Source organism: Macaca nemestrina, chromosome 19 (assembly GCF_043159975.1).
Source record: "Macaca nemestrina isolate mMacNem1 chromosome 19, mMacNem.hap1, whole genome shotgun sequence".
Lineage (NCBI taxonomy): Eukaryota > Metazoa > Chordata > Mammalia > Primates > Cercopithecidae > Macaca > Macaca nemestrina.
In genome coordinates this window covers 65278834-65559129 of record NC_092143.1, presented here as the reverse complement: position 1 = coordinate 65559129, position 280296 = coordinate 65278834, and the positions used below count along the sequence as shown (strand labels likewise).

Below are 280296 nucleotides of genomic sequence, written 5' to 3'. Positions count from 1 at the left end.
AGTTTACCTTCCCTTGCCTGATTCATTTAGGCATTGGAGTTCATGACCCTTTGCCTTCAATATTTATTTTGCAGCTGGGCCTCACACCTGTAATCCCCAGCACTTAGGGAGGCCGAGGTGGGAGGATTGCTTGAGGCTAAGTTTGAGACAGCCTGGGCAACACAGCAAGACCCACCTCTACAAAAAATGAAAGAATTAGCTGGGTGTGGTTATGTGCACCTGTAGTCCCAGCAACTCAGGAGGGCGAAGCAGGAGAATTGCTTGAGCCCAGGAGATTGAAGCTGCAGTGAGCTATGATCACACCACTGCACGCCAGCCTGGGTGACAGAACAAGATCCCATCTCAAAACAAAATGTGGCCTGGCACGGTGGCTCACGCCTGTAATCCCAGCACTTTGGGAGGCCAAGGTGGGTGGATCACTTGAGGTCAGCAGTTCAAGACCAGCCTGGCCAACGTGGTGAAACCCCATCTCTACTAAAAATACAAAAATTAGCCAGATGGGGTGTTAGGTGCCTGTAATCCCATCTACTGGGGAGGCTGAGGCAGGAGAATCATTTGAACCCGGGAGGGAGAGGTTGCAGTGAGCTGAGATCATGCCATTGCATTCCAGCCTGGGTGACAGAGTGAGACTCCATCTCAAAAGTGTGTGTGTGTGTGTGTGTGTTTATATACACATATACATGTATTTGTCTTGGGTGATGAACAGCTAAAAAGTACCAGAAATTCTCCATCTGTTTACTTTTTTAAAGCAACTCTACTGAGGTGTATTTTACATTAAAAAACTACCCATTTCATATATTTACTTTTATTTGTTTCTATATTTTAGACCCAGGGTCTTACTCTGTCACCTGAGGCTGGAGTGCAGTTGTGTAATGATGGCTCACTGTAACCTTGAATTCTTGGGCTCAGGTGGTCCTCACACCTCAGCCTCCCAAGTAGCTGGAATTACAGGGTTGTGCCACCACATCCGTCTAATTTTGTATTTTTAGCATAGGCGGGGTTTCACTGCATTGGTCAGGCTGGTCTTGAACTCTTGACCCCAAGTGATCCACCCGCCTTTGCCTCCCAAAGTGCTGGGATTACAGGTGTGAGCCACTGTGCCCAGCCCGCATTTACTTTTAATAAGACTGAACGATCTTTTAAATGGTCTCCTGCTGAACATTTTTGATTCACAATAAAAAAGTAAACTTTAATATTTCTTAAGACCTGCATCTGAGGTAAATTTTGTAAGAATTATGGAAAAACTTTATTTAGAATTAAGAATAGTTATACTAGTCATGGTTAAAACAGAGAACACAAGCCGTGTTAAGGCATATTCTTTAGAAAAATACGGAACCAAGTTCTCAAGTTGATTAGTTTGGACTTTATCTCTTTGCCTAGTTGTACTGTCAACCAACTGTTTATAAAACTTTTTCCTCAACAAGACTCAGTGATTGTGCAGAGATAAAACTATAATGTGTCACATGTTTACACATGACCTAGTCGTCAGTTTTTATTTTGTTTTTAACATTTCTGTCTTTTTAAACACTTTCATATGCCTCTCTGAACTATTTTTTTTTTACATGTGGACATGATTTATAGCTGATATCAGCATCTTTTCTGACTTTTTAATACTGCTTAATATTTTCATATGCATTTCAGCTGTATCACATTGGTGCATTTGCTTTTTTGCCGAAGTTGTTTCACCAGTTGGAAGTTGGTCTTCAGTAGATATTTTTGTTATTTTTCTTCTGGTAAACAATTGAGAGACTGTGCTGTACCAAACAAGAAACCGAAAGCGTTGATCATCATATAGCTGAACACTGGCTGATTCGGTGAGATATAGAAATATAAAGTAATAGAGTACATTACTATACACGGTATATAGATACAGAAAGTACTACAGATATATAAAGTAGGAGCATCACAGGCTATGTAGACCTTGCCACACTGAATATTTGTAGGAAGAAAATATTCCTGAGGAACTCATTTAAAGACTTTTGGCTTTGTTGGTAAACCACAGTGAGAGCAATTTTAATGGCAACTCTTAAAATAATGTTAGGTTGCCATCTCTCCAAGTTCTTTTACCATGGATGGTGGTGAAGCAGTATTGCTATGGGCGAGAGCATACCCTGGCTTCCCATCTTAGTTCTGCCTCTTTCCAGTGTGTGACCTTGGCAAATTATTCAACTTTTCTGTGCCTTTGTTTTCTTGCGTGTATATAATAGGGACCACCTGTGAGGTGGTTGGGGGACTTTATTACATTGTCATATGTAAAGCACTGTTCTAAGTGCTTTATGTGTGAACAGTGCTAGAACATATAGTGAACAGTATACAGTCCTGCATCACTTAATGACAGAGACGATGGGGATATGTTCTAAGAAATGCATCAGGCAATTTTGTCGTGCAAATATCATAGAGTATACTTAAACATAAATGGTGTAGCCTACTACACACCTAGGCTATATGGTGTAGCCTGTTTCTCATAGGTTACAAACCTGTACAGCCTGTTACTGTACTGAATACAGCAATTGTAACACAATGGTAACTATGTGTGTTTCTAAACATACCTAAACATAGACAAGGTACTATAAAAATACAGTATTATAATTATGTGGCACATGGCCATGTATGTTGGTTATTATTGTTTTATAGATTTTTGAATGGCATAGTTCAACTTCCTGTCGGCCTGTAGTACCTTTTTTTTTTTTTGAGACAGAGTCTTACTCTGTTGCCCAGGCTGGAGTTCAGTGGCACCATCTTGGCTCACTGCAACCTCCGCCTCCCAAGTTCAAGCAATTCTCCTGCCTTAGCCTCCTGAGTAGCTGGGTTTACAGGCACGTGCCACCATACCCAGCTAATTTTTGTATTTTTAGCAGAGATGGGGTTTCTCCATGTTGGCCAGGCTGGTCTCGAACTCCTGACCTCAGGTGATCCTCCCGCCTTGGCCTCCCAAAGTGGTGGGATTATAGATGTGAGCCACCATGCCTGGCCTCCAGTACCATATTATATTGATGAAAGTCACTGACTGAATGCATGCACCTTAGTGTCTTATTTATAGACAGTCTAAGATCATGTGAGATTGTTATATATTGCACTGGGGATTGGGTAATGGGGAGGTTAAGAGGAGAAAGGTACGATAATACAGTGGAGCCATTTGTCAGAATAATTCTTATGTCTGTGGCTTTGCCTAGTAAGTTTCCTGTGGAATTGGAAGCAGTGAAGAAGCCATGTCATTACTTGAAAACACTATAGATACATGGTGAATATTCAAACAGTATAAAAAAGCATAGCAAAATAACTATCTTACTCAGACCTTCCCAGGTCCTCTGCTTCCCTCCCTAGATTCACCCACTTTTGCCAATTTCAACATATCTTTCCAGCATAGTCAATATATATAAGCCCATAGTTGTATATTCCTCCTTTATTTGCATATGACAGCATACTGATCTGTCCTTTGCCATTTTCAAAACCCTGTTATTCTTCATTCAATTTATATTGTGTTCCAGGTCAGGAGTCTTGGTAGAATCTTGCTGTAGTCTTTGGGAAAACAACACATGACTGTTTCTTCAAGGGGTTTAGTCACAAGTTTTCTTACTATTTTGTAAATCACAGTGTTTCTTTACCAAAGAGGCATGCAACATAAGGGGAGTAGAGATTTCCTAAGATGAGGAGGTGGGGAGAGGGAAAGACAAAAAGTCATTTAAGGGAAGGATTGAGTGTTCCAGTTGTAATTATAAAGTTTCTCTGACAGCATCCTCCCACCACAAACCACTGGTATCCTGGAAACCAACCTGAATTTAGGATTGCTCCAACCTCTTTTCTGTAAGATTTATATTTCTGATTAAAAATTAATGACTAGATCAGAATAGGGGTGATCTAAATCTGAGATTCCTGGGAGTGATCCCTGATGGGATGCCTGATACCCAAAATACTCTTAAGTCTTATATTCTAGGGCCTTCTAAGGCAAAAGATTGAGAGGCCCAAAACGAGAAAATATGTTTAGTAAAGAAAATATTTACTTTGACTAGTTATGACGATGATGTAGGGGAGAAAAGGCAAATTTTGGAAATGTAAGATGGGGACAATTAATACATATATATACACTGTCCACATTCAAACGGTACAAAAGAAGATACGGTAGAGTCCCCCACCTTTGTTGTCTAGGTAAATTGTTCACAGTTTCAAAGAAATTTTAGAAAACCTTTCATCTTCCTCAAAGACTTCCCCTTGATTATAAGAGTGATATATTCTCATTGCAGAAAATGTGGAAAATAAAAATATAAGGAAAATGAAAACACATGTAGCACTGTTAATATTTTGATGCATTTCTTTCTAGCCCTTTTTCCTGTGCTAACTCTGTAGATGTTTTAGATCACATTGTTGAGCCAGCGTTGTGTCTTACTCATGTACTTTTGGAAATGCTGGGGGAAATGAGAAGAAAAACACGTAGGAGAATGAAGCATCGCTTTTGAATTCTGTCCCTCAAAGTGATGTTGAGGCCATGTTTCTCATTTCCTCAAATAGCATATGGATTTGTTGAAGGTGATTTCAATTTGCTGTTGTTACGGGTGAAATGAAAGTACCCATTTCGTCTTGTCATTGCTTGCACGGTTCTCTACATGTTAAGGTATTGTGGAAGAAAAAATGCCATAACTCTATGCAAATTATTTAGATTCAAAGCTAGTATAGAAATGTAACTTTTCAGGTTTAGGCTATAGGACTGATAACTTTTCCTATTTGTGATATTAATGGAGGCTTTGCCTGAGAATGAAGGAAAGGTCAGGACTTAATGGTTGGCTTCTTGACAACATCATATGGCTGAGGCCTCCAATTCCCTAAATACAAGTGGGAAGTTGTGCTAGGGATCTCCACGGGTCCTTTACACTTTCGATTCTTGGTAGTTTAATCTCACTGGGTACTTCTTAGCAATCTTAATTCTTATGAAAGTGATAGTGGTTGCCTTTAATGCTAAGGGAAGGAAGAAAATTGAACAAATAGTGCTTTGTGTCTTCTGTGCTTTCTGCCATTATCGAAAAGTGTGTGTGTACTGCTGGGCCAGACCCCAATTAAAAAATAACACAAGCATTGCCATTGACCTATATTGGCTGCATCCGTTTTCTAGGGCTGCTGTAACAAATGACACAAACTGGGTGACTTAAGGCAACAGAAATTTATTCTCACAGTTCTGGAGGCTAGAAGCCCAAATCCAAGGTCGGCAGGGCCGCCCTCACTCTAAAGGCTCTAGGGGAGAATCCTTCCTTGCCTCTTCCAGCCTCTGGAAGCTGCTGGCTGTGGAAACAAAATGCCAATGTCTGCATCTGTCTTCACATGGTCTTCTCTGTGTCTTTCTGTGTCCTCTCCTCCTCTTATAAGAACACCAGTTGGAGGGCCCTCCTCCCTGAGGGCCCTCACTTGGACTACACACAAGTGTATAATCTCATCTTCACCTTTAACTAGTTACATCTGCAAAGACCCTGTTTCCAAATAAGGTCCCCTTTGAAGTTCCAGGTCAGTGTGAATTTTGGGAGGTTACTGTTCAACCCACCACAGGAGCATATGCCTTGTGACTTTATAGTCCTGATAGCTCTTCTGCTTTCTATCCCTGGCTTTAATAATAGCGAAAATCTTATGGCTAAGATGTGTAGGGGTTGATTTTGTGTCTCTTTACACTGGAAACATAGAATCTTGAGGTCTGTCCAGAGACTGGTTTTCACCTTTTTTCACTTCTCTTCCACTTCAGGCAAGGTCGGGAAGTTCCTAGTAGGTGACTGTCCTGAGAAATGCCTTTGGTGTGGTTAAGACAGTGTCGTCCTGGTGTTCAGAGAAGTACCATATAGTCAAGTGAATGTATTCAGAAGACTTGAGATCTTCACGCTATTTACATGTTAACAGTTCTTAAGGAAACTCTCCACACTATGAGCAAATCATAAATTTATTTCATGTGGAAGTGTTGATTCTAACAGATAACAAGTAATAGAACATTTTAAATAGAAATATACCAAGGTTCTGTCTCCAAGAACTTCAGGAGACTCTAGTTCTCCTAAAATGAGAATATGCTAATATTTGGAAAATGTCAGTAACTGTTCTCTGTTTGCTTCCAAAAGCAGCTAGGGGTCTGGTACCACTAAACCAAACAAGTTAATTGATCTAACGCTGGCAGGCTTGCTTTTCAGGTGGAGATCTGTGTTATTGGAGAAGGAAAGGAGGGAGCAAAACTCAGAATGACTGGGGAGAGATGCATCACCAGGCAGACTTGGAAATTAGAGAAATATCAAGAGTAGCTTTATTGACTTAACCGCAGATGCCACAATTGGGCATTAGCCTCTGGAACTGGGAGTTGGTGGCAAATTGTGAATTGAAGATCTTTACAGGCAGTGCAGATTTTTGTCAGATTTCTTTTGTGCCTAGAATATTAAACGGATCTTAACTCATTTTAAAAAGAATATGTGTTTTGCCTACTGTAATTTTAAAAAGCCATCCTCTGTCTACTATGCATGAATGTATTGAATAACTAGACCAATAGTTGGCAGGGGTTTGGGGAAAAGGCCCTTAGAAGAAGTTTCCATATACTCTAGGGAGAATCTTGCAGAAAAATCTATCTAATGCAGTCTGTAAAGATCTGAAAACAGCAGGCTTGGCCTAAGATGTTAACATAGGAACGATCAGCTACTAGATACTCACATTTCTTTCATGACCCAGTCTCTTCAGTTATCTCTAGGAAGGACTCAGGTGTGAGGTTCCCAAGATTACGTTTTAATTCATCTTTTGGAAATATACAGAGGTAGGCGTGGAGATAAGGAGAGAAAGATTTCAAACCAAGCAAAAGATAGGATTTTGTAACCTCTATCTGCTTAAGTCTGTTTCAGGGTTACTGAGTGATATTGATTATTAAGATGCAGACTAGGTTACAAAGAATGACAATGCTGATGTGGTCTACTCTACCACATTTAAACATAAATCCCCTTAGAATCAAGCTACATATGTGAATCCCAAGGTTCTTGATATTCCTGAGCATATCTAAAGGTTACCCAGTTCAGTGTTTCATCTACTAAAGGAATTCCCTTCAGTATCCCTGAAACAAACTTTCTACTAGAATAGTTGTACCGTATCCTAGAATTCACAATTGAACTGTACTGTTATACTTTATGTTCTGTCTTGGTTTGATTTTGAAATCTGCCTTCCTATAATTTAATATTTGGGACTTACCTTTTTTCCTCCAAAAGCACATACCGGTAGCAACTTGCTGACCCCTATGTATCAGATACCATGTCAAACTAAGCATCTTACCTGCATTATCTAACTTAATCCTCACAACAGTCTTGTGATAGAGAGTGGCAGAGAGGGGCTAGCTGTTTACTGAACTCGTTTTCCCCTGGCTGTACAGCTAGACCACATTTTTAAGCCTCATCATAGTTAAATGTGGCCTGGTGCCTGAGGTCCAGCCAATGACATGTAGGCAGAAGGGATGTATGACACTTTCAGATATGGCTCATGAAAACCTGCCATGCATGAACTTTTTATTTATTTATTTGAGACAGGGTCTTGCCCTCTCACTTAGTCTGGAATGCAGTGACACGATCTTGGCTCACTGCAGCCTTGACTTCCCAGGCTCAAGTTATTCTCCCACCTCAGGCTCCCGAGTCACTGAGATCACAGGCACATAGCACCATGTCCAGCGAATTTTTGTATTTTTAGTAGAGACGAGGTTTCACTATGTTTCCCAGGCTGGCCTCAAACTCTAAGCTCAAGTGATCTTACCCCCTCAGCCTCCCAAAGTGCTGGGATTACAGGCATGAGCCACTGCTCCCGGCCTCCATGCATGATCTTTCATGCTCTTTCCCTTTCATGGTGACCTTGGAAGGTTGGAGATGAAAATGGCAGAGCCACCAGATGGAAGGAGCCTTGTGTCACTGAATCTTTGTTTAGTGCAAAGCTACCTGCTAATCCAGAATGCACATTTTGGACTACACACAGACGAGAAGCCTCTGATGTGTGAGCCACTAACACAATATTTCTGTGATGGCAGTTAGCATAGCTGAATTAACTAATACAGATGGCTACTGCTATTAATATTTTTATTATATGATAAGGACACTGGTATGTCAAGAGACTAGGTAATTTACTGGAAGTCACAGAGAAAGCAGTGCTGTTGAGATTTGAAGGTGATCTGTCCAACCCCAGAGCCTGGACTCTTGATCCCTACACGCTACACTGAGATTTTCTTTAAATGCTTAGGGCTACTCTCTCTCACTTGACAGTATTTTAAAAATCTAAGGAAAGCTACCTGTTTTCTTTCCTGCACTTATTATTCCCTTCTGCAGGCTGATGGACCCCAGCTCTTTCGGTTCTCACAGCGGAGATTCTAGATTTCTCAGTATTTTTTTGTTGTCTTGGTTGTATTCTAATATCATAAAGGCCACGTTCAAATATGGCTCTTCACGGTAAATGCAGCACAAGCAGGTGGGGCTTCAGGAGTAGGAAAGACAGTGCCCATTAACTACTTAGAATTCCATAATTCTGTAGGTACAAAGTAAGACTGATTAATCATCCTAGTGCTTTTCACTCTCACTATTCAGTGTGGCCCATGGACCAGCAGCATTGGTATCACCTGGGAACTTGCAAGAAATGCAGGATTCAAGCCCCGCCCCTGACTTTATTTTGTTTTGTTTTTGAGATGGGGTCTTGCTCTGTCACCCAGGCTGGAGTGCAATAGTGCAATCTCAGCTCAATCTGAACCTCTGCCTCCCAGGTTCAGGTGATTCTCCTACCTCAGCCTCTGGAGTAGCTGGGACTACCAGTGTGTGCCACCATACCCGGCTAATTTTTGTATATATATATATTCACCATGTTGCCCAGGCTGGTCTCGAACTCCTGACCTCAAGTGATCTCCTTGTCTCAGCCTCCCGAGTAGCTGGGACCACAGGTATGCACCACCACATCCTGCTAATTTATTTTTATTTTTTTAAAATGTATTTATTTTTGAGACAGAGTTTTGCTGTGTTGTCCAGGCTGGAATGCAGTGATGCAATCCCGGCTCACTGCAACCTCTGCCTCCTGGGTTCAAGCGATTCTCCTGCCTCAGCCTCCTGAGTAGCTGGGATTACAGGCGCATACCACCTTGCCCAGCTAATTTTTTGTATTTTAGTAGAGATGGGGTTTCACCATGTTTCTAAGGCTGGTCTCGAACTCCTGAGCTCAGGCAATCCTCCCACCTCAGCCTCCCAAAGTGCTAGGATTACAGGCGTGAGTCACTGCGCCTGGCCACATCCAGCTAATTTTTGGGTTTTTTGTAGAGATGGGGTTTCGCCATGTTTCCCAGGCTGGTCTTAAACTCCTGAGATGAAGCAATCCTCCTGCTTCGGCTTCCCAAAGTGTTGGAATTACAGGCGTGAGCCACCATGCCCAGCCCCCACCCCAGACCTTTTGAATCGGATGCTTCTTTCTAGCAAGATACCTCGGGGATTGTGATGAGCACTGAAGTTTGGGATGCGCCTTTCTGATAGTTGCCTTGATCAACCTAAAGAGGAAAGTTTAACTATATCTGGTTATACTTCATTTTGTTTGTTTAGGCCTGTTATTCTTAGCTGGTCACAATCATTTTGATTCTGTCACTTACTGAGAACATTGGAATTCAAGTTCTTCAATCAACTATACAATTGGTTTTCCCTCTCAACCTCGTGTCATCCACAAATTTCATAAGCATGCTTTCTGTGTTCATTCAACTTGTGCATAAACGTGTTGAGCAAGACAGGGCCAGCAATAAAACCATGAAGCATGTTGCTGCCCTGCAACATCAACCTATTAATTAGCACTGATATCACTCTACGGTCAGCTGTGACTGTATCTAACTGCCGGTACTATTGCAGAGTCCACAGGGTTTATGAGCAATTCTGAAGGACAAGTTGCTTGGTTCTAAGCACTACCTGGCATGTGGTTAACCCATCTAGCAGCTGTCTCAAAGAAGGACAGGACAATGGGTGGAAGATCCCCGTCTGTGATGGGCTGAACTGTGACCTCCCCAAATTTATGCATTGAAGCCCCAACCCCCAGCACCTCAGAAGGTGACTGCATTCCGAGGTAAGGCCTTTAAAGAGGTAAGTCACAGTGACAGAATCAGGATGGGCCATAATCCAATGACTGGTATCCTTGTAGGAGGAGAAGATACTGACACAGACACACACATAGGGTGTGTGTGTCCTTACTTCATGTGAAGAAAGAGGGAGAAGTTGGCCATCTCCAAGTCAAGGAGAACGGCCTGGACGGAACAGTCTTCCCTCACAGCCCTCAGAAGCAACTGACCCCTGCCAACACCTTGATCTTGGATTTTTGGCCCTTCAGAACAGTGAGAAGATTAATTTCTGTTGTTTAAGCCACCCAGTCTGTGGTGCTTTGTTATGGCAGCCCTAACAAATGAATACACCATCCCTTCCTCTCTTCCACTATTGCTTTTTGGTGAAATTGGTCATCCTGGTCTTGGCAAGATAATCTGAGGTTTTAGCATAGCAGGCATGTTACTCAAAGTATGGTCCACGGACCAGCAGCCTAGGCATCACCTGGGAGCTTATTAGAAATGCTAACCCCGGCCCCACCTCAGAGCCACTCAGTGAGAATCTGCATTTTAACAAGATCCCTAGGTGACTGGCATTATAACTTCGAGAAGTGCTGTACTCCCAAACCCCTTCGTTGATTTCTTAGTAAACCTGGGCTTTTCTGTATATTAGATTTGCTTAAAACTGCATTCCCTAAGGATCAGATCCAATCCAAGCTTAGGAATTTTAAAACTGGGTTGAACTCTAGCCATAGAGTCAGATTTCAGGACGAGGACTTGAAGCCCAGAGATGAGGTAGTTTGCCTGAGGACACAGCACTAGAATTCATTTTGATTTATGCACAATTTCTAGGAACACTGGTAGTATTAAAAAAAAATTCATATGCAACCTGGCAATGTCAGTCAGTTTTTGAGCCAGATAAATGTAAGAACTGGGTCTGAACTTAAAGCAATGGACAAATTAGCTGACTACATACATTAACTGCATTTAAAGAGGGTAGTGCCATGAGGGGTTGGAAGAAATCCAAATAGTCTGCTAGACAGAAATACCACCGTTCTTCCAGTTAGAGGGGCTAACACCCCACAGTTCACTCCATCTGGTCTTACTCTCAAAGGAGAGATTATTAAAGTCTGTCCTGTCTCTAACATTTCTAAGCAAATTCTCATACTTTTTTTTTTTTTTTTTAAAGATGCAGGATCTGGCTATGTTGCCCAGGCTGGTCTTGAACTCCTAGGCTCAAGTGATCCCCCAACTTCCGGCTTCCAAGTAGCTGGGACTGCAAGTGTGCACCACCATGCCCAGCTTCACACATCTTTTATATTCTGAATTTCCGTTTTGATTCACATCAGAATGGCTTTGTGAGGCACACACAGCAGGTGACGGTGCAGGGAGTGTATGGCCCGAGAGCTGTGGGAGATGTGTTGTTTGCCTCAACTTCTATTTCTTTCACATTCTGCCTGCTTCCTTGTCTTCTTGAAAAGAGTGTTTATCGAATAGCTTCCAGTTAGTGATACCTTTATTTTGTCACGTGTCCATTGTACCCCCAGCACTGTGATGGGTACACAGAGATGAGCCAAATCAGGGAGACACATCTATCACTAAATAATGACATGGGGCATGCTGGGTGCCGTGATGGCATGTGCCAGGTCCTGTGGGCCATGCAGGAGGAGGGCCTACTCTGGAAGAGACAGGGACGCTTTTACATGAGACCTCGAGAATAAATAGGAGTGACAGGCTGAGCAGGAAAGTTTTCTAGGCAAAGACTGAAGGTGTCATGCCATGTCTTATTTGGAGAATTGTTTGTTAACTAAGGCTGGGGCATGTCTGATGCAGAGTGTAGCGTGACAGCTTTTGTGAGCTAAGCTAAGGAGTACAGGAGTTAACTAGACTGTCTTGCCAGAACCCGCTGGTGGTTCTGCACAGAACACGTATCTCAAACTCCCTTGACTCGGGAACTCTTTAAATCATGATATATTGGTGCTCCTGAAAGATAGTGCCTATTCAAATGTAAGTATGGGTGGTCCCGGATTTCATGTAGTTTCCACCTGGTCTCCCGTTCATGCACATACACACCCACCTTCATCCATCGCATCTGGTCTTTCCCAGGTCACAGATCTCATGATAAAGCATCTCGGGGTGGCCCTGCCTACCTGCCAGGTACCACCACTGAGGGAACAGCCAGTGAGGGGTAACTGCCTTGCTGCCAAGTCAGTATTTGAAGAGAATCCTTGCTGCTCCTCCACCCCAACCCCATCCTCTCCTCCTCCTTGGTAGGGTTGGTGGGGCTGGGTGAGGGCAGGGACAGCTCTGGGTTATCTACAGACAGCCTCACACGTATCCACTAAGGTCCCACTTTGGGGATTGTGTTTTTGGTAATGGGTAACAAGTGACTGCAGCCTCACTTGGGGGAAAACTCATGGCTGGTGAGAGGTTTGGAGATGGAGGGTCATGGGCCTGGGCTGGATCAGAGGTCTCAGCCAGCAGGGCCTCCTCCCTGGGCACTCAGCACCCAGGGAGTCTCTTAGCTACCTGGCGGCTAGCATGGGCCTAGGGTAGGAGTACCTACAGAGGCCATAACTGGGGATTTTATCATCTTGTTTTAGCTCCTCTGGAGCAGAAAGTCTGGAAGTCAGTGGAACCCCAAGCAGCTTGGCAGAGGCTGGCAGTGTCCTCCTGACAGCTGGTGGCAGCACAGGCCACGCTTTGAGTCACAGGCATGTTCCTCTGGGCTTCCCCAGAGGGGTCAGGTGGAAACTGAGCACAGGAGACCCTTTAAACTGGCTTTGTGAAAGCCACAGGCAGCAGGTTTGCTTGTGCTGTATTAGCCTTAAACCCGGGTTAAGCATTTTCAAATGCATCCTGCCCCAAGCTTTCTAGGCATCTGTCAATGGGCCTCCTGAAAGCCCTTCTTATTCACATGCAGTTCTGACCAGAAAGCTCCCTGCATCTCCTCACCTGCTGAGACCCTTCTCCTCCCGCAGGTCGATGGAAGTCTGGTAACCCAGCCATCACTCCCCAGAACGATTCCCTGTGGTCTCTCAAGCTAGAAACTCGAGGAAGATCGGTGTCTCCCCTTTCATTATCCTAGTGTCCGGGGGATGAAGCCTCCGGCTCTACAATCAAGACAGATAGACTTGTTTTACCTCCAACCCTCTGCCTCTAACTGGAGCCCCAAGTTTTATACCCCGGCACCAACTGAAGGCCCATTAACCAGCAACTGGCTCTCTAGTCATTTTGCTAGGAGAACTAGTTTGTTATCTACTAGGCTAGTCTGTCTGTTGTAGGAAGGGGTTTGAGAGAAGAAATCCCTTCCAAGTATCACTGTGGGTGCCTGGTTGAGCCCCGAGGAGGTTATGCTGTCACTGGGTGTGCACTTTGGGTACGAAGGAAATTAGTTCTCTCTCCCCAGGCCTGCACAGGGCTGCTGGTGTGGCAGTCACGGTCCAGGCTAGAAGAGGAGGTCTGGGTTTCACCTGGTCCATGGACACCACTCAGGGGGCAGATGCAGGGCAGAGCCCAGGAGAGGAGCAGCTGCCTGGGGGCCCCCCTCCCCACACCACCTCTCCTTTTCCGCCCTGGCGCACAGACCACGTGTCAGGCCACGTCTCCTCACAGCTCAGAAATGTGACCATGGAGATCAGGAGGATAAATACATTCATTTTCCATCTCAGCGTGGGACGGGGGTGGGGGAGCTGCCCTGAAATGCACTCCAGGAAGGTCTCCAAGGGAGGCCTTTAATTAGTGCCTGGGGGGTATAAAACTTGGGGCTCCAGTTAGAGGCAGAGGGTTGGAGGTAAAAAGGGGCAGAGGGAGGGTCCCTGTGGCCCTACAGCCAGGGCCCATATTTCCCTACTCAAAATCCAGATCTGTGATTTGACTGGAGGACCCACAGCTGCTATATCCATAGACCAAGAGTCTGCAGAGCCGCCTCCAGGTGTGTCCACCTCACAGCTCAAGGGCGCACGTGTTTCTCCCCCACCTGGATGGTGGAGAGTCCTGAGGAAGGGGAGCAGGAAGGACTCTGGTGGGAAAGATTAGGGACAGGCGCAGGCAACTTCCTAAGCCCCTAGTAACTCGGCAGCATGTGCTCTTGGGCAGTTACTCCCCTGTCCAGCCACAGCAGGGTGATCTGTCCGAAGAGGAAAGGTGCCTGCTGTATATGCAAAATTGGGATGATTCAATATGCAAATGTACTCACAGAGGCTAACGCAGGTGAAGTGCTTAGTAAACTAAAGACATAAGTGAACCAATAAGCTTCTTACCAAATCAGACCCCTCGCAGACATTTCCCTCTTAGCCAGAACAAACTTGCAGCTTCGGGGAAGTTTGAGGAGAAAAAAAAGTTGTGTCGTCCTCCCTGGTAGGGAGCCTGCAGTTTGGAAATCTTAAGAGGCCGAGCAGCAAGTTTGCACAGGAAAGAACAGAGTGCGGGGTTCGTTGCCTCTGTCCTGCCTCTCTGTGAGCTCACTCGTGTCCCTGCTGAACCTCATCAGGGTCTGAATAACCAAGATCGAATGCAGTCAATGAAGCAGAACCATAGGAGTATCGTTTCATCCTGGATTTAACAATTTCAAGCTTTCAGCAGAGGTTTGTTCGGAGGCAAGGGAGGAGGGTCTTCATTCTCCATTTAAGAAAACCAGACCACAGCGTCTTCTTGAGATCCAAGGCCTCTGGTACTGGACCTGGAGGCTTTGAGCTCTGGGAGTTTATTGTAAACATCAGTGTCGCCAAAACCCACAACTGAGGGCTGTTCCTGGGAAGTGAGTGGATGGGTGAATTTTTCTTTTTCTTTTTAAAATTCCATAAAAAACGTGGCTTCTCTCTCTGTATCTTTATGTCACATGGGCTCTGAATGTGCCCAGCTGGTCATTCTCTTTTATAGGTACATATGTGCCCATTTTATTAAAAGAAAGGCCTCTTACAATGCAGCTGGTAAGCTTCCTGCTTGCTAGTCCTCACAGATTCCTTGTTGCAACCGAAGCGGGCGTGTTACTTTGATAGTCATATGAAATAACCCTAACTTTGCCTGGGGATATTTATAACAAGACATGCAGAATTATTGCACCATAAAGGCTGCTTCGCTGATTCTTGCTGATTAGAAACTTAAAAAAAAAAGCCGAATGGAATAAAAACCAAAAAGGCCCAGCCGCTGGAGTGGTGAAGTCAGGCGAACTGGAGCCGCGGTGGTTCCCCAGCCCTTTGATAGGTGAAGGTTGGAGAAGCTGGGCCAGCGCCGTGGGCTCCTTTCCCGAGGTGCTTCATGCGCCTCCTGCCTTCCCGCCCCAAGCTCAGGCCAAGAATGAATGACCTGGGAGGGACGGGCTTGTCTTTCTGCCATGCTGGGGGCCAGTGCCAAGTTTTGCTTTAGGAGAAATGAAGGCAGAGCAATCCCTGGTATTAGATGAGGCAAGCGTATTCCACCCTGCCCTCTGGCAGACAGGCCAAACAGGATGGGGCCTTTTTTATTGATGCTAGGACCTTGCACGGATAAGAAGTTGGCAGGAATGGACAGAACCCTTTATTCTTCCTTCCAAGATGCCCATTTACCAGGCCCATCCTCAAGGGCATTGTGAAAGTGGGCCCAGTGGGGTTTCTTCCCTTGGCTGCTGGCCAGAATCAAACTGGTTTCATCAGGCCCTGAGTGTAGACGCAATGTGTGGTAATTGGTGCATTCAGCGTTGATCCTCGTGTTCCCTGAGTGCTGTGAGGCGCTTTCCCATAACCTCTCCTATTTTGCAGCTTGTCTTTGGCCCTAACCAACACCCTTTCCTCACCTCTGGTTGTCCTTCTCCACCCCTCCTCTGGCCACACGCACAGTTCACACATATATCACCCTTTATCCAGTAGAGTCAGAGATTTCCCTGGGTCTAGCTCAGGTGGAAAACCTGCTTGGAAAGGAAAAGAAGCCTTTTCTTATTTCTGGGAGGTGACTGAAGAATCCTGCAGCATGTTGCTCTGGAGGCGTTCGACTCAATGCTCTGGTCACAGTGGGAAGAGCTGTTCTGTAGCGGCACCTTGGACCATGCCAGTCGCCAATCCTGGGGCAGGCGGCGGGCGTGGGAGGCTCCCCAACTGTGTTAAATAATGATATTGAATAGAATAAAAGAATAATGATCCTGGGAGCATTCATGCACCCCACACCCACCTTTCATAAAAGGCCACTGCTCCTAACTTTGGAGTTTCCTATGTGGCCCCTACCCTGTTCCTGTCACCTTGTCTCTACACTAAAAGTAATCATCCTGAGTTGTGTATTCACCATTCCTTCGCCTTTCTTCATCTAACTAGCACTTTCTGTTTGCGTATCTTTGAGCTTTACATGATGGAATGATACAGGACATAGCCTTCTGCAACGTGCTTCTTTCTGCCGGACACCAGGCTGCCGAGAAGCATCATTTGGCCACAGCTGTAAATTGTTCTGTTTTGCTGCTGCCTTGAGTCCCGTTGCGTGTAGACATTGATTGTGATCGACACTTGGGTTGTTTTCAGGTTTTTACTCTCCCAGGCTCCCTTGCTATGCTGTGTACATTCTAGACATGGCTCCTTGTTCAGGACTTTCCCTAGAAGTAAAGTTGCTGGATGATACGATTTGTACATCTTCAGTTTTCCAAGCAGCTAGGTCAGTCTACATTCCGACAAGTGGGGCATAGATCTACCACTCATTTCACATCCTTACCAACACTTGATATTGTTTTTAATATTTGCCAACCTGGTGGGCACGAAGTGATAGCTTGATAAATAGAATTGGTTTCTATTTGAATTCCCCTGTTGGTTAATGAGGATGGGTTTTTTTAACATGCAAATTGGCCATGGTGACACACCTATTCAAATCTTTTGCCTATTTTTCTTGACGGATTAATAGGTGGGTGTTCTTTATATGTTTTGGATACCAATCTTGAGTCACTTATGTGTGTTGCAAATATATTCTCCCAATTTTGGCTTATTCTTTCATTATGGTGGCTTTTGCTGAACAGAAGTTATTAACTTTAACAGTTACATTCTTTAATCTTTCCCTTTATAGTTGGTATAATTGTGTCTGGTTTCAGAAATCTTCCCCTGCTACATACAAATTCATAAACGTAGTTTCCTCTAGTGTCTTTTAAAAGTTTTACAGTTTTTCACATTTAGCTCCTTAGCCCACCTGAAATTTGTTTGTTTGTTTGTTTGTTTTGTGACATGGTCTTTCTGTTGCCCAGGCTGGAGTGCAGTGGCACAATCATGGCTCACTGCAGCCTCAACCTCCTGGACTCAAGCAATCCTCCTGACTCAGCCTCTCAAGCAGCTGCGACTGCAGGTTCATGTAACCACACCTGGCTATTTTTTTTATTTTTAGTAGTGACAAGTTCTCTCTATGTTGTCCAGGCTGGTCTCAGACTCCCAGCTCTGCCTCCCAAAGTGCAGGGATTACAGGCATGAGCCACTGTGCCTGGCCTATAATGACTTTATATAATGCTGGAGTTTGTGAGTGTTCCGGTTGTCTATGGCTGTATAACAGATTATCCTCAAAACTTAGTTATTTAAAAAATATCCAGGCTGGGCACAGTGGCTAACACATGTAATCCCGGCAGTTTGGGAGGCCAAAATAGGCAGATCCCTTGAGCCCAAGAGTTTGAGACCAGCCTGGGCAATGTGGTGAGACCATCTCTATAAAAGAAGTAGCTGGGTATGGTAGTGCCTGCCTCTGGTCCCGACTACTTGGGATGCTGAGGTGGGAGGATTTTTTAGCCTGGGGAGGTGGTAGGGGGAGGGTGGAGGTTGCAGTGAGCTGTGATCACACCGCCGCACTCCAGCCCAGGTGACAGAAGACTGTGTCTCAAAAAAATAAAAAATAAAACAATATCCACTTTATTATACCTACCATTTTGCAGGTTAGGGATCTGGGCAGGATTCAGCTCAGGAATATTGCTGTTCCCTATGGACTCGTTGAGGTCACTTGGTGGTATTAAGCTGGCAGATGGGCTGGTCTGGTGGGTTCAAGAGAGCCTCATTCACATTTCTGGCCCATTGATAGAAAAACTGGAATTGCCTGGGACTGTCACTGCAGTGCTTTCTCTAGCTGGTGTTCTCAGGGCAGTCTTATGTCTTATGTGACAGCTCAGGGCTCCTCATCAGAGTGTTCTGAGACTAGGATGGAAGCCACAAGCTTCTGCTCACTAGCCTTAGAAGTCATTCAGTGCCACTTCTGCCATATTCTATTATGTTACATTTTCCATAGGTAGCTAGTTTATGATTTTTACATCTACATTTCATAAGTGAGATTGCAAACTTCTTTTCAGCTACTGTTCTTACCTGGTTTTGCTACCAAAGTTATGCAAGCCTCATTAAAATGAGATGGTGAGTCTTACCTACTTTTCTCTATTCTGAAATAATTTAAGACTAGTTTTCTTTCTTTCTTTCTTTTTGGTTTTAGAGACAGAGTCTCACTATGTTGCCCAGGCTGGTCTCAAACTCCTAGTCTCAAGTGATCCTTCCACCTTGGCCTTTCAAAGTGCTGGGATTGCAGGCATGAACCACTGTGCCCATTTCTTGAATGTTGGTAGAACTTGTGGCTAAAAGCATCTGTGCCTGATGTTTCCTTTTGTAGGAAGATTTTTAAACTGTTGATTCAATTTTTGTATTGATTATGGCTATTTGAGTGTTCTATGTCCTCTTGAGTTTGAGTTTGTTATGAAAAGTCATATTTATCTAGTAATTTGTTTCATCTACACTTTCAAATTTACTGGTATAATGTTTATAATAACCTGAAATCTTTGTAATGTCTGCAGCATCGGCATTTATGTCTCATTTTTTTTGTTTCTGACATTGTTACTTGTGTCTTCTCTTTTCTTGATCAATCTTGCCAGAAATTTATCAATTTTATTAGTTTTGTCAAATGATTTTTGGTTGTGTTGAATCTATTATATTTTTGCCTTTTATTTCATCAGTCTCTTTTAGCTTTCTTTGGGATTATTCAATTCTTTTTCTATCTTAAATCATATGAATAGATGATTAATTCTATTATAAATTATATGCTTTATGGCCAGGCGTGGTGGCTCATGCCTATAATCCCAGCATTTTGGAAGGCCAAGGCAGGCAGATCACTTGAGGTCAGGAGTTTGAGACCAGCCTGACCAACATGGTGAAGCCCTGTCTCTACTAAAAATAAATAAATAAAAAAAATTAGCCAGGTGTGGTGGCACACACCTGTAGTCCCAGTTACTCAGGAGGCTGAGGCATGAGAATTGCTTGAACCTGGGAAGCAGAGGTTGTAGTGCATGAGATCGCACCATTGCACTCCAGCCTGGGCAACACGGCAAGACTCGCAAAAAATAAAATAAAAATAAAAATAAAAAATAAACTGTGTGCTTTAACTTATTTGAGGCATTGGTTATTTATAAGCACACTTAAAACTTTTCAATCATTGGGAAATCATCTTTTTGCTGTTAATTTCTCATTTAACTGCCTTGTAGTCAGTGTGGTCTGTATGATACTAATACTTTAAACATTGTTGAAACTTGTTTTGGCTCAGTTGTCATTGAAAATAATGTCTCCTATAGTTGTTGTGTACAATTTTCTGTAACTATATATTGAGTCAATTTTATAGTGTTCAGATCTTCTATATTTGTACAGTTTTGGGTTTTGTTTTTAGTATTCTTGATATTTTAATTACTGGGATGGTTATAATAAATTCTTCTACCATAAAAGCAAATTTATCTATTTCTTCTTGTAATTGCATATGTTTTTGCTTTATATGTTACAGGCTATGTTATTAGGTATATACATGTTTAAAATTGTTACATTTTCCCAGGGAACTAAAACTTTAATCATTGTGTAATGATCCTGTTTCTTCCTAGTAGTGCTTCTTACATTAGAGTCTAACTTGTCTGCTATTAATTTAGGTATACCAGCTTTTGGATTAGTATTTGCCTGAAGTATTATTTTCTATTCTTTTAACCTTTTATGTTTTAAATATGTTTCCAATAAATAGCATATAGGTGGATTTTTAAAGCTGAAACTTAATTTATATTAATCGTGATCACTAAAATATTTGCACTTACATTTACCATTTTATTAAAAGCTTTCTATTTATCTTACCTTCTCTGTTCCTTTATCTTTCTTTTCTTGTCTTCTTTTATTTTTTCAATATTTACTTTCTTACTTTAACTTTTCATTATAGGTAATTGACACACATAACAAAAGTGGAGAAATATCTCTCAACTTCAGCAACGATCAACAAATTTCATTTTATCTATCCTCTATACCTTCCCCATTACCCAACACTGGATTGTTTTTAAGCAAAACCAAGCCATCATATTATTTTATTCATAAATTCTTCAGTATGTGTATAATATTCAAGAAGTGTTTCATGAAAAAAAACTACATTACCATTATTACATCTTTAAAAATAGCAATTCTTTAATATCATTAAATATGCAGTGAGTGTTCAAATTTTCCTGTCTCACACACACAAAATTTTTTTGTTTTGTTTTTTTCTCTTGGATTGTCTGAAACTGGATCCAACAAGGTCCACCCATTTCTTTCTTCTTTTTGGAATAAACATTATTTTTCTTATGTAATTTTATTCTTACTAGTTTGGGAATGATACACTTTATTCTTTATTATTATTCTAAAAATTCTAACTTATCAGTCTGAAGTTAATTAGTATTTTTTCTCTCTAAATAGTGTATAGTTCAGAATACTTTAAATCCTATCAACAAACCCCTTCCCTCATCTTAGATCATGTGCTATTGGTGTCTTGTATTTTGGTTCAATTTTTAACTCTATAAGACATTATTATTACTTTTTTGTTTTGTTTTGTTTTTTGCAACAGGTCTCACTCTGTCACCAAGGCTGGAGTACAATGGTGCAATCTTGGCTCACAGCAGCCTCAACCTCCTGGGCTCAAGCAATTCTCCTGTGCCAGCCTCCCATGTAGCTGGGACCGGAGGTGCATACCATCACACCTGGCTAATTTTTTAATTTTTCTGATTTTTTGTAGAGCTGAGGTTTCCCTGTGTTGCCTGGGCTGGTCTTGAACTCCTGGACTCAAGTAATCTTCCTGTCTAGGCCTCCCAAAGTGCTGGGATTACAGGCATGAGTCACCATGCCTGGTCTGCTTCGTGATTTTTGACTATGAGCTCACATCTGTAGGAATTACTTGATGCTGGGTTGAGTAAGTTTCTCTTGGGAAGGTTTGTACTTACCTCTTCTGGGCATCTGGGGGAACTACCAGTCATAGGCATCTTTTAACTAAATATTCAACTTGAGGTTTTTTTCTTCTACTCAGGTGTAAGGTTCAAAGAGGCAAACTCCTTGCATCCCCTTGAGGGAGGGAGTGGGTGAATCTATTGCCTAGTTAATTAACTGGAAGATATAACCCATTAGGGTTCTAGATTTATGGAGGGGCTCTTCTGTTAGCCTCCCCACCTTGACTGGGCCTGTTTTTTTTACCCAGCAAGGCTGTGAAAATAAAAATTCAAGTTTAGAGTAAATATTATCAAGATATAAGGTGGCATTAGAATTCTGCTTATTTTTCTGGGCTTTCACTCTCACCTTTGCTTGGTTTTCAGTCACTCACCTTTTATTTATTTATTTAATTGCCAAACTCATCAGTACTTTCTATATATCTGCATTGTTCACTGTTTTCCATATGAGGATAGGCCAGAGTATCTTCTTCATCAGACTTTCAGAAGCTCAAGTCCTCTCGACATTTACTATCCTAGTTCCTATTCCCAGAGTGCCAGTTCTTGCTAGACAAAGTTTTGGGAGCTTCTAACTTCATTCACCTGAATGTTCACTGCTATTTAAAACCTTTTTCCTCTTGGCCTTGACCTGTAGCCCTCTGCTTTCCTACAAGTATGGAGAGACTATCAGGTATGAGTTCTCTCCTTCCTGTCCTCTCTACTTTATCATACCTCTTTATCCACTTAATCTTTCCCACTTACTCTTCCCCCTAAAGTCTCACTTGGAGAATTGCCGCTCCTTTCTAAGGCCAAATCTTCTACCCTTGCTATGAATTCCACTTTTGTGCCCAAAATTCCTCTTTCCTTGCTCCTCATCTTTTGCCAATTATACTCTTACTAATCTTTCAAGACTGAGTTTAGTACTTTCTCTCCTGTGATGCCTTTTGAAATGTCCCTTCCACCTCCATCCCAAATGTCCTCTCCGGACTCCAAGAACACCTTATTGTTAACATAACATTGACATAGGACTTACACTGCTGTAAATATTATTTGCATAACCGTCATTTCTCCTTCGAAATTGTGAGTTCCTTACGGAAGACAGCATTTTCTGCATTCTTTCTGACTGCGCAGAACATACTCTGCACACAGTGGCTCATTGTAAATGCTTCTTGCCTTCCTTAGAAATCACTCTCTTCAACAATCTCTTTTCTTCACTCTGTCGTCATTTTCACTAGATCCCTCCTTTCTATGGTCAGACACATTCAAGTATTTTGGAACTTGAAGGGAAAGAAAAAAAAATCTTTGCTTAATCCTGCTGTTTCCCTTTTTATCTTTCTTTTTCTAAATATCTTAAACATATGGTCTGTGACTTCTGTCTTCTTTCTTTACCCTGCATCTTTTTTTAACCATCTGTAATCTGACCTCCGCTCTCACCACTCTACTTAGACTACACTCTTAAAAATGAGTTTCCTTCTGATTACCACCACAATGTCCTCTCTGCAGCTTCTGTTTGATACTCTGAGCACCCCTGGTGGGAGAGTGACCTCTGCCCATTGTGGCCCTGGGGTGCTGCCAGGGTCTCCTGCCCTCTGACCACTCTTCCTCCCCTCCGCCCAAGCCTGTTCTCAGCTCACAGCTTTCCTTCCTATACTGAGGGACACCCGGCCCATGTTTGTGACTTTAGCTATTATGGATGGGGCTGCTTTTCGCATCTTCATTCTCCTCCCCTAATTTCTTCTAAAGCCAAAAATCTAAATTCTCAAATTCTTTCTCGACATTTTCATTTGATGCCCCTCTGCTCAAGAAGGCTCCCTTTCCTCAATATGTTCATCTCTTCCATCACTTCCTGGTTCCTTTAGGCTCAGCAGTCTCAGTTTTGTTTGATCTTTCCCAATTTCTTATTCCCTGCTTTCTCACCCCCTATGAAGGTGGCTCAACCTCCACAAAATCTCCCTCGATTCCAGCTGTCTTTGCTTTGGTTTAGGACTCATCCCTGGATGAGGGCATCAGGCTCCCTGGCTATGCCTCTGCTATCATGTTCTTTCCTTTCTCAGTCCTCTTGCACATATTCTAAAAATTCCATTCAAGGTCTGATGGAGGTCTACGGAAAAAGACGATGGATTAGAGAATCCGACAAGTCAGGATCTGAATCCCAACTTCACTACTTACTGGGTGCGGGGTGTCAGTTTCCTTCATTTCTGTGAGAGGAATGTCACTCATCACATAGGATTTTAGTGAAAAGTAAAGTGACCTATTAATGATAAAATTACCTTTCTATATGTTTTTATTTTTAACAGATCAATAAGCATTTTCAGAGCAATTATGTCAATTCCCCAAGGTCACAGTCTATAAAGCAGAGCCGGGTTTTTCACATATCTCACAAAGCAAGGTGAGTATAAGCTTTAAATTCATCTATGTTAATTAATGAATCCATATTCCTAATGCCTAGTAACAAATCTTACATTCACTCAGTTCTTCAGGAACCAAGAGAAGACACTGATCCAGAGGGGGCTGGAGCAGCTCCAGGTCAGTGTCCGGGCTGAGACCAGCATTGGAAGAGAAGGCGTGCGGCTTAGCATGGAGACCAGGAGGGGAAATGGTGAGGAAAGAGGGCGTACCAAGATGCCCTGCCCAGGATGACTATCACTGGAAAATGAGAAAGGATGTGGAGCTCATTGTGTATTTTTATGACGTTGAGCGGATTTAATCCTTTTCTGCCTAGGGCTGTTCACTCTTCATGAATGTCTTGGGGATTTGGCCAATTGTGAGAATGTTTCTGGTGATATTAAACCTCATTTTATGAGGTTGGTGGCCATTACTTTCAAACCATAAATTTTATCCTTTAAAAAAATGGGTATGATCCCTTTGAAAAATCCCATTTGATGATGAGAAGTTTGGTCGTGGAAAATACTCACATAAAATTCAGGATCCCCTTTTTTGCCTCAGGCTCGAATGTGGGCTGGGGTCAGACATTCGGAGCAGTGTGAGGGGCAAGAACCTCACGAAAGCCTCTCTGACTGATGCTGCGGTGGAGCAACGAGAACACCCAGTGGCATAAACGTTCAGAGACAGTGGAGAAAAAGGAAGGAGGATGCACCCTAGTCCATGACACCTGCCCTGCGCGTTGCTAGTTGGGGTCACGTGTCCAGCTTCTCCAATATGGCGGCTGCGTGCCCCGGCCCACTTGCTGTACTCTCCTCGTGGCCGGAACTGTGGCTCTCCCTTCACCTCACGCCCCAGATCAATGGCTCTCGGTGGCCATTCATTCAGAACTCCCTGAATAAGAGTATTTTGTGGTAAATTTTGTTTGGGGAATGCTGCAGGCTGTTTTCCCCTGCTGGAGATTCCCAGTGAGTATCAGCAGTTTTGATACAGACTTTTTTTTTTTTTTTATAGCAAACAGCCAGCAGAGCCAGCCGCTGGGACCCAGGGGTCTGAGGTTGTTCCCGGGGCCCAGGTCAGGCGCTGTAACCCACACACCTATCTCCAGAGACTCATTTCCAACCTGCTCGGGACCCAAGAAGGCTCAGTTGTTCAGATCTAAAAACCCATTAAATAATTTTCCTCTCCATTCATTCTTCTATATGATAGCAGGGAGAAAATCTGCTTTTGTGCCAGACAGATATGTGGTTACTAATTTAACCAGGTAAAGTATGGTTGAGGGATGTCAAACCCCAGGCAGTGTTCTTGGGAGTAGCTTCCATTGTTATGGCCCCTGAAGACACTTGCTGACTTAAACAGGTCAGGGGCCGCAGGGATGGGCCATTGTGATCATGAGAATCTCTGAGGCCCCCCTCCAGGCCCATGGCTAGAGGCCAAAGGACACAGATAAAATCCATGGCAGTGAGTTCACAGGAGACACCTGGTGCCACTGGGCAGGACCTCATACGGGGTTTTGGGGGAAATGAAAACAATAATTTTGTGAAAAATCAACCTTCCTCCCCAATCATTGCTAACCCCTTGCCATCTCTGAATATTTCAATTTTAGAATATTTGTTTTAGGGAACTGGGCAGAAATGACAGGAGTTACCCTATATGTGTTGGACCTTCTCTGTGTGCCAGATGTTTTTAAAAGGCCTTCATGTCCATCTTCCTAATCATGGCACTGCTGTGACTTGTGGCAATGGAGTATTATGCCCATTTTACAGATGAGCAAATCAAGGCTTAGCCCTCCATGAAGTAGTGTGCCTCCAGAGCCCAGGCTCCCCCTTTCTGCCTGTTCTGCCTCAGGGTAGTTTTGAGTCTTCCATGGAGTCTTCTACAGATTCCAGGCAGAAATGTAAGCACCAGAGAAATAACCTAAGAAATCGCACCTACTTTTGCAAGGCTGCCACCTTCCCTGCTGCCTTGTGGAGAGGGCCTGGCTAGCTTCTCAGCACCATGAGCACAGCAGACCCTTTTTCTTTCCAGGGCCGCTTGGAGGAGGGAAGACTCTGTCCTGGCGCTGGCCCTCCTGTGCAATTCAACTCGTGACCGATCCTGCAGATCACAGGAGACCCTGCAGCACTGGAAGAACCCAGAGTTCAGGGCAAAGGGGAGCTTCGAGCACTCCCCAAAAATAGGTCCTTGCCTGTCATTTTTAAATGAGGTTTCTTTTCTTCTCCCCAGCTTCTACTTTCTCCTAGGCATGGGGTAAGAGAATTTACTTTCTTTTTTCTTTTGAGACAGGGTTTCACTCTGTCATGCAGTTTGGAGTGCAGTGGCACAATCACCTCACACTGCAGCCTTGACCTCCCAGGCTCAAGCAATCCTCCCACCTCAGCCTCGCAAGTAGCTGGGACTACAGGTGTGTGTCACCATGCCCAGCTATTTTTTTTTTTTTTTTTTTTTGTACTTTTGTATTTTTGTAGCAACAAGGTCTCTCCATGTTACCCAGGCTGGTCTTGAACTCCCGGGCTCAAACGATCTGCGAGCCAGGGCCTCCCAAAGTGCTGAGATTACAGGTGTTAGCCACTGCACCAGGCCAGTAAAAGAATTTCTTAGAAAGTTTTGGGATGAATTTGGCCACCTTTGCTGTAGAATATGTAGAAGGAGAATTTAAAAACTTCTTTGTTGGCAGGACTTAAACCTGCTGTGTTGCTGTTCTGTTTGTAAGGGCAGCGCTAGCTCCTGACCCCAGCAGTAATTTCCATGCCTTCTTTTCCCAGCTGCAGGGAGGGACCCTGGATCATTGACTGGGCCTCACCGTCTGGAGAAGAGATTCTGGAGAAGTTGTCTCTGGAGTAAGTTTCTGTTTAGTTGGATAATTTGTGTATTTAATGACATACAACTTTTCTTTTTTTCAAAGAAACAACCTTGTCAATATCCCACAAAAGATCAAAATATATATTTTAAAATCTTACATTTAAGTAAAAAGTAATATAGCCATAATATAAAGACACTCCAAGTACAATCCAAGTACACTAGGCTAGACTGGAGGTTGCAGTTGGTTCAGGCAAGATTCATACCCCGAACTGCACCAGGTAAGCAGCTTCCCAGGCCAGCAGCCCGTACAGTGACACCGGGCCCCCCACCAGCACCCTGCACTTGGTTTAATGCTTCATGTTGCTGCCATGACATTCTGAACACTTTTTGAACAAGGGGCCCTTCGCTTTCATTTTGCTCTAGGCCCCATGAATGGTGTAGCTGGTCCTGCTCTGCTGGTTCCCTGTTCCCTGCAGAATGATATCCAGATGCCCTCCACATCCATTCCCACTGCCGGGTGAGCCCCTCTAGGCAAACAACATGGCCAAGCCGTCCTCACCCCAAGGTCTGGCACCGTGCCTGGCAGGACTCAGCCGGCAACTGAGGACTAAAGGAAATTTTGTAAAACACCATAAAGGGGCTTGTTCTCTATCCAGATAAAATGGAAGCTCTTTCTATCCTCTCAAAATATCCCTTTTTCAAATCAAACTCATTTCCTAGCTAAAAGCCATTATCAAACACCAGGCTCACCTCTTGGTTGTACACGCGGGTGTTTATTAAGGCCACCCATAAACTTAAAACACCTTCATTCAAATCTGATTTCTTTCATTTCTTTTTGTGTTATTCTTACAGTGGAGCTTCAGATTTTGTTAAAGGAAGCCTGTCTCTAATGTACTGTTTTAACACGAGTTTCTTTTAACTGACTAACCAAACACCCCAGGGTAGGTGACTGGCCCAGCCTAAGTAGGATGGGCTGTAGGCTCTTGAATTGTCCTGGTCTCAGGGCAACTTCTCCAGCAAGAGCAAACACAGGTCCTAAGGCCTACAAAATGTTTTAACTTAAAATTCTTTTGAAATCACAGGAAGAAATAAATTTGATTCATATATATAATATGTAACATGTAAACCCAGCCTGGATTATATTTGTCTCCTGCTCTGCTGTGAATGTTTGCCCCCACCAAAATTTATGTTGAAACTTAATCCCCAATGTGGCAGGATTGAGGGGTAGAACCTTTAAGGGGTGACTGGGTCACGAGGGCTCTGCCCTCATGGGTGGATTAATCCATTCAAGGATTAATGGGTTAATGCATTTTCATGGGAGTGGGACTGGCCACCTTATAAGAAAAGGAAGAGAGACCTGAGCTAGCGTGTTAGCCTGCTCAGCCCCCTCGTGGTGTGACGTCCTGCAGCAACTCTACAGCATCCCCAACAGCAAGAGGGCCCTCACCAGATGTAGTTCCTCAACCTGGCACTTCTCAGCCTCCGTAACTGAAAGAAGTAAATTCCTTTTCTTTATAAATGACCCAGTTTCAGGTATTCTGATATAAGCAACAGAAAACAAACTAAGACATCTTCATATCAATGCAATCTCAAATTACATTTGTAGTATTTTTTGGAAGAAGGGCCTTATGAAGACAAAGATGCCTCGGGACCCTAGAAGTTACGGCGGCTCTATGTGGTCAGCATTACCTATGTTACTGGACCTTCTGCCCTCCGGCTTTATCCACAGCAAGAAGGTAAGCCAGTTATTTTGTTTGTTTGTTTGTTTGTTTTGAGATAGAGTTTTACTCTTGTCGCCCAGGCTGGAGTGCAGTGGCGCGATCTTGGCTCACTGCAACCTCCGCCTCCTGGGTTCAAGTGATTCTCCTACCTCAGCCTCCCAAGTAGCTGGGATTACAGGTGCCCACCACCACAGCCGGCTAATTTTTGTATTTTTAGTGGAGACAGGATTTCACCATGTTGGCCAGGCTGGTCTTGAACTCCTGACCTCAGGTGATCTGCCCACCTCGGCCTCCCAAAGTGCCGGGATTAAAGGCATCAGCAACTGCGTCCGGTGATAAGCCAGTTTTGAAGGTGTACTGGCAGTGGGTGGGAAAAGTGCTCTGTGATTTCCCATGCAGCCCTGCGAGAGAACACCAGGTTGTGATCGTGGCTTCATGGACAGAGGGCTGCTCTGACTGCCAATCCCATGAGGTCGGAGTGCCTTCAGAAAAGCCTGGGGTGGTCAGCCCAGCCTGGGTGCCATTTCCTTTGGGTTTACTCACTGGAGCTGCCCCAGCCCTCCAGGTGAGGCATAGAGTGGGGTGCATATGCCCCTTCCATGGGACAAATGCCCTCTCATAGCCTGGGGACCCAGGCAGCTCTCAGGAGGAGTCTTTGCTGGAGTGGATTCCTATCGGACAAGCTTAGTTTGCGCATTTATTTTTTCAGGAAAATTCCTTTTAACCTCTGGATTTGTGAAAAGTGTGTATTAAACAGAAAAGGTTCTCTGTACCTCATGAATACATTAATTAGCACCTGTGTATCCTAGGGCAGCAGGTGCCTTGGGACAGATATCATTAAACTGCTCTGAGGTCAAGTGCATGGAGCACACAGTGCACTGGGCACAGGGAGGCAGCCCTGAGTCCCTGCAGGGGCCCTGGACAAACACGTAGGCCATGGATCAAGGTCTCCGCTCCAGCTCTTCTCGCTCTGAGGACAGGACCCTTTCCAAGTACTGTCTGGAGGCCGGCTTCTGGGCAAAAGATCTTCTTGTACTTTTCATTTGGACCCTCACCACAATCCTCTGAGAAGGCAGATGAGGAAACTGATCTTCCAAGAGGTTGCAGAGAGGCGTGCCGAATCGTTCAGTGGATAACCCTCAAGTGGCCTGGTGGCTTCCTGCTTGCTGTCTCCATGTCCTGGGCAGCTGGCATTCCCAGCACCTCCCCGAACAGCCCACATCTATGCTCAGACTGCCCTGCACTCCTGCGCCATTTGTCCCTCCCCCTCAAGACTCCCTTTATGCCCAACACAAAGGAAGAACAAGGAGGACAGGACCCCTCTCCTCCAGCGCAAGCATAGCACAGCCTGCGCTCTGAGCAGGATGCTGAGAGTGTGCAGGACAGACCCAGGCACCTGCAGACCCTCCTCTCTATGAGGTCCCACCTGCTCCCCATGACACTGTGCAGTTGCCTGTGCCCCTTAGCATAACCAAGATCAGGCACTGGTGCCAAGGTCACACAGATAGCAAGGGCCAGAGCTCAGATTTAAACAAAGCTAAGTGATTCTAGAACCTGTGTGTGCCAAAGTACTGCATTCTACCTAAGTGCTGGGTTTTTGTTTTTTTGTTTTTTTTTCATCCAAAACAGCCTACAAAATCCCGGCCTTGGCTTTCTCGCCAGACTTCTGGGAAGGTCAAATGAGATAATATATGCACAAGCACTGTGTCAGTGAAAAGTGCTCTGCTTCCTGGTCTAATAACCCTCCCCAACCCACTCACAGCTCTTCATTTTCAAATTCCTTAGTGAGCAGGTGGTTTCGTTGTCTTGATTTGGGGCAGTAATGATTTCTGAGAAGCAGGTGATTGATATGGGCAAATTCAAAGCCCTAGGGGGCTGCATTGCAGCACGGTGTGGAGATGAGGAGATAGAGGGCTGGTCAGATCCTGAAATCCTAGTTTTTTTCTCTCCCTTTCCCTTGCTTCCTCCTTTTCTTCCTTCAGCCTTTCTTCCATTTCTTTCTTCCATCAAATATTTGTGGAGCTGGAACTGGGCTTCACTATCATATTCCAAGGCTCTGTACTGGGCACGGGGAGGCTGCAATGAATAAACAGATGAAGAAGCTCCTCCCAGAGACTGGAAGAGTGGCACGAGGTGAGTGGGCAGGGAGGGCAGCCACAACCTGTTATTCTTTCACATGGAAATCTGAAATAGTGGGATCATCTTCTTATTTTTTTTCAGTTATTCTAAATGTAGACCTCTGTGTGGAGGTGAGATAAGATGGAAAGATGAGGGGATGAGGAGGAAAATGGCAATAGAAAGTCATGATTAGTGACTTTTTCTCCTGGAAAATCACTCTGTTGGTTTATCTAACTGAGCCTTGGGGTCTTTCAAAGGTTGGATCTAGATCCTTAAGTCCAGTGCCGTCCAGAATTTCCACCAAGTGGCCCCGGGGGCAGAGGAGAGTGAATTACTGTCCCCAGAGGAGACTCAGACTGAGCATGAAGCTGCCAGACATGCGGGAGATTTCTGAAATGTCTTTTGTGATTTGAAAATTAATGTAATTTTGGCATGCTTTTCATAACACAACTGTTTGTTTTAATATAAAAATCAGCCTTCCAAGAACACATAGTGTATAATTCTGTTTATATGAAATGTCCCAAACAGGCAAACCTGTAGAAATGGAAAGTGGATTTGTGGTTGCCAGGAGCTGGAAGGACTGCGTGGTAGGAGGTGGTGGCTGAAGGAAATGGGTTTCTCCCATTTGGGGTGATGGAAATGATCTAAAATTGATGGTGAGAATGCTGGGAAAACTCTGTGAATACACTAAAAAGCACTGAATTGTACATTTTCAATGGGTGAATTGTATGGGGTGTGAATTATATCTCATAAAACTGTTTAAGAAAATGAAAAACTGTTTCTTCCAATCTCCAAGTAAAATTGGCATTCTGGGAAGATGAGTAACTTGTAGCTTTTTGCCACTGAGTAATGGGCCTAAATGCACCCATCTGAAAAGCAAGATTCTGGTCCAACTCCATTAATCTATAGAAACCTGAGAAGGTGATGTGACTTGCCCAAGGCCACACAGAGTAGGAAGAAGAGCCAGTGCAGGACAATGAGGTGTGCCTCCACGTGCACTGGACCTGCCCAGTTGGTTCAGTCACACTTGCTCCCTGGCCCATGTCATTAGCTCTCTTCTATGGGCATTCTCTGGCTTTCCACACCCTAGATGTCCTCAAAACAAGTGACTGTGCCTGCAGATCCCTCATGCCCACCTTGAGTGGCAGGAGAAGGTGGGGCCCCACCCATTCCTGCCTTGGGCCCTGTTGAACCAAAGGCCAGCTCTGCTTTGAGAGGCTGTGGGAGTGAGAGGCACTATCTGTTTAATCTTGGAAGAGCTAGTGGTATCTGGATGGAATCTCAGCCAGGACACTTTCATCCTCCCTGCCTGGCATTGGGCAAGCTGTGAATGTGAGCTTTGGGATCAGACGCGAGGATGGATCATGTAGGAACCTGCAGCCCCATGTCCTCTCCTTCTCCAAATGACTTCATGCCAGAGGATCCATGGATGTGTCCAGAGAATGGCCCGGCCCCTTCCTGCCACACCAACCTCCTCAGCTAGAGGCAGACTCAGATGGTCTCTGGTAACCTCGGACCTCCCTTCTGTGTGGTTCTATCTGGTTCTGACATCCAGTCTTCAATGAGCTTCTCACAAAAGTCCTGTGAGATAAGCAAGGTGAATGCTGTTTACCTTCATTTTTCAGGTGTGAAAACCAAGGCTTAAAGCATGCAAGTTATTTGCCCAAGGTTTTTCAGCCACAAATGAAGAAGCTGAGTCTGCTCCACACCTGTGAACCAGGCTATTTCCACCATGACCTGAACTCAGATTAGCACCAGCCCATGGAGAATAGTCCAGAAGGCTGCCCATGGCCTTAAAGGACAGTGTGAGCATTAATCACAGCCTTTTGCATTTGAAGACCACTCCGGAACAATGTTGTTTTAAATCTATGCTCGAGGCTGAACTTGGATTGGAAAGATGGGAGAGACAGCAGGCCTGGGTGTATTCGGATTATTTCCTAATAACTCACTCTCTCCTCCCTCCTCCCTTTCTTGAAAGTGAGTGGTTAGGGATGAGCGGTTGTAGGCAGAGATGGCAGTGTGAGATATTTCACCAAAGAGTGGGTGTTTAACCACCACCTGGCTAGGAGATGGCCAACGTGTCCCAGAGATGATTCCAACAGGGAACTCTTCCGGGCAGAGCCCAGCGAAGGGAACCGGGAAATTCGGGGGCGGGGCAATCCCACTTTCTCTGTCAGGTGAGATCACCTGCGCAGTGGTTTGAGTTCAGGCATCTTACTTTCTTTTAATTAGATTCATAGGATTAAAAATTATCTGCTTATCTAGTCCAATATTTTTAAAGCAAAATCTGCAGAATCTCCCTCTTTTTTTTTGAAAAGAAATAAACATCCATAAATCTGAGAAAAAGCAGAGCTGGAAAAAAAGGTGGGGACATCTTGGAGGATGAACTACCTGGAGCCCCATTGTGGCAGCTCTTGAGAATTCTGGAATTCCTCTGAAAACTACTGATTTAGTCTCTTGTTTCCCATTTGAGAAAACAAAATATAATACCGGCGATCAAGGTTCTGTTTTATGGAGATCTCACTGTGTATGCATCTTTTTATTATTCCAGCAGCCCCACAAAATGAATGTTATTTTCTTGGATTATCAGAAGAGAAATATGAGACGCAGGTAGGTTGAGAAAATTGCTCCAAGTCACTTCGGGAATGTGTGCATGGACAAGGGAGGTCCACCTGGGATTGTCCAGCTGCAAGACCAACACAGAGCCAAGTCAGGAAACATGGATTTCCCATCAAACCTGGGTTCTGTGAAACCAAGATCTTAATGGTAACTCAATGTAAATTTGTTTTTCTGCCTCTAAAAGGGCCACCTTTCTACTTTGAACAGCAGAAGGGCCTTGACTGGTGAGATTCTGTAATGTACATGGCTTTTGGTATCCTAGAGGAGATGTCAGCAGTTTGCCCATATTGATAAAAAAAAGTCAGGCCAAGTCCCCAAAGTCACCTTGAAGCTGCATGTGTCTGTCCCTGATTCAGATTTATGTTATGGCTTAGAAATGACTTCAACCTACTAGCTGGCATTTAGGCAGGAAAATCAGCATCACGGAAAGTTAGGAACTTTGGGCCAGGTGCAGTGGCTCACGCCTATAATCTCAGCACTTTGGGAGGTCGAGGCAGGTGGATCACCTGAGGTCAGGAGTTCAAGACCAGCCTGACCAACATGGAGAAACCCCGTCTCTACTAAAAATACAAAATTAGCCGGGCATGGTAACGCATGCCTGTAATCCCAGCTACTCGGGAGGCTGAGGCAGGAGAATTGCTTGAACCCAGGAGGCGGAGTTTGTGGTGAGCCGAGATCGTGCCATTGCACTCTAGCCTGGGGACAAAAGTGAAACTCCATCTCAAATAAAAAAAAAAGAAAAAAAAGAAAGGAACTTTGGAAGCATTCTGCCCAATGTCCTCATTTTATAGATTAGGAAACTGTAGGATGGTGTAGCAAAAAAAGAAAAGGAGGAGAAAGAGGAACAGAGCATGTCCCAGTGGGCCGGAAGCCCCCAGCAGCATGGTATGGTCATGGGCTAAGAGTGTCTGCTTTGGAGAGAGTAGTGGTAACAGCAGCCACAACTCATTCATCAGCAACTATCCATGAGAACTTGCTGTATGTCAGATACTGTGCTGGGGGTATGGGATACACAGATAAACAAAATGTATGAACATCTGGCCGGGGTGTTTGGTGGCTCATGCTCTAATCCCAGCACTTTGGGAGGCTGAGATGGGACGATCGTTTGAGGCCAGGAGTTCGAGACCAGCCAGGTCAACATAGCAAGACCCTCCATCTGTAAAAATTAAAAAAAAAAAAACAACAACTAAATAAAACAAAAAACAAAACATATGAAGATCCCTGTCCCTGTGAGCTCGCAGCTAGTAAAGTGAGCTAGACATTAAAAAATAATAATATGAATCTAGGAGCAGTGGCTCACACCTGTAATCCTAATACTTTGGGAGGCCAAGGTGGGAGAATTGCTTGAGCCCAGGAGTTTAAGACCAGACTGGGTGACATAGTGAGACCTCGTTTCTACAAATAATAAAAAATTTATCTGGGTATGGTGGTGTGTGCCTGTAGTCCCAGCTATTTAGAAGGCTGAGGTAGGAGGATCGCTTGAGCCCAGGTGGTAGAGGCTGCAGTAAGCCAAGATGGTGCCACTGCACTCCAGCCTGGGGGACAGAGCAAGACCTTGTCTCTAAATAAATAAATAAATCATAATAAGAGAAATTGCTTAATGTATACAAGGTATATTATTCAGATGATGGTTACACTAAAAGCCCAGACTTCACCAAAAGCGATATATCTATGTAGCAAAACTGTACTTGTACCACTTAAAGCTATACAAATTAATAATAATGATGATCTTCAAGGTTTGTTGATTACGCAATCCAGGAGTGTAAAGTTTTTGACAACATTCCTCCAATGTAAATGTAGTTGTTTCTAAATTATCTACATGTGCTTCTATAGTATTATATATGTTTAAATACACCCCCAAAATAGAAAATATTAACATATAGAAATAGAAGTTGTAATTCGCTCTACTCTCTCCAGTTGGACTATGTTGTAAATAGGTCTACAGCACTCACTTGGGAGAGCTCTGGACCGGGCAGCCACCCCACGAGCTGGGACATTTAGGAGTCCTGAGAATAGATGTTTAGTTTTAGGATAAAAGAGAACCGAGCTCCACTCCTCTTTTCTTCTATCGTTGCTTCATTCAATTTTAAAAATTGTGGTAAAATACACATAACATAGACTTTACCATTTTAACTATTTTTAAGTGACCAGTTCAGTGACACTGAGAATATTCACAATGTTATGCAACGTTCACCACCATGCCTCGCCTCTCCAGAACTCTTTTTTTTTTTTTTTTTTTTTGAGAGTCTCACTCTGTCGCCCAGGCTGGAGTGCAGTGGCACGATCTTGGCTCACTGCAAGGTCTGCCTCCTGGGTTCAAGTGATTCTCATGCCTCAGCCTCCCAAGTAGCTGTGATTACAGGTGTGTGCCACCATGCCTGGCTAGTTTTTGTATTTTTAGTAGAGATGGGGTTTCACCATGTTGGCTAGGCTGGTCTTAAACTCATGGCCTAAAGTGATCTGTCCAGCTCAGCCTCCCGAAGTGTTGGGATTACTGGCATGAGCCACCGTGCCTGGCCTCTCCAGAACTTTTTTATCTTCTAAACTGAAACTTTGCACTCATTACAGAATTACTCCCCATGTTTCCCTTCCCTCAGCCCCTGGCAACCACCTGTCTACTTTCTGTCTCTATGAATTTGGTTGTTCAAGGTCTGTGTCTATACTGTAGGCCTATTATTAGTTATAAGCTCCTATGATACTCCAAGTAGAACTTTGGCATTTAGGATTCAGTGGTGAGCAAAGCAAATGAGGATTCTACCCTCCAACCTGCCTCAGTCTACTTTAACTAACTTTATGTTTTTTTGTTTTTTGTTTTTTTGAAACGGAGTCTTTCTCTGCTGCCCAGGCTGGAGTGCAGTGGCGCAAACTCGGCTCGCTGCAACCTTTGCCTCCCAGGTTCAAGTAATTCTCGTGCCTCAGCCTCTCAAGTAGCGGGGACTACAGGTACACGCCACCACGTCCAGCTATTTTTTGTATTTTTTAGTAGAGATGGGGTTTCTCCATGTTGGCCCAGCTGGTCTTGAACTCCTGGCCTCAGGTCATCCGCCCTCCTCGGCCTTCCAAAGTGCTGGATTACAGGCGTGAGCCACCACACCCAGTCTGCTTTAACTAACTTTATCCTAACCTAATACTGCTTTAGGTTAGTGTCTTTGGAGAGGCAAGGAGGTGCGCTATATCCAAGCTTGTGACAAAATGTGGTAGATTCGGTGAGAGCCACAGCAGATGAGAGAAGAGGGGATGGGAGAGTTGAGGCTGGAATTGAGTGAGTGAGATACAAAAAGTGACTATGGTCCTGGTGCAGGGGCTCACGCCTGTAATCCCAGCACTTTAGAAGGCCGAGACAGGTGGATCATGAGGTCAGGAGTTCGAGACCAGCCTGATCAACATGGTGAAACTCCATCTCTACTAAAAATACAAAAATCAGCCAGGCATGGTGGTGTGCACCTGTAATCCCAGCTACTCAGAAGGCTGAGGCAGGAGAATCACTTGAACCTGGGCAGAGGTTGCAGTGAGCTGAGATCGCGTCACTGCACAACCTGGGCGACAGACTGAGACTCCGTCTCAAAAGAAAAGTGACCATGGGGAAGGATAAATCTCCAAGGAATTCCTCAGAACTTGGGGGAGAGACGGGACTTCCTGCACTGTGAAGATTGGGGTTGTATTTATTTCAATTGAATGCTATAGGAGAAGATGATCCCAAAAGTGGATTCCCTGATGGACATAGGAACATTAGGGTGTTTTCAGTATTCATAACCTTGGAATGACTCAGGACTCAGAGCCTGGGAGGATGAGGTTTCAGCTGGGTGGAGAGAATATGAGAGGGAGAGGCTGTGCTTCTCAGGCTAAAGCTTCATTGCATGGCTGACAGCCTGCCCACATTGGAGTGGATTACACACTCTGCTCCCCTCTGCCTGCCTTTACCTTAGGATAACATATACATTCCAATTACAGGGCTGGTTAAAAATCAATACGAAGGTGGGAGAAAACAGATCATTTTTCTTATGGAAGTAACTGTTTTCATTAATTTTTCATTAGTGCTGCCTTTGTTTGGCTATCCATCACTGGAAGAGCTGTGGCCTGCATTGCAGCTAGTGTGCACGTTTCTTGGATTCAGGAGATATTGGTTGATAAAGCCAGCAGTTTATTGTTCATGACTACTGATTGTGGAACAGGTTGAGGCGACTGGTTTTTAAAAATATTTGTAATGATTGAGTTTTATAGGTACATAGTCGATGTGGGTATTTATGGGGCACATGAGATATTTTGATACAGGCATGCAACATGTCATCATCTCATCAGGGTAAATGGGTTTCCGTCACCTCAAGCATTAATCATTTCTTTGTGTTATGAACATTCCAATTGTATTCACTCAGTTATTTTAAAATGTGCAACAAATTATTGCTGATTGTAGTTACCCTCTAGTGCTATCAAATACTAAATCTTATTCGTGGTATCGAACTGTATTTTTGTACCCATTAGCCATCTCCATTTCCCACCTTTCTCTCCCCACTATCCTTCCCAGCCTCTGCTTACCATCCTTTTACTCTCTGTCCCCATGAGTTCAATTGTTTTAATTTGTAGTTCCCACAAAAGAGTGAGAACATGCTAAATTTCTTTCTTTCTGTGCCTGAATTATGTCACTTAACATAACGTCTTCTAGTTCCATCCATGTTGTTGCAAATGACAGAATCTCATTCTTTTCAATGGCTTCATAGTACTCCATTGTATGTATATAACACATATACTTTTGTTGTCGTTGTTTTTGAGACAGAGTCTTGCTCGGTCACCCAGGCTGAAGTGCAGTGGTATGATCATGGATCACTGCAGCCTCCACCTCTCAGGTTCAAGTGATCCTCCCACCTCAACCTCCCAAGTAGCTGAGACTACAGGCGTGCACTGGCTAATTTTTTTTTTTTTTTTAAATGTAGTGTAGATATGGTGTTTTACCATGTTGCCTAGGCTGGCGTTAAACTCCTGAGCTCAAGTGATCCTCCTGCCTCAGGCTTCCAAAGTGCTGGGATTACAGGCATGAGCCACTGCACCCTGCCTATAACACATTTTCTTTGTCCATTTGTCTGTTTCCGGACACTTAGGTTGCTTCCAAATCTTTGCTATTGTGAATAGTGCTGCAATAAACATGGGAGTGCAGATTGTCTCTGTTCAATATACTGATCTCCTTTCTTTCGGGTACACCCAGCAGTGGGATTGCTGGATCATATGGTAGCTCATACGGTAGTTTTTTGAGAAATCTCCATCCTGTTCTCCATAGTGATTGTACTAAGGGGAGTGTATGAGGGTTCCCCTTTCTCCACATCCTCCCCAGCATTTGTTATTGCCTGTCTTTTGGGTAAAAGCCAATTTTATTGCACTAATTGTAGTACAAATTTTATTGTAGTTTTGATTTGCATCTGTCTGATGATCAGTGATGTTGAGCACCTTTTCATATGCCTGTGTGCCATTTCTATGTCTTCTTTTGAGAAATATCTATTCAAACCTTTTGCCCATTTTTAAATCAGATTATTGTATTTTTTTCCTATTATATATTTTTCCTGAGTTGTTTGAGCTCCTTATATATTCTGGTTATTAATCTCTTGTCAGATGGGTCATCTGCAAATATCTTCTCCCATTCTGTGGGCTATCTCTTCACTTCATTGATTGTTTCGTTTGCTGTGCAGAAACTTTTTAACTTGATGTGATCCCATTTGTCCATTTTTGCTTTGGTGACTGTGCTTGTGGGGTATTACTCAGGAAATCTTTCTTCAGTCCAACATCCTGGAGAGTTTCTCCAGTATTTTCTTGTAGTAGTTTCATAGTCTGAAGTCTTAGATTTAAGTCTTTAGTCCATTTTGATTTGATTTTTGTATCTGGTGAGAGACAGGGGTCTAGTTTCATTCATCTGCATATGGATATCCAGTTTTCCAAGCACATTTATTGAAGAGACTGTCCTTTCCCTGCTGTATGTTCTTGGCACTGTTGCCAAAAATGAGTTCATTGTAGATATATGGATTTATTTGTGGGTTTATTCTGTTCTATTGGTCTGTGCATCTGTTCTTATGCCAGCACCATGCTGTGTAGGTGACTGTTTAAAGATCACTGTGTTCGTTAAAATGTGCTTAAAAGCATCATGTTTCCACTCACCAAAGCTTAGTCCATATTCTGTTGTGGAAATTCTGTTTGTAGAATAAGCACATGTTGAGATTGCATCATATTTATCTTCAGGGGTGTATTGAAGCCAAACTCTTCATGGATACTTTTGACACTGATTGTTTTTACAGGTCCATTTGGCTGGTGCACTTCACTAAGGGGAGCCAGACTTATACCCCTGAGCCCTGGGGTCTTGGATGGGGAGCAGGGGAAGAGAGTTGCTTGCGTCTCTGTGCACATGCTCGCCTGTGCTTTCAGTGGGGGTGATTCTGTCCCTAAACCCTTCTCTTCAGTTCTCTGACCTCAGCCTGCCCCATCCTCTCAGAGGCTTGAGGAGGACTTCTCAACTCCTCACCTTAGCAGGATTGCTTGAGTTCTGCTTGTGCCGTCAGTAAACCTTCTCCCCTCTTTCGTACTCTGGTACTCATCTCTAGTGTGATGAGTACTCTAGTACTCTCTAGTGTGACCCACTCACGTGGGTCTCACCTCACCAACCTTAAGTTGTCTGAAAACAGGGACAGTGGCTTTTTCTTTTTGGATTTTCACCTAACAGCACCTGGCCAGTGATTGGTGATAGATGAGTGTTTATTTAATGAAGATACAACTGGAAGTCATTCATTTGTTTTGAGTAAGCAAGGGTCAGAGCCTTCATTAGTAGTGACGGGAGTCAATGGTGGGAAGTGATGCAGGGTCATGCATTTGAGGAGGCTCTGACACTACCCCAATAGACTTATTTTATTGATGTAAAGGAACTAGGTGCTGATTCCAGCTCTGTGGCTAATTAGCTATGTAACCATGAATAAGTCACTAACACTGTATCCTTATCTGTAAAAGGGGGTTGTCCCAGATCTAACATCCTTAGCCCCAAGAACATCTACTGTTGGAAAAGTATTCTCCCAGTCTTACTCCTCCAACTGAAATGACAGACGAGTCTTCTGATGTCAGCTCCCTTGGCTGGCTACTGCCATCCTTCTGCTGGCCACAGAACTGGATCTCCCTCCTTCTCAGGGATTAGAGCTTAGGGGCTTGTCTGGAGCTAAGCCTGCATCTGTGTTTGTTAACTGAGCCCCTCAGCCTGCTCCTTGGCTTTCCTCCATCGTACCTCTGACTCTTTCTTGTTTTCTAAAGTTCATTTACATATGACTTCATTTTGGATTACCACCCTCATATAAGACATTTTCCTCACCTCAGAAAATTCCCCTAACCCCTTTCACGAGCCCACCACGCTCTCACTCCTGTACCTAGTAACATCTATTCTGACTTCTATTATTGGAAATTAGTTCTTCTGGAACTTTATATAAATGGAATTGTACAGTATATATTTCTTTGGTTGTCTGATTTTTCATTCAATGTAATTTATTTTACTAAATAAAAGTTTTTTTTTGTTTTTTTTTTTTTTTTTTGAGACGGAGTCTCGCTCTGTCGCCCAGGCTGGAGTGCAGTGGCCGGATCTCAGCTCACTGCAAGCTCCGCCTCCCGGGTTCACGCCATTCTCCTGCCTCAGCCTCCCGAGTAGCTGGGACTACAGGCGCCCGCCACCTTGCCCGGCTAGTTTTTTTTGTATTTTTTTAGTAGAGACGGGGTTTCACTGTGTTAGCCAGGATGGTCTTGATCTCCTGACCTCGTGATCCGCCCGTCTCGGCCTCCCAAAGTGCTGGGATTACAGGCTTGAGCCACCGCGCCCGGCCTAAATAAAAGTTATTTTGTTTTTAACTTTTAAGTTCAGGGGTTCATGTGCAGGTTTGTTACACAGGTAAACTTGTGTCATGGGGGTTTGTTGTACAGATGATTTCATCACCCCGTTATTAAGCCTAGTACCTATTAGTTATTTTTCCTGATCCTCTCCCTCCTCCCACCCTCCACCCTCCAATATACCCCAGTGTGTGTTGTTCCCCTCTATGTGTTCATGTGTTCTCATCATTTAGCTCCTACTTATAGGTGAGAACATGCAGTATTTGGTTTTCTGTTCCTGCATTAGTTTGCTAAGAATAATGGCCTCCAGCTCCATTAATGTTCCTTCAAAGGACAAGATCTTGTTCTTTTTTATGGCTGCATAGTATTTCATGATGTCTGTGTACCACGTTTTCTTTATCCTAATTGTCATTGATGGACATTTAGGTTGATTTCATCTCTTTGCTATCATGAATAGTGCTGCAATAAACATATTTGTGCATATGCTCTTCCTTCCTTCCTTCCTTCCTTCCTTCCTTCCTTCCTTCCTTCCTTCTTTCTTTTCTTTTCTTTTCTTTTCTTTTCTTTTCTTTTCTTTTCTTTTCTTTTCTTTTCTTTTCTTTTCTTTTCTTTTCTTTCTTCTTTTCTTTTCTTTTCTTTTTCTCTTTTTTTTTTGAGATAGCCTCTTGCTCTCTCACCCAGGCTGGAGTGTGCAGTGGCACAATCTTCGCTCACTGCAACCTCCGCCTCCCAGGTTCAAGCGATTCTCCCCACTCAGCCTCCTGAGTAGCTGGGACTACAGGCATGCGCCACCACGCCTGGCTAATTTTTGTGTTTTTAGTAGAGACAGGGTTTCACCATGTTGGCCAGGCTGGTTTGGTCAGGCTGATCCACCCTCCCACCTCAGCCTCCCAAAGTGTTGGGATTACAGGTGTAAACCACCACACCCAGCGTGCCTTTCTGATAGAACAATTTATATACACCTTTGGATATATACCCAGTAATGGAATTGCTGGATCGAATTTCTGTTTTTAGGTCCTTGAGGAATCACCACACTGTTTTCTACAATGATTGAACTAATTTACACTCCCACCAACAGTGTTTAAGTGTTCCTTTTTCTCTGCAACCTCTCCAGCATCTATTATTTTTTGACTTTTTAATAATAGCCACTCTGACTGGTGTGAGATAGTACCTCATTGTGGTTTTAATTTCAATTTCTCTAATGATCAGTGGTGTTGAGCTTTTTTTCATATACTTCAACATAATTTTTGAGACTCATTCATGTCACTGCATATATCTGTAGTTGATTCTGAGTTGTATTTTGTTGTTTAAATAAACTACAATTTGTTTATTGATACTCTTGTTGGAGGACATTGAGTTGTTTCTGGTTTTGGCCCCTTCGTATTTTTAACTTCTTTCACATTTGGCCATTTCCCCTTAATTTCTAAATTTAATAACATCATTTGGAAATTCATCCCTACTTACTAGCTATGTGATATTGAGCAGGTTACTTTAGGCCCTCTGAATTACAGTTTTCTCATTGTAAAATGGGATAATAATAGTATCTTTTTCATAAGATGGTTTTGAGTGTCAGGTGGGATTACATATTGAAGCACTGAGGATATTGCCTGGAATATACTAAGCACTCTATAAAGGTTTGCTATTATTTAGGAAGAACAACTGAACTGTTGTGAGAATTAAATGGGTCACACACTATTAATACCAACACTTTTGTGATGCAAGGGTTACCCAAGGAGCATGGAGTTTGAATCTCATTCTTATTGCTTACATCACTTCTTACAAACATCGTGCAAACTCCCTTGTAACCCTGGTGTTCATGTTTTTTTACTGCAAGGATATGAGATGATATGAATCCATATGGCCATTCTCAAATACTCAAACTGAAAAGAAAATTCTCACCCTAACTTGCTGAGATTGTACCCTCTGCAAATACATTATCAGGAAGTGCTAGAATAGAAAATATTTCTAATCATTTTGGATATCTATAGAATGTAGGAAATAATCATTATATTCAATGACTCATGTTAAAGCATGCTATTTTAATAGAGTGAAAAGTTTAAAAAGAGGGGAAAGGCTCCATATATCTCACTCTGTCATTCCCTCTGGTGACTGTCCTGTCTCTTTTCCTCCACAATAAAAGAAGAGTCTGCAATTGCTGTCTTCTCCTCCTGGCTTTGATTTACTTCTCAGCCTGCTGCGGTCTGGCTCCAGATCCCAGCACACCACGGTCGCCTTCTCTAGGCTTGGCAGTGGCTTTGGAATTGCCACACCTAATCTACGTGTTTCCGCTCTATCCCTGTCTGACCTTTCTTGGGTGTTGGACATTCTCATTCTCTCCTTGAAACTCCCTCCTTTCCAATTTCCCACACTATTTTAAGCAGGTTTTCCTCCTCCTTCTTTGCTGTTCCTTCTGGGTCTCCACCACCTTTCCTGTTGGAGGCATCTCCAGGTGCGCGCCCACTCTGTCCACTCTCCCTGGGCGTCCTCAGCCCTTCCTTGTCAGTTACTACTCCAAATCCCCATGTTTAACCTCCGCTCCTCCCTGCAGTGCCTGTGGCTTCCTGCTCTCCTCTCTGGACATGCAGTTCTCCACAGCCATCTCGTGGGCTGCACACCCCAGCTAAACTCCGTGGAGAGTTCTCACTGCCTGCCCGACAACTGCAAGCTTCCTCTTGACCTCCATTCCCTCTTTTTCTTAAGGGCTCTCAACCCTTGGGGAGCCTGAGGTGGAAACTTTGGAATCATTTTGACTGTTTTCTCTCCTTCACCACCCACATGTAATTGCTCATCAAGTTCTGTTGTTTGTACCTTGGAAATATCTCATGAATTCACCCCTCTCCTCCCCCCAGTTGCTTTCATTTATCACGGCTCCACAGGACAGCTGGAATCATCTCCTGATTGATCTCTTCTTCAGGCTCTGCAAGCTCCACTTCCTTCTCCATTTTCCCACAAATACAGTGTTTCTTAAAAGCAAATCTGGTTGCATCACACTGCTGTGTGAAAATGCCAGTGATTCCTTGTTGGCTATGACCCCTTCCCACACTGGGTCCTCAGGGCCACCTGGATGTAGACCCTTGGGTCCCACCCTAAGGACTCTGAATCAGTCTGTGGGGCTTGAAAAGCAGCATTCAGGAGGGCCCCCGTCCTAAGTTCTCCTGATGCTGGGTCTCCCTGCTCTTTTCCTTGCCTGCCCCTGCCCCACAGGGAACTCGGCTATTCTTCCTATACTCAGCATCATTCTGTTCAGGTGTCTGTCTTTGCACAGCCTACTGTCCCTGCCTGAAACACCCTTTGCTTCCCACTTTCCTCCTCTTGTCTTCCTGGTGGGCGCATCCTGTAAGATTCTGCTCCTGCCCTAGCTCTGTGAGACCTTCCCTGGCCTCCCCAGGATGAACTAGTGGTTTGTTCCTGCCTCATGTTCCCAGAGCAGGCTGAACAGCCGTGTCAGGGCCTCTCCACCTCTGCTGTGGTGGTTTCCCACGGGCCTCCCCTTGCTGGGAGCGCCCCTCCAAGGCAGGCAGGGCACTGTCTCCTGGCTGTGGGCAGTGCGTGAATGAGCCTCCCTGCTGCCTTCTGTCTTATTTTAAGCACTGCTTGTCAGGTAGTGCGATGGGCGGAGCTAATAGTAAGTTTGTTGTTTTGCAAATGTTGCTTTAGTTAGGACCTATAGCTTCTCTGAGTCAGTTTTGGAACATTTTATTTCTTTTTTTTTTTTTTTTTTTTTCAGTAGAAGAAAATTAAGGAGGGGTTGAGAGGCGCAACAGGAAGGAGAATTCAGAGCCTCCCTTGGGCGCCTTCTCAACCCTGTGCCCATCAGTGCTGTATTAGCTGGGCATAATAAGAAGCTTCCCTATTTCAATGTAAGGAACTTCCAAGTTGAAAAGCCTCACTGAGGTAGCCCTCCTGGTCGCTAGGAGATAACATTCATTTCTTCAACTAGCGGGGCGCTGCAGCCTGCCTGATCTTTGTAGCCTGGGGAGGCCTCACTGCCTGGGAAAGGTGACGTCTGGAAGAGAAGAGCTGTCTGGAAAGACAATGGCAGTTTCAAGTACCCCTTTGTAGAGTGTGGTGGGACAAGCCAGGAGTGAACATTTCTTTTTTTTTTTTTTTTTTACACTTTAAGTTCTAGGGTACATGTGCACAATGTGCAGGTTTGTTACATATGTATACATGTGCCATGTTGGTGTGCTGCACCCACTAACTTGTGGTTTACATTAGGTATATCTCTTAATGCTATCCCTCCCCCCTCCCCTCTCCCCACAATAGGCCCCAGTGTGTGATGTTCCCCTTCCTGTGTCCAAGTGATCTCATTGTTCAATTCCCATCTATGAGTGAGAACATGCAGTGTTTGGTTTTCTGTTCTTGCGATAGTTTGCTGAGAATGATGGTTTCCAGCTGCATCCATGTCCCTACAAACGACACGAACTCATCCTTTTTTATGGCTGCATAGTATTCCATGGTGTATATGTGCTGCATTTTCTTAATCCAGTCTGTCACTGATGGACATTTGGGTTGGTTCTAAGTCTTTACTATTGTGAATAGTGCTGCAATAAACATACGTGTGCATGTGTCTGTAGAGCAGCATGATTTATAATCCTTTGTGTATATACCCAGTAATGGGATGGCTGGGTCAAATGGTATTTCTAGTTCTAGATCCTTGAGGAATTGCCACACTGTCTTCCACAATGGTTGAACTAGTTTACAATCCCACCAACAGTGTAAAAGTGTTCCTATTTCTCCACATCCTCTCCAGCACCTGTTGTTTCCTGACTTTTTAATGATCGCCATTCTAACTGGTGTGAGATGGTATCTCATTGTGGTTTTGATTTGCATTTCTCTGATGGCCAGTGATGATGAGCATTTTTTCATATGTCTGTTGGCTGTATGAATGTCTTCTTTTGAGAAATGTCTGTTCATATCCTTTGCCTACTTTTTGATGGGGTTGTTTGTTTTTTTCTTGTAAATTTGAGTTCTTTGTAGGTTCTGGATATTAGCCCTTTGTCAGATGAGTAGATTGCAAAAATTTTCTCCCATTCTGTAGGTTGCCTGTTCACTCTGATGGTAGTTTCTTTTGCTGTGCAGAAGCTCTTTAGTTTAATTAGATCCCATTTGTCAATTTTGGCTTTTGTTGCAATTGCTTTTGGTGTTTTAGACATGAAGTCCTTGCCCATTCCTATGTCCTGAATGGTATTACCTAGGTTTTCTTCTAGGGTTTTTATGGTTATGATTGTATATTTAGAAAACCCCATTGTCTCAGCCCAACATCTTTATCTGATAAGCAACTTCAGCAAAGTCTCAGGATACAAAATCAATATGCAAAAATCACAAGCATTCTTATACACCAGTAACAGACAAACAGAGAGCCAAATCATGAATGCACTCCCATTCACAATAGCTTCAAAGAGAATAAAATACCTAGTAATCCAACTTACAAGGGATGTAAAGGACCTCTTCAAAGAGAACTACAAACCACTGCTCAGTGAAATAAAAGAGGACACAAACAAATGGAAGTACATACCATGCTCATGGATAGGAAGAATCAATATTGTGAAAATGGCCATACTGCCCACGGTAATTTATAGATTTATAGATTCAATGCCATCCCCATTAAGCTACCAATGACTTTCTTCACAGAATTGGAAAAAACTGCTTTAAAGTTCATATGGAACCAAAAAAGAGCCTGCATTGCCAAGACAATCCTAAGCCAAAAGAACAAAGCTGGAGGAATCATGCTACCTGACTTCAAACTATACTACAAGGCTGCAGTAACCAAAACAGCATGGTACTGGTTCCAAAACAGAGATATAGACCAATGGAACAGAACAGAGCCCTCAGAAATAATACCACACATCTACAGCCATCTGATCTTTGACAAACCTGAGAGAAACAAGAAATGGGGAAAGGATTCCCTATTTAATACATGGTGCTGGCAAAATTGGCTAGCCATAAATAGAAAGCTGAAACTGGATGCTTTCCTTACTCCTTATAGGAGTGAACATTTCTTATCGGGGCTATACCTTTTCAAATAGTAGTTGGAGCTGAGCACAGTGGCTCACACCTGTAGTCCTAGCACTTTGGGAGACTGAGGCAGGTGGATCATTTGAGCTCAGTAGTTTGAGAGCAGCCTGGCCAACATGGAGAAACTCTGTCTCTACTAAAAATATAAAAATTAACTGGACATGGGGGTGTGTGCCTGTAATCCCAGCTACTCAGGAGGCTGAGGCAGTACTATTGCTTGAGCTTGGGAGGCAGAGGTTGCAGTGAGCTGAGATCGTGCCACTGCACTCCAGCTTGGGCGATAGCATGAGACTCTGCCTCAAAAAATAAATTAAATTAAATTAAATTGTAGTTGGCCTTGGTTTTATTTTCCCGCTCACAAGGAAGCAGGAAGAGCCCAAGAAAAAGAAGCAGCATGAAAAATGACAAGAAGACTAAAACAGAAGTTTCTAGGAACTTTGCACACACAGAAGAGGGTTCTTTTAGCTTTAGTCAGGATAGGAAAAGAATAAGATAAAAGTGAACATTTATTGAGCCAGGCCCTGTCTTCTACTTGTGTTAATTCATTTAGTCAAATCCTCACAAGAGCTCTATGAGGTAGGCGCTGATGTGGTTCCTAGTTTTTAGATGAGGACTGTGATGGACAGAGAGGTTCCCTAACTTTCCCAAGGTCACACAGCCAGTAAGCAGGGGACAGGGATCTGAACCAACACTGGTAGCCATGGCACCACATCTTAGAGCAGTGTAATGTGACTGGTGGCCAAGACAAGGCAGACACACGTCACTGCTGCCTTCCCCATCTCAGAGAGTGGACTTCAAATTAGAAAGAGTGGAACAAAGTGTGGAAGGAACTGGACCTCAGGACAGGTGTGGAGTGTGCGCTGGCCCCTGGCAGCATACCTGAATTGGAGCTTCTCGGTTTAGAAGAAATACATTTCCAGATAAGGACAGACCTGTAGATGTGTTAACTAGTGAGATTTCCTGGAGAAAGTGGGGAAGGGTAACAATGGAATATCAGTAACAATAAAAAATCAATAACTAGGAACAAAATCAATAATGTTCCTAGTTATCTAAAAGAGTACAAAAACATCTAAAATCAACTATTAATGGCACCTTTTATGTATTATATATTAGGTGGGATTTTTATTTTTATTTTTTTTATTTTTTATTTTTTTTAATTTTTTTTTTTTTTGAGACGGAGTCTTGCTCTGTAGCCCGTGCTGGAGTGCAGTGGCCGGATCTCAGCTCACTGCAAGCTCCGCCTCCCGGGTTTAGGCCATTCTCCTGCCTCAGCCTCCGGAGTAGCTGGGACTACAGGCGCCCGCCACCTCGCCCGGCTAGTTTTTTGTATTTTTAGTAGAGACGGGGTTTCACCGTGTTAGCCAGGATGGTCTCGATCTCCTGACCTCGTGATCCGCCCGTCTCGGCCTCCCAAAGTGCTGGGATTACAGGCTTGAGCCACCGCGCCCGGCCTTATTTTTATTTTTAAGCAGAATCTTGCTCTGTTACCCAGGCTGGAGTGCAGTGGTGCGATCTTGGCTCACTGCAACCTCTACCTCCTGGTTTAAGTGATTCTTGTGCCTCAGCCTCCCAAGTAGCTGGGATTACAGGCATGCGCCAGCACACCTGGCTAATTTTTGTATTTTTTCTAGAGATGGGTTTTGACATGTTGGCTAGGCTGCTCTCGAACTCCTGGACTTAAGCGATCCATCCACCTGGGCCTCCCAAAGTGCTGAGATTACAGGCATGAACCACCGTGCCCTGCTGGGTGGAATTTTTAAATTGCAAATAACATATACCAATTTATGCAGCTTAAAGGAAGTGGAGCTTACTCTGACAGTACACAGCTGTCTCACAGAAGGGACAGCAGGGACCCACCAGGCCTCAGGAGTCAACCAGAACCAGGAAATCAACTGCTGTTGTTGCTGCTTCTGCTGTACACCTGCCTCTGAATTTTCTCTTGCCTGTGAACTTGGCAGCCCACAGAGCCAAGGCTGATAGTTCCTCTTTTCAACAGCTCAGCCAGACAGAGATGAGCCTCCTGGACTCAATTATATATTTGCAGGTAAGAGACCTGGTTGACACAGGTATTCCCTCTGGGCCAATCAGTGAAGGTGGCGGTGTCCTGGGTAATTGTAACTTCTCAAACTATGGTGCAGTGGAGGCAAGGGTGTGTGTGTGTGTGTGTGTGTGTGTGTGTGTGTGTGTGTGTTCAGAAACTTGGGCAGGGGTTAGGAAACTGTTCTTAGATGTGGTGGTATCTAAGCTGACACCCAAGTTTCTTGATAAATTGTGCGCTGAAAGTTTATGAATAGCATATCAAAGAAAGCAGATGCCCAGGTCCTTCCAAAGAAGTCATTTCCTTCTTGATGGACGTACTAAAGGGATAGAAAGGGAGGATGCAGGGATTTGTAATGCAGGGATCTGGGTGGAAAAGCCGTAAGTGTGCCAGCTTCCTCCTCTTTGTCTTGGTGGGGGCTAGTGCCAAGTGCAGGGCTGGCTCACAGTAGGTGCTCAGCAGCTCTGAATGCATGAATGAATGAATGAACGAATGAATGAATGAATGATAGCCTATTCCTGTGGGTTCACAGCTGTTGGGAACACCCGTACCCAAGTAATGCTGGTGAAGAGGCTGGCATCACCCTGGAGGGAGAACTTTGATGGTGTACTTCAGGTCAACAATGATATCTGTGACTCGGGTGAAGTTGGACAAGCCATGCTCAGAGAATTCTCAGATGACTCAAGACTTGAAGGAGTGAATAGCTTCCTGGACGACAGATGGAAGAACCCCAAAGCATCCAAAACACCAATTCTGTGAAATTTCATGGGGAATAAGGGCCAGTTCTTTCTTTGGTTATAAATGATCAGTTGCTCAAGGCATGGGGGATATCTGGCTTGATCAAACTCAAGGTCCGGGTGGTGTCTGCTTCTTAGGCTGAACTAAGTTGAGTACAGTGTCCAGATTAAGGGCATTTTAGTTGAAGAAAATGGGGCTGCTTAATCTGGTGAAGAAAGCAGTAAGGACTGATTAAATAAATGCCTTTCTTCCTTAGTGGAGGACAGTGGACCCAGAGGAAGAGCTGTTCGGGCAGCAGAGGCACCCGGCGTGACAATAGCAAGCTCCTTGTCAAGGTAGTGATGGCTGACCTGGTGAAGGGTGGTGCTTCCCACATTCTTTCTTGTTTGTTCCCCACAACAGTCTTCAGGTGCATTTGAGGTGGATGGCAGTGTGCTCTCATTAGCTAAAGAAGCTGGGCTGATAAAGAGTGTTTAAGTGACCCGCTCAATGTCACATAGCTCAAGGAGCAGAGCTAAGCTGGAACCCAGGCATTCTGAGTTCCAGGCTACGCATGAAAAGCATTGAAGGAGAAGCTGGAAGACCGTGGCGGGGACTCCCGTGGGATGCCATAGAGGTGATTCCTTCCGTGGGAGGGAGAAGGACTACCTTGAAAGATGCCTAGCTCCTAGTGTCTGTGACTTTGACGAGGTCAGAATGTCAGTCTCTGCTGCAAACTCTCTGTGTCCCTGACTACAGACGATGAGAGGTGGTGAGCAGTTAACATTTTTCCTGCCTGTATGCCCTGCACCATTTCTGAATGAGTTATGTCATTTATGCAACAGGATAATTTAATGAAGTAGCCACTTCCGCCGTGTGGAACAGTATGTTCTGATACTCAGGGCTGTACTTCGAGAGTTGTAACTTCTGGATTAATTGCAGAATCAAGCTTTCATTTATCTGCGATTTCTTAATCAGCGGGAGTGGGAAATCAGACACACGTTTAATATGTGCTAAAAAGCACTCAGCAATATAACAACTAAATGCAACGTGTGATCCTGGACTAGGTCGAGTCAGCAAACAAAACAATACAGCTTTTAAAAAAAAATATTGGGCTCACACCTGTAATCCCAGCACTGGGAGGCTGAGGCGGGCACATCCCTGGAGGTCAGGAGTTTGAGACCAGCCTGGACAACATGGCGAAATCCCGTCTCTACTAAAAATACAAAAATTAGCTGGGTGTAATGGTGGGTGCCTGTAGTCCTAGCCACTCGGGAGGCTGAGGGGGTTAGAATCCTTTGAACCTGGGAGACGAAGGTTGCAGTGAGGCAAGATCGCGGGGCTGCACTCCAACCTGGGTGACAGAGCCAGAGTCCGTCTCAAAAAAAAAAAAAAATTATTGGGACAATTGGGGAAATTTGAATATTGACTGTGTGTGTGTGCGTGTGCGTGTGTGTGTGTGTGTGTATGTGTGTGTGTGATCACATTGAGAGTTAAGTAGAAGCATGTTCTTGTTCGTAGGCGATTTTGTGCTGAAGTACTTAGGGGTGATTGCTGCACTGCTTGCAATTTACTTTCCAATAGCTCAGCAAAAACGGTAGGCAGGGACCAGGAGAGAGCAGACGTGGTGAAACGTTAACAACTGATGAATCTAAGTGAAGAGTGCATGGCGTTATTTGTACTGTTGTTTCAACTTTTCTGCAGGTTTGAATATTTTAAAATGAAAGCTGGGGGGAAATGGTTAACACTGAAATAGAGGGAAATTTCAGGAAATAGTTTTACTGTATAGTAAGTCTAAAAATGAAAAGCTCCAGTGGTAAGTAGGCAAGTTGAGGCAAACCATACTGCCTCTTTTCTTTTCCTAGCAGTGGAAAGCCAGAAAGCTACAGAATGAAACAAAGGCTATTTTGTGTGGTAGATGAACTCATTTATCAGCTGCATTCAGACTAGAAAGGCAGAGGCAGAGATCAGCCTGTTGAAGGTTCTTTTCTGCATCCTGTCCCATCACTCTGATTAACCCTGTCGTGACTTCCCAGTGTTTATCCAGGAGGCAGCCCTATCCAAAACTTGGATATAGTCAGGATTCAAGCATGCAGCCAGGCATAAAACATCTTTGAAACACGAGCCATGACTTTTGTTTTTCTGGCAAATGCTTTTTGTTTGAAGGAAGTACAGAATTTAAGAATCTATTTTTAAAAATACTTTAATGTTGAAAAGTCAGATAATTTACCAAATAAAAAAGTAATGTTTGCCTTTCTAATTCATTACAAATTTACTACAGTTCATCTAAGAGCAACAGAATATAAAATTCTTTATGAGTAAGTGCTGCCGGAAAGTGTTTGGGTGGTCAACGTGCAATTTGGAAGGTTATTCAGCTTGTTAGAGACCCATTTATGGATCAAGGAAAACCTTATATAAGCCCAACCCGATTGTCCATCTGGTGCGCCTCATTCAACTCCCAGGAGTCAACTTGGTGTGGACTTGATAGCTGGCCAGATCTGGGTTAGAATCTGGACTCCTGTAATTTACTTATTCCTGATATTGACTATCTGTGTTCTCTTGCTTTTCTCCCCAGTTTGGTTAGAGGTTTATCAATATAATTAATTTTCTCAATAACCCAGCTTTTCATTTTATTGGTTTTCTCTATTATTTTTTTCTTTTTCTATTCTGTTGATTTCTATTCTGATCTTTATTATTTTTGTTCTTTTGCTTACTTTGGATTTTCTTTGTTCTTCTTTCTCTAGTTTCTTAAGGTTGTTGATTTGAAAGTTTTCTTCTTTCCTCATGTAGATGTTTAGTGCTATAAATTTCCCCCTAAGTACTGCTTGAGCAGAATTCCACACATTTTGGTATCTTATATTTGCATTTTGATTCAGTTCGAATACTTTCTAATTGCCCTTTGATTTCTTCTTCGATGGGCTACTTAAAAACATAATATTTAATTTTCAAATATTTGTGGATTTTCCAGAGTTCTTTAATTCCATTGTGGTTAGAGAATTTCTTTTGTATAACTTCTTTTAAATCCATTAAGATTTGTTTTATGTTTTTAGAGTTGTTCAAATCTGTATTTTTACTGAATTTCTGTCTATTTTTCCTATCACTTCTTGACAGAGTAGTGTTCAGATCTCTGATTATACATGTGATTTGCCTATATTTACCTGTAATTTACATCAATGATTAGTTTCTGTATTCTCAAGTCCTGTTATTATGTGAAATGAAAGGGCTAAAAGTATGTCTTGTTGACCCCTTTATCGTATGAAATTATCTCTTTATTTCTGGTAATACTCTTTGCTCTGACGTCCACTTTGCCTGATATTAATATAGCAACTCCAGCTTTCTTTAGATTAGTGTTAGTTTGGGATATGTTTTTCTATGCTCTTACTTTTAACCTATTTTTTAAAAAATTGGAAATTGATTTCTTTTAGGCAGTATATAGTTGGGTGTCATATTTTTAGCCAGTCTGACGATCTTGTCTCAATTGAGGTGTTAGGCCATTTACATTTAATGTGGTTATTGGTATGGTTTTGTTTAGCTATATCCTCTTGCTAATTTTTACTTTTCCCATCTGTATTTTGTTTTGTTTTTCTTCTTTTTCTGCCTTCTTTTGGATAAAATGAGTACTTTAAAAAATAATTTCACTTTATTGGCTTCTGTTGCATTATTTTAGTAGTTGCAAGGTTTATCGTATTATCTTTAACTTATTACAGTCATTTGTCAAATGATTTGATATCACTTAACATATAAGAATCTTATAATTTCATTTCTCCCTTCCAATATTGTTGTTACGAATGTTACTTCTACATAAGCTATAAACTCATGATGTGTTATTATTTTTTCTTTAAATAGTTATCTTTATAAAAATATTAACAATAAAGAATAAAGCCCTTTATGTTTACCCACATAGTTATCATTTTTCGTGCCCTCCATTCTTTGTATAGAAGCTGATTTCCATTTGTCATCATTTTCTGCCTGAAGGACTTCCTTTAGCATTTTTTATAGAGGAAGCTGCTGGTGATATATTCTGTTAGATTTTGTCTTCCTGAAAAAGTTTTTATTTTACCATTGTTTTTGAAAGATAATTTTACTTTGTTGTTCCAATGTCTCTGGCTTGCATGTTTCTGATAAGAAATCTGCCATCATCCTTATCTTTCCACCTTTGTCCATAAAGTATCTTCTCCCTCCCCCACTAGCTGCTTTTAAGATTTTTTCCTTATCATCGGTTTTAAGCAATTTGTTTATGATGTGTCTTGGTGTGTTTTTCTTTACGCTACTTTTGCAGAGTTCATTAAGGTTCTTGGATCTATGAGTTTATACTGTAGATGTTGTCAAATTTGGAAAATAGCCATTATTTCTTCAAGTATTTTTCTGTTTCCCCCCTTGACCCCTTGAGGGAGACTGCAATTACATGTGTATTTTTAGGCTGCTTGAAGTTACTCCACAGTTCAATATGCTCTGTTCATTTTGTTTCAGAGTTTTAAAGACAAGACTCTGTGTTTCATCTTAGGCAATTTCTATTGCTATTTAATATTATCTTCAAGTTCACTAATTTTTTGTAATCTGCTGCTAATCTCATCAGGTGAGTGTTTCAGACATCATAATTTTTATTTCTAGAAATTTGATTTTGTTCTTCTTTATATTTTCCATGTCACCATTTAACATGTTAAGTCTTTAGCTCCTTGAACATATAGAATAAAGTTTATTAACTGTTTTAGTGTTTTTGTCTACTGATTGTATAATGTCTCATCATTTCTAGGTTGGTTTATTTATTTTTATTTTTATTATTTTTTTGAGACAGAGTCTTGCTCTGTTGCCCAGGCTGGAGTGCAGTGGCACGATCTCGGCTCATGAAACCTCTTCCTCCTGGGTTCAAGCAATTCTCCTGCCTCAGCCTCCCGAGTAGCTGGGATTACAGATATACACCATCATGTCCAGCTAATTTTTTGTATTTTTAGTAGAGATGGAGTTTTACCATGTTGGCCAGGCTGATCTTGAACTCCTGGCCTCAAGTGATTCACCCACCTTGGCCTCCCAAAGGGCTGGAATTACAGGCATGAGCCACCTGTGTTGGCCTCTGGGTTGATTTAAATTTATTTATTTTATTTTATTTTTTACTATGAGTTATATTTTCCTGCTTCTTTGAATGCCTGGTAATTTTGAAAATTAGAGGCCAGTTGTGAATTTTACCTTATTGGGTGCTGAATATTTGTGTATCTCTATCAATATTTTTTGACTTTGTTTTAGAATGAAGTAGAGTTACTTGGAAACACTTTGATCCTTTTTGGGATTTGCTTTTAAGCTTTGTTAGGTAAGATCCGAGCTGTGTTTAGTCTAGGGCTCATTTCCCTCCAGCACTCCGGCATTCTGAGTATTCTAACCAATGCCCCATTCATTATGAGGCTTTCCACTCTGTCTGCTGAGAGCAGGAACTATTTCTGGTCCTGGGTGGGCTATGGGGATTGCTTTCTCTCATTCTTCTACGTAGCTTTTCCCCTAGGCTTGGGTGACTTCTTCCAACACATGCACTGATCAGTACTCAGCTGAAGAGTCTCTTCTGTTCCTCAGTCTTCTCTTTCTCCATGTATCTCTCCCTTCTCCATTGCTCTGCCCTGGGAATTCTACTTGCCTTTGTTTCCCTATGCTACCATCTCCATCTCTTCAACTCAGGGAAAGCATTAGTTTCTGTATGGGTTACCCCTCCCTCAACATGGCCCGGAAACTTCCTCAAGGCAGTTAGCTAGGGCAACCACAGGGCTCACCTTGTTTGCTCTCCACCTCACAGGGGTCACTGTGCCTCATATTCAATGTCTTGAAAATCATTGTTTCATATATTCTGCCCAGTTTGTGGGTTGTTTCGGGAGGGAGAATAATCTGCTACTTCATATTGGCCAAATGTGGAACTCCTGAATGACTTTAGATTAGGCAAAATCCAAAGTAAACATCAAAAGAACCAAAGTGCTTAAGGGATTTAATATTACTAGTAATTGATTCTCTAATGTCAGTTATTATACTTTATATTAATTCTTATTTTAGTGCTTATGAGTAGAAATAAGTTCTCTAAGTGTTGGAGTGAGGAACATGAAACCCATACTCTGCCTAGTTCTTCAAATAGTAGACTTCAGTTGTGAATTTCATCTGCCATCGACAATCATTTAGTTAGCACTTACTAGGTGCTAGGACATAAATAAGTCAGATTTCTTCCACTGAAGATCTTAAGGATGGCCATTAGATTAGTAAACATATACATATAGATATTTCAATATTAAGTGGTAAGTATGATAATAAAAGTACAAATCGGGTGCTTTAGGACCATAGAGAGCGTCACCCATCTGAGGAGCACATGAAAAGGTGGTGATGGGTAAAGAGGGTCTTGAAGGATGAGTGGCAAGTGATTAAACAAATAACAGGATAAATGTGTTACAAAGCAGGGAGACTCAGAACAATATGACAAACAGGGCATGGTGGCTTATGCCTGTAATTCCAGCATTTTGGGAGGCTGAGGCAGGAGGATTGCTTAAATCCAGGAGTTTGAGACCAGCCTGGGCAACATAGTGAGACCCCATTTCTCTTTTTTTTTTTTTTTTTTTTGAGACGGAGTCTTGCTTTGTTGCCAGGCTGGAGTACAGTGGTGTAATCCCGGCTCACTGCAACCTCTGCCTCCTGGGTTCAAGTGATTCTCCTGCCTCAGCCTCCTGAGTAGCTGAGATTACAGGCATGTGCCACCACGCCTGGCTAATTTTTGTATTTTTAGTAAAGACGGGGTTTCACCATATTGGCCAGGATGGTCTCGATCTCTTGACCTTGTGATCCACCCACCTTGGCCTCCCAAGGTGCTGGAATTACAGGCATGAGCCACCGCGCCCAGCAGTGAGACCCCATTTCTACACAAAATTAAAAAAAAAAAAAATTAGCCAAGCGTGGTGGCAGGTGCCTAAAGTCCTAGCTACTCGGAGGCTGTGGTGTGAAGATCACTTGAACCTGGGAGGTCAAGGCTGCAGGGAACCATGTTTGTGCTACTGCTGCACTCCAGCTTGGGCAACAGAGTGAGACCCTGTCTCCAAAACAAACAAAACAAAACAAAAAACAGCAAATAAAAAAAAACAAATATGACACTAAAAGTATTTTGTAGGAGGCCAGGGGTGGCCCCAGGTGAGGCTGAGGGGTAGGTAGAGTTAGATCAAGGAGGCTTGGATGCCACACTAAGGAGACAAGATGATTCTAAAAATAACAAGGAAACTGTCAGGATTTTAACAGGGGAGTAACCAGGCTGCAATGTGGAGGATGGATTTTAAGGGGTGACCATCTCAATTCTCAACAGGAAAACCAATTAAGATCCTGTGGAAATGGTCCATATAGGAGGAATTGATAATATGACATTGGTAAGTGGAGGTAGGGGTGGAAAGGAAAAGACCGATTGAAGAAATATTTAGATGATACTTTCTGTAGAACTTGGTGACCATGTAAGTATGGGGATTGCAGAAATGGCTCCCTGATGTGAACAGAGAGGAGCATCCTGAACTGAAATAGGAAATCTAAAAGGAGAAACAAAAGGCCCAGTGACCAAAATAAGCTCTGTTCTTGATAGTCCAATGGAAATGCTTGGCAGATCCTACATCTATCATTGCTTATGACACAATATGTTGAAACGATGGGTTTACATGGCTGACTAAAAGTCAAATGGCAAGGTCATGTCTTATTTGTCCTGTATCCTCAGGGCTGCCTACCCCCCCCAAGCTCTGGGAGAGGTCTGCCTGCAGCACGGGTGACAGGAAAGCCATTGATGGTTGAGATCTCCCAGGGAGAGGAGAGGAGACTGAGAAAAGCAGTGACAAGCAAGAAAAAGATATTCACACCTGGGGTAAGAATTTGAGAAGTAAGTGACCTGATGGCCTTGCATTGTCTGTTGCTCTTCCGTGGGCCCTGTGAAAGGCCACCTCAATGCAGGCCTGCAGCCCTGTCAGTGTCCAGGCGAGCCATTCCCTTTACATGCTTTTAATATTAACACGAAGGCTTCTAGTGATTGTGCAGAAGGTCATCTCCATCCATCACTTGACTAACTTTGCTTGGAAGAAAAGTGGGGAGTGGATGGTGGAGGAGGGGTGTTATTGCAGACTGGACAGAGGCAGGAAGTTATTGGAAGAAAGAATTTGGGGGGTGTGTGTAGTTTTTCTCCCACTCCTTCCCTACCTAGAGGAAAATAACTCTGATTTTGATATTATAATGGCAGTAGGGAAAAGATTATACAGGTCAATATTCTGTTTTATAAACACATCTACTATGCTTAAACTAAGAACTATAACTGAATTATTTTCGTGAATATGCATTCTACTTAGAATTTCAAATTTTCTGTTATTTATGTATTTAAGAGACCAAACATTTAAGGATATGACTTACAAAAGAACAACATCTTAAATAATTTTTTAAAATTTCAAATAAAGAGCAATAATGGATGAAAATTTAAATTTTAGGGGCACATAAGCCATCTGCCTCCCACCATTGCCCCTTCCCAAGCCAGTTTCCCATTACTGCTGATTCACTTAAAAACCCAGCTGCGTCAGATTGCTCAAGTTGCTAGACCTTAAGATGATCCTGGAAGGCCTCCTCAAACTGGATTTAACCAACTGATCTTGCTTCTTTTCCAACAAGTGTGATCTTCTGTGACAAGGATTTGACCTTCAGCTTTTGGGACAGGCTTTCCGAGTCAAGTTCCAAAGTTTGAATGGAACGCGCAATACATGTTTCTGTGGCTTTTTTAGTCCTGCTGATCAACAGCATAATTTAATACTTGTACTGTCTGTTCCCTTTTCTGACAAGCACAATCTGATAAACAGATTGGGAGGAGCAGTGCAGCACTGTGTGATTCACACTGCGAATGAGGGGAAAAGGAGAGGTGGAGAGAGAATGAACCTGGAGTCACATGAAATGCAGCCAGATTGAGCCCTCTGACACGAACGTTTCAGCACATGCAAGGGAGTTTTGTGGTAAGTGGTTAGGGTTATCGATTTACATTCCCCTTCAAATTCGGAAGTTTTGAAATCATTACGTTTCAGAGAAACTCACCTAGATTAAAGTACAAGGGAAAAGACGGACGTATACACCTACAGTAGGCTATTGTTATGGGTGGTAGATGCTATGGTAATTACTTCCTGTGCTCTTTTCTGTTCACTCGAACCTCTGACAGCTTTTTAAGAGGAGGTGTAAGAATTCTGTAGTTGGTGGGCTATTTCCACTGGATTGGGCAGTTTTCTGCCTAATTAGGAAAGGATGAAGGCCCTTGGATTAAATGCCACTTAAGGACTTCCCTGCAACGCCCCCAACACACATCCCCTACCTCCTCCATTAACTGCATTTGGAAGAATTCAATCTGAGCTTCAAAATAGGAGATGCCAACTATTGTTTACATCAGTGAAATCATAAAAAGGCACATCACAAAAGCACACTCAGAAGATCCTTATTTACTGTTCTGAGGCTACGCTGGGGAGCACAATGACATTACCCAGTGTTTTTAATACTTGTCTGAAGAGTCACTGTATTGGGCATTATTAAAATATGGAGTCCCAGACTTTTCACTTAGAAAGTGGAATTCAGGCCAGGCATGCTGGCTCACGCCTGTAATCCCAGCACTTTGGGAGGCTGTGGTGGGCAGATCATTTGAGGTCAGGAGTTCGAGAGCAGCCTGGCCAACATGGCAAAAACCCTACCAAAAATACAAAAAACTAGCTGGGCATTGTGGCTTGTGCTTGTAATCCCAGCTACTCAGGAGGCTGATGCAGGAGAATCACTTGAACCCAGGCGGCGGAGGTTGCAGTGAGCTGAGATCGCGCCACTGCACTCCAGCCTGGGTGACAGAGCGAGATTCCATCTCAAAAAAAAAAAAAAAAAAAAAAAGTGAAATTCAGAAATCTGTGGGGAGATGGGGTACAGGGGTGGTGATGGGCTTGAATTATAACTTAAAAAAATGCCTTTTGTGTGTCTTAAGAACAGGCAAGTTTGGAAATCACTGATAGAACCCGTGATCAACTTTGATGGATAAAAGCTGCCCGACAGTGACAAAGTCAGACACAATGCATATTCTCAGGGTTTTAGTCCTATAGATGAATATTAGTCAGTCACAAATGTTATTAGTAATTCCTACCAGTAGATTCCTACTAATAGTTACTGCAGTGCCATTTGTCTAGTGTCTTGCAGTGGAGCACACTGCAGCTGCCGATGCCAGCAAGCGCATTTTTTGCATGGGTTGGAAAGGGAGAAAGAGTTGAGCTCAAAGTATGATTCAGACCTGGTGTATGTGTATGTGAATAAGTGTTGTTTTTGTGATCAGCTTATATTATCAAATCAAACTAAAAATTTGCATCAAATTTTGATTTTTTATAAAGTATGTCCTCGATCAACTTAGTTTTTGTGATCTCACATGCAATCCCACCCAAATGAAATTTTCCTAGAGTGTCTAAAATTGTTTTATTTCATAACTCTCAGAGTTACAAACTCCTAGTTTGCAGATGTCTTGTATGGGCTGTACATTTGAAAAAAAATGAGTCAGCTCCAATATTTACACATCTAGAGATTTCACACAAAAGTCTGGATTCCCAGGTTTTCTAGAAAAATGAGATGTTTAAGTACAAGGACGCTGTTCTCCTATAGCTGCAACCTGCTGGGGTTGAGTAGGGGCTGCTCCTTCGAATACTCCGGTTCGGCTATCTCTTACTGATTCATGTAACTTGCCCTGCCCTTGGAGGCATCTGAGTTTGCCGCCCCAACTCTAAAGGTGATATCTTATTTTCTCATACATCTTTATGTCATCAGGTCTTAGCCTGCTTTGTAGATCATGAATGGATGAATGGGGAAAACAGCCACTTAACTGCCCCCCCCATCAACAGACTGTTCCCGGACAGTCAAGCCTACAGACTCCCTAAATGAGTATCTGCCCACCTTCTGTGATTCTCGAATGGTTCCTAAATAAAGTCCAAATCCTTGTCTGGCAGTCAAGATCAGCTCCCCTCTCACACTCCCAAAATCCAATTCCACCTTCCTTTTCTAGCCCATGCTTCCCTCGTCCCATACCATGTGCTGACCCTGCCTTGTGCTCCTCCAGCTCAGAGCCTCTGCCCCACCCCCAAATACTCCTTCCTTGCAAAGCCTACCCATCTTTCAAGCGCCACCTCCCCAAGGATGGTTTTTCTAATATCCCCGACTAGATATGATCCCATATGATTGGGCATTTCTAGAATCCTTGGTTTGTAACTATGAAATGACACATATCCCATTGTGCCTTGGACTGTAGTTAGGTATGCACATACCTTAATTCACCGCTAGATGTGCAGAGAGCCCTGCTCCTCTCACTCCCCAGAAACCCACAGCAGAAACCATGTCATGGTCACCCTAGTATCAGCAAAGCCAAGTACCCAACATACTGAAGAAGATGGTCAAAATACTTAACAACAGGAGTACATTTCCATTATGAGGAGAAAATGCTATTAATTAATAATCTACTGCTTCCTCCTATTGCACATAAAAACTTACTTTTTCTTAAATAGTTGTTTTGGGTCCTCCTTATAAAACTTAATCGAACATTAGCCTTAATCATATCCTTTATTTGATGTCTTAGGGTCTTAGTTACTTTAACCAAGACATAGGGATGGATAATACAACCTCCAGTATGGTCAACGGATTGAATGAGTTAACAGGTAAAGTGCTCAGTACAGGTCTGGCACACAGCAAACACTAAACGGATGACTATTACAATTATGGAGAAACGCATCTAATATTTGGAACCAGTTTATAAGTGGCTTGCCTTATTCTAGTTTTCTAAAATACTTCTTAGAAAAGAGCAGGTCAAGTCGTGTAGCTTGTTTGCCCTAGACTAAAGATTTTTTATTTTGCTAAAAAAAAAAAAAAAAAAAGAGAGTATTCCAACTATCAAAGATTCAGGCAACAGTGGCTTTTTTTGAGACAGTCTTGCTCTGTCGCCTTGGCTGGAGTGCAATGGCGTGATCTCGGCTCACTGCAACCTCCGCCTCCTGGGTTCAAGTGATTCTCCTGCCTCAGCCTCTGGAGTAGCTGGGACTACAGGCATGCGCCACCACGCCCAGCTAATTTGTGTATTTTTAGTAGAGATGGGGTTTCACCATGTTGGCCAGGATAGTCTCAATCTCTTGACCTCATGATCCACCCACCTTGGCCTCCCAAAGTGCTGGGATTACAGGCGTTAGCCACCACGCATGGCCAACAGTGGCTTTTTAAAAAGCAAACTTTTAGTGCTCCCAAGGTAATGATTGATTTGGGAAAGGATTACCAATGGATGTCAAAACCATTTGGTGAGAGTGTGTTGAGAGATACAAGATATTTATAGTCTCATAGCGTCATCCCATAAGTAATCATTAATTACAAAAAGAAAAAGCTACCTTTACACTGGGTAATTTGGTGAATGTTACTTCAACCAAGAGGCTAAAACTGCCATTAATAATATGGGCCAAACTGAGTCTTGTGATATGATGCACTGAGGACATGTAATCGCCTATGTAGTATTCTTGAAACCAAACAAACCTGACTCTACCAATGAGGGACAAATCAGACAAATCCAAATCTGCAAAACAGTTGACCTAGACTCTTCCAATAAGTCGATGTCATGGAAAGATCCCCCCAAAGAAAAGCAAGGGGTGGGGGGGTATTATTAATAAATGCAATGCGTAATCCTTGATCAGATCCTTAGGTGCAAAGCACAGCTGTTAAGATCCTTTTGGGGACACTGGTGAAGTTTGAACATGAACTTTACATTGAATAATAAGCAGTAGTGAAAAATAAGATTGTGATTCATTCACACCTGTAATCCCAGCACTTTGGGAGGCCGATGGGGGTGGATCACTTGAGTTCAGGAGTTCAAGATCAGCCTAGCCAACATGGCAAAACCCATCTCTACCAAAAAAAAAAAAAAAAATTAGCTGGGTGTGGTAACACATGCCTGTAATCCCAGCTACTTGGGAGGCTAAGGTGGGAGAATCACTTGAACCTAGAGGTGGAGGTTGCAGTGAGCCAAGGTTGTGCCATTGTACTCCAGCCTGGGTGACAGAGTGAGACCCTGTCTCAAAAAAAAAAAGAAAAAGAAAAAAGAAAAGAAAAAAGATGATTCAATTATATTTTGACATTTTGATTGACCTACTCTTTCCTAAAGTATTTTGGTGTCTGGGAATCTACATGTTTCAAGACCTAAAAAGGTGAACATTACAAGTGAACTGTTTGCTCCATTGAACTGGATCAGAGTTTTTGTAGAAACAATGTGCAACTGGGATGCAGTCATATAAATAGACAGAAGAACTTAGAAAAGAACAAAGTGGATGCCAGTAGCCAATGTACACCGTTCTGTGCAGTATTTGGTTGGGACAATGCTAACTGCACATAAGCAGTGCTGGGTAAACATTAACTGATGACAATAACCAGCAGACTCCCAAAGTGAGGCCCTTGCATTATTGATTTGAGGAAATTCTGCTTAACGAGAATGGATTGCTAGTAAATCATACAGCAATTTTATTCTCCTTTCAGTGGGACGTGGATGACTGAGCAGCTGGTGGGAGCAGCCCTGTCTGTCCCCATCTGAGAGAGTGGTGTATTAGTCTCAAATAGGGAAATTACACAGCAATGTGGAAACCTGGCTAGCCATCATTAAAGTAATTCAGCGTTTGGGCCGCCTGTGTTTCAGGCAGTGATAGGAGCCATTAACAGCTCACTTTTAGTTTCAGAAGCCAGAGATATTTTCATTACTAGTGTCCTCAGGCATACACTTTTTAATTTAAAAAAAGAAAGTAAGTTCAGGATGGAAATAACCCATCACCACAGGAATATCTCTGCACCAGAAACACATTCTCGTTTACCTGTCAGTCTTACCAGCATGTCAGATTTATTTTGAGTGTCTGCAATGAGGAAGAGGAGGGAAGAAAGGTGGGTGTAGGGCCGATCGAAGAATCAGGGTCACTAATACCTTGGAAAAGCTGAGGACTTCATTCTAAAGTGCTGTTGAAATCTCAGGTTTTTTACTTCTCTGGCTAATAATATAATGATAGTTCTGGCTCTGCGATGTTCCCTACTTTTTGCAAAACCATAATGCCCTACTTATAAGATGCTTTGGACAGGTGTTATGGTAGATTGAAGGTGGTCACAAATGCTTTGTTACTTTCCCCAACAGGAGGTTCTTATTTCCCCCTCCTTGAGTCTGGGCTGGCCATGTGGCTGTTCAACAACAGGAAGCAGCAGAAGTGTACTGTGCCGCCCGGGGCCCAGGCTTTTAGAGAACTGTGGCTTTCTCTGCCTTCTTCTTGGAATCCGGTTACCATGTTGAGAGGGGCCCAAGCCACATAGAGGCCAACAGCCAAGTATTTGCAGCCATCTGGGTGAGCCATGTAGGACATTCCACACCAATAAGACCCCCTGGATTGCAGCAATGGAGCAGACTCGTGGAGCAGACACAGCCCAGCGAAGGCCAGTATCGCAGGTCAGAACAAAATGTTTTAAGCCATTAAATTTTGGTGTGGCTTGCTCTGCAGCCAGAGATAACTGAAATAGGTGTAACCGAAAAGTCCGTAAGAAGGAAGATTTACCTTGCTAACCAATGCAGAATCACAAAGCACGTGAAATAACATTTGCTGAGTCAGAAGACCACTGTCTGGAACAGGTGATGACATCCTTAGCCTTTAGTAGGTTTTGCCTTCAAAACTGACCCCGGCTTTCAAGCCTCTTTTTGATGCTCAACACGGACAATTTCAAAAAGAAAAAATTTCACTTTAATCCAGCCTCACCCCCACATGTGTGTTTCACACAGACCATCTTTTTTAAACAGAGTTTATTGTATTTAATACATTATAAAATTTGAAAAATTGTAGGAAAGCAGCAGACTTGAACTGGAGCAATTCTAACAAGGAATAATTCTGGCCCCTTGGCAAAACTGATCAGTTTTAAAACAAAGTAAAGTTCACATCTGTGAGGTGGACAAAAAAGTGTGACTTCTGTACAAACTACATGTAAAATTTCATGTCTAACATCTTTGCAATGTGCTCATGAGGGTTTTTCTGAAGTCCCGCCTGGTCCCAGCCTAAAGAGGGACGTGGAACCTCCATATACAAAAAAACTGGATTCAAGGTGTTTGGTTTTTTTTTTTTTTTTTTAAAAAAGGAAAAAGAAAGACAAAGGAAAAAGAAAGAATGGATGGCTGTTGGCAATGGAAACTGTAAGGAGACTGTGTCCTCACCGCTCATGGCTTGTTTATTAGTCAGAGACCTCGGGAGGCCTAGGACACTTCACGGCCATCACAGCACCAACTGCGGCTATCACCTTTTTTTTTCTTTTTTGCATTTCCTACCTTTTGACATATATATATATATTTATATATATATATTTATATATTTTTTACACCTTGAGGATATCACTATTCCAATTGTTCCCATATGAATACAGGTGTGGTCTCTATTGGATATAAATGTGTCTTTTATTCGATTTTAGGTCCAGGACTTGGTTTGCTGTTCCAACTGCACATAAATGTCCCTTTTTTGTTTGTTTGAGTTATTGGTTTTGTGTGTTTTCCTTTTTGCATAAGAAATATGTCCATTTAGTCCAGAGGCTCTTGCTTTATCCGGATGACGGAGGGTACGCGGGGCGTCCGCCTCAGTTCCCGCCGAAGGACGTATTCGCTGAACTGCGACGAGTCCACTCCTCCCCCACAGGAGCCCACGATTTCAAATCCTCTTTGCTGCAACCTCTCAAGGACCTGCGAGGACAAGACAAGCATCCAGTTAGGGGTGAGGTAAATCCTATGGCTACATAAACACCCCAAAGTTTGAGATTATGCGCAGCTCTGGTTCATCTCATCCAGCACCCATGTCCCTGTGAGCTGCTGCTCTCAAAGGAAGATCCTGGATTAACGGGCAGGAGAGAGGAAGTAAGCATTTCTAGTGCCTAAAATGTGCCTTTACATGGTTGCTTTACACACACCAGCTACAACACTCGGTGGTGTCAGGCCCATTTTATAGATGAGAAAACTGAGGCCCATGGCTAGTCAGTGATGGAACTGGGTTTCCAACTCAGGTCTGTTTGGCCTCAAACCTGTTATTTTTGTATACGCAATGCTGCCCTCTCTGTCAAAAATGAGGGTTCACATTTCAAAGCTCATTTATCACTAAAATACATCCTATGAGATGATAAATCTGGAAAGGACAGTGATGGCAGAGTTTACTTAGCCAGTGATTCATTTGTATTCTCAACTCCGCCTTTGTTCGAGTTTCCTAACACCAAGTTAATATATATGTTTCAAACTGGAAGACTGATGTCATTTCAGTAGCAGAACAAAGGGACTACTGAAGACACTAGAGGATTATCTGCAGATTTTCAAGTTTGTAGCATTTGAAACAGATGTATTTCCCTGCATGCATTCAAGGAGACAAGAATCAGCACAATGATTACATATAAGAAAATGTATGAAAAATAAAGATATTCTAAACTTTTTATACAAATGTAAACCATAGAATCTGTTTCTTAATTTTGAAATCAAATACCTAACGCCAGCAAGATTCCCGGGTTTGGCACTACACGTCTGACACTCTTAAATGCAGGAAACAGTACCTGTGACTCTTAGACACAAATACAGGAAACTGATCTGGAGCATTCTGTTTCTTTAGGAATCCAACAAATATTATTAGACTTGCAAATATTTCCTGCCAGAGTTCTGAATATAATTAAATTACCTCCACACCACCTTGAAAGCAAAGTGATTCAGTCATAACTTAAAAAAAAAAAAAAAAAAACACACCATAAAAAACAAAAAAACGCCCACCTCAAAAAAACTTCTATTGGAAGGAAGTGAAATGTAGTCAATGTAACGTGAATCCTTACTTTTAAAAAAATTATTTTTTAGTTGCCTACTTCAATATAGAATATAGTCTGCTGTGTTGCAAAACAGCTTACTAGATGAGACTGGAAAGCAAGAGAGTGTGTTTTCTAAAAATTAAAACCTCAAGTGCTGGCAAATTAAAAAAACACACACAAGTCCTTATGAGAACAAAATTAACATTCTACCCAGCAGTGCGCTATTTCTGTAGGTAAATTCACAATGCATATGATACCCGTCAGCATAAGGACAGGAAGAAAACAATCCCTAATTTCAAAATCAAGACGTGCTTTGGTGGCAGGTAGATACAAAGACGAATAACAGCTCCCTCCACGTATTCCCCAGCAGAGGCAGGAATGCAGCTTTCAGCAAGAGGCACTCCAGCTTGCTTGGCCAAACCAGACCCTGGAAAACATTCCTTGCCATGATTAGGAGGGGAAATCCAAAGGGGAGGAAGCTGTGAAGAGCAGAGAACCTAACCCTGATGTCCGATTTTCTTTGAGTCTTAAGGTCACTAAATGCTAACAGGAGGAAATCTCTAAGCTCTTCTTCAGAGTTCGATAGGCATCATGTGATAATTATTCAATGTGATCCAATGTTACCTTGGATGTGGTCAAAAGCTTATTTCAATGTAATGCAAACAGCTGATGGAGCCATTACTTTGGAAACAACAACACGTTCACAGCAAAGTTCCTTAAACTGAGTGATCATATAACAGCTTAGTGAGGTATAGGGTGTCATAAGCCTTATCCCAGAGTCTCTGCGTGCCCACAGGCTGGTGACTATTTCTTGGTCAGTGGAGCAGGAAGCAAGGGTAGGTCATGGCTGTGTCATACGATCACGTTAATCCAGATGAAAATTTCCACATCTGACGTGGGAAACTGTCAAGCATATGAATTGACGATCGTTATTCACTGGCCCCAGGGTGTGGCCGAGGCCTTCCTGTCCTGGCTCTGAATGGTTCTGCCCCTCTGTCTGCTCCAGTGGCAGCCAGGGCAGGCTGTTGTGTGGAAGGGGACCGGCTTTCTGGGCTTTAAAGAGGTTTAAACAGCTGAGACCGTCTCAGAAACGCTGTGCAGGGCCATGCGGGAGCGCCACACACCTCCAGGGGGCGCTCTCCACACAGGTGAGAACGCGAATGCCGTCCTCCGGAACCCTGCGACCCAGCGGCCGCCCCGCCGCCTGGGAGCATGTGCCTTCCGCTAGCATGCTTAGGGAACATTTTCTGCCGGAATTTTCTGCTCTTCTGTTCTCAGACATCTGTTCATACATTTAAAGAGTTATAAATAGTCATGGAACAATCCTTAAGAGGCAGCACGGAAGAGTGGGTGCTTCGAGTCTCTGTGCTTTGGGAAGGGTTCTGCTGACTAAATACTGAACAACTTCATGGGCCCATTCCAGTTAAAAAGAGGGAAAAAACTAGAACCCTCACTCCATTGACTTCAAACGGTTTTGTGTCACACGGAGCTGGAATCGAGACCCAGGCGCGCCTCTGCCTTCTCATCAGAAAGACAGAGAGGATTAACAGTGCTTACCTGTTAGGGTTGTAAGAAGACAACGCATGTCCAGGCCCTGGCCCAGGGTAGGGCAGAGAGTCGGTGCTCAGCACATGTTAGCCTCTGAGTTCTGAATTCCACCCCCACATCTCCTGCTCCCCTAGACTTCTCCATCTCAAGAAATGGCAGTTCCACTCACCCAGTTCCTCTGTCAAAAATCTTAGTCATCCCGGGCTTCTGTCTCACAACCCACAGCCATCGTCAGAAAACCTTATTAGCTCTACCCTCCAGACACTCAGAACTGGACACTTCTCAACTGCTTGTACCACAGCTTGCTGCCCGGTCTCCTTGCTTCTCCTGTTCTCTAGCTGCTGTCACAGTGTTCACTTTAAAATACGAGTTCTGTCAGTTCTCCCTTCTGCTCAAAACCCTCCAATGGATTTCCATTTGGCTCACATACACAAATGAACCAAAACCAAAAGGTGCCAAAATAAACAATCCTAGGGCACTTGCCACCCCTTAACAAGGCTCTCCATGATCTGTCCCTGATCTTCCCTCCTGTCTGGGCACTTTCTCTCCCTGATTCACTTTCTTCAAGCCAAACTGGCTTTCCAGATAGTCCTCAATATGCCCAGCATACTCTACCCCAGAAATCCACTTACCACCTCCTGGGCAATATATTTATGTTGACTGTTTGCCCCCCACTCCACTCCCATAATGCAGTTCCATGAATACAGAGCTGTCCGTCTTGTTCTCTGTTTGTCTCACTGAACCTGAACTGCTGGGCTCAAGTGATCCTCCTGCCTTAGCCTCTGGAGTGGCTGGGACTACACGCGTGTGCCACCGTGCCCAGCTGTTGTGTTCTACATCTGTCCCTTCTGTATCTCCAGTGCTCATCCCAGCACCTGGCATAATCACAAGACTTACGGAATGACTGCTGTAGAGGGTGCTAATTCACCTACCCAACAGAAGTGTCACTGAGTGAGAGTTTCTCAGCTCTTTGGAGGAAAGGCACTATGTGGGGGCAAGGTTAAGTGACAACGGTGAGAGTGACATTTGATGCCACACAGTGTGTAACAATGCTATACCTGGACTGAGTTGAGGTGACAATAGCCATTTAGTGGAAACCTGATGACGTGGGTCGAGTCGTGATTCCAGCCTGCATTGACAGAGTTACACATCACGTCGCCGATTTCTGGAAATACTTCTTCTATCAAGGATTTGTCACCGCTTAGTGTGATCCTTTCTCCGAGGTCTGGGGCCACACGCACGACGAGGCACTCACAGGGCCTTGAAAAGCGACCAGTTTCTCTGTCCTGTTTCCATCTTTCCATCTCCAACAACATGGGCTGAAGCTGAAAATATTTTGCCTCTTCATATAACAAAGTGTAGTCCTGGGGGGAAAAAAAAGTATTTCACAGTGTAAACTGCAAACATAAAGTACTGAACATGTCCACATCTAAGAGGTGATTTTTCCCACCTCTTGTTATGTCAATAATCAAATGTGCACATGCGTTTTTCATTTGCGACAGGTTCGTAGAGGCTCAATTTGCATTCATTCATTCAGTGAGGATAAAAGGAGCTAGGCAGATTAGGGCTGGTCAGGCCTTTTTACATGATTTAAATCCTGTAACCCTCATCATTGCCCAGTGAATTAGGAACCATTATTATTCCCATTTGCAGATGAGAAAAGTGAGATGTGAAAAGATTCACCCAAGACTTGTTTCTTTTAGTAGAAAAAAATGTCTCTGGGTATTTCAAGTTTGATTGTGTCAGTGAGAACCCAATTTCTGTCCTCTTGGATGGAACGCATACATTGACCAAGGGGAGGCACAACCTTGCCAACAGGTACCCTTCATCAGAAGCTCCGGGTCACCTTTGGTGGGACAGAGATATGAGGCTAGAGACAGGCGGGGATGGGCACCTGGAGGGCGGGCATGTGGCTTTTACTTGAACTTGGGTGTTGATCTGTGATGGTTCGGGGGAGGCTGGTGGAGATCTGGAAGGCTAGTGTACCGCCCTGTGCCACCTGTTGGAGCTGCCATCACAGAGTCAGAGACATAAACAACATTAGGCCTTGACTCCTGCAAGATGTGCAGTAAAGAAAACCTGTCCATTTCTGCACTTCTGAAAGCATGAACACCTGGTCTTTTGGCATGGTTTCCTTTCCTCCAGCCTCAAAATAATCTATTGAATTGAAACAGAAATCTAACAAAACAGGTATTAAAACACACACGTAAGCCACTGAATGGGAAGACAAAAGAGAATGAGGGGGAGGCAGCAACTCAGGAACAATGTTAACAAGCAGGTCAATGTTATGGCTAAACGTAGCTATGGCCACAATCATTTCTGGGTGTAAGATAAGTGGATACTTGTCTAGACACGTTGACTGAGAACATTTTAATCAGCTGACACAGGCATTTGTGCCTTCCGTCCATGGGCAAGACCTGGCAGGGGATGCCCGGTGCCTGCACGACAGCCAGTGTTGCAAACATGTGGTCCGAGTGCCTCAAAGAGGCCCCTGATGTCCAGGTGGGTTAGAGCATGAGAAGCAGAAGATGACCATGGGATAATTATTTTCATTTTGCACTTTGCTTCTTCTCTTACAAATCAAGCAATAGCAGTAGCAACAGTAGGGGCATTATTCAACACTTCCAGAGAAAACAGCATGGAGAGATGAGAGTACTTGGCGGCCTTGAGGTGGGTAATCCACTTTCCATATAAAGAAACTCGGACCCAGTAGAAGATGCTGATGACGACACTCATCTCAGTGGAATGGGCTGCTGCTTTATTCTGTCCTTTTCCTGGCAACCCCCTTACCACAGGAGTCTTGGTTCCTTACAGGAAAGGAGCCCATTGCTCTGAAAATCTTCCTTGCACATGTTTCTACCTGCTTAGCCTCCTGACCCAGAGGAGATACTGTTTTGCTTTAAGGAGTTGAAAACTAGGCTGAGGTGTGGCCACTCTTAAGACAGGGCAGATCCAGGGCCCCTAGCCCAGCCTGAGGGGTAGGAGTGGGGAAGCCACTGCAGGTTCCTCCTGGTTCTACCTGGGATCCCCACTCCAGGCCTTTGTCATCTTGGCATCACACCAACTCTAAGATACTGACCTAAATACTTAGTTACCAAGATGACAGCTCTCAAGATTTTAAAACGGCAATGAGAGTTACACAAGAAAGAGAAGTGAGAACTTATGCTATTGCTTTTTATTTTCTTGTGAGATTTAATTACAAAATTTAGCACAAGGAAGGATCTAGACTCCAGTGAAAATACCACTTATCGGCTGGGCGCGGTGGTTCACGCCTGTAATCCCAGCACTTTGGGAGGCCAAGGTGGGTGGATTACCTGAGGTCAGGAGTCTGAGACCAGCCTGGCCAACATGACGAAACCCCATCTCTACTAAAAATACAAAAATTAGCTGGGCGTGGTGGCGGACAAAGCCCTGATCTCCCAATGTGTCCGAAGTGAATGAAGTGAATGAAGCTAACAGGACTTGGGGTTAGAAGTCCTCCCCACGCTGACCCCGAGTCCTCACCATCTTTTCTTCTCTCTAGGTTCACAAGCCACTTGTTTAATAATCCACTCTGAGGTCTGGCCCTGGATGGGCAGTGAGGCTCGCAACATGATGTTGCTCCAATTCCTTGTTACCTACTCTTGGAAAAGTCGAGAAACACTGGCCCTTTTCCGATTTTGGCCCTGCTCAGTGACCACTCTGGGATCCTGCTAGGGTTTATTAAAGCGAGAGTTCAGAAGCGCTCCTATGAAGGTCGTGTTGCCCCTGGCTATAGTCTCACGGGCCTAGCCTTGAACTGCTTTAAGCCACCAAGTGTTCTTTTATTCTCTCTTGACCATCCTGGCTCCATTTTTTCCTTTACTATGTTGTTCTATCTGATCTCCAGAGTAGAGCCACTGCTGCGCCATGGGGAGCAGATGACAGAGAACAGCCGCTTCTCTCCGGGGGCCGCTCACCATGCTGCCTTGCCTCTAAGCACTGGCCGGCTGGAGAACTGAAATGGTCCTTCTTGCTGCGTTACCATTTTCTGCACACGGTGAAGTGCACGCTGGCCATTCATTTTCTTGGCAGGCTCCTTTGTGTCTGTCTTTCTATCCTGCCTAACACCCGCTCACAGTTTCAGCTCATCAGAAATGAACCTGCAAAGCAGAGTCAGTCCCGCTGGCTGCTGTCTTTAGAAACCTCCTTTCCTTCCTTAAACGGGATCATTTAACTTGACTCTCTAAGTACCATGGTTTTTAAAGTTTAGTGTGTTTTTGTTAGGTTCTCTGGCCTTGTGCTTATTTCCTTCAGGCCTCTGAATCTTCAGAAATCTTTCCTTAAGCCTTTGTTCTAATCTGGCAATGTCCTTTCTGGGGCTTTTATAAACTTGAGATGACTGGTCTCTTGTTTCCAAGGTTCTTGGTGAAAATAGGCAGGGGTTTATGTGGCAGCAGCAGGTTCAGCACCTGTGTTTCTGAAGGAAATGAATTCACAACATCCACTTTTCCTCCCTTCTGAGCAATGAGCTTTCAGCAAAGCAACTCAAGAGTGTGCTAGCTGCTGTCACTCTTCTGCCCTGGTCCCATATCCATTTTATCTTCTGTGATTAAGAAAGCACCATCTGGCCAGGCACAGTGCTCACACCTGTAATTCCAGCACTTTGGAAGGCAGAGGCAGGAGGATTACTTGAGGCCAGGAGTTCCAGACCAGCCTGGGCAACAAAGGGAGACCCCCATTTCTACAAAAAGTGAAAATATCAGCTGGGCGTGGTGGCCTGGGCCTGTGGTCCCAGCGAAGTTGAGGCTGCAGTGAGCTATGTTTGCATCACTGCACTCCAGCCTAGGAGATCAAGAAAGACCCATCAAAAAAAAAAAAAAAAAAAAAAAAAGCACCATCCGTATTTCTTGCTTAGCCCCATATACAGTTAAAGGGAAACCAGTTACTCACAGACCTATTATCATGTTTAAATCATTTCAAAATCTTAGAATATTGTTTTCTTTTTTTTGAGATGGCGTTTCGCTCTTGTCATCCAGGCTGGAGTACAGTGGCATGATCTCGGTTCTCTGCAACCTCTGCCTCCTGGGTTCAAGCGATTCTCCATCCTCAGCCTTTCGAGTAGGTGAGATTACAGGCGCCTGCCACTACGCCCGGCTAATTTTTTGTATTTTTAGTAGAGACAGGGTTTCGCCATGTTGGCCAGTCTGGTCTCAAACTTCTGACCTCAGGTGATCTGCCTGCCTTGGCCTCCCGAAATGCTGGGATTACAGGCATGAGCCACCATGCCTGGCCTGAATACATACTTTTAAATAATTTAAGATTTACAATAATTTTACAGATGAGCTTCCCTAAGATCCTGAGGACAGGTACATGGGACCAGAAAACAGACATGGGTGGTGGACTCCAAAATGCAAACAGGCCGGGTTTTGAAACTTCTTTCTTGATTAAATAATTGGAGTTCAGAAAACATCCTCCCTAGAGGGAGGAAAACGATATATTCAGTGTAACAGGTTCCTACTGCTGCTGTGAGAAACTACCCCAACTTTGGTGGCTTAAAACACAAATTTATTCCCTTACAGTTCTCCAGGTCAGAAGTCGGAAATGGATCTCACTGGGCCGAAGTATGGTGCCAGCAGGGATGCCTTCCTTCTGGAGGCTGTGGGGACAAATCCACTTCCTCATCTTTTCCAGCATCCAGAGGCTGCAAGAATTCCTTGGCCCATGGCCAGCACGCACATCACTTCCCTCATCCCATCTTCTCTAACCCCGGCCCTCCTGCCTCCCTCAAATAAGGACCCCTGTGATTATACAGAGCCTGCCTGGATTATCCAGGCTAATCCCCCCATCTCAAGACCCTTAACTTAATCACATCTGCAAAGTCCTCTTTGCCATGTCAAGCATCGTATTCACAGGTTCTGAGGACTGGGGCAAACTTCCCCTCACAGTCAATGGTTCCGCAAAACAGTTCAAAGGCTTATTTTCTGAATGTACCTGAGGTTTTACTCAGTAGCTGACAGGTCCTTAACACTCAAAAGGCAACTCAACTGTTCACCTATTTCATTTTAAAACCTGTGTAGGTGCCAGATGCCATGGAAGGCACCGTGAGCACAAAAAGGATTTTTCTCTGGGAAATGTCTCTAATACCTCCCAGGAGCTCTCGCTCTCCCCATCCCCAGGCTCGGGGCAGTGGGATCCTGCTCTTGGGACCCTCGGCAGTGGGTGGTTCCCTAGCAGGCAGGGCACCTATGTATCAGGGGTACCACCAACAAAGCAGGGATGCCAAGAAAATGAGAGGATTTTACCTTTTCCATTTCCAAAACAGCATCCAAGTAGTGGTCATCACAAGAAAAGACAGATCTCTGCAGCACTTACTTTCCTTTGGTTGTAAAGGTTTTATTTTTCTTGTCAGGGACGGGAGGTTGGGGGAGTGGCCACTGCAGTTTTTTCAGTGTTTGGGGTACTAAAGCTCTTCATTGCCCTGGCTTGTCATACTCCTTTGGGCTGGAATAATTTCTTTCTTTCTTTCTTTTTATGGAGTTTCTCTCTCGTTGCCCAGGCTGGAGTGCAATAGCATGATCTTGGCTCACTGCAACCTCTGCCTCCCAGGTTCAAGAGATTCTCCTGCCTCAGCCTCCAGAGTAGCTGGGATTACAGGCGCCCGCCACGAGGCCCGGCTAATTTTTGTATTTTTAGTAGAGACAGGGTTTTGTGATGTTGGCCAGGCTGGTCTTGAACTCCTGACTTCAGGCGATCTGCTCACCTCAGCCTCCCATAATGCTGGGATTACAGGTGTGAGCCACCATGCCTGGCCCATTCTTTCTTTTCTTCAAAGCCTGGAGGGACTGGCCCATGTGCCCCTTTTCTCCTGCCACTACTTGATACTTCTCACCAGGCAGTCCCCTCCCCATCCAGGGGCACTGACTCCCAGCTTCTCCTGACTACTCTTGTTTCCTGGGTCAAGGATACCCAGACTAGGATTAGTCTTGATGGCTACTGAAAGAAATGGAAGCAGCAGCAGTGTCCCGTCTATGCCCTGTCACTGTCTCCACTCCCCATCTTACAGACAGAAGCACACACAGGTGGTCGTGCCAGGGTGCTGATGGCGGGACGGAAGGCAGGCCCACCAGCATTCTGAAACAACACCCTGGCTTGGTAAGTCACGAGGACGCCACACCACAGGAGCTAGGCCTGATGTCTAGAGCGTGCTGAGGGTGGGGACCAGAGGCACCATCTCTGATGGCGGGGCTGGGGCTGGCTGCTCTCCCATCTTCCCAGTCCTGCCTCCGGGAAAATATCCTTGGGAGGAGAAAAGAGGGCATGGGCAGTACTAGACAGTGCCAGTCAACAGACCACAGATACAGCCTCGGCGGCGGCAGCTGAGGCCGTGGTCTGGGGCATGTCCTGAGTGGGCACTCCTGCAAGTACCGGTGAAGAAACTCCAGTGAGTGGGGGCCTACCCAGGTTGCCACTCTGCCTTCTCCGAGAAAGTTCTACCCACAGGAATGAGGACCTAGAAGCAATGTGTGTGTTGCCACATTGGCTAAAGGGCAGGCATCGGAGCCAAGCCGAGCCAATCAGATGGTGTCTCTGTAGGACCAAGGGAGGGAAAAGAGGCCCTGGGCTTGCTGAGACTGGCACATGTTAATGGCAGCTCCTGCAATTGAAGTCCTCAGGGCGGTCCTGGTGTTTCCACCCCTGAGAGAAAGCTTCCACTAATTCTGTGAGATAAACTAGTAAGCGCTTCCTGTCAATACTCCCTTTAACTTTTCCTTAAGCTGGCGACTGGTTCTCCAGCAGGAGTAATTTTGACACTAGAGGACATTTAGCAAGGTCTGGAGACACTCTTGGTTGTTGCAACCAGGAAGCGGGTGCTAGTGGAATTTGATGGGTAGGGAGGGATGCTGCTGAAAACCCTACATTGCACAGGACACCCCCATCACAAAGAATTGTTTGGCCCCAAATGTTACTCTGAGCTTGACAGAGATCCTTTTTATTGCAGCCTAAGGAGCATGCAACTCACCTTGATCCAATGATCAGTTCATTCCTAGCATCATTAATGGTGGCTCAACCACATGCCTTTGCTACTGTGATGTAACATGAAGCAAACAGCATCACTGTGATGTATTCTCCCCAACATGTCTAACTTAAACCCATCATGTCTTTAGAGATGACTTCCAGTTTACAGGAAACCAGGGGATAGATTCATGAGCTAAACTACACACGACAAGGCCCAGTCTCCAGCAAGCTGTAAAAGGCATTGTGGGGTCAAGCAGGGAAACTCGAATATAATTGCGGAATTAGAGGAAATAATTGGTTTTTTTTTTTGAAAATGGAAAGGTAAAGGTTATTGTCCAAAATAAGCACAGGAAAAGATCCAGAAGGCTACTCACTAATGTTTTACCATTGGCAAGCTGAGTGGTGGGAACATATGGTATAGTTTTTTTTTTTCTTTTGGTTTGTTTATATTTTTAAATTTTCTACAATGTACATGTACTTCTTCTATAATATTAAAACGTTATTAAACATAAAAAATAGAGGTTGGTTGTGGTGGTGGCTCACACCTGTAATCCCAGCACTTTGGGAGGCTGAGGCAGGAGGATTGCTTGAGCCCAGGAGTTTGAGATCAACCTATGGCAGCATAGTGAGACTCTGTCTCTACAAAAAATGAAAACTTAGCTGACGCATCTCCAAGACTATCCTAAGTCAAAAGAACAAAGCTGGAGGCATCACGCTACCTGACTTCAAACTATACTACAAGGCTACAGTAACCAAAACAGCATGGTACTGGTACCAAAACAGAGATATAGACCAATGGAACAGAACAGAGTCCTCAGAAATAATACCACACATCTACAGCCATCTGATCTTTGACAAACCTGAGAGAAACAAGAAATGGGGAAAGGATTCCCTATTTAATAAATGGTGCTGGGAAAATTGGCTAGCCATAAATAGAAAGCTGAAACTGGATCCTTTCCTTACTCCTTATACGAAAATTAATTCAAGATGGATTAGAGACTTAAATGTTAGACCTAATACCATAAAAACCCTAGAGGAAAACCTAGGTAGTACCATTCAGGACATAGGCATGGGCAAAGACTTCATGTCTAAAACACCAAAAGCAACGGCAGCAAAAGCCAAAATTGACAAATGGGATCTCATTAAACTAAAGAGCTTCTGCACAACAAAAGAAACTACCATCAGAGTGAACAGGCAACCTACAGAATGGGAGAAAATTTTTGCAATCTACTCATCTGACAAAGGGCTAATATCCAGAACCTACAAAGAACTCAAACAAATTTACAAGAAAAAAACAAACAAGCCCATCAAAAAGTGGGCAAAGGATATGAACAGACATTTCTCAAAAGAAGACATTCATACAGCCAACAGACACATGAAAAAATGCTCATCATCACTGGCCATCAGAGAAATGCAAATCAAAACCACAATGAGATACCATCTCACACCAGTTAGAATGGCGATCATTAAAAAGTCAGGAAACAACAGGTGCTGGAGAGGATGTGGAGAAATAGGAACACTTTTACACTGTTGGTGGGATTGTAAACTAGTTCAACCATTATGGAAAACAGTATGGCGATTCCTCAAGGATCTAGAACTAGATGTACCATATGACCCAGCCATCCCATAACTGGGTATATACCCAAAGGATTATAAATCATGCTGCTATAAAAACACATGCACACGTATGTTTATTGCGGCACTATTCACAATAGCAAAGACTTGGAATCAACCCAAATGTCCATCAGTGACAGACTGGATTAAGAAAATGTGGCACATATACACCATGGAATACTATGCAGCCATAAAAAAGGATGAGTTTGTGTCCTTTGTAGGGACATGGATGCAGCTGGAAACCATCATTCTTAGCAAACTATCACAAGAACAGAAAACCAAACACCGCATGTTCTCACTCATAGGTGGGAACTGAACAATGAGATCACTTGGACTCGGGAAGGGGAACATCACACACCGGGACCTATCATGGGGAGGGGCGAGGGGGGAGGGATTGCATTGGGAGTTATACCTGATGTAAATGACGAGTTGATGGGTGCTGACGAGTTGATGGGTGCAGCACACCAACATGGCACAAGTATACATATGTAACAAACCTGCACATTATGCACATGTACCCTAGAACTTAAAGTATAATAATAATAAAAAATAAATTAAAAAAAAAAAAAACTTAGCTGAGTGTGGTGGTGCAAGCCTGCAGCCCCAGCTACTGCGGGGGCACTGAGTCGGGAGGACTGCTTGAGCCTGGGAGGCTGAGACTGCAGTGAGCTATGATTGCACCACTACATTCCACCCTGGGTGACAGCACAAGACCCTGTCTCAAAAAATTTTTTTAAGGCTGGGCACAATGGCTCATGCCTGTTATCCTAGCACTTTGGGAGGCTGAGGTGGGTGGATCACCTGAGGTCAGAAGTTCAATATCAGCCTATCGATATGGTGAAAACCCATCTCCACTAAAAATACAAAAATTAGCTGGGCATGGTGGTGGGTGCCTGTAATCCCAGCTACTTGGGAGGCTGAGACAGAAGAATCACTTGAACCCAGGAGGTGGAGGTTGCAGTGAGCCGAGATCGTGCCATTGCACTCTAGCCTGGGTGACAGAGCGAGACTCTGTCTCAAAAAAAAAAAAAAAAAAATTTTTTTTAATTAATTTAAAAAATACCCAATAGACTTTTGAACATATCCAGGGCTAGGTAAGTTGGGAGCTGCCTGCCAGAAAATTTGTCTATGTCTAGGAATGGTGGACATTCATACAGATAGAACATGAAAGATGTGAGCAACATGGGGGACACTTACCAAAGACAACATTAAAGATACAAGGCTACAGAGAGAGAGAGAGAGAGAGAGAGAGAATTGTATGGTTCTCCATAAAAAATGGGGCCAAAGCTCTAGACTCTTGGTGTGCTGAGAGCTGCAACCACATGTGTGCATGTGTGAATATGCATGCGTACATGTGCATGTGCAGGGCATAAAGCAAAAATGAGCAAATCAGTAAAACTGGAGGGAGGGGAAAATTAAGGGAAGAGGGGCAGTCATGTCCATAATAAAACACTGCAGAAAAGCTCTGCAGTCACTTATGCAGAGACCAGATCTCAACAGCTTTCCATGGAAGCCAGGACACAAGCGGCTGCCACTGAAATGGTGTTCTAAAATATGAAATTATCTCAAAGATGAAATGGGTATCCAGCTTGGACAGCACATTTGCAGAATGAGATTTTAGGGGTGGAGGATCTTGTTTTCTCAGGATTGCATGCACTTGCTCACGCAGTATTAAACGGCTAGGGAGAGAAGCAGGTAATCAACAAACATTCTCCCCAGCAAACGTAGTGAAAGAGATTCTCTCCTCATGCAAAAAACCATGTCCCAGTTGGGCGCGGTGGCTCACACCTATAATCCCAGCACTTTGGGAGGCTGAGGCAGCCAGATCACTTGAGGTCAAGAGTTTGAGGCCAGCCTGGCCAACATGGTGAAACCCCGTTTGTATTAAAAATGTAAAAATCAGCCGAGCGTGGTGGCACACGCCTGTAGTTCCAGCTACTTGGGAGGCCGAGGAAAGAGAACTGCTTGAACCCGGGAGGCAGAGGTTGCAGTGAGCCAAGATTGCGCCACTGCACTCCAGCCTGGGCGACAGAGCAAGACCTCAAAGAAACCAAAAAACCCCAAAAACCATGTCCCTCCCAGGTAAAAGAGAAAACTCTGACGAGGAAGAAAGCACCAATAGTACTGTTCAGGACGCACAGACTCAAAGCTCCTCTGTGTACCTGTATTTGTGACTCCTGTAAACTGCACTGCTCCTGCTGATGCAGTTCCATCACCAGCCACCAGAGCGGAAGGACCCCTTCAGCTTCCGCTGCCCCTCCCAGGTTCCAGAACACCCGGTACTGTAATTTACAGCCTGTCACCCAGAGGTTCTGTGGGAAATGTTTTAAGGCCCTGGGATACGTGAGTTTCATTTGACATGCTTTTGTTTGTTTTTCCTCAAGCGTGGGTTACAGCTAAATCCTTAGCCAATTAAAGGGTGTGTTTGGTACTTAGGATTGATAAATAGCAGGTCTTTAAAGGCTCTGGAATCCTCAGGAAGCACGCAAAAGGTGCAGAGAAGCAGCTGTGCCAATCCTCGGCAGGTGGGCGGGTGAGTCCTTAAGGAAACCGGCCGCAGCTGAACTCCGTGTGGACGTTTTTCCCTCCCCAGCATCTAACCTGAATGCTCTTGGAGGAAAAATAACAACTGCTATGTAGGTTTATGTGCTGAGCGTTAAACCAAAGTACATGCCTAAAATACCTGGCTCAGTTTCTGGAACATACTGCAACTAAAAATGAATGGCTATTATCATTTCTAACTGTAATTCCCAATATATTCGTTTGTGATTCCCTGCAGCCTGCATCCTTTTTAATAATGGGAATTATAAATTAATATTATTCTGATAAGCAGCACACAATGATGATATTATATACCTGTTTTGTATTTTCTACTTAGTCCTATATAACTTTGAAAAGAAGTGCATTGCCTACTCATATTTAGATTGCAGTTTCCTGCATCTCTTTTAACCCTTTTTTGCTGTATTTCAATGAATTAATACTAAGCAATGATTATGTGCCCAACACACAATATCCTCTGGAAAAACATAAAAATGTCCCTGCCTGGAGAATCGCTTGAACCTGGGAGGCAGAGGATGCAGTGAGCCAAGATTGCAACACTGACCATCTCAAAAAAAAAAAAAAAAAAAAAAGAAAAAAGAAAAAAAAAAAGTCCTTGCCTGCAAGAACTTTATAAAATGCAGCAAGGAAGTGAAGATATATACACAAAATATCCAGAGTCCAAACATCAGAAAGTAGATCAGCAGGTTTCAGATGAACTGTGGGAGCCAGAGCCTAGTTTGAATGTGAACCTCACTCCACTCATCTATTTACCCATCCATGCGTTCATTCACTCATGCCACAAATATTTACATGCTTAATATGTGGCAGGTGCTGAGCGTGTGGGACAGATGCTGCTGGCTAGCTTCCCTAACAGCCATTTCAACCTCTCTCCCTTGCCTATTTCTCTTACTACAGAGGCTAAAAATAAGCAAAAAAAAAAAAAAAAAAAAAAAAAAATCCCTTTCTCAGCCACCAAGGGGAGGCTCCGTTCTGGCCAATGAGCCACAAAGGGAAAGTCTTCTGTGGGATTGTCTGACAAGGACAGAGTCTTGTGAGTTGAAAAGCTGTCTGCCCCTTTTTCCTGCCTTGACTGAGGATGTGACGCCTGGAATGGCGATGCCTGGTGCCGTGATGCAGTCACCATATGATCTTGAGGTGACAGGCATGAGGCCAGAATGTCAACACTGAGGATGGCAAAACGAAAAGACAGAAAGCCTCCTGGTCCTTGATAACATTGCTGGGCAGATACCTCTGCCAACAACCACAGGCCTCTGACTTCTCACGTGAGAAAAATGAATCTCCAATAGTGTAAGCCACTGTTCATTGGCTGTTCCCACTCTCGTGGCCGGAAGCATCCCTACCTCACAGCTGGCCAGATGGTGCTGCACAGTGAGTGATAGACGCACTGCGTGTGCATGGAGAATCGGGGGTACAGGTGAGCCTAAGCTATACTGGGCCCAGGTAGGTTTGCTGGGGGATGTGGTGAAAAAGATGAGTCCTGAATTCCAGTAAAGGCCAGGGGAATGGCTGTGTAGGCGCACAGAGGGGCATTTGTCAGGGGGCAAGAGGAGGGTGTGTCTGAGGGACAGAGAGAAGTCCTGTAGGGACATGTGGAGGGTGAGAGTGGGTGAGGTGGGCAGAGGCTAGAGCCTTCTGGGCCTTGTGGGCTGTGACAGGGATGTGGTGCTTTGCTCTGTGAGACAGAGGCATGAATGGAAGAAGCCGTGGCTGCTCATTTCTGCTTGACCCTCTGACTCTGGGAGGACGTGCAGCTCTCCAGGAAAATGCCTTGAAGACACAACAGAGCCGAGCATACGGCCCCCCCAGGTCTCCTGCCTGAGTCACTACATTCCTTAAGAGATACATGACCCTAGTCCTTGCCTTTTCTTCCATATGAGATAACGTCTGACAGGTTGGTGAGGACGCTTCTGTAATCTATAACACGCTGTACTCTTACACCCAAAGCTCGATGTATTCTGCTTGTGGCGTCTGAGCAAGCATCATGTGATTTTCCGAGTACTGAACCTCCACCGCCTGTATACAAGCTGTGGGCTGAAATCCTGTGTAGGACCTCAGTAAGACTTCTGAGTCGAACTAACTTTAATTCTTGAAAAGCTTGGTTTATCTTCTTCATTCCACAGTTTCAGGAACAAGAGAAAGTCCCTGCAGAGTTTCAAGCAGGAGCAACTCCTGATACAGTATCCTTTTTAAAAAGTGTCACATGGTCAGGGATGGGGTAGGAGATAGTGGCCGGGAGAGAGAGAGGTGGGTGTAACTGTCAAAGGACTAGAGGAAGGATCCTTGTGGTGATGGAACTGTTCCGAACCTTGACTGTATCACTGTCAATATCCTGGTTGTGATAGTATTTTGCAAGATGTTATTACTGGGGGGAGCTGGGTAACACAGCATCTCTATTATTTCTTACAACTGCATGCAAATCTATAATGATGTCAAAATTAAAAGTTGAATTTTTAAAAAGCATCTCAGTTTCCATGCAGAGAATGAGTCAAAAAGGGGTTAAGAGTGGGAGAGTGGACTCCAATTATGAAGCCATTCCAAGGAGTCCAGAGAGCTGCTGGGCCTTGGGCTAGGGAGGTAGGATGAGGGCCGTGGACTGATTTGCGATGCGTCCAGGAGGTTAAGATGACGGACGCACTGACAGATCACGTGTGGGAGGCAAAGAAGAGGAAAAAGTCCAGAAGGACTGCAGGTTCCTTCCTTGAGCAAGTAGGTGGATCTGGCATCTTTTACCGAGATAGGATACAAAGGAAGAGGAGCAGATTTTGTTCTTGGTGGTGGTGGTGGCAGAGGGGGAGGCAGGCAGAGGGAGCTCATTTTTGGGCATGTAAAGTTTAAAGAGCGAATGAACTATCCAGGCAGGGATTCTGAGTCAGTATTTGGAAATGCGATCAGCTAAACATGAGGTGATTTTCATATTTGTACTAACCAAACCTTCTCCTGATGAAGTCCAGGCCATATATAACTTAGCAAAAAATATGAAATCCTATGGCAGTTTTTCCTTACTAGTATACATGTCTGTAGCTGTGACGACTTGACTTCTTTTTTGACAACTTTATTTTAAAATTGTTATTTTATTGTTTTATTTTAATGACCTAAGTCCTATGTGAATGCCTGCTCATTGTAAAAACTAATGATAAAATTCATACCAAAGCATATGGAACTAAAAGTGAAATATTCTCCCTTACCTCTTTCCAATTCTACTGCCTTTCCTCTAGGAAAAGATGAGAGAGTAAGAAGTCATTCCCCCACCTCTCCACATCATGCTTTGGCCCTTCTCTCTACAAGAGCTTACTTGCTCCCCAAAGTGGGAAAGGGTCCAGAGCTGACTGGGGAGCGCCTGACATTGGTGGCGCCAGGTTGGACTAGCGGCCGATCACTGCTGGAATCTGTGCCCTGAGCAGGGACCCAGCTTCCTGACTCCTCTTCCTGTCGCCACGTGCAGCAAGCACCTGCTTTTGAGAACAGGCCTCGTTCTCTCCCTAGGTCTCTCTGTTTCACCTGCAGCTGCTGTGGGATGCTGGCCTGCTCTCTTCAACTATGCTATTCATCAGCCGTGGCCTCGAAGACGTGGGGCTGCTGTCTAAACCCAGTCAGTTCCCTTGATCATGTCTGAGAGTGTGTGACCCCAGGTGCAGACTGAGGGCTGGAGGTAGAGACTGCACTTTGGCCTTGGGCCTGCAGAGTGCTGTCTAATTCAGCTATGATCTGAGAGCCCTGGATAAAATTTTTGCTCAAATTAATAAAGTAGCATGGAGAAAAAGGCAGGAAAGAGGTTCAAAAGTTGTCATGCCAAGAAAAAACTGTATACACTACGTTGAAAATTATCCTTGAACAGCCTCTAGGAAGGTACCATATTAGAAACTGCTCCTTGGAATACCATGCAGCCATAAAAAGGAACGAGATCATGTCCTTTGCAGGGATATGGATGAAGCTAGAAGCCATTATCCTCAGCAAACTAACACAGGAACAGAAAACCAAAAACTGTATGTTCTCACTTATAAGTGGGAGCTGAACAATGAGAACACAAGGACACAGGGAGGGGAACAACACACAATGGGGCCTGTAGGGGTAGGAGGAGGGAAAGCATCAGGATACATAACTAATGCATGCAGGGCTTAATGCCTAGGTGATGGGTTGACAGGTGCAGCAAACCACCATGACATATGTTTACCTATGTAATAAACCTGCACGTCCTGCACACGCATCCCAGAACTTGAAATAAAATAATAACAATAATAATAATAAAAAAGAAATCGCTCCTCAATATGCTTCCTTTCCTGAGCTGGAAGAGATCACTACTGATGAAGCGGCTTTTGCTTAGGAGCCATGTTGCACAAACCAAGCCCGCATGTCTTCAAACCCTGGAATCAAGCTCAGTGCAGTGAGATGCACGCCATTGAGGGAGCCTTGGGAATTGCCCTTGGCTGGGAGCAGTGGGCTCCTGCGCCTTCCTCAGGCTCATTCCAGGGCTGCGGGAAGCTCATTCACTGGCTGCAGTTATTACACTCTCTCTATTTTCTTGCCAGTTGCATATAGTTGTTTCCATGTAAAATAAATGTGCACATGATGCAACTCCTCTGTGCTCTCTTTTCCATTTGGCTAATAATCCTTGGCATGTGCCCCACTGTTCAAAATCCTGAAGGAGAAGATAAATAAGGGGCCCCTGAGCTTCTCATGAACTTGGGATCTACCCTTCTGGATCTTTTTCTATGCATTTATATATGCATACATACCTGATCTTTTACATAAATAGAAACATACTATACATATGGTTCTGCAACTTAATATTTTCACTGAATCATGGAATTATGGGATTTCCCCCGCACATATCAACAGATATAGATCTAACACATCTTTCAAACTAGTCCATAGTATGGATAGTCTATAATATTAGTAACCATTTGCCACTGCTGAACTTTCTTTTTTAGAAAGTCCAGTTTTTGCTATTATAAACATGACTATAATAAACATCCTACATATAAATATCTTTACATATTTATGTGACTATTTCTAGCAGATCAAAGAGTATGTGTATTTGAAACTTTAATATTTACTGCTGAATTGTCCTCCAAAAATGTTTAATGATTTTTACTTCCAACCACACTGTATGCTCCCTAACACTGTATATTATACATCTTTTAAAATTTTGCCAATCTAATGGATAAAAGGGAGTATCTCATTTTATTTTTGTTTCTTTGATACAAAAGAGACTGAATGCCTTTTCAAATGTTTAATGCCAATTTCTGTTTTTTTCTTTGGGAAAATTTTGTTCATAGCTAAAAAATTTTTTCCACTGGGTTGTTTGTATGTTTCTTATAGATTTTTAAGATAGATCTTTTAGGACAGGTATTCATCTTTTGTTGCAAATATTTCTTATGGTCTGACACTTATCTTTTATTTGTATATGATGTCTTTAACTCAACTATTTTTTTTTTAAAGGATAGCTTCTGGGTAGGAAGTCTCATTTAGACAGGCCCTTTCTGCCTCAAAATTATACTTTTAGAAATTTCAGGGCCGGGCGCGGTGGCTCAAGCCTGTAATCCCAGCACTTTGGGAGGCTGAGACGGGTGGATCACGAGGTCAGGAGATCGAGACCATCCTGGCTAACATGGTGAAACCCCGTCTCTACTAAAAAATACAAAAAACTAGCCGGGCAAGGTGGCGGGCGCCTGTAGTCCCAGCTACTCGGGAGGCTGAGGCAGGAGAATGGCGTGAACCCAGGAGGCGGAGCTTGCAGTGAGCCGAGATCACGCCACTGCACTCCAGCCTGGGCGACAGAGCGAGACTCCGTCTCAAAAAAAAAAAAAAAAAAGAAATTTCTTTGTATTTTTTCCTAATACTTTTATTGCCCTTGTTTTTGTATTTATTTTTGAAATTTTGTGAATTTATGATGTAGGGCAGGGCTCTGGCTTTACAATTCCCTCAAATGTCTCAGTGCTGATCGTCTCAGCGCCTATTACTGACTACTGCTTTCTTTTCCCACTGATGTGAAATGCCACCTTTATAGTACATCCAATTCCTGTGTACCTGTACATCTATCTCTGGACCCTACTCTTCTCCATTGATTTGTATATTTCAGTGCTGTCAGAACCACACATTTAAATTAACATAGCTCGAAAGTCTGTTTTGACATTGGTAGGACACATCCACATTACCCACCTTTATCACCATCACTATGACCAGAAATACTTTTTTTTTTTTTTTAGCTATCCTTACACTTTTTTTTCTTCTACACAAACTTTATAAATGGTTCAAATTTCATTTTGAAAACTCTATTACTTAAGTGGGTTTGTCCTGACTATACAGAATAATTTGAGGATAACTGACATCTTAACAATATTGAGGTTTCCCATCCAGGAACCTCGAATGTTTCCTCATTTATTCAACTGTTTTACAGTTGTATGGAGAGATTTGTGGTTTTCTTAATCAGCCTTTGCTTGTCTCTTGTTAGGTTTATTCCTAGGTGTTATAATTTTTGCTGTATATTTTTCTATTATAGTTTACAATTGGCTCTTGCTATTCTCTAAAAAGGCTATTGACTGGCCGGGCACAGTGGCTCATGCTTGTAATCCCAGCATGTTGGGAGGCTGAGGCAGGCGGATCACCTGAGGTATGGAGTTTGAGACCAGCCTGCCCAACATGGCGAAACCCCATCTCTACTAAAAATAGGAAAAATTAGCCTGGCGTGGTTGTGGGCACCTGTAATCCCAGCTACTCAGGAGGCTGAGGCAGGAGAATTGCTTGAACCCAGGAGGCAGAGGTTGCGGTGAGCCAAGATCACGCCTCTGCACTCCAACCTGGGAGACAAGAGCGAAACTCCGTCTCAAAAAAAAAAAAAAAAAAAAAAGCTGTATATTGATCCTGAATTGAGCTGCTTTAATGAGTTCTTTATAAGTTCTAATAGCATTAAGTTGGCTCTTTAGAATCATCCATTTGAAGAAACATGATCAGCTGCAAAAATTACATTTTCGTAAATTCCCTTCTAATATTAACACTTTCTATTTGTTCTCCTTGTCTGACTCCATTGCCTAGAGTTACCAGCACAACGTGGGCTATCTCAGCGTGACTAACCTTAACACTTGTTTCTAACTGTAAAGGGAACAATTCTGAAATTTTACTGTTCATGTATGCTTTCGATTTCTGGGAGCGGGGAGGGAAGTCTTCATTAAGCTAAGAAAGTTTTCTTTTATTCTCTAGCTCTCTAAGACATATCAGAAATGAGCTTTGAATTTAATCAACTCCTTTTCAGTTTGTTCAAGTGAATTATAATTCAATTCTTTAAATGCAAAGTGATCCTATTTTAGTCATGTAGAAGTTTAATGACCATATCCACTATTTCATGAATACAGCATAACCATGTGAAAGAGAACTCTGGCACCTTTCGAGTTGGTGTATGTTAATAATGTAGAACTAGAAATATGTTTTTGGAGCACATAAAAAAAATCACATATTTATGCTATTGGTGATTTAACATGGATCCCTCACCTTGAAATCATCAGGAATGAGGAGTTTGGATGTTCGTAGAAAATTCAAGATATATCTGAACATCTGTCCATCTCTGTCAATGAAATAGTGCTGTTTGAGACTGTCCAAAACAATGGGCTCTGTACCATCAAAAAGTCTTCCGATTCTGTGATAGAAAAGAGGGAACAGTGAAGACAATTAGATCAATTGTTCAGCCACTGAGACTAAGAGGTGACTTTTATCACTGTCAAAGGTAGCACTTTTGAAGATGGCAGTAGGGAAAAATCACGATTGTCTGCAAAGTGTTGGTCCCTGCTTGATAAATATCTCAGGATGAGACCATTCAAAATAGTCCTAGGCTCTGTCAAATAAATTCTTTTATTCACTGTCTTTCACCTGCAAAGAAAATGTTCCTGGCGTGGTGATTATGGCTAAGTGCTGTCACTGTAATGGAAGGTCACATCTTTCCCCGTGTTACTTAAAACAAGCTTCTCTGCTACTTAAAAAATGTTATTGCTCCAAAGTGTCTTTGAAACAGATTCTACTAAAAAAGCAATTTTGTTTTTAAGAAATCGTTTTCTGAGTTTTTGTCACCCATGAATCCCAAACTTTCTAAAAATAAGGCAAAGTCTATATGTTGACACCTACATTTAATGATAAAAAAAGAATAATTTAAAATACCACTCATCTAGGTGAATATGTTTTCCAATAACAATAGACACTACAGTTTCTTAGGTCTCAGCAAAAAGCATTTTTAACAGCCAGGCATCATTACAAAAAAATATTTGGCCACCCCCAAAATATGACCTGTTCAGGAACATGAGTAACTACGCTTAAAAACAAGAATCCATAATATGCTTTTCCCAATTTTGGAATGAACATTTGTATGGTGTGCTGCAGTTAAAAGTGTTTTGCATCTATCATTTATCCCATTAATAAAGGCTGAACCTATACACATTAGTATATGCTCAGTTAATAGAAGGTGGTCATATCTATACTGTGGAAACACAGAGGGCTGGCTAATGACATGCAAACATTCCATATCAGAGAATAGAATAGAATTTACACACTAGAAATCAGTTCCTGTACCAAAAGGTACATTTTACTTTCATTAACAGTGTGGGCAGGCAAATGGCTCCATTTTTTAGCGAAAAGCTTTTGCTGATCTCCTAACAAATCTCTCTCTGATTTGGAATAACATCATTCTGTTGCTCTGAAGATCTTGAAATTATACATTTTCTAATCTTAGGTTGAAGTGGGGCAGGTGTAATGATAAATCAATAATTCCACCCCTCTTAAAATACAACAAACAAACAAGTAGGAAAGCTACTTTCCTCTCTCCCCCTTTCCTTTCCTTCAGAAAGGCATGTGAATTTTTGTTTCAACAAAAATCTTTTAAAGATAATTTTAAAACTCATGTTTTAAAATCATTTTTAAAAACCCATGTTACCTTACTCTGAAGGCAGTAAGGGCAAAGAGGAAAGCAAGTACATATGGTAGGGTTATTTTCTAAAATTCAATAAATATTTTTGAGCTAGTGTTTTATCCAACTTTCCATGAATTGCCCGTGATTATCTAGGGTGTGGATTACAACCTTTCTGGGATTCTTTCACTGCATGCCACCTAGTCCTTCATTTCTCACTGGCACATCAATCAAACAGTAGGCTTGAAACTAAACTATGCTTAGTCACTTACTTCTAATGTTTCCAGGACAATTTGATACAGGATGAAAAAGAATGAGATTTGTTTGCCTATTATTAAAACATTTTACTCTTCACTCTTAATAACATGATAAATTTCCAGTTGACAGGGGAAGAAAAGGGAGCTATATTAAGTGCTTTCCAGATGCCTTGTACCATCCTTAGTACTTTATATATGTAACAAACCCATTATCTTCATTTTAAAGATGAAGAAATAGGCTTGAAAAGATGACTAACTTGCCCAACTAGTTAAGCAGCATTGGGGGATCTGTGCACAGTCTGTCTGGTCCTAGAGGGGCCTCCCTTACAACAATCGGAATGAAAAGAATTACCAATATCGAATGAAAGCTTATGGTCTAGAGTTTTATTTCTGCCATATATTCGGGGAGTGAGAATTTTACAATGAAATCCAAGCACCTATACCGAAATAAGTCAGTATCAGTGATCCTGTCACTTTACTAAGAGAGGAAAAGTAGGTATTTTGTTCTTTTAAAAATCCTGTTTTTAAATTTTTAGATAAACTCTCATTTTCAGGTCTAGACTTGGATGTACGCTTGCACAGAATGAGTGATTAATAAACCTATACGGAGTGAACGTGTAAAGGAATCAGGACTGAGGAGTGCGGAATGAGAATGGGGTTTGGCTAGTTACTAGCTGTAATCTAGGTGAATCGACTTCTTTGTCTCCATTTCTTTTTAAAAATTAAGTCTCACTTTGTTTTATAAAATAACTTTAACTTTTTCTCGGGGTTGATGAGGAAATTCAGTGTGCTCATGGTGAGCTCAAAAAATGCACAGCAATAGAAAGTATTCCAAGCCAGCCAACAAAAATTTCTATAAAAGCAACTCTTAGAAGACTGCAAGTGCTAAGGCACAGGATTTAAGGAGAAAAAGGAACAATCCTGGAAGTGCATTGTTTATAGACCTTTCTAAAAATAGGAGAGAAGTGTCATTTAAATGGTTTTTAGGATGCAAAAACCAAGAATAAAAAACAACATCGGGTGTGGATACAATGAAGCATCTTCACTTCCAACGTAGTTAAAATAGAAAAAAGCTGCAAAGAGCAGAGCAGGAGGGAGAGGCGAAGCGAGAACTTGCAGAGCTGGCCCGCGAGTAACCTAGAAGCCGCCTGGCCGTCCGGGCGGGAGAGAGAGTGGGGAGAACTGGACTCTTCAGGCGGCCTCCACCAAGATCAGAGGAGACGAAAAGCTGAGGAAGGCCTGGATTCCACCCAGCACAAGAGGAACCCTAGCCAGGGAATTTTTCTCATGAGGGGGTCCAGTCAAAGGGCAGCAAGCAAGGCCCAGGCCCTGTCTGGGGCCCCCTTGCCTGGTGGAACCGCAGGCCCCCGCCAGGCCGTGGGAAGGAACGCGGCGGCCAGCTCGGCCAGACCTGATGGAAGGGGCTGAAAAACGCGCGCTGCCAGGGCAGGAAAGGCCGCGTGGGCTCCGTGGGAGCCGAGCCGGCAAGGGTTGTGGAGAGAAAGGGGAAAGGGCTGGAAGGGATGAGCGCTTGGGCCGCAGAGGCACAGGCCTGGCGGAGGTGAAAGCCTCTCGGAGAAGAAAACGTTCCCCATTGGAAGTAACAAACGTTAGGAGTAATGACAAGAAACGCAGGGCTGCTGATTTCTGCCAACTTTAAAAGGAGGAACGTTGGAGTTGTGAAAACACGGCGGAGGGGACATGTGGTGCCAAGGGTCGTAAAATGGCGTCCCTGGGTGGTGGTTGAGATTGCAGGGCTGTGTTGTGGAAAAGTATTGTTTGGCTAAGCAAATAATGGGGAAAATCGGCACAGGCTGTATTTCTTGTGGACATGTGAATGGAGTTACAAATCAAACTGCAGTGATTTGTAAACTCTGGTGCCTGAAAACTATGTGGAACTCATTACAGTTTACTAACCTTGGAGAACATTCCTGTTTTCCAACTAACCAAGACCAAGCTGGCTCCAGACGACGTATGGCTGGTTTTGGATTTTTTTTTTTTCACTCATTGAATCAAGTGGCAATGCTGAGAATGACTTTCTTCCACCAATTTCTTTTTGTTTTTTAAGGATGATCATTACTATTTTAACTAACTTTTTTTTACTTTTTAAAACATTTTATTTTGAACAATTTCAAACTTATGCCAAAGCAGAGAAAATAATAGAATGAACCCCCATATGACCATCAACCAGCTTCAAAAGCTGTCAATTCCTGGTTAATTTTGTTTCAACTCTACCTCTGTGCCTCACTCTCCTTTCAACTGGTAATTCTGAGGTATATCTCAAACACTGTATTATTTTACTGTACATATCTCATAAACTAGTAAGATTAGAAAGTTCACTAAAAATATGTTCACTAAAAAAAGTTCATTAAAAACAACAGATACTGAATTCCACTGTTAATACTAGCTTTTTAATATTAGCATTCTGAGGCCGGGCATGGTGGCTCATGCCTGTAATCCCAGCACTTTGGGAGGCCGAGGCAGGCAGATCCCAAGGTCAGGAGTTCAAGACGAGCCTGACCAACATGGTGAAACCCCGTCTCTACTAAAAATACAAAATTAGCCGGGCGTGGTGGCGTGCACCTGTAATCCCAGCTACTCTGGAGGCTGAGGCAGAAATTGCTTGAACCCGGGAGATGGAGGATGCAGTGAGCCAAGATCGCATCACTGCGCTCTAGCCTGGGCAACAGAGCGAGACTTTGTCTTAAAAAAAAAAAAATAGTGCTCTGTTGATTACTCTTGTTTATAGAGCAAGTAATGCAAGACCTAATCTCTGAGGAAACCAAGCTTATTTGGTGGGAAGTGAGTCTGGTTTTCTCCACTCTCCCTGGCATCGTGTGCTGTCCATACTGTGCATTAAAGAATAGTCTTAAGTCAGAGAGAGTATAGGGCTAGGATCCTACATTTGGCTTAGTGTGAATCATTCATTAAGAATTTTTTTCTTGTGTATTCGTTCATTTTATGAACCTGATTTCTCTAATTTCCTGTGACTCAGGTTCTTAAGAATTTCTCTTTCTTTCTTTCTTGTGTAATCATTCAGTTACTCATTCACTCTTTCCACCAGTATTAGTGGGGGCTCACTATGCCAGATACAGGGGATGCAGTAGTAAATCAGCCACAGTCCTTGCTTTTGTGGAATTTAAGTCGTCGGGGCTGGGAGTGCAGGTCAGGTACAGTGTGATCAAGTGTGTCACTGGGTGTGTACAGTGGGCTCAGGAGGTGCACCTGGATCACCTAACTCAATCTGGGGTTGGCAGGGAAGAAAGAGAAAGCTCATCGGAGACCTGAAGGAGAAGAAGTTGGCCAGGTACAGGGGCGGGAGGTAAGGTTAGGTAAGCAGGGAGAAGGGTGGGGAAGATACAAAGGCTTGTAGCCAAACCCTGCCACGTGATTACTCTCTATTAGGGTGTAGTCAGGCTGGCTGAGAAACGAGGCTGGAGCAGCAGAAGCCAGATTGTAAAAAGCCATGTGAGCCGGGTCAAGGAGTTTAGATTTGGTCTCAAGGGCAATGGGGACTGGTGTCAGGCTATGTTGTCAGGGACAGTAAGTAAAAGAGCACATTTAGGAGTGAGACAGAGTCAAGATGCCACATCTGAAATCACACCTTCTCACAGACACAGCTTCTGGCTTACCCAAATCCTGTCTGTTTTGCCTTGCTTTGACTACATCATTTGCATAATGCAGTGGTTCTTAACCCTGGCTACACGGTGGCATCACCTGGGCAACTCTGAAAAAATAATGATGCTGGCTCCCCACCCCCAGCTATTCTGATGTAATTGGTCGGGAATGAAGCCCAGGCATCTGTATTTCTTTAAAAAAACTCTGTAAGTCTCAACTGAGTTGACAACCAGTGTAAAGGAGGTTGAGCAGAGAGACGAAAGAGGAGGCAAGTAAATCTCAATGGAGACCCTGTCATTCTGAAGTGTCACAGCATACTTTCTCAAACTGTGAAGGATCTCCAGGACAACCAAATTCAGCCTCTCATTTACAAATGGAGACACCGAGTCCCAAATATATAACACTCAAGGACGCATGGCTGGATAGACACAGAGCTGGCTCCAGACCCCAGCATGCTGCCCCTGTGGTGATCGGCACAATGGTCAAGTTCAAGCCTACGGGAGACAACGGCTTTAATGCCAGTTACTACTCATTGAATAGCATTATGTGCCAAAGAGTGAGCTGGCTGCTTTAAGGGTTTGTATCTCATTTAATCTTTACAATGAGGTCAAGGAAATCATTGGTAGACTGAGAAGATACCCTACACTGAACAGAACCAAACCAAACTGAAACACCCCAAGACTTCTTAGGTTCCTTTCAAACTGCTGTTACAACTGTAAAGAGGTCTGAGGAGGGATGGGAAAGAGGACTCCCAGGGAAATGGAAACCTCTGAGAAGAGTAGTATACGTGAGGCTCCGTCTCCGTTTACCTTGCAGCTCTTGTTCCATTATATGCTGTGTCCCTACACTTAATCCTGAAAACTCTTATGGGATTTGTCGCTTTACAGCTAAGGAAGTTTAGCTTGAAGAGGCTGCCAACTCTGCCAAAGCTGCCTTCTGGCTCCAGGCTCTATATACCCCACCCTTCCCATACTGCGCTGTCCAGGGCACCCCATGCCACCTCATGCACCAAGGCATGTAACTCAACACCAGGCCCAGCTTTACCGAGAGGCCGGCAGGTTAATCCTTCCAACTCTCCCCTGCGGTCCATGCGTGGTAATTACAGAGGGAGGGCTCATCTGCATTGCTGCAGGATCGACCAACCCAGAGCGGGCGGATGCATCCTGCTCAGGGGTGAGGCTGGGGAAAGAAGTGCAAAGGGAAGGGCACCGGTGGTTGGGCCCTTTTATCCATTTGGCTCTCCTTTGCCAAGAAATGCCTTTTTTCCTCTATGTCTAGGCTTCCAAGCCATGGGAAATAAGGTTTGGATTTTAGGAAAAGATTTCATTTTGATTCCGGTCCAGATTTATTTTGCTGGCCAAGAGATTCAGAGGCTGCTTACAAATAACATCTTTAGCATTTGGAGATATTTAATTACAAAAGTGATACCTGCTCATGTTGTCAACGGGAAAAGTATAGAGGGTGAAGAAGCAGCAAAACAGAAGAACAATCTGCTGTGAGCCCACCACTCAGCAGGAAATTACTTTTTAAAATCTGATTTAAAGAGTATTTTCTTTCTTTTCTTTTTCATTTTTGTTTGGGAGTGAGTCTCGCTCTGTTACCCAGGCTGGAGGGCAGTGGCATGATCTCGGCTCACTGCAACCTCTGCCTCCCGGGTCAAAGTGATTCTCCTGCCTCAGCCTCCTGAGTAGCCGAGATTACAGGCACCTGCCACCATGCCCGGCTAATTTTTGTATTTTTAGTAGAGGTGGGGTTTCACCATGTTAGCCAGGCTGGTCTTGAACTCCTGACCTCAGGTGATCCTCCCGCCACAGCCTCCCAAAGTACTGGGATTACAGGCATGAGCCACCATGCCTGGCCTAATGAGTATATTTCCATTGAACCATTTTGTTTTTGGAAGCACTTGTAGCTTCATACATTTTTATGGCTACTAATTTGCATTCCCAACCAACTTTTTCTCCTCATGTCTGAAACCTAAGATAGATAAATCCAGGGTGGAGGCTGGGTGAAGGTGTGGAAGTTGTGTGCATGCACAATGGGGATGGTGTGTGTGTATGTGTGTGTGTGCACATAAGAGGCATGTGCAGAGCTGACACCACAGGTGCAACCTAAACTCAGGACAGCAGGAAGGGAAGGAGTCCTGGAAAGAGGAGATGGTGTTGCAAACAAAGGGTTCCTTTGCCTCCTTTCTGCTGAGATGAGAGAGGAACGAAACAAAGTGGGTGGAAGGGAAGGAAATGCTAGGTTAATACACGAAATGTTTGGAAAAATAGGGGTTCAATATTGTATTCTCCCTGTGTTTGCAAATATTTTTGAATGTCCATAATAAAACGTTTTTCTGTTAGAAAAGAGAATGCTATGCTGGAGATAATTATAGTGTAAAAAATATCATTAGTCAATTAGTTGTTTCAGAAGCCTGCATTATCATAAACAGCATTTAATTTGTTTAAAGTATTATAACTGTTAAAAATTCCAGGAATAGCTCTTTAAGATTTCCAGACTCAAGAAATTTCATCTATATTTCATGAACACAGATAAAAATTAAGTCAGAGCTTGTTACAGAAATGGATAGAAGTAATTTAAGAGAAGGGGGAAATACCTTCTAAGTAAAAACAAACAAAACAAATTATATCTACTTATGAGGATATAATGTTTCTAGTACCTGTTCCCTGAGGTGGCATCATTTTCTTAAATGATACATAGAACTGAAGAAAGTAGGGGAGAAAGGAAAGGCAAGTTTGAAATATAAGAAAAAGTATGAGCGCAATAACAAGTCAGGAACTCGGCACTGTGGAGAATCCATCACAGGGCCACTCAGGGGTAGCTGATTCTCCAGTAAGCTTATTAATCCTCCCCTGACTGTGGTTAGAACATTTTTAAAAATTAGAGGGTTATACTGCCTTTTTACTATGAAAAGTACTATTACAATGAAACTGAACTTTTTAAGAATTGACATAAGTAGACTTTTTGTTTCTTCATTTACTGAATGCCCACCATGTTCCCTGTTCTCTTTGGGGCCTTAAACTGGGCATGATATGGTCCCATTGGGTGTCATGGAAGGACAGAGGAGAGGGAACCAGCTGGCCTAGGCAGGCAGGGCAGGCCTCCTGCTGGAGGCGATGACTCTGCAGGGTCTGGAGTAAGGGGAAGTGCACAGGGGCTTGGAGAAGAGATTTTAGCCTGAGGGCTCAGCTGGAGAGAGGCCACGGAGGCAGGAAAGAACATGATGTGTGATGGGCGAGGTACAGACACAGCCAGTGAAGAGCATTTCTCTCAGTATTGACCTGAGCGGGGTAGGTAAGGGCACCATTATTCACAAGAGTTTTGGCACAGCCCTTCAGTCATGTCTTAGGAACTTCCTGGCATGTTCAGCTCCAAGACCCATAGACCTGGGTTTGAAACTTGCCTTGAGTTTTGATTTCTTCACCTGAGCAATGGGATAATACCTACCTCAAATAGTTCTCATGAGGAATAAGTGGATATCTAATAAGCCCTACATTGAACTAGTGTTCATCTGTGCGGGGCACACTATAGAGTCTTGACACCTCCATGAGGTAGGTACTGTTATCCCCGTTTTACAGGCAAGGACACCTGGCCAACTAATCAACAGTGAGGCCACATTTCACAACCAGGCGGCTGGACCACAGGGTCCAGCTGGGACCCACATCCTCACTGTGGCCATGCTACTGCTCAGTAAAGCACTGTGCATGGCCTTGGTAAATGCTGACAGATGTGCATCCTTGGGAGACGATGTGCTATGCCAAAACAGAGTTCTGACTGAACAGAAAATCCTGCATGCATCTTGAATTGAAAGAAAACTTTTAAGATCACCTGGGCCTGTTCTCTGACTTGAGTGTTTAAACATGATTTCTAGGGCAAATGGCTATTTGTGTAAGATCAGTCCAGGATCAGATCATCGTAACCTCCCTGGGAAGCCCAATTTAGTATTTTTTCAGCTAGAACAGTTTCTGTTTAGGTTTTCCCTTACTTTTTATTTGGGCAGGCGAGCACGAACATATGCACAGAGCCTGCCCCCACAGCCCACGCCCACCTTCCTCCCAACACTGTTCTATATTTGGAGGTATTTCTGACACACTCCTTAGTCTCCTCTCTTAATTTAAAACTCCATAATTTGTTTTCCATTTCACAATAATAATTACTATTCAGAGAAAAAAATGTTAAAATAGCCAACATGTATTAAGCATATCAAGTACTCCGCTAAAAACTTTATGGATTATCTAATTTAATCTTTTTTTTTTTTTTTTTTCTTTTTGCCCAGGCTGGAGTGCAGTGGCATGATCTCGGCTCACTGCAACCTTCATCTCCTGGGTTCAAGTGATTTTCCTGCTTCAGCCTCCTGAGTACCTGAGATTACAGGTGTGTGCCACCATGGCCAGCTGATTTTTGTATTTTAGTAGAGATGGGGTTTCACCATGTTGGCCCCCATGTCTTGAACTCCTGACCTCAAGCGATCTGCCGCACTTGGCCTCCCAAAGTGTTGGGATTACAGGTGTGAGCCACCGGACCCGGCCCTGATTTAATCTTATTGCAGCTCTATAAAGTATTTTGATTTTCCTGATGGAGAAACTGAGTTACAGAGCCATCGAGTAACTTGCCAAGGGTTTCTGAGCTACATAGTCTATTGTCCCTGAAGAGTGAGGGCCAGCCCATGCTCGAAGCTGTCCCTGACTCACAGTGTCCGTCTGTCCCAGAAGTCCCAGCTCCTTTCCTGCTCTGGCACCTCCTGCCAATCTTTCTTCATGTCGCAGTTGTGCTTTTTGTTACAGAACAAACTCTTTTGCATGTGTTCCCAGTGAACTTAATCTGCGTTGGAAGGACTATTCCTATTCCTGGGTTTCTCAGTATTAGCAACCCTAACTACTGGACTGGGGCCTTCCTGTGTGAAGAAACATTCTTGATTCTTCATCTGTGGTGTCAACAGCTCTAACAAATGGAACAGACTCTGGGCCCATCCCCGTGTGACTGCTGCTCTCCAGGTGGCCCCATCTCTCCCTATTTTTTGATTATTTCCCTTGGTGTTTTACTGTTCCAGACTGTTAGAATTAACTTACATGTCACTGCGGTCACTTCATATAAAAACGTCAGATTAATTATATGGCACTATGAGAGGAGTATGGCCAAGCCAGCTGTATGTATTTTCAATTTTACAATTTTTCCCACTTGCAATCATGCCAGCAAAAGAACAGCCTACAATGAAAGTATTTAAACCTTTTGCTTTTTACCTATACGTGAAAAACCAGAGGCTTAACACAGTGCTTAATTCAGAAAAAGAGAACTAGAAAATAGATGTAATTTACTTACAGACTAAGTAAATACTTTTTGGACACCTAACAGAAGATATTTGGAAGCAAATAACTGAATCTACCCTGATTCCTTCACACCCCTACTTTATCCCTCCATACTCAGACACACACACACACACAAAACTTCATTGATGGTATCAGTCAACAGAATATCTCTTCAAATATTTACAGTATTGAAACGTGGTTGGATGAATGAAAAGGAATGAATTATTCTGTCGTTTATGATGTTAGAGTGACTAGGAAGCTTAAAAACACATTCAGAAGCTACGCCTTGCAATGACCAAGTCAAAGGCAGGAGACAGCCTCAGGACGGTGAGCTATATCTCTTGAAAAGGAGGACAGAAAGCTGAAAATTGGACAAGAATCCTAATACACAACTTCAAAAGTATATAGACATTTTAAAGAATCTATACCCAACATTTTAAGAATGTCTAATTGCTTCTTCAAATCACCGTGGAGGATGAGGCTTTATGCTCTGAGAAGCTTTTAAGGTTTCTAATTTATGTCGCAAGCTTATTTAAATAGTCACCAAATCAAAATGACATGTGAAAAATATTAAGTTTATATCAGCTCATGATTCAAAGACAACACTTGTGGGTGTGTGTGGTTGGGAAATACCCAAGAAGGCGCTGACAGCATTCTGCCCTTGGGTGCACTGTGGCCAACAATGCGCGGTCTGTAGGTGTGTGTCTTGTGCAACCGTCTACGCCCTTCTAGGCTTAGTCGTGGTTTATCATAGTTCAAAAATTTACCCAGAGGCCCCAAGCCAGTCCATAGCCATGCTAGGTGATAGGAATATCTATCAATATTTCTCCCTACCCCTCTAACAAAGAACAGAACCAAGCCCTAACCTGAAAATCATTGAAAGAAAGAAAAGTTTCCCAGCTAACAAGGATTCCTCATTTTTTTCCTCTTCCTTTTAAGATGATCATGTATAGACACTGACAAGTTTTGGTAGTAGTTTGATGACTTCACTTCCCATAACTTGTGGTTTCCACTAGCTTTTCATTCAGAAGGCCTGGGTGCGAAAGAAATACTTTTCTCATTTAAGAATCTGCATAAAGAATTATCAGTGGGTTCCTCCAGAGCCTGACACCTGGTGTACTTGGAAATCCAAACCATATCTTCCCTGTTCAGCTTTTCCAATCGTTAGAGACATCAAGCTAGGGTGAAGAATGGAACTTCATTTTTTTTAACGTGGTCTCCTAGGTTTTCTTAGTTGTTACAACAACCTTTATTCCAGTCCATTTTCTCTGAATTCCAACCTTCATGCTATTTTGTTCCTTCTGCAATGTATCATCAAAATGATGATGTTTTAATAAAGTACCTTCTTTAGGGCCCCTAAGATTACAGATCCGTGGGATACACTTAAAAGAGCATTGTTATTTTTTTTTTTTCTTTTATATTGACTGTTTGTGTTGCTTTCGGACTAGAAGAGTTTTCCGTTTTTAGCTAAGCTCTAAAGCCCTCAGGACTTTTTAGCTTTTTTTTGAAAATCAATTTTTGGCGGGGTCGGAGGGGCCTCACCACGTTTAATGAGGCTGGGTGGGAGTTCTGGAACACACTCGGCTCCGATCACAGAAACAAGTTCGGGCGAGCTCAAATTCACCCTTCAGCTATGAAGCCCTCCCAGCCTGGCAAGGTTTGCCACTGTTTGGAAGTGGTGGTTAGCTGTTATGTACGGTTGTAATTTATCTTCTGAATATGGAGAACACAATAAGAAAAGTTGCATAAGAATAAAAATAATCATTACCACCAGAAAAGATAAACAGCAATGTTATTACTAAGCAAACTGACACTCGGCATTTGATACTCGGTAGCAGCAGGAAGCCATTATCCAGCGACAGTGTCTTTTCCACTGATACCACGTCTTGAATAGATTCAGACAGTCGGGCAAATAGCTGATACGATTGTGGCACTGAAACATGATTTTTAAAAAACATTTTCATTTGCAAATGTCACTGCCATCAGATTGGAGCTTCCAGGTGCCTACTTTTGAAATATGAATGCATGAAAAACACACATCTTGTAAGATTACACCTGACTCTCATCCCCTGCCCGGACCAGCACCATCCTGGGTACCTTTGAAAGGCAGCACAGAAAACATTCTGCACCCACGCAGCTGGCTGCTTTGGGGACAAACTGTCACCACTTCCTATCTCCAGGCAGCTTGAGAGTCATCTTTCAGAAGCCAAATGTTGGTAATTCATCGAACTGAGGCTACAAATCCTGCATTTTTAGTAAAAAGAAATGGTATTTTTATAGGCGATTTCTATAATAATAATAGACTGAACTGTCTGGTAGATGTGGTGGCCCAGACTCTTCTCCTAACATAGCTCATGTTTCAGTGGAGGGCGTTTATGTGGCAGTTTTGTGGACCCCTGAGATCTCTTTCAGAGGGACTTTCTGATAATACTCATAGGAAGTTTGGGTTATTTATTTATTTCAGAGATAGTGTTTTCCAGTGTTTCCCAGACTGGTCTTGAACTTCTGGCTTCAAGCGATCCTCGTGCCTGGCTTCCCAAAGTGTAGGGATTCCAGGCCACTGTGCCTGGCCTGTTTTCTTTTTCTAATCCTGAATATTTAAATGAAAATTATAACATCATGGTTTTGGGGTGTGAATAAATGCTTCTTTTTGGGAATTGGGGACAAAGGTTATTTTCCACATTGGCCTAATAAAAAACATTTCCCCAGCTTGAGAATAACTTGTACGGGATTTTCTTCCAGCCTAGCATACATATAGCACAGATATCCTTGAAAGGAGATGCGTGAGATTCGTGGGCTGGGCTGTCTGAAATAACATCTAAAATATTAAACCCCTTTGAATGGAACTGTTCTCAAGACACAGTAAAGTGGAGCATATTTGTCACATGTTAACGTTGTAAGAGATTATCTGAATCTTCTATGAAATGCCTATGAATTTTTCAAACAAGTAATTCGATCACATGGTTTATTATTATAAAAGTTCTTTCTGGTATGATGAGGGTAAACTCGAAATACGATGAAAAAAACAGAGCAAAAATGCCTGGGGTGTTGCTCAGTGATATTATTCATGACTGATCAAAAACGAGTACAGTCAGTATTATTGTCCCAAGCGACGTGGATCGTGCCAGAGTCAATAGGAAAGCCCTCACTCTGCCAGTGAGTCTGCTGCCACACCACCATGGTGCCCACGGTACTGCACGGTGACGCGTTTACATGTCATCACCTTTCTCTGCAGCTCAGGTGCTCTGACCTGGAGAGGCATGTGGATTGCGGGAAAACTTATTAAAACTAAAGATTTCCCTCACAACCTGGGAGATAGAGATTAAGTAAACAGCAGGTGGAAACTCAGGAATCTGCATCGTCTGAAGTACCCTGAGATGACCCTGATACAGGGGGATTAGGGAAAAGCTATCAACTGGAGGAAAGCACTCTGAAGGCAGGGATCACTCTTCTGTTAATCTGGTCCATTGCTCTTTCCCTCCAGGATAGTGAGACCAGAAAAATCCTTTCTGGTTTGTGCCTTGAATTAAAAACGATGTAAATCTTTGCTACCCATATTAAACTAGGCCAGGCAGGTCCTAAGGCTACTCTAGCACCTAAGACTCAAACTGTTTGACTTTCACGCTGCAACTGTCCTGGGGTGGCTGAGTTGCTCCAGGACATAAAGGGAGATACTAAGCAAAATTCATTCACATTCAACAAATATTTATCAAGCATTTGCTCCATGCCAGGCACCAAAGACTACTGGTGGATCTATTATCTGTTTTAAAACCTAGGGCATAGGTTTGGAGGTCTTTTTTTTTTTTAGGTAGAGTCTTGCTGTGTCACCCAGGGTCTGGAGTACAGTGGCATGATCTCGCCTCACTGCAATCTCCGCCTCCCAGGCTCAAGCGATTCTTATGCCTGAGACTCCCAAGTGGCTGGGACAACAGGTGCATGCCACCATGCCCAGCTAATTTTTGTATTTTTAGTAGAGACAGGATTTCACCAGGTTGCCCACGCTGGTCTCAAACTCCTGAGCTCAAATGATCTGCCCACCTCAGCCTCCCAAAGTGCTGGGATTACAGGCGTGAGTCACCGCACCTGGCCCAGAGGGCATATTTTTACAATAAAAATTTAAACAAAGTTTCCTGGATTGGTGTGTGTGTGCATGCATGCATGCTTATGCGTGTTCCGTGTAGGAGTGTGAACCTTGAGTGTTGCACTGGTTGATGCATTGGCGGGGTGTTTTGGGGTCTACTGTTCCATCAGCAACAAGAAAGGAGGGCACAGCAGGAGGGTGGTGACTAACACAGCCACGGGCCTCAATCCTCCCAGCCTGGGGAGTGGCCCTCAATATCCCAGCGTTGTCAAGTGCACCATTCTTTCTGGTGGGCACATCGTGCAAGGATCGAAGCTGGTCACTGACTGTTGCTAACAACTTTCTCTTCATAGGTACAAACAGCAAGCCATCAGACAAGTGGCAAGGTCACTGGTCCAAAGTCAACTTTGTCCCTGGCTGCAGGCAGACCTGTACACTGGACATATGGGCCTGAAAGAAAAGGACTTCAGAAACCCACAGGCAAATAAGAACAAGACCCACTTATCCCATTGCCCAGTCCAAGGCGGTCCTTTCCAAACTGTTCCAAGTCATGACACACACAGAAAATGATGGTGCCGTATTTGTATGACACTAGGGTAGCAAGAATTTTGTTCACGGCAGGAAGTGACTGGCCTGGAGCTCTGGCTGCCTTGGGGGCTGAAGGGCTCCACAAGGGTAACCCATGTCCCAGCACTAACGGAGATGCCCTTGGCTAGTGAATAAGGTAAAGGCTGCCTTGAGAAGAAAGTGGCTTGAAATATCATAGACAATTTGACCTTTTGTCTAAAAACCACTCTGAGAACACAGTTTCAAAAGGGGTGTGTTGGATTATACAGCTGAACATGGGAAACATTAAAAAATCCTGTGCCCAGGACCTGCCCCAGACCAACACAATTGGGATCCAAAGAGCCCACTTGGGCTGGGCACAGTGGCTGATGCCTATAACCCTGGCACTTTGGGAAGCCAAGGAGGGAGGATCACTTGAGCCAGGAGTTTGAGACCAGCCTAGGCAACAAAGTGAGACCTCATCTCTACAAAAACATAAAAAATTAGCCAGGCATGGTGACATGCACCTGTAGTCCCAGTTACTCGAGAGGCTAAGATAGGAGGACTGCTTGAACGTGGGAGGTTTATGCTGCAGTGAACTGTGATTGTACCACTGTACTCCAGCTGGGGCAATAGAGTGGGAAAAAAAAAAAAAGGAATCTTTGAGGGGTAGGGGCAGGCAATTTTTTGTTGTTGTTATTGAGTCCCAGTTGATTCTAACCTGCCCCTAAGTTTGAGAACCATCGTTATCAGGCTGGGAGCCCTGGCTCATGCCTATAATCCCAGAACGTTGGGAAGCTAAGGATGGTAGATCGCTTGAGCCCATGGGTTCAAGACCAGCCTGGGCAACATGGTGAAACCCCGTCCCTATACAAAATTAAAAATTAACCAGACGCGGTGGTGTGTGCCTGTAGTCCCAGCTACTCGGTGGGAGGAAGGCTTGGGCCTGGGAGGTAGGATCATGCCACTGCACTGCAGGCTGAGTGACAGAACAAGACACTGTCTCAAAAAATAGAAAATAACTAACTAACTAACTAAATAAATAAAGAGAACCATTGTTATCAAAGAGGAGGAAACAATAAGCATCGTGGAGTCAGAGTGGGAGCTGGAGGCCCGGCTCTTACCCCATTTCCCAAAGAAGACTGACTTAAGGTGAAGCCACTTAACCTCTCAGAGTTTCAGGGCTCTTCTCTGTAGGGATAGAGGGATAAATACAGTCTCTATCTATAAGGTTATACATGAAAATATATGCAATGAAACCAGCCCAGCCTTTACATTTAGCTTTATAATTTGAATAACGTTACTCAATTATTTTCCCTTCGCTCTTCGGAGGATCTGGCCTCTGAATACAATATTTTACCCAATCATTAATTTATATATGGAACAAACTTTTGAATGTTCACCTGTGGCTGGGATGCTACCAGGTCCCAAGGATACAGGATGAAAAATAAGTGAGAAAGGGCTTTCCAGGGAGAGGGTTTCTGTCTATGATGAGACTAAGTTTTGGGTAAGTGAGAAGTTACTGGAAGTTCAGCGTATGATCCGGAGTCCCGCCCTAAGTTATTTCACATTAGGATATCCAGTATGACTCATCTGGCCATCAAAGGCTCTGGCAGGGATGCAAATGTGAGATGTCTGTGGCTAGCAGAGTGGCCTTCACCTTCACAGATCCAGTGTGATGTGTGATAGTGACAAAGTCTGCTTCTAAATCTAAACTAACATGAAAACTAGATTTTGTCTTGAAAATACAGATGAACAAATAAAGATTTATTTTTGGGGGGAAAACATGTAGGAATAAAACTAGTTTTAATATAGGGAGAAAACGATATGTCAAAGTGGGCCTATTTATCATGTGTGTTCATTTTGTTTCTTGTTCTAGAAAAAGAACACCTAGATGTCACACTTCCATCTAGACGTTCTTTTGCTTTTTTGAAAAATTTTTGTGGGTACATAGTAGGTATATATATTCATGGGGTACATGAGATACTTTGAAACAGGCATGCAATGCATAATAACCACATCATGGAGAATGGGGTGTCCATCCCCTCAAGCATTTATCCTTTGTGTTACAAACAATCCAAATATAACTTTTAGTTATTTTAAAATGTACAATTAAATTATTATTGACTATAGTCATTATTTGTTCTTTCTGGATACTTTCTGTACCCATTAACCATCCTCTCTTCCCCTCCACTCCCAGCCCACTACCCTAGTTGCCATTAGCAAAAAGCTCAATTACTTTTGCACCAACCTAAATATTTTTCTTAATATCACTACTCACTGAAACCTTGCTTACTGGTGGTTTACTTGTTTCCTGGCTGTCCTTCGCCCTCACCCAGGTAAACTATAAGAGCAAGGACTTTTGTTGGTAACTATACACTGGGCAGATGAGGCGAATACAATAAGTCTGTTGAAAGCATGAAAGAACAGGCCAGGCTCAGTGGTTCACACCTGTAATCCCAACACTTTGGGAGGCTGAGGTGGGAGGATCATTTGAGGCCAGGTGTTTGAGACCAGCCCTGGCCACACAGTGAGACCCTCATCTTTACCAAAAATATACAAATTAGCTGGGTATGGTGGTACATGCCTACAGTCCCAGCTACTCACGAAGCTGAGGTGGGAGGATCACTTATGCCCAGGAATTTAAGGCTACAGTGAGCTATGATCCTGCTACTGCCCTCCAGCCTGGGTGACAGAGCAAGACCCTTTCTCAAAAAACAAAACAAACAGGACAAAACAAAAACACAGCAGAGGAAACTCCGGCACTGTATGGCATCTTTCCTTTAAATTATGCTCCAAGACTTATGAGCTAGATTACTTTAAAAATAAGGCCTTTTTTGTTCCCTAGTGGCAAAGGAAGTTTGCTGAATCTAGCAGTTGTGCAGGGTAAGTTACTGAAGGACTGGCTTTTCAGCACGAAACATAAAATCCAGTTTCTTTTTTTTTTAAAGTCATTTGAAGCCAACCATTTCATTTACTCTTTACCTATATAACTGAGGAGCAATTTTGGAAAAGCAATATTGTAAGATGAAAAGAAGAGAGAGAGAAGAGGAAAATTTCTTCTATTACCCTGGAGAAACTTTCCATTTTTCATTTGCCAGGTGCTTTCCCCCCTTTTAGGTTCCTCCATAAACTAACTTTCTTTTTTCTTTTTTTAAAGATTAACCAATCTTACCAATCAAAACTGTTCATCATTTTATGCGTTTCCTTAAGACTTTTCATAGCAGCAGGGATATGCTCTCTTTCCATCTGTGCCGAGATTATATATTGAAGGTTGATTTCAACTCATCTAAAAATCCCTAATACCTATTCTGTGACTTTTACATTTGCTATTGACACTGAATTATAAAGCATGTGGATGTAGAGAGCAGGTTATAATAAAAAGCTCTCTATTCAATGCCATGCAGTGATTCCGAAAGCAAGTGCAGTGAATACGTTGAATGCTTTTTTTTTTTTTTTTTGGCATTTCTTTTGAGATCCTAAAACAACGGCCTGCACGATGAGGCTGCTGGACCCATGTCTAGGAACTGTAGTGTTAAAACTGGAACTGTAAAGTCATAAAAAGTGATGGCACAGAATCCCCAACCTAATACAGGATTACAGCAAACTCCCTAGGCTGGCATGCAACAATTACACAGAAAGCCAAATATTTGAATGCAATTATCCTCTGAACGTATGCACCAGTCCCTTAGTGTTGCAGTTATCTGGTTTTCCTTTTGGTGTAGCTCCACATAAGCAATCCGGTAATGGCTAACACATCCGAGAGTGACGCACGCCAAAAGCTGGATTGCTGCTGGCAGGACACACATGTTTGGCATCTCCATCCTAAAGCTCCAAATACACACACCCCTGGGTGGCCATGGGTGTCGGCTGCAAGGCTGAAAGTAGAGTCTCTTGTGTTTTGCAATTACCTACATATGCCAGCGTGCTTAGTAACTCTACTGCTATTTAGAAGAGACCAATTTAACATAATCTACTTATGTGGGAGTTAACTCATGTACTGGGTTTAAAATATACAAAAGCTTTGTCAAGCAGTCAGGTTGGATGGCTCAGGGGACTGAAACATGAGATCTCGCCTTTTACCTCCAGGTCACTGGATGACAATCAGTGCTTTTAGCTAAGACCCCTGTCTTATTACCACTTGATAGGTTCAACGAATTAGTAGTATCAGTCTACTTCTTGGTTTTAAAAATGGTTATCCACATCTGAATAACCATCAATACAGCTGCTATTAAGATTGTTTTTGTTGGAGGTGATAGTAGAGAATGAATAGACCTAACTTTGAAATCAGACTTGTGTCTTCTTTTAAAGCAGAAATAGAATGTATTTTCAATATTATGCATGTGGCTAAGAGGATATTTCAGTGTCAACAGCAGATCTTAAAGAGGCCGTATAATATGGTACCAATATTAATTACTTATGAAAAATTACTTAGTTACCTAGATCTTTTATTACCAATGATGTTAATAAAGGGTACCTTGGATTTTTGACTAAGATATAATCAGGTCTGTTCTTAAAATTTTCAGAGTCCAGGGCAACAGTGCGAGTGGAGGGTCTACTTTGCATACTTCTAGATATTTACAAGCTATAAATCAAGCTAACAAACTATTAATAAAATATGTTCTATCTTCTTTGTCCATTTATAATCCTTTTTTGATGGTGATCTATTTTTCTTGACTTAAAACATACTTATTTAAAGTGAAATTATTGCAGATCTGAATTGGGTGTTTTTCTTGGGGATTACAATTCAAAATAGCAGTGAGAATTGGAGACTCTTATGATCCTCTGAAAGGAATCAGTGTTTACCACTGAGATGGTGGAGATTAACCTCTGTCTCAGAAACACCTCCTAAAGAGCTATTTTGCATCTTACATACACATTGGTTAAGACAAAGTACATTACTGATATATGTAATACTTCAGTTAATTTGAAAACTTTAGTCCCTTTAGCTAAAAAAACACCTGATGATGGAAATGAATAACAACATGAGTGGTTAACCGTGAGGTGTAAAAGTCAGTTTACTCACTGAATCATTACTCAGGGTTTACAAGCTAAAAAAAAAGCACGCCCGCGCACACACACACACACACACACACACACACACACACACACACACTGGAACCACTGGTAACCTTGGTAATTAGAGAAATGAAGATTGAAAGCTATTTTCTTTTGGTGAAATGGCCATTATGAGATACATGAAATATTCATTGAGGAAGAGGCCTCCATTCTCTAGAAGGGATCATACATCTTGGTGCCATTCAGAGCCAGATGGTGAAAATCAAGACCTCTTTGGAAAATTGCAGAGGTTCCTATTTATTGGTCTGGAGCAGGGCCTTGCATGGCTTTTTAATGCTTCCCAGGTGCTTCTAACGTTTAGCTATATAGTCCACCATACTACTTTTTGGGGGACAAAGTTCTAAGGGTGCTCTTTAGCCAAGAGGGCAGGTTAAGTAGAGACAGAATTTTAAAAACACCTACAACATTTCAAAATGGAGTAAAGGTTCTTTGCAGGACCTCTGAAATTGTAGAAAGATAATATTACATCTTTTATGGTCACTTGTTACATACAAATTAGTAGTTTTAAACTACAAGTCTTTCCCTTGAAATCTAGGAAAAGCCCTCCTATCCTCTGCGTGACACTAAGGAAGAGGTAGGTGAGAGTGGAACCAGGGAATCCAAGAGGCTGGAACAGAGAATGGTCTCATAGGGTAGGAAGGGTTTGACGCACCCCAGAATCTACAAAACTAATTGGAGTTATTTGTGATTCCATGGCCATGGGCAACCTAATGTCCTTGGATTTATCCAAGAGAGGTTAATAATATGCAAGAGATTTTCCCAGTAATTGGAAGGAGCACCTGATGCCTATGGGAAAAGCATGAAGAACTAGTTCTCTGTATCTTTGATTACTAAAATTTGTGTATGGGTCCCGTTAAATTGGATGTTGCTTTGAAATGAACATTTAATTACCTACAAAAATACGCCCCCCAAAACCCAAGAGGAAACAAAGCAATACCCGGTGGTCAATTCAACAGCAAAACCAGTGTTACCTGAGCAGTGTCATTTGCTTTAGTAATAGCAGCTGAAACAGAGGTTACCTTGTAAGGCTTGTTTCAAAGAGTCTTGACAAATTCTTAAAGATATCTCCTAATGATAAGGATGTCTCGGAACTTGTGACCGCTTGGCTATTTAAGATAAAGGAGGAGAAGGTGCAGGCCAGGAGTCCCCCGAGATGGGAGTCATCCAGGCAAGAATCCAGATGTAAAGCTGTTTCCATGGCTAGGAAAGCAAGAAATGGAAAATATTTGGAATTTGAAAGACATGTTGAAAAGAAACAATTCCTGGGTTTGGCAGAAGATTAAGTATGAAGACAATATTATGTGTTGGGCACAGGGCCATGGTGTGCTTTTCATAATCACATTTAATCCTCCCAATAACCTTGCAAGGAGACCTATTTGTGCCTATTTTACATGAGAGACGACAGGTGTTCAGAAATTAGACCTTTCCATAGCCAAAGAACTGTTCGCCATTTGCCAGCATCCAATCCTAGAACTAATGAATCCAAATTATTTTTGCTGTTGCTCCCGTGATCCTAGGACTCACTGGTGACAGAAAGCAGAGGGAAAGTCTAGGAAAGGAAGATCAACAATTCTATCTTTTCTAATCACATTGGTGAAAGAGACATTCACTTTTTGATGTATTTCAGTATCAGGTTGGGGGAGGGGGAGGTTTAGTGAGATGCTTTTATAAAAACATCTGTTTCATAGTTCAGCGCTGTCCAACAGAAATAAAAAGCAAGACACATGGAATTTCACATTTTCTAGTAGCCACGTTAAAAAATCAAAAGAAACGAGTGAAATTAATTTTAATAATATGTTGTATTTAACTCAACATATTATCATTCCAACATGAAATCAACATAAAAATTATGAGTTTACATTTTTTGGTACTAAGTCTTTAAAAATCGGTGTATATTTCACACTTAGATGATATTTCAATTTGGATTGGCCATATTTAAAGTGCTCAATAGCTGTACGTGGCTACTGACTACTGTATGACACAGCGCAGGTAAAGAAAGTGATGAGATCCATGCTATTTGATGCATGTTTCAGGGTGTGGATAAGAAGGAACAAAAGTAGACTCTCAGAAATATCCATGGAAAGATGGACTGAGAAAGAATCTCCAAATGGGACACTATATGAAGTCTTTACCTCATAATATATAGCGACAGAATAATGAAAGTAACAAATTATTTGAGAGATAGGAACTGAACGAATAGAGCCTCTCTCCCTCTATCTTCTACTTTGGCCAGCCCACCAAGTGATACTAGGGAGCTTCCTAGGGGCTAAACCCTGGGGGGGATGAGTCAGTGGAAGGAGACCCACCTAGTTACAACGAACATAGAAGAAAACCAATTGCTTAAGTCACAGAAAATGTAGTTTTTATTAACTTCCCTCCTGTCTCAAGGTTTAATTTTAAAAAACTGAAGCAAAAGGCCATCAGATCAGACCAGTAAATCTTGCTACAGTTTAAGGTTTGCTTTTTGTCTCTTAATATGCATTTTGTGACTTAAACCCTAGAATTAAGTGTTCATTTAAAGAGGCAGCTGTGATTTTCTGTAGTTGATGGTGGTATTCACAGAGGGTTGGAAGGAATGGAAATAGGCATTTTCCAAAAGAACACTACTTATATAACAAAATACTTGAAAAATAAAGCCATTATTATACAATGATTTTTTGTAGTCCCTATTCCAATATACTTAGGAAAGGTAGTGACTAAATAATAGTCATAGATGACTAATACGATCATTTCATTTTAAAGTATATAGTCTTTTGGATAATTGAACCAATGGAAATCTATTTTATTTAAAGCATTTCTATTGTAGAAATTAAATCTGGAAATTAAGAGAGAAAACATTTCATCTTTCTTCTTTTCAACCTTCACATTGTTTCATCAATTATCAAGTAATGGAGTGAGATTTTAAAACAAAATCAAAAAGGTCGGCCTTCATGTCGTATGCAAGGTGACAGTGACTTTTATGTCAGTGCTGTCTACTTAGACTGCAAGCTATCTGTTATCTGTCACTTCATAAGATATTCTTAAAAATGTGCCCTTCTGAAGCTCAAGGGCTTCATCAGACACAGAGAACCACCCTGTTTCCTGACGTTACCCCACATGAGTGCACGCCTGCTCCCCTATCCACCAGCAAAAAACTTCCCTTACAGGATCTGGGCATAGCCCCCACATCTGGGGCAGAGCCAGGAGGGTTGTCCCAGGGTAGAAAGGAAATTATTTCTTTGAAACTCCTTTAGAAATGGGTGGTTGGGGCTAGGTGCAGTGGCTCACACCTGTAATCCCAGCACTCTGGCCATGACCAAGGTAGAAGAATTGCCTGAGGCCAGGAGTTCGAGACCAGTCTAGGCAACATAGTGCAACCCCATCTCTACAAAAAATTAAAAAAAATTAGCCAGGTGCAATGGCTCACACCTATAGTCCCAGCACTTTCGGAGGCTGAGATGGAAGAATTGCTGAGGCCAGGAGTTCAAGACTAGCCTTGGCAACATAGTCTGTCCCTGTCTCTACAAAAAATAAAAAAAAAATTAGGTGGGCATGGGGGCATGCACCTATGGTCTCAGCTCCCGGGAAGGCTGAGGTGGAAGGGTCACTTAAGCCCAGAAGGTCAAGGCTGCAATGAGCCATGTTTGCACCACTGCACTCCAGCCTGGGCGACAGAACAAGACCCTGACTGCAAAATAATAATAACAACAACAACAATAATAATAATAATAATAATAATAAAGAAATGGGTGGGCAGGGGCATGGGAGGAGATAAGTCATAAACATAAATGTATACTGCCTATTTGTAAATCACCCTTTATCTTTAAACAATTTGTATATTTATTTATCTACCTTAAGTTCGTAAGTTCCATGGCCCGCCCTTTTTTCAAAACTATACTATTTTGGCTTCATGGATTTTTGCATACAGATCTAAATATAATGCCTCACTGCTGAGAATCTCTTTTTTTTTTTTTCTAGTCCACAAGTTGATGAACCAACTCATTCCTATAAAATTATCAGAACCTATAAGAAAGCATGTTTTTAAAGAAGGAAGGAACGAAGGCGTTGGGGAGAAATCACCATCTTTTTTGTACTACATTGAGAATTATGAATATCATTGTAGAGCAAAATATCACAGTATTCCATTCTCCTGTGACATTTTTACATGGACTCGACTAAGCTGCGGGTCCAATCCTGATTCGAGGACGTCCAGCCTAGGCAGCAGGGTGGCTCACACACTTTCACGTCCTGCCCCTGCCTCCACGAGGCTACGCTGCTATGCTTGTCAAAGGAAAAACAGTTAGGTTATCAAATACATGCACGTCAGAGTCTGATTTTTCAGTTTTTCAGATTACCTGGATTCAGGGTATTTGGTGAGGGTGGCCAGGCTGCTGGTGTACATGTGGCCGCCCACATCAATGTGGACAGGCGCATTGGATTTTGTGAGTTGTGCTGGAGTAGGGATGCCTTGGTTGTTCAGTGGAGATGCAGGGGATCTAGTGATCAGAGGTCTTGACATATTGGGCCGACTGTCCTACAGAGAGATAAGCAAGTTTAGACACTTTTTCTCTTTACAGCAGAAAGATAGGAAATACATATAGCATAAGGAATGAACAAGTGATTAACGATACTCATTCAGTAATAAAACCTGAAAAACCGGCAAGCTCTTGCTTTTGTTATCATGAGTATCAGAAAAACAAATTCTGTATTAAAGAAAAGGAAATCTTCACATGCTCAGAAATAAGGAGCTGAACTAATGTTCACTTCGAATAACTCTGAGGACTATGAAGGCTTATTATACTAACAAATTCTTGCATTTATCAATTGACAAATCGCAACTAGTATGATATGAAAAGCCTATTCATTCCAAATAAAACAACAATCAAACCCTTCAAACAATACATATCTAAATAAAATGCATGAGAGTTAGCCCTCTCTTTGAAAACTTCCTCATTGCTATGCACTTGGAATAAAACAGACCCCTGACACCTGTGTTCTACAAAATGTTTTCTTAAACTTTTTCAAATCAGGAAAAAGAGAGCATACTGGTCTAGCCATCAGCTCACATACTCAAAGCAACCTCGCAAAGAGGTACGACAAATTTATCAGTCAATATACCCTCCAATGATAAATATGTGCTTGCTCATGGACCACAAGCGAACTGCTCTTCTGTATGCCTGACTTCTTGAAGAAATCAAGTTCCCAAAGTGTAACTGAGGCAGATGTTGATGTGCGGTCGCACAGGCGAAGGGGCAATGTGAGCAAACAGACCAGAATGAGGATATCACCTGCTGGCAGCAAGAACATGTTTAAGAAATTGTACCTTTTTTTTTTTTTTTTTTGAGATAGGGTCCCCAGGCTGGAGTGCAGTGGTATGATCATGGTTCACTGCAGCCTCAACCTCCTAGGCCCAAGCAATCCTCCCGCCTCAGCCTCCCTAGTAGCTGGGACTACAGGCACCCGCCACTACGCCCAGCTAATTTTTATGTTTGTTGTAGAAACAGGGTTTCTTCATGTCGCCCATGCTGATCTTGACCTCCTGGGCTCAGGCGACCTGCTCATCTCAGCCTCCCAAAGTGCTAGGATTACAGGCGTGAACCACCTCACCCGGGCAGAAACTATACTCTTGAGAAAATAAATTATTACATCCTTTCCATGGATACAATATAAATATTTCAAATGCTATCAAAACATGGTTGTTTGCTTTTAAATTAGAGCCCAAACCACAGACAAGTAAAGATAGGTCTCTGGTATTCAATGAAGGGGTCAAACATTTAGAGTATCTAACTGAAGAATAAGCTAAAATAGCACTTATGCACGAATTCTGTAACACCAATGACACACGTATACTCTCAGATTTATAATTTAGCCAAAGATTGCTTTCAAACATGCAAACAATGTATGGCAAAGCCAGGGATTTTGAAAAATGCCTTTGATGGAGACCACAAAGGGGAAGTCATCTAGCTTTTCTGCATAAAACACAGCATGATAAAATATAAATTTGCAAAACATCATAGATTTTATGATCTGGAACAGCTTCAGGAGTTACCTGGGGCACAACTGTTAGACCACTTAGCATTAACCACATGTCCAAGCAAGACTGTGAATGCACATGCTTTCTGAAACTCAACATCTACTGTGAATGGGGTGGTGACTGGGCCTTTACGCAAAATGTTTACCATCTGTGTTATGTGTTTCTACATGCTGAATTAACAGAGCCTAGAAACAGTTATAGAAAAAGAGTTAATGTTTTAGTTCTTAAATCGGCTGGTCGGCTCAAGGGTGTTTTTTTTTTGTTTTTTTTTTTTTTTGAGACGGAGTCTGGCTCTGTCATCCAGGCGGGAGTGCAGTGGCCGGATTTCAGCTCACTGCAAGCTCCGCCTCCCGGGCCCATGCCATTCTCCTGCCTCAGCCTCCCGAGTAGCTGGGACCACAGGCGCCCGCCACCTCACCTGGCTAGTTTTTTGTATTTTTTTAGTAGAGACGGGGTTTCACCATGTTAGCCAGGATGGTCTCGATCTCCTGACCTCGTGATTCGCCCGTCTCGGCCTCCCAAAGTGCTGGGATTACAGGCTTGAGCCACCGCGCCCGGCCAAGGGTGTTTACTACATTATTCTTTATATGTTTCTAGATATTTTTAACAATGCAAAATAGATATTGAAAAACACAACAGGATGTTTGTAACACACAAAGAAGGAGAGTTAAAGGGGTATTAGGTATTGGAAAAAAAATTAAAAACCAAGACAGTTGGTAGTAAATATAAAACAGGTAAGGTTCAGAAATACTAAAAGTAGCATTTTAAAATTTGGATGACAGAAAACACATTTTTCCTTTAAAAATGCTATCATACAACCTCCACTTTTAACAGACACATACTGACTTCCTTTTAGAAAATGATTCCCTGGGACAGACACACACATACACACGCGCACACACACAGGCACACGCACACCTCCCTCCCTGTTACATTTTAGCCCATCATAGTGCGGCAGAGTCTGTAATAGTTTTTCAATTGGACACATTCTCTATCCTGCCTGAAGGTGCTCAGGCGAAAATGAACAGATTTGCAGGGTTAATATTGTCGTTAGACTGTGACCTCATTCAGCACGGCTCTAACACTGCCAGGTCTATATAGAAAGAGAGAAAAATGAAAGTGTAACTGATCGGTTGAAGCATTCCAGATTTCTCAGAATATATACCATTTACATTGTAAGTCATAAATGCAATGGATATTGCTAAATTTAAAATTAAACTAGTGTTTCTTCAGCTCAGGGTAGGGGTGGGGTGGGGTGGGCATTGACCCTTAAGGGCGAGGATTAGAACTGCCCTCCTTTGGTGAGTCCTCTTGGTTCTCCTAGGCTGGATCTCCCCATCCTGGATGTTCTCCTCTTTCTGCAGGGTTGCTCTGGCTATGCTCATTTCTAAGGCATTAACTGATATTAGTTAACCCAGTCAGGGCTTTTCACTTCACTTGGTATTTTCCATATGGGGCAGATTGTAAGAACTTTTTTTTAAGAGACAGAGTCTCTCTCCGTTGCCCAGGCTGGAGTGCTGTGGTGTGATCGAAGCTGCTCACTGCAGCCTCAAACTTCTGGGATCAAGCGATCCCCCCACCTCAGCTTCCCAAGTAACTGGTATTACAGGTACATGCCACCACACCTGGCTATTATTATTATTGACATAGTATCTTACTCTGTCACCCAGGCTGGCGCCATTTCATTTCATTGCAACCTCCACTTCCCAGGCTCAAGCGATTCTCCAGCCTCAGCCTCCTGAGTAGCTGACACTACAGGTACAGGCCACTAATGCCCAGCTAATTTTTATATTTTTAGTAGAGACAGGTTTTTGCCATGTTGCCCAGACTGGTCTTGAACTCGTGAGCTCAAAGTGATCCTTCTGCCTCGGCCTCCAAAGTGTTAGGATTACAGGCATGAGCCACCACATCAGGCCTAATTTTTTATTTTTAACGTTTTTAGAGACAGGGGTCTCACTGTGTAGCCCAGGCTGGCCTTGAACTCCTGCCCTCAAGCAATCCTCCTGCTTCAGCCTCCCAAGTCACTGGGATTACAGGTGTGAGCCACTGTACCTGATATATGAGAACTTTTAAAATCCTCAGACTGGTGTTAGGGGAGGATATTTGGGGCTGAGAGTCTGGGCACTTGTAATAGACGTTGGAGTTGATGCTCAGTATCTATCCCATTGACTCCAGATGCTTCATCTAACACAGTTGTGGCAACCTCTTTCCTTGGCCAGTAGCTGCAGCTGACACTTTCTCAACTTTACCTAGATGGACACTGAAGTCCAGGATGGGACGCTGCTACCTGCAGCTGCCATCTCCCTGCCAGTTTAAGGATGAAGCCAATGCCCAGGATGGCAGAGCTGAGAGCTGGAAGGAAGCCAGGTCCTCGCTGACATTGTTGACACACTGCATCAGCCATCTCTCAGCCTCCCACCTCTAGATTTTCTGTGACTTGGGAAAATAAATTTCTGTATTTGTAAAGCGAGTTTGAAGTGGGATTTCTGCCACCTGTCTTGATAAGGAATCCTTCCTGTTACACAGCTGCTTCCCTGCGAGGTTGTTTGGCTTGGGGGGCCTTGGCCAGGGATGCCAAGCATGGCTGCCCGCTGAGATGCAGCAGAGCCTTCTGTCGTTCCATCATCATCCTCAACTCTACCTTCCCATCATCATCTTAGTTTGTGTATGTCTTTCAGGATTACTTCTAGAGAAAGGAAAACCATAACCTTTAACCAGAAAGAGTGCAAGTGACTTGGATGCGCCATCACACTGCTGAAGAAACAACTGAGAGTGCTAAAGACTATTTCGATTTCTGCGCATTGCTCAGGCAGAGCGCTCTGTGCTAAAACTCCTTCCGGAATACAGAGGAAGAATCCGGGAGACGAACCCTGTCCTAACACGAAGCTACTTGATTACTGCTCCTCCCCTGTGCAGCCCATTGTTCTCTCCTTCAAAACATTTTCACTTATTTTTATTTTTTAGAGACAGGGTTTCACTCTCTTGCCCAGGCTGGAGTGCAGTGGCACAATCATAGCTCACTACAGCCTTGAGCTCCTGGGCTCAAGTGATCTTCTCGTCTCAGTCTTCCCAGTAGCTCGGTCTACAGGTGTGCACCACCACACCTGGCCAACTAAAAACATTTTTTTGTAGACACGGGGTCTTGCTATGTTGCTCAGGCTGGTCTTAAACTCCTGGCCTCAACTGATCTTCCTACCTAGGCCTCCCAAAGTGCTGGAATTATAGGAATGAGCCACCAGGCCTGGACCATGACATTTTATTATTATTATTATTATTTTGAGACAGGGTCTCACCTCTGTCACTCAGGCTGGAGTGCAGTGGCATGATCTCAGTTTGGTGCAGCTTCTGCCTCCCAGGTTCAAGCAATTTTCATGCCTCAGCTTCCTAAGCAGCTGGGACTACAGGAGTACACCACCACACCTGGCTAATTTATTTTTTTCATGTTTTTAGTATAAATGGGGTTTCACCATGTTGCCCAGGCTGGTCTCCAGCTCTTGAGCTCAGGCGATCAGCCCGCCTCGGCCTCCCAAAGTGCTGAGATTATAGGTGTGAGCCACTGCACCCAGCCCATGACATTTATTAACATCTCTTGAGTGCCAGGCATTGTTCCAAATGATAAGTGAACAAGAGTAAACAAAACAGGCTGGTCTCTGGCCTCACCAGTCCTGCTGTTCAGTAGAAGAGAGCCCATGAAACATGCGACTGCAATCAGGACAGAGGAAGGCCGGGCTACTACAGCAGCTGATGGAGGGGACATTTAACCCAGGGTGGGGGCTGGAAGGATGGGGAAGGATCCCTAGAGACTGAGAACTGAGAACTTAACAAACACTGGGAGGTAGGAAGGAGGGTCCCAAGTGGTATTTCCAAGGCTCCAAAGTGGGAGAGGGCATGGTACCTTCCAGAAATTAAAAGTTCAGCATAGTGTCACAACCACTTATTTTTTTCTCCCAGGTTGAGGGATAATGCAGGAGACAGAAGCTTGTATGGTGATCTGTGGTCTGAGAACCACAGAATTACATGATAACTTACAATGAAAAAATAAATGAAGCCCACCATAATAACATCCTTGTGTCTGGAGAAGAAGAGGTGGAAAGGTAGGGAGCTAAGACCCCACATTCTAAACAGAGCTGTCCACAGAACTTTCTGCAGTGGAGGAGATGCTCTGGACCTACACAGTTCAATACGGTCACCACCAGCCACAAGTGGGTGTCATAGTGAGACTGAATCTTTAATTTTATTTTAGTTAATTTAAATTTTAATTTAGGCCAGCCGTGGTGGCTCACGCCTGTAATTCCAGCACTTTGGGAGGCCAAGGTGGGCAGACCACCTGAGGTCAGGAGTTTGAGCCCAGCCTGGCCAACATGGCAAAACCTCATCTCTATTAAAAATACAAAAATTGGCCGGGCACGGTGGCTCAAGCCTGTAATCCCAGCACTTTGGGAGGCCGAGACGGGCGGATCACGAGGTCAGGAGATCGAGACCATCCTGGCTAACACGGTGAAACCCCGTCTCTACTAAAAAATACAAAAAAACTAGTCGGGCGAGGGGGCGGGCGCCTGTAGTCCCAGCTACTTGGGAGGCTGAGGCAGGAGAATGGCGTAAACCTGGGAGGTGGAGCTTGCAGTGAGCTGAGATCTGGCCACTGCACTCCAGCCTGGGTGACAGAGCGAGACTCCGTCTCAAAACAAAAACAAAAACAAAAACAAAAACAATACAAAAATTAGCCGGGTGTGGTGGCAGGTGCCTGTAATCCCAGTTACTCGTGAGGCTGAGGCAGGAGAATTGCTTGAACATGGGAGATGGAGGTTTCATTGAGCCAAGATTGTACCACCGTACTCCAGCCTAGGCAACACGGCAAAACTCTGTCTCAATAATAATAATAATAATAATAATAATAAATTTTAATTTAGATAGCTACCTGTGGCTAGTTGCCATCATTTTGGACAGTGTAGTAACTTCTGGTAGAAGTAAACTTTGCTAAAATTTTTCTTAATATTTGGAAGCCCAAATCATGACTGACTTGAATTTCCCACTCCTGTGATGGAGAAGCAGGAGTATTTTAGAACTGAATACAATTTATTCTTATTTCTTAGAGACAGGGTCTCACTCTGTTGCCAAGGCTGGAATGGAGTGGTGCTATCAGGGCTCACTGAAGCCTTGAGCTCCTGGGGTCAAGCGATTCTCCTGCCTCATTTTCCCAAGTAGGTGGGATTACAGGTGTGTGCCACTACACTTGGCTAATTAAAAAAAATTTTTTTCTTTTTTTGTAGAGATGGGGACTCGCTATGTTTATCCAGGCTGGTCTTGAACTCATGGCCTCAAGTGATCAAATGCCTTATGACCCCTCACACACACATTCATTTCCCTCTCCCTTTCTAACAGTATTTCTCCCTTCTTTACTGACACTATACTTTTTTTTTTAAAAAAAGAATGATGCCCTATGGATTTGGTAGAGCACTGAAGAAAAGGTGTCAGGAACAAAAGGACACGTACTGTATGATTGTATTTACATGAAGTGACAGGCAGGCAGGACGATGACAAAGATCAGAACAACGGCCACCTTTGGGAGTAGTAGCTGGAGGAGGGAGTGACCAGCAAAGCTGCACATCTTGATCTGAGTGGTGACACAGTTGTATACATATGCACGCGGAGGATTCGTTCACTTTAAGTTCTATTAAATAAAAATAAGATAAACTGAAAATAATCTTGGGAAAAAATCCTCCAATTAGAACACTTTACTGTTGAAATACTTACTTAAATTTCTGTGAAATAACACTTTTTTTAAAGCCAAAAAAAGTGCTTATTATTTCCTTTGATAGAATTCACCAAATCTGACTAAAATATACTCTGACCTGAACCAGCCCTTAGGAATTCTATTTCTAATTCCTCCTTTCCCATATCTGTCCTGTACAGATTTTCCAGGCGTGCTGATCAGTGCATCTTTAACATTTCCATTTCCCAGCTCCTTCCCATAGCTTCATCATCCATCTCACCTACCCAACAGAGGAGCAATGATTTTTTTGGTTGTAAAATCCTTCAAGGGATTTGACTTCAGGCATCTTTCAAAAGCAGCAAATGAAAAATCTGCCTTCTAACCTAGCTGTGTGCTGTTCAAACGGGAGCCCTAGGGGTACTGCCTTGAACAAATGAGCTGAAGTTTAAACTGAAAGTTTTAATGACTTTATTTGTTAAGAATGTGTATGTCCCTGTCTTATGTCACGTTTCACTATTGAGTTTGACCATATTACCTCCTTCACTGGAGAAAGAAACAGGCTTCTTAGTGATAGCTCCAGAAAAGCATGTCAGTGGTAAAATACCCATATTCTCTGACATTTTAATTCATAACATTCAGTAGAGCAGTGAAAGAATTTAATACAGATCATAACTTTTCCACAAATTTCAACCTCGATTTAAATATATTTCTCTCTCTCTCTCTCTCTCTCTCTCACACACACACACACACACACACACACACACACACACACACACACACACACCATCTGTATTATATGGCATACTTGGATATGGGAATGTTCTGATTAACTCTGATAGTCTGACAAGGGTAATCAAAAGTGTCTTAGGCAAGGATCTTGCTCCCTGGGACGGAAATCTGTAGTTGCCTTGGGAGTGTTGTTTCAAGAATGACAATCATTGGACTCTCAATAAAGGTTCTTACAAGAAAACATCACTTTACTGACCATAGCTACTTAATTGTATAGCAAGACTCTCAACCATAACGTCAATGTATTTTGAAAGAGGCCTCACTGGTTTCTTCATTCATTCAAGTGCTATTTATTGGGCACCTATCACCTGCCAAACTCTATGTTCTCCATTGACTTTAACTAAATAGCAGAATGAGCCTGAAGAGAAAGAAAATAATCTTTCTGGTAATTTCACTTAAGAAAAACAAAACAAAACAAAACGCAGCAGTGATTCAAAATTGATGAGTACCGTATGCATAATTTAGAGAACAGTTTCTGTCAATCTTGACCATTTGGGAAACAACGAAGAATTAGCCCAAAAGAGTCTCCTGAGTATCCAAATTTGATGTCGAGCTTTCTAGTCACTTTATTCATAGGAGCCCCCTTCAAATTCATAGAGACTACTTACTCTTTTTTAAGAATGTAATAAAATTTTAAAAATTTTATTTTTAATTGACACTTAATTGTACATATTTATGAGGTACAGAGTGTTAATTCCATATACGTATACAATGCTCAGATCAGAGTAATTAGGATATCCATCACTTCAACCATTTATCATTTCTTTGTGTTACTTATTCTTAATCATTATAAGAAGTGGGATTATTGGTTTTCTAGCTCACAGGACAGTAGCTACTTGCTAAAATCACCTAAAATTAAGTCATCCAAAGATCAATCCTCAGAATAAATTAGATTGGAAAGTATACAATATATTGAATAAAAATTTCCATCCCAAAACAGTAAAGGAAAACATTTTTCTAAGTTAAGACAATTTTCAAAACTCCATATAACTGGCAAAGTCACATATACAGGGCACCCTAAGTAAGGGTACAGGAGAAAAAGCCCTGCTCCTTCGGAATCTGAAGACCTGGTTTGAACTCAGCCGCCCGCCCCCTGTGCAATCTCTGAGAAGTTACCAAACTGATCTAACTCCAGTATCCTCATCTCTAAGACGGGAATCAAATTGCCCTACCCGACAGAGGGGCAAAGATGGCAGTAGATGAGACAGTGCTTGGGAAGACATCTAACAGAGTGTCTGGCATTTAGAAGGAAAAAATGAAGTTTCTTTCTTTCCTCTGAGCACAAATAAAGTGAAATTTGACAAGCCAGATGGACAGACAGACAAGCCTTCTACAGACCTAGTGAGAAGTACAGGGAACTACTTTAAGGTCACTGAGCGGCAAGGCCCAACAAAAAGGCAGTGCTTTGCATTGATGTAACACAGTATTGCATTGTGGGGTGCACATAAATAAAAAGAAAATGGGACGGAGATGCTAATTATGTGCCTTGGACAAAGTGTATGAAAGGAAGTAGAGAATGAAATCATTACAGTAGGTTCATGAAATGGTACTTGAGCTGTATTGCTTTTTCTTTTCAGATTAAAATCGTAATTTCACAGAATTAAAGACAAATTAAAAATAGGGTGCTTCAAAGTTGTTTCAAAATGACCAGGGACTGTGTTAAATTAATCTGCAGTTCCTCCCTAATCTGAAGTGGTAAAATGTTACCCTTCTTGCTGTGGGGCAGGACAAGGTGTTACTGCTGTTTATCTATTTCACTGCACAGTCTGTCTGCCAGATACAGTGAGTGTCCTCAACATGCCTTTTTTTTTTCTTTTTCATAGTGAAATATGTATCTGAGAAGCTCCCTTATTAGATTACCAAGCTGAGGCCATGAAAAGAATGACTATTGGCCAACATTTCTCTGCTTTTAGTTCAAAAAGGAAATGAACTTGAGAAAAATAACATCTGAATAGAATTTCACAAGTTTCTTATAGCCGAATTAATTTTTAAAATAGATTTCTTACATATTTTTAAATACACTTAAAACACTAGAGAATAATTTAAATACATTCTACAGCTCAACTATAGATACTGTTCACTTTTAAAAAGCTAAAACATAGCATTAAAAGTGACAGAGCAGCTTCAGTAATAATAGTTCTATAGGGAAAGGCCATTTTTGCAAATGTGTGTTGGTACAATAAAAAATTGTAGCATTAAATGCACCAAAATATTAGTAGGCATTAGGACCGGGTGATGATGCTACAGGCAAAAATTTTTAGTTGCTTTTATTTATGCTATACAGAGTTGAATATTTACTACTATTGAATTTTAAAAATGGAAAAAAAATAGCGCTCAATTGTCCAATCAAATCATTTAGTACATACTCTTGACACACTGCTATATTTTACCTTCATAATAGGATTTTTGACATTTTTAAGAGGCCAGAATGAAGAAATACAGGAATGGAACTAAACTTAGGGATAATACTTCCCTTTTCTTAATTTTCTTGCCAGGGAGGAAATGCACGGAACTGAGTATTAAATGGGCTTCAGGTCAAGGAAGCTTGTATTCAGCTGACAAGCAAGACGATTTCATTTGATCCTGAAAGACAGGGTCAGTCGCCTATACTTCCCACACTCTCAGGGTCTGTCTGGTCGTCTGCCCCCTCTTCTAGATCCCTCCATTCCCAGCTCTAAAACACGGCGAGAGCAAAATGATCAAAGCTATCCAAGTACACTGCCTGCGTTTCCTGAAGTCGCCCTGCACACACTCTTGTGGGGGGAAGATGCGAACGACACCAAATGTTGGCAATGAAACAGCATCTAACACGTAGAGGGGGCCTTCAAGTCTGAAATCAGAAACCTCTGCACAATGTTAGGTATTATCACCATTTCAGAGAAGGAAGTTGACTCTGAGGTCAAGTGGCTTAGCCTATAATTATCTAGTAATAAATTTACTGTGATATTTTACATGCTAGCCATTGTGTACCCAGATAAGGTTGCCACTCTCTTATTACTAGGCTATACATGCTCTGGCATTCCCTGGAGGAGGGAGAGATTTGCCTTGTTCCTTTCACCCTGTCTGTGTTTGGGGGTGAACATACTGGCTGGAGGCTTAGAAGGAGGGTCAGTGATCACAGAGAAGGCGGGGACCAGCTGGCCCAGGAAGTGGACACCTCCCCTACCACAGAAAATTGGCACTTTATTCACTCCCTAACTCTCAGTTCCATGTGCATTTAGCAGGACGTATTGGCCTCTACATAAATCATAAACTTACTAACTTCTTGGATGTGGTCATAGAAAGTCCTCATTCAGCAGAGTATCCAAAGCTAAATGTGCTCCTTTTAATCTGAATTGAGTCTCTGGGAACCTCCTCCGAGACTTTTTTTTGTGGAGATGGAGTCTCACTCTGTCGCCCAGGCTGGAGTGCAGTGGCGCGATCTCGGCTCACTGCAGCCTCTGCCTCCTGGGTTCAAGCAATTCTCTTGCCTCAGCCTCCCAAGTAGCTGGGATTACAGGTGCCCGCCACCACGCCCAGCTAATTTTTTGTATTTTAGTAGAGACAGGGTTTCACTGTGTTGCCCAGGCTGGTTTCGAACTCCTGAGCTCAGGCAATCCGCCTGCCTCGGCCTCTTAAAGTGCTAAGATTACAGGCGTGAGCCACCGTGCCTGGCCTCCTCTGAGATTCTTAAGTGCCCATTTGCTTGACTTTTTTTGTATTAAAAAAAGAAAAGTTAAAATACACAGGTTTATACGTACATGACTTACTCTATATAATAAATGTGTTCATAAAAAGTTCATTTGCTCATTTGTTCATTCATTTAGAAAATGTTGGCTGGTTGCTCTAATTGATGCCAGGCTAGGACACTATGGAAATGAACTCCTCAGGGAGTTTGTAAGTTTAATGTGAGAATTAGTCATATGCACAGGGAATTCCTGATGACAAGAGACCCCACATAAATAAAAATTTTTTGGCCAGATGTGGTGGCTCATGTCTGGAATCTCAGCACTTTGGGAGGCCAAGGCAGGTGGACACTTAAGGCCAGGAGTTCAAGACCAGCCTTGACAACATGGTGAAATCCCATCTCTACTAAAAATACAAAAATTAGCCAGGTGTGGTGGTGCATGCCTGTAGTCCTAGCTACTCGGGAGGCTGAGGCAAGAGAATCACTTGAACCAGGGAGGTGGAGGCTGTAGTGGGCTGAAAATTTTTTTTTCAATCAAATTATGTCTGAAATACTTTGAGAACTAAATAATACTTAAATACCCCAAAGACTGCACTTCTCTGGGTTTTATAAATCCAGGGTGTATTATTTTTAAATAAGACGTACCTATATTTAGTAATTCCACATTACAAAGATCACACTTCTAACTTTTGCCCCAATTACCTTTTAAAGAGCAAACTATTTGTGGCACTTCTAACAGTGTTGACAAGGAGTAAGGGACCTAAACTCAGAACGTTTTCCCAAGGATGCAACAACATAGAGACCAAGTTTTAGCCTAAGCCATGTCACCGATGAGCTATGTGGCCTTGGCAAATTCTTTTCTCCCTCACTTCAGCTTTCCCATTTATAATCTATGCAGTCGGACCAGATGCTCTATAATGCTCTTTCCAGTTCTGAATTTTTACTAGTCTATGATTTTTAAAAAATATAAGCCATAGAGATTCAAATATCTTAAGAAAGCTAACATTTTAGAAGGTCAGAATTGGAATTCAAAACGCCTTTGAAAGAAAGGAGAACTGGTCATGAAATGAAAGGCATTCCAAAAGCATGAGTGCAAAAAAAGCCAACCCAGGGAGATTCCTTAACAATCACACCATTTTCTCTAGCTGATCGGGAAGATTACATTTTAATCACTACTGCTTTCTATTTGCCTCCACTGGCAGGAGAAAACAGCAAATAAAATATGGTGCTTAATAAGCAAAATGCCTACTTGGGAAAGATTCTTTACTTAGTGTCATTTTATTGGAGTATCATTTACTTATTTATGTCTTTCATTGTTCTAGAATATTAGTCTGAAAGCCGCTTGAGATTCGCCTGTAGAACAGGAAAAAAAATTTGTCTCAATGATATAAAGTGATGCTCTTTAAAAATAAAGTAACGATCTCTTGTAAGCAGAATCAGTGCCGAGTTTTCCAAAAGACATATTCGGTAATAAAAATTTTTAAAGGTGTTGGGGAGGAGAGAGCCAAGCACAGTGGCTTATGCCTGCAATCCCAGTGACTTGGAGGCTGAAGTAGGAGGGATGCTTGAGGCCAGGAGTTTGAGACCAACCTGGGCAACATAGTGAGACAGTGTTTCTAAAAAGATTAAAAAACTAGCTGGGCGTGGTGGTCTCAGCCTACAGTCTGTGACTCAGGAGGATGAAACAGGAGGACTACTTGAGCCCAGGAGTTCGAGGCTGCAGTGAGCTATGATCATGCCACTGCATCCCAGCCCAGGCAACACAGTGAGACCTCGTTCAAAAAAAAAAAAAAAAGAAAGAAAGAAAAGGCAGAGAGATGTTGAGGGAAGTAGTATCACGTTTACACTCAGACCTAATGGGTCATGTGTCCTGTTGATAGGCTCCAGGCCTAGCGATTTGCCAGAAACACTCCTCCTGGACCTAGGTGACATCTGGCATTCACTGGCATTCATTTGTCCTCAGAAAATATAGACCAATTCTCTTCTGGCCATTGGGCTGTCCAGTTCTTAGTTACATTTGTCCTATTTGGACCAATACTGCCTGCAGCTGAACTGCCAGACCTGGTATTAGCACAGGAGATTTGTTTCTTGGAATATTTTGGAGAGGACAGTGGTGGATGAAACTTCCTGCTTAGGAGCAGATGGGTGAGAAGATATCACTGAAAGCACAGATTAAGAAGCAGGCATTCGAATGAGCCCTGAAAACAGCAGTGAACAATCATCCTCCTCAGTATTTTATTGCATTGAGCTATTCTTTACAATTTTCACACTGTAAAGGAGACATCTGTGTTCTTGGAGATATATCTTAAAATAAAAACCAACAAGAGTACAAAACAAACCAACTTTTAAAAGATCAACCTGACTGGGAAGAAGTTTCCTGTAAAAATGGAAATGCATTAGAAAACCATCGTACCTTGTATCCAAATAGTGCTTCATGCACAGGAAGCCGCCATTTATGAGATCCCAGAACTCCAAAGACTTTACGAACAACCATGACCCTTGTAAGGTCCAGAGGAAGCAGTAGAGAAAGCCAATACCATCTTTTGCAAAGAAGGAACACACGGAGGCAGCAATATTTAGATTAGTTGCTCAAGTTCAAACAAGCTAGTTGGTTTAAAAGTTAGACGCAAAATATTCCAGGATCTAAACTTGCATCCTCCTATCTTAGATGTCTGGGGCAATCTGGTGGCGTCTGACCCACTAGGGCTTAGACTCTGAAAACAGGCCTCTTTTTCCTATTTTTTTTTTTTTTTTTTGAGATGGAATCTCACTCTGTCACCCAGGCTGGAGTGCAATGGTACGATCTTGCTCAGCTCACTGCAACCTCCACTTCCTGAATTCAAACGATTTTCCTGCCTCAGCCTCCAGAGTGAGTAACTGGGATTACAGGTGTGCGCCATCAAGCCCAGCTGATTTTTGTATTTTTAGTAGAGACGGGATTTCACTGTGTTGGCCAGGCTGGTCTTAAACTCCTGGCCTCAGGTGATCCACCCACCTTGGCCTCCCAAAGTGCTAGGATTACAGACGTGAGCCACAACGGCCAGCGGAAAATAGGCCATTTGCCCGTGGCAGCAGACGGCACTGCGCTAGAGCATTCCTGCCCGAGGAAGTGAAATGGGCGACAGAATTTCTTTGGTATTGTTAAGAGCCCAGCTGAATTTCATTAGATGGTTTTTAAAGCAAAAGACACAGTATATAATGCCAAGACAATGACAGGGGCTGGGAGAACACAGCGGATAAATGCAATTTTGTCTGAGAAGAAAAGGGGTCAGGGTCAGAGACGCAGGAAAGGGACAGACAGCAGCTCTAAAGAGGCCAAGAAGTTAGAAGAAAGGGAAGGGGAACAGGAAGTGAGGAAAGGACAGTGGTGTGGGAGGGAGTGAGAAAGAAACTGATGGAAAGGAAAATATAGGAGATGAGAGAGACAGGAGGACAGGGGTGTGTGTCAGGGAGGAGGGATCAGACTAGTTTCACCTCCTCATTTTCCCAACCTCCTGTCTACTTACATATTCAGGAGGTCAGGCTAATGCCTGTGTGCTTCCCTATAGATCTTGTTTATCCACGGGAGGAACTTACTTGATCCCTCTGCAAGTGGGCCCTTTTGAATGAGAGAGGTTTGTAAGAAGAGAATGCTCCTGCATTTTTTTTTTTTTTTTTTTTTGAGACGGAGTCTCGCTCTGTCGCCCAGGCTGGAGTGCCGTGGCGCGATCTCGGCTCACTGCAAGCTCCGCCCCCCGGGTTTAGGCCATTCTCCTGCCTCAGCCTCCCGAGTAGCTGGGACTACAGGCGCCCGCCACCTCGCCCGGCTAGTTTTTTGTATTTTTTAGTAGAGACGGGGTTTCACCGTATTAGCCAGGATGGTCTCGATCTCCTGACCTCGTGATCCGCCCGTCTCAGCCTCCCAAAGTGCTGGGATTACAGGCTTGAGCCACCGCGCCCGGCCCCAGCTCCTGCATTTTGCTTCAGTCCTCCCGCCAACCAATCTGAAAGATCCCTCTCTGTGTGGCTTCCTCCTGAAGATCCTGGGGCTGAAGCCTGATTTTTAGAGCATCAGGTAGATCCTTGGCCCTGATGGAAAGTTCACCACTAAATGAGCTCACAGCATCACAGGCATCAGCTGAAAGCCTGCAGATGCAATCAGAATAAAATCAGGTGGTGAGTACCATCCAATTACTTTTCCTATCAACTCCCCACAGTACTTCATGAAATCCTTTTTTATTTTTGGTACTTGGTAGAAAATGAATACATAGTACTGAAGATGACAAAGGAAGCCGACAAGGCTCTATGATGGAGTGCTCTGATCTCTTTCCAGTAAGTGACCTCAGTAGTGATTTGTCCCTTGGGACAGCAGGCATCAAATGCTGTTTGATTTGTTACCTACCCAGCCCAAATGTCAATTAAAAGAAAAAACCAACCCCACAATTTCATGCTGTTAATAGGCACACATGTCAAGTAAAGGAAAATCAAACACTCACAAGATGATAGAGATTTTGTGGAAATAAAGTAAACACATAATACTTCCCGGGACAGAAACACTGATGCAGTCACCCTGCACAGTAAAAACTCCAGTAACCAGGAGGAACGAGGCAGCCTGTGCTCGCTGAGGAATCTCTGGGTTATCAGCCCACACTCTGAGAAGCGGGACATTAGGAGTGCTGGTAATACTGCAGTTTTTAAAAATGACAAGAAGGCAGCTGATATGGTTTGGCTCTGTGTCCCCATCCAAATCTCATCTTATAGCTCCCATAATCCCCATGTGTTGTGGGAGGGACCTGGTGGGCGATAACTGAATCATGGGGGCGGGTCCTTCCCATGCTGTTCTCGTGATATTGAATAAGTCTCGCGAAATCTGATGGTTTAAAAAAAGGAGAGTTTCGAGGCTGGGCGTGGTGGCTCACGCCTGTAATCCCAGCACTTTGGGAGGCCGAGGTGGGCAGATCACCTGAGGTTAAGAGTTGGAGACCTGCCTGACCAACATGGAGAAACCCCATCTCTACTAAAAAATACAAAAATCAGCCGGGCACGGTGGTGCATGGCTGTAATCCCATCTACTCAAGAGGCTGAGGCAGGAGAACTGCTTGAACCCAGGAGGCAGAGGTTGTGGTGAGCCATCGCACTCCAGCCTGGGCAACAAGAGCAACACTCCGTCTCCAAAAAAAAAAAAAAAAAAAAAAGAAAAGGGGAGTTTCCCGGCACAAGCTATCTTCTCTTGTCTACCGCCATGTGCCATGTGAGATGTGCCTTTCACCTTCCACCGTAACTGTGAGGCCTCCCCAGTTACGTGGCACTGTGAGTCCAATAAACTTCTTTCTTTTGCAAATTGCCCAGTCTCGGGTATGTCTTTATCAGCAGCGTGAAAACAGACTAATACAGCAGCCAAACAGCTCTGCGGGGCTGACTCTGGATTCCTGTAGCTATAAGAGACAGATTCAGAGTGGGTAGGGTGGGTCCCCCAATCAGGGCAAAGTGTTTTCAGAAATGAAATATGGTACTCAGAATTACCCTAGGAAATCAGTCTACCTGCAGGCTCTGCAAGGGTAGAACTGGATTTTGCTTGCTATACCCCCCGTCTCTAGCACAGGGCAAGACAGTCAGTAGGCACTAAATAAACATTAATATGGCATTCCAGAAGAGAATTTAAAAGGTAGGTGCACCACAGCTCACCATCTTTCACCTTCCTTCACATAAACTTTTTCTTTTCTCCAATAACCATATGAAATATTAGAAAACACTTTAGTATGGAGAATAAAAGCAGAAAGGGAAACAAACTAATTTGTAAAACGCAAAGCTATAATTTTTTTTTTTTTTTTTTTTGAGACGGAGTCTCACTCTGTCTCTCTGTCTCCCAGGCGGGGACTGCCTCCTGGGTTCAAGTGATTCTCCTGCCTCAGCCTCCTGAGTAGCTGGACTACAGGTGCACACTACCATGGCCGGCTAATTTTTGTATTTTTAGTAGAGATGGGGTTTCACCACATTGTCAGGCTGGTCTTGAACTCCTGACCTTGTGATCTGCCCACCTCGGCCTCCCAAAGTGCTGGGATTACAGGTGTGAGCCACCACGCCTAGCCAAAGCTATAATTTTTCATGAAGATTTTCAAAATTTTGCAAACATATTAAAGATTTAATGATTATTTTTAAGGACACTTACAAAACACCAGTCTACACATGTTGCTCACATACCATCCTTATTCCTTTTTCCTTTTTTAAAAATTAAAACAAAATTTTTTAGAGATGGGTTCTTGCTATGTTGTCCAGGCTGGTCTCAAACTCCTGGCCTCAAGTGATCCTCCCACTTCAGCCTCCCAAAGTGTTAGGATTACAGGCATGAGCCACTGCGCCAGCTATCCTTATTTCCTTATTCCCTCTGTTTCCCAGTGATTCTGAACTTACTGTGAAATCCCAACACACTTTATACTGCACAGGACACTGTGCTATACAAAGTAAACTTTATTATAAATGTAAACTTTACAAGTATTATCTTTTCTGCTGATGGATAATGTGTACTAATGAACTTCTGATATTATTAATTACAAGAATAATACATGGTAAATTCATTATTTTTCCTGCTTTTATTATATTCTCAAAGCTTTTAAAATATAAATTCTCAATTAAGACATGGTAAATGAAAATTTGCCCGACTTTTACATTTATGCTTAAATCTCACAAGTGATGATTTTCACCTGTATTCAGAAATGCCTAACTTTAATGATGGTCTTAGATAGTCACTGCTTAAAGAATCCTCATGTAAATGAAAAAGTGCCCTCAGAAGTACAGAACATACCTCCTTCCTGTTTGTCTTATCTATGGCAAATATGCAAAAGATGAGACTCTGGTATGTGCGTGATACTAAAATATTAACCTCTTGTTCCTAAGTCAGTCCAGTATTTTATGGAAACATGTTTTCTTGAGACAAATTAAAAAATATTCTAAGTCTAAGTTATTTGAAAATGCTCTGGTCAGCTAATGAAAATCCTAAACTAGAAGTAATGAAATGAAGTTAATAATAACGACACTTAACGTTCTGGCCTGTTTATCACCATTTAGAGGAGATGACCTGATATTAACAGTCACTCAACCATTTATATAAACTAAGACTCAAAATAAATTCCATCACTGGAATTATTTTATCTGCTAATAACACACTCGATACCCTGTTTCATGTACTCGGGCTACGGGTATTAAAATGTTAAACAAATTAAGCAGTGATTACCACGTCTATCTCTAAAGATACATTCAGTTGTACTAATATAATTCAGTTGGACAAGAATAAAGAGAAAGATGGGAGGAGGTAACAAATTAGCATATCTGAAATGTAAAAAATAATTGTGGAGAGGGACTGTGGCTGCTCTAGGTAAAAGTCTATATATTCGGAGCCAATTGCTACCATTTGTTACTCTTAATTTAAAAATCTATAAGAAAGCATCAAAATCAATTCAGTTCAGTCTTAATGAGACAGCTCGAGTGAGAGCCTATTCACTGTACCTGTTCTAATTAGCATGAATATGTCCTCAATGTCAAATCTGACAATACAGTTAACTAAATTAATGTTAATCCCGTAACACAGGACTATATTTGAGTTAGTAGCTCTAAAATAGATTTTGCATATTAGCATTTTTATAATGAATAGCAAATGAATTCAGGGCTGGAAAAGATCTGGTTTATGATCGTTTCTGAGAAAAGGGAAACTGAGGCTCAGGGCGACTGAGTGGTTTGCTCAGTGCCACAGCTGAGAAGCACCTGGGAAGCACAGCCGCCAGAGTCCACACACACATGTGCCCGCTATTTTCTTTCTGCCATCTCCCCAGAGAGAACTGGAGCCTTCATAACCATGTAAAACTAAATGGAAGTCAGATGATATCCCCCTAAATTATTGATGACTAATAGTATTTGTCAAGACTTTACAACAGAAGACCTCAGGTACCCCCCCAGAGGTTATTAAGTATAATCCTTGCTTTTTAATTGCCACTTAAGCTGAAATTACTACCTCTTCAAGATTTATACGAAGATAATTTAGAGATTTAGTTTGAGGTGGATGTCGACACATGCTAATTGACCTTAATTCACACGTATTTCTGAAGTGATGTGAAAGATAAGGGATGAGGAAATTTGACAAATTAGAACTCCCCCAAACCCCCAAAATTAAAAATAACTGCTAAAAAGACAGTGTCGGCTGATTCCATATTTTAGCTCTAAAATGTTTGCTATGTCCCAAACAGGAGGCTGGAAAATTATTAGCTTTCAATTCATGCCTACAAACTCCTCCTCTAGCTTGCCTGGAGATACCGAGATACTGAGATAGTAAGAGTCGTCCTCACTTTGAACTGGCATGGCATTAAAATATCTCAGCATTGGGCTGGCATCTCCCTGTTTTAATTTCCTAAAGGCTGGAAGTTCAGAGAGCTGGGCTCCAGGCTCCTGCCCACACCTGCTGCCCAAAGTCGCTAAGCCTTCTCATGCTGTAAAAAGGAGGCAGCAGAACCCCACTGGTGGGGTGCCCATACCTGTTCATTGTGGAACCTCTTCTTTACAGAGGAAAGCCTACATTTTAGCTGCAGATAAAAACCCAGAAGGCAAAGCTGCTGGGGGAACGGGAGTGAAGGACAGGGACAGGTCAAGTCCTCCCTGGAGATGGGGGGAACCTCAGGGCCCTGAAGGGTGGAGTGCTGGCCTGGATCATCACAGAAGGGCTTTGGTTGTGACAGCCTGTGAGTCTGCTAATCACAGTAATGCCAGGTGGCATTTGGGGGTGCCCACTGTGTGTTAGGCACCATTCTCAACCCTTGACATCACTATCTCATTTAATCCTTACAGTGGCCTTGTAACACTTCGCTACAAACACCACTATCGGCATATGCCAATATTCTTAAATGCTTTTTTGCAAAAGCTCAAAAATCTCTCAGTTCAACCCATTTTCCAGGTAGCAGTCATCAAAGACTTAAAAAAAGATTCCCTAAGAAACTGCCTCTTTTATAAATGGAGAAAAGAACACGTACTTCACAGGGCTGTCTGGGGATTTAATGAGGGTATGAGGTGTCTCCTACAGGGCTACGGGCACAGTAAGAAAACAATAAATTTTTCCTTAAAGATCTATCAAGATTGTGCCCCAACAGCTACAGAATTCTAAAGGCTGGATTTATGGTTATTAAAAACTTCCATGCTCGATTCCTGTGGACTCACAGTTCACATTAAAAGAACATAAAAGCCGAAAGGTCAGCATAAAAAATATATGCTGTATAATTTCATTTACATGAAACTCTAGAAAAGGTACAGCTACAACTAATCTCCAGTGGCAGGAAGCAGAGCAGTGGCTGCCTGGGGGCTAGGACATGGGAGAGGGGCTGCCGGGGAACGAGCAGGAGGAAATTCTAACCTGACGAAAACGGTCTATACCTTAATTGGGGCAGTGTATTTGTCAAAACTCACTAAACTGTACACTTAAAAACAGATGCACTTGGTTGTATATAAGCCATACCTTAATAAAGGTGACTGGAAAAAAAAAAAAAAGTAGTTCTAAAGAAAAAGATGCAACAACTGGATGCTTAGCCAAATTCCTCTTGAAGGTTCTTCCAGGGACTGACAGACTACACTCATGTTGTGAGCTGAACTGTGTCCTCCAAACACTCATATGTTGAAGTTCTAAACCAGTACCTCAAAATGTGACCTGACTTGGAAATAGGGTTGCTGCAGAAGTAATCAGTTATGAGGAGATCATCTGAGAATAGGGTGGGTCCCAGTCCAGTGATTGGCATCCTTACAGAAAGGGGAAACTTGGATTGAGACAAGCACACGGGGAACACGCCACGTGAGCACCAAGGCAGAGATCGATCGGTTGATGTGTCTACAAGCCAAGGAACACCAAAGATTGCCAGCAACCCACGAGCAGCTGGGAAGAATCATGAAACAGATTCCTCCGCACAGCCCTCAGAAGGAACCAACCACGCCGACAACCTTGATCTCAGACTTCTGGCCTTCTGAACTGTGAGACAATCCATTTCTGTTGTGTAAACCATTCAGTTTGTAGTACTTTGTTATGGTGGTCCTAGGAAAATAATATAATCTGGTACACGTGCTTTACTCCAGCTACATAGGATTAGACACTTCAACCAACTGTAACTTTCTCAGGTTTAATCTAATCTCGATGGCACCTCTTTCTGGCCCATGCCCATTACCATCCCTAAGACAGAGGCCACTGGGCTCTTCTGAACAGCAAATCTGCTTGGAGCTCATGAACTAAAAATAAAAAGTTAGTATTTTCTGAGCACTGACTATGTGCCAGGCTCTGTGTCAAGTGCTGTGTGCGAGCTGGCTCATTTACCCTCTTCAATGACCATGAAACAGGAATAAATACCATTTTCTGGTATAGAAACCGAGGCTTACAGACAAAGCTAGTAACTAACTGAGACTTAGACTAGATTTTAAACATCTCCCACAGTGCCTTGTATACCGCTCCATGAATCTGGAAGTATTACTCTTAGCTGACAGCCATGGGGATAACTTTTGGAGTTTCTGAATTAGAGCTAAAGTTATTTTAAATAGAGATACTTTTTTTTAAAGTTACTCAAAAATTACATTTTTGTTTTCCATGGTGATGTTGTAGATTTGCGTCTCCCAAAGTGTTATGAGAAACCGTGGTGCAAGATATTACCAAGTGGAGGCAGGGGAGGATTAACGATCAAGTAAATTTGGGAAACACTGAGTTAAACAGGCTTCTTTATATAGGGCTTCCAAGAGGATGGCACTGTTTGCCAAGCTCCCCTGACCCTGGAACTCTATTTCTTTAGATGTCTATTGAAGGGTCAGTGTTCCCTCTACTTTGGGGGAAACTCTGTTGCAGATAGTGACTTACTTTCTGTACGAAACTATCATGGGATTTGGCTATTTTGAGACTCAATTTCTGCATTTATAAAATGTAGATAATAGTCCTCCCCCGGCCACCCCAAAGAGATCAAATTAGATATACATGAGAAGCACATTAAAATCTGAAAAAAGCTGAGTGGTGGCTCAAGCCTGTAATCCCAGCTACTCAGGAGGCTGAGGCAGAAGGATCACTTGAGCCCAGGTGTTCAAGGCCAGCTGGGACCACACAGTGAGATCCTCTCTCAAACAAATAATACAATTTAAAAATTTAAAACAAAAAAATAAAATCAAACCATCATACGCCTAAGGTAAGCCTTGTGTGGTTTTCTGAGAATCTTACTATCTAACAGAGTTTTTTGAGTCTGGAAAAATAGTGGTGGGGAGCCTCCCATAATCTATTGTTGATTCCTCTTTCCTAAATTAAGAAAAGCTTCAAGCAGCTTGGGAAATGCAATTTGTGAAACAACAATTAACGTTTAGGAGATCAAACTCTGGCTGATGCCAGAAAGATGACTTGGATTCTGGAGTCTGAGCACACTTACTGCTGGCCAACGGGGCTTCAAGCAGAGAACAGACTCGAATCTGCAGTCTCAGAACAGCTCAGCCTGAGCAGGATTTGGAGACTGCAGCAGTCCCACTGGAGACAATGTAGGGGACAAGAGGGAATGAATTCATAAACTTCTCAATTATTATCTTGGTATCTTCTAGTGCAAATACTTTGAGCCCATCGTTGAAAAGGTGCATCCTACCCATAACAACTGGATTAGGATCTAGTCCTCACCAGGCACACACTGCCTGCTTTCCAGCAGGGGGAGGGGGATGCCTGTTGCTAGGAACAGCTCCCAACCACCCTTACTTATGGGCCAAGGTGAAGGCGCCAAGGAGCATGCAAGACAGTGCTCAGAGGCTCCATCACTATCCAGCTTTAGTGAGACACAGAGAGAGACAAGACTCCCAAAGATTCCCCTATTACAGACAAAATGAGAAAATTCAAGGTCCTGTTTTATTTCAAAACATTGTCTTTACAGATAGAATTAGCTCACTTTAACTGTATGTATTATTTATATTTTTTCCTGTAGGAATGATCTGCATTATTTACATGAGCCCCCAAAGTCACTCAGGCTCAGGAATCAGTATCCCAGTGATATTATTCATCCTGTATTGTTCTTTTTTCAATATTGTTCAATTTTTCCCTAACCTTTAAGCAGCTGCCATACACCCAAACATTAAGAAAGCTCTACCTTTCAAAACCCATATGTGGTATGTACATATATGTTTGAATGTGCATATGATATCTCTGGAAGAATCCATAGGAAAATGTTAACAGTGGTTGTCTCTAAAGAGGAAAATGGGGGATTGGCAGTCAGAAATAGGAGGCAGAGTCATTTTTCATGGTATATTTTTAAATTTTAACATGTACATGTGTTAAATTTTAAGACATTTTTTAATTTAAAAAAAATCTAAAGGCACAAACCGCATATGCTCTTCTGGAGTCATTTGTTAGAGGCACAACTTGTAGTTCTCCTTTAACAAAATGCCTTGATCTCACTGTTTATATGTACTGCCTGGATGAACTCCACCCAGAAAGGACCTCTGGAAAGAATGCTGAATATCAAAAAAGTTCATTTCCCTAAAAAAAACTCTCTCATAGAAAACCCAGCCAATACTAACTGCCAATCCCCAACACCTTCCTTTGATGAGTGGTACAGGGCAGAATGATCCAAACACCAACTTTAAAAATCTTGGTTTCTTTTGCACATGCAAGTCTCTTTTTCTATCAGTATGGACTTTCCAGAAGGCCTTAGGGGTTAGGAGGAAGCTCCGTTGTGCTAAGCAGGGTGCAGACACACTCTGTTGAGGTAGGACCACTAGTATCCCCACAGATCAAATCTAGATTAGAGATCCTAAAGTAACCACATGACAAACTGCAACAATGCATGTGCTCTGATCCGCTGGCGGAACCAATCTGCTTCATTTCCAGGGTTGATTTCAGGGATGTGATTACCTTTTGTGAGCCAATATTCAATCATTCCCCACAGCCTCCAGTGAGGTCCAACTAACTGCTCCACCTCATTCCCTTCTCTGCAGCCAAGTCAAACTGAACTAACTTGGTATTTCCCAAAGATTTTCCAAAACCTTTGCATGAGCTGATCCCTCTGCCTAGGATGCTCTCCTATGGTCAGCTTCTTCCTGCCTCTGCAATTTCTTTCCCGAAGCCCACATCTAAGCAGCCTCACTCCCCTGATAACCAACTGTCATGTCCCCTTGTTTTCATTTTCTGTAGATACATTTATATTTACTACTATATAATGTTTCCTCCCTCCCTGCCTGGCTTCCTTCCTTCCTTGAGACAGGGTGTTGCTCTGTCACCCAGGCTGGAGTGCAGTGGCATGATCATAGCTCACTGTAACCTCGAACTTGTGGGCTCACACGATCCTCCCACTTCAGCCTCTCAAAGTGATAGGATCACAGACATGAGCCACTGTGCTCAGCATATTCTCTTAATGTTACCTATTTCCCCTTTCTGTCCATCTCATTCCCCCTACAATATAAGCTCTTGAGAGGGCAGGACGCTTGTCCTTTTGTGGCCTGCTGTCACTTCCAGAGCCTACACCTGTAGTAGGTGTTTAGTGAAGAGTAGTTCAGAGAGAGACATACAAATTATTTAGACAGTTTACACAGATCCTATGTTTCTGGAGGCAGGTGGCCAGTCTTTAATAGCATTTTCCTTTGGGTTGGAAAAAAAAATCCAAGGCGGCACAAAATTGTGACAGTTAAATGTGAGAAAAGAGACCAGTGAAGAAGCAGCCCTCTCCGAGGAAAGCCCGTTTGTTGGTTATGCATTTCTGGAGATTTGGGGAGCAGCAGGAGGAGGGACACCATGCTGCCCATGCACAGTGAACCTCCCTGGGCCTCAGGGAATTCATGAAATTCAGGAAATCTGCAGGATTCCTTCCAGCTCTTGGAGGCTGTGATCTAGATCTGGGCTCCCAAATAGAGGACGTCGCACCACTGCAGAGCTGCAGGATTATTTGAGGTGGCACGTGATGACCATTTTACGGCTTCTAAATAGTCCTACATGTGTTTGAATAGGTATTAGAAAATATAACTAGCGCATCAAACCTGGGATTTCGTGGCGACTGTCACTTGAGATGAGGCTAGCATAGCCAAGAGAAAGATGCTAGGGAAACAGAAATATGGCAAAGTCAGAAAGAGCAAAAGTCAAGCCCAAGGCACACGGAAAGGGGTCCCTCTGTTCCTCTGCCTCCTTCAGCGCATCCAGAGGGATGCTGGAGACCCAGGAGGGGCTCAGTCAACACTTGAAAATGCTGAGCCAATCCCATTTGAGAAAAGATAAAGAAAAGAAAAAAAAAAAGACTAGGAAATGGAGAACAATGTGTGGATTAAAAGCAGCTTCTCTCTGAGGAAGCCTTTCACCTGAAGAATTGGTATTTTCAGTCCCATTTATCTTACATTTTTCTTTTTTTGTCTCCGACAACTTTCAAACCACAGAACATACAATGACCAGTTTCCCTAGGATTTAAAGCAGCCTATTTTCTGTAAAATGTAGTGATGCGTAAACAGTGGAGCTGTGAGCGCTAATGCTTTAACCCCTTAATTCCCAAACTACCTGTTTTTTAACCTCCCTGCCCTCTGCCTGAGACATTATCATAAGCAACTTAAAAAGCCAAAGTTTCTCCTCCTTGGCCTTTTGGGGACAGAAATTTACTCTGTAATGCCAGGAAGGGCCATACACATCCTCACTGACTGGCCCTCTGCAAGGTGGGAGGTCAGGATCAAGGACAGGTCTGCCTGCCCAGAGGAGGGAAAAAAGCTTCTGCTGAAATGGGAACTACAGAGAGCTTCAAAAGGGAGGAAGAGAAACTAACAGAGAGAAGAATAAAGCTAGCATTAGATGTGGAAGACAATTGAGTGACTTACTGCTCTAATGTCATTCCATGTCAGCGACTGAATTTTTCTTTTGTGTACTCAAACCAAAACAAAGCTATTATTAAGGTTGTGTCAAGATCTTCAAACAGGTGAGGCTGAAAAACACATTTTTATGTTTACGTGAAAGAGACCTACTGCAAAAAAAAAAAAAAAAAAAAAAAAAAAAGTGGGGGGAGTGGGAGGGATGACGAGGTGGAACATAAAGGATTTTTAGAGCAGCAAAACTATTCTATGTGATACCATAATGGCACAGATATGTCACTATACGTTTGTCCAAATCCATAAAATGTACAACACTAAGATGAACCCTTCTGTGAAGTATGGACCTTGAGTGATAATGGTGTGTCAGTGTTTCAGCAATTGCAACAAATGCACCACGCTGGTTCTACATGTCAATCTTGTGGTAAGTTGTGCTTTTTTGGAGACAGGAGGTTTATGGGAACTCTACATAATTTTTGCTCAATTTTGCTGTGAACCTAAAACTGCTCTGACAAATGTTAAGGAAAAATAAATAAGAGGAAAAATTATAATTGCAAATCCAGTAATTTTTTTCCAGAGAAAGCCAGCAAATAGCAGCCTAGTTCTTCCCTGATGAGCATCCAGTCTACTCAGGTCCAACTCAGCCTGAAATCTAGAAACTCTCTCTGCATACAGGCACTGCACTTAAAATCAATGAAAGTAATGCTAACAAGAGCCTATTTTAATTCAAAAAACACCAGACCAGCATGTTGCACAGAATGGAACTCATTGGTTCTCTCTGTGGTCTGAGAAATATTTCTAGACAGTGCTCCTATTTTATTAGCTTTTCTTTCAATACTATGGGCCCCTACCTTGAACTTGATGATCCTCAGCTTTTGTCTCCTGCTCAAAGTAAAAAGGATGCTGGAGTTCATCTGGTTGAACGAGGAACAGCCTTTAATGGGGAGCCAGGATCCTTTCCTGGCCAGGACTCCCAAGGGAGTACAGTGGGCCCCATGTGAGGAGGAGGGTCCCAGAATGGTGGGAGGAAGGTGAGACCACAGTGACAGCCGAACGTGGGTCAATCTTTTCCTTCTGAGTTTAAAGTCTATAAAAAGTTAATAAAATAATCTAAAGCCAATCACTCCACCTGTCCTCAGGATCCCGCCATGCCTACACCCTGCCATCTCTCTTGCTCTTTCTAAACAGGTTCAGGTCCTCTCTCTTCTGAAAAACATACGGGATCCACCTATCATCTCCTCTGGAGCTCTGCCTTCCTCCAGCTGTTGCTCTGCTGCCTGACTCCTTGACAGTCAAACCGGAGCCACGTTTCTGTTCCTCGTTCCTCACCTCTCAGGTTCCCTCAATTCTCGCCAATATGGCTTCTGCTCCTTGTCCCACAGAACTGTTCTTGCAGAGATGACTAATGGCCTCCCTATAGAGCAGCTGCAGGACACACACCCAGGCTTCATCTCACTTGAAATCTTAGCTGCATTGAACAAAATGGACCACTCCCTTTGCCCCTGAAACTAAGGCCCACAGTTCCCCTCCTCCCCTCCAACCACTTGTTGTGGTTCTATGCCGGCAACACCTTCTCTGCTTTGCCTCCAAAGATTCCAGTTTCTTGAGGCCCTCTTCTCTTTTGTCACTGTAATTTCTTTCTAAGCAAAACAATCTGCCCCAATAGCTTCAATGATCATCTGTAAACTGATGAAATTCCAAATTTAGTCCTCCAGCCCAGACCTTTGCCAAACCTGTGTATCTACCTGCTTATCCAACATTTCTACCTAGTCACACCATAAGCCCCTCAAGCCCAATGCTTCTAAAGCAGACTCATCACAGCCCCTTGTACTCCCCTGCAGTGGCCTCTGTTTCCACACGTAGCACCAGCATGTCAATATCTACTTCTGTTCACCCACTACCGCCATCCTAGTCCTCAGACACAATGACCTCTCCCCTTGCTCTGATCCCTCTGCAATCCATGGTCTGCATCTCCTCCTCCACTCAAATCCCTTCCATGACTGCCCTGCCTATATATAAGATGAGGCTTGAAACCTTTAAATGGCCTTGGCACTTGCACTTTAGGGTCCTTGCTGAACTCTTCAGTTTTCTCTCTTACCACTTCCCTATCCTCTCTAGCTTACAAGCCCATGAACTTTCATTTCTAGAATATTCTGGAATGTTCCATGTTCTTTCCTGTATCAGGGCCTTTGCTCATGTACATTTCTGTCTACCATGTCTCTTAGTCCAAAATCCTTCTCTTTGTTGCTCTCTTTGCACCCCCAGAAGTTAAAACAGAGTAAATCCCAAAGGAAAAGGAGAACCAAGAGAAACTAACCAGTTGACAAAAAGTACCAAGACAGAAAAACGGGTAAGTTCATCTCCGTTTATTAACTGTACTTTGTCCTCTCAGACCACATTCTTTAAATTTAAAATAAAATGCAACCCAAGGAGGTTGTGCCTAACAGAATACAAATTTCCAAATGATATTAAATAACTTTGAGAACGCTGATTTTAATTTCTGCAGTTGTGAATGATCAAAAAGACAAATGGGATCCATGACCAAATCCCATAAAAGTAAAAAGTAAAACAGGATTAGTGACAATAGTCACTGACATTTCCTAACAGAGGAATGCTATGTCCTAATAGTAACAGAATTAAACTAGGAAAGCGAGAAGAGGTGCTAAACATAAACAACATCAACAAAACCCCAAGGTGGATGGCTAGACCTACAGACAAGGATCCAGGCCTGTCTCTGGCCCTTCTCTTCTGTAGAAAGGGTGCTTACTTACAAATCAGAGTCTCCCAAGGCAATGGAAATGGAAGACTAAACAGATTCATGCCCTGGGTTGATATTTATTCCCTTAGGATTTCAAAGCAGTATGTCTAGAGTTCTTTTTACTCTTTTCCCTACACCCAAATTTTAACATGGACCCCCTCAAGTTGGAGTTCTTTCCCTAAGAACTTCTCAATTTTGCCCTGTCAACCCTACACTTTGAGTAAATATATATTAGGTGATTCTGAACCTCTATAAAACAGTTTATCTTTGTGGTATTTCGAAGGATTTAGAGGTTGAGCCAGGGGAAGACAAAAGAGATATGAGGGTTAAGGGGAAAGGAAAAAAAGAAAGAAAAGAAGAGTAGGCTTGAGGTAAAAGGAAAAGGACATCCATATAGACCCAAAACACAGAAGAGGCTGAAAGTCCAGATTTGGTGACTTTGGGGCAAGTCCATCTTGGTCCTACCCCTCCCTCATGCACAAAGGGCACAACCTACGAAACCAGACCCACACCTCACTAGGACAGCAGTATTACTACCACGACCACAGTTAATTTGGCTGGTGATTTATTTTGGGTGTATGTGATACCTACTATGTGCTAAGAAATCAACAGAGGAGAACAAATTAAAATTGGAACATACGTGGTAGAGCACTTGACTTAACCTTCAGGGCACTGTCTTAATCGTCTGATCCTGCAGAGAACAGCACAGTGCCAGGCACACAGTAGGTGTGTAAAACTATTTAAGGGATGATATGGGGTTTTTTCTTCATGTGCTATTGGAAGAGCTTTTTATTTCTAACCTTCACAGCTAAGGAATTTGTTTTCATTTTTTCAAATAAGGGTAAAATACTTAGATTCTTTCTGTTCAAGGCAAAGAGGGCAAAGATTATCAAGTAACCTTAAAAGGTTACTATAACATATTTTTATTCATTTCTACAAGTACTTTCAGTACTGAGTATGTACCAACCACTGTGGCAGGCATGGGGATTAGGGCAGTGAGCAACACAGACCATGTCCCTGCCCTTGAGGAATAGACTTTATTTATTTAAAGAGTAAAAGGAATTAAAATCATGAAAATATTATTTCTCACTCTTAAAAACGTATAACCATTATTTTTTTGGAGGACTATGATTATGGCAAATAAAAAATAAAATAGGGAGGCCAGGCGTGGTGGCTCACACCTGTAATCCTGGCACTTGGGAGGCTGAAGCAGGAGGACCCCTTGAACCCAGTAGTTTGAGACCAGCCTGGGCAACATAGGGAGACTGTGTCTCTATTAAAATAAAATAACCCAAAATCAATTAGAAAATTTCAACCAGTTTGAAATACTTTAAGTCAAATACATACACATTACATTAAATCAAATATGGTAAAAAAGAAGTATGTGTATATATCCTTAAAACATATAAATCCTAACCAAAAATGACAGCATCGTAAGGTATACCAAAGTATGTTCAACTTTAAAAAGCCTGACCCAGTATCAAAATTCGTATCAAGGACAAATGGGAGCTATAAAAACAGAATTTCCCTCAGTGTACTTAAACTTTGATCTAATTTAGAAGCGTTTGATTTGCAGACATTTTTTTGCCAGGATAGAATCATAGGTTCTTAGGGTGGAAAGAGATTCTAAATATCACCTGACCAGGTATTCCTGGATCCTAGCTGCCCTATTCAGAAGGGCTCTTCCTAAATTTGTTTGGTGAGGTCACCCATTGACAGCAAGTAGGAGGATCAGGATACAGTTTAGCTGTGAACAGCAGCCTCCTGAGCTGATCTCATTCTCCAAAGCTAATCCCACGATTCTTTAGTATCACAAATATGGATGAAGCATTTCACAAACAAGTGCTTACCTTTCTTAACAGTTTCTTTTGATTCCATCAATAATACCTTAGCTGCTTTCTTTTATAAGAATGAGGGAGAAAGGCCTGATTTCTTGACAGACCTATCTGGAGAGCGGCAGTTGGAAGGAAAGTGTGTATCCCAGAGAACAAAGATCTTAGCCCTTGAGCAATTCATTCAGATTTTGAGTGGTATGCCGGGATGAGGACGGGCTGAATAAGGCAGGATGTAATCCCACCATAAAGGCTACACATAACCTAACAAGTGAGGAGAGGCGGCTTTGTCAAGAAGGAAAGAGATTCTGAGTCTTTGAGTCAGGATCAATTCCTTTTTTATTCTTTTTTTTTTTTTTTTTTTTTTTTTGAGACAGGAACTTGCTCTGTTGCCCAAGCTGGAATGCAGTGGCATGATCATAGCTCACTGCAGCCTTAAACTCCTGGGCTGAAGAGATCCTCCTGCCTCCAGAGCCGCTGGGACTACAGACATGCACTCCCACAACTGGCTAATTTTTTAATTTTTTGTAGAGATGGGGTCTCATTATGTTGCCCAGGCTGGTCTCAAACTCATGGCCTCAAGCGATCCTCTAGCCTCAGCTTCCCAAAGTGCTGGGGTTACAGGTGTGAGTCATGGCTCCCTGCTGATCACTTCCTGCCTCTAGGCCGGAATCTGCTACTCACCTTCTCTGGGCCTCCATCTCCTCACCTGTGATGTCTACCCTACCTAACAACGGGTTGAGGTGGTCAGAGAAGGTTGGCTCTGGGTTTATGCAGTGCCTTATTGTGATTATGTTGGCATGAGTGGTCAGTGTGGCCGGCTTCTGTGGGGGTGTGACCCAACTGATGGGGAAAAAGATGACACATTAAGAGGAGGAATCCTGGGGACTAGAGTAGCTGCTCAGTTACTTCCATCTATATTAAGCATGGTTTTATGAGTTTTCCTGTCTTTCCCACTTGACTGTCAAGTCCATGGGAAACAAGACCTTCAGTGCCTTGTTCTTTATTGTGTACTCAGTGATCAGTGAAGCTGGTGCTCAGTAAATGTTTGTTGAGTGAACAGAACAAGTGAAAGACCTGGGATCCAGTCCTAGGTTTGCCATTGACCACCTCCTTCCTGGAGCAGGTCACTTAAGCTCTGTAGCCTGCGTTGCTATGAGGATCATACGGAATAGAGAACCCTGAGTATTTACATAACATGTGATACACAGATGTTAGTTGTTGGGTTGACTGTAGGAACAGATTCTTCAGGAATGAGATATGTGGTAGCCCTCTTACCAAGCAAAGCATTGAAAGCTAATAATCTAACTGCGATTCACGCTTTATGATGCAGATAATGTTTGCTGACTTTATTTCTAAACAAGCTAGTATAAACTCAATTATGACTAAAATGTGAATTATTTGATGGTTTTTGTCAACTGAGCAAGTATTTTATTTCAGTCAAGTAGGAAAAGGGGGCTAAGAGAATGACTTAATTTGTCTCAAATGAGCACTTTATTACAAAGAGTGCTACTGTTCTATGTAATACATTGCCAGAAAGTTTCATATTCTTTATTGTATTTCGATGAGATCTTTTCTAGCTAAGTGGCCATAAGAATTTTTTTTCTTTGTTTCCTCTGTAGCCCAGGCTGTAGTGCAGTGGCACAATCTTGACTCTCTGCAACCTCCACCTCCCAGGCTCAAGCAATCCTCCCACCGCAGCCTCCAAGTAGCTGGGACTACAGGCATGTGCCACCCTGCTGAGCGAATGTTCATATTTTTTGTAGAGATGGGGTTTCACCATATTGCCCAGGCTGGTTTTGAACTCTTTGAGATCAAGTGATCTGCCTGCCTCAGCCTCCCAGAGTGCTGGGATTACAGGTGTGAGCCACCACTCCTGGCCTTTGAGAATATTTTAAAGCTATAATTAAAAAAAAAAAAAAAAAAAAGCAAGCCATGGAATTTGCAATTTATCATCTGATTGTGTTAGATTTTAATAATAAAAGTGTAAGAGTAGCCTAGCTCCATATTCTAGATGATGAAGATATTTCTTTATTGAAACACATTTGGAATATGGTTTACTGGTATCACAACATTCTAATGAAAATTATAAATAAAAAGTGACTGATCTCTGTAAGTACACTGCTTATAATTAGGAAAAATCAAATTGTATTTTTTATTACGAGATGGATAATCTTATTGAAACCTGAAGATTTCTATTGCCCACACTTGTAATTCATTTTAGTTTTTTATTTATAATCTACTTAAAAATATACATAGAAAATAAAATCTACTTAGTGTTTGTTCAAAATTAATCCTTTAAATATTTTACATAAAGTATATTTAAACTTTTCTCTCTGTGGCATAAAGGAGAGAAAAAAGTTGGTGTTTCATTTTATTTTTATATTTTAGTGAGTCACATAATACCTACCTACACCTATAATTTAATATCCATCTTTCTCTAAGCTTTAGTTTTTCTTATTTGTCTCGATTATCATTATTTTATCCTTGCCAAAGATGTGAGTTCTCCAACTGGTTTCTTTGTACATCTCCACACTTCTGCCTGTGTTTATAAATATTTTGTAATTTTTTTGGACCCTTTGTCTTATCTTTCAAACAGACTACTGAAGATCATCTGTAAATTGTATATAATCTCTCTCATTTTCCTCTAACCTGTCAATAATCTCTACCCCATATAGATATATATTTTATACATATGTATTTGTATTATTCCTATTAAGAAATGTAGTAACCTGCCTAAGATCATTCAGGTCAATGATTCATGTAACTTTAAGTTGGTCCATCCCTTGGTAATTCTACCAGAACCCATAGAGAATATGAGTTTTGCTCCAAACTGATGTACCTCTTCCTTTATGACCAGAGGTTCTTTAACCACTTACTTCTCCTATACTTTTTTCTACTGTCTTTTCCTCATTTTCCTTTTTACTCTCATATCACCGAAGTGTTCTTTATCTCTTGTGTTATCTGTTGTCACCAGCAAAAGACCTATGTGTCTGTGATTTCCACTTCTGAAGGATGTTCTTGTGGTAAGAAGTCAGGTGACTCCAAGACAGTACAATCTTTTCACTCACCTGTTCTGGCTGGGCAAGAGCTCCCTGCCAAGGGCATCATGGAGGGAAAAGCCTGGGGTTGCAGGGGGCTGTCATCCTGTGCCAAGAGGTAAACCCTTCCCCCATAAAGTACCTTGGTATTACTAAACATTTTCTATTTGTCAGGCACTTTATAGTCATTTTTATTGGTTCTTTTTACTAGCTCTAACTGCATCAGAACTGCATTCCTTTTCTCTTTTAATTCAGTGTTCTGAATTAAGTGCCAAAGGCTGAGGGCCTTGGGGAGCAAGTCTTCAACTGCCAAACAGTCAGTGAACAGATAAAGAACCACAGAAACACAGGACTGGTCCCAGTGAGCGTCAGACCCCCAGCAAGGAGCCAGTCTGCACCGACCCACTGCAGAAATGGCTCCGGGGGCTCGACTTCGTATTTTAAAAAAAGTCCCCAAGTCAACCTAAGACTGTAGCTTTCCGCCACTGATGTCTCGGGTGTATACCGACATTTGGAAGACCGGGCTGTTCATTTCACCTGAACCCATCATGTTCCCCTTTCTTTTCCTGAGGCTCCAAAAACACAAAATCACACTAGGATTCATTCCATTTTCAAAAGACACATCCATCAATACACTTGTGATTTGGTGTCCTTTTTATCTTCCCTTTAATACCTAACTGGACCGTATTTATAACTTTATCTATAAGGTACAGCTTTAAAAGTACCACTGTAGACGTGGCCTGGAGTTGGAACCAGAACTTGAACTTTGTTTTTCGGTAGGTAGGTGAATGCGAAGGTCAGTTTTCCTCATCTGTAGAATGGGTATGCTGAAAGTTCCTATCTTTTCTCTTCAGCTTGCTAATATTCTGTGCATAGATTCACAGGACTTATCACACAGTCAAGGTTTATTCATTTGGTTACTTATTTGCCTCCCCCATGAGACTAAGTGATTCCTCAAAAAAAAAAAAAAAAAAAAAAAAAAAAGATTTTTTTTTTTCTGTGTCCCCTCAGTCTGTCTAGCCCAATACCTGACACTAGGAACTGCCCTACAAAGTCCCTGGAATGAAATCACATACAGGAAAGCCCTTTGCCAACTGTGAGGCACTGTCTACAAGCACCTTAGTGGTTACTCAGAGTGTGGCCCCACAGACCTGAGAGGTGAAGGAAACCACGCTGGGCTCCAAAGCCATACATTTAGTGAGTGGGAGTTGTAATTAACATGTGAACTGACAGGGTACCAGTTCTGGATTTTGTGGGATTATTGTACATACGCTCAATCTTAAAATATGTGGCTTCACAACAGGGTGAACATTCAGAGTGGCTCATGTGGTGGAATGTGGCAGCTCACTTGGAATGGGGACACCTAAAATACAAGTGTACTAAGGCTTACCAGAGAAGCCTGCAATGTTACAGCAAAGAAAAGGCTTAAATTTTTTGACAAGGTAATATTTTATTTTTTCCTGGGTTTCCACATTCCCCGTACATGCACTTCAGGTTTAACTGCTTAGTCTTTCAGTTCGCTTAGGCCAGTTTTGGTCCCATTTCTGAGATACTAATACACACCCCTTGCTCTCCAGGGCTGACCTGGGAACACTCACCAATGAGATAAGACTGGATCTCCAGCCAGTCCTTTGGACTTGCCCTAGATATTCCACTGTAGTTTCTCCAGTGTCTTCTCTTAAATATTTCTAAGTTATTCTTTACCTCCAAATTCCTACCTTGCACACAGTAAGTGCTCAATAAATGCTTTCATAAATGAATTTGCTTTTCAGAGTTTTTCTGAATAGCATCCTCTTTCACCTTGCCTTTCTCTCCTTAGATCTTGGCTCACATCCCAAGAGGTGGTTCTAAAAACCCCTCAAGGGAGGAATTACAGGATGACATGGGATTCTATGACTCCATGATCCTTTTCATAAATTAAAAAAAAAAAAAAACAAACCACGAGACACATTCCTGGAACATTACCACCCCCACCACCTCCATAAAGTGATCCTGAAAAAACAGTAAAATCCAGCATTGTGAACACCCTACCATTAATTATAAAAGACGAACATGTGAAAGAACTCTGGGGTGAGCGGAAAAGAAGCTAGCATAATCAGCTTTCTAATGTTCTTGTTATACTTTTATTTAGGTCTGTGTGTTTCTACAGCAACATGTTTCTAAATTGCTACCTCAATCCACTGAAAAATAAACATTCAGCAAGTCTCTTTTTTTCTGGAGTAAAAAGCAACAACAACAATATTTGTTCAAGATGTAAGAAAATATCTACAATCTATTTAGATATAGTTTTGTCAGAAAGAATATCACAAAATAGAAGCCAATATTCCATATAAACTGGCTTAATACAATATGCTATTCTATAAAACCCAAAAACCTATTCCATAAGGACTATGCTGGCTGAATACTGTAAGTACTTGAAGGGCAAACTAAATCAGAGGTAATAAATCCCTGCACTGTCACACTAAAAACAAGTTACAAAAGATCATTAACTGGTCAGCAATAATGTATCAAAATACCAACCAATTATCTTAATTCTATAGTCTATTTCAACTGTATATTAGTACACCTCAACTTTAAGTGACATTTCTATTGATTTACATAGTATCCAAGACAGAAGTCAAGTATTAGAAAGTTGTAATGCATTTTTGCATTAGGGAAACGTAAACATCATAGCATAAGCTCTAGCCAAATATAGACCCTACTTCTAGAATACTGAAATTAAGAAATTTATGTAGATTATAGCTATAATGACCTTCATAATATTTTAGGAATCCCAGTATAATGACCATTCCCTTCATCTCAAGCCATTCCAAATAAAATTTAATCTCTTTTGAAAAACTGTTGATTTCACTCTGTTCATTGTTGTCTCATTTCATTTGTCAATGTGCTGTAGCCTGGGCAGCAGTTATGCCCATCAGTAGGCTCCCCAAGTCCTAGTGCTAATTTTTTAGCACTAGAAAATTTCCGGCCGGGCATGGTGGCTCACGCCTGTAATCCCAGCACTGTGGGAGGCTGAGGCAGGTGGATCACCTGAGATCAGGAGTTTGAGATCGGCCTGGCCAACATGGTGAAACCCTGTCTCTACTAAAAATACAAAAATTAGCCGGGCATGGTGGCACACATCTGTAATCCCACCTACTCAGGTGGCTGAGGCAGGAAAATCACTTGAACCCAGGAGGCAGAGGCTGCAGTGAGCTGAGATCGCACCATTGCACTCCAGCCCGGGAAACAAGAGCAAAGCTCCGTCTCAAAAAAAGAAAAGAAAATTAAATTTCTAAGCCTCTGTAAAGAGCAACAGGAAGGGTCTGCAGAACTAAGTTAGAAGAAGGTGTGGAGTTAAATCCCACGTGGGCCACAGAACATACAAATCTTAAGGAAAAGTAGAGGAGAGAAAACAGGCTTTGAGGTAAAGCATCCACACAGATGGGCTTTTTTAGGTTAATTGTGAGAGGGAAGAGGGCCCAGGTAGGCCAGAGTGCCCGAGCCTGCACTGAGATCTCGTATCTCCCAGAAGACCTGCAAAAGTGCTACTGACCACAGTCTATGGACACCGCAAAAGAAGAAACGGCAGAGGGGCCCCCTGCACAGTACCTGGACAAGCTACTTCCAAGGGCCAAACTGAAGGCTGGTAAAGATCTGCATTTGTTCAAATGTAAAGCATTCTGCACTAAGATAACAAACTGATAGCAAATATTCATACAGTGCTCATGTTTGAAGCACTTTTCAAGCAGTATCTCATTTAACACCCACGCTCCTGTGAGATCAATGTTATCATCATCCCCGTTTGACTGAGGAGGAAACTGAGGCACCCAGCGGTCTGGGCAGAGCTGAGATTTGCTCCAGGGGATGTGGCTCTGGAGTCTGTTCTTAACCACTACGTGATATGGTTTCTCAAATGAGGTTGCTCCAAATCCCAGACTCAGCAAAGGCTGGGGGCCCCACACAGCAAAACGGAAGCATGCCACACACTGGAAATATCATTTTGTGTGTCTCTGCCTACTTATATCATTGCTTTGTAATGCTGTCTTTTAACACGTTCTCTCTTCTTCAGTTGTTCCAGAAAAGCATCACAGGTAATAATGTGATTTCATGTTCTATCATCTTCTCTTTATTGGATTCTTTTATTTGAACAGTTGATAAGAATTCTGGAATCGACGGGCCATGGGTTTGAAAGCGCAGACTGTGGAATCTGACAGGCTGGGTTCAAATCCCAGCATAGTTACTTACCAGTTGTTAGGGCTTAAACAACTGAATCAGCATCTATGACCCTTAGCTTGCTTCCTCCTTTACAAAATGAAAATAACCATAATTCCTGGGAGGGCTGCATGAGGATTAAATGAGAGACCACATCAGCCAGTGCTCAAGATGTTCAGAGCACATGCACTGCCTAGGAGTCTTTTCAAGTGCAGGGGCTGATTCAGGGGCACAGAGTGGCGGGATTTTTGCATTTCCCACAAGCTCCCAAGTGACGCAGATGCTGCTGGCTGGTGGACTACTTTCAAGTTTTCAGTATGTCTTCATTATTATTAACGTTAATGGTTATATTCTACTCCACAGCTACAGAACCAGTTAGAGATTGTGACAGTTTACATCAGAACTCTCCAACGAATGAATCAAGTTTGTCTCAGCAGACTGCAGTACAACGAGATGGGAGCCTCGTGCCTTATGCCCCTACAGTGCTCCCCACGTTCACTCCTCCCTGGATCTGGTCTAACACTCCACTCGCTGACCCGTAACAGCCAGGAATGTGGAAATAATTCACGTTTCTAAGTTAAGTTCCTTAAAACCGCATGTCAAAAACCATAGCAACTTGAAATATCAGAATTAATCCACAGGCACAAGAAACTTATCCTCAACACTTATTTCTCAGATCATGATGAAAATGAAGGATTTTTTCAAATATCAAATTTACATATATGTGTATATATGAAGATATTATCTATGAACATTTTGTCTAAATAGAGGGTGAAGCAGAGAAGTACACAAATAGGAAATTCGATTTTAAAGCTATAGATAGTGTACTTAACTAGTTTGGTCCCTGGCACACGGTGAAAGGGCCCAAATGGGAACCGGTAATATAAACAATTGCTTCCTTCTTCTTCTTGTGTTAAGACAGAAAGGATGGGGATTGAATGGGGAGGTACTAGGCTGAACTGGGTTAAACCGGACTAGGGACATGAAGTAAAACTAGAAATTCATGATCACAAGCTCCCAAACTAGTCCTGACATTTTAATTTGCAACTGAATTACTCACAAAGGAAGCAACATCCGTCTCTGTCATTCCTTAGCATTCCTTTCTGGACTCCTCCTCTTCTCGCCTAGAGGCCTACCACCTAATGCTGTCTTAAATCTGCCAGCCTCTTTGGGCAGCACGTTTTACCTGCCTTCCTCCCAGACTGGATCAAAACCTTCCAGGTTCACTGCCAGTTGGGGGAAAGCAGTACACTTGACTCTTGAATGACAGGGGTTTGAACTGTGCGGGTTCACTTATATGCGGATGTTTTTCAATGAAAGTCACACCAAGTGTGCCTGCCTGTCCTGCTTCCCCTTCTACCTCCTCTGCCTCCTCTGCCTCTGCCACCCCTCAGACGGCAAGATCAACCCCTTCTCTTTCCCCACTTCCTACTCAACCTGAAGACAAGGCGACCTTTATGATGATCCACTTCCACTCAATGAATAGTAAATACATTTTCTCTATCTTATGATTTTCTTGATAACATTTTCTTTTCTCTAGCTTGCTTTATTGTAAGAATACAGATGATATATAAAACATACAAAATATATGTTAATCAACTGTTTATGGTACTGGCAAGGCTTCTGGTCAACAGCAAGCTATTACTTAAGTTTTGGGGAAGTCGAAAATTTGTTATAAGCAGTGTTTTGACTGCAGGGGGTTGGCGTCCCTAAGCCCTGAGTTGTTCAATGGTCAACTGTAATTCAGGGTGTGAACGAGTCCAGATACTCCCAGGAAAGGTTTGGATTATGAAGAGGATTTTCAAGTGGCATTGCCTCTTCCCGGTGGAGATGGTGCTGCAGGGTTGGAGATGCAGAATGGGCTGGTGGAGTGGGGATCATTAAGAAGCCTGAGTCCATCCTCAGCCCTCTCCCTCCAGGACTCTCCAATTCCCTCAGCTCTCCCGGGTTACATAAAATGAACTCATCACTAGAGGCCTGCACCATCTTCCCTCTGCCCTGCAGCCCACAGGATTAAAAACAACCAAGGTCCCTGCCTGGAGAAAAAGGAGCTGAATCACACACCTTTGGATCGAGAGGGTCTTCAGAGAAAGGAAATTCTCATTGGGGTTGAAAATGTGAAAAGCTAGCCCAAAGCAAACTGTGTACATGCAGGAGTTGCCTAAAAGCACATGTGATTAAAAACTCCAAAGAAAACGCAGACACTTTTGACTTACGATACCGTAAGATAGCTCCTACCTCCGTTATTGTTGAAAATTCTGTTACCCAAGACTTGGGCAAAATGTATCATATCCACCCCCAACCAAAAAAAAAAAAAAAGCCCTGCCTGTCATGAATGAAAGTTTGCTGTCATATGTAAGTGGATCTTTTTTAGGAAGAAAGAAAAGGCTCTGTCAGGTTGCTATATACTATAAGCTAAAAGGTAAGAAGTCTGACTGTAAAGAAAGTGTTGAAAGGAATTTGGAGAATCACTGAAAACCCAGAACACGCCTCATTAGGTTCAGCTTCCTGTAGTGCTAGTGTGGGCACAGCAGGGTCTGTTGTCCAGTTTACGGTCATGGGCATTAGATAACACAACCTCATATTCAGATTGAATCTCTACCCATACCCTTTGCTGTAGTGTATTTCAAAGGACTGAAAAGATCATTTATTTCCGGGCCATCTAGAAGCTCATGCTGTTATAAAGACTCAAAACCACTCACCACCCATGTTCTCTTGGAAGAGAAGAGTAGGCAAACGAGAAGTTTTTAAAAATCTGAAAATCCAAAAGAACTTTATAGAGCCCAAAACTTTAAGAGTTCACCTGTTTCCCCTCTGATGATCATGTAGCAAGCAGAGAATTATTTCAGCTTTAAGGGTACAAGTCCACTAATTGCCCAGCCTCTGTGAATCCCTCTTGAGGGCAAGGACTGAATCCTGCTCCTCTCTGCGGCACTTAGTAAGCAGAAAGATGCTCAGTTAACAGTGGATGAATTGAATTCAGCATCTTAGAGCACTAAAAATGTTAATTAAAGAAGCGTGCCTGTGCAATGTTTCAAATCCTAAAGCTACGTTTTCGTTCATGTTAGTTTATCAAGGTCAATCCATATCCCCCTTTTTTGAACAAATTAATTCATACTACCTTATCCCTTATATAAATTGTCCAAAGAAATCTTTAAAAAGGCAACTTGACTATTGGTACAATGCAATGAATGACAGTTAAGTCAAGAGAAGTAAAATCGGTTCTACAAATGAAAGTTCTAACACGTGACAGACCTACAGATGACTAGTTTACATTTACGTTCCTAAGATTTTAAAGACACATACTACACCGGAACTCCTGTATCGATTCTGCTTTTGAAATGGCAGGTAAAACACCAAAAGGTGTCTTGAAACTCAAGTTTTATTGGATAACTGAAGTAGCGCTTTGACTGGCCTGGACCCACTTGGGTGAAAAGTTCATCCAAGTGGTCTCACATGTAACTAGTGGTTCCCAGAAAAGAAAGGCTTCTTCCTGCTTGAAAACTACTTAGTAATGACAAGAGGGTGGTCTTTCGGTGACATTTGCTTGGGGAGCCAGATTTTAAAATCAGGATGACACAAAGATTTAAGTTTTAGATGAATGGGGTCTACTTTCTCCCTTGGCAGCAAGTATTTCTTTTTCTATTTCATGGGTCAGCTTGAGTACAGAGTGAACTGACATCAGATATGAGTTTATATCAATTTAAAATAATACTCCTGAATACTGATTGCAACATTAATATATGAGTGCATGAAAGAGAATATAAAGGTTCAGATTTCTTTCCCAAAATGACTGCTGCAAAACACTGAGTGCATCACCTTTTAACTGTCTTTATTTTGATCTAGTTTAAACAGGTAAAGAAGCCAAAATTTTGCCAATGAGACTACCTGTCAGGTGGTAAACGATTAATTTATAGATTCCTGTTACAAAAGCCAAAATAGTAGGTGCTCAGTAACTACTTCCTGAATGAAGAAAGTTACGTACTTGTGTACAAGACATTTAGTTTCTCCACCAACTTGAACTTTTCATAAAGGAGAGCAAACATTCTTGCAGCAGAAAAAGGAACGTAGCCACAAACTAGTATTAAAAATCAGAAAAACACCCACTCTTTAAAAGGCAGTTAATCTTAATAGCTCCAAATAACCATGACAAAAAGTCTTGTTACAATTGCTATACTCCTTTCATGTTTATAAAAATTTGATTCCATCTATAAGAAATAAAGAACATCCCTCCCTCTTAGTCTTCAAATTCAAACTAGGACTTGACCAGTTATTTCAATTAATACATAAAACGCTTGCCTTTTTCTATTAAGTAGATACATTAAGTATTCCTTCTTCCTTGCCCCTACAGCACCTGAGTCGATTCCCTGAGCTGTCAGCCTCTGGCTTCTCCTCAAAGGTAAGTTAATGAACAACTAACTGTGTCAGCTTGCTTGCAGCCTCTGCAGTTTCCACCCCGCAAACTATAAGGACCAACAGCCCACAGTGAAGACAATAAAACACAAACAGGGGATGTGCACCAGCCCCCACAATCTTTCCACTAACAGATGTCCTCTCTACAGAATTCCTTAAAAGTATTTCTGGAAATAATCTAGGTTAGGGTCAAGCAAGTGCAACTAAAGACACCTTTGTCACAGTTTGCAAATGCTTCACACTTTTGTTTGGCACAGGAGAGAGACATGTCTACAGAAACTGTAGTGACAAAACTATGACATTCAGAATCTAAACTTTATTAGTATTTTTTCCTCTGAGAATGATAAAGAACAAAATTTTTAATCTCTATCATCCCTCTAACCTGAAGTACTGTTCTCTGAGGTAGGAAAAATGCTCTATTTTTATGCAAAGAGGATAGTTATAAGGATGGAAGATACAGTGGTAAGCAGTTTAAAATGGACTACATGACCTCCACCTGGGAGCTTGCAAACCGTACCAATAACTGAATCATTTCAGATCACAATAGCTATTTGGGGGACAAGGGAACTAAAACTACCCTTTACTTTTAACACAACCATTCAAGAGAATTAAAGAGTGGATCAGTTAAAGTGACCATTACAACCATCGCCATAATTCCTCACTCACCCCAAAAGCCAGATACTTCACGTGAGCAATCACACATTCCATAATCTTTGTTAATCCTTGAATGCATTCATTTTTCAACCAGTCCCATCTATAATATACTTAATAACACCCTCAAAAAGTAAAAAGAGTAAATGCATTTAAAGAAACTGGCTCTTCATCTTTTGAGAAACTTGCAACATTAGTAGAAAGTCAAAACATCAGTGTGTGACCTCTCTGTTATCGAGAAGTCTTAAGATGGTCAACAGTGGAATTCCGTATGACACTACTTGATGAAGTCCACTCAGTATTAGGCTAGAGAGCCTATGTTTATGATTAAGTAATAATGACTGAAGCTGGAGCTGCACCGGGCATTTCCTGGGGGTTAATGACCAGCCAGAACAGTTGATAACCCAAAGCAATGCCACAGGCCAGCAACCTCCACCAGGCATTAAGCCCCAGGAAATGCACTGAACCTCAACCCTTACAGTGATTTTAATAAATAAAGAAGGAAAAAGTTTGCTATCAACTTTCTACTGAGCAACACTTCGATTGCTCAGACTTCGTAAGTGAAAAGCTGACTATTAAATATGTGCAAACTGAACAACTTTTTGTAGTGTTTTAACTAACAGGGACTTGGAGCTAAGATCTTGTTTGAGAGCCATAATAATCATATAAGCCACATATGGACACTCAAATCTATATTTAACTTAGGAGTTACCTGACAATAATGCAAGAATAATAAAAGCATCAGTATACAGTCTTTTTGGAGCTGATTTATTTTACTCAGGTAAATAAAAGATAATGACTGAAAGATTGCATTCCTTAGAACAAAACCAAACCAACGAAACAAAACCCTCTTATCTTTTGTGGTTCTTTATGTCACAATTCTATATTACACTGGTGTCAAGAAACCAGCAGACAGATGCCAGTAGACAAACTGTTTCATTGTTATCCCAAGGCCATGCATGCCTTAATAAACTTTCTTAGGCTTTTAACTCTTAATTAGGTGCTCTTCTAAACTAGGGCATTTCAAGGGTGTTTACTGTATCAGAAGAACGTGAACATTTATTTTTTCTTTCAAAGAAAAAGCAAACCCTAAATTCTCCTCCCCATTCTTAAAACTCTAACACAACCTGTCAGAAATGGACTACACACCCGAAGTACAGAAGACACATAGCCTACAGGTCTTGTGTATTTTAGAGAACTCTGGTGTTTATATTACCACTCACAGCCCCTTTCTCAGTTGGCCTTGAGGCTTGCCCATTAGCTGGTAAACGTTTGAAAGGGTCAGTTTGTCCAGAACTGGAATTTCCACTTTGGAAAAAGCACAGAGGTACCTGACATATGTTCCTGGAGGGCCTGCACTATACCTTCAGACTTGCAAAATTCCTACTTCTGCTTGATGGCAGGCAGGTCACAGTTGTAAAACCTCCAGTGGCTACGCCTGCCTCTGCAGAATAAAGCACAGTGTCCGAAGACTCTGGTTCCTGACTCCTAGAGTGTGTCCAAAAAATGAATATAACTTTACTAATACTCACGAAAATACTACCCTGGGGAAAATAAGGGAGGAAGCATCTAACACTAGAGGCTCCAATCTCCACCCAGAATTTGGCACTGCTTTGACTTAAATAATGTTAGGGTTGAAATAATTTCTTCCTCTTTGATGAGGACAGTGAAGCCAAGAGAAATGAAGTGATTTGTTCATGCTGACTCAGCTGCTGGGTTAGCACTCTTACTCTCATTACCTACTTCATAGGTATTATCTGCCCTCTAGGATGGTGAGCTCCATGGGGCTAGAGGGAGACAGCAATGTTTCAGTGCCCACAGTGCTGGGCACCACAGGCCCATACACTAATTTGTAGCCTGACTGAAATTGCAGATACCACGTTCCCACCTGAATAATAACTCTAACAAGAGACTTTAGTTTCTGAAAATTGCACCCCACACGGCCACTTTACATTCGACTACATGTTACAGTATAAACTGGCACTCAACTGCCTGGCTCTCCACTCTCCACCCCTTTTCTTAAAAAAAAAAAAAAAAAAAAAGGAAAGAAAAAGAAAAAAAAAGCTACAGGAAGTGAGATTAGCACGTTTTCTTTTCAATAATTTATAACTGTTTTTCTACCTTCCAAAGTCATGGCGAATATGTAATAGAGTCTTTTAAGGGATAATTGATTCAAATATGTCTTAAGCAACTGCTTCCTTTGCATTTACAGCGTTCTCGCACTCTTTGCCTTGTAAAACTCATCACATTCAATGAAGAGCGGCTGCAAGAGTGAGCTAATCCTTTCGTTCGGCGAACTTTGAAGTTTTTCGCCTTACTGCACAGAAGTGATTTGTTAGGTAGCATGCCCTCTCCCACATTTTTTAAGGTTAGGTGTAAAGTTTCCCAAAAAGCACCAAGAGAGTTAACTTCTAAGGGTGAAACCAAATCCCATTCAGTACACTGCCTACTTTTTAAAACTTCCCCCCTGCCCAGAGCTGCATTAGCACAAAAGTTAGGCCCGAAGTTGTACCAAAGAAACATTTCATGCATAGAGTTTGGTTTGGTTACCTGGGTGGGGGAAACAATAGCAGGTGAAACTACTGTGGGAGAATTGGTGCTTCTGTGCCCATTGGCTTCTGGAAGAAGAGGCAGGGGGTCGTGTTTCACGGAAACCACCACCACCGCATCCACAGGCTCCGAGGGGCGGATACAAAGTCTTTTGGGGGAAGAGGGGCCGCAGATTTCCCCCGACCCGAACACCGACTCGTACAGGGCGCGCTTGGGCGCAGCCTCGGATTTCACGTCGGGCCCGACCTGGCTGTCTTTGGGGAGGATGTAAGTGTTCCCCAGCGAGGGCGGCTGGGGGCGGTGGTGGTGGGAGGGATGGGTGGGGGGGTGGTGGGAGTGGTGCCGTGCCGCCCCGTTCAGAGCCTCGGCGTAGCAGCCCTGCGGGGCGGGCGAGCCCAGCTTGGTACCAATGCCCGCGATGCTGTTGAGCGTGGCGATGGAGACGGCGCCGATGCAGTGGTTGGTGTAGGTCTTGGAGAGCTTAGCCGCCTTGGACAGCATCTGCATCCTAGTGCCTAGCAAGTTCTTGCCGATGGCTTTGTTCTCGTACCAGGTCACATCGCCCTCGCTGCAGTGGTCCCGGGGCCGCTGGAAGAACGCCTTACAGAGAGGGTTGCGTTTCGACAGGTACTTGACGAAGCTGGCGTAGGGGCAGAACTCGGTGCCCGTCTCATACATGCGGGGCAAGTTCTCCTCGTCGCTGCTCTCGGCGCGCTTCTTGCTCCACGACGACGAGCGCGACTTGTGGTAGGGCCCGAGGGACTTGAAGTAGACGAACTTGCGACCGTCCTCGTCCATGGCCAGCCCAAAAGAGTCCTCCTCCAACTCACGCTGGTTCTCGCGGCCGCGGGTACAGAAGTACATGCACGTCTCGAACCAGACCTTGTTGAGCAGCCCGAAGGGCGTGTTGGTGCTGAAGACGCTGGAGGTGTACAGCTTGCGCAGGTCGGCGCGCGTGATGGCTTGCTTCTGCACCACCGGTCCGGCGCCCTGCTCCTCGAGCTTGCGGATGACCGCGGCCAGCGTCAGGTTCGCGCTGCGCAGCTCGGGATCCTTGGTGAGGTCGAGCGTGCGGCAGTACGGGGGCTCATTGAGGTAGCGGTTGAGGGAGCTGCGGATGCTGATGAGCGACGACTTGCTGTAGAGCTGGCCGCTCTTGGAGCGGGCCTCGGCATAGAAGGAGCGCAGCACGCGGCACAGCGCCCCCTTGTCCATGGTCTCGAAGTCCGGGCTCTGCGCCTTCTCGCTCAGGTACTCCCGGAAGATGCGCACGGCGTAGCGGGTGGCCAGCCGGGTGTTCTCGCTCAGCCGGGCCCGCTCGGGGCGCTGCAGCACGTCGGGGTCCAGCTCGGCGCCGTCCCCGGGCGGCCCGCCGCGGGCCCGGGGCGCCAGCAGTCGCGGCGGCGCCTCGGGCTCCAGCGCTGCGCTCTGGTCCATATTGATCATATGGACCGGCTCGGGCTCCAGCTCCTCCCCGGCCGAGTCCTCGGGCTCCAGGGGCTCGTCCCAGTCCAGCCCCATCTCCTCCTCTTCCTCCTCCTCCTCGTCCTCCTCCAGCCCCCCACCTCCGTCCTCCTCCTCCTCCTCGTCCCCCGTTATCTGCACCTCCTGGATCTCGTCCTCCTCCTCCTCTTCCTCCTCCTCCTCGCCCGCGCTGCAGTAGTGCGGACGGCCGTGGCGGCGGCCGCGGCCCCCCGCGCCGCGCTCGCCCTCGCCCCGCTCCCCATTGTTCTCGGCGGCGGCGGCGGCGGCGCTGGCGCTGCCGCCCGCGCTGGTGTTACAGTCCCCGCTGCCAGGCATTCTCGCCATATTGCCGTCTCTCTGCCAGTCCTCGGGCAGGGCGCATGCGCTATATTGGACCGCAGCGCTGAGAGCTTTTGTGTTTAATGACCTTCAGCTACCGGGAGGCAAAGCCGGGCTCTTAAAGGAGCCGCGCTCCAATTGTCATTCCCGAGCGCAGCTCCAGAGGGGCAGCGGCGCGCAGGGGATGGAGGGGAGGGGGGAGGGGGGGACAAGTTAGACGGGAGAGATAGGGTAAAGGACGGAGGCTGACCAGACCTTCTTCCTCCCCCACCCGGCTCCCACTTCTAAGAAAACTTTGAAGGAAAAAAAAGGAAAGGGAGGGAGAGCTGTCGGTGGGGGCGAAACACTCCCAACTTACCCTCTGGCGGAGAATTGCGCGGGCCCGGGCAGGAGAGAGGGAGGGCCGGCGGGAGGGCGGGATGGTCTCGTTTCTCTAAGTAATGCCCGAGGAGCAGTGCCCCTTCCACTGCCCCCTCATTGCCCCCCGGAGCCGGGGGGTCGGGGCGGCGGCTGCGCCGGGCGGGCCACGGGTGCTGCCGCGGGAAACCCGTGTCTGGGGCCGCCCGGAGCGGAGCGGAGCAGGCAGGTTAATGAGCAGGGTGGAGGAGGCACGGCGAGGCCCCGCACCCTCTCGGCGCCCGCGGCCAGGGCGCAGCGGGCGAGGCTTGGGAGCGGGATGGGGCTGGCGGCGGCGGCGGCTCCCCCACCTACTTGCTGGCGGCGAGGCGCGGGGGCCTGGGGCCAGCCGCGCGGCTCCCAACTCCCTTTCCGACTCTTGCAAAGGAGCGAAACACGCCCCACGTCAGCCTCATCCCTTTCGACTTTTCCAACAGCCACATTTAAGCTGTCATTAAAGACCTGGGGCGCTCCCCGTAGGTCTGGGGCAAGTCCGCGCCGGTCCAGCCAGCCCCGGGAAGGAGCGAGCGAGAGAAGAATGGAAGGGGCCGGTGGGAGGGGAGACGAGGGAACAGGCGCTCGGGACCCCAGGGGCCCCAGGGACCCTTTCGCACCCGCCCAGGGCGCCGCCCTCCCTGTCCCCGGGCAAAGTGACACAACTCCCTCGGGCGAGGCGCTCCACCAGGCTGGAGCTAAAGTCTCCCTAAGGCCCGTCGGGCAGACGGAAAAAGCGAACTTGGGTCTCGGCCGACCCTGCCACCGCCACAATTCGGCAATTCAGAGCCGGAGCGCACTCTCACTCAAAGTTTGCCAACCGCCATTCGTTCGCCCTCCGGGTTGCGCTGCCTCAGGCGCGCGGGGGCGGGCACCTCGGAAACTGGAAAAGCAGCCAAAGAGCTCGCCGGGTCCCGCTTTCCCATAGGAGACACTGCCCCACTTCCAGCCAAACGCCCGCCCCCGGCGCGCCCAGGCTCCGGGCGCGTCCTTGCGTCGCCGCCTCCCGCTCTCCCGGCCCAGGGGCAGCGTCCCAGAGTCGCCCAGGACCTCGGCTGTTCTCTTAGGAGGCACAGTCCAGGCCACCTTCGGAGCTCGCGCTGCATCCTAACTTTCACCTCCTCCCGCAGCCCGTGTGTCCCCTGGTGCGCGGGCCGACTGCGAGTCCCTAGGGTGAGGGGACTCGAGGGAGTCAGGTCCCCAGCAGCGCGGCCCGGTGCCAGGCCGTCCTCCTGGGAGACAGCCTCGCCTGCTCCGCGGGTGCCCTCGAATTTGCCTCCGAGTCCAAATTCTCGGCAGTTAGGCTGTGAGAATCTTGTCAACTGCCTGTTCCCCCCTTCCCTGGCCCTCCTGTCTTGCTCTCAAGGGATACATTTTACGCATCAATTGAAACCCATCCATCAATTTGTTTTTTTTTTTAAGAAAGAAAGAAAGAAAGACCAGGTCTCAGGGCCGCGTGGGCGTCTGAGTGGGAGCTGACGATGTCTTTTTCTGCAGCGAACGCTGCTGGTCATCCGCGTGCCTCCCCGGCCCTGGACGCCACCCGAGCTTTGGGGAAACCGCGCCAGGTGTGAAACAAGTTAGAGCAAGTCCCTGCCTCGCGGGCCGCCTCCGGCTCCTTAGGGAAACACACACACACACACACACACCCACCCACCCACCCACCCACCCCACACTCTCATCCGCCCTGCTCTCCGCGGAGAACCGTCCGGGAATCGTCCCAGAGGTGCGGTCCGAGAGGTGGCCGGCTTTGTTCACAATGCACTGCCCTCCCCACCCGCCCTGGACACGTGCAGAAAGGCGTGTTCGTTTCTCCGAGGCTGCGGTGAGAAGCTAAGTTAGTTGCACACTCGGACCCGCACATAGTGAGCTGGCACACACTAGTCACACACGGCTACTTCCAGAGGGCTGGCCCTTTGTCCTGGGATGCTCCCAGGTTTTCGGGCCGCGGTGCGGAGAACTCAGGTGGGTGCCCGGCAAGTTACCTACCAGGGGCTGGTCCCCCGCGGCCCTTGCCATAAGCGCAGGGACCCGGGGGCCGCGCTGGCTCCGGGCTGTGCTCGTGGCTTGGCCGGGGACACAGGCCCACGCTCCAGCCTGGGAGCGGAGCCCCCCCCAGGTCTCCCCACCTCTGCGGGCGAAGGGGTCCACCCCCGCTCCCACCAGCTCCCCTCCCTACTGAGCGAGCTGCTTTGAATTGCTCGCAGTTTGCCGGAGGCGGTGTGCTGGGTTGGACGCTCCGGGAAACAAAGCAACCCAAAACAGCTCCCAGTTGACGTCAACTTATTTCCAGAAAAGAAAATAGTTTTGTGCTCCCAGGACAAAATACCCCCCAGGGCAGGTCTCTACTGGCAAAAGTCAGAGGAAAGAAAACCCCAAGCGCAAATAACTTTTTAACAGACTTGGAAAAGCAGCAGTTTGGGGTGCTGCTTGGACAGTTTGCAAACAACGGGCAGGACCCGCGCTTAAATTCGATATGAAAAACGCACCTTGGAAAGTATGCCTTGGCCTGATTACCGGGCAACTGTGGATCTGCTTCGTTGCACCAGCTCCGGAAAGGCTACCAAAATGATCTGCCGGTAGGATACTTCATTAAATACTGGAAAAGAAGACGTCTTTGGGCTACTATCTGTAGGAGTGATGGGAAGAACACCCAGAAAAACAGATATGAACCCTGCTTCCCCTTGACCAAAAAATAAAAAAAAAAAAAAAGAAAGAAAGAAAGAAAGAAAAAAGTTGCTTAATTTTTAAAACCCAATAACACAAAATTACAGTGCAGTTCATAAAGTAGTTCAATTCCAAGTTTAATAAATGATCCCTTAAAAACATCCTGTGGTTCCATACAACTCAATTCCAAAATGAAAGAATCAAAAAAGCTTTCTTCTTATTATTTCTGTAGAGGCAATATTGGTTGTCGTTCTGCCTATCAGCCAGCATTCGATTCCTCTACTTGACCTCTGCATATCATGAAGTCCATTGACTACCACCTTGACAATCGAAGCTGCCGGTCACCCCTTTGAAAGGATGCTTTATTTCTTGTGCAGGATACGTGACTTCTTTATAATCCCAGCACTATAGGGAATATTTATTGCAATTATTTAACTGTCAGAACTCTTTAAACTATGGTATGATGTTTACGACTTTTAACAAGATTCTCCATCTTTTGCTGGTGGTGGTGGGGAGGTCTCCTTGTATATTTGTGCTTCTCCACTTCTCAGAATACTTGAAAATAGTGAAACGGTTATTTCGGGATGAAAAACTCCAAATGTTTCCCCCTTGATTCATAACCCAACTACTTCCATTTCAGGCTAACATTTTATGAAAGGTTATACTATACAGAATCATATTCAGCTCTTCCTCCTTTTTGCTTCCAGTCTTCTGAGTATCATCCCTGTTAATATACTGGATATAGTTGCTTTTTATCTGCCTGTTTCCTCTCTCCTAAGCAACACACACCCTTGTAGTTTCAGTCTGGTGCCTGGGGACATGGTGAGCACTTGTCATTTATATTGAATGAAGAGAATCTGTGTTTGGTTAAATCTTACATTTTGCAGGGAAGTTTTTGTGAAAAATTAAAAATAACATGAATCTGAAGTTCTATATTAAAAACCTGGACAAATAGTAACTACAAGGCAACATTATTGTTTGCAAGTTAAAATGAACTGAATGGCTGCTTTGGATGAATATTCCCTTATCATTAATCCTCTCTCCAGTGGAACATGCTTTAGAAAGTTATTGCAGAAGTAGAATGAGGGACCCTTTTCTCTCAGCAGAGTTAATGTTGCCTGTTCTGAGGGCAGATCTGGGGGATGGAAGTGTCTCTGTTAAGAGAGGTGGGCTGGGGAGGATTTAAATTGTTAAATTTGAGGAATTTTGTGGGCTCTTGAGAGCAGAGGCCAGAAAAAGCATTTAGTTCATCATTTTAAAGACACAAATTAAAAGAGAACGCCATACTCTCTTGATGTAATTACTAAAAGATTCATAAAGGGCTTTCAAGGCTAAATATGAATTCAAATTGAAACTATTTTGGTATATCTTGGTTTTAGAGGTTTTTTGTTTTGTTTTGTTTTGTTTCTTTCGAGACAGGGTCTTATTCTTTTCACCCAGGCTGGAGTGCAGTGGCGTGATTATGGCTTACTGCAGCCTCAACCTCCTGGGCTCAAGTGATCCTGCCATCTCATCTTCCCAAGTAGCTGGGACTACAGGCCTGCTCCACCAAGCCTTCCTAATTTTTGTATTTTTTGTAGAGATAAGTTTCCCCATGTTACCCATGTTGATCTTGAGCTCCTGGACTCAAGTGAGCCACCACTCCTGTCTCAGAGTTTAGCTATTAATTCTGTTGAATTCAATTGAGGATCATCTTGAGTAATGTTTTTTGAACTCAGATGAAGATCGAACCCATGTAATCTAAGTTGACAAAGTGCAAGAAAAGAAAAATAGCTCCACAGGAGTAGAAACTATGTCTTATTTATTTCTGTATTTCCAGTTCATTTCCTATTCAGTTTCTTGGTATATTTTAGCAGAGTGACTGGCACATAGTAGATACTCAATAAATATACACACATTTATGTGTGGGGAGAAAGCTAACTTCAACAAAACGTTGTATAGCAGAGTGGTGAAAAACTCTCTCTGAAGCCAGCCTACCTGGGTGTGAATCCTAGTTTGCCTTACTAACCACCCTTTTCTATGGCTCAGTTCTCTCATTATATTACCTGGGTGATAATGATAACAGTCCCTACCCCTCAGGATTGTTTTGAGAATGAAATAAGTTGATATGCACAAAACACTTAACACATTCATACACATGCAACCATTACTTCTTATTTATTAAGGCCCTATTGTTTCCCAAGCTTGATAGCAAACAAGAAAACTAAGGCCAGAGAGGAGGAAAAAAAAAAAAAAAGTGAAGACATTTTCCCAAGGTCTCCCAGATCTGACCAGGGCAGGCAAATCTGGTTCCATAGGCCGTGCTTGAACCACTTGACCATATTCAGCCTCTAGGAACCAAAGAGTGAAGAGAGGAAGAGAGAGAGAAAAAAAAAAAAAAAAAAAAGAAAGAAAGAAAAGAAAGGAAGGAAAGAATGAAAGAAATAAAGAGGAAGGAAAGAAAAAATGTTCAATAATTCAGAAAGAAAGGAAAATAAGGAAGGAAGGAAAGAAAGAAAAAAAAACAAAATTCAAGGGAAGAATTCAGAACGAAAGAAAAAGCAAGAAAGAAGGAAGGAAAAAGAAAGAAAAGAAAAAATCTTCAAGGGAACAATTCAGAAAGAAATAAAAGAAAAAAGAAAAGAAAAGAAAGAAAGAGAAGAAAGAGAAAGGAAGGAAGGAAGGAAGAAAAAAGAAAGAAAGAAGAGAAGAGAAAAAAGAATCTTCAAGGGAAAAATTCCCTACCATTAAAATACCCCTGTGTATAATTGGATTTGGGAAACTTGGAAAGGCAGAATAGTACTTTGCCAATGTCTTGGACTGTGACACAACGTATAAATGGACTGAGAAACAGTGTCATCTTTGTCACTTGGCCACCTAAACACTGGTACAATTTTTCTTGGCTATTGGAAGTAGGGGCCCATCTGTGTCTTAGAAGACATGGCAGTGAAGAATTCAGAGACAAAAGGAATGCCCAGAGGTTCAACCAGACTAGGAAGAGGTGCTTTCTGTTGAAATCCTGAGCTATTGTGAATCTCCTGGGGCAAAGAGGGTATTCCTACTTTTTTCTTCAATGCTTTGTCAAAAAACAGGTCAGAGTAAACTTAATGCAGTAATTGACAGAATATTTAGTTCCTAATTGCTACCTGGTAACTACAATTCTAGGTCTTTCCACCTAATAATCACCTACTTGTTTCCTAGGCTATTTGTGAAACAAATAATGTGCAAGAGATATGTAGTTTTCCGTAAGTAAATTGGGTTTTTGTCGAGCGTAAAAGTGTACCATCTTTCATCGTTACAATATTCTGATCATGAAACTTCACTTGGTTAATAAAGAAGTCAAATGTAAAGGTTGTCAAAGTTAAAAGAAACCTAAAATTCAGAATGATTGTCATTTCTTTATCTTCTAGTTGTATGTCTGTAAAAGGTATGTGGGATTAAAGTGGACATTAGTCCTGTTATTAAATAAAATTTTATTTCAATGTCATTGGAATACTAATTATGGTGGAAATGGAGATAAAGGTATGTGATAATATGTCATGTAACAAATATGTATTTTTAAAATAATGGTAGAACTACTTACAATGGTCTCACAATCTAAAATATTCCTGAAACGATTTGCTGTGATTTCAAATAAAGTGGTCTGTTAATTTAGTAAAAGCAAAACAAATAAAAACTTAAACACTTTCTACCCAAATGTTGGTATGAAAATGTTATCCTTATCTTCTTTTAACTGTCAATATCAATTAAAATATCCTTTTACAGGAGAATCGCTTGAACCTGGGAGGCGAAGTTTGCAGTGAGCGATTGCGCCACTGCACTCCAGCCTGGGCAACAAGAGTGAAACTCCATCTCAAAAATAAAAATAAAATAGCCACTGTTGGTGGGATTGTAAACTAGTTCAACCATTATGGAAAACAGTATGGCGATTCCTTAAGGATCTAAAACTAGATGTACCATATGACCCAGCCATCCCATTACTGGGTATATACCCAAAGGATTATAAATTATGCTGCTATAAAGACACATGCACACGTATGTTTATTGCAGCACTATTCACAATAGCAAAGACTTGGAATCAACCCAAATGTCCATCAGTGACAGATTGGATTAAGAAAATGTGGCACATATACACCATGGAATACTATGCAGCCATAAAAAAGGATGAGTTTGAGTCCTTTGTAGGGACTTGGATGCAGCTGGAATCCATCATTCTTAGCAAACTATCACAAGAACAGAAAACCAAACACCGCATGTTCTCACTCATAGGTGGGAACTGAACAATGAGATCACTCGGACTCAGGAAGGGGAACATCACACACCGGGGCCTATCATGGGGAGGGGGGAGGGGGGAGGGATTGCATTGGGAGTTATACCTGATGTAAATGACGAGTTGATGGGTGCAGCACAGCAACATGGCACAAGTATACATATGTAACAAACCTGCACGTTATGCACATGTACCCTACAACTTAAAGTATAATAATAATAAATAAATTAAAAAAAAAAAGAATGTAATTATTAGGCAACCTCTTCAAAAGCCATGAAAATGTTCATATTCTTTGACCCACAAATTGATTCTAGAAGTTCATCTTCTTAGGAAATATCCTGTTCTACTTGTATTTTGGTAAAGTTTGGTTTATTGCATCCAGGCCACCTGGACAAATGAATTTTTTGGTATATGTCATGAACTATGCTGTAGAACTACATTTTATAATGTCTTAGAGACCTATCTTTGTTCACAGAAGTTTAGAGAATAAGTATTTGTGGAATGGAGAAGAAAGAAGTTCAATTAGGGTAAAATCATGTCTTATCAATGTTCTATAGCAATGTCAGTTACCATTGAATGAGTAACGATAATGATAGTGAAAATAAACGATATGTACTCAAAGGGCAAAACGAGATAAATTTTAAAGCTCGTATTTCAATATCTTCATGACATTGAGAAAGTTTAAGGACCAGATTTTTAAGCTCTAGATATCAGAAATTGGTATCTGGGTGTATTGGGGCAATTCACAGGATGTGCGGAGGAGTGGGTATGTACCTGCCCCGTGGCTGTGTTTCTAAATGAACTAAAAAAGAAAAGAAAAAAAAAATCCCCTTTTAAATACCCAGAAGCACTAACCCACATTTTGAACTAATTGACTTACTTTTTCTTAGGAAAGCTTAATTTAACTGATAGGGGCACATGGGTTTATCTGAATATTTAAAGAAGCCCTGGGATGGGTTTGTTCTATTTCTTTAATTTGATGCTAGAGATCCGGGCTTTGCACCTGATGGAAGGAGACTGCCTTGGAGAGGGGCAGAGAAGCAGCAAACATTGTGACCTGGTCCCTCTCTTCTGTGACCTAAGTTTGCAGAGCCAGGGGCATGATTGCTCCCAGGGGAAGCCTCACCGTTCTTCATGTTTAGTCTTCCTACAGCCTGTCCCTGGATTAGGATACCCAGGGGGTCACGTGGTGTTATTATTCCCAATGAAAACAAACTCCCCTGACATGGATTGCATCTGTCGTATTACAGTCTTTTCTCATTATAGCTCATTGCCTTAAACTAAAAAACACAAAACAAAAATGTGGTTTATCATTCTTTTCTGATTATAAAAGCAGTAAGTGTTCATTGGCAAAGATTTGGGAAGTACAGAAATCTGCAAACATATATGTGTCTTATTTCTTTCTTGCTAACGTTTAGTGAATGCTTGCTGTGGGCCTGGGTTTTTACATTAACACTCTCGATTTCTTCTTATGAGTATATGTGAGGGTTGTTTCTATTCCTATTTCACATGTGTAGAAACACAGAGAGCTTCAATAACTTGCCCAACCTCACGGAGTTAGTGAGGCCAGACTCTAGGGCACGCACACTTTCTGAACAACTCACCAGACCATGACCTTTGAGTTCTATTTCCACTGCCAGAGACAACCACCCAAATACATTTGGGTGTTATTTCCGTGATTTCAATCACATGCCATTTACCGTTTACGTACTACATACAGTATTTGAAAATCTGTAATTCAAACTACGTAATCAGTGGATTTTTGGCAAACTCTGCCAAGCACCTGCTAAGAGACAGGAAGGAAAGAAGGCTCTCTCCAGGAGCTCCCTGACTCCAGGGAGGGGCAGATTTTCAATAAGCCCAAAATGGTCAATAGTGTTCCTTCTGTCAATAGCATTTCTCCTGTCTTTCTCATGGTTATCTTAGTGCAATCTGCCATAGAAAACACACAAACTTATTCTCTATCCACCTCTGAGAAGTTAGTTGAACTGTCAGAGTTTGAGGATGAATTCCTCAAGCTTTTCTTGCTATTTATATGGTGTTACTTACAGAATACAGCTTTTAAGTGGATGGTCACTGAAATGCCCAGGAAAGTGTTTGCTGTGGCTACTGTTCCCAGTTCGGTGACACTTTGGATATTGTAAGTGCTTTTTAGACCTCAGTACCATGCTTTAGTGGTCAACATGCTTTCTAAATTCACTATTAACTTTGCTTTCCTAGAATTGCTAGTTTTTAGATTTACAGCCTGAGATATATTAACTTTAGAGTACATCAGAATTAGCTGAATTACCTGGAGAACTTGCTTAAAATATGCAGATTCATGGGTGCCAACTCCAGAGATTCTGATTTAGTAGCTCTTGAGTGTGGCCCAGGAATGTATATTTTTAACACACAGCTCAAACAATTCTAATACTGATGTGACCACACTTTGAGACCACTGCCTCAAAGCTCATATATTAAGCAATAAAATAATTTCCTCTCTAGCAATCATTCTGGGGCGGTGAATTCACTTGAAAATTGAATGCAAGTTGTGAAACCTCTTCAGAAGATGCACACACACACACACACACACACACACACACACACACACACCAATTTTGCCTACCATTTCAGCAGGGATTGGAGTCAAGCCTGCTTTCTTGAAGCTCTGCAGCTACCTGGTCTCCAATACCACTTTAATACATATCCTCCCCTGGCCAAAACATCATCGTGGCTCCTTTCTTACTTTAGTTTCAAGTCCAAACTCCCCACAGTCTTGCCACAGTCTAATATCCTGACATTGTCTGTTTCATCTCCCTGATATGAGTCCAGCTCTCTGTTGGGGAAGACTCCAGAGAGTTCTGGAGAGCTCAGACACCGGGAGGACATTTGGCTGGGAGTCCCCAGGACAGTGATCACGGAACTTGCGTGTGTTTCCAAATCACCCAGAAGGCTTGTTGAAGCAGGGTGCCTACATTTCTCAAAAGAAGACGTACAAATGGCAAACAGGCACATGAAAATGTGCTCAACATCATTGATCATCAGAGAAATGCAAATCAAAACTACAATGAGATATCATCTCACCCCAGTTAAAATGGCTTACATCCAAAAGACAGGCAATAACAAATGCTGGCGAGGATATGGAGAAGAGGGAACGCTTGTACGCTGTTGGTGGGAATGTAAATTAGCACAACCACTATGGAGAATAGTTTGGAGGTTCCTCAAAAAACTAAAAATGGAGCTTCCATACAATCCAGCAATCCCACTGCTGGGTATATACCAAAAAGATAGGAAATCAGTATATAGATGAGATATCTGTACTTCCATGTTTGTTGCAGCATTCAACATTGGCTATACCTCAGAATCACCAGGGGAGCTTTTACAAATTTAAACACTGCAGAATAATGTAAGATAAATATTAGCCCTTGCCACCTTCCCCCAACCAAAAAAAAAAAAAAAAAAAAAAAAAAGGAAATGTGCCAAATTTTGTTTAAGTATTGAACATAGGATACATGGGTGTTCATTCTCTCTACTTTTGTCTATGACAAACATTCTCACAACAAAAAAAATATGTATCAATGCCAGATCCCACCCCAGATTTGTTCAAATAAAAGCTCCTCCAGCCACGTGTGAGCCCCCCAAAAGCCCCTTGTCCACTCTGGTTTTCTGTTATTAAATTCTTTTTAATCCTTCTTCAGGCCTCTCCTAGACTGCAGTGGTTCTTGTGATTGGCTGCCTGTTAATATCACCCAGAGAACTTGCAAAAAATACTGATACCCAGATCCTTTTCCAAAAGAACCAGATCGAATAGGTCTGGGAAGTGGCCTGGGCATGAGGACTTTTCAAAGTCCTGCAGGTGATTCTAATGTGCAACTAAGATTGGGACCCGCTGCCTTTAGACTGACACCATTCACACATGTCTATTCAGGGTCCTCAATGTCAGGTCTGGTAGGGGGTGGGGAAGGGTGTGTTCTGGGGTATGTTTAGGTTGTCTGTGAACCTGCAGAAATTGGATGCAAAATGTTCTGTATATGTACATCTGTATATTTTTCTAGAATTAAAATCCATAGCTTTCCACATCTTAAAGGAGTCTGTGATGCAAAATAGTTCAAGAAACATCCACGTGGGTGTAGAGCAATAAGCATATGCATTGCTCTGTCATTGCTAGAAGGGTAAATGGTACAGTCTTTTTAGAGGACAGCAGGAAAATGCACATCCCTTTCAACGCAGTAATTCATTTCTAGAAATGGGCTGCACGCAAAGATATATGTACAAGGGTGCTCTTGAAGCATTGTTTGTAATAAAGAATCATTGGATACAATCTAACTTCAGAGGCAGATGATGAACAAATAAATTATGTGTCATCTATTCAACAGAACACTATCTATAGATATAAAGAATAATGTAGGTTTGTAAGTGCTGAGTGCAATGGTCTCCAAGACATTTTATTAAGCAAGATAAAAACATTAGTGAAAAGTATAAGCCAATTTGCTGAAAAAAAAAAAAACCTCTGACCTAAAATGATCCATACATATTTTACAAATGTAACTGCAGTGGAGTAAAAAGAAAACATATAAAATAATTTACAGTGGTGACTTTGGGAGAAGAGAGTGGCACTGAGGGACTTTAACTTCTTATACTCCATACTTTGGTATTGTTTGCATTTTGCAACATGAGTATGTGTCCCTTTATTGCTTATTTAATAGGAATTGGGTCCATGTGCTGTCATTTCTGAACTCTGTCTCCATGGCCTTTGTTGCTCTGTTGAGTGGCCCATCTCCAGGTGCCTATTGTAGATATATGTCCTGGGTCTCTCTGCTTGCATGTCAAGCAGGTCCTCCAAACCCAGTAAGTCTAAAACCAACACAATGATCTTCTTACCACCCCAACCCTCTGTTCTAGGTGTTTCTATTATAGTGCCTGCCACACCACCTCAGACCTTTCTAAGGATGCCGCCTTGCTCACAACCACTGATCAAGGGACAGATTTGTCAAGTGGTCTGTCACATGACCAGCAATTATAATGAATGTGCCCAAGGATGGGTCCCTGGGCAGCCAATCCCTGGGCTAACTAGAAGGCTGGATTGAAACTCCTGAGCCAAGCAGTCTCTCTTTCTCTAGGAATCAGGGTCAGAGTAGTCAGTAGTTAGAAGAAAGGGGGCAGGGCCATGGAATCAGCCCAGTCCCATGCTGGCATGAGCACCTGCTGAGGGCCTGGGCTGCTCTGTATCCAGACCCACAGTCTAGTCAGCCTCCAAGGAGTCTCACTCTCCTAGAGTGCTGATGTTGGGTTTGAATGAGGTTCCACTTCCCTTTTAGTCTCACTATATCCCTACAGGTAATCAGCCCTGTCTTAAATTTCTCTTGCTTACAACCAAGAAATCCTAACTATGCTTTCGCCTTCTGCCCAGGTGCAACTCCCAAATCTCAGACTCAGGGAAAGTCACCACAATTCACCCTGTATCCATAACTCAAAACTGGACAATATCCCATCCTCCTTCTCAGACTCCACTTCCACTGAAGCACCAAGCCCTGCCAATTGTATCTCAAGATTTGTTTGTTTGTTTTTGAGATAGGGCTACACAAGCTGGACTCCAGTGGTGCCATCTCAGCTCACTGCAGCCTTGACCTCCCAGGCTCAAGTGACTTTCCCACCTCAGTCTCCTAAGCAGCTGGAACTACAGGCACACAACACCACGCTCAGCTAATTTTTATTTTTTGTGTGTGAAGACTGGTGGGGTGGGGGGGTGGGGTGGTCCCCTTAAGTTGCCTGGGCTGGTCTTGAACTCCTGGGCTTAAGTGATACTCCCACCTCAGCCTCCCAAGGTGTTGGGATTACAGGCATGCACCATCGTACCTGGCCTCAAGAATTGTTTTTAAATCCATCTATTATGTCTTCATCCAAAGGTTGATTAACAGTCTTTTCCTTTCTATTAATCGGCTTGGGGTACCATTAACAAAATACCATGGACTGGGTGGCTTAAACAACAAAAATTAATTTTCTCACAGTTCTGGAGGCTGGAAGTCCAAGATTAAGGTGTCAGCAGGGTTGGTTTCTGGTGAGACCTCTTTTCCTGGTTGTAGATGACCACTTCTCTGTGTGAGAGCCTGGAGAGAGAGGGATCTCTGGTATCTCTCTCTCCTTATGAACACATCAGTTCTACCAGATTAGGGCCCACCCTTATGCCCTTGTTTAACCTTAATTACCTCTTTAACAACCCTATCTCCAAATAGAGTCACACTGCAGGGTTAGAGCTTCAGCATATGAATTTGGGAGGAACATGGTTCAGTCTGCAACATCATCCAAATCTGCTCCTCCTGCTTTATTTCCCATCTCTGCAACACACCCAAGCTAGGAACTCTGCAGTCCCCTTCCCTGCTTCCTCTCCTTTATGTCAAATCCATCCCATTCAGCTTGTGCTCTCCAGTTCCAATGGCATCACGCTAATTCAGGCCACTTCTGCTCTTCAGTGATGCAGCAAACAAAGTAGAAGGTGAAACTGGAGGCCGCACCACCCACAGGAGAGTGGGCAGCCTGCAAACGTGTCCAGGCTGAATTTAGTCTCTGATCCCTGGTCCTTTGTATCCTTTAACTTAGACTATTGGTGTAAGTTTGTCTTCCCTGAAAACCAACAAACCAAACTATAATGTACTCCCTGCCTACCCCTTGACGGGGGTCCACCATTCTCCAAAAACAGCCTCACCCTCCAGCTACCAGGAAGTAATTGCTCTTCCTTGAAATCACTTGTCTCTCATCCTACCTTGGCTCTTATGCCCTTGGCCATACTCTTCATCTCCTGGCTCAACAACTCAACTCCCAGAGATCTTTTTGGAATGGTTTCACATGTTACCTTCTCTTGGAAGCATTCCCTGACTTCAGCAGGCCTGGGCTTCCCTCTCTCTATAGCAAGAGAGTGTAGTATAGTGGTAAGTGCATGGGCTGTGGCACCAAACAACTTGGATTCTGGCACTGCCACTTATGTGTTGCGTGATCTTGGGCAAAATCCTTCACCGTTTTGTTTGTAGAATAGGGGATTGTTTTGATGACTAAATGAGTTAATATGGATAAAGAGCTTAGAAGAGTGCCTGGTATACTGTTAAGTGCTCATCCATATTAGCAATGATCATGATCTTGCCTTGGTAGTGCCAACCACTGAACTGTGAGTCTTCCAGTCTTAGCTCAAGTCCTCTGAGGCACCTTCTCTCACTCCGTATGGCAGATTTCTCCTTTGGCTTCCCAGCACTTTGGACTGACCCATGTTTTAGCAGTTGCATGTATTGTAATTGCTATTTTTCTTCTTAACCAGACTCCTTAGGCTTCATTCAAAAAAGGGCCTTTTTTTTTTTTTTTTTTTTTGTATTCACATTGCCTAGCATAGTTACTGGCACATATTCGACAGATGTTTCTTGCATGTATTGTAATTGTGAATTTATATGCCTGTATCACCCATTCGACTATGAACTCCTTGTATCCATTCATTTTTTGCACAAGGAGAAGGACTGGGGTGCTAACTCAGACTGAGCATGGACTTGGAGCCAGACAGCCTCACTGATATCAGGCAGTGCTACCTTCTGGCTGTGTAACCTTGAGGAAGTCACTTTTCCAGTCTCATTCTGATTAACTCAATACACACCCCCAGCCTGGGCTCTAGCTGCACTGCAGTGTGCCTTATATCTGAACCATCTATTCCCACCATGTCACAGGCCTTTCTCCAAACAGCTCCCCTCTGCCTAGGATGCCTTTCCCTCTTACACACTTGATACGTTCCTAGTTATCTGTTAGGACCCAACTCACACATGTCTTTGAGGCTTTTAGAAAGCCATCTCTGATCTTTGTCCTATGGTAATACTTCTATATTATTTTATTATAATAATATCTTCCCAGCAAGGCTTCTCTCTCTCTCTCTCTCTCTCTCTCTCTCTCTCTCTCTGTGTGTGTGTGTGTGTGTGTGTGTGTAACAATAGTTTCAGGCCGGGCACAGTGGCTTATGCCTGTAATCCCAGCACTTTGGGAGGCTGAGGCAAGTGGATCACCTGAGGTCAGGAGTTCAAGACCAGCCCAATCGACATAGTGAAACCCCATCTCCACTAAAAATACAAAATTATTCAGGCATGGTGGTGCATGCCTATAATTCCAGCTATTTGGGAGTCTGAGGCAGGAGAATCGCTTGAACCTGGGAGGTGGAGGTTGCAGTGAGCTGAGATCGTGCCATTGCACTCCAGCCTGGGCAACAAGAGCGAAACTCCATCTCAAGGAAAAAAAAAAAAAAAAAAAAAAAAAAGAACAGTTTCAAAGGGTCATAAATACAGCCTGCAATATGTATTCAAAACCAGGCAAAAGGAAACACCACAAAGCATCAAAAGGAAAGAGATACTTGTGACTAAATCTTAGGCTAAAAATGATAATGTTAGTCTTCTAACATAATGTTTAGTCTTCTAAAAAGTTAGATCAACTTTTCTTTAAAGAGTAGCTATTATGGATAAGATGAGAGAAAAGGAGGTGAAGAATTCATTAATATTGGAAAGATCCTTTGAAGGTGAACACTGCAGGGTGAGAGTACTAAGGTGTCAGATTACTGTGTAATTAGGGACCAGTTCTGTTCCAGATCATCTCTATCTCTGGCAGAGTCTCGCTTTATTTTTGCAAACAATTGAATTCTTTCATTCGTAACCTTTCCCTTTATATGGATGTGGTTCTGAGGGGATTCATCAAAGAGCCTGGAGATCATCAGCTGAATCAGGTTGTCTTTACATACCATGTTATGGAAATGAAATCTTTATCTCCCTTTCTGTTTTTAAAACAGGATTTAAATTCTGTCTTTGAAAATGAAAGCCTTCCCAAAGCATACTCTGGAACTTACATCTCTAAGAGATATAAACCCATCAAGAATGCCCAATGGTACATTGAAAAGTTTTTCCTTTTCATCTATGAGAAAAAAACTTGTATTTCTTTTTTAAATGACTTTCATTTTGTGGGCATTCATTTGATTCTTCTGGGTCCCAACTTACTTTTCTGGATGAATTAGACTGTCTTTAATTTGCTGCTTGATGCTTGTGTGGGAGTGAGCCAAGCTTTGTTTCCAGAACTTCTTCCCTGTGGGATGTTGATGTGTTAGTGCCAATTTTTTTTTTTTTTTTCAAAGAAGGATGGAAGAGTCAAGTTTAGTACTAAGGATTAGCTCAGCAGTGGTTGCTAAACTCTTTGAAATCATTAGATGAAAAGCAAAAATAGAGCTGTACTAAGTATACATATCATTGTTATTTTTGTTATTATTGTGGGAATTTTCCATTCAGAGAGTATATTATTACTGGATAATTTTCTCTCTAGATTTATGATGTTAAGTTTTGTTTAGGAAAAATGTGTTTCTTTGACAAGTACTTTTTACTTTTTTTTTTTCCCCAAGATAACTTTCTTGTCTTGGTAGAAGCTGAACCCTATGGGATTCATTGTATCCAGGCACTATGTTCAGTGCCTAACACAGACCCCAGCACACAGTAGGGACCAATGTGTTGAACTGAGTTGAATCTAATGGCTTGCCATTTTGAAGTGGTATCAAATAGCTGTAATCAAATATTGTTTCCTCTTCAATGAATTCAATGCAAGATTATGGCATTTGAAACCATTTTCTTCTTGAATTCGAATTCTCCAGGTTTCATGGTCTGTCCAAGGATCCTAGCACTGTATCTGTGACCTGGGTAGGGAGTAGGAAGCCAGATTCCATAAGGACAGTTTCTGCCCAGGCTTCTGCCCTGTGTTTTCCCTGGCTGCACTTCCCACCCCACCAGGCCTACACCTGCACTGCAGAGGCACGGGACCAGTTCCACCGAACACCTTCTGGCTGTCCTGAAATAAACCGACAGAACTTGCCACTCCCGGTACACCACCAGGCTCTGAGTTGGTTAACAATTCGCTGAGAAGACAGCTCTAGAATTGCTTCTGCCTACGAAGGGTGAGGATGGGTATATATAAGAGATTTCCAACTTGACAAATCCATTTGGGAAGGCTGAATTTGCAGTTTGAGGAGGGAGTTTGTTCAAGGAGCATCTGCATGAACATTCTGCTGGAGCAGCCTGTGGGCCGAAATCCACAAGGCTGGCACTTTGAGGTTCAACTTGATTCTACAGGCTCTGTGGTCTCATCCCAAAGTCACAGCCCACACAACTGGCATTTCCCCTGGTGGCTTGGATTAGACAACAATCCCTAAGCTCTACTTTGGAGGCAAGATCTTTAAAAAAAAAAAAAAAAAAAAGGTGGGGGTGGGGGCAGACTGGGAAGGGATTATGATCTATGTAGCTGTTCATTTCCAGTCAGGGATTTGTGCCCCAATATCCCCGGGGTGGTGGAGGCATCAGCCTTGAGGATAATGCCACAAAAGGCTGTTCCCGGAGACAAACGAGCAGGGGAGGGTTCGTTTTCTTGGCTGCAAGTGGCTCTCTGGGAGCTAGGGAAGAAAGAAAAGGGAATGACTCTGAGAGGCTCCTGCAAAGCCTCTCTTTGCCAGTAGAGTTCAGATCTACTGCCCAGTCTTACCTTGACACTAGTTGCCTACTCTTCCACCAATTACATTTTAAAGAGCTATAGCCAAACACCACCAAGGTCTCTATCTTTTAGGATTTCTGCTAATCCTTACCTTCAGATAAGAGATCCCCAGGCATTGCTCAGTGTTTCAAGAAATGTGTTACTAATTCAAAGGTGCTGAAATCGGAAGGTTATTTACATACAAATTGTGTAACAACCACTCTGGAATCTATTTGCAATTCCAACATGCTTTCTTGAGAGTAAGTTAATTGTGTCTCCAACTTAGGGATGGTGTGGGGATGAGAGGGAAATGCTGTTGTTCTAGAAGCAGAGGTCTGATGCTTTTTTTTTTTTTTTTTTTTGAGATGCAGTCTTACTCTGTTGCCCAGGCTGGAGTACAGTGGCATGATCTCGGCTCACTGCAACCTCCGCCTCCTGGGTTCAAGCAATTCTCCTGCCTCAGCCTCCCGAGTAGGTGGGATTACAGGCATGTACCACCACACCTGGCTAATTTTTGTATTTTTAGTAGAGACCAGGGTTTCACCATGTTGGCCAGGCTGGTCTCTAACTCCTAACTTCATGATCCACCTGCCTCGGCCTCCCAAAATGCTGGGATTACAGGTGTGAGCCACCGTGCCTGGCCAAGTGCTTCTTTGAAAACCTACTGTTTTGGCAAATAGAAACTGAATGCACACTTTGAAGAAGATTGAGATTTCTTTTAATCTATATAAAAAAGCAGCTGTCCCTCTCCACCTGCCCCCTCTCTTACTCCATCAGAAGGAGGAAAACAACAATGAAATTATATTTTTCAGAAAAATATTGTTTATGAAATCAAAATCAAGATGATCAAGGCCTCATTTTTTGTAAAACATTTGTAAGATTTTAAGTTAGCACAACATTTTCTATCTTTTTCTTCTCTGGCCATTGGAAAATTCATTTCCTACCCATTTCCTTCTACTTAATGAAGCATGATTAACAGATTCCATAAGGTGATGTTAAATGAAACCCCACACACAGCAAGAGTAATATAAGTGGAATTATCAAGAGGGAAAGAGTGGAGTAGTTAACAAATATAAGTGGATCAGCTCATACAATTATTGTTTGTTTTTTTTTTTTCCAAGACAGGGTCTCACTCTGTCACCCAGGCTGGAGTGAAGTGGCACTCCTAGCTCACTGCAGCCTCGGCCTCCCTGGGCTCAGGTGATCTCCCTGTCTCAGCCTCTTGAGTACCTGAGTCTCAGGCACGCACCACCACACCCAGCTAATATTTGTATTTTTAGTAGAGACGGGGTTTTGCCATGTTGCCCAGGCTGGTCTCGAACTCCTGGGCTCCAGCAATCCACCCACCTCAGCCTCCCAAAGTGCTGGGATTGTGGGTGTGAGCCACCACACCCAGCCTCAGCTCATACTTTTTTTTAATGATTTCTTTTCCTACAACATTAAAAAAAAATGAGATAGGTTGTGTACACAGTCATTTATATAATAATTGCATCTAAAACCATCACACTGTAGAATAGTACGAACAAAAAATAAAGTCATTAACATGATCCATGGAGAGCTTAATCAAGGCCAACACTCTGTTTGCTTCCTGTTAATTTGTAACTAATTTGCTGCTACTGGTATACTTTTGATACACAGCTTTGTAGATTGCAAGCAAAACACTGGAAGCTCAACAAATTGTTCTGATATTTTTTGTGCTAAATTGACCCTTGTTGATACTGTTGAAAATACAAAGCTGGATTCCAAATATATTTTCTTTGGGAAAATAAAGAATATTTTGTTATTATTATTATTATTAGGTTTGGGCATAACAATTTGATTTAAGAGGAAGGGACAGGAATTACTGTTTAATCTTTTCAAAAGGCAATTAGTCCGTTAACTGATCCCACTTCTATTGCATAAGTAGCATTTTAACAAAAGGACTGAGCTAAAGCACTTGTAATAATCATATGTAACTTAATCATATGACCTTTGTATGGTGTGTTAGAGGTTACAAAGCACTTTTACATGTATTATCTCATCTCAACTTCACAACAAAAAATGAGTAAGTAATATTATTATTCTACACTCGACAGATAAGAAAACAGGCTGAGAGCATTTAAACAACTTGCCCCCAAATAATCCAGGTATTAAGATGCAGGGCCAGGAATTGAACCCTGTGCTTATATCCCAAATCCTGTATTCCTTCATTACACTACAGCTGCCACCTAAAAATTGCAGAAGTACTACATGGGGCTCTGAGAAATAATCTTAGTGCTTTGGGCAGAGCTTCTCTCAGTAACTGATAAAACCCACTCAGATCCCTTCCTTCCTGACAACTCACAGCTCAAATGTCATCGAAAAGAAACACTTCCTACCTCTCTCGCCTTTCTCCCGCCCCCGACAACACTCTTCTATTCAGGCTGTCAGATTCCTCTTGCAAAGCATTTGGGACACACATCAGGGAGGTGGGGGGTGGGGGGTGCGGGGAGCACATTGCCTTGATTCTCATGACAATGACAACTAAACTGTTACATTAATTGTTGAGGGGGAAGAAGGGGTACAGATTATTCACAAAGAAAAGATAATTCCCAGCTCACCTCAGGTTATGAAATACCTGCTCTAACTTGATCTTAACCCTCTCCTAGCTCAGATCTGAAATCATCTATTGGAATTTAGTTTTAGACAGAAAGACACACAGCTTATAAAGCTATTCACTCCCAAATAATTAGGAATAATATATTGTCTGAGAAGCTGAATTAATTAGATATTAGCAGTCAATTAACTAAAAGGTCACATAGGCTGGGTGCAGTGGCTCATGCCTGTAATTCAAGCGCTTTGGGAGGCCAAGGTGGGTGGATCACCTGAGGTCAGGAGTTTGAAACCAGCCTGACCAACATGGTGAAACCCTGTCTCTACTAAAAAGACAAAATTAACTGGGCGTGGTGGTGCATGCCTGTAATCCCAGCTATTAGGGAGGCTGAGGCAAGAGAATCTCTTGAACCCAGAAAGGGGAGGGGTTGCAGTGAGATGAAATCGTGCCACTGCACTGCAGCCTGGGCGACAGAGTGAAACTCCATCTCTCTCTCTCTCTCTATATATATATATATTTGAAATCGCATTCATTTCAGGTACCTCACTATATAGTGATTTTTGAGGTTATAGGTGAAACTAGGTTATATTATGTATGAATTACATTGCAGGATGGTAAGGTGTTATGAAATATTTGTTACAAAAAGGGGTTATTGCCACTGCACTCCAGCCTGGGTGACAAAGTGAGACTCCGTCTCAAAAAAAAAAACAAAAAAACAAAAAAACAAAAAAAAAACGGGGGGAGCGGTTATATAAATTAAATCATATATATATATATGTACTCTGAGTATAATTCCATTATTCTCTAAGAATGCCTCAGTCATGTATAGCTCTATTATTCTGTGAGGTTGTCTAAATCATATGCCGAGTATAACACAATTAATCTCTGAGTTTGTTTCGGGCACTTCCATGGCCAGATAACATTTCCAAATACTCCATTTGTATTTTTATTGCTAATTATAAAATATGTTTACTGGTAAATAGTCATTACACCTAAAATTCCTCAGCTTTTTCTTTTATAGAATGTAAAGGCTTAATAGTAGATTTCTAAGTAACCACTGAATATGAAAAAAAGTCTTTCTCTCACTAATTAGAGGGTGGAGACCGAGTATCCATTCATTTCTGCGTTAACAGAATGTCCCTTGCACATAGCAGGCCAGTAAACACAAGTTATTGAATGAATGAATGGGTAAGTAAATGAACAACTGAGTTCCAATTCTCCAAGCTTTGGAAAAACTGCCATAGCCTTAACAAACAGAGAAGAAATAATCAAGAACACTCCATATTGCAATTTAAAAAAATACCCATATCTGGTTATACAGTTGTCCCTCGGTATCTGAGGGGCACTGGTTTCAAGATACCCTCCCCAACAGGATATCAAAATCTGAGGATGCTCAAGTTACTGATATAAAATGGTGTTGTGTTTGCATATCACCTACATGCATCCTCCTGTTTACTTTAAATCATCTCTAGATTACTTATAATACCTAATACAATATAAATGCTATGAAAATAGTTGTTGCACTGTATTGTTTTTATTTGTGTTATTTTAATTGTTGTATTATTATGGTTTATTTATTTTTTAGAATATTTGCAATGTGAGGTTGGTTGAATCTGAGAATGCGGAACTTACAGATACATAGAGCCAATTATATATAGATATTCTTGGATCATGAATATGGTATGGTGATTGTGCATAGTACCTGGCATTCATAGTGTAACCCATTTCAAATAGCCATTCCTTATTTTAAAAAGTCACAGGGTAGCAAATGCAAGCTTTGCTAAAAGGTGTCTACATATATAATGTTCCATGTTGCCTCTTCAGACAATGGTATGAAGTGTTTGGTGTAGAGGTGAAGAAGAACAAATTAACCCATTGGGTGAATTTATTCTGTTCAAATGTGAGATAGTACATGATACTTAATTCTGTATTCATTAAAATTAAACCTCATGCTAGTGGTAAGGTTTTATTTTTTATTTTTATTTATTTATTTATTTTTTAGAGACGTAGTCTCACTCTGTTGCCCAGGCTGGAGTGCAGTGGCGCAATCTTGGTTCACTGCAACCTCCGCCTCCCAGGTTCAAGTGATTCTCCTGCCTCAGCCTCCTGAGTAGCTGGGACTACAGTGCCACCACGCATGGCTAATTTTTGTATTTTTAGTAGAGACAGGCTCTCACCATATTGGCCAGGCTGGTCTTGAACTCCTGACCTCGTGATCCGCCTGCCTTGGCCTTCGAAAGGGCTGGGATTCAGGTGTGAGCCACTGCTGGTTTTTACAGTTCTTGGCTGGCACCATTACAGAATAACACATGAAATTTCTTTCTGTGCAAGAAAATTAGGTAATTTAAGGAAAGTGAAAAGTCACAGGCATGGTACATGAGTCCGATTATACCAAGTTCTTTGTATTGGTTTTGGGTGGTATTTTATTAGGGCCAGAGTAATCAGAAGAGCTAAGGGATGTGAACATTAGAATGGCTACAATATAATGATCCTATTTAAATGAATCAGTGTGTGGGGTTATGGCAATGGGATGAGGCACTCGGTTGCTTTTGATGCAGTAACTGCGAAGTAGACTATGGGGTTACACCAATGAGCCACTTGTGCTGCCAAACATTCCAACAATTATTTATTCAGGAACTGCCCTCCATGGTAGTAAACCCTGAGATACTAAATAAATTAGACCATGAGCTAGGTGAGGAGCTCTCATGTTTGCAGATGAGAGGATATAAAATCTCAAGATAGTTGCAGGTCAAACTAGTGTAGGAGTTGAAATAATGCTGGAAAAACTCAAGTAAACAAAGGCCCTCCTCAAAATGGCTTAGGTTTGAAGGAAATGACTTTATATTAAGTATACAACTAAGTTAATAGTTGAGTTTCTAAGATGCAGACCATGTATTTATAGTCTGATATATATTGTAACCCTCCAGACCCAATAACCACCCCTGTCTTTTTTTTTTTTTTTTTTTTTTTTGAGACGGAGTCTCGCTCTGTCACCCAGGCTGGAGTGCAGTGGCAATAACCCCTTTTTATAACAAATATTTCATAACACCTTACCATCCTTCAATGTAATTCATAGATAATATAACCTCGTTTCACCTTTAACCTCAAAAATCACTACATAGTGAGGTATCCGGAGAAGGCAATTCATAGAAACAAAATTAGAATGGTGGATGCCAGAGGCTGGGGGAGGGGAGAATGAGGAGTTATTGTTTAATGGATACAGAGTTTCTGTTGTGCAAGATGGAAATTCTGTGGATGGATGATGGTGATGGTTGTACAATAATGTGAATGTACTTAATGCCACTGAACTATACACTTAAAAATTGTTAAGATGGTAAATATTATATGTATTTTACCACAATTTTAAAAATTGTGATGCTGCCCTACTTATAAAAGAGACAAAAAGGGCAAGACGTTTATTTTGAATTAATACGAACAATAAAATGTTAATGTTTGGGCACGACTATGCCGGAAGACATGAGAAGGTGGTGAGAAGCTGGTTATCTCTGGAATCACCATTGATGTGTGTGCTACAAACGCAGTCAGCTATAAGTGCCTTTCCAGAGCAATGCTGCTGTGCACGGGATTTGCCAAATGGTGGCCAACTCTCAGAAAGCTCTGCCCAAAGCAAGGCACAGTTTTGTCTACATGTATATGGTAGTTGCATTTTTGGAAAATTCAGTGTCTTTAAAATCTTGCAAAATAGACATCATGTTTTTCAATTCAATATGTACAAACAAATTGAATTCATAGATTATTCTAAGCAATTTTTCACCTACAGAATGGGTTGGATGTGAAAGTCCTGAAGACACAGGAGTTTTTGTGTTTCAAGACTAGTCCTTGCATTTGCTGGACATCTCCTATCCCTGGTCCTTGCCCACCAAATACCAGTATTGCCCCAAAGTCTTTGTGACAACCAAAAGACCTTCCAAGTTTTAATCAAACCCCTTCTTGAGAGCCACTGACACATGCTGGTCATACTTTGTGCCACAGGTTCAGGCACCCTTTCACTAATGCTGGTCAGATCCCTCTTTCCACTATGATCTCCTTCATCTTGGAGCTCATAGTTTGATTATCTTTTATTGATTATAATTAATAAAAAATAAAACAGCTTTTTAACAGTGCTGCCTAATTGGCTGACAACCAAATAACAGAGGATCTTAAATAAACACACTCTCCTCTTTTATAAACACACGGCTCCTTTTATAAAAGCTGACAAATAAATGAGCTGATGTCAGATATTTGTTCTAAATATTAGCCCTCCGTGCTTGTTGCCATGGGACTCGTGATGCCCTTAGATAGCACAGTATCTTCCAGCCATTTGAGAAGGATTAACTTATACTCAAAACGGTTCCCAGTTAACATGGACTTCTACTGTGGTCTTTCAAACACACAAAAAGTAATTCTCAAGAGCACAAGGGCTTTGAGGGTGAGCCTTTGAGTGCCTCCCAGGTAGCTGTAAGCATGGAAGGCACTCAATACAGATCTGTTGAATTGAATTTGTCTATGTAAGCTATTTATAGTAACTACCAATATTAATTAATCAAAACACACTAGCTTCAATCCCTCCAGATAGACAGCATTTTAATGTACTATATTTCACTTTCAAGTATGTCATCATCTCACAATTGATAAAGAGAAATGTGAGTTGCGGTGAAGATCAAAACTTTTTGCACAGGTTCTTCTTCCAGTGATTTTATGATAGATAAAATGAAGAACCCGGAATCTGCAGAGTAATTATGTTAGATAGCTTCACATCATCATTTATTCATTCCCAGGATAAAACTGTTTCTCCTGGGCCCTACGAGAAACAAGTTTGGCTAGGACAAGCAACCCTCAATTATAGTGATATCTTTGCTGTGGAAAAAAAATAAAAATAAAACGTGTAATTAAATTTTGCAGGTGCAACAATCCTGCTACCACGAACCATGGAGGAAATCTGTGAAATTATCCTGAGCAATTTTCTCCAGTGTAATTTGGAAATTAGCCCACCTGGAGACATAAACCCACAATTTCCTCTGCCATTGTCTTATCACATCCATCTTGTCTTAAATGCTGAGCCTCCTGTTGCAGAAAGAAACAGGTTTGAACACCCGAATCTCAGCAATGGAGTAGAATATTTCAGAAGTTTGAATTCCAGACCCATTGACTTTCACGGTGGCTGTAAAAGACCATAAAAACCAACCGAAAGTACTGCAGGGCATAAACTAACCTGCCAGCAAAGCATCGCCGAGTCGTGGCAACTCGGATACGCGTGCAGACTTGAAAATGCAGAGCGCCGCGCCAAAGCCTGCGTTCCTGGGAAACCACATGCAGCGTCTCCCAAGAACGTGGTGTGCGTGCGGGCAGGGCTCGGGAAACAAAGCTAGTTCACGCCAGAGACGGCGACCCCCTGGACAGGGCCGTTTCTAACTTTCCTCTCTCTGTCTCTCCACGGGTGGAGGGAGGAGCACGATCCAGAAACCAGAACAAAGACAGCCAGGTCTAAAATGGTGTGTCTGTTTCTGCAAGTCACGGTCTTTGTGACCTGGGGAAATGGCTTAGTCTCTAGCTTGCCAGCTAGAAAGGGAAAGCCTTTATTTGCTCAAGCGCTTTGGGATCTTCAAAGGAAGACTCTGAACTATTATTCAAATATTTGTACATCATTTAGGCTGCGCTCTTCATACTTCATTATGCTCCCCCAAACTTCTCAGGGAATTTGGATCACTCAGAAACTTTAGCATGCTATCGTCCCTTCCTCCTCCTGCCCTCCCTAAAGCCTCATTGAAGGCACTGATCTTTTGATTATTGGAGCTTCTTCAACAGAGCCAAGGATGAGGCTTTAAGTGTCAGCCACAACGATATCCGGTGTTACTTTGCTATTTGCATGGCTGGCTTGCTTGCTTTACTTCATACAAATGCTTACACATTCCAGACACATGGACGTGTAAGTAAATACATATATTCACAGAAGGATACACCTCATACATGCCTTGGCACCCCTGTGTCTATACTCCTTATGGATAGCATCGTTTCCAGGAAGCTTTGCTAACACTGCTCCATCCGCTTCAGTAGGGGTAAATGTCCCTTTATAGCCCTCTCCAGGTTCTTATGCATACATCTGTCACAGCACTTTTCACTGTGTGGCGTAATTGTGTGTTTTTGTTTGTTGTATCATTTGACTACGAATTCTTTGAAGACAAAAATTGTATTGTTTATTGCTGTTTCTCCTGTGATTAGTACAATGCATAGCACATGGTAGGAATTCAGTATATATCTGTTCAATGGATGAACGGATCCATTATCCATATTCTACTCCCTTGCTGAGATTTGGGTGCTCAAACTTGTTTCCATTCATCCATTTAACACACATATACTGAATTCCTATCGAATGAAATGTATAAAATGCATTTTAATGTATTTTTGCCAGTCTCTTGACTTCCCTTAATTTATTAATCTTTGCAAGTTGCTTTTAAGCTTTCAAGAGTTATACGTGCTCCTGGTAGCCATTTCAAACGATTCAGAAGTACATACAGAGGGGAAAAAATGAATCTGTTTTCATCATTCCTCATCAATCCCACCCGCTTCCTCCAGAGGAAAGCACTGTTAAAGCCTTTCCTCACATTTATAAATGCATATTTAAATATACCAACAAAAAGATTTTTTTAAAAAAATAGGGTTATATTTTAGGATTTGTTCTGTCTTGCCATTTCTACTTAATATATAACATATCTTATTATTTTGTATATATAGGCTCAGAATATTTATTCATCAGGTATTCATCTACATATTTATTTATTATTAAAATGTTCAATGCGCTTGTTTTAACAGGTTGAACAGTGCCGAGGGTATAAAATGAAGAGTGAAACTGCCTTTGTCCATTACCACCCTTTGCTTATTCCATATCACAGAAGTAAACACTTTGTAACTGTGCTGAGTTTTAGTACTTTTGGTGGTTATCCCAGCAACTATGAATTGTTTCTTGATTTCTCAACATTAGAAAGTATCTATTAACTCCTTGATAAGTTGAAGAATTTAGTGGTTTATGTTTAGTTATTTTAGTGGTTACATTAATAACCTTATATAAAATGCTAAAATTCCATCTTGCCCCATCAACTTTACCCAGAAAATACGGGTACCCTGCTGTGCGCTTTGCAGATGTTAGAACACCTACACTCTCCTTCCACTTCTTCAAACTTCTCTCATCTTCACCATCCGTCACTGTCAAGGTTTATGATATTTACATCTGGGCTTTAGTAGTTTCCATTTATTCTGTCCAGTGTCTCTGCTTTTGGCTTCTAGAAATTTTTTGAAATTTCTTATCTGCTAATGATACCTCCCTTGTTAATGTTGTTATCAATCAATTCTTTTCAGGGTATCTTTGTTATCATCTTGATGAGGCTTGTGGAGGTAGTAGAGACAAACACAGGTGCTTATTGTGACATCTTGAACAGGGCTCTCCTTTTCTTTTCAATGTGACTATTTCTTTTAGATAAATTCATGAGCATTTCTTAATTTTTTTTTTTTTTTTTTTTTTTTTTTGAGACAAGGTTTTGCTCTGTCATCCAGGCTGAGATGCAGTGGTTCAATCATAGCTCACTGTAGCCTTGAACTCCTGAGCTCAAGGATCCTCCCTCCTCAGCCTGTTGAATAACTAGGACTATGGGAGTGCAACACCATGCCTGGCTAATTATTTTTAGGTTTTTTTTTTTTTTTTTTTGTAGAGATGATGTTTCACTATGTCATCCAAACTGGTCTTGAACACCAAACCTCAAGTGATTCCAATGTCTGAGCCTCCCAAAATGCTGGAATTACAAGCGTGAATCAGCATGCTTGGCTGAGCATTTCTTAATTCTGATCACCCATAAATTCAATAGTGTCTGTGATCTGAATTGTGTTGGAAAGAGTTTAGGGATTTGGTAAGAAGTCAATGAAGATGATTATTTCTGGGCTATCACTATAACTCACTGTAGTATTTTTCTGTTTGCCCCATCTCCACCTTGCTTTTCTTTTCTTTTTCTTTTTCTTTTTTCTTTTTTTTAGACAGAGTCTTGCTCTGTTGCCCTGGATGGAGTGCAGTGGTCCAATTCTGATCTTGGCTCACTGCAACCTTAGCTTTCTGGGTTCAAGCGATCCTCCTGCCTCAGCCTCCTGAGTAGCTGGGACCACAGGTGTGCGCCACCACACCCAGCTAATTCCACCTTTATTCTTAGTAAGCAGTAATATCGGTGTTCTTCTATAAATATTTTTGCTCTTCTATAAATCACTTTTACAAACTTTGGTAGTATATTGTTGTTTACAAAAGAACTGAACTGCCTTTAATGAAAACATATTTATACTAAAATTAAAACTCTATCAAGGATTCGAAATTGCTTGTATCACAAACTATTGTTAGTATTTGCTCCTATTTATATTCCCAAGTGGAGAGTAAGCTGCTTGAAGAATTATAAAGAACTTCCAAGGTTGCATCTTACTGGTTTTTTGTTGTTGTTGTTGTTTAATAAAATTGTTCCTAGCAAAGTACATGCCATGTAGTTGGTGTTCCATTAGTTTTGCTGAACTCAACTAAACCAACCTTGGCCGTACCTGTGGATCCTCCATTGCAGACTCCAGGCTCTAAGCCATGGGAATAGTATGGTTTTACACATTTCTTCCCTAGGTGACTGTATGAAGGAGCCCTTGACATGCCTGAGAAACTCCCTTTTAATCGTAATTATATATGACTTCTCTTCCCCGCCTGTATGCCAATATTAAATGCACCAGGGAAACTGATTTCCACTACAGTGGATGCCTTACCCCTTCCAGTTGATCAAATTACACATCCACACTTCCGTGGAGGTTATCCAGTGTAATTCTTAGTACTGGGGAGCATGAACAGGGTACCAATTACTTAAGAAGTGCTCATTAGGAATTAGAAAGCAAACATAATTACCACATGCCAATTGCATAGGAAATAGGAAGGCTTCTCAACAAAGCCAGGCTTATTTTATGCATCCCATATAGTTCCTACAGAATGTGTTTTTACCTGTTTTTTCAGTCCACCAAATACTGGATGCATATACAAGATGAAGACTTAATAAGTAGGAAATGTGTAGACTGCAAACTCCTTATTTGTCTCACTCCACTATACTTCCAGCACCTAGCTGGGCATGCAGTCAGTGCTCTAAGCATGTTTATTGGATCTTTTTAATACCTCCAGTAGAAAATAAGTTAATTTTATACAGTGTGAACTTTTTCTCACCCTCTCACACACATACAAAGCATCCAAAGTTTTGAATGTTCAGTTAGTGTCCAATTAGTGTTGGACACACTTGGCAATCAAAACATATTTGGTGATTGGTTAATTGCTCTATTTTATGCCTGACCTTAGGAACTAATTAAATTAAACAACAGTTTTGCAGATAACTACAGAGAAAACAAAAGTTGTAGATTTTTTCAATAATTGTCATCTGGTGAGTTCCACCTGATTTAGATAAAGTTAGGGTTTTCTGTACTGCTTCCCCTAAGAGGTTTAATTTCCTTCTTATAATTTAGCTGTGGTCTCTTAAAGTGTAAGTGTAACATAGAAATAGTTTGGGGAAAAAGTCAGATTTTCCATAACTTACATGCAAAACCCAGAAGTTATTTCCCATCATCAAATTTTCATATTTTTATTTCTTGTTAGCATGCAGAAATATTTAATAATGATGAAATAGCTCATAAATGGCCAAGCTACAGCCTGAGAACAATAAGTGGCACTTAAAAAAGGCTTGTTTTTGACTCCAGCTGGAAGGGGAAAACTGAAGCCATTTCTTCAGCTGGGCACCCTCTCTTGGTGCTTAGGTCTCCCACACGTTGGAAGGAGCCCTGTTTATCCTTTGAGTCACAAAGGAAGTATAGGATGATGAAACCGTGAGCTACCCTCATTTTTGCCTCATCTCTATCTACTTAGCTGTGTGGAGAAGTTGGCCAACAGTAGCCTAGTCCTTGTGGATTCTCTCAGAAGCAGGTAAGTTCCAGTTTTAGTAAGGCTTTCCATGTTTCTGAGAGTTCAGGCTCAGCCTGCCCAAAGCCAAGTGGGTGACTTAGAGAGGTGATTCATTGAGTCAACAAACATCTGTGGAGTACCCACCCTATGCCAAGCCCCATTCCAGGCTCTTGGTCTAGGCAGTGAGTAAGGCAAAGTTCCTGCTTGCTTCTGGCCGGGAAGACAAACAAGAATCACGCTAATGCATAATATGATGTCAGGTGTCCTGAGTGCAGTGATAACAAGGACAGGAGGGTCAGGGGATACTGAGTAATAGGCGGAAGGTGCTGTGCAGTGGGTGCGGTTTGCATCTAGTAAGGGATCTTAGGCTACCCAGTGTGATACAGGAGCTCAGTGTGGTTCCCTGGTGAACCTATCACCTTTATCATTCAGTCAGATCTAAATTCTGATGAGGACAGGGCACACTGTTTACCAACATAGCTGGGCAAGCAGTGGCTGAGAACACACTCTCAGCCTGCCTTAGTGTGGAGCCCAAGGATGTGATTGATTATTACTATTGTTATCACCTCTGTCGGCCTTGGCCATGAAGTTTGCATTGTTTCTAAATCTGATTCTAAAAGAAGCCACAGAAACTCACATACCAGAGGACACTGGGGAGGCAATGTGGCAAAATGGCTTAGAGCCTGGGTCAGCGTACCATGGCCTGCAGCTAAGCCAGCCCGCTATCTATTTTTATAGGGCCCAGGGGCTAAGGATGTATTGTATTTTACATTTTTTAATGGGCAGCCAAAACTACATAAATAAACATATCAATCAATAGAATACTTTGTGACATGAAAATTTTATAAAATTCAAATTTTAGTGTTCATACATAAGGTTTTACTGGAACACAGCAATGCTTATTTTGAACATGTTGTCTTGGCTGCGTTTGCGCTGAAATAGCAGAATTAATAGTGGTGATAAGATTGTATGGTCCACACAGCTTCAACTATTTACGATTTGGTCCCATAAGACAGTCTGTTGGCTCTGGCTAAGAGTATGGCTTGTGTTCAGCAAGGAACTGGGTATAACATTTTGGTATGTGCTGGAAAAAGAATACTATACAGATATGAAAAAGAATTAGATTTCCATATGGGTGATGTCTATGATATGTTGAGTAAAACAAAAACAATTTGAGTGTAATACATTTGACTTCTCTAAATATTCCACTAGGGTATCAGTTCCATAAGTGCAGCCCTGTGTCTGTTTCATACATGTTTTTGTTTTTAGAGATGGGGTCTCACTCTGTTTCCCAGGCTATAGTAGTGGTTAATCATGGCTTGCTGTAGCCTCAACCTTCTAGGCTCCAGCAATCCTCCCATCTCACCCTCCATAGTATTACTGGGAAGCTGGGACTATAGACACACAACATCATGCCTGGCTAATTTTTAAACATTTTGGATAGATGAGATGGCACTATGTCGCCAGGCTGATCTCAAACTTCTGGACTCAAGAGATCCTCCCGCCTCAGCCTCCCAAAGTGCTAGGATTATAGGCATGAGCCACCATGCCTGGCCTTTGTTCACTGTTAAAGCCCCAGTACCTAGAACCTTGTGTCCCCTGGTATACTCTCAATAAATATTTGCTGAGCTGGGCACAGTGGTACATACCTGTAGTCCCAGCTACTGGGGAAGCTGAGGCAGGATGATTTCTTGGGTGCAGGAGTTCAAGGCCAGCAAGACCTCATCTCTAGATAAATAAATACATACATATTTGTTGAATGAATGAATGACTATAACACAACACCTAGGGAGCTATATAAAATATATATGAAATTTGGTTTCATAAAAATTTAAAAGATAAAAATATATTTTTTTTACATGGCTGAAACCATCATAAATAAAGGTAGCCAACTCATGATAAACTTCAAGAAATCACCAAGGGCCTATTCCTTAATGAACTCCTACAGATCATTAAGATCAACAACCCAACAGAAAAGTATGCAAATAGGGCTGGGCATGCTGCCTCATGCCTGTAATCCCAGCACTTTGGAAGGCTGAGGTAGTTAGACTGCGTGAGCTCATGAGTTCAAGACCAGCCTGGGTAACATGGTGAAACCCTGTCTCTACCAAAAAAAAAAAAATTAATAGGGCATGTTGGTGCGTGCCTGTGGTCTCAGCTTCTTGGGAGGCTGAGGTGGGAGGATCACTTGAGCCTGGGAGGTGGAGGTTACAGGTGAGCCAAGACCGTGCCATTGCACTCCAACCTGGGTGACAGAGTGAGACCCCGTCTAAAAAAAAAAAAAAAACAAGTCAGCAAATAATAACAGGCAATTTATAGAAAGTAGCTGCAAATGGCTCCTTAAACCTATTTAAACATGGCCAAGTTCACTCATAAGAAAAAAGCAAATTAAACTACATGAGTTACTGTTTTTCTACCTCTCAGCTAACGAGAACACATTGTACTAGTGGAATTGTAAATTGGCAGAACTTTCTAGGGAGTACAGTTTGGCAATATGTAACCAAAATTTAAAGTGCATATATCCTTTTCTCTAATGATTCTAATTTCAGAAAGTTATCCTATAAAAATATTCACATTCGAAATGACACAATTGCATGGTTATTTATTGAGACATTGCTTATGATCCCAAGATATGGAAAATAATTTAAATTGTCCATCAACAGGTGAAATAAATTAATGTGCAGCCTGCAAGATACCATGCACCTCTAGAAAAGAAAGAGGCGACTTTTCATGTATAGATATGGAAGGATCTCCAACATATGTGAAGTATGAAAAAGTAGAATGAGCATGTATAGAATAATACCATTTTTAAAAAAAAAAAGATTTATATGGAGTTCTTTGCATAGACTATCTTTAGAAAAAATACAGAAGAAATTGGTAGTAGTGGTTGCCTTTGAGAAGTGTAACTTTTTCAAATATAATTAATATTGAAATATGAACATGAATTCAATTTAGAGAAAAAATGAGTATACATAGAAAAATCCGAATGAATATAAACAAACAACATTACAGGGAATTTTCAATTTTAAGTTATATATTTCTGTAATGTTTAATAGTAGATGGTAATTTTTTAAAAATATGATGGAGATAAAAGAGAGCAAAAGTAGGTTGGGTGCAGTGGCTCACACCTGTAACCCCAGCACTTTGGGAGGTCGATGCAGGTGGATCACCTGAGGTCAGGAGTTCAAGACCAGCAACATGGTGAAACCCTGTCTCTACTAAAAATACACAAATTAGCTGGATGTGGTGGCAGGCGCCTGTAATCCCAGCTACTCAGGAGGCTGAGGCAGGAGAATCACTTGAACCCAGGAGGCGAAGGTTGCAATGAGCTGAGATCACACAATTGCACTCCAACCTGGGTGACAGTGCAAGACTCCATCTAAAAAAAAAAAAGGAGCAAAAGTTTGCATGAGCTTTCAGTCAGAGATAGGGGTAATAGGACTTACTGTGACAGCTACTACAACTACCAAATCATCTAACAAATGTAATCTGGCTTCATGTGTGACATTATTCTATGCAAATGGTACTCTCTGATGTACTCTGTTTCACCTTATAGGAATTCAAAAGCACTTGGCCATACATAAGTTCCATTAAAGAGGATAAAAGTTTATTTCATCTGATGCTGCTATCATCTAAATCTTTAGCACAACAAAAATACAATGAGGTCCTAATGAGTTATTTCAGCTATCATTTTGATTACATATATTAACAGGTGTTTTAGGAAATTTAAAAATATCCTTTCTGTTTAAGAAAAGTTGTCCAACTTCTTTCTCCATCTATCAAAATACGAAAGTGGCTCCTCAGGACGCTGGAGGAAGACCTTGACATTCTCAGTAATGGTAGCTATTTTCTTAAGCACAGGACAGCCACCCAGCTTCCCTGTAAAGGAGTGCCAGGCATTTCTTGATTTTGAGTTGGGTCTGTTATTTTGCATCCTCATGTTAACATCAGTCCACAGATCAAGACATAAATCCTATAGAGTGGCCGTCTTTGTATTTTCTAGAATCCAGCTGGGTTTGGTGCCAGACCAGAAGGTTTTGTGTATTCGAAGTCATTTCTCGTAGGAAAGACCAGGGTTCTGAGGCAATATTGGGATTGGAGTGAGGGCTTTGAGGGCTCATCAAGTGTGCTGGCAATACCCGGAACAGATATTTCTTGGCGTGGATCCACCTATGTTACCCAATACAGTAGCCACTGGCCATGAAATGTGGCAAGGCAAATTGAGATGTGCTGCAAGTATAAAATACAGACTGGATTTTGAAGATTAGGGGCATAAAAGGTAAAATATCTCACTAACAATGTTTTATATTGACTACACATTGAAAATAATTTTGTGATGTACTGGGTTAAACAAAATATATTAATAAAATTAATTTTATCTGTTTCTTTTAACCTTTTTTATGTGATCACTAGAAAATTTAAAACTACATATGTAATTTGCATTACATGTTTGTTAGTGCTAAGTTAGGGGGTTTCCTATTCATTAGCTCTTTCAGTCATTCACTTGACAACTATTTATGAGGAGATTACTATGCGTCAGGCATTGAGCTGGGTCCAGGAGGCATCATGACAAATGAGACACAGCCCCAGCCTTTAAGGAGCTTTCATTTTAGTGCAAGAGGAAGATGAGAAGTACTGAGACAGGTATTCACAGGGTGTTTTGTGAGTACCTAGGAGAGGGGAGCCCACTGCACTGGCTGTGTAGGGTGTGATGATGGAGGCTGAGGCAAGAAAGGGTTCCTGGAGTAGGTGAAGTATAAACTGAGTGCTGAAAATTGGCAGGAACTAACCAGATCAGGAGAAAAAGGGATACGAGAGAAAGGTGTTGCAGGCGTGGAGAACGGCATGAGAACGGCATGTATAAGACTGGGAGGCAGAGAGCGCAGCTCCCCGTAGGAGGAGCATGTAGTCCTGCTGGAGTGTGGGGGTGAACTGAGGGACTGTGGAGGTGGCAGGTAGGTCTAGATTGCAAGGAGCCCCTCTTCTAGGTGTTTCCTGCTTCTGACTTCGGGTGATGCCTCATGAGCATTCCAGGCCACTCTTGCCCTGGTCTGATGCTGCCCCCCGATACCAGGCTGGAGGTTGCTTTGGGGAGCCAAAGAGAAAAGTGAACTTGGCTGGACCCCTAACTGCCCCACTTGTGTAGCCAGGACCTCCATCTGTTGGGAAGGTACATTTCTTGAACATTTCAGCCACCAGCATACTTTTGGCAACTAATGCCTTTTAACAAACAAGTTTTCAATTATGGTAAGATCATTATCTATCCATATTGGTAATATACTTAAGGCCTAAAGTTACCATCCAAATGGAATTTTCTACCTGTACAAAGAATTCTGTGTTTGACTAAGGCATTGCAATAAATTCTAGAGTCAGAAGTTTTTGTTCAACTATTTAATGAGTGACTTTAAACAAGGTAATTAACATGCAGGGGCCTCTGTTCATTTTTTAATAAGAGTTTTCAACTCAGTGATCTCTAGTTTTCTTTTAGTTTTAACTTTCACAGAGTCTGGTAAATGGTGTGCACACTAATAAATAATTATCTAACTAGGAAAAGGCCAGATACAATACCAAGAAGGCAAAAATGGGATTTCATTCAGTTTAATGGTCCAAGTCAGAGAACCAATTATATATTTTGCAATTATTATTCAAAGTATCATATTTTATTGAATTACGCTGTGTGACGCATCTAATTAAAAAAAAACAAAATTGGCAAATGAAAACAATAAGCACCCTTTGGACAGATTTTCCGTGGTAGTAATTTTTAAATCTCCCAAATATGATTAACTATAGTCGAAACTTTAAAAGTACAGGTATGCTTGGGCAACATAGTGAGACCTTGTCTCTATTAAAACAAAACAAAACAAAACAAAGCAGATTAGCTGGGTATGGAGGTGCATTCCTAAAGTCCTAGCCACTTGGCAGGCTTGAACCCAGGAGTTCAAGGCTACAGTGAGCTAGGATTGGGCCTCTGCACTCCAGCCTGGGCCACAGAGGAAGACCCTTTTTCTTAAAAACAAAACAAAACAAGCAGTCTCTTCAATTCAATTGTTTTATTGTATTTCGCTTTATAGCAATTCAAAGATACTGCATCTTTTACAAATTAAAGGTTTGTGGCAACACTGCATCTAGCAAATCAATCAGCACCATTTTCCCAACAGCATGTGCTGACTTTGTATCTTCGTGTCGTGTTTTGGTAATTCTCATAATTCTTCAAACTCTTTATTATTATTAGATCTGTAATGGTGATCTGTGATCAATGACTTGATATTCCTACTGCAATTGTTTTGAGGTGCCATGAACTGCACCCATATAAGACAGTGAACTTAATCAGTAAGCGTTGCATGTGTTCTGCCTGCTCCACCAACCAGCTGTTCCTCAGTCTCCCTCCCTCTCCTCAGGCCTCCTATTCCCTGAAACACAACAATATTGAAATTAGGCCAACTGATAACCCTACAATGGTCTCTAAGTGTTCAAGTAAAAGGAAGAGTCACATGTCTAAATAAAAAACTAGAAATGATGAAGCTTAGTGAGGAAGGCATGTTGATGGCCGAACCAGGTGGAAAGCCTTTTGCACAAGTTATCTAAATTGTGAATGCAAAGGAAAAGATTTTGAAGAAAATGAAAAGTGCGACTCCAGTGAACACACAAATAACAAGAAAGCAGAACAGTCTTATTGCTGATATGGAGAAAGTTTGAGTGGTCTGGATGGAAGATCAAACCAGTCACAACATTTCCTTAAGCCAAAGCCTAATCCAAAGCAGGGCCCTAACTCTCTTCAATTCTATGAAGGCTGAGAGGGGTGAGGTAGCTGTAGAAGAAAAGTTTGAAGCTAGCACAGGTTGTTGGTTCATGAGGTTTGAGGAAAGAAACCATCTCCATAACATAACAGTGCAAGGTAAAGGAGCAAGTGCTGATGGAGAAGCTGCAGCAAGTTATCCAGAAGATCTAGCTAAGATCTATTTCTTCAATAAAGGTGGTTACACTAAACAGATTTTCAATGTAGATAAAACAGCTTTCTATTAGAAGCAGATACCATCCAGGACTTTGATAGCTAGAGAGAAGTCACTGCCTGGCTTCAAGGGACAGGCTGACTCTCTTGTTAGGGGCTAAGGCAGCTGGTGATTTTAAGTGGAAGTCAGTGCTCATTTATAACTCTGAAAATTGTAGGACCCTTAGGAATTATGTTGAATCTACTCTGCCTGTGCTCTGTCAATGAAAAACGAAGCCTGGATAAAAGCACATCTACTTACAGCATGGTTTACTGAATATCTTAAGCTCCCTGTTGAGATATACTACTCAGAAAAAAAGATTCCTTTCAAAATATTACTGCTCGTTGACAATGCACCTAGTCACCCAGGAGCACCGATGGAGATATACAAAGGAGAGATTAATGTCGTTTTCATGTCTGCTAACATAACATCCATTCTGTAGCCCATGGATCAAGTAGTAATTTTGACTTTGGAGTCTTATGATTTAAGAAATCTATTTCATAATGCGATAGCAGCCATAGATTATGTGATTCCTCTGATGGACCTGGGCAAAGCAAACTGAAAATATTCTAGAAAAGATTCACCATTTAGATGCCATTAAGAACATTTATGATTCATGAGAGGAGGTAAAAATTATCAACATTAATAGGAGTTTGGAGGAAGGTGATTCTGACCCTCATAAATGACTTTCAGGGGCTCAAGACATCGAGACATCAGTAGAGGAAGCAATTGCAGATGTAGTGGAAATAGCAAGAGAACTAGAATTAGAAGTGGAGCCTGAAGACGTGACTGAATTGCTGCAAGCTCATGAGAAAACTTTAAGAGATGTGGAGTTGTTTCTTATAAATGAGCAAATAAAGTGGTTTCTTGAGATGAAATCTACTCCTAGGGAAGATGCTGTGATCCTTGCTGAAACAATAACAAAAGTTTTAGAATATGACATAAACTTAGTGATAAAGCAGCAGCAGGGTATGAGAGAACTGACACCAATTTTGAAAGAAGTCCTACTGTGGGTAAAATGCCATCAAACAGCCTTGCATACTACAGAGAAACCTTTCACAAAAGGAAGAGTCAATCAATGTGGCAAAATTCATATCTGTCTTAATTTAAGAAATTGTGGCCGGGTGTGGTGGTGTGCACCTGTAATCCCAGTACTTTGGGAAGCCAAGGCCGGCTTGAACCCATGAGCTCCAGGTTACAGTGGGCTATAATGGTGCCAGTCTGGGCAACAGTGTAAGACTTTGTAGAAAGAAAAGAAAAGAGAGAGAGAGAGAGAGAGAGAGACAGAGAGACAGAGAGAGACAGAGACAGAGACAGAGAGAGAAGGGGAGGGAAAAAGAGGGGAGTGGAGGGGAGGAGAGGGGAGGGGAGGGGAGAAAGAAAGGGAGAGAGAGGGAGAATGAGAGAAAGAGGGAGAGGGAGAGAAAGAGAAAGAAGGAAGAAAGGGCAGAAGGGAGGGAGGGAGAAAGGAAGGAAGGAAGGAAGGAAGGAAGCAAGGAAGGAAGGAAGCAAGGAAGGAAGGAAGCAAGGAAGGAAAGAAAAAGAAAAGAAAGAAAAGAGAAAGAGAAATTGCCACAGTCACTCCAACCTTCAGCAACCACCACCCTGATCAGTCAGCAACCATCAACACTGAGGCAAGACCCTCCACAGCAAAATATTATGACTCGCTAAAGGTTCAGATGAACATTAGCATTTTTTAGCAATGAAGTATTTTTAATTAAGGAATGTACTTTTTTTTAGACATCATGCTATTGCACACTTAATAAACTACTGTATATTGTAAGCATAACTTTTAATTCACTGGGAAACCAAAGCATTCATGTGACTTGCTTTATTGTAATGGTCTGGAACTGAGCCCTCAATATCTTCAAGGGTATCTCTGGACTATATTGCAATAAAAGGGTATTATAAAAATATGAAATAAGCTAACAAAACTAGCACAGTTCTGACACAATAAATTTTCCAGTAGCTTTGGAGCATTTTCTAGCAGCCATCACAGAGGATTTGTGTGGCATGTTCTAGATTCTACTGTGGAATATAGAGCACTGTACTGGGAAATACTGAAACAGCATAGTAGAAAGCAGCAGTTCTCAAACTTTTTGGTCTTAGGATGCCTTTACTTTGGTAGAAGTTATTGAAGATCCCCTAAAAGCTGTCATGGGTTATATCTGTCAATATTTATCCTCTAAGAAATTGAAACTGAGAAAACATAATATTTATTTTAAAATTCATTTAAAAATAAACAGTTACATGTCATGATACACAATATACTGTAACGGAAATGCCTATATTTTTTAAAACAAAAGATTTAGTGAAAAGTATGGCATTGTTTTACATTTCTGCAAATCTCTTTAATGTCCATCTTAAGGGGCGACAGCTAGATTCTCATACCACTTCTGCATTCAACCTGTTGTCATATCACATGTCATGTGACCTCTGGAAAACTCCACTCTACAACTATGGGAGAATGAGAGTCAAAGAGACAAATAATGCCTTAGTATCATTGTGAAAACAGTTTTGACTCACAGACTCCCTGGGTAGTTTTTTTAGGAACCCCGGGGGACCCTGTACCACACTGTGAGAACTTCTGGAATACAGATCAGCTGAAAATAATTTGTACTCTGTGGAAAACAGAGTTTGAATGCAGGAATTTATCAATAAGTATGAAATAGTGACAATTCTGCAGAGTAATAAAGAGTTGGGCACAGCTTTGAAGGGTGACAATTGCCTAGGGAGCAGTTGACATTAGAAACAAGGTAGCTGATATGTGCAACACCCGTTATCAGGGGCCCAGAAAGCATTTTGTTGGAGGCTGGGCTGTCAAAGAAGCACAGTATAGAGAAGGAAGCACTGATTTGGGAGGGACTTCAGGCCATTTGGAGTTTGCATGAGATAGGAGACAGTTTGCAGAGCTGAGAGAGGTTCTGGAAGGTTCCTGATACCCCACTGGAGACATTATCCAATCCATTGCTTTTCACACTTTCTACAAGGAGCAGAACCCCTTTTTCACAAGAATCCAACACAAAGCCGTAATATATACAGTACAGAGCAGTGTGTTGCTTTGGATGAAGTAGGGAAGAGGTCCATGTGGCCTGGCTTACTGAAGCATGAACTCAGATCCCTAGGCTCCCAGGAAGAGTGGAGGAAAACCACGGATCTAACTGCAAACAATCAGCAGAGCAGTGATAAATACTCTCTAAGGATCCCTCTCCTAGGCCTATGTGTCGGGGAATGGAGGATATGAAGGGAGATACCTGCATGAGGCGACCTCATAATTAAAGGCTCTGTCTAGACCTGTGGCTGTGGGATAAGACCTGAGGGAGGACAGGATGGTAACATGAATGTGAGGGCAACAGAGAGACAAGACTCAGGCCTGTGGCTCAGATTTTCAGTCTTGGACCTTGGATTGGCCATTGGCCACAGGAGGACATTTAAAAAGCATGAAGAATGAATAACAACATTAACTGAGCATTTATCATATGCAAGCCATTCAGTAAAGCACTTTCCACAAATGGTCTTGTTTCATCCTCATGAAACCTCTATGGGATTTTATGACTTTCCACATTTTATGGAAACAGATTTCAAGAAATTAAGTAACTGGAGCAAAGGGGCATAGGTCTCAGTGGTGGAGCCAGGCTTTCTGAAATTCTCAATGTAAAGCTAGTTATATAAAGTCTTTCTGACTTTAAATAAACTTGAAAAGCATTATCAAAGACATCACAAGAATGCTTTCAAAGTATTTTGGCTACTGCGGTAGTTACTATCAATGGCCTAGCCGCTGGCCATTCTCCTTTCTTTCTTGCTAACAGAACCCCATTTATATTCAGATATCTGGTGGCTGTGTGTACCAAGGAAGGTTAGATCCCTCCCTACCCACAGTGGGTCAACCTTGACTGGTATAAGCACAGCATGGTGATTCCATCCCCTACCAGAAATGAGCACACAAGGCAATTCTGGTCAGTGAGAGAGAAAGGCAAGTTTACTGGGAGACTATTATTATATGTGACTGCTGGTAAACGGATGCATGGGAAGAAACAGCATCTTCTCTGACTTCATGAAGTCATAACTACATGTGATACCCGGATTATTGGCAGCCACCTTGTGAGCACGAGGGGAGTCGATCTGAGAAGGCAGAACTGAAAGGAGGCAATGCTTCTGTTGTTAGGTTGCCAAATTAGTGAATCCTGGAACAGCCCTATCTCTGTACTTCATAAGTGAATGCATTATTTTATTTTATTTTATTTTATTTTTGAGACAGAGTCTCACTTGTCACCCAGGCTGGAGTGCAGTGGTCTCAGCTCACTGCAACCTCTGCCTCCTGGGTTCAAGCAGTTCTGCCTCAGCTTCCTGAGTAGCTGGGGTTACAGGCATGTGGCAACACACCAGGCTCATTTTTTTTTTTTTCATTTTTAGTAGAGATGGGGTTTCACCGTGTTGGCGAAGCTGGTCTCGAACTCCTGATCTCAAATGATCTGTCTGCCTTGGCTACCCAAAATGCTGGGATTACAGGCATGAGCCACTGTGCCTGGCTGTGAATGCATTTTTCTTATTTATTAGAAATGTATTAGACCATTTCTGAGTCTCTTATTATTAGTGGCCCAAAGCATCCTAAGCTAATTGTGACTTATATTGCTCTATCTATTTAGAAAGGTAGCTGATCAAGCAATACCTTAAAACATATGGTTGTTTTCTTTTAGCAAGGCTTCTCTTAAAAAATATAAACTTAGCCAGGCCTTTTCCCCTTGTCTGGTACAGTTTAACCTGCTGAAAAATGAATAGCTATTTGCAGAACAATGTTAAAAGGTTACATGATGCACCTGCAAATATTCAATTATTTAGGCTATTGTTTACGTTCCATTATGGGTGAAAACTGCCTACATGCATTTTTGGTTTTTCTAACTCCAGAAATCTGAATGTATTATACACATGAAGTATAACATTTTATCTTGTGTTCACAAGATTCCGGCTAGGTCCCACATTGTAGCTCTTACAGGGACTAATTTTAAGTAAAAACTAAATTTTTTTCTAAAGGTTTCCATGTCTAATAGTCCTGATGGTAAACCCCAAATCATGGCTGCTTTGTTTGACACCCAAGGAATGCTTATTACTAATATGCACTAAGGGGAATATGAAGATCAGTGGTTCTGATTAGATAATGTATATGAAAATCACTGATTTTTTTTTTTTTCAATTGAGTCAGGGTCTTGCTCTGTTGCTCAGGCTGGAGTGCAGTGGTGCAATTATAGCTTGAGTTCCTGCCCTCAAGCCTTTCTCCTGCCTCAGCCTCCCACACAGCTGAAACTACAAGTGCATACCACTACACCAGCTAATTATTATGATTTTTTTCCCTAGAGACAGGGTCTCACCTTGTTGTCCAGGCTGATCTCAAACTCCTGGCTCCAAGCAGTCCTCCTGCCTTGGCCTACCAAAATGTTGGGATTACAGGCATGTGCCACCATGCAGGGCCTGAAAATACTTTAAATAACGAAATTATTTTCAATCTTCTTTACCCATCTTTTAAGGATACTTTCATCCTTTCAGGAAGGGTTGCTGAAGATACAAGGTAAAGCATGTTGCTCTGCTCAAGGCCTCCCAACTAATACTAATAATAACAATAACAATAACAACAACAATAATAATAATAATAAAAGGCCCTGAGCTGGGATTGAACCACAAGTCCATCTTACTACAGAGCCACATCCCAAATTCTGTTCAAGGTGCGGGGATTTCCCCAAGGCCTTCACCATGGCCACCTTCCTGCAGAAATTGCAATACGTAGTAAACTGCTCAAAAAGTGTGCAAAAGGAGAGGGTGGAAGCAACAGACCTCCATACTCTACATACCTAGAGGAAGCTGTGCAAATTCTCTAGTTACCCTTAAGTCCTGCCTAAGGCAATCAAATAAAAATCTGGGGACACTAAATTATCTAATTCAAACCACCAAACTTTATATTCCTCTTAGCGTGTATAATAAATAAATTAGCACTCCTGGCGCGTCAAACAAACCAGCCATGATTTGGAGTTTACCATCAGGACTGTTAGACATGGAAACATTTTTTACAAATCAGTTTTTGTGTAAAATTAGTCCCTGTAAGAGATACAATGTGGGGCCTAGCCGGAATCTATTGAACACATGATACAATACTATTTTTAACATTAGAGCATAAATCACGCACTGTAGCTACTGTGGAAGTAACTATACCTACTAGTTACTTTGTTAATCTAGTAACAACTTCTGACACCTGGGCATATTCATGAAAGTCTTTACCATGTGTAATAATGGCTCATACAGAGCTTCATCACTACTGATTATGAGAATTAAGGTCTCAGTCCCCATCTCTTAAGAGTAGAGTTGTCTAATTCTTAAAACCCATCCTTGAAAAAAATCCCTTTAATACAAAAAGTTAGAAACAGTTTTTTTCTTTACCAGAAAAATAATTTAAGTAATCTTTCAAATTATTTAGTTCTTCTGCAGTGAAGTATAAGAAGATGACAGTGAAATGGCAACATATGCTTTGCTGAGAAAATCAGGAAAAAGAGGAAAAACTCAAAATTCTGCAGTCGCCTTGGGATTGTTCATTTATAACAGTTCCACGACTCCGATCACCAAGCTGTGGGCTCTGTGCCCATCACTCCATGTCCGCCAATCTCTAGTTCTCCCCCCAGCATCTGTTCAGGGGTTTCTGTCTTGCATGCATACTCACCTCTATTCAGCCCAGCCTAGTAAACCATCACTGTCGATGCTGATGGCCCATCCAACAGGAGCCCCATATGTTCTTGCCCTTCTCTACTCCAAAGATCTTGACTTCTATCCAGTTCAGCAACCCAACCCCATGATCACATCCTTTATTTTGTCTTCAGTGGGAAGTGCTCCAGCTCTGAAAGCTTAAGCATTATAATCCCCTTTGCTTGGTAGCCTCCCATTTTCTACCTTTCTTATGTCCCTGGAAGCAGCTAATCTAATGGGGAAATGGGGGCAAGCTTTAGAAGCAGAGATCTGGGTTTAAATATTGGCTCTGCCACTTGCTGGCTGTGTGACCTCAGGTAAATTATGTTTCTGAGCCTTATATTCTTTGTCTGTGACAGAGGATTTTGCAGGATGGTAAGGTGAGCTGCATATGACTGAAAGCACCTGGCAACACAGTTGATGCTCAGTGAAGCTAATTTCTCTCCTTCCCTCCCTCTTCCTCACATCTATTAACTTTATTGTTCAATCTCAAAGAGAACACTGGTCTCTCCAGTCTCTTGTACCCCTCTGGGCTTCAAGGTCAGTCATTTCATTTCTCTGATGTTACACCACATGGCTCAGGTTAACACCAAGCCTGGAACAATGCACCACTTCCATGCTTCACTCTTGCTCTTGGACTGCCCGGAGCATTTAGCTTGGCCATGGAGGCCCTGTACATTTCTGTTTCTGAAGCTTCTCATAAGGAAGGAGGAGGAGGAAGACAAGGAGGAGGAAGAGGAAGACAAGGAGGAGGAGTAGGACGAGGAAGAAGAGAAGGGAGGGAGAAGCACTCAAAACAGGATTATAAAAATAGTGGAATATTTTGTTTAGAGGAAATACTCCAACCCCATCCTTGATGCCTTCACTTATGTGGAAGAAGAAATCACATTAGCATAACAAGTGGCATCATTTACCATCTTGGTGAGCTTGAAGGAGCTGGGCTTGGACAGCTCCTCTTCTGCCCTCCAGGCATTTCTCTGTGCTCTTCTGCTCCATAGTCTAGAAGGGTTGCTCCTTCCTCCTCCTGCTAGGGAAGGCCTAGGTCAAGAGCTGCCAGTGACTGGAGTGGAAGTTAGCCTAAATCAGTAGAGTATTAGGAAGACCACTTGTCTGTAAATGTATGCTGCATTCTGTAATATAAGCTTATTTAGTAATAACGGTAAACTTTGGGCATTTGTGCACATACTTATTTCTTAATTGATGTCTAGAAGTCAGGTGGAGGAGAGAAGGATTTTTATTGGGTCTCCTTAAAATCCTAAAGTTTATATTTAACAAATTAAGTCTTTTAAAGTTAAGAATATAGTGCACCTAGAATTATGCTGTTCCTATGACAGAGAAGTTAAGACAAAAATCACAGAAGACCCTAGGTGAGGGGATCCGGGTAACTGAAGCACAAATGCATTGCAATCAGAGAGTATCTGCTCCTTTCAAGCCTGTTACTGGATCTGCAGGCCCCCATGATGGCTAACTTTATGTCAACTCAGCTAGGCTGCGGTGCCCAAATGTCTGGTCAACCAACAGTCTAGACGCTGCTGAGAAGGTATTTTGGAATGAGATTAACATTTAAATCAGTGAAGCAGATGACCCTCCATCATGTGAGTGGACCTCATCCAGTCAGTGAAGGCCTTTAGAGAAAAGATTGAGGCCCCCAGGAAGCAGTAGTTCTATCTCCAGGCTGTTTTTGGACTCTGGGCTGCAACATCAACTCTTGCTGGAACTTCCAGCCCACCCGCCAGACCTGCAGATTTGGGACTTAGCAGCCCTCACAATCATGTGAGCCAATCCCTTAGAATAAATCTCTCTCTCTCCATTGTCCTCTCCCCCATCTCCTCCCCTCTCCCTCTTCCACTTTTCCTCTCCCCGCTCTTCTGCTCTTTATCTCTCTCCTCTCTTCATCTAATTGGTTCTGTATCTCTGGAGAACCCTGACTCATACACACCCTTATCCTCAATGCATAACTCTATTTAGACATTAAGTTGAAAGTCTAAATTTAGGGCTTTGATGAATGATGTCAGGCCTGGCACAAGAGGCTTTCTCATTACCTCCTACCCCATTCTTGTGATAGGTCCTGAGCATCATTATACATTTCTTATTTCCAATTTACCTCAGCCCTCGGTTTCCTTAGGATTCCTTCATTCTTCTCTGATATGGCAGAAGCCACAAGTGTATCTCTAATAACCTGTCTCCATTCTTCAGTAGAAACAGAATCCCAATTTTTAGGTGAACATTTGGCTCTCTAAATAAAGATCACATTTTCTAGTTTCCCTTGCAGTTAGGCTTTGGCATGTGACTATGTTCTGGTCAATGGATGCTAGAGGGAGGGGCCTGCATAGCTCGTGGGCAATGTCTTTCCTTCCTCCTTCTTGCTGGCAGGATGGAGGGGCTGGACTGCCACAAAGTGACTTTGGGATAAGAAGCCACACACAGAGGGGCAATCACAGAGAAGTGCCTAGGTGCCCCGCACTGTGCCACCACCACCTACCTGAGGCTCATCACTGCTGGACTTCTTGGGCTTCCATTTACTTTTAAGTAGACCCTCTTAAAGTTCTAAGTTTTGTATTGAAGAAGGCAAAGCTTTAACATTAGAAATGTTTGGCTGAGTACATTGGCTCATGTCTGTAATCCCAGCACTTTGGAAGTCCAAGGTAGGAGGACTGCTTGAGACCATGAGTTCAAGACCAGTCTGGGCAACATAGCAAGACCCTATCTCTACAAAAAATAATTTTAAAAAGTTAGCCAGGTGTGGTAGTGTGCACCTGTAGTCCCAGCTACTCAGGAGGCTGAGGAGGTGGGAGGATCACTTGAGCCCAAGAGTTGAAGGCTTTAGTGAACCATGATTACACTACTGCACTCTAGCTGGGTGACAGTGTGAGACTTTGTCTCAAAAGAAAAATTACAAATAACTAAAAATAAAGTAATGTAATCCTAATTGTAATGGACTGAATGTTTGTATCTGCCACAGATTCATGTGTTGAAGCCCTAAGTCGCCTGTGATAATATTTGGAGATGGGGTCTTTGGAAGGTAACTAGGGTTAGGTAAGGTCATGAGGGTGAGACCTTCAAGATGGGATTAGTGCCCTTATAGGAAGATATACCAGAAAGCTCTCTCTCTCTCTTCTTTCTTCTTTTTGTGTGCACAAAGAAGAGGTCATTTGAACACATAGTAAAAAAAGGTGACCATCTACAAGACAGAAAGAGAGCTCTCACCAGAAAGTGAACCCTGTAGGACCTTACTCTTGGACTTTTCAGCCTCTAGAACTGTGAGAAAATAAATTTCCGTTGTTTAAGTCACCCAGTCTGTGATATTTTGTTATGGCAGCCCGAGGGGACTTAATTCTAATTAAACACTAATTCTGACTCATGTGTACCTGGCAAGGGATTTCTGGTGAGGGAGTTTAGTGGTTAAACAACTGATGCTTTGAATTCCAATAGATTTGCATTTGGACTCTACATTACCAACAAGAGTTGGGTAATCTTGACTAAGCTGGTTTACCACCTTAAGTATCAGGTTCTTCTTCTGAAAAATGGAGATAATATTCAATTTACAAGGTTTTTGTGAGGATTAAATCAATGTGCCGAGCACATAGTAATAGTTTACTAAATGACAGGTAGCCATTGCTACTGTTGTTAAGAATGTTACTACAATCTATAATGTTTGTTTTAAACATTCTTCTCTCTTCAAGGCTCGAGTTCCATCTCTGTTAATCTAAGACATGTTAGTTGGAATTGCTGATGAAAGAGTTCTTAAAATCACAAATGACTCTTTGATTTCCTCTTTCTCATCCACTTTCCTTCTTGAAAAATTTGGTTGTAACACCACTAGAGCAGAGCCAAGTTGTCATCTGGGCCTGCTTTGGGGAAGCTGCAGTGACCCTGAGAAGGCACTGGAGTCTCAGTGGGTAAAGAGAATATATGTATAGGAGGGCTGCTTGTTGTAGGAATAGGAGTCCCATGGGTGAGGAGGACCTCCATGTGGGAGGGGAAGACTGGCTCAGGTCACTGGAGCCCAGGCAAGTTGAGGAGAGTACCCCCAAAGAGGGGATACTGAGATGAAAGTTAGAGCCTGGGGTGAAAGCACAAGGGCACCCCATAAAGGAGTGGCCTGGTGTGGGCTGCTGGGGCCTGAGCAAGGTGATGATGACGTGCACATGGGAGGAAGGAACCAACTTGAGGTGTGGAGACTGAGAGGAGGGCATTGGGCAGGGAGGGGCAGCAGTGGCAATATTGATTACATACAGAGGACTGATCAGATAATATCCTGTATCATATAGGGTGGGAGACAACTACCCTGTGATGAGGGACTGGAATTGGAGGTATTGGTATGACCTGAAGTTTTGCAAGATAAGCAGATATAAAAACAAATGGGTATTTTTTGGAAACAAAAGGTGCTAATGACTATGTGTATGTACATATATACTTCCTAACTCTTTCCACTGAGAGAATCTGGGAGCAACAACACACCAGTAGCAAATGAACATACCTAGTACTGAGGTCTTGGTTGGTTTTTGTTTTGTTTTGTTTTGTTTGGAATGTTGCTCTGTCACCCAGGCTGGAGTGCAATGGCACCGTCTTGGCTCACTGCAACCTCCACCTCCCTGGTTCAAGCAATTCTCCTGCCTCAGCCTCCCAAGTAGCTGGGATTACAGGGGCCCGCTGCCACATCCAACTAATTTTTATATTTTTAGTAGAGACAGGGTTTCATCATGTTAGCCAGGCTGGTCTCGAACTCCTGACCTCGAGAGATCTGCCTACCTTGGCCTCCCAAAGTGCTGAGATTACAGGCGTGAGCCACCGCACCTGGCCCTTGGCTTCTAGATACTATTGCTCAGTGCCAGAAACCAGGACTTCTTGGAGAAATGATGGGTTCCAAGGCTGATTCTAAGACACTGTATTCATTGACAGTCACTCCCCATTCTGCCTTCCCCTCAACTCCTAGCAACCACTAATCAATCAGCTTGCTGTCTCTATGAATCCTGTACCTATTCTGGACATTTCATGTAGATGGAATCATAGAATATATGACCTTTGTGTTTGGCTTCTTGAAATTAGCATGTTTACAAGGTTCATCCATATTGTTGCATGTATCAGAACTTCATTTGTTTTCATGGCTGAATAATATTCTATGTAGGGATGTACTCCCTTCTGTTATCCAGTCATTAGCTGATGGACACTTACATTGTTTTCACTGTTAAGACTATTATAAATGATGCTAGAATGAACATTCATGTATAAGCTTTTGTATGGATATATATTTTCAATTCTCTCTTTTTACACACACACACACACACACACATACACATCTGTTTTTGATTTTCTAGGAGTACAAATGCGGGGTCTTATGGTAGTACTATGTTTAACTTTTTTGAGGAACTTCAAAATTGTTTCCAAAGCAGCTTCACAAGTTTACATTCCCATCAGCAGTGTTTGAGAATTCCTATTTCTCCACATCCTCACCAACACTTGTTATTGTCTGTGTTTTAAATTATATAGCTATCCTAAGTGGGTGTGAGTATCTCATTGTAGTTTTGATTTGCATTTCCCAAATGACTAATAAGATTGAGCATCTTTATATGTGCTGATTGCCCATTCATATATATTCTTTGGAGAAATCTCTCTTTAAATTATTTGCCCAGTTTAAATAGGTTTATTTGTTTTTATTGTTGAGTTGTGAGGGTTCTTTATATATTCTGGATGCAAATCTCTTATCAGATTATGACTTGTAAATATTTTTTCCTATTCTGTGGGCTGTCTTTTCACTTTCTTCATGATATCTTTTGTAGCAAGAACGTTTTTAATTTTGATAAAGTCCAAATTGTCTATTTTTTCTTTTGTTACTTGTGTTTTGGTATCACATCTAAGATACTATTGACAAAAACAAGATCACAAAGATTTAGTTCAATATTTTCTTCTAAGAGTTTTACTATCTTAGCTCTTAGAATTAGTTATGAGTTTTTTTTGTATGTGATAATTTTATAAATGGTATAACGTATGATGGCTTTTATTTCATTTTTGTCACATTCTTCTGCATGTAGATATCCAGTTGTTCCAGCAAAAGTTGTTGAAGACTATTCCTTCTCCATTAAATTGTTTGGTGCTCTTTTAGAAATTCAATTGACCATAAATGTAAAGGCATACTTCTGGACTCTCAGTTCTATTCTATTAATCTATACAACTATCCTTATGTCAGCATCATATCTATATATCTATCTTTATGATTACTGGAACCTTTATTAAGTTCTGAAATTGAGGGAAGTGTGAGTATTCCAACTTTGTTCTTCCTTTTCAAGATTGTATGCAACAAACACAGCCATGATTCTGCATTGAATCTGCAGATCAACTTGGGGAGCACTGCCATCTTAACAATACTATGTCTTCCAATCCATAAACATAGTATGCCTTTCTAGTTCTTTAGGTCTTCAATTTTCTTCAACATAATTTGTAGTTTTCAGTTTACAAATGTTGCATTTCCTTTGTTAACTTTATTCTTAGATTTTTTGCTGCAATTATAAATGGAAATGTTTACTTAATTTTATTATTGTATTGTTCATTATTAGTGTATACAACTGATTTTTAGTATTGATCTTGTATCATGCAACCTTGCAGAACTCGCTTGTTTAGATCATTTTTGGTGGATTTCTTAGTACTTTATATAATAAAAATTTATGTCACCTGAGGATAGTTTTACTTCTTCCTTTCTCATATTTATGCCTTTATTTCCATTTCTTGCCTAATTGCCTTTACCAGAACCTCCAACTACACTTCTATGATGAATGGAAGTGATGAGAACAGATATTCTTCTTTTGTTACTGACTTTAGGAGAAAGTGTCTAGTCTTTCACAATTAAGTATGATGTTAGTTGTGGGGTTTTCATAAATGTCTTTTCACTGGGTTGAGGAAGTTATTTTGTGTTTTTGTCATGAAAGGGTGTTGAATTTTGCCAACTGATTTTTCTGTGTCAATTGAAATGTTTGTGATTTTTGTCCTTTATTCTATTAGTATGATATATGACATGATTGATTTTCAGGTTAAACCAACCTTGCCTTCTTGGGATACATCTCATTTGATCATGGTTTCATATTTTTCTGGGTTCCATTTGTATTCTGTCGAAAATTTTTACATCTATATTTATAAGAAATGTGGGTATAGTTTTCCTGTCTTGTGATGGATTTATCTGATTTTTTTATCAGGGTAATACTGACTTCATAGAATAAGCTTGGAATTGTTCTCTCCTCTTTCATTTTTTTGAAAATATTTAATTATTTATGCTTAGGCGCAACAAGCAAATGGTATAAAATACCAAAGATTCAAAAGTGTTTTTAGTATCAGATTAAGTCATCCAGGCCCCTCTTCCAGAGTCTCATCACACAATTCCTCTCTCCAGAGGTAAAGGTCTTTATCTGTTTCTTCCACAGGCATCAGGAACTTATCAGCTACATGATAGATCTCATAAATTCCCCTTAGAGACCTGTTCCTCCTCCTGGGTTAATAACATCATGATCCACATAAACTTAAGTTCTCCTTACACAGCTGTATCAGTTCAGCATAGGCTCACCTGTGAATAACAAAGATCCTAAAGAACAAAGGGCCTAAATGTGAGAGAATAATAGTTTATTTCTCTTTCATTTGATACTACAAAGCAACAGTAACCAAAACAGCATGGTAGTGGTACAAAAACAGGCACATAGACCAATGGAACAGAATGGAGAGCTGAGAAATAAGGTCACACATCTACAACCATCTGATCTTCGACAAGGCTGACAAAAACTTGCAATGGGGAAAAGACTCCTATTCCATAAATGGTGCTGGCATAACTGGCTAGTCATGTGCAGAAGATTGAAGCTGACCCCCTTCCATATAGCATATACAAAAACCAACTCAAGATAGATTAAAGACTTAAATGTAGGCTAAGCCCGGTGGCTCACACCTGTAATCCCAGCATTTTGGGAGGCTGAGGCAGGTGGATTGCTAGAGTCCAGGAGTTTGAGATCAGCCTGGGCAACATGGTGAAACCTTGTCTCTACTAGAAATATAAAAAACTTGCCAGTCGTGGTGGTGCATGCCTCTAGTCCCAGTTACTTGGGAGGCTGAGGTGGGAGAATCACCTGAGCCCAAGAGGTCGAGGCTGCAGTGAACCAAGATTGCCACACTGCAACTCCAGCCTGAGCAACTGGAGTGAGACCCTGTTTTTTTGAAAAAAAAAGAGAGAGAGAGCCTTAAATGTAGGCCAGGCACTGTGACTTGCGCCTGTAATTCCAGCACTTTGGGAGGCCGAGGTGGGTGGATCGCCTGAGGCCAGGAGTTCAAGACCAGTCTGGCCAACATGATGAAACCCCGTCTCAACTAAAAATACAAAAATTAGCCAGGTGTGGTGGCACACGCCTCTAATCCCAGCTATTTGGCAGGCTGAGGCAGGAGGATCGCTTGAACCCGGAAGGCAGAGGGTGCAGTGAGCTGAGATTGCGCCACTGCACTCCAGCCTGAATGACAGAGTGAGACTGCATCTCAAAAAAAGAAAATAAATAAATAAATACACATATATAAAACTATAAAAACTATAAAAACCCTAGGAGAAAACCTGGGCAATACCATCCGGTACATTGGAACAGGTAAAGATTTCATGACAAAGACATCAAAAGTAATCACAATAAAAGCAAAAATTGACAAATGGGATCTAATTAAACTTAAGAGCTTCTGCACACACCAAAAAAAAAAAAAAAAAAAAAAAAAGCTATCAATAGAGTAAACAGACAACCTACAGATTGGGAGAAAATGTTTGCAAACTATGCATCTGATAAAGGTCTAATATCCAGCATCTATAAGGAACTTAAACAAATTTACAAGAAACAAACAAAACACCCCATTAGAAAGTGGGCAAAGGACATGAACAGACACTTTTCAAAAGAAGACATACATGTGGCCAACAAACATTTGAAAAAAAGCTCCATATCACTGATCATTAGAGAAATGCAAATCAAAACTACAATGAAATACCTTCTCACACAGTCAGAATGGCCATTATTAAAAAGTCAAAAAAATAACATGCTGGCAAGGTTGTGGAGAAAAGGAAACACTTATACACTGTTGGTGAGAGTTTAAATTAGTTCAACCATTGTGGAAAGCAGTATGGCAACTTCTCATAGAGCTAAAAGCAGAACTACCATTTGACCCAGCAATCCCATTACTGGGTATATACCCAGAGGAATATAAATCATTTTACGATAAAGACACATGCACACAAATGTTGACTGCAGGACTATTCACAATAGCAAGGACATAGAATCAACCTAAAAGCCTATCAGTGACAGATAGGATAAAGAAAATGTGGTACATGTACACCATGGAATACTATGCAGCCATAAAAAATGAGGTAATGTCTTGCAGGAACATGAATGGAGCTGGAGTCTATTATCTTTAGCAAACTAATACAGGAACAGAAAACCAAATACTGCATGTTCTCATTTACAAGTGGGAGATAAATGATGAGAACTCGTGAATACAAAGAAAGGAACAACAGACACTGGAGTCTACTTGAGGGTGAAGGGTGGGAGGAGGGACAGGAGCAGGAAAGATAACTCTTGGATACTGGGTTTAATACCTGGGTGATGAAATATCCTGTACAATACATCCCTGTGAAACGAGTTTACCTGTATACCAAACCTTCACATATATCCCTGAACCTAAGATAAAAGTTTAAAAAAATTAAAGAAATTCAGGACGTAGGCCTGCAGTCCAGGGCTGACTTGATGACTTTATTACCTCTTTAGGAACTCAGGTTCCTTCTAGCTCACTACTCTGCCATCCTCACAGTATAGCCTTTATTCTCCTGTCCCCAAAATGGATTATTGTGTTCCAGGTAATAGGGTAGAAGAAGGAAAAAGAAATAGACAAAGGGCATGCCTCAGCTGTCTTTTAGTGAAGGTCCAGGAAATCACCACATGACACATCTGTTTCTGTTCCATTGATCAGGATGTACTCACATAGTCTCACTTAGCTGCAAGGGAAGCTGGGAGATGTGGTCTTTATTTTAAGTCAACATGGGCTCACTAAAATTGAGGGTCTTATTATGAAAAAAGAAGAGAGACAACAAATTAGTTACAGACACACATTTGATCTGTCAATTTTGCCCCAACATTTCCCCAAATGTATCACCATTTTTCCTTTGCCATTCCTCCCTTATACAAGTCCTCATAGCTTCTCACCTGAATTACTACGGTACTGTAGCTTCTTAACTGTGTGTGTGTTTTTTTTAATTCCAATCTCTTCCCTTCAGAAAAATTTTCATTATATCTTTTCTGAAATAAGTATGTAATCCCATCAAAGCTTCAATGGCTTTCCAATTGCCTCCAGAAAAAATTTCCCACTCCTACCTGTGGTTTCCAAGTTTCATTCTTGACCTGGCCCTAGACCACTGTTATAGCTGTAGCTTCTGTTTGTCTCTCTCTCTCTCTACTTGAACTTTTTGCTCAAGCCATACCTAAATCCTGTCCTCTCCACTCCCCCTAAATACACTATACACACACACACACACACACACACACATATATATACACAAACTTTTTTTTAACATCTTAGTAACTGTAGTAGATCGATTACAAAAATTGTTTACCCTTCTTTTTGCAATGTGACTTTTGTGAACCCAAAAGTATCTGAGACAGGTCTCAATCAATTTAGAAAGTTTATTTTGCCAAGGTTAAGGACACGCCTGTGACACAGCCTTAAGAGGTCCTGACAACATGTGCCCAAGGTGGTTGGGGCGTGGCTTGCTTTGTACATTTTAGGGAGACATCAGTCAGTACATGTAAGACTTACATTGGTTAAATCTGGAAGGGTGGGACAGCTCAAAGCAGGGGATTTCAGGTCATAGGTAGATTTAAAAATGTTCTGATTGGCAATTGGTTGAAATAGTTATTATCAATAGAAGGAAATGTCTGGGTTAAGGTAAGGGGTTGGGGAGACCAAGGTTTTATCATGCAGATGAAGCCTGCAGGTAGCAGGCTTCAGAGAGATTAGTTTGTAAACGTTTCTTAAGGTCTGTGTTGATGTTAATGCCAGTTGGCTTTTCCCGAATTTCAAAAGGGAGGAGGGTATGATTAGGTTAACTTTGGAATGCCCTTGGCTAAGAGGAGGGGTTCATTCAGACAGTTGGGGGGCCTTTGAATTTTATTTTTGGTTTACACTTTGTAGCTCCTTCCATCAAGAGATGGGTCCAGTACCCCAGTCTTTGAATCTGGGCTGGCCTCGTGACTTGCTGGGGCAATGGAATATGTGTGAAATAACTACATGCCAGTTCTGAGTGAGAGCCTAAAGAGGCCTGTGTGCTTCAGCGATCTCTTGAACCTGTCTCTGTCATTAGAATAAGCCTGGGCTATCCTGCTAGACGATGAGAGGCCAAGTGCAGTGCTGCACATCATCCCAGTCAAGTCCAGTTCTAACCATCCAGCCCTTGGCTGACCTGCTGGCCGACCTCAGCTCTGTGCCAGCCCATTCAAGATCAGCTGAGTCAGGCTCAGATCAGTACAATGGCTTAGCTGACACATAGACTCGTGTAACATAAAGAGTGGTTGCTGCTTTAAGCCACTAAGCTATGGGAGACAGTGTTCACTATGGAATTAGATCAAGGACACAGTGCTTTTGCATGTGCTATTCCTTCACCTTAAAATGCCTGTTTTTTTTTTTTGTCAGCTTAGTAAACTCCTAAACTCATCTATTTCTCAAGACCCAGATCAAATATAATCTTAGCTGGAAAAGTTTTTTGTCCCTATCTGGGCAGATCTAGCCCCTTTCTTTCTTTTTTATTTTTTTAAGAGATAGGGTCTTGCTCTGTTGCCCAGGCTGGAGTGCAGTGGCACAATCATAGCTCACTCTCACTTCTGACTCCAGGGCTCAAGCAATCCTCTGGCTTCAGCCTCCTCAGCAGCTGATACCATAGGTGCAAGCCACTAAGCCAGGCTAATTTAAAATAATTTTTTTAGAGATGGGATCTTGCTGTGTTGCCAAGGCTGGTGACTTTGGTCTCAAGTGATACTCCTGCCTCAGCCTCAGAGTAATTGGGATTACAGGCATGAGCAACGTGCCTGGCTAGACACTTTCTTTGACAAACCTCACACCTCTATTATAGCATGTAACATATAGATACTTGTTCACACAGCCATTTCTCCTTTTGGCTGAGCTAGCTGAGGGCAAGGACAACCTATCCTATGATGTGCACCAAAAATATCTGTTGCACGAATGAAAAAATAAATTCTAGGATGTTAAGTACATGTAATTCTTTCTCTTTTATTCTCTTTCTTCCAAACAATAAATATAGTGTCTTATAATGCTTAGGTCCTTCCTTCTATAATATGTCCCCACTCACCCGAATTTCAGTCACTGATCACATATTGGAGGATGTATTTACACCTCTTTTTCCTTGTCACGTGTGGCTTTTAAGCCTATGCAGTGTCATATTTTCATTGATTGGTAATTTCCCATATTGAACAGTCATGTTACTCCTTGAAGTTTTTGAATTCTTTTATTTTTTAAAATTCATTTACTTTTTTTTTTTTTATTATACTTTAAGTTCTAGGGTACATGTGCACGACGTGCAGGTTTGTTACATACGTATACATGTGACATGTTGGTGTGCTGCACCCATTAACTCGTCATTTACATTAGGTATATCTCCTAATGCTATCCCTCCTCCCATCCCCCATCCCCACAATAGGACCTGGTGTGTGATGTTCCCCTTCCTGTGTCCAAGTGATCTCATTGTTCAATTCCCACCTATGAGTGAGAACATGTGGTATTTGGTTTTCTGCTCTTGCGATAGTTTGCTGAGAATGATGGTTTCCAGTGGCATCCATGTCCCTACAAAGGACGTGAACTCATCCTTTTTTATGGCTGTATAGTATTCCATGGTGTATATGTGCTACATTTTCTTAATCCAGTCTGTCACTGATGGACATTTGGGTTGATTCCAAGTCATTGCTATTGTGAATAGTGCTGCAATAAACATACATGTGCATGTGTCCTTATAGCAGCATGACTTATAATCCTTTGGGTATATCCCCAGTAATGGGATGGCTGGGTCAAATGGTATTTCTAGTTCTAGATCCTTGAGGAATCGCCACACTGTTTTCCACAATGGTTGAACTAGTTTACAGTCCCACCAACAGTGTAAAAGTGTTCCTATTTCTCCACATCCTCTCCAGCACCTGTTGTTTCCTGATTTTTTAGTGATTGCCATTCTAACTGGTGTGAGAGATGGTATCTCATTGTGGTTTTGATTTGCATTCCTCTGATGGTGAGTGATGATGAGCATTTTTTCATGTGTCTGTTGGCTGTATGAATGTCTTCTTTTGAGAAGTGTCTGTTCATATCCTTTGCCCACTTTTTGATGGGGTTAATTCATTTACTTTTTGAGACAGGGTCTTACTCTGTCATCCAGGCTGGAGTGCAGTGGTGTGATCTTGGTTCACCGCAGCCTCGAACTCCCAGACTCAAGTGATCCTCCCACCTTAGCCTCCCAAGTAGCTGGGACTGCAGGTGTGCACCACCATACCTGACTAATTTTTAAAAATTTGTTTGTAGAGTTGGGGTCTCACTATGTTTCCCAGGCTGATTTCAAACTCCTGACCTCAAGCAATCTTCCCACCTCAGCCTCCCAAAGTGCTGGGATTACAGGTGTGAGCCACTGCACCTGTCTCAAATTCTTAGTTTCTCAATTGTTTGATTTAGTTTTCAATTACATTCACCACTACTCTTGTAAATAAATTTTAAAAGTTTACCTATTTGCTTTTTAAATTTTAAATTTTTAAAATATCCTTTGAATGCATTGCTTATTTTTAATGATACTATTGTCCGCTTCCTTAAAGGTGATTAAAAGACGCTCTGTTTGATCTCTTGTCTTGCCTGCTTCACTAATTTTCTATTTCCAAGTGAGAGTGGAGATGGCTGAGAAAATTGTTCTAACCACAGGCTAATTGGCAACGAGGTAGAATCTTGTGACCTGTGGTTTTTCAGTTCTTTAGTTCACCCGATTCACCTAGAGCTTCATTTGTTATGTGCCAGTTGGACATGGCTCAAGCATGTTCTTAGTGCAAAATGATAAGTTTGTGACAGAAAGGAGCTGAAGAAAGGTACCAAAGCCATCCTTCTGCTCACTGTAGCATTCCTAGAAAGAGCCTGGGAGAGCACAGCAGTCCATATGGGGCAGGGTCGGTGGGCTGCTCCCACCCTCTGCACTGTCACCCCCCAGCCCGCTGCCCCCTCATTATTCTTTGTTGTATTTTATGTGTCAGTCCCCAAATGTCTGAATGTATAATTAATCACCTCCTAAGTCTTACTGTGCACAGTGATGCTTCACCCACTTTATATTGAACACACTATATTTGATTATTTTGAAGAAGGAAATCCATTGACAAGAAGTGAGCTGTGTCTTTTTTGCAAGTTCTGATTTCATCAGAAAGCTCTTCTAGAACAAGCCAATTACTTCTGGTGTCAAACTTAGCAATCATTTGCAAAATAATACAACAACAATCACATTTAATGCCTTTCATCAGACCAGAGTGTAAACACTAATTAGTTATAGTTCATTGTATTCTGGTGGGGCTCAGTAAATTGTGATGCTTGTTTTATAGATATTGAAACAAAGACAAGAGATTAGTGGCACTTGCCCAAGGCTGCAGAGGATGATGTCAAAATTGGGGCTATAACTCTTGTGTCCTGTCCACTAGACCTCTCTGGATTTATAGGATAAAATGTTAAAGTAGTACCAACACCTAATATAATGCAATGAACAAGTCCTGCCATGTCAGCCATTGCACTTTATATGATACATTTAAATGAAAATCCCTTAGCATTAAATATTTAAGAAGAAAAATTTTTAATGAAAAGAGTAAACATCTCAAGTGCCTGGCATTAACGCATCATGGCGTAATTCTCCCTAATGGGCTGTGATTTTAAAATGAATTCAGCTCCTGCCTCACTGCCACGCTGGGCAAATTAGGCCAACTTGGATGAAGCAAAAGATTTCTTGCTTAAGCACCAAGTTCAGCCCTCAGGAGGTTAATGGGGCCATATTACCGGGTGATGGACCACCACATCTAAAAGTGGTGTCTCAATAACAGCTCAAAGGACAGAGAAGACTTGCTGTAAAGTTCTTTGCTGTTTAAAATCCTGGATACAATTTACTTTTTTAATAACTGATTTTCCCCTCATTAAGACTGTTTCTCAGAATGGTGTGGAAACTCTGCCTCTGAACTCTTAAAGGGGTAGTTCAGATTGACTCCAATGCTAAGATTGTTAATGTGTCTGCCCATGTAACCACCAACAGGATTTTCTGTTTTCTCAGTGACTGAAACTACAGCTTTCAAATTCCAGAAAGAGCCTAAAATACAACTTTTACAAGGATAAAGTCAATTGTATTTCATCTGGGATAGTTGATTTAAATTCCACAGGCTCCAGTGACAAACTTCTAGAACGCTTGTGCCAAAAGTGATCTAAATTTCTGCCATAAAACACATAAAGTGTGTCAACTTACTGATTTTGGTTTGTGATCTGCAAAATGGGGGTATTTGCACTATACATACCCATTTCATGAATATCTTAACTGAAATACTGAACATTTAGCAAGTCATTAAAAAATGCTTCGTTCAAAAATTTATTTAGAGAAGCCAAGAGAATAAGGCATTATCTCATGATGTTATGAGAATAAATCTAAGATGTGGGCACATCTGTGGTGTCTGTCCCTATCTATCTTATAAGTCCACTTTGAGTTATTTTTTTTTCTTTTTTTCCTCATCAGCAGATTCCAGTTGAGTTACTTTCTGTATATAGTGTGAGGTATAGCTCAAAGTTTAAATTTTTCCTTATGAAACAATTTTAAGTTCCATTTGTTGAAAAGACTATCTTTGGACAGGCATGGTGGCTCATGCCTGTAATCCCAATACTTTGGGAGGCCAAGGCAGGTAGATTGTTTGAGCCCAGGAGTTCAAGGCCAGCCTGGGTAACCATGTGAGACCCCATCTCTACAAAAATAAAAATAAAAAAATTAGCTGGGTGTGATGGCACATGCCTGTAGTCCTAGCTACTTGGGAGGGTGATGCAGGAGGATTGCTTGAGCCTAGAAATTTAAGGTTACAGTGAGCTATGACAGCGCCAATGCACTCTAGCTTGGGAAACAGAGTGAGGCTCTAAGAAAGAAAGAGAGAGAGAGAGAGAGGAAAGAAGGGAGGGAGGGAAGGAAGGAAGGAAGGAGGGAGGGAGGGAGGGAAGGAGGGAGGGACAGAGGGAAGGAAGAAAGGAATGAAGAGAAAGAAAGAAAGAAAAAGAAGGAAAGAAAGAAAAAGAAAGAAAGAAAGAAAGAAAGAAAGAAAGAAAGAAAGAAAGAAAGAAAGAAAGAAAGAAAGAAAGAAAGAAAGAAAGAGTCTATCTTTTCACTACTCAATGGCCTTTGTCAACAAGCAGCTGCATGCACCTGTGGGTCTGCTTCTGGATTCTGACAAGATATCACTGTTATCCTTATTTTTATTCTTCTGTACTTAATATGTCTTTTTTCTCTGGCTCTTCTAAGATTTTCTTTGTATAACTGAGTATGAGCAATTTGATTAGGACATGTCTTGGTGTTCCTTGTTCATGCTTCTTGTCTTTGGGGTTTGTTAATCTTGGATCTGTGGGTTTATGGTTTTTGTCAAGTTTGGAAAGTTTTTGGTCACTATTTCTTCAAATATTATATTTCTCTCTGGATCTCTCTCTCTCTCCTTCTTTGGGAGCTCCAATTACAGGTATATTCAGCTGCTTGAAGTTGTCCCACATCTCACTGGTGCTTTTTTCATTTTTAAAAAACTAATTTTTCTCTTTCATTTTGGATAGTGTCTGTTGCTATGTCTTCAACATCATTAATCTTTTCACCTGCAATGTCTAATCTTTATCTATTTTTTTCACCTCAAACACTGAATTTTCATCTCTAGGAGCTTGATCTGCCTGACTTAACTTTTCGGACCTATGGAATACAGTTATAATTACTGGATTTTGTTTGTTTGAGATGGAGTCTCTCTCTGTCTCCCAGGCTGGAGTGCACTGGCATGATCTTGGCTCACCACAACCTCCACCTCCCGGGTTCAAGCGATTCTCCTGTCTCAACCTCCTAAGTAGCTGGAATTACAGGTGTCCACAACCACACTCAGCTAATTTTTATATTTTTAGTAGAGACGGGGTTTCACCATGTTGGCCAGGCTGGTCTCAAACTGCTGACCTAAGGTGATCTGCCTGCCTTGGCCTCCCAAAGTGTTGGGATTACAAGGGTGAGGCACCACGCCCGGCCATAATAACTGTTTTAGTGCCCTATGTGCTAATTTAACATCTGTGTTAGTTCTGGATTGGTTTTCATTGATTGACTATTCTCATTATAAGTCATATTTTTCTGCTCTTTTGCATGCCTGGTAATCTTTAATTGGATGCCAGACATTGTAAATTTTACTTTGTTGGGTGATGAAGACTTATGTGTTGCTATAAATATTTTTGAGCTTTGTTCTGGGATGAGTTAAGTTACTTAGAAACAGTTCGATCTCTTGGGGTTTTGATTTTAAGATTTGTTAGGTGGCTCTGGAGTAGAGCTTAGCTAATTACCCACCAATACTGAGGCAAGACTTTCCTTAGTCATCTACCCAATGCCCTGTAAATTATGAGTTTTTCCAATCTGGCTGGTAGGAACAGGCACTATCCTGGCCCTGTGTGGTACTGGGCACGGTTTCCTCTAATTCTGTTGAATAATCTTTCCCCGGTCTTGGATAGCTTCCTCACATGCATGTGCTGATCAAATTCTGTTAAATAATGCAGGGGACCCAATGCAGACCCCAGGGCTTCTCTCTGTGCAGCTGTTTCCTCTCTGATACTCTGACTCGCAAACTCTGGCAGCCTTGGTGTCCCTGGAATCTTGCTTTATCTCTTCAACTCAGAGAGTCCACCAGATTCTCTCTGGGGTCCCTATCTATTTTAGGTTGAAATGATCCCATTCCCAAAAATATGTTGAAATCCTAACCTCCAGTACCTCAGAATGTAACTGATTTGGAAATAGGGTCTTTATTGAGGTAATCGAGCTAAAATGAACTTTTTAGAATGGGTCCTAATCCAATAGGACCAGTGTCTTTGTAAGAAGAGGAAACTTGGACAGAGACGTGTACAGATGGAAGACCACGGGAGAACACAGGGAGAAGATGGTCATCTACAAGCCATGGAACGCCAGGGCACCCAGAAGCTAGGAAAGAGGCCTGGAACAGACTCTCCCTCACAGCCTTTGGAAGGAACCAATGCTGCTGACATTTTGATTTCAGACTTCTGGCCTGCAGAACTGTGGTCGATCAATTTCTGTCATTTAAGCCACCCAATTTGTGGTACTTTCTTACAGCAGCTCTGGCAAACTTAACACATCTTCCTTGCGCTGTAGCCTGGAAACTCTTCGGGCAGTGAGCAGGAGCAAGCATAGGGCTCAGCACATCTGTTTTCCACCTCTCATTTTTTCGTTGCTTGATATCCACTGTCTTAAAAACCAGTGTCAGTTTGGTCTCTGTTGTTTCAGGTGGAAGGGTAAATGTGGTCCCTGTTGTTGTTGTTGTTGTTGTTTTTTTTTTTTTGTTTGTTTGTTTTTGAGACGGAGTCTCGCTCTGCCGCCCAGGCTGGAGTGCAGTGGCCGGATCTCAGCTCACTGCAAGCTCCGCCTCCCGGGTTCACGCCATTCTCCTGCCTCAGCCTCCCGAGTAGCTGGGATTACAGGCGCCCGCCACCTCGCCCGGCTAGTTTTTTGTATTTTTTAGTAGAGACGGGGTTTCACCGTGTCAGCCAGGATGGTCTCGATCTCCTGACCTTGTGATCCGCCCGTCTCGGCCTCCCAAAGTGCTGGGATTACAGGCTTGAGCCACCGCGCCCGGCCTGGTCCCTGTTGTTATTGCTTCTTGGCTGGAAGCAGAAGTCCTCGCACATTTGATTTTTAACTGTACAGTGTCCAGTGTCACTGTTTCATATTCTGGGGACTACGCTTCGGTTTGCCAATGGGATTATAAACTTTGAGACCAGAGACCTTTGCACCAACCACAATGCCTGAACTAGTCCTCTGTGCACGACTGGAGTGTATCTGAGCTAAAGAGTGTATTTTTGGTTTTTCGGACTCAGCACGCTGAGGATTGACTTGTGATGAAAAATCAATGGATGTGAAATTTCTTATTCCACTTGATATTTTTAGTGTGTGAAAAATAGCCTGAAACTGAAATATTTTAGTTCCTACCTTGTTTTCAAAGAAGTGACACTCTGACGATTTCCTTTTTAAATTAACAGTCATGTACCTGTAGCACAGAGCTGTGGGAAAAATTCTTGGGCCCAAACCACCCAGCCTGTGAAGTAAAATGAACAGCTTGTCACTGCTCATCTGGATTTTCTATCTGTCATTTTTGTCTGTCTCTCAGTTCTTTTCAAGGAAGGAGGTAACACAATTTGGTACCCAGGCTTTCCTTGACATGAGTGTGAAAGCGAAAGGAGAGAATCGCATTTTTTTGTTTCATTCTGGAGATTCAAATTAACTCCATTTTTTATTGTACTGCTAAAGTGTCCACAGAGAGCTAAAACATACAGAAGAAACTCCGGTCCAAAATTTCCCAAGTACAAGCTTTTTAAATTGTAAAGCTGTAGACTCATGGCTTTAGTATATCATTTACAAGGCAAGCATTTTTGTCCTACTTTGAACAGAGGGAAGAGGCTCTTTCATTTGACCAAACTGCCAGCAGAATGTGCTGAAAACATAATTTCATACATTTATTCATCAATCATCAAGCATGCCCCTACCTCGGGGTCTTTGCACATATTGTTCCCTCTGCCTGGATTGTTCTTCTCCCAGATATTTACATGGCTCACACCCTCATCTCATTCAGGCCTACACTCAAGGGTCATTTTCGGAGCAAGGCCTTCCCTGCCCATCCTATTTAACAGAGTGTTGCAGCCCCACCACCCCTTCCTTATGTGACATTCTTTTCACTTGACCTCCTTTATTTTCTTCATATCACTTATCACTTACCACCTGACAGTCAGTCAGAAAAATATCTGTGTGTATCTACACATATACATTGATCTAACATACATGTGTTGATTTATTTATCATCTATCCTCTTCTCCTACTCTAGTGTCTACTCCATGGAAACAGAAACTGTTCTTGCTATATTCTAGCACTTAGATCAGTGGCCGGCACACAGTATGCCTTCAGTTAGTATTTGTTGAATAAATGAACACATATTTGCTGATTTCCTCTCTGTGCAAAGGCACTGGAGGGAGGAGCTATGATGTGAATCACCTCAGCCCTGAATTCCAAGAAGTTCACCTTCTAGTAGAAAGACAAATAGAAAAAATCCATGAGTCTGCTCCAAAGCAGAAGAATGGGTTGAATAATGTATTTTGAAAGCACAACTAAAAAAGGGGTGGGGAGAGGCAGGGGAGTTTTTGAGATGAGCCTCGTGCAGATGTGGGATGGGCAGAGGAGAGGGATGAACCGCTCAGCCTCACAACACAGAGTGAGCAGATATTTGGAACCCCAGGAGTTGACAGAATGCTTTGGACACAGATGGAAACCTATGTGGGTTTGTGAAGATGTAGCATGCAAGAAAGGAGACATGGGGCCTGATCTTGGAAGGCTTTGGAATGCTTGGAATTTGGAATCTATCTTAAAGGAGTTAAGTGGGTAGTAGTTTTAAACCACCTCTAGCTAATCAATCTTCTCTCCGGGAAACATAGTTGTTTATCAGCATCTCATTGAATGTGAACTCGTTAATGTGGTGACCTACACTCATCTTGTTCCCTTAAACGTATGTGCAGAGATACCTTTTCTCTAAGTAATTATGTACCATGAAACTGTGGCACAACTGTAAGAATACTGAGTAGCTTTCACTAACGATTTGCTCGTTGATTCATTTGCTTTTTAAATTTTTCAAATAAAAATTTGCCTTCATTTTTGTTTCTGTATAAAAATGAACCCAGCACTTTCTTGAGAAAGGCTCTTGATCTGATTACATGGACCAAATGAATTCCATGCAATCAGTAGAAGGACAGAACATGAAGTGAAACAAATCATAACATCCTCCCCAGCTGGGCAGGGAAACGTTATGGGGTTATGAAAACCTGATAGACTACAAAGCTTTGTAAATAACTGCCCCCCAACCCTTCCCACCCCATCCAACTCATCCCAGTCCTGAGGCTCAGCAGACTGAATGACTGGTTCTGTGGCTCCCAGCTGCTGAACCCAGTGGCTGAACCAAACCTGTGAGTCAGGTGAGAACTTTTTCTACTCCTCTCATTTATGGGGCAAGGGTGGGTTATGTCAAGGCTACTGGAAAAAAAACAACCTCAATGTGGATAAATCTGTTGGATTTACTCAGGGTTTTAGGGGAGGAGTCCGTGGATAGAGAAGGGGATGGGAGACTTAAATAATGTTAGAAACAAGTAGTACTGAGAATTGTGATGTTCAAATGAAGATCTCTTATGAGAATAGTGCAAAATCAACTTGGGTTTTAAAGCTGGAACAGGAGATATCAAAGAAATATCTGTTTTGGGTGGTCCCCTCCAGCCACAGTATCCTGTCCCCTTACAGTACTGGTCCCCTGAGAAATTTGAGATACAGCATTCTACCCCGTTCTGATTAGAACGTGAGCACTTATCTACCTATTTTCAAATGGGCATATTTTTGTTGGTTGGAGACAAAAGGGAATTCCAAGGAAAGGACGTGGACTGTAAAGAAACATTACAGCACTAGCTATAGGAATTGGGATCACTAGTGGTTTTTTTGTTTTTGTTTTTGTTTTTTTGGTTTTTTTTTTGAGACAGAGTTTTGCTCTTGTTGCCCAGGCTGGAGTGCAATGACACCGTCTCAGCTCACTGCAACCTCCGCCTCCTGGGTTCAAGCGATTCTCCTGCCTCAGCCTCTCAAGTAGCTGGGATTACAGGCATCCGCCACCAAGCCCGGCTAATTTTTGTATTTTTAGTAGAGATGGGGTTTCACCATGTTGGTCAGGCTGGTCTTGAACTCCTCATCTCAGGTGATCTGCCTGCTCACCCTCCCAAAGTGCTGGGATTACAGGCGTGAGCCACTGTGCCCAGCCCACTTGTGCTTTTAATTGTCATGGGAGACAATAAGTTTTTTAAGTGTTTCTTTTTTTTTCTTCTCTTTTTATTGTTGGAACTCAGGTGCTGAGTTGGAACTAACCATCCTCCACAGTACATGGCTCATCATCACGGATCTGTGACTGATTGATTGATAGATTGATCAAGTGCTTTAATCTCCATCCTCTCCCCGATATTTCCCAACCACAGGTGGCCTTCCTCATGGTTTTTAAGATTTACTCCCTTGTTTTATATGTTCTTACCAGATGCAGATTGTTGTTTTATATGCCTCTTTCTTTTTTACTCTGTACAACTCCCTCAGGGTCCATCTATGATACACATTTACAGCTAATCCGTTACCTTTATATATAAACACATATATGTATACACACACACACACACACACACACACACACACATATATATGTAAAGAGACCGAGTCTCACTCTGTCACCCAGACTGGAGTGCAGTGGCACAATCATAGGTTACTGTAACCTCCAACTCCTGGGCTCCAGTGATCCTTGCCCTTCAGCCTCTTGAGTGGCTGGGACTACAGACATGTGCCACTATGCCTGGCTAATTAAAAAAAAAAAAATTTGTAGAGACCAGGTCTGGTTACCCAGGCTGGTCTCAAACTCCTGGGCTCAAGCGATCCTCCTGCCTTGGCCTCCAGAGTGCTGGGATTACAAGCATGAGCCATGGCATCCAGCCTAATCCATTACTTGTAATGCAATCTACACTTGTTTTGCTAATCCACTCTCCCAGTGATGGACAGAGATCTTGCTTTTTGGGAGGCTATTTCAAAGAGAACAGGATGCTGAATCTAGATCAATAGTTTTACATATAAATTCAATTTTTTTGTATTTCAGTAATGTGGAAAACAAGCAAACCTTGCCATTATTGTTATTATTGACCAAATAAACACAGAACTTTGCCCAGACTGTTAAGTGTACACTGCCTGACCTTGATTTGGTGGAGTAAGGAAAAGAAAGGGGTAGGAATTGCTGGGTATGTCTTGCTCTGCTCACTTAACACCTATGAACCTATGAGTAGTGGACTCACGCATTTTAAACAAATTGGCCATTCCAAGATAACCTTTCCAGGTCATTTCTCCAGGCTAAGTCCATTCAAAAACACTGCTCAAAAAACAGAGTATGTCTTGAGTACTGTTACATTCAGGGTCAAGGAACAGGCATTACAGTAATCCACAGAGCTAGTTATGTCAGCCAAGAGGAATGTATGCCGTCAACTGCCGTACAAAGATGTGTATCACAGCTGACGCTTCCCAACATATCTCTCTCTCTCATGCTGTCTTTGAGGAGGAAAGGCTCTTAATAGACAGGATACCTAACAATTTAGTTTTTGAAATATGATACGGGAAAATCAGGATAAACAAGAGTCTTTCAGTCTGTTGGGTACTATTATTGAGCTGAAAATATGAGAAGCTAGAGGGAATAATGTTTTATAAATGATGAGAGGTATTTTAAGTAGCCAACAATATTGTTTTAATGCATGTAATTTTTCAAATTATGCCACAGCCTCCTATGTGGTAGAGAATGGTTTGGGCATGTACAATGCGGTGTCCAGATCTCCCATATGTTGGTTATAATTGAACCAAAAGTTGGATAGAGGAATAAAAGAGTGTGGGTAGAAGAGAGAACTTAGTTAAATGTATTTGTTTTTATCCCCAAAACCACAGCTGTGAGCTTGGCATTAAGCAATGAGAGGAGGAAGGAAGGAAGGAAGGAAGGAAGGAAGGAAGGAAGGAAGGAAGGAAGGAAGGAAGGAAGGAAGGAAGGAAGGAAGGAAGGAAGGAAGGAAGGAAGGAAGGAAGGAAGGAAGGGAGGGCAGGCAAGGTAAGGGAAGGAGAGGGAAACAAAAAGAAGGAAAAAAAAAGGAAGACAGAAAGTCTCTGTGAACTTTGAAGCTATAACCTTCTCATCACAGTACAAATAATCAGTTTTTCTTTGTTGACTGGTTCTGCCTATGCCCAGTTATGAAGGCAGTGTTAATGAGGAAAAAATGCTGAACTTGGGTAAATAAGAAGACCTAGGTTAAAAAAAAAAAAAAAAAGAAAAAGAAAAGAAAGACTCTGGCACTCAAAGCCATGTGACCTTAAGCAAGTCTTTTTATCTTTCTAAATCTTATTTTTCTCATCTGCAAAATAGGCAAGACAATTATCTTACAAGTGGTTATGCAGACTCAGTGGGAATGTCCTTAGAAATTGTCAAGTGTTGTTCACGTGTGAGGGTTCAAAAGACAATTTACCTCCAAGAAGTTAATTGAATGGAGTAGGAGATGAATCAGCATATTTAGTTTTGTCGGTACTCCTGTAGGATAAATTATGGTTTCAGAGAACCCTGCCAAGTGAACTAGAGCCTTTGCTTCAGGAACTAGGTGCATTCCACCTACCACCTACCTACTCTGTCTTCAGAGAACCACAAATCAAGGACTCAAGAAAACACATTCTCAGAATAAACGATGCCTCTCTCTTCATCTTTCTCAGACACCCAGATCCTGTGATAAGGATAAAGGTGAACGAGGAAGGACCTTAAGGCAAGACTGTTTCAAGATTGACTCCGTGGGCCAATTTAATTTACAATTCTGTACACGACTTGATGTGCTGCAAATCCAATTAGTTTCAACCATTTTCCAAATCAGGGTTGTTATTATTTAGAATTAAAGTAGCTGCATTTCTACAGATACTTGGAAAATTCAACTATTTTCCAACTATTTTCAACTATTTTCCAAATCAGGGTGGTTATTATCTAGAATTAAAGTAGCTGCGTTTCTACCGACACTTGGAAAACTATGCATAGATGAACTGCATTTATGGTTGGATGCTTCCTTTCGCAAATTGCAGAAATCGTCTGTCCCAGTGTTTCTCTAAGAATAAGTAGTTGGCCTTTTACAGTCCTCCAGGGAAAGCCAGTGTCTATTTCCCTTTGTCTATAGAGGGAGGCTCTGCCTTCCTTGGAGTCTTCTGCCTTCTCTGGAGTCTTGGATAACTGTTGTCTGTTTGGCAGAATTAGCAATGATTGGTACTATCCTAAGTGTCTAATTTTGAGTACTAGAAAAGAAAGTTTAACTTAGCTATATGTTGTGTATAGATGCCTTTGTTGCTTGCAAATTTTGGCCTTCTCATTTAAATCACTTTCCACTGTGCTTCCTGTGACTTTCAGCCAAAATCATCCTAACTTATCTTGCATTCTTTCCTCAATAGTATATTGTGTGCACTTACCTAGTCATACAATATTCTTCACAAGGAAACCCTGCACAATGGTAGTTGTTATTTGCTTGTGTCTCTCCTCACAGGTCTCTGAACTCCTCAAGGGCAGAGATGAAGGATTTTTGTTTGTTTTATGGTATTTCTTCCGTCTCATAATCAGACCTTAACACAATGTCTGGCACAATGTAGACACTAAGATTCTGTGGAATACGGGGACTGATGACTGAATTGCTTATTGTGGCTAAAAGGCCCTGGTAGAAGGTGACAAGTATTTATTGAGCATGACAGATTGTCCTCACTGTTCTCCAGGGAGCTGTCCTTACGAAATTCACATGGGAGTTTGCATTTGCTGAAGGTAAATCTTAAAAAAAAAAAAAAAAAAAAAAAGCTGTAACAAGTTAGTCTGACACTTTTATGACAGTGATCAAAATTGCAATTTTTTTTTTTTTTTTTTTTTTTTTTTTGAGACAGGGTCTTGTTCTGTTGCCCAGGCTGGAGTGTAGTGGTGCGATCATGGCTCACTGCATCCTCCACCTCCCAGGCTCAAGCTATCCTCCCACCTCAGCTTCCTGAGTAGCTGGGACTAAGGCATGCAGCACCACGCCCGCCTAATTTTTGTATTTTTTGTAGAGAAAGGGTTTCACCATGTTGTCCAGGCTGGTCTCAAACTCCTGGGCTCAAGCGATCTGCCCTCCCCGGCCTCCCAAAGTGTTGGGGTTACAGGTGTGAGGCACTGAGCCTGGCCTAAAATTGCAAATTTGATAGCAATTTTAAAATAAAAGATAAGGTGGTGGTGTAGCTTTATTCATGCATAGCAGTCATCCTCAAACACTTGAAAAGAATTCTTTACAAAGCTATGCTGAAGAATTTATTTCTTTGGGGGGATTTGGGGTATATGTTTCTTTATCTTTTTTTTTCTTTTTAAATATAGGGGTGCTACTTACTCATTTGGATGAATGTTGTTGGGTACCCTGATTATTGCTCCCCTAACCTCCTGTGCTTCCCATGTCACAAAATACTCACTCCAGCGTCCACATACGCTGTCCATAGACTACCTGATCGTGCGTGTTTCCTGCTAGACGGGAAGCCATCATCCCTGAGCTCAGCACTTCCTAGTTGTTCCATAAATACCTGGTGAATGAATGATTAAAATTTGGGGCGGCGGAATTCATGTTTGCACAAAAATCTTAGCCGTCCAAGAGCTAAGTCTGCAATCTGAACTATACGTGGAAAAAAGAGACAAGCAGGGGCCACATCGGGGGAGAGGAGGGAGGGGAAGGCAGAGGAAAGAAGCAGCCCATCTTGGCCCCACTCCGAGCCATCCTAAGGAAATGCAGTAATAGGAAACTTGCACAAGGGGGCAGAGCAGAGCCGAGGTGAACGCCAACCTGTTGGCTCTCTTGGTCTTTGCTAATGGCATTTTTTAAATAATATGGGTTAATACGGAGTTGGTTTGAAAATACAATTTCTCTTATTAAAAGGCACTGGAAGGCCCAAACCCTTCTTTCACAGTGTCATCATGCATTCCAGAAAACACATTTTTTGTTTTGTTAAATAGGAACAAAATATGCATTTGATGGTCCTCACGTGCTTTCTGTGGCCTCTTTGCAGGAGAGTTAAATTGGTTCCAGAAAAGAGCCAAGAAGTTCATGGATTTCTGACAATTTACCCCCAAGGCTTGACCTCCACTTCTGCACTGAGTATGGGCTAATGAAAGGGCACTGAACTGGAATTTTAAAACGATGGATTCTAGTCCAGGTTTTCTCTCTAACTAGCTGTGTGGTTTTAAGTGATTTAACATCTCTAGGACATATTTTTCTTATTTGCAAAACAGAGGGACTTATTAAGGGCATTTCTCAATTCAATACAACTATGGCTTGCAAGCTGTCTAAGTTCTCTACCAAAGATCACAGAAGTAAGAAAAAAAAAAAAAAAAAGAGGGTGAGGAGGGCTAAGAAGAACCAAGTTGTAAGAACTCAGGAGGGGAGCAGAAGAGGAGGTGCAAAGACTTGGGTTGGTAAAGAGTTACCTTATTTTGAGAAAACACTGGACTAAGTTTTCTTCAAGCTCTACATTCTGAGGTTCTGCTGCTTCTTACTTTTTATCTCCATTTGGATATCTCCCATAGACTCAACTTGCTCCACATCAAAGTCATTTCTTCTCCCCATAAACCATCTCTTTCCCAGTATCCATGCCTGCTGCTGGGTAGCACACTGAATATCACCTACACCCAACCCTGGAGTCCTTGCCAGCCAGTGTCTCTGTTTCTTACCATAGAGCTAAACTCTGGTGAGGGGGACAGTGAAAGGGTTAACAAATACATATGCCAACATAAACACTGATGAATTCCATAAAGACAGGAAGGATTCTTAATAAAAAATAATGTGCATACACATGTGAGATAAAGAAAAGAGCCTAGTTTGGGTGGCGGAGGTCTCTGGGAAGATGACATTTAAGTTGAGAGCTGAAGCAGGAGCCTACCAGATGGGTAGGGGTGGAGAGGGGGTGGCGGAAGTGTGTACAGAGGCTCTGGGGCTGCAGAGGGTGCGTCAGAGGAGACCAAGTGTTGAGAAGACCAGCGTGACGTGGGGGTAGTGAACAAGTCAGAAAGGGGCAAGACACAGGTGAAGAGGCATACAGCATTCTTCAGGCCAACCAGGGAATGGTTTTATTCTAGGAAAATGGCCAGTCATCTTTTATTAAGTCCTCCTATTCATCATCTTTATGCAATCAGCCATCAAATCTGGTTAATATGTGTTGAACATCTTTTCTGTCTCTTATATTTTTTCATTTTTAATGTCTGGTCTGGGCCTTCACCTCATGCATTGAGAATTTCTTCATTGCCTCTCCTGGCTCCAGATCTCTTCCCTCTCCCTGACTATCCCTCCTCCCTGCTCCCCACCCTTAACATTTCTTCTTACTAAGTCTGCAAACTGTTGCCAACTGATATTCCTCAACGCTTCTTTCATTCTATTATGCCATCACTCAGAATCTTCCATGGCTTCCTATTGTCTATCAGATAATGATTAAATTCCTCTTTCCTTAAAAGGTAGCCCCATTTTGGCTGATATGGTTTGGCTGTGTCCCCAAGCAAATCTCATCTTGAATTGTAGTACCCATGATCCACATGTGTCATGGGAGGAACTCAGTAGGAGGTAATTGAATCATGGGGGCAGTTACCCCCATGCTGTTCCCATGAGAGTGACTTCTCATGACATCTGATGGTTATATAAGGGAGTTTTCACCCTTTGCTTGACACTTCTCCTTTCTGCCACCATATGAAGAAGGACATGTTTGTTTCCCTTTCTACCATAATTGTAAGTTTCCTGAGGCCTCCCCAGCCCTGCAGAACTGTGAGTCAATTAAACCTCTTTCATTTATAAATTACCCAGTCCTAAACAATTCTTTATAGCAGCATGAGAACAGATGAGTAAATTGGTACCAGTAGAGTTGGGTGCTGCTATAAGGATACCTGAAAATATGGAAGTGACTTTGAAACTGGGTAACAGGCAGAGGTTGGGACAGTTTGGAGGGCTCAGAAGATGACGACAGGAAAATGTGGGAAATTTTGGAGCTTCTTAGAGACTTGGTGGGCTCCGAAGACAGGAGGATGTGGGGAAAATCTGGAACTTCCTAGAGACTTGCTGAATGGCTTTGATCAAAATGCTGATAGTGATATGGACGATGAAGTCCAGGGTGAGGTATTCTCAAATGGAGATGAGGAATTTGTTGGGAACTGAAATAAAGATGATGCTTGCTATGCTTTAGCAAAGAGACTGGCAGTATTTTGCCTCTGCCCTAGAGATTTGTGGAACTTTGAACTTGAGAGAGATGATTTAGGGTATCTGGTGGAAGAAATTTCTGAGAGTCAAAGCATTTGAGAGAAAGCAGAGCATAAAAGTTTAGAAAATTTGCAGCCTAATGATGCAATAGAAAAGAAAACCCCATTTTCTGGGGAGAAATTCAAGCCAGCTGCAGAAATTTGCATAAGTAATGAGGAGCCAAATGTTAATCACCAAGACAATGGGGAAAATGTCCCCAGGGCATGTAGGAGACCTTCACAGCAGCCATTCCCATCACAGGCCCAGAGGTCTAAGAGGGAAAAATGGTTTTGTGGGCAAGGTCCAGGGACCCCCTGCTCTGTGTAGCCTTAGGACATGGTGACCTGCATCCCAGCTGCTTCAGCTCCAGCCATGGCTAAAAGGAGCCAAGGCACAGCTCAGGCTTCAGAGGGTGCAAGTCCCAAGCCTTGGCAGCTTCCATGTGGCATTGAGCCTGTGGGTACACAGAAGTCAAGAACTGAGGTCTGGGAACCTCCACCTAGATTTCAGAGGACCTATGGAAATGCTTGGATGTCCAGGCAGAAGTTTGCTGCCAGGGCGGAGCCCTCATGGAGACTTTCCACTAGGGCAGTGTGGAAGGGAGACGTGGGGTTGAGCCCCCACAAGGAGTGCCCACTGGAGCACTGGCTAGTGGAACAGTGAGAAGAGGGCCACCATCCTTCAGACCCCAGAATGGTAGATCTACTGACAGCTTGCACCGTGCACCTGGAAAAGCCACAGACATTCAGTGCTAGCCCATGAAAGCAGCTGGAAGGGGGGATGTAACCTGCAAAGTCACAGGGGGAGAGCTTCCCATGGCCATGGGAGTCCACCTCTTGCATCAGCATGACCTGGATATGAGACATGGAATCAAAGCAGATCATTTTGGAAATTTAAGGTTTGGTGACTGCCCTGTTGAATTTTGGACTTGTGTGGGACCTGTAGTTCTTTGTTTTGGCCAATTTCTCCCATTTGGAACAGGGTTTGCCCAATGCCTGTACCCCCATTGTATCTGAGAGGAAACTAACTTACTTTTGATTTTGCAGGTTCATAGGTGGAAGGGACTTGCCTTGTCTCAGATGAGACCTTGGACTTAGGCTTTGGGTTAATGCTGGAATGAATTAAGACTTTGGAGGACTGTTGGAAAGTCATGATTGTGTTTTGAAATGTAAGGACATGAGATCTGGCAGGGGCAGAGGAGGAATGTTATGGTTTGGCTGTGTCCCCATGCAAATCTCATCTTGAATTGTAGTTTCCATAATCCCCACGTGTCATGGGAGGGACCCAGTGGGAGATAAATGAATCATGGGAGTGGTTACCTCCATGCTGTTCTCATGATAGTTAGTTCTCATGAGATCTGATGGTTTTATAAGGTGCTTTTCACCTTTTACTCTGCACTTCTCCTTCCTGCCACCATGTGGAGAAGGATGTGTTTGCTTCCCCTTCCACCATGATTGTAAGTTTTCTGAGTCTTCCCCAGCCCTGCAGAACTGTGAGTCAATTAAACTTCTTTCCTTTATAAATTACTCAGTCTTTGGCAGTTCTTTATAGCAGTGTAAGAATTGAGTAATACATTGGCTATTCTGTTGTAATGTCCTATAACATTGTTCCTTTATACTACAATAAGAAGCCCCATTCATAAATAAGATCCCAGGCATCTTCATGCACTTAAGTTTTAGTGATGTAGTGCCTTTTGCCTCTCTAGTCCCCCTTCCTAACAGAATCCAGCATTTCCTTCTGGTTTTCATATCTCTTCCACATAGTCCACCCTGGCCAGACCATATATTCCCCTTCCTTGGCTACAGTTGTTGCTTTGGAGAGAGCATGCCAAGTGGCCCAAATCAGATCAATCAGAGTGCATTTGGGACTTCTGAATCCTAGAACAAAGATGCTGTCTCCTGGATGATGTACATATGGATGTGAAGCCTGGAACTGCTCTGGTCATTTTGCCATCATGAGGTTTAGGCTGTAGCTAACTCTGTGAAAGCACAGTGAAGACATGGAAAGAAACTGGATCCTTCCTTAATGGGACACTAAACTTTACAGTTTCACGAGCCAAAAAAACCCTTTTATTGTTGGAGCCAACTCGATTAGGAATTTCTGTTGCTTGCAATCAAGAGCATCCAAACAGCTTAAGCCTATGCCAGGCACTGTTCCAGAAAAGTCCTTATTCTCACGAAGCTAACCTCCTAACACAGGGCTTGAAAGAAGCAGACCAAAAATCAAGAAACAAATAAATAAGATAACTTTATTGGTAAGTTCAATGAAGAAAACAAAACAAAATGATAGACACAGCTTGGGCAGAGTGATGGCTACTTAAGATTTGGGATTTAGAGAAGGCTTCCCTGAATAGGTGATTTTTTTCTTTTTTCTTTCTTTCTTTTTTTTTTGTTTGAGGCAAGGCCTTGCTCCATCACCCAGGGTGTAGTGCAGTGGTGCAATTATGGCTCACCACAGCCTCCACTTCCTGGCTCAATTAATCCTCCTACCTCAGCTTCTGAGGGGCTGGGACCACAGGCATGGGCCACCATGCCTGGCTACTTTTTTTTTTTTTTTTTTTAAGATAGGGATTCTGTATGTTGCCTAGGCTGGTTTTGAATTCCTGGCCTCAAATGATCCTCCCTCTTTGGCCTTCCAAAGTGCTGGGAATATAGACATGAGCCACTGTGCCTAGCAGGAAGTAATATTTAATAAGAAACAAGACCTATCCATGGGCAGATGAGGGGGAAGAAGATTTTAGGCAAAGGGAACAGCCAGTGCAAAGGCCATGCAGTGGGAAATTGCCTGGTGGATTACAAGAACAGAAAGGAGCCACTACGGCTGAACAAAGGGTATGAAATAGCAAATAATGGTATGAAATAAAAGGTATGGAATAATGATGCTTGTTCCTCTTTCTTAATTACATTCCCCTCTTTCTAAACATCTTTTGAAGACTTCAAGGCCTAACTTACGCCCCAGCTCCTTCTTGAACTCTCCCTGACTGAGCTAAGAATCACTTCTCTTTTGTGCTAAAGAGTTCCTGGGCTCTCCCGTACTTAGCACCTGGAAACTGGAAATTGGAAAGTAGCTCCCATGTACTGTCTTCTACGGCTTTTGATGTTTTTCTTATGATTTTATTGACTCTCCTCAATTTGATTCTAGTCTTTGAGACAATTTTCTGGGGTTTTTTTTGTTTTGTTTTGTTTTTGGTGCGCCTATCACAAAAGCTTAATGCCAGTAAGCCTAACTGTTGTGAAAATACACCAAGCTTCTCGATTTACTGTCTCACTACCAGGGTGCATTTGAATATTGTCATGCATTGTGGGGTCAAAAATATCAAACATCAGCATTGTCATATGGCTCAACACACACTAAAACATCATTTTATATGACACTATAGTTCAACTGTGCAGCTAATTGTCCCAATGCATTGGTCATGGTTCCAGAAAAATTCTCTTTTTGGAACCTGGGTCCTCTAAGGAAATGCTCGGTTGTAATGAAGCTATGTATCTTTGGCCACCAGACTGTCCCTTAAATTAGTTGTGGGCAGCAAATAATCAAAACAGCAAGAATAAACAAGACTATGCAATTTAGCATTTGTTTTCATTTAGGCTTAGATGCTGCATTTGAATTTTATGATGTGATTAGTTTTTAGCGATATAATTTGAGGAAAGCAATGAGATGTTACTACATGTGTGACCTCAGTCAAGAAATTCCTGGCCACTCTTAATAGAAGCCATGACTGTACCTGGTTATCCATAAAGGAAGAATCCACCTGGTTCTTGCTGTAGGAACTTGGTATTGGAATTGCTTTTCCATGCCTGACTGGAAGAAGACAAGCCAGTGCCCCCAGGGATCTGCAGGCTGCCGCGAGGTTGCCTTGGCCTCCACCCCACTTCCCACCACGTGATGTGCCAGGAGTGGTGAAAATTATAACCTTCCCTGGGCTAGAGGCCCTCCTTTCCCTCCAAAATGGTAACGTGGTCATATAATTTACATTTGTTTTATGAGTCTGTGTTCTCTATGTAAGATACATGTTTCAGAGTCAATCATTTATTTTTCATCCAGACTAAAACATTTATATAAGCCTTTGGACCTCAGTCTTCTCACTGTAAACAGGACCTGGACTAAATACTTCTAAGGTCATTTTTGGTAACAGGCCATGTGGTTGACCAATGACATTTTCATTGGTAAGATATTAATGCATCTATAACACACACACACACACACACACACACACATACACAGAGAGAGAGAGAGAGAGACCTTTTTTCATAGAACTGATTTTTATCATAATTTCCATGTAATATTTCCATGCAAGTTTCTTTTAAAGAATGGAAATAAATCTACTTATGGGCAATTCACATTTTGTGAACAACTTCATCACAGCTTAACCAAATTTCTTCAAACATGCCAAAGGCACTAAGAAGGACAACTTGAAAGTTCTAAAGGAAGCCGTTTTCATTTAGGAAAAAAAAAAAAAAAAAAAAAAACAAACAGTAAAAAAAAGTGTCTGAGTGATTTCTTAAGTGGTGAAATCCCCCTTTTTTGCCCTTTTTCTTATGTTTTAAAAATAGCCTAAATGAAACCTTACTCAACCTTCTACAAGAAAATATACCTTTAGGCTGAGAGACAGTATTAGAAATTTCATCCTAAAGAATTATTTTTGGGAAAGGGGTATGGGGTGGAGTTATAAGAGCCTGAAGATAGAGGCTTCTAATTAAATTGACCTCTCAACCAGAACTGCAGAGTCTACGCTATAATCATCACAATTCGGTTTAAATCTGGGACAGAATGATAATTTTGTGAGTTCAGAGGTTTTTAAACTATGGCTCATAACTGCTGGAGAGTTTCCGATTACTCTTCTAGGTTCTGCAAGGCATGTGTATTTGCTGGGGGACCAGGGGACTTCTAGTAAATGAATAAATAGGAGAGATTTTCACAGTCTCAGGAAGTTTAAGTGGGTCTCAAGATGGTCAGGAAGTGCTGGAGTTGTCTTTCTGGCTTTGCAGATGGCAACAAATCTACAACAAATTATGAGGGAGGAAGTGTGGAAGGGTTTTCTTACTTATGGCGATGGATTTGCCTTTATTCATCTGTACCCTCCATCCCAGTTGGTGTGCAGTGCAGGCTTGAGGAGGAAAAGCTGGTGATGGGAGCTGTAAAAGGAGAAAAGGGTAAAATTGGGCCAGCCCATGACCTTGGCCTCTGCCCTGCAAGTTAACCAACTGAGCTAACCAGCCATAAGCGAAACAGATCATTCACTCCTTAATTTGTTCAATAATATTGATTGAATGCAATAAGTAAGTAAGGTGCCAGGTGCAGGAGATACCAAGGCAGAAGAGGTAGGCAGAGTCAAAAGTTTACATTCTTGAGGGAGCAGAGGGAGCAGACATTCATGGATAAACATGCAGGTAAACGTTAATTACAATTGTAATAAGAGCTGTGATAGAAATGTCGAGGTTTACTGAGAGCACAGAGCACAGCAGCTGAGCCTAGATTGACCCTTTTTTCGTTTTTTTTTTTTTGAGACAGAATCTTGCTCTGTTGCCCAGGCTGGAGTGCAGTGGTGTGCTCTCAGCTCACTGCAACCTCCACCTCCTGGGTTCAAGCGATTCTCCCACCTCAGCCTCCCGAGTAGCTGGGATTACAGGCGTGCGCCACCATGCCCAGCTACTTTTTGTATTTTTAGTAGAGATGGGGTTTCACCATGTTGGCCAGGACGGTTACTAACTCCTGGAGCTTGGCCCTTTCAAGGAACAAAAAAGGAAGCTCATCTGTCCAGAGCAGTGGTTCCTAAGGTGTAGCCCACAGAACCCTGGGGTCCCTTGAGACCCACATGAGAGATCAGCAAGGTCAAAACTGTGTTCATAATAACACTAATGCGTTATTTGCTTTTTCACTGTGATGACATTTATCTGAATGGAGCAAAAGCAATGACGGGTAAAACTGCGGTGCCTTCCTGATAATACAGGCAACAGCAACCACATTACGTGAGTGATCACTGTATTTTCCACTGTTGCACACCCCCAGTTTTTTTTAAAAAATCCAGTTTCACTTAAAAGTGCTCTTGATAGAGCAGTAAAAATTGTTAATTTTATTAAGTCTTGACCCTTGAGTATATGTCGTTTTTTGTTTTTTAAGAGATAAAGTCTCACTGTCATCCAGGCTGGAGTACATTGGCACAATCATGGCTTACTGCAGCCTCAAACTCCTGGGCTCAAAAGATCCTCCTACCACAGGCTTCTGAATAGATAGGACCTATGGGCATGCCACCATGCCCAAATAATTTTTTAAAATATTTTGTAGAAACAGGGTCTTGCTATGTTGCCCAGGCTGGTCTCAAATTCCTGGACTCCTAGGAATTTGAGAGGCCAAGGCGATCCTCCCACCATGGTCTCCCAAAATGTTGGGATTGTAGGCATGAGCCACTGTGCCCAGCCCACACGTCTCCTTAGTGTTCTGTGTTGCTGACTGGAAAGTATGCATAAAGCATTTTTGCTGCATACTGTGCTATGAAGATGATCTCAAGGAAAAGTACTCGTGTGGTTGAGTTGTGAGCTGCACTAGCCACTTTGTCATGGAATGCCATTTTTATCTGAAAGAGCAAGTGGCAGACAAACTATAATTATGGAGACTTGGGTAATTGGCAGATGTTTCCTTGAATGAAGGATACTTATCACCTCAAGGAAGACAACTGGTAGTCTTTGCTGCTTTGAGACCTTCACTTGAAGCTCTTAAGTGAAAGTTTTAGAATTTTGGAAAACTTCTTTCTGCAACTGCGACCTTGATATCCTCCCAACACTTATATATGCTTTTCTGATAAGATTGGTGGTGATACTATTCTAGTTACCTGTCAGACAATATAATCTCTAATTTTGCCACTGAAACTTACCAAAATCTCCTTTGTGAAAAACTGTATTTCATTTATAAATAAAGATACTGGAATTCTAAATAGAACCAAATCAAGCACCTTATCAATAAACCAGGTAGGGCTTATTCCAGGAATGCAAAAGTATTTTCATAGCTGGAAATGAACATATCATTACGTTCATGTATCACTTAACCATGGAGATATGTTCTGAGAAGTGCATTATTAGGCAAATTTTGTCCTTGTTCAAACATCACTGGATATATTTAGACAGACCTCCCTTTTATAGCCAGCTACACACCTAGGCTATATGGTATAGCCTTTTGCCCCTAGGCCACAAGGTATAGCCTATTGCCCCTAGGCCACAAACCTGTACAGCATGTTACTGCACTGAATACTGTAGGCAGTAGTAACACAATAGTAAGTATGTATCTAAACACAGAAAAGGTACAGTAAAAATAAGGCATTATAATCTAATGGGACCACTACTGTATATGTGGTCTGTCATTGACTGAAGCATCATTATACAATGCATGATTGACTGTACTTCAACAATGAAAGAAAATTAATATAAACATCAATAAAAGCTTATGAGGAATTAGAAGTCAACATAGCAGCTATTCCTAATAAAATTTTAATGAAAATATGACTATAAGGAAATCACTTAAATAGAATAAAAATATTTCCAAAAAACCCTCCATTAAATGCACTACAACTTTAAAACCATTTCATTTAAAATCAACATATAGGCTGGGAGCAATGGCTCACACCTGTAATCCCTGCACTTTGGGAGGCCGAAGTGGGCAGATCACTTGAGGTCAGGAGTTCGAGACCAGCCTGGCCAACACAGTGAAACCCCCTCTCTACTAAAAATACAAAAAATTAGCTGGGCATGGTGGTAGGTGCCTGTAATCCCAGCTACTCGGGAGGATGAGGCAGGAGAATTGCTTGAACCTAGGAGGCAGAGGTTGCAGCGAGCCAAGATCACACCACTGCACTCCAGCCTGGGTGATAGAGTGAGACTCCGTCTTAAAAAAAAATATTAAAATTAAAAAATAAAATAAATCAACATATAGACAGGAAAGCTTGCTTTAACCATTACAATTTGACTTTGTCATGGAAGATTTAGTGAATGCAGTAAAAGGGTAGTAAATAACTGAAATAAACAATTGGAAAGAAGAAATAAATATTTTTGCTGATATGAAAATGTAAGAGATACTGAGTTTCTAAAAAAATTAGAATTAGTAAGAGAATACAAGAGTATGAGGATATAGGATAATGACATATATATTAGCTTTTATCTATTCTAATAAGCATATAGAAATAGAGAAGAGAAAAGTATCCTCTTCAAAAAATAGTGAACAAAAATAGCTAGGGATATAATTAATAATATAGCTACATCTATATGAATAAAATTCAATCTTAGTAAAGGTCTCAAAACAACGTCTGAACAAATGAAAAGATATACCAAGTTCTTGGATATGAAAATGGAATATGGCATAAAATTATCAATTATTCCAAAGAAATACAGAAATTTTATGTAATTACAATTAGAATCGCAACAGTCTTGAGAGGGGGTGAGGAGGGGAAGAGACTGGATAAAATGATTTAAAATTTCATAAGGAATACATTTATTCACTTGAGAATAAATGCTTAGGAATAGCAGGAACATAATAAAAAAGAACAGTGCAAGAGGAATTGCCTTACCAGACATCAGAGGATATTATAAAGCTGTTATGAAGTAAATATTGTATTGGTATGAGAATGAGAAATAGATCACTGAAAGAGAAAAGAGGATCTGGAAGTCTTGGATATGAGAATGTAATATACATCATATATCAAATGTGGGAGTTCAATGTAGTGGGAAAATAATAAATTATTTCAAAAGCAATACTGGCTATTCACCTGAATTAAAGTAAAATTAAATCCCTGTTTTATACCATAAACAAAAATACATTCCCCAGAGAGGAAAGTCTTAACTGTAGACAACAAAACAAGACAAATTATTGTGGAGGCTTCATGTATAATCCAAGGACAAGGAAACCTTAACAAGACTGGAAAACACAAGAGGCCGTAAAAGAAAGATACAGTTGACCATATGGTACATGTGGTATGATCCCATAATATACACAGTTATTATTTGTCAATTAAAATAAAATAAAATAACTACCCCCCAAACGTGTAGAGTATTAAATATTCTAAGCAAATTCAAAATGTAAATGATAGATTTGGAAAAAATACTTGTAACCGAAAGTGCAAAGAATGTGCTTCTATCATATAGAAAGAGATCTTATAATTTGTCAACTCAATAGAAAAACGATGAAGGAATAAGAAAAGCAATTTATAGAAGCACAAAAGCAGAGTCAACAAATGTACAAAAAGATGCTTGAATTTACCATCGTTAGGGAAATGCAAATTAAAGTACTAATGAGACATCAGATCATGCCTATCAGGCCTGCCAAAATTAAAGACAACTACAACATATATTACAAAGTTGAAATGTAAATTGTACAGCGTTTTGGGGAAGTAACATGGCAGTATCTATTAAAATTTGAAATATACATACTCAGAAGAATAAGCAAACTGTGGTATATGCATACAACAGACCACTCAGCAATCAAAAGGAAAGAACTATGCTACACTCAACAGCATGCTTCAATCTCAAAAACATACTGACAAAATAATCCAGATACAAAAGATTCCAGACTGTATGATTCCATTTATATCAAATTCTGGAACAGGGAAAATGATCTACAGTATTAGAATATATGTATCAGTATGTTTAAATATAGCATTATCCAGGGTGGCAAAAAAGTTGGAAAAAATGAATCCTCATTAGTACAAAATGGGAAAATGAACCACGGTAGTGCACCTTTAGACCAGCATACTGCCAAGGAAAAAGCAAAGAATAGAGCTACACCGGTTGGCTTGGAGGGATTCCTATACGATATGATTTATAAGTGAGTACAGAAAAGCATTTATGATATAATCCATTTTGTGAAACAACGATCCCAACCTCCGTATCAAAATGTGTACACATGTATATGCATGTGTGTTTTGTGGTCTGTACCTCATTATAGAAATATAAAGGAAAATATGGAAAATACGTACCAGGCATGTTAGCATGAGTTACACAGGGAGGGGAGGGAAGGAAAACAGGAGGAAAGGGGCATTGAGCTAAAAGACCGAGCTAAAAACAACAGTATGTCTGATATGATTACATGTGCACATTTATATAATTAAAATTTATATTTATAGAGGATTACTCAAGTAAATGCTGTCAATCTTGTAGATATTTTAAATTTGGATTAAACTAGAACTTCAGAGCTCTGTAATTGGACTACATCATCTTGGTCCTTCTTTATTTTTACTGAATTGAACTTCAGCCCTCTCTATTTTACGGAGAAGAAACTAAAGCAGTAAAGCTTAATTGACTTCCCCAAATGAACACAGCTAGGAATTGACCCACCATGGATCTGAATCCGGGTAGTCTAACTCCACAAACCACACACAACCCTGGCCATTTGCTAAACGCCCTCTGAGGCTCTAGCAGAAATGAGTGAGGCAAAATTTAAGGGGGTGCCAAGAGACTCAGAAAGCAAAAGAAACAGCATTTTAAAAATAATAAAATTAATGTTAAAAACATCCACATTGAACAAAATCATCAAAATCGTCAATGTAATTCCAGCTGCCTTGGAACCTTGTCTTTACTAACTTTTGATCTGTTTCTCATTATGGCTTTTTTTTGGCATTAATTTTTATTTCAAAAAATATTGCATTAAAATATTATTTATCTCAATTTCTGAGTTTTTTAGTGTCCCTTAAATGTTGTGCCGGACCTGCTTGTCTCTACCATTTGGCCACCACGTGACACTAAACAAAACCTGTGCATCTCCAAAATGGGAATGATAAGGTTTCCCTGCCCACCGTGCCCACAGGACTAGGGTGAGAAACTAAGAAGATATGAATACAAAATTTGAGTGCAACAGGCATATTGTTGCTACTAGAGTTGCTCATGAATGGATAAGCAAGTTGAATCCCCAGACCTGGTTATGCTCCTGCGCGCTTGGCGTGCCCACACCCATAGCTGGAAAATCGCCTGGAACCTAACGTTTGTTTGAATGGCAGCCGCAGGAGCCTTCACCCATCATGCACCCCTCTCAGCTGTTCTGAGCCTGTGGTGAGCGAATGAATCTCTTAAGCTAGAGCAGTGCTTCTCTAACTTAACTGCGACACAGATCCCCTCAGGGATCTTGTTAAAAACCACATCAGTCAGTCCAGTGTGGGGTACAAGGGTCTGCATTTCTAACAAGCCCCAGGTGAGGCTGAGGTTACTGGTCCACAAACCACAGTGCTTTGAGGACTGAGGAGCCAGGCTAGACGTTTGGTGAGGTCAGAAGGACTGTGAAATGTCCCCAAATAATGACAGCCCTCTACTCGCCAGGCACAGTTGTGCACAATCCTTAAAAGAGTCCCGGGAGATGGGTTCTTTGATGATGAAGCTCCCCAACCAAAGACCACCAAGAACACACTTCTGGTCACGCCGGCGTAGATTAATTCAGCTTGCTGCAGCAAGTGAGGACGCATGCCAGGAAACTGCAGGAGGGCATGGGAGGGGTTGTTACGGGGTTGGGGCTTGTGCTGGGAGAGTCTAAGGAGGGATCAAGGAATGAGTGGACAGTTTTAGACTGAGTGCAATCCAAGAGCAAGGGCGATTTGACGACTGGGGGTATCTTGGTCATTTGTCCAGGAGGGTGCAAGATTAAAGTGGGCTAAGATTGCCGTGAAGAGAGAAGCAATAGTCAAGTTAGTCAGAAGAGGGGGGAGTTTATGTTTGTGATTGCAGAGTGCCCATCTCTCTGTTTCATGGCGGTCTGGGTTGCTGGTTTGTTCTCACAAGGTCGTAGAGGGACCCTGTCTGATTATTGTTTTTATTATGTGAGTGATGGTTATGTTCCCCTAGGAACATCACAGCTAGTATTGTCCTTTGACCTGAGCAAGCTGGGACCCTGTGCCTCTCAGGGTTCCTCACATTGGAGCAACTTCCTGGAATTTTCTAGGTCCCTCCCCGCTGCCTGAGACTAGCCAGAGCTGGCAGTGCCATCACTCCAGGATGCCCTGAGTCCCAACTGAAACTCCCATTTCTCCCATTCAAAGTGCTTTCTGAATTTCTATTAGGTTGTTGAAAAAGTAATCACGGTTCTTATTATTACTTTCAATGGCAAAAGCCACAATTCCTTTTGTACCAACGAATACCTGAGCATTGGGGTCACCGGATGCCCTGAGGACTTCACACCCATGTGATCCCCCATGGCCCTGTGTCTGGACACCTCATCCAGGAGGGCAGCCTGGTGAATGGCTTGAGCTGCCAGAATAGTCCTGCCATGCTTCAGAGAAACCTGAAGTGTTCATACAGATGGGCCCCCACCAAAGTTATTTGCCTGGGGCCTGGACATCCAACAGCTGGACCCCATTCCAACCTAGCCGGCAGTTGCTGGAACTATTTTCATTTTCTTGAATATTATCATCCTCATTATATAGAAGAGGAAACTGAGGTCCCCAGAGGTGAAGCAACTCCCCTGGCATTCAACAGCAGAGAAGCTGGGATTCCCACTGCTCTCACCCGCTGCGGTCCCTGCCACGCCTCGCCCACTCCAGAGCACCTCAGAGGCCTTCAGACCCCTCGCGTTTGTGCTCTATCTACCGCTGACGCTTCCAACACTGTGCCTAGTTTTCAAACTGTTTAAATTTTTTTGTTGTTGTTCCTGTGTGGTACTTGGAACTCTCCAGGCGTCTCCCATGTTTTGCTCTTCCCCTCCTTCCTCTTCCTGACTCTGTCTTCTCTGGATTGCTTCTGATTAGGTGCCTCCCATGCTCCTTCTGAACCCCGGGCCAGATCTGTCACAGGACAAAGGAACACTTCAAAGTGTAAACTTTGGCTTTATGTGAACCCCAGAGACTGTGAACAACGAAGAATGTTCTCTCAAATGGCAGGAGGACTATCCAGATTGCTGGGGGTGGTGCTGATGTGAGCTGCGAGGAGGAGGCGCTGGGTGTGTGGGCAGAAATGTGAAATGTGTTAAGGCTTCTATTATGGGGTCAGCCCACCTAGTGTGGTCACCCTCCCCTCTGCTGATTTCAAGAGCTGGAAACAGAGGGAAGTTAAGCCATGACTAAGAAGCCTGGCGTCCTTTCAATGGAGAAAGGTAGCCCTGTCGCTTCAGTGAGATGAAGCCTGTTTCTTGCTGCTGGAGAAGATTCCAGAACTTGAAAGAAGGCATGTCTCTGTGAGTCCAGCGGTCGGCTCACCCTAGAGGCAGTGTCTATAATGGGAGGAGCCTGGGCTTTGAGGTCCACTGACCTGGGCTGGAATCTCAGCTTTGTCAGTGTATTAGCTGTGCAGCCTTGAGAAAGTTACGTAAGCCCTCTGTGCCTCAATTTCCTCATCTGAAGAGTGGAGATGATAATGCTTTTCTCAAAGGGTGGTTGTGAGAATTGAGTAAGAGGGTGTCAGTGCAGTGACTGGCACTTTGTGGCTATTGTTATCATTTTTGTAATGTTAGACCGTCTTAGCAAGGACAGTCTGAATTTGTAGGCCGGGTCTCCTGCGTGTCACATCAAAGACCTAAGGAAATCTCTCTCATATATACATAGTTTGTTTTTTAAAAATCAGTTGCAAATTTATTATCTATCAGTATATCCAGGTCTTTTGCACTCACTTTACATTTTCAGCCTGTATCATACCTGCAGGTAATAAAGTTCAAAAGCACTGCAGCTTGTTATGTAATAGAGCATCTTTCATTTATCCAGAAACTCCCACGCTCCACAGTTCAACGTCAAATCAGTCCAAGTTCATTCTATTCATAACCTTCATAACTTCCTAGAAGACACTTGAATATCTTCTTTTTCTCCTTTAATATGTTATTTATCTCTCACCAAAGTTTTTCAGTAGTTAAAAAAAAAGTCTTAAAATACAGCTTCAAGACTATTCCAGGCGTGAGCACAGCATACAATTCATTTTTTAACCTCAGCATTTCTGAAGGCCAAGAGATCTGCTGGCTGTTCAGGCTGTAGCAGCAGCCGCAGTGGAGGAGGCTTAGTTAGCAGCCCCCGTTTTGGGGTCAGTTTTATCGGGTTTGAATCACGTCTCTACTGCTTAACAGTTAGCTGTGTGACTATGTCTCACGTTAGGTGGCAACGACATTAGTATTAGTCACAGAGGCTGGTGGTGGTCATTGGACGTGTTTGGGCAAGTGCTCGGCAGGGCAGCAAAGGGCAAGTGGCCAGAACAGGCGCTGTGGGAGCTCTCGGTGCTGTCTTCAGCAGCCAGTCCACCTGAGAACAAGACCTCGCCCCTTTTGATTCAGCTACAGCCAACTGCCTCTTTCCTGACTTTCTGACCTCTGCACGTTATTCATTTTGCATAATATTATTGCCCGTATCTGTTCCTAAAAATGTTGCTTTTATCATGCTGTCCTCGAAAAAAGCATGCAAAATTCCCTCTTGCTGTGTCTTGTTTTTAGAGTCCTGCATGCAACAGCCTCCCTTCCTTCTTTGCCTCTCCATCCCTCTACCTCTCTTCAAACCTTGGAGGATTCTGCAAATGTCTGGAGATGGCCATGGTACTGTGACCCAGCCTGGAGACGTAGGGAGCTCTCAGTCTTGGTGAGCAATGCATGTTGCCCCAGAATCCCCCGGGCGAGAAACATTTCCCCCCAGAAAAGCTGGGATCTGAATCATGGAGATTGCCTGCGTCCTGAGTTCCTAGTGTGAACAGGGGTCTCGCTGGGCAGTAGTGAAGTCAGAATCGCTGAGAATCCCTGGGAAGTAAGGACAGCATAAAAAGAGAAGACGATGCAGGACACAGCATCTGGGAGCAAAGAAGTCTGGAGAAGCTGGAGCCTGGAATGCAAGTGAGGCAGTGGGGGAGTTGCCAGTCCATCCAGCTGAGGCCAGCAGATGCAGGGCTCCCGAGGCCGGGCCCAGGGCTTTGGTTACTATCTTGTAGGCAGTGGGAGGTTATTGAACCTTTTTAAGCAAGGATGTAACATCATGTAATTTCCAAAGAAATGATCAGTTTAATGGTTGTAAAAGGATTTCATGGTTATTACAGAGAATTGGAAAAAATATAGAAAACAATGAGAAAATAAAAATCCTAGGGCCCAGAGTTAAACGTTATTGTACGACAATACGATAATGATAAACATTTTCGATAACATTATTGTATTCTTATTATCTCTCTCCCCCACCCCATCGTAGCTACCGTGTAATGGGCGCTGATTATGTGCCAGGGTCTGTTACAAGGGCTTGCTTTGTCTAATCCTCACAACACCGCTGTGCTGTAGGTCAAATGCTGATTCCCATTTTCAGATGAGGAAATGTTCAAAGCCTGGGTCACATAGTTGGAAGCGGCAGCGTAGGGTGTCTAGGCCCAGACAATCAGGCTCCAACACGTGTATTCTGAATCCCTGGGCCACACTGCTGCTTGGGGGTCACACAGCATAGAATCAATAAACACGTGCATCAGTAGATGGCCAGTTTTGTTTAAGATAGAGTTTGGCATCCTGATATTCTGAACTGGGTTGTCAAAAGAGAATTTTGGTAAGGGCAGGAAGGAGCTTGTGTTGGTGGGGAGTGGTTTACAGGGAGGAGGCAGGAGGGACAAGCGTGGTAGCCACAGCAATGGTCCAGAGAAGAGAGGTCTAAAGGAGAAACTCCAGTGGTCCAGAGGAGAGAGGGTAGATGAGTAAGTGTAGAGAATGGGAGTGTGGCTGAGCGCAGTGGCTCATGCCTACAATCCACACTTAGGGAGGCTGAGGTGGGAGGATTGCTTGAGCCCAGGAGTTCGAGACCAGTCTGGAAAACATAGTGAGACCTCGTCCCTACAACAAATTTAAAAATGATCTATGCATGATGCTGCCCACCGGTAGTCCCAGGTACTGGTGGGGCAGGTGGTGGGGGATCTGAGGTTCCCGGGAGCTGAACCTAGGAGATTCAGGCTGCAGTGAGCTGTGACGGTGCCACTGCATTCCAGCCTGGGTGACAGAGTGAGACCCTGTCTCTGAAAAACAAACATACAAAAAGGAATGAGAGTGAGAGGGGATGGGGGCGTGGAAGTAGGAATGACCTTGATGAGTCTGTGTGTGAGCAAATGCATATGCACCATGATGCATCTGCACACACACGTGTCTATGTGAGTACAGGAGGGATTGAGGGAAAGGAAGGAATCAGGAAAATCATGGGGATTCTGTACTGAGCACCAGAGCACTTATAGGAGGCAGAAATGTTCAGGACAGGAGGAAGGTGATGAGTTTACTTTGGGACCTTATGAGTGTGTGTGCTGTCTGTCAGGAGGGGGTGTGCACTGGGCAGGTAGACACATGCAGGTAGAAAAACAGAATGGAGTCAGCTGCACTGGTTTGTTCTGAAGTCAAGGAACATGAGGTTCCCTGGGAAGAGTGGTCAAAATAGAAAGAGGAGGCATCTGCGGAGGAAGCTTGGGGACACAGAGAGGACAAGGACGGCAGAGTTGGATGGTACTGTGGAATCTAGATCTGAGAGAGTAGCCAAGATCCCAGAAGCAGGGTGGATGGGAACAGGAAAGGGGGCTGAATTTGCGGTTCTCCTCCCCAGACTCCTGTTTCTGCCAGACTGATTTCTTACTTGCCTTTTAAAATCGTTTTTACCTGCAGTTCATCTCACTGTTTCAGCCTGGCTTGCTGTGTATGTATGTAAGGCCTGTTTATACCCTCACCTCCTCCAGGAAGCCTTCCCATCCCACTGGCCGCTGGGCCTTGTACTTTGTTCAAGTTCCCTACCCCACTGTCATTTACCGCATTTCCCCCAAGATTCCAAACATCTGGGGGCAGAGCCTTTGCCTTCCTTGTAACCCCACGGTGCCTGAGAACCAGGTGCTGATTAATTGGTTGCTTGTAACCCACAGCATAGAGTGTAATATTTTACTTGTATAGTTCGGATTTTTAAAAATATTCTTTCTCGAGACACCAGAAGCTCCTCTGCCCTTTTTAGCTCAGACACAGCTTTGTGACTGCTTCCCATGGCATATTCTTTCCTGTTGGGCTAGCATTTTGCTACTCTTCACAGGCAGCCCAAGAGTGAAGTTTCACCTTCTGTTCAGTTTCCTTTTTTCATTTCCCCACTGGTCTCCATCGCAGTAAGCCTCCCACCCCTCTTATCCCCAAGTTATGACAACCCCCCATCCTAGAACCCCTGGCGCAGTCCTTCTGGCGTGCCGTATTTGCCAAGCTGTTTAACTCTTTGTAGGTATTCATTGATCTGATGGGGTTGGGTGGGCAGAGCCTGTTCCATGCCCCTTCTCTAGGCACAAAATCAGTGCCTAAAGTAACATTTCAACCAGTCTTCTAGACAACTCTAATGGCAGGTATCAGATCTCGAGATGAGCTTCACCATTTCACCTTGAGTTCCTTCAAGACTCATAGGTTCCATTTAGAGCCAGAAGGAATCCTCACTCATATACACATGCACATGTGTACATACATATGCATACGTATGTTTATATGATGAGGACCAGTAATAAATACTGACAATGGCATTGATGACAATGACTACCATGTTCTGAGTACTTACTATATGCCGGGCACTATGCAGAGTGCTCTCTAGATGTCTGCTCTATTTAATCCTCTCTTCCCTGCCTGACACTTTTCCATGCCCTATGGACTTGGGCTTGATCGTAAATCACTGCAATGCAGGGTGGGTTTTCTTGGCTTTCTTTGTGGGGATGTGACAGAGTAGACCCAGGAACTCTTTGTAATCAGTGCAGGAGCTTTGGAGGAAATCCACAGCAGTGGAAGTGAATGTCCTAATCCTGCTTCACCTCTATGTTTTATCGTCTCTCCTCAGAGAGAGTGACCACGGCCTTGGATGCAATATATCAACTTGCGGAAGCAATGACATTTGTCCTCTCCCAGAAATCGGTGTCTCTCGGGCATGTCCTGTGAAAATATTCCACTAAATAAGCAATGATTGATGGGATTCTAATTAAAAAGAGAATGCAAAAGTTTAGCGGGGAAAATTTCCTGAGAAAGAATAAACCAGCTTCCCAATTTTGATTTTTAGTCCTGCTTAGGGCTATTACCATTCAGTTGGAAAGTGGTAGGAAACCAACAGTGTTGATGTTGAAAAAATACAAACTAGAGCACTAACTAATCTCTATTTCCCTAAGTCATTCAAAAAAACTGTTAAGGAGGTAAAAAAGGGAACTTCACTGAGAAATATGTTGGATTCAGTGAGAGGCAGAGATTACATTTGGCGTTTGAGGTCAGTTAAGTAGCGTGAAACACTGAAAGACTGCAGAAGTTGCGATCCCAAGAGAAGTTAAAAATAAAACCTTTTAGAGCATGTTCCATCCTATGTTTTATAATGCTGTCCCATTTTGAAAAGGCGTAAGAATGCATTAAATGAACACACTAGAAGGAAATGTAATTTGAAAAGTACAACCTGCGGGGAGGGGAGGAGGGCGGAAGGTGTGAGAAGCCAAGCCAGATGGCGGTGGGTGGGGGGGCGTGCGCTGGCGTGAGGGGAGGCAAGAGAAGTGGAAGCAGGAGGCAGGGAGTCTGTTTTGTGTTGAAGGATGATGTGTTAGTGAGTTCAGGCTGCCATAACAAAATAGCACAAACTGGGTGGCTTAAACAACAGAAATGTATTTCCCATGGTTCTAGAGGCTGGGATGTCCAAGATCAAGGAGCCGGAGATGCAGATTCTGGCAGGGCTCTCTTTCTGGCTTGCAGACAGTCACCTTCTTGCTGTGTGCTTACACAGCTTCTTCTTTGTGTGAAAGCAGAGAGAGACTGAGCTATCTGGTGTCTCTTCTTATAGGAACACTACTATTATTGGATCAGGGCCCTACCCTTACGAACTGGTAATTACTCTTAATTATGTCCCCAAAGACCCTATCTCTAAATATAGCCACCATGGGGGTGGGATTTCAACATATGAAATTCTGGGGTACACAGATGGGTTGTTCAATAGATGGTTGTAGGCTACAGGAAGGGGCCAATGGAGAGAGGAAAGACAGGACGTTAGGAGGGACAACAAAGAAAGAGAGGATTAGTAGAGCCACAGTGGAGACCTGGTGTCAGAGTAGAGGGAGTGGACATCTCAATAAATCAGGAGGCAAAATTATCTGATAAGTGGGAATGAGCTTGGAATTTGGGAAGAGTAAAGAGATCAAGAACAGCCTCCAGGGGGAATGAAATAAGAAGTTAGCTGGGTACTGCCAGGCAATATCAAGGGGCCTGCTAAGGTGAGCTCACATGACTGCCACCCAGAGATCAGCTTACACATCACCTCTTTATGGAGGTCTCACCTGCTTTAATTTTTTTGCATAGCACTTAGTCCTATCTGATTTGGTTCTCATCTCCGTTCTCCCGAGAAAGTACTCTGTGAGACCTTGGATTTTTTGCCTTGTATTTCTAAGGCTTAAAGTAGTGCGTAGGCCGGGCGCGGTGGCTCAAGCCTGTAATCCCAGCACTTTGGGAGGCCGAGACGGGTGGATCACAAGGTCAGGAGATCGAGACCATCCTAGTGAACACAGTGAAACCCCGTCTCTACTAAAACTACAAAAAACTAGCCGGGCGAGGTGGCGGACACCTGTAGTCCCAGCTACTCGGGAGGCTGAGGCAGGAGAATGGCGTGAACCCGGGAGGCGGAGCTTGCAGTGAGCTGAGATCAGGCCACTGCACTCCAGCCTGGGTGACAGAGCGAGACTCCGTCTCAAAAAAAAAAAAAAAAAAAAAAAGTAGTGCCTAACATAGAAAAAGCCACGTAAATACTGGATGAACTGATGGACGTTGTAATGGCAGCAGGAAGAATTATGTGACAATCCACCAGTGCCACTCAGGGCCCCGGGATCAAAAGTGAGGAAAAAGGAAGGTTATCCAAGACCGACTGTTGGCAAGACAGAAAAGACAGAGAGGTCAAGGTGATGAAAGAATTAAGGGTGGCAGTGAGGACACTGTGGAAAGAAGTGTCCACTGAACCCAGGCTGAGTAAGGAGGGAGAGGTAACAAGGAAGACAGGCAGTGGGGATGAGTAAAGAGGAAGCAGGGGGCATGGGTGTGGTGGGTCACACCTTAATCCTGGCATTTTGGGAGGCCAAGCCAGGCAGATGACCTGAGGTCTGAAGTTTAAGACCAGCCTGGTCAAATGGTAAAACCCTGTCTCTACTAAAAATACAAAAACTAGCTGGGTGTGGTGGTGGACATTTGTAATCCCAGCTACTGTGGAGGCTGAGGCAGGAGAATCGCTTGAACCTGGGAGGTGGAGGTTGCAGTGAGCTGACATTGCACAATTGCACTCCAGCCTGACAACAGAGTGAGACTCTGTCTAAAAGAGAGAGAGAGAGAGAGAGAGAGAAAGGAAGCAGAGAAGGGACTGCAGACTGCCCTGAGGTCGAAAAGCAGGCTTAGTGGGAACACTTGGAGAATAATACACCCTGGTCAACAGAATGCAGGGAGTGGGAGATTGCTGAGCTGCAGAGATGCCAAGTGATGCAAACGGCCAACCTGTGTCCATGACAGTGGGTTGCCCACATGAAGCAGAAGTGAGAGGTACTGAAGTTTAGCCCATCAAGGCACTGCAAAATAGGACAGCCTTCCCTAACGTGTGTGTTCCAAGAATAGTAATTCTGAGACTTAAATTGTACTGACAGAATAAAGGGCTCTGTGGTCAAATAACTTTAGAAAATGCAAGTTAGAAAATGGATTCCACATATTGCCAACTTCTATAAATCTTCAAAATACTTAAAAAGGCTTCAAAAGAGTGTATTATGTTTCCCAGACTTATTTAACTGATGAATCCTTTTTTTATTTTTTAGAGATAGGGTCTCACTGATGCCTGGAGTGAGACCCCATCTTAAAAAATATAAAGTGCAGTGGTGTGATCATAGCTCACAGCAGCCTCAAAGTTCCAGGCTCAAGTGATCATCCTGGCTCAGCCTCCTGAGTAGCTAGGATTACAGGCACACAAATCCTTTTTTGTTTCTCTTTGAGGCAGGGTCTCGCTCTGTCACCTAGGCTGGAGTGCAGAGCTACAATCATAACTCACTGCAGCCTCAACCTCTTGAGCTCAAGCAATCCTCCTCCCTCAGCCTCCAGAGCAGCTGGGATTACAAGCATGCACCACCATGCCTTGTTATTATTACTGTAGACATGAGGTCTTGATATGGTGCCCAGGATGGTCTCAAACTCCTGACTTTAAGCAATCCTCCCACCTTGGCCTCCCAAAGAGCTGGTTTTACAGGCATGAGCTGCCATGCCCAGCTGTGTGAATCCTTTTTTATTTCCCTCCAGGAGCATCTCTAGGGTCTACTATACCCCTAAAACAGAGGTTCTCAAAGTGCGGTCCCTTGGACAGTGGCATTAGCATCCATTGGGAACCTGCTAGAAATGCACGTTCTCAGGCCTCACCCTAGACCTATCTAATGGAAAACTCTGTGAGTGGAGCCAGGAATCTGTGTTTTAACAAGCTCTGCAGACAATTCTGTTGTATACTAAACTTTAAGAATGACTGAGCTAGAAAATACTTTGGGAAGGCTGGTTCATATTCATATTTGGAAATGACTCTTTGGTAAGGGGTTGGATAAATCTTTCATATTAATGCTGAAGTCATATAGTAAGACTGCAGAAGTTGATATGAAGAAGAAAAATGTGAGTCCAATAGTAATATGCAAATTAAGATTGCTATATTCAATACTAGCCTAATTAATACATCACATCAATATATTAACAAAATGATATTGGATTGACTATTCCTTTGGATTTTTCATGTTGTTATGTCCCTCTGTTAGCATGGATCAAGAGCTGACTCCTTTCCAATATACTTTGTCAAGTTGTTAGGAGGAGCAGGAGGGAGAAAGAAAGAGAAACGGATTTGAAATGTATTTCCCTTCTTTTCTTTTTCTCCATCCTTTGACAGAGGCACCAAAAAAGTAATTATGAGGCCAAAAATAGACAACAGTAAAAAGCAAAGAGAGAAGACAGATCGTATGTAAGCTATATCATCAGTTCTTGAATAACCAAACGTATCAGAAGATATAATTTTCAGGTGTTAAAAATGTATCTGTCATGCTCCTTAGCAGAATAATTTGGAGACATTCTTACCAGACATTTATAGTTTGCAGAATAGCTGTCAAAAATAACTCAGCTATATGAACACTTCAACTGTACAATGAAAAAAAAAAAAGTGTGACTCTAAAAGGAATCTGGGTGCATGTTTTCAAAAGTAAAATTTGAATCTCAGCCTAAAATCTAAAATGCATTTTGACTCAGAATTTTTTTAAGAGGGAAAAAGAAAGAAGACCCCTTGAACAATTATGCATAGCTAAAATTTTGAGCTTTTTAAATGATTTGAACTTCAGCTAGAAACATTCTGTTTCTAATGCATTTAGACATAAAGACATCAGAAGTGAAAGAATAGCATGTGCAAAGATTTGCATGAACACAAAGGTTTAATGGGAAGAAAAAAAATATAAGAAATGCCCCTGATTTCTTAAGGTGGAAGTGTGCAGAATTTCCATTGTCTTTCACTCACTCAACCCTGGCTCACCTTGCAGCAATATACATGATCGGTCAGGTGTCTGTGACTCCACTGGGCTTGAACTCCTGTGGCTATTTCTACTAAGTGGGGATGAGCTAGACTGGAGCAGGTCTAGATCAAGATCTGTCTTTCCTATAGAAAACCACCTGCGCTTCTTATAGAACTAGTGTGACTTACGCAACCTTTGAATGACTCACTTTTCAGATACTTTGGATCTTTGAAATACAATATTCTCAGCCACTAAAAATGGTTGAATTCAGCTAGGTGCGGTGGCTCATGCCTGTAATCCCAGCGCTTTGGGAGGCTGCAGCGGGTGGATCATGAGGTCAGGAGTTCAAGACCAGCCTGGCCAAGATAGTGAAACCCTCCCCCACCGTCTACTAAAAATACAAAAATTAGCAGGTGCCTATAATCCCAGCTACTCAGGAGGCTGAGGCAGGAGAATCACTTGAACCCGGGCAGTGAAGGTTGCAGTGAGCCGAGATCATGCCGCTGCACACCAGCCTGGGAGACAGAGTGAGACCCATCTCAAAAAAAAAAAAGGCTGAATTCTGAAATTTTGGTCTCACTTTGAGAGTTGTCTCTTCTACCCAAACCTCATTTGTGCAGACTGCACAAAGTAGGGTCCAAAGTCATTAGACTCCAGATCCTAAAAACCTGCCTTCCATCCCAGACTTGGAATGGCATTTCTGATAAGGGAGAAACCAAGGTGGTTCATACTGCAGGTGAATTTCTTTGACCATTGTGAGTTCCTGGAACTCACGGGCAAAGGAGCTGGCCCTCATAGGTGATGGCCATTTAACAAATCACCTAGATCTTTTTTTTTTTTTTTTTTTTGAGACAGTCTTATTGCTCTGTCGCACAGGCTGGAGTGCAGTGGCATAATCTTGGCTCACTGCAACCTCTGCCTCCCAGGTTCAAGTCGTGCACCACCATACCTGTATAATTTTTTTATATTTTTAGTAGAGACGGGGTTTCACCATGTTGGCCAGGCTGGTCTCAAACTCCTAACCTCAAGTGATTCACCCACCTCGGCCTCCCAAACTGATGGGATTACAGGCATGAGCCACTGGGCCAGGCTTTAAGTCACCTAGATCTTACCTCTTCATCAAATGATGATGGTGACTCTTAGCAGGAGAAAGCAGTGCTATAAATGGGAGTGGGGCCAAACCGAATCTCAGCAGGCCATTCACCATTTCCGGAAATGGCTGTGAGGCTGTAAATACCCAAGGGCCCCTGATGAAAATTTTAAAGAGCAAGACAATTTTAAAAATGTTTACATACCTTGTCGTGTGCAATGGGAGCATAAGCCCCATATACCCTCACTGCAGATTTCTCTTACTGCTAAGTCAGTTACAGGGGGAGTTACAGAGGGACCCATCCTACAGCACTTAAATAAATGACAGTCTTGTCATTAGTTTACCTGTATCCAAGTGTAAATTGGAGCAGAAGTATTTACACCTCTTTGGAATTACTTTATTGTGTTTCCTACTGAGTGGGCACAGAGTAAATATTTTTTCCTCATTTGTTAAGATGAGGAAAGTGAACGTGAAAATGAAAGAGGAGTTAAAATATGTAACATTCCTAGTATACGGAACGTGCTTAATAATTATTAGTATTAGTAATTACTAATCAGTATTAGTAACAGGCAGCCCCACGTAGAGACTAAGAGCAAAGACTGGAAGCTCGAATGCACAGTTCAACTCCTGGCTCGACCACTCATCATATGTGACCCGGGGGAAGTTACTTTATCTCTCTGCACTTCCATCTCCTCATCTAAAACATGGGGGTGCCAATAATATCACCCCCTTAGGTGATGGATGAGGATTCCACAAGTAATATCTTGCAAAGCCCTTGAAAAACAGCCTGGCACTTAAAGCACTGTATTGGTATTACATATTCAGTTCTTACAACAACCCTCTAAGGTGGTTTTCCTCACCTACATTGTGTCAATAATGAAACCAAAGCTTTGGGGTCACATAATTAACAGTGGGTCTCTATTTCTAAGCAACCAGAAGACCAAGTCATTTCACGACCCCACAGGAGAGGGATTCACACGGGTCTTCAGCAGCACAGGACACTGTTCCATTCCCTGGCGGCACGTGACTACCTAAGACTAGGTTATTATCTTTACTAGTATTCCTGATCACTTCTGGCATCAAGTGCTCTCAATCCAGAGCATGGTAGACGCTGGAGGTGGACAGCACTTTCTTCTGTTGATTTGATTAAATAAATAGGAAAGCAGGCCTCTTATGGTTCATATCTCTGGGAAACTGGCAGTAAGTGGATTGCACCAGATAACAAGGTCTGCTTTCTTTCTCCTCCTGCCCCACAGCCCAGGAAGAAACAGGCGGCTCGGAGGTGTTGATCCTTCCAGCTGTCCCCGTTGAGCCTCGGTTGTTTGGGTGAAGGAGCAAAGGCCGTTTTGTTTTTTTGGTTTTGTGTTTTGTTTTGTTTTGTTTCTGAGACAGAGGCTTGCTCTGTCGCCCAGGCTGGAGTGCAGTAGCGAGCTCTCAGCTCACTGCAACCTCCGCCTCCCGGGTTCAAGCAATTCTCCTGCCCCAGCCTCCCGAGTAGCTGGGACTACAGGCGCCCGCCACCACGCCCGGCTAATTTTTTTGTATTTTAGTAGAGACGGGGTTTCACCATGTTGGCCAGGATGGTGTCGATCTCCTGACCTCGTGATCCGCCCGCCTCGGCCTCCCAAAGTGCTGGGAAAAGGCAGCTTTTTAAAGCTGGCTGGGCTTGGCTTTTCCAGGAGAGACAGGCAATGGTGAGAAACTAACAGCAAGACCAGAGGCGATTCCAAGTTTACTTGCCAATGTGTGTCACTGCCATCTGCTGGATGGAATGGGTATCAGACCGGGTCCCGTGTTTCTTTGCAGTGTTAAAACGCAAATTCAGTGATTCCCATTGTGGGGGTTCAGAACCTAGCGGTGTATTTGCATCATTTCATAGCATAAGTGTCCGCAGATTTCGGAAATCCCATGACAAATGTGCACAGGAGGACCTCCACGTGAGTAATCAAAAGGCAAAACAGGACCATCTTTGAGGCAACATCCTACCTAGCATCAGTGCTTCCCCAGATCAAATTTGATCTGTTCCCAAATGATTGATCTAATTGGTTAGAAAAAGCCCATAACCGAAGTGGAGTTTGCAGTGAGCTGAGATTGCGCCACTGCACTCCAGCCTGGGCGACAGAGCGAGACTCCGTCTCAGAAAAAAAAAAAAAAAAGAAAAGAAAAAAGAAAAAGCCCATAACCAGCAGGTGAGGGCGTCTGGCAGAACTTGGGTCCTCTTGTCAATGGCAAAAAGTACTTACAGGGAAATGAAATCAACATTTGGCTTTATTCTTGTGTTCTCTGAAATTATGTGTTCATGTATTCAACAGTTATTTATTGAGCACTTATCCCGTGTGCCAGGCCCTGTATTAAGGAACTGAGAAAGCAAAGGTGAATAAACACAGTCCCTACTCTTAATAATATATGGGTATTTTCTGAGTGCTTATTTTGTGCTAGGCATATCCATCCCGTTACATCTCATTTTATTCTCTGAACAACTCTAAGACTATTATTATCTCCTTTGCAATGATCTCATATTATTATCTCATTTGTAGTTCAGAAAACTGAAGCTTAGAGAGATTCAGTAATTACCAAGAAAATACAGCACAGACTCCAGAGATGGGGTGGGATTTGCATATGGGGTGGTGGGAGTGGATGGGTAGGATAGAGAAGGATCAGTACCATTGGACCAATGTGGTAGCTTTTTCTCCCCCTCACATAGAAAGTCTGAGTCTTTTGTTTTATACACATTTTCTGTTCCATTAGCTACAAATTTCCAGCAAAGTGAAAGAGCTACAAAAACAAGTAAGTGATGATAGCAGTAGATGCTCTGGAAAGATTTATCAGGAAGAATATCCCTTCCTCTAGCCAGCCTTTGAAATCTATCTCGTTAACATTCTCTTCAGTTCATAACTCTTCTTCTTAATAGCAGCATTGGTGTCGGCAGCAAGGGCTGAATTGTCAGTTCCCATTGGATAGAAAACAAATCCCTATTTTGGTTAGCATGACAGAGTACTTTGCTCAGCAAGAGACAGAGACCAATTCACATGTTCTGATCACAACAATCTCACGCTGGTTTTTTTTTTTTTTTTTCCTTCTCTCCTGGCATAACAGTAGGGTGCTGGTGTGGTAGAGAGATACAGAGCTGAGGACGAAGAGAGAACAGGAGGAATGGAAGCTGGTGGCAGAACAAGCAAGCCCTCTGCCAAGTGCCCTTGAAAAGGGCTTAAATAGTATGTCCTGGACAGATAGGACTATGGGTGTAGATGAGAAAGCAGAATGGCTAACGGGGGCTAATGACGGGATTTTGTAGTCAGCCAGCTGAGTTAGAATCCCTGCTCTGCCACTAGCCTAGTGTTTGACTTCAGGCAAGGCACATAACCTTTCTAATCCTCCAGGCAAGAGGAGATACAACTGGGGTTAGGGTAGGGGGAACACTGATGGAAGAGTCAGATCTATTTAGAAGGGAAAGTTGGCTAGGTGAGGTGGCTCACACCTGTAATCCCAGCACTTTGGGAGGCCGAGGTGGGTGGATCACTTGAGGTCAGGAGTTTGAGACCAGCTTGGCCAGCATGGTGAAACCCCACCTCTACTAAGAATAGAAAAATTAGCCAGGCATAGTGGCAGGCACCTGTAGTCCCAGCTACTTGGGAGTCTGAGACAGAAGAATCACTGCAGAGGTTGCAGTGAGCCGAGATCGAGCCACTGCACTCCAGCCTGGGTGACAGAGCAAAACTCAGTCTCAAAAAAAAAAAAAAAAAAAAAAAGAAAGAAAGAAAAAAAAAAAGAAGAAGAAGGTAAAGTGTACAGAACCTAGCAAAGGGTTAGCCGTAGGTGAACAAGAAGAGAGAAGTGTCAAGTGGACACCGAGGTTTCTGGCATATTACCTAGGGTGGGTGCAGAATAAGATGAGTGCGGAATACTACTTGCCTCAGTCTTGTTTGCAGGGCTCAGGGAGGTAGGTATTCCAGATGGCCTCTGCTACTTGTTCCCTAAATCTTAGCCGCGGATGTTACCAGTGCCTGGGGTTTCAGAGGCAGCCAGGATAAGGTGGGACTGATGTGGACCGAGGGACCGAGACAGCAGGGGCCAGACTTGCGGCGGCTCCTCCAAAGAAAGTGCCCTTTGGGGTTGATTGATACTACGTATACACACTTCAGTTGGACATACTCTTATTTTTCCTCTTAACAATCCTATAATGCAGGTTAGAGAGATGGCATCGTTCCCATTTATAGAGAAATAAGGAATAGGTCAAAATACGGTTGTTTTTCCAACTGGAGTTTGCCCTGAGGGCCATCCACATGAGAACCACCAAGAAAAGTAGCTTATGGAATTGCATTTGTACATCAAACCCCTATGGAGAGAGTGATATTCAAAGTGTTTTCAGTCGAGTGATTTGCATAATTGTGTCAGTTATTTGTATGTAAACGGACTTTTAAAAAGCATCCAACCATTCATTTTATAATCATTTGACACATTTATAATATTTTAACACAATTAATTTGTACTATAAGGCACAGGTTTGTTTCAGAAGGCTCAACATAGGCCTACTTTAATGATGAATTCCAACTTAGTCAGACTTGGATAAATGGAACCACATGGTACACTTCATAAAGGAAAAGGCATTTTGGATAACAGGATGAAAAGAGCAGGCCATTGCGTGCCTGATACACTGTAGGCACTCCAGACCCAATTGCTGAACAAATGGAGGGATTAAAGAATGACTAGATGCTTTGGTTTCCTTTGTGAATGCCGTTACACCGGATATGAATGAGGCTTCTCACTGCTACTTAATCTGGCTATTACAAACGAAGTGAAAGATACAAAATCCACCCAGGCTTCAGAATTCCCTTGTCTATTCAATTAACATGCCCGAAACCTAGGTGTCCACTTGACACTTCTCTCTTCTTGTTCACCTATGGCCAAACCTTTATTAGGTTCTATAAATTGTCCCCTCTACATAGATCTCAAACCCTTCCAACAGTGGTTCCCCTACCCTAAACCCAGCTACGTCTTCTCTTGCCTGGATGACTGTAATAGCCTTCCAAGAGCTATGCTTCATCCACCTGGGTCCCTCTAACCACTTCCCAGAGTGCCAGCAGAGTCATTCTTTCCAAACACCAATCTGATTGGTCACTGCTGCTCCTCTCCCAATCCTCCCCATCACTTACTTGTAGGGTGAAGACCAGGTGCCCATCCCTGCAGTCTGCATCACTGCTTCCTCCGTGTCTTACTCCAGCCAGTTAAACCTTGAGTTCCTCCCCCTTTGCTAAGCTTCTCCTGGCTTGGTAAAATGCTGTTCCTTCTTCTCTCTCCCTTGGACTTAGTCTCTGTTCTCTCTCTCTTGCCTAGGCCCCTTCATCCTTCAGATCTCAGTGTGTGGCACTTCTGACCCTGGTCCAGGCCGTTTTGGCGCTCTTTAAGTTAATGCTACCAGAACGCATATTCCTTTTCCTTCAAAGCACTCATCTCTGTCAGTTGTTCAGTTATTCGATGAATGTCTGCCTCTCTGTCTGGACTATAAGCTCCAGGAGATTGGAGGCTCTGAATGCTTTTTCTCACTATTGTGTCTCCAGCATTTAACACAGTAGTTCTTATACAGCAGGCACAAATATTTGTTCAATGAATGAATGAACGGACCTAATGAACACAGGCTTATTATTCTTAAAGGATAATCTCTCTGTTTTGTTTCTTCAGTTATCTCAAACCAAACTCATTAACAAGCAAAACATTATTTATATCTACCACGTTTTTATGAATGAAAAGCCAGAGCGAGTTGTGTCTCACTTCTGCATGAGTAAGCTATTAAAATAAGCATACACGCTTGCATCCAAAAATTTCATTTTTATTCCCAAGATAGTTCATCCTAAAGATGGAGCAAATAAATGCTCTGTTTGCTTGGGAAATCATAAACTGCAGTCCAAAAGAAGGTTCAGAAATGCAGTTTAATAAACAACTAAATAAAAACGTTGGTGAACTGATAGTTCACAAACATCATTTGAATGACTCAAATGCAATGCAAATGGGAAAAGATCTTAGCTAAAAACATCACATCAGAAGTAGAAAACTATCATTCTGATTCAGAAACATTAAGACAAGAAAGCATTTGTGCAAGCAATTGTTATTGCTAAACGTAGAGCTAAATGGAGGTTTAAGAAAGTTCTCTGATAAAATACATCTGTCACTAATTACTCTTACATTTAAAAACAAATTGCTTTGGATAAATAATTTGATGCCAAAAGGTCCATAACGCATTATTCAACGCAAATCGAATAATATGCTTTCATCATCATCTAGTTGAAGTCTTAGTGAAGTTACTTTCCTAGTCCTTAAGTGGTATAATTTGTACAATGATTACTGAAGGCTCCGCCCAAAATAAATATCTCACATCAGAGTAAGCTGAATGGTCAGTAAATCACCATTACTTAAGTAAATATGAACCAAGCTGTTACTGTGCACCCCTACTATGCAAGCCCTGGCAAAGAATTACAAACACAAAAACCTTACAGCTAGAAGAGAGACCTCTAGTGTGTGCTGGAGAACTTTATATATTGTGCTTCAGGCATAATTAATACAGCAAAATCACTGCAGTCGTTTTGCATACTGTGGTGGGAGATTTTTGCCAAATATCTTTCACACTCAATTCATTTCAAAATTTCTTCCCAGCTAATATGTGACATTTTTGCCTAATTAGTTACTCTCTTACAAATATAAGCCTAACCCAATGAAGTTTTCTCCGTGATGCAAAGTTTTAAAGTTTCGTGGTCGCCTTTGCAACCTAATTAGTAAACATTTAACCTACTGTCATCATAACAACTGCTTACAATTCTTTCCATTCAGGCAGCAGCAGGACTCCTGAGTCAAACTGTTGCCGTCAGTGTGTTAGTTTCCTGAACATCAGCCCCTCGTAGTAAGCCAAATGCCACACAAATACAAACACGAGGAATAAATCGGCACACTGCCCATTATCCAGGAGACAAATGGATCCACTGCTATTTTAAATTCACCAAGTAGGCTATTAGTTGCCACAGATTCCCATATATGTAGGTGAATTCCTTGATGTAGAATCAGGTTTAATGAATCATTCTACAGAATCAGCCTCAGCCTTTTAAAATCCTTTATTTTCTCCTTTTCCACATTAAAAACACATTTGAGATACACACAGAAAATGTTTCTCTAAAAAACGCACACATACACACAAAACAGGAGGTCTCTTAAGGAGTCTACTGCTGAGAAGGTAAAAGCATTTTGCTCATTTTTAATTTGCTAAAACAATCCAAGCATGCTTGGTACCCAGAGGGTATTCTCAAATAAACTTGTATCTCTAGCTGCCAGCTTAGTTGATTGAAAACAGAAGGCAAACGTTTCTTAAAGAATATGTTAAACTGTTATGTCTCCCAGTACCACCCAGGATACACACACAGACACACGCACACACAACGCATAGTCGAGGATTTGCTTGAAAGCAGCCAGTTCTATTATCTAAAAGGTAATACATTTGTACCAAATTACTCCTGCCTACTGCGGTGCACCTTTTAGCGACGAAGCCAGTGCCACTGGGATCCTGGACAGTTCTCGCGTGCCATTCTCCACGTACAAAGCCAACGGCCCCATTTGCAACTTTGCTAACTTAGTTGGCTTCCGCCCAGCCGAACCCCGAAGCAGTCACTGAAAACGTTCTGACACCAGAAAATCATTTCCACGACAGTGCAAGTGTTCGAAAGCACAAAGGCAGACACTGTCTACCCACGACAGTTCGCAAGTTGCGGTGGCGGGGAGGCTGTGCGGAGCGCGCGTGCAGGTAAGGGATTCCTGCACCACAGGTCTGCTTTCCTCTTCCTGGATGTTTTGGGGCTCGACCTCACTTTTAACGCGAATTCACCATTACGCGCCCCCCACCCCGTTCTTTCTCCAGGAGGCGCGGACTCTGTTTTCCAGCCAGGTCCCTCTTGGGGGCAGGAGAGGAAGCACACTTCACATTTCAGTAAAGAGGGGTGGCGGGAGTGGGTAGGAGGGGCGGCAGGAGTTGAGGGGAGCGGAGGAGGAAAGAGGTCAGAAAGGAGCCAAACTGCATCCCTCCAGCCCACCTCTGCGCCCCGAGCGCTGGTTCAGACGGCGGAGCCACAGGCGGCCGGGAAACTCTGTCCCTTTAAGGGAACCTAGGCCGCCAGGAGGGGAGGGAAGGATGCGGGCTTCGGACTCGGCGTTGCCGGCAGCGCGGGGAATAGGCGAGCGCAGCAAAGCCACAGCCATTACCTGCAGCGCTCGCATCCTCCCCGCGTCCCAGCGCCGCCCCCACCCCCTCCCCGCCTCCCAAGGAGACTTCTAATCCGGAGCATGTGCCGTGCCCTTTATCCGGGGAGGAGGTGGGGAGGAAGAGGAATGAGAGCTTTTTAAAAATAAATGAAACGTTTGCATCCAAAAGGGGGAGGGGGGCTGGAGATGGGAGGGAGTGGGAGGGGGCTTTAAAGGCGCCCGGGTGGGCGGAAGCGGCGAATCTGGATCAGCCCGGCCGGAGACGAAGAGCGCCGGGCACGAGCCGCGGCTCACAAAGGGGAGCGGCGCGGCCCGGCCCGGGCAAAAGGGGGAAGAAAAAACCGCCCCAGGCCGCAGTCCGCTCGACCGCCACAATGGCGTCTTTCACGGGGCGTCCGGGGGCGCCGCCGAGGCTGCCTGCGAGAAGGGGGCGGAGGGTCCCCTACCCCCGGCGGAAGCGCCGCCCCGAGCGCCGCCACCCCCTGCGCGCCCCGCAGGGATGTGCGCTGGGCTCGGGGCGCCCCCGCGGCGGCGGCCGGGAACCCGCGGCGCTGGGCGCTCTCGGCGGGGCCGGTTCGCGGGCGCGGAGCTCTGCGCCGGGGAAGAAAGGGACGCGCGGGGCTCGGGGGAGGAGGGAGGGGCTCGGGGAGGGCGGGGGAGAGCCGCGGCGGAGCGGCCGCCGGGGAGGCTGGCGCGCGGAGCGGCGGGCGGGCGGCTCTGGCACGGGCTCCCAGAGCCAAGGCGGCTCCTCTCCGAGATCCGGAACCCGGCCCCGAGATCCGGAAACCCGGCCCCGGCGCGCCGGCTCCCGGCCCCCAGCCGCGGCCCCGGCCTGCCGCACCCGCTCCTCCTGCCCGCTCTGCTCCGCCCTGCTGGCGCCCGCTCCCACCGGAGGAAGAAAGCCGAGAACCGGGAGCGGCAGCCCCGGAGGAGGCGGCCGCCGCGGGTCCGAGCGGATCCCGAGTCGCCCGCCGTGGCGGGCGGCGTGTGTGCGAGTGTGCCGCGCTCTCGCCCCATGCCTGGCACATGCGTAAAAGCGAGTTGCGCCCAAAGTCCCAGCCATACCCTCCTTAGCAAATAATAACAAACCCAAACCGTCAGATCTTACCTGAAACATTGAAGCACAAAGTCTCTCTCCAAGTCCCCTTTTCCTTTTCCTCTCCCCCCTTTTCCGATTTCTCTCCCAGCGATCTGCTCGGCTCGCCACACCAGAGAGAAATGCAATAGCTTGGCTAAGGTAGACAGAACAAAATACAGAGAAGAGTTGCTCCAGGGCTTTGAAACCCCTCAAGGCAAGGATCAGGATACAATTAGCTCATGCCTCTACCTCTAGTCTAAATCAATCTCCAAAATAAAACTTAAATCAAATTAACTGGTCACAGGGCAGACAATTGATCTCCTTCAAAAATAAAGCTCTACATATATGTATAGAGAAATATACACATAGGAAATTTTTTTCCAGATTTTTTTTTTTTTGGTGGAAAAACAGTCTCATTCCAGCCTCCAACTTGCTTTTTACCCTCCTCTTGCACAGAAAAGCTGATTTTAATCGTTGTGATTAGTTTTGATGTAACGTTTCCGCGGGCGATTTCTGCAAATGGATGGAGTGTTTCTTTGCCAAAAGAGGGAAAAGCAGCAGATGATGATAATTATAAGGATTGTTGGTTGTTTCTTTTTATTTGTGTCTAGGGCTCTCTCTTCACTTTCTCAAGTTGACCTGACATTGCTATTACACTAAGGTCGCACAACTTGTTGAGGATCATCGCCCTGTCTCATCAAAGGATAGGTGATAATTTGGCAATAGAGCAGCACATTTTTGGTTCCTTTGGCGACATAACGTCCCAAATGACGTGGATAAAAATAAGCACATGCAGTCTGCTTTGCCCCAATCAAGTCTGAATCAGCGCCTGAGGGTGATACACAAACTCATTTCAAATGTTCAACCATGCAGAATTGTAAAAAGATTGAAGGAGTGACACCGCATTTTTTTTAATGGCAAAATTAAAAGAAAACAAAACCCACATTAGGTGTAGCCGAGGACCTACCATTCAGTTTTATTTGATCAACCTGAACACACCTCACCTCCTCCCTTCTCTTTGCTATACTCCACCTGGTTATCTTTTAAAGGGGGGTTTGTATAATTCCATTATTTGACGGAAGTGCTCAGCAGAGCTAGAAAGGCTAACAAAAAAACACATTTCCCCAGATTGCTACTCTGGTTCTGACCTCCCCCACTCCTCATCACTTCTTCTCTATGTCTTTGTTCAAGGAGATTGTGCCTGGGCCAGTCGTTATCTTAGTTCTTTTTAGTTAGGGTGGGATATTTGGTTATAAACTCAAGGATCACCTCCCATTAGTGTTATATCCTTGCAAGATACTTCTTGAAATGGTATGTTTTTGAGCACTTCACAGCTCATTAATTCAAAGACTTTGCTGACATTTCTTATGAAAAAGATCAGGTTATATGGCCAAGGATACTAAAGAAAGAAAGAAAAAACCCTAAATAGAACCAGACATGTCCTGCAAATACGTGCAACTGGCAGCAGTTCACAGGAAGTATTTTTTAACCATCATTTTTCCTTTAAGGTAAGCAACTGCTGCAATGCCAACAGAAAAGGGAAGGACCAAGCTTTTAACAAGTAAATAGAGTCAATCAGATTAGTGCTATAGTACATGAAAGATTAACATCAGAGTGAGAACCAGGGGTGTTGGCAGATTTTTTTTTAATGTAACAAGTTTATATTACATGAGTATCTTTGCACATTCTTCTTCTCTCTCTCCCCACGCACAAGGTTGATACATTCTCTGATCTACAATAAAAAATTTTAAATGTCCACAAGCCCTAAATTCAATGGAATAAAAACTTTGTTCTTGCCCCTAAGTGGCAATAAATGTTAATACAGGAGAATGTGAGAAGAAAAGAGACTATGGAAGAAATATCCCCAATCACTGATATGATGACTGAATACATTAAAGTTGTGGCCTAAAGTGACTTTTAATTAAAAACAAACAAACGAAAACAACCAAGTGTCACATAGAGAACCACACATCATTGTCCTAGAATTTTAGAACTGGAAAGATCCTTTGCAGACATCCAGTCCTTTGGCATCATTTTATAGACAAGGAAAACAGGCAGCTCGTTCAGTGTCAGAAGCCAGCCATTGAAAGGGGATCTGCCACAAGAGGCAAGACAAGAAGAAAGGTGAGTGACGTCCCTCTGTGAGTCCTGACCTTGCGAAGTTGCACATAGCATTCTAAATTTTGTTGACATGGCTTGAACCGTGCTTTTGAAATTCCCTTTTTGAGATTGTCCTCAAATCCTGTAGCACAATCTTCTAAATATCTTTGATGGCAAAAAATTTTTGATCTTTGATCATTTAAGTTTGGAAACAAGAACAACACAAAAAAATGATTGCCAGGTCTAGACATTAAGTAGATGAGAAGGATGGCTTATGCTACTTAGAGTCAAAAAAAGAAAATAGGACTAAAAACAGGACCGTTTTCTTATTAGTTCCTAAGAGGAATAAAGACAGTTCTCAAAATATTTTAAGCAATGAAATTATTACTGGAAAGAGGGCTTTCCTTTTTCAGATAACTGTTCTGAAGGGAATAATATTCATTTGAGTGATTAAGTTCTGAAAGGTACATTTATAAGACATTTTAATATTCCAGAATGACATCACTTACAAAAAGATGATCTTTTTAAGCATTAGGCCGTTGACATTTTAAAGTGATTCAACCTGTTTGGTTGATCTTGAACTTGTAGTAATTCCAGTGGCAAATAGACTGAAGGTAAATTTTCATTCTGTTGTGGTGGGTATCTTTATTTTCTTGCATTTCAAAAGGATCTCAAAGTTGAGGCTGTATAAAATATTTTGAAAATTTATTTTGTTCCATGCAATACAAAGAAATCAGTAAACTTCATGACCTTTAAATCAGAGTAATGACAATTTATTTTAAATTTTAAAATAGGCTGTCAGTGAAATAGCATGTGAAAAGTCACGTTCATATCTTGCCAAGAATGACATACAAACTTAACAGACTTCAATCAGCCTCTGTAATCATAAAATGACCTGAAAGTACTTTTGTACTTTTTATCTAATTAATAATCTGCATTTTGTGGTGTCGGTAGCAATGTTTTCTGCCCATCTTTAAGAAACTGTGAAAAAGAGTATATTAAAAATCCATCTAACTTCCTTTTTTTTTTTTTTTTTGGAAATAATTGGTATGAGACCAGCAGCCTACCAACCATTAGCCACACGGAAGACAATGGCAATAAAATTGTCAGCAAGAAAACAATCAGGAAGAAAACTGTTTTCTTTCTGTTTTCATCTTCCAGGGTCTCACCGTCAAAATAAGTTCTACCACTTTTAAAAGGCAGAAAAAAACAAGATAGGATATTTTGAATTGAAACTAGCAGCTCAGCTGAAAAAGGTTAGCACTACGACGGTTGTGGAAGAGAAAACAAGATGTTCTTTCAGGGGAGCAGCAGCCCCCCTTCTAATGTTAGCATGAGACAGCACATTTGATTGCATCACAGTCACTGAACCCTCAGAAGGTGCCACAGAACAGCACAGTTTTGTCCAGGGTAGCCCTGCGGTATATTCTTGGTGGTGATTTGACAAGATCTGGACATTAGCTGCTGAGATGAAATGTGAAATTGCAGAGCCCTCCACTGAAGCAGTCAGACTCTCAGATCAAATTTTAAAATCCCATTGCACTTTCCATTAGGGAGAAGAGAGAAGCCTCAGTGCTTGGGCTCAACCTGGGTGTGCATAGATACCACTAGCTATGGTGAAGCTGCCACAGTTTCCCCTACCTGGTCACTAAACAACAGCATTTCCATTATCGCTCCAGCAGAATCCACCTGTAACTACCACGAGAGGCCCTGCCACGTGGGAAGGCTAATTATATTGTTTTATTTTATCCCTGGGTCAGTTTGTGTGTGAGAAAAATCACCTGTTTTTTATCAGCCAACCTGAAACCCCCTATAATGCTGTGGAATGTGCACATTTTCCTGGAGTTGAATAGAAGCATTAATGAGCTCTAACAAAATGGGTTTGTGATTCCTGGAGTTTGGCCCCAGCCACCACCTGTTTGTAATTAGCCTCTGGAAAACCTATTAGTTTCCTGTATCACTGTCAATATTGAGTTTGTAATATCTCATCTTCTGAGAAGGTAAATCTTCTAACGGTTGCAGATATGCCAATGGGCATATTTCTGAAACAGAAATAGGTACCAAGTCCTTGTATTGAGACCCTTAAATCAATGGTTTTTTTTGTTTGTTTGTTTGTTTTTTTGAGATGGAGTCTCGCTCTGTTGCCCAGGCTGGAGTGCAGTGGCACGATCTTGGCTCACTGCAACCTCCGCCTCCCAGGTTCAAACGATTCTCCTGCCTCAGCCTCCCCAGTAGCTGGGATTACAGGCATGTGCCACCATGCCCAGCTAATTTTTGTATTTTTTTAAGTAGAGATGGGGTTTCATCATGTTGGCCAGGCTGGTCTTGAACTCCTGGCCTCAGACGATCCACCTGCCTCGGTCTCCCAAAGTGCTGGGATTACAGGTGTGAGCCACTGCGCCTAGCCCAATGTGGTCTTTTATCAAAGTTTCTTCTCTGGTCGTCTAATGTGAACGCTAGTTATAATCTCACATCATAAAACAATACAGATGTATGAAGAAATAAAACCTGACTGTGATTGGATATCCTGACCGCCGTTTTTGGTAGTCTTATTCAATTGAGAAATCTGTTTGTCCACAAGAAGGCAGATGTGTGGAGAAAGTCGTGAAGCATCTGTATTCATTACTGGCATTTGAAATTCTTTGCTGGATACTTACCTTCTATGTTTTAAATAAATAATTGCAAGTAGGTTTTATTACTCTAGTTGAATTACAATAGTAATTCTGCCACCTCAACTTGTGGTATTACCTGATTCTTAGTTTCTTTAGCCATAAAATATGAAGGAAAATGTCTATTTTGAAGGGTTATTTTGAGGTTAAATGGGATAATATGTGGAAACTGTCTAGAACTGAGTCTAGCACACAGTCAGTTCTCAATAAATGATAGCAACTATTATCATTTTGGTTTATATTAGTTGAGTAAGTCACATGGTCTCTAGTGTTTAAGTTAACAGCATAGAAGAAGGATATCTTTGCAATGGGAGTACTAATTTATCAACATCTCTGTGGCTAATCTTTTTAAAAGCTAATAACCAAATCATGTTTTATTATTTCATCAAGAAATTACATGGGCATCTCACTTGGTCACATGTAAAAGAATGGGGTGAAATGAGATTTCTCCAAGGTAAATCCTAGCTATGAAAAATTGTATGTTTGTGATGCTGCTTACTAGCGAGCACACTTTCTTTTAGTTCTATTGAGGATCCTTGATTTTGACAAGACTGCCTCACACATACAAAACAATTCATTAAGCATTATGTATAATTGCTCGTGTAAGAAGTGGTACTTGACTAGAATTCTGCCACGAACCTCTTTCTTCATAATTATTTGCTTTTTGCCTTTCAGGAGTTACAAAATCAGTATAAGCAAGCACTTCACAAACAAAATTTTAAAAAAAGAAAATGCAGTTTTCAAAATAGGAAGAAATAAACTTCAGGGCTGATTGAAATCTCTGAGAAATAGTTCAATCAATCAATCATATCATACCGTCCTATTTTCTACATTCTCCAGTTTATGTATTAAATATATTCTTTGCTAAGCGTCAGACCTTATCATTTTCAGATTATTCCATGCAATCTGTTAGGCTATCCATTTTAAAGCTAGTGGCTTTTTAAAGAAATGCAGTGGCTGTTTTAAAGAAATATTTTTAATAAGATATACATTTCCTTAGATATTTTGTACTAGTTCATATTCCAGTGCCTCCTAGTAAACTATCTGGCACTGAAAGGTACTTCTGTTTGCAGTGTAATGTGTCACATGCACAGCCCATCCGGTACAGAACCACTTAGCTTTGCTTCACTGTTCTACTGTCTGAACCAAGACCATTCATGAGAAACCCCATAATACAATTGTGGCACCTCCGGGGCACCATATACATTTATGTAAGTTATCTCTTCTTGCATCCTTTGGGTGTCAGAACCTCTCAGCTTTGCTAACCATAAAAAATCCGCCTTAAGCATATTACTAACTTTAAAACTCTAATGATATGGATGTCATATTTCAATTTTTAAAAAACCTTTCCCTGCTCCACCCCTGAAAAAATCCAATAAAACTTATCCGGTGGAATCATGCTATGGTTAATCACATAAAATGTATTTAAAAGAAAAAGAATTGTGAATATGCTATAGCCAACCCTCCCCTCTCCCAAAAAATCACAAAAAACAACACACACACACACACACACATACACACAACCCAAAGGCCAAGAACAACAACAACAAATCTTGTCAATAAGTAATAATTAAACAAGAAACAAGGCCAGGTGCACCTAGTAATCCTAGCAATTTGGGAGCCAAGGCAGGTGGATCACCTGAAGTCAGGAGTTCAAGACCAGCCTGGCCAATGTGATGAACCCGTCTCTACTAAAAGTATGAAAAATAGCTGGGCGTGGTGGCGGACACCTGTAATCCTAGCTACTTGGGAGACTGAGGCAGGAAAATCACTTGAACCTGGGAGGTAGAGATTGCAGTGAGCCAAGATCACCCCACTGCATTCCAGCCAGGATAGAGCAAGAGTCTTGCTCAAAAAACAAACAAACAAAAAACAAACACAAAGAAAAAGAAAGAGAAATAAAGTATTAACTCTTCCAACTGTGGCAAGAGCTGCTATAAACAAATTGCTACTGATAGCAAGAATCTGTGCATTTTCTTCAAAGTTATCAGGAGAGAAAGCAGTTTCTAGGGTCTTAATGAGTATTAGCCTGATCAGTTAAAATGTGCACTGGGAGATGGAGAGGAAATCAACAGGACTATTCAATACGGACATTTAAATGATTTCAACATTATTTTTACTAATGGCATTAATAATAGTAGTGATAAGAAACAATTATGACTGATGGTACAAAACTTCCATTGTGTAAAGACCATCTGGCTATGAGAGTCAGACATGAAAATCTGAAATTAAATCCTCAATCTGTCCCTCTAAGGTTGCTTTGTAGATAATGAATATCTTAATTTTTTAAAAGAGAAAAAGAAATCGATTGTACCAAACATACAGCAGCTCCTGCTGAGAAAACAAAGTTGGTGTGTCTATTTCTTTTCTAATTGTAGATGTCCCTAAACAAAACAAACCCTCTGTGAAAGAGCTTGCAGATAATGGTAGTAACTCATCAGCCTTTTATTTTGTTTCTTTGCGTCTGAAGATTTTGATAGATAAAGCATTATTATACTCCTCTTATTCCTTATTTCCCCAAGGCAAGGGCAAGCATTACTGTAGGTTTTCTTCCTATAGTAAAGCCTACTTAAAGATGTCTTTTGAGGAGAGAAGAAGCTAAACCTTTGGTCTTCTACAACAAATACAAAGTTTAAAACTTATCTTTATGTAGTAAAACAGGTATCAAAGAGAAAGCATCTAACTCAGAACCCAGAAAATGGCCAGTATTCATATATATTTGTTATTTTAGTTTTATTGATCATACCCAGGGTTTAACTCTTTCTAACTTTTGGATTTTCTGGTAGTATCAAAATACAGTGGAGATAGAAGGACAAATATTGTATGATTCCATTTATGTAGGGTACTTAGAATAGTCAAATTCATAAAGATAGAAGGTAGAATAGTAGTTACCTGGGGATGGGGAGAGGAAGGAATGGGGAGTTGTTGTTTAAGGGGTACAGAGTTTCGATTTGGGAGGATGAAAAAGATCTAGACGTGGATGGTGGTGATGGTTGGACAACAATGTGAATGTTGTACTTAATGCCAGTGAACTGTACACTTAAAAATCATTAAAATGGAAATTTTTATATATAGTTTGCCACAATTAAAAATCAATAAATTATACAAATATTAAACTCTAAGAAATAGGTGAAAGGAGAAAAGTACAATATGGTAAAAAACAAAGCAAAGCATCTAGTTCTCTGATTCTCTCCTTAATTAGTGTTACATCTGAGTTACACCTGGTCACGATGGCCCATAAAGAAGTGGGGCAGAAACCCCAGGACCTTGTGTTGACCATGTTATCACATTGAAGACCCAGCGTGAGTGGAAGCTGGGACTGATCTCCATTCTTTGTCTGGCATAGCTAAAATGCCTCATTCGTTGCGGATTCCTTCACTGTGTTACAAAAACTTGGATATTCTGAGCCAGATCAAATCACTGGAAATTGCCGAATGGTGTGTCTGGATGCTTGAAATTATGTAGGCAAAACAGCCTGGTGTTTGACAATATTTTAGACATGCCCTAATGTGTTTGTCATTGTGTAGCTGTGAACTTGTACCTGAAAATACAAAATCTACAACAGCTTGCAGATTCATAAAATAATGAACTAAACTGGTTATTTAGAATCATAAAACAAAAACCTGTTTTTACTTTTTTTTTTTGAGGTTTGGATTGGGTTAGAGATAGCCACAGCCTTGATTTTCTTTCATAATTTCTGTGGCCATCTAGAGATGCCTGATCTGTCCATTCAGCCTAAATAGCTACCTCTGGTCTCATTGTACTTGCTATAGTTTTATTGGTGCTCTTTTATTTTCTGAAAATAGAGGTGTTTTTTGTTTGTTTGTTTGTTTGTTGTTGTTGTTGTTTTATTGTTCTGGAAATAATAGCAAGAGAACATTTTAGATTTTGAAGAGTAAAAACACATCTTTTCTCTCCTTCCTTCATTTCCTATGAGGGTGCCACTCTCTGATTTTAAAATCTATTCAACCTGAAAACTGACCTCCATCTGCAGTTCACGTTTTATTATATTTTGTGGATTATTTGTAAGGAACATTGGTGCTGATGGCAGAGTGGCCTGTCATAATCATATTTAGAGGCATGCCTTTTCTAAATACTGGGATATTCAACTCATCCTCCCTGAATTGTGTCTTGGTTCTCTTAAGAAATACATCAAGGCAAAAGGACTGAGAAGGTTTTCCCCTGTGCTTGATCTAGAAAGAACTAAGCCTATGGTAGAAACTTAAGAAAAAATGAAAAATTGATAATGAATAAATTAAGGGACAAATACAAGCCCAAGAAGTCTGCTTCTTTGCAGGTTTATAGGTAGTAGGATTGGGGTTAAGTGGTGGAGAAGGTGTAAAACCACTTCTCCCTTTTCTTCTTTGAGTTCATGGATGTCACAGGTTCTCATTGTCATTCCTGGAAGAACCAGAAAGTAAATTAAGATGATAATGTTAATCTCCACTTTTAGACAACATGTTAAGTTTCAAAGCATTATGACACAGTTTTGAGTCTATATTTTAATCTCTGATATATTTAGCCTTAGCTAGCACTGACATTATTTTACCTAGTCCTGCTATTTTCCTGTGATAACGTTCCTATTTTCTAACACTCCTTATTCAGACAGAGACAATGAGAAGTTGTATTTGCACAATTTACCAAACACTTACCTCCACTGCTTCATTCTGTTCTTTTACCCAGGTTGTTAATCTAATTGTATTGAAGATGAGGAAAGAGAAAGAATGACTTCCTGAAAGTCATGGAGCAGAGGAGAAAGAGCCTTCGTCTGACTCTAGGACCAGCACTTTTTGTACCAGATGAAACCTTGCATTTGTGTTATTCCTAACCAGTTGTCTTGCTCTCAAGTCCTTCTTCTCTATATCCATCTCTGGCTTCCTAGACAAAAAACAGGCTCTTGTAGGAAGCATATATAAACTAAAACAGTGAATAAACTTTTCAAATAATTTGTTCTGTGTCGCAAAAGTCAGTAAATAAAACAGGAGACATCAAATCAGCCAATTTCTTTATCCATGGGATATCAAGCTCCTCGTATGAAGGAAGAAACTAATGACTTCCTGCTTCCTCTCCTTCTCCTCCTCCTTCGTTCTGTTTCCCTTTTCTATGAAGGCTCTGACTCTTGTAGTTGTTCTGATGTCATACCTGTGGGAAGGGCTCCTGAGATTCTGTGATGATCTCTCTACAGACAGAGCTTGGTAGGAGTCAGCACGCTCATTCATTGGTGTGCTCGTCAAATGCATAACTCAGATACATCAAACAAAGTGCAGCTCTTTCTTATAATTTAATTGAATTTAAAGTTCCAGGATACATGTGCCTGACATGCAGCTTTGTTACATAGGTAAATGTGTGCCATAGTGATCTACAGTGCGGCTCTTTAGAACCTCAGTAAGACTTTTGTCCTGTGAGTTAGCAGGAAAGGGGTGGCTTTGCCCCAAAGGAAGGGTAGCTATTCACGATGAGGTTGAGGTTTCTATTGCCCATGCCCACACCTATTTTTTTTAATACAAGGAAGGAGGGAAACAGGGAGGCAGATGAGTACACAAGTGGCAGAAAATACCTTTCCAATGCTCCCATGTTGATTAATATGCCCACACCACCAAGCTGGGTCATAATCCCTGTAACTTGGCTTCGTTCATGGGGTCCAATGCAGGATGCCTGGAAGCCGAATGGAAGCCAATGAAGGATGCCATGTGCCAAATCACAGAAAAAAATCTTGAGGAGGTCTAAGTTGAACACTTTAAAGTTAGAAGATTCTCCCAGTTTCTCTGCCTGTTCTATGACTCTATATGTAGTTTCATATTGATTATAGATGTAGACACGCATATTTCCTTTTGACGAAGAAAAAGGAGTTTTGCTCCTGCAAATGAAAACAAATTCCATTATTTCTTAGTGACTCTAAGTTTGCCCAAACTGAATTGAACCCTGCAAAGGTTAGTCAGGTACTTGCCTCCGGCAGAGGCCACTATGTAATACATTAGGGCGAGAGGGAGGAGAGCTTGTCACAGAGGAAGCCATTGTACCATTTTATATACAACAGGAAATATCTCCCAGGCCCCACGGGTAGTCTAATAGCCTAAAGCATCAGAATTGATTACCCTTGGCTTGCTTAATTCCAAATGTCCTTGAGAGTCAACAAAAGACTTGGTTGATGCAGAATTCGAAACTCCCTGTCCATGCTTAAGCACTGTAGTAGTAGCTGTCTGGACAATAAGAAGAGATGTTTGAAAAGAGTATGAGGCCGGGCGCGGTGGCTCAAGCCTGTAATCCCAGTACTTTGGGAGGCCGAGGCGGGTGGATCACGAAGTCAGGAGATCGAGACCATCCTGGCTAACATGGTGAAACCCCGTCTCTACTAAAAATACAAAAAACTAGCCGGGCGTGGTGGCGGGCGCCTGTAGTCCCAGCTACTCGGAGGCTGAGGCAGGAGAATGGCGTAAACCCGGGAGGCGGAGCTTGCAGTGAGCCGAGATCGCGCCACTGCACTCCAGTCTGGGTGACACAGCGAGACTCCGTCTCAAAAAAAAAAAAAAAAAAAAAAAAAAAAGAGTATGAACCTAAGCCACTGACTTGTGATATAGAAATCAAGTCAGTCACCCATTACACCCATAACATTTGCGTTATGCAGAGGAGTTGCTTCTCCCTTTCACAAGCGGGAAAAATGTGATCTGCGGTGAAGACAGCCAGAGACTCTACTTCCTAGGGCATAGACTTACCTTGCTGATACAAGGGCCCTGGGCCTCAGTAGGCACCTAACAAAAAATAAGATAAACTTTAAAAAAATTGAAAATAACATTAAAAGATTAAAAATAAAACCATCTATTCAATGGTTTCTCTCTGCTCTTGGAGTAAAGACCAAAATCTCCCAAGGGCCTGCTTGATCTGGCCCGTCTCCCTCTGCACTCTCATGAAGCTCCTCTCTTCCCACCCTGAGTACCCTTAGCTGGTCTGGCCTCCTTTAGCTCTTCCAGCTCAGCTCACTGCCCCAGAGCCTTTGCACAGGAAGCATCTCCTGTAAGTAGAATGCGGTTTCCTTCCTCTAGCCTAGTAATGACTATTCATCCTTCAGCTCAGGTATCACTTCATTAGGGAAGGTTTTCTTCCCTTTGGGACCAGATCAGTGCTGTCTATAATAAGCACTCATAGTTCACTGGACTTTTTTTTGTGAGTATTAATCAATTTGTAAGTATTCCTTTATGGGATTATTTAATTACCATTAGCTTCCATAAGGAGGAACTGTAGTCATGAACCACATAGTGCATTCCCATCAATGAGGGACCACATTTCAGGTGGTGGTCCCATAAAATTATAATACTGTACTTTTACTGTATTTTCTAGAATGAAGATAACAATCCCATGTAGATTTCCAGGACCTCAGCGCTAGAGAGGGTGACTCAGTAAATTTAGTGTGAAAATCTGTGTTCAAAACCATCACCTAAGGACATTCTGATGCAAGTAAGCCTCATCACACACTAGAAATGCTGGTCTAGGTTGGGCATGATGGCTCATACCTGTAATCCCAGCATTTTGGGAAGCCAAAGCAGGAGGATCACTTGAGGCCAGAAGTTTGAGAACAGCCTGGACAAACAGCAAGACCCCATCTCTATTTTTTAAAAAAGAAAGAAACACTGGTCCACATTACTTAGAGGAGGAACCTTTAGAGAACACAGCTAAGTCCATGTTCTTTGTCTAAATATTTTGTATTGTTCTATCTGTAAGAGGTAAGGAGAGGGCCTTGAGATTTCCCTCAGGATGAATTCAGTCCTCTGTGGGAAACAATTCTCCACAACCACCTTTTAGTTCTAACCTAGAGTCAATAGATGGTAGCCTTGTCAGGGTTGGTGGTTCCTGATTCGATTGAGAGTACAGGAAGATTATGAATCAATGGTTCACGGCCACAGGGTAGGTGCTGAAAGAAGACAAGAGGGCAAACTAATGGAACCCCATAACCAAGCTACGTGGCTCCATCTTGGACATCTGAAAGAGGTAGTGTGGTACAGTGAAAACAATATCAGGCCAGAGTTGCTCCTGCCATTTACTAGCTGCACAGCCTTGCTTGAATGAATCTTTTGGGCATCAGTTTGCTTATTTATAAAATGCCGGCAATTAATACTACTTTATGGTGGTGTCCGAAGGATCAGACATAACATATATAAAGCCCTGGGCATGTAATACACATGCAAAAAAAGCACACGTGTACATACATATGTGTGTGTGTGTGGTAGATTATGTGTATTTTGGGTTTCAAGGAAAAAGCCAAATTATATGTTATTTTTTATATTATAAAGCCTTGCTTAAAAAATAGGTAATAATCTCTGAAACACAGATTTCTGTTTTTGTTTTTTGTTTGTTTTTTTTTTTTGAGACAGAGTCTCACTCTGTCGCCCAAGCTGGGGTGCAATGGCAAGATCTCAGTTCACTGCAACCACTGCCTCCCGGGTTCAAGCAATTCTTGTGCCTCGGCCTCCTGAGTAGCTGGGACCACAGGCATGTGCCACCACATCTGGCTAATTTTTGTACTTTTAATAGAGAGGGGGTTTTACCATATTGGCCAGGCTGGTCTTGAACTCCTGACCTCATGATCCGACTGCCTCGGCCTCCTAAAGTGCTGGGATTACAGGAGTAAGCCACCGTGTCTGGTCTCTGTTTTTATGTTTAGGGGTTATGTGAATTTGAACGGAAGCACTGTCACATCTATAGCTTCTTCACTCAGACAAGAAGCTGAAAGGGAAATTCTGTATCTTTAACTTATCCTCCACCTCTCAGAATAAAGAAAGCAAAACATTTCAAACTCTCCAAACATTTTGTTAACTCATTAAGTGTTTATTAGCATTTTGCTTCCCAAGTACAAATCAGAAATAGAATAGTTTTAGCCAATGAGATGTTTACTGCCTAGTTAGGAAGATAATGTTTTACATAGGAAATAATCAGAGAACAATACCAGGTGATATACAAACCTTTCTAGCTCACAGAAGGGCAGAGCAGAGGGAAAATGGACCATGTAACCCAAGTCTGTGACCATGGATTTGTGGGAATGGAAGAGAATATTCACCCTGAAGGGTATGAGATGGGGGCGAGCTGCTGAGGTGGGTCACTGAAGGTTGAGCAATAACCTCAGAGACGGTCCAAGGCCTCCCTGGGGTGGTAGAAAGGGCAGAGAAAGTCAAGTTTTTCCAGACTTATCAGAGAGCAGAACATGGATGGACCCAGCAAGGGGAAGAAAAACTGGAGGCGGGAGAACTATAGTAGTTTCTGATTAAAAATGGAGATGCAGTCAGGTGCAGTGGCTCTCACCTGTAATGCTAGCACTTTGGGAGGCCAACAGGAGGATTGCTTGAGTCCAGAAGTTTGAGGCTAGCTTGGGCAACCTAGCAAGACCTGGTCCCTACATTAAAAAAAAAAAAAAAAAAAAAGGGAGATGCCTCTCTGGGTGTTTGTGTTCATGCTTTGGTTGGGTTCACGGTGGTTGCTTTAGTTGGGGGTGGGTGGAGGACCCATGAGTCATTGCTGGGCCCCTCCTAGCTGCAGTGAGGGGTCAGA

The 280296-nt window shown here is 42.5% G+C and overlaps 1 protein-coding gene and 2 long non-coding RNA genes across 9 annotated transcripts; 2 read left to right on the top strand and 1 right to left on the bottom strand.

Moving 5' to 3' along the window:
* The first annotated feature begins 26276 nt into the window (after positions 1–26276).
* On the top strand, positions 26277–32821 carry LOC139359974 (uncharacterized). The gene is made up of 4 exons (XR_011616790.1): positions 26277–26410; positions 27979–28108; positions 31837–32188; positions 32763–32821. It is a non-coding gene; the product is annotated as an uncharacterized lncRNA (long non-coding RNA).
* A 15652-nt stretch (positions 32822–48473) lies between these two features.
* Positions 48474–64584, top strand: LOC139360047 (uncharacterized). Of its 2 annotated transcripts, none has more exons than XR_011617012.1 (5): positions 48474–48728; positions 49717–49795; positions 57151–57294; positions 58251–58417; positions 63613–64584. It is a non-coding gene; the product is annotated as an uncharacterized lncRNA (long non-coding RNA). The 2 variants fall into 2 exon arrangements; XR_011617011.1 differs by having other exon boundaries at positions 49255–49795.
* Positions 63612–266135, bottom strand: LOC105465377 (potassium channel tetramerization domain containing 1). 6 transcript variants are annotated; one of them, XM_011713828.3, is made up of 6 exons: positions 160329–160455; positions 119266–119443; positions 112094–112272; positions 87468–87612; positions 68888–69193; positions 63612–65187 (listed from the first exon to the last, which is right to left on the bottom strand). In XM_011713828.3, exons 3-6 carry the CDS (start codon positions 112255–112257, stop codon positions 65029–65031), a joined length of 774 nt encoding a protein of 257 aa, XP_011712130.1. In that variant the 5' UTR covers positions 112258–112272; positions 119266–119443; positions 160329–160455; the 3' UTR covers positions 63612–65028. The 6 variants fall into 6 exon arrangements, with proteins under 6 accessions (XP_011712130.1, XP_011712112.1, XP_070941616.1 ...); XM_011713810.3 differs by lacking the exons at positions 119266–119443; positions 160329–160455 and adding an exon at positions 266021–266135; XM_071085515.1 differs by lacking the exons at positions 119266–119443; positions 160329–160455 and adding an exon at positions 191941–191959.
* Positions 266136–280296: the final 14161 nt, after the last annotated feature.

Coding starts and splice junctions, on each gene's coding strand:
- LOC105465377 (XM_011713801.3), bottom strand. CDS start 159,976: ATGGCGAGAATGCCTGGCAGCGGGGACTGTAACACCAGCGCGGGCGGC. Junction 87,613..112,093: donor ACCAAATACCCTGAATCCAG/GTAATCTGAAAA, acceptor TTTCTATCACAG/AATCGGAAGACTTTTTGATG. Junction 69,194..87,467: donor TCATTCCTGATGATTTCAAG/GTGAGGGATCCA, acceptor TTTTCCCCCCAG/GACTACACTTTGTTATATGA.